At 36.3% G+C, this 288,358-nt stretch overlaps 7 protein-coding genes across 8 annotated transcripts in view; 5 read left to right on the plus strand and 2 right to left on the minus strand.

Annotated features, from left to right (window-relative positions):
• LOC149086594 (solute carrier organic anion transporter family member 74D-like) overlaps positions 1-12,117 on the minus strand; it is a 20,200-nt gene extending 8,083 nt beyond the window's left edge. Inside the window, exons 1-6 of the mRNA XM_089230971.1 lie at positions 11,373-12,117; positions 6,589-6,675; positions 6,198-6,377; positions 3,393-3,557; positions 2,095-2,281; positions 302-443 (exon numbers count right to left, since the gene is read on the minus strand). Coding sequence (XP_089087097.1) covers positions 302-443; positions 2,095-2,281; positions 3,393-3,557; positions 6,198-6,377; positions 6,589-6,675; positions 11,373-11,997 — 1,386 coding nt within the window. The 5' untranslated portion in view covers positions 11,998-12,117. The remainder of the gene's footprint in view (positions 1-301; positions 444-2,094; positions 2,282-3,392; positions 3,558-6,197; positions 6,378-6,588; positions 6,676-11,372) is intronic.
• Positions 12,118-17,106: 4,989 nt separating this feature from the next.
• Positions 17,107-45,940, plus strand: LOC149086595 (solute carrier organic anion transporter family member 74D-like). Its single transcript, XM_089230970.1, has 9 exons — positions 17,107-18,236; positions 18,964-19,050; positions 29,905-30,099; positions 32,373-32,537; positions 33,754-33,949; positions 35,223-35,412; positions 38,238-38,410; positions 40,239-40,303; positions 45,446-45,940. The coding sequence occupies exons 1-9, from the start codon at positions 17,594-17,596 to the stop codon at positions 45,781-45,783; spliced, it is 2,052 nt and encodes a 683-aa protein (XP_089087096.1). The 5' UTR covers positions 17,107-17,593; the 3' UTR covers positions 45,784-45,940.
• A 15,978-nt stretch (positions 45,941-61,918) lies between these two features.
• Positions 61,919-65,484, plus strand: LOC149086596 (solute carrier organic anion transporter family member 74D-like). The gene is made up of 2 exons (XM_089231882.1): positions 61,919-62,528; positions 65,417-65,484. The coding sequence occupies exons 1-2, from the start codon at positions 61,919-61,921 to the stop codon at positions 65,482-65,484; spliced, it is 678 nt and encodes a 225-aa protein (XP_089088008.1).
• A 56-nt stretch (positions 65,485-65,540) lies between these two features.
• LOC149086597 (solute carrier organic anion transporter family member 74D-like) lies at positions 65,541-87,473 on the plus strand. 2 transcript variants are annotated; one of them, XM_089230973.1, is made up of 9 exons: positions 65,541-66,266; positions 75,481-75,567; positions 77,556-77,762; positions 78,427-78,591; positions 80,751-80,952; positions 81,890-82,037; positions 82,236-82,411; positions 82,554-82,618; positions 84,683-85,226. In XM_089230973.1, exons 1-9 carry the CDS (start codon positions 65,597-65,599, stop codon positions 85,078-85,080), a joined length of 2,118 nt encoding a protein of 705 aa, XP_089087099.1. In that variant the 5' UTR covers positions 65,541-65,596; the 3' UTR covers positions 85,081-85,226. The 2 variants fall into 2 exon arrangements, with proteins under 2 accessions (XP_089087099.1, XP_089087100.1); XM_089230974.1 differs by lacking the exon at positions 65,541-66,266 and adding an exon at positions 71,751-72,675 and having other exon boundaries at positions 84,683-87,473.
• Positions 87,474-101,183: 13,710 nt separating this feature from the next.
• On the plus strand, positions 101,184-127,595 carry LOC149086598 (solute carrier organic anion transporter family member 2A1-like). Its single transcript, XM_089230975.1, has 9 exons — positions 101,184-102,979; positions 103,897-103,983; positions 105,143-105,337; positions 106,807-106,971; positions 107,194-107,389; positions 108,666-108,807; positions 110,960-111,144; positions 111,308-111,372; positions 125,696-127,595. Exons 1-9 carry the CDS (start codon positions 101,218-101,220, stop codon positions 126,025-126,027), a joined length of 3,129 nt encoding a protein of 1,042 aa, XP_089087101.1. The 5' UTR covers positions 101,184-101,217; the 3' UTR covers positions 126,028-127,595.
• Positions 127,596-134,328: 6,733 nt separating this feature from the next.
• On the plus strand, positions 134,329-154,913 carry LOC149086599 (solute carrier organic anion transporter family member 2A1-like). Its single transcript, XM_089230976.1, has 9 exons — positions 134,329-136,119; positions 137,058-137,144; positions 139,436-139,630; positions 141,135-141,299; positions 141,512-141,707; positions 142,830-142,971; positions 144,996-145,180; positions 145,350-145,414; positions 152,176-154,913. Exons 1-9 carry the CDS (start codon positions 134,358-134,360, stop codon positions 152,505-152,507), a joined length of 3,129 nt encoding a protein of 1,042 aa, XP_089087102.1. The 5' UTR covers positions 134,329-134,357; the 3' UTR covers positions 152,508-154,913.
• Positions 154,914-160,058: 5,145 nt separating this feature from the next.
• Positions 160,059-229,689, minus strand: LOC149086600 (two pore potassium channel protein sup-9-like). The gene is made up of 3 exons (XM_089230977.1): positions 228,469-229,689; positions 162,352-162,723; positions 160,059-161,009 (listed from the first exon to the last, which is right to left on the minus strand). The coding sequence occupies exons 1-3, from the start codon at positions 228,749-228,751 to the stop codon at positions 160,558-160,560; spliced, it is 1,107 nt and encodes a 368-aa protein (XP_089087103.1). The 5' UTR covers positions 228,752-229,689; the 3' UTR covers positions 160,059-160,557.
• Positions 229,690-288,358: the final 58,669 nt, after the last annotated feature.

Genomic DNA, 288,358 nt, shown 5'->3' on the forward strand with positions numbered 1-288,358 from the left:
TAAAGGACAATTTATTATCAATTAGAAAACCATGAATGAAAGATGACAGTAAAGTTTATGTCAAAAGATTTCAAAGATGCAAATCTGTTCAATAAAATACAAATTTCTTCTTTGAATCACATCTAGAACAAGACGATGATGAACAGACTACAGAATTTGGAACATACCAGATTTTGTCCAGAGAGTAAAACATTAGAAAAAAATTAAATTAGGAAAAGAAAATATACATTTCAAATTGATAAAAAGGGGAAAAATATTAAAAAAAATATTCTTTGAGGTGGTTAGTGATCTTGCTTCTTACCAATGTATCATTGTATGATGTGTATTGTTGACACCCAGCAAAACATGGTGACTGAAAGAAATCTTTTCCTTCTGCACATACAGGTTCATAAATGTTATTGTCGCAATGGCAATATATACTGCAGTTTTGATGAGTGGGAAATCTGAAATATAGAAAAAATGTTACCTTTTGTTACATATTTCATTCCACATTTCAGTTTCTTATTATGCCTTGAAACTGTAGCCCATATACATGGCCCCCATAAGGGTGGGGCTGACACGGCTCCAGCCATGGGGCCCAAGATCTCCTGCTTACTAGACAGGTGCTTTAACCAACTAAGCCACGGCGCCCAAGTAGCATGGTGGTAAGATGCTCGTCTACCACAGTGAAGGTTGCTGTCACGGTCCCAGGTTCGAATCCAAGGGAGGATATAGATAAGATATTTTCCCTAATGAACTTGAGGCGACCACTGATAGACAGCGCCATCATTTCCAAACCATCTCATTAATGGCAGTAAATTGCAACATAGTGATATGGCGAGGTCTGGTGAAGTTGGCCCGGGACGATTCTCATAATTTTTTTGCTTTTTCACGCTATAAATTCCAGGATGTGGGGGCCATGCCCATATAGCAGCAAACTGTGCACTGTGGAACACTGGTGCAGCGCCAACCTTTGTCAATGGTGCCATGGAGTGGCAGCTTAACAGAGATTCTTCATCAAACTGCTCTGGGGAGTCGTGGATAAGCATTGATCAGGGTAAGGGGAGCTTTCTATCTGTGGGTGGGAAAAAGTTTGAAAACTCCTGCCATATACAATAAAATAAACTATGGAAATCATAATAATCAAGATTTAGTTCATAATACTAATTAATTTTTTGCATTAAAATACACAAAGAATCAAATTCATGAAAATTCTTAAAAGCTCCTGAAATGAACAATATTTTATTTTATTCACACTATTTCTGCAAAATTATTATGATAAAAGAAAAGGGATTCATAACATAATTTTAAAACTGTGCTTTATTCTTGTATGTTGTTTTTTATAGGCGCAACTACATGGGCTTAAACTTGCTTTAATTCTTTTTCACCATGATTGTACTTTGCAAATTCGCTTTGCTTTTGCTTTCCTTCTTTGCCCCCTTCCAATACATAACATGGTTTTGACTGCAGCATTGGAAATACAAAATCAAAAAAACACAACGCAAGCACCTTTGTTGAATCTATCATTGGCATGTCCTTTGAAATTTGACTTTCATATCTAGTGTGTGTTGCTTTGCTAGTGATGAAATATTTCATGATAGACGTACACATGGATGGGAAATCAGTCCAGGAAAATGCATAGCATGCACATATAGATGCACTTTTACAAATAGAAAAATAGTCAAGGAGAGCAAGGGTGTGTAGTAAAAATACGACCTATTCACTTTCTCAAATTATCGCACAATGACACCCATTGATTTAGTACTACTAGAATTAAAGATAAATATTCATCTTTCATAACCAATTTTTCCTCAAGATTCAGGAACCAGAATGTGTAAAACATGAGGATGGTATGGAAAGAATTCCAGTTTAGAACTACTTACTAAATACACTTCATAAAAATTAAAATATTTTTAATTTGTTTAGGTAATAATTCATATGCATAACGTTCCAGAGTTATATGTGTGCCTAGATCTATTACTGCTCTATATTATTGTGATGCATAATTTTTCCCCGAAACCTGATGGAAAATTGTTCTTTTTATCAATATATAAATAAGTTTTCTCATAAGTAACAATAATATCAATTTTAATAACTTGGAAATGTTTTGCATACCTTTTGAAACTTTGTTGATGATTTATGGAGGAACAATCCAGATACAAAGCATATATTAAGCCAACAAGACCAAACAACTCTACAAATATCATGTATCCAGTCAAATATCTAGGCTTAGGTTTGATGAAATGAATCAAAAAACCACCCAACAAAACACCAAAAATCATAGTAAGCAACATAGCTGTACCTAGAAATGAAAAGGACTCAAGATCTAAACGACTTCATATAAAAATGACCTTGAAACAGTTATAACTTTAATACCAACAATTAAATTGGCAGAATTGCAGTGTGAATGCCTATGTGTATGTGAGTACATTAAAACCTTCTTCAACTGACCACTGAGAGGCAGAAACTGAGGGTCAACCATTTGAGAAATTGACTCAATTAAAATATTAGTTAAATAAAACCTACAAAGATTAGCCTAATAAATTACAATTAAAAATTATGTGATTGTGTTTCATTGCATATAATCAACAGTTTACACATGAAAAATTCTAACTGCATACAGTACCATGAATTATTATGCAAATGTAACAGGGCTGGACAAATTTCCAAAAATTTACATGCCCAGTTATTAAAATAAGTATGTTATGTGTCAACATCAGGCATGTGGTTGGAAAAAAATATATGTTCGAGCATTGTTGGTTCAGTTCTTAAACATACTGAAAAAAATATATATATCATTTATGATATCACGGCACAGGATTTTTTCAAAACAGAAGTAGGATCTTTAAACTCAAAACTGAAATCTTAAAACTTTTCAAACTAAGGTCTTTTTCAAATTAAGATGGGGCCAATATACTGAATTCATGATCAATATCAAATTTAAAAAAAAATAATAATGCACAAATTCATATATTTTTTTTTATCATGCTGTTATCATATACACAACTCTGAGGCACAAGTGTGAGCCAATCTGTCATTTGAAAAATTCTCTCTGCAGAGAGCAGGCAGACCTTCAATATGATACTTACATAACATGAAAATTCAAGCTTTTGCCATCTTGACTTCAAAATATAGAAGACAGATGGCGAGATCACAGCAAAGTCACAAAACAAACACAACTCTGATAACAGCAATATGTTCGGGCCACCCCACATGCACTCTGAACATACATTCCGTCATGTACCGGTTCATTAGAAATTTTGCAGAGGAATGTGTAAGAGGTGCATGAATGGCTAAGTTGCAGTAACAATGCCTTACATAACATGAAATTTTAACATGAAAAATATAGAATTTATTTACCTTCTATGTATATTACAAGCAATAGAATTGAAAAAATTATTGGAATAAATCACCTGAAAATATGCTCGCCAATGAAGCAGTTTGACCAAACTGGCTCTGCATGTACTTTGGCATGTAAGTGAAATAACCAAATATACCATCTATTTGAAAAGTGATACTTAATGCATGGAATACCAAAACTTTGCTCTTTGTTATTTTTTTCATAGAAGAACAGAGACCTGAAAGCAAATTCAAGAAACAATTACCAAAAAATTACTTAAAATAACAATAACAACAGTGTGATACTATAATGTTTCATCTTTAGAAGGTAGATGGAAGCACCAGAACAAATGCTCACCCACGAAACTTAACACTAAATTCATATGATTAGGGACCATAACAAATAATTCAGATATAACCACCTCTTTGAAGGTAAAATGATAGATCTATGCAAGAGCAATTCAGTGAGTGACCAAACGCAAGTGCCATAGATGTGCTTGTTACCGAACATTTAAATTGTGGTTGTTCAAACCTCTTAGAGAATTCTAAGGTTGATGTGCTTCATGAAAACTTTGAAATAAGATTCAAATGAATGAATGATTATTCAATACAGCTCCAGTAGCACAACATGAAAATTTTTAGCCTTACTGATAGCAGGTTTTCTGCAGTTATAACACACAGCTGAGTCTTTAACCCATTTATGCCTGCACCATGATGTGTTTTGAACTACATTTCAATATTGAGATATTTTGTTGAAATTGAACCAACTAAGAATATTTCACACTCAAGAGATTTTTTAAATACAGTAAAACCCCCTCTTAATGGACACCCCTGAGATGTGGCTACCCCTTTTTTATGGCCCAATAATTATTTCTCCTTATATAATAAATGTATGCATTTCAAACCCCTAATTAATGGCCACCTCTCATTTACAGACTAATTTTTTGGTCCCACCAGTGTCCGCAAAAGAGAGGCATTACTGTACATCAACAGGAAGTATAACACTGGACAACAAGTGTCCTCAATTGAGAACAACAAAATATGACAACATTTTTCAAAAAAAGGTTGAACTGAAGCAAAGTTGAATTGTATTAGTTATTCCCATTAAATTGTAATCTAAATAATCAATTAAAAAAGAACCACTTGCCAGGGCCATTTTAAGATCATAGTGGGCTCCCAGGCCAAGTGATTTTTCTGAGTCCCTTACCTGACAAATTCCCAAAAAATTCACCTACTTATTTTTCTGGGGTCCCCCTCTTGTCTTGAGGTCCCCGGGCCATGCATTAAGACAGCATTGCCACTTGCATGAAAATAACAATACAATGTTGATAATATAAGATGGAAAACAAAGGTACTAGCGAGATAATAAAATACACTTTCTTCAAGAGTTCATTTCTAAACCAGAAATGGCTTAATTGTTTGCAGATTTTTTTCGATGCTAATCTCTGAGTAGGGTTGTCATCTATACATACTAAAATATACAACATCTATAGCTGCAAGGCTAAAATATTATACAAAGCCAAATCTTTGATGTACTCAAATGGGTACAGTAGGTACAAATGGGATAAAGACAATTTTTTTTCCTAAAGAAAATTGGAAGAATGGCAAAAGCAAGCCTGTTTACTTTTATTTTATTTAGATAAATTGCTTGAACTGAAACATTCTGAGGAAGCAGAGGTGTATGCAGGGAGGGGGATGTTTCAGCCCCCCCCCCCTTCCAAGCCAACTGAAAATGTGATTTTTTAAAGTATTTTTATAAAAAAATGAAAGTATTGAAAGAAAATAGCTTTTATATGATATTTCCATCGATTCACATTAATTTAAATGCTTTTTGAATGTTAACTCAAAATTTCTCTAGAAGCAATTTGTTGTGTCCCCTTCCCCCCCCCCCCCAACATTTTGTGTTCCATCTAAAGGTCAATTCTGCATACTTCCCTGTGAGAAGGCACTTTTTTGGAATCCTACAACTGTATATACAAATGTTTTTCCTACATCAATTACTGATTTGTTTCATAAGAAACTGTTACGAGAAGATTGCAGGAACATTTGTCAACTGAGCTGAGCTGCATTCCAAGACATCAGAATTGGTATTACCTTATTTTCGTGTGTATATCTGCATAACAAATAAATGCAGATCATATGTTTAAAAAAAAATTGGAATTTGTTAACACAGAATATATACTGCTGCGTATTATTTGCTGATTTTTTTTTCTTCTGAGAGCTTGAACTAAATATTTTCAAAATTAATTTGTAAAAAATAATTTTTGAAATTTCTTAATGGTGTACAGACACAAGAAAAAAAAATTGGCGTTTTTATATGAAAGCAAACAAAAAACTCTTTCTATTAATAATTTCATTATTGATTAATGAAAAATTTCCATATATGAATTACACGCAGCTAGGGATTAAATTATGATATTTTTCTAAATTTTTTTTTTGGCATAATGTTAAATACATATGACTTTTTTTTTTTGAGTGCAAATAAAATTTTAGTATGAAAAAGTGCATAACACAAGTTATTATTTTTCTATTGCTTGATTAAAATAAATATATATAGGCCTATATTTGCATTTTTATTTAGAAAACTGCATCTCTCTCAATTTCATTAAATTTTTAAACAAGTGTTAAGAATTACATACTATATTAGAAGAATACTTTTGGCAAAACTAAATTTTTTTTGAAATAATTACTATAAATTTTTGTAACTTTACATAGGATTACACAACGCATAAGAGACAGTTTCACTCAATTAATCTTGAATAAAAAAACTTATATGAATGTCAAAATGACAGCAGCTGCAATTTCTTTGTTGAATTTGGCTGAATTAGAACAGATTTAATAAGTATCATATTGAAATATGAATAAAAATTGGCACACACTTTGCCAGCTATGTTTCATCTGAAAAGTCGATTGCTTTTCTCTTATAGAGTTTTGGCTTATGTTCCTGGGAAACATCAGTATTGGCAGTGAAACCAGACATAAACATATTCCTAGAATCAAGAAGCCAACCCACCAAGCACCAATCCATTCTGGGTCATTGTTTGAGAACCCAGGGTCAACTATGCAAAGAAAATTACAAAAATATTATAAATAAATGACATTAAATATTTCAATCATACAAACAGATTCACAATTAGCAAATAACATATATGACATGGTGCTTTTTTTTAAATAATGGTTGGACAATCACTAAAAATTACCTGGTTTTTTATTTTAGGGGGAAAAATATATTTGAGAACTTATGAAATGCGAGCACAATATTATATTTACCAAGTGGATTTTCATACAATTTCAAGCAAAATCCAGATAACATGAAACCAAGTGATGGACCAATCATTCTCAGAGCAAAAGTTATTCCTGAAAGAAAATTTAGGGGAAATATGTTACAAAGCTATCAGTGATAACTAGTGATACATAAATTTCGCAAAGTGTGAAATTTTTGCATTGGTTCACTAAAAACAACAATTTTTTTTCAAGCGCGTCTATAATTGTGGCTGTTTTTAAATTTTGGCATGTTTTTAATTTAAATAAATGGCTGACATTGAAAAGATTTAATTACCAGCATTTACTTTGCATTTGAAATATACTACTACTTAACCATACTATGCATCTCAGACATTTCTCTAGAAAGTTTCTAAGAAATTGGTACGAGCAGGAACATGGTGTGTATATGTGTGACCCAAACATACAGTGAACTTTGCTACAACGATACTCAATATAACCATAAATCTCGCTACAACAATATTTTTTCAAATCTTGTTTGGAATTGCCTATAGTCTAATATTAAACACCTCTCGATACAATATAGACTCAAAGTTTAACTTCGTCACCTGTTTTCATTTCCCTGAAGGCGTCTAATAACATTGGTATTTTGCACCCGATGATCATTGAAAGTGTTAAGAGGTCATCTAAGTACCACGTGGGCAGATTTTTGGCCATTTTTGACCCCCCTGTTCCCAATTGTCAGCAAAACTCTGACCCCTTTCCTCCACCTCTTGTCAGAGAATTTTTGTCAGCTCTGCCCCCCTCCAAATGCATATTAGGAACAGAGGCGTATGGGGGCAGCCTATAGAAGGGCTTGTGTCCCCCCTCTTACCCAAGAATATATTTTTGATACAATTTTTTTTATATAAAAATATCAAAAGAAAATACTTTTATGTGTAATTACAATCAATTTCTGTTAATTTCAATGCTTAAAGGCTGATAACTCAAAATTTCTATCTAAGAAATTCATTGTGCCCCATCCCCAAGCTTTTTGTGTTCCCTACAAAGGTTGATCCTGCACAAGGATAATTTTTCACATAATAGACAGAACACACTATAATTTTAGCTTGTGTTTTGAAGATTATTAATTAATGTTTTGCTTAAAACACAGCCATTTGAGTAATTTGGAATAGTTCCTTTCTGAGACATCAGTGCGATTAGATGGTATTATTGCAGGATGTATCTGGTCCAGGGACAAAACTAGAGGGGCAACTGCTCTTGTTGGCAAAATTTAGGGAAGCGACAGTTTTAAATGGGAACAAAGAACATCATTATAAAATTATCAATTTTTAAAGTTGTGGGATTTCATATTTCCATTTTAATTAATTTTGGCATACTATTCCTTATAATTTTAATCCCACAATCATGTGAACCCAATCATTGAACCCAGATACTTTTTTAGACCAGACCTTTGTATTGTTTGAAAGGAAAAAGTCCTGGTTTTTATTATTTTTGATTCTGTAATCTAGGATGTTATATTTTAATCTCGGAATGCCTTAATAACCCTTCGATTAAGAATGTTGTTTTGTTATTGTTTCTGCTCATTTTCTATCATTGTTTATTTTTCAACAGCCATAGTGGCAATAAACCCTTTTTGGAAATTTTTTTTCTTCAGCAAGACAGACGTCCAAAAGTATGACTCCATTTCTCACTTGGCAATTTTTGTTGTGCTTTTGGGTGTTTTTCTCAATAAAGGAAAAAATCACCAAAAGGGATTTCACTGGTCAAAATCCAACAAATTTGGACGGCATTGACCAGCAATAAAATAAACATCCAATATCATTAAGGCTTTGATTTCTATGTTTTTGCATATTTCCTATTTTTACGCGAGTGTATATTTTCCAAATTTTAAAGCAAATTTCATAATTTCGATAAAAAGTAAATCTTTTCCCGGCTATTCCGATTGTGCTCCAGACTGATTTTTTCGGTTCCTGCCTCTCTGATGAGAGCTCTTTCTCCTCCTTCCCCCCATTATTCACAGCTAAAAAATTTTCCCCCACCCACAAACCCGGGCCATTTACGACCATTAATTAAAGTGTCACACTCTTGACAAACCACAAAAACATGCGCGCCAACTGATAATCTTAGCAACCTTTTTGAAAATCCCGCTCAATGCAGTGATTGTTTACAGTGTATCATTTAGGGCTATGATTTTTATGCAGTCAAAAGCAACGTCGAACGGTAAAGAATCCTGAAGTTAAGGTTTATGAAGAATCAGCAACGACATTGAATTCTTAGAGCATAAAAATACTAGCCCTTCAATCACACTGGTGTGTGGCTGAAAATAGATTAATCATCTGAATCTGTGGTAGTAACTCATGGGAAAAATTGGTTCACGGGAGACAGTTTTTAGCGTTTATGAGAAATTTTGAGATTTTATAAAATAATTTTTTTAAAATTTCTAATGTAATGCTTTTCTAAAACTACATATTTTTACTATAGATATTTAGGCTAGATATTTTTACCTATAGGTGGCAGCACATTAATTATGAATTCATGGGGAAAACTTACTCAAAAGGGGAACTTTGGCTTGATGAGATAACCGACTGCATACGACATAGTTCGAGCAAGCCCATATAAAAACCATAGGGCCTTGATAGTTTTAAATTCTTTGGAAGTTACCCTTAGAGTAACTGTAAATTTTTGTATCGATTGTGAATGATTCATTCGTGTATCATAAAATCGAATTTTTCAACATGCCTGAAGTGAAACGTAGAACTTTACGGAAACTGAAAAAATTAATTTTTCAGTATGGTGAGAAAGTTTTCTATACAGGTGGAACAATATTGTTTTGCAAACTGTGCGATACTAAAGTTGCTGCCAAAGGAAATCCACCGTGCTGCAGCATATCAACACCTAAAAACATAAACCAGGTCTTCAATGATTAGATTTTTTTCCATTCGTACATTTAAAAATTTTTCTTTGTGTATTTGGTGCATTTACCGTAAAAAAAATGAAAGCTATGTCATTGATTCCCTGATACTCGCAGTGGTTAGTAAAACAAAGAATTTTTTGTTCCTACAATAAGTAATGGTGCAAAAATGTTTATCAAAATAGTTAAATTAGAGTTCATTGCTTCAACATTTCTCATTATCATATTATTTAGCTAAAACTAACATTATCTGAGATAACAAAAAAAAATTTAGGACATATTTTTTTGTTTTATGAAGTTTTTCTAGGACATAAATATATATTTTTATAGAGCATTTTTTAGAAGTTTTTAGAGCATAGAAATCTCAGCCCTAGATATCATGAATTTGCTGCCATCTGTGGTTCAGAAATAGTACTAGTTGATAGTTTTTAGCTTGCTTTCTTAAAAATACACAGCACCACAGGTCTCTATTTCTCTGTGATTCGTCAATGGAGTTGTCTAACTTCTGGTTAGATGGCAGCAAAAGCTGCAGTATTTTGACGCAGCCGCATAAGAAAGTCTCTCTGCAAAGACCAGGCATACCTACAACACGATAGTGACATAACATGAAAATTCAAGCATTTCCATTTTTACTTCAGAAAGCAGGGCTGGCAAGTTTTTGGTGCAGTGGAAAAAATCATGGTAAAAACCGGCGGGGAAAAAATAGTTTTTGCCACATTTTTACCACCCGTCAAAAATTCATAGAATTAAAACGTAGGATTTATCTGTTACGAATTGTATAAATAAATAATCATAAAGTCTTTTATCTTTTACTTATGAATTTTTGATAACAAAAATATGCATGATGCATATTTTATTTGAATATGTTTTCATACTTTTGGCTGCTTAATATTAATTTTTAGACCATGTAACTTTATAAATTTCACACGAGTTTTAATTTTTTGTATCGAAAAGAATATTTCATAATTGAAAAACTAAGCTTGGTATGTCTTGAGTGAAAAGAATAATTTTTACCCATTTTTGCCCGGTTTTTTCCCCTTTTTGCCACTGTGGAAGGCAGATGGCAGAAGGAACATGAAACAAGCCCAACTCGACAACATAAATACGTTAGGGCCACACATACACTCAGGACACACATTCCTGCATGTGCCGATTTGTTAGAAATTCCATAGAGGAATGTGTACGAGGTGCATGTAGGGTGAAGTAGTAGTAACATTATTTTGACATGGACTTCAAATTGCATTAGTACTGGGCTGGCCATATTTCCCTGAAATGTTACCAATGCTATTCACTTATATGTCTTTATCACTAATGGGCATGATAGCCCAGGTCGATAAGACACTTGCCTAAAGGACGTTTAGAGGTGTCGCGAGTTCGATACCCGGTTCAACCTTGTCAGAAACTTTCCAGACACAATGGTACAACAGAAATCGTGGCATAACCCAGGGCCATCTTAAGAGTATCATGGGCCCCTGAGCTAATTGATTTTTCTGAGGTCCTAACAAACAAATTCTCGAAAATTTGAACCAGATCTCACTTTTTTGAGGCCCTTCTTCACTTGAAACCCCCAGGTGAACCTATGTTAAGACGGCAGTGACATAACCCCAGAAAAATATTGCTACTGCAGGGAATCCCACACTGAGGGGTTAGCATAGCAACCTCGCGTTGAGTATGAAAAAGGCTGCCATTTGGAATCTGCAATAAACTGTACGTCCTGGTCTAATTATCTAATTAGCCCTCGTGTGCAGAAAATGAATGTGGTGAGACAAAAATTATCAAAATGATCTCTCGCTAATACATGTTTTTTTTTTTTGGTTTTTGCTTCAGTGCACTAACGCATAAGTGTATTTACACACCTTGAATTCGGCCTAAAACCTGTGTGGTTTGTGTTCAAATTCAACCACAAAATCGCAATCACCTAAGAATAAGGCAGACTCATTCCTTCTAACGCTGTCGTCTAAATATGACATCCCAACTGTATAATAAGCCACAGAACCGAAGCCACCGAAAAAGTTTCCGAGGAAAAGGATACAAACTGCTCCGTAGCTCATCAAAACCTCGGAGTAGTCGCATTTATCAGCTGCAAGGCTATAGTTCGCCGCACACAAATGAGGAGGACTATAGGAGCTGCTACTATTCGCATAGTCCTCCTTCAACGGCGGTACGGTCTTCGCCAAACGCGGTCCGTAAATGAGATAGGGCGAGCACGAGAGCAAGTAACCGAACACGGCAGCCATCATGCCACAGAATATGATCCTGGGCCGATGGCCGTCTTTCGAGTAATGGCCGAGGACGATGCCAAACAGAACTGGACTCAAGTTGTCGGCGACGAGGATGATGCCGGTTATGACGGTGCCGAACGAATAGCGTTTCTCGAGTGTCGTGAACACACCGACGAAGTACGTGAAGTAAGCTCCTTGGACGACGCCGACAACGGCCAAGACGAACGTGAAGTACACTTTGCGGTGGAAGACGCATTGCGCTAACCGATTCCGGCCGTCGCCATTCGGCCTGTCTTCACTCTCTTGGCGATCCATCAGCATCGGATGTGCATCCGATTCTTATCAAAAAACGACATCCCCAAAATCAAATGAGAAAATCCCAGAAATAATTTTCGGTGTCCACTTTTTGTTTACAAACGCCAAATACGGACGTCCTTGACTGATGATCTATGAAGCGAAAACAAAAAAAAACCCCTCAAATATAGGGTGACCATACGTCCCGTATTTCCCGGGACAGTCCCGGTATTTTCTCTTTTTTTGGCCGTCCCGACTTTTTGGCAAAAGTGTCCCGGTTTTTCCCGTATTTCACACGAAGACTACTTGAATTTTTATTCTTTATTAAAGTCGAAGATTGAAATTATTTTTCAACTCAAATTATTTTATGATAGTTACAACTATATATGGGATATTAATCTCCCACATTTGCCTTGGTAAACGTTTTTTTTTTCCGTGGAATACATTTTAATCCACTGCAATTTGCAGTAATGCATCATTTCCCGCCCTTGTGATTTTTCCGTAATTTCAACAATATTTGGCAACTTTGTTTGGTTTTGGCGTCGTTTTTGGCGATAATTGGCGAAGTCCCGTATTTTCCCGTATTTGGAATCCCGATGTCCCGTATTTCTTTCGAGGAAATATGGTCAGCCTACTCAAATATTATGATTAGATCCCGCGACTAAAGTCAACGAAATAAATCATCTGATTCATCAAAAAAAAACGAAACGTCGATTTTGAAGAGTTACTATAAACGAATATTTCAGTTTTTTTCTTAAACGATCAGCAACATCGTTTGGGTCATAAAAATCCGAGCGCTCGTTATAACCAATACAGTAGTTCAGTTCATATTCGATAGGTGACAGCAGGAGTTCCATTTTAGTGCTTTGTATCGCCTGTATAAAAGAAAATAGGGTACTGCTCATTGAGAAGGTACTGCTACGTATAAACTAGGGTTATTAGATTCGGATATAGCCACTATAAAAAAAATAGAATAAGGGCGACTTGATGTTTCTCTTATCAAGTCGCCTTAAGCCGGGTTTTCCTAGGAGCAGGTCTACTGATATACAGATATACATAATGAAATTACGAAATTCATTTCGAACTTACAGAAATGATAAAAAGTGTAAATCTTTTCCCTGCTATTCCGATTGTGCTCAGACTGGTTTTTTCGGTTCCTGACTCTCTGATGAGAGCTCTTTCTTCTCCTTCCTCCCATTATTCACAGCCTCCAAAATGTACCCCGCCCACAAACCCGGGCCATTTATGACCATTAATTAAAGTGTCACACTCTTGACAAACAACAAAAACATGCGCGCCAACTGATAATCTTAGCAACCTTTTTGAAAATCCCGCTCAATGCAGTGATTGTTTACAGTGTATCATTCAGGGCTACGATTTTTATGCAGTCAAAAGCAACGTCGAACGGTAAAGAATCCTGAAGTTAAGGTTTATGAACGAATCAGCAACGACATTGAATTCTTAGAGCATAAAAATACTAGCCTTTCAATCACACTGGTGTGTGGCTGAAAATAGATTAATGACCTGAATCTGAGGTAGTAACTCATGGAAAAAATTGGTTCACGGGAGAAATCTTTTAGCGTTTATGGGAAATTTTGAGAGTTTTTATAATATATATATATTTTTTAAATTTCTAATGTAAAAAAAAATGTGCTTTTCTAAAACTACATATTTTTACTATAGATATTTAGGCTAGATATTTTTACCTATAGGTGGCAGCACACTAATTATGAATTCATGGGGAAGGTTAATATTATCCATCATAAAAGTAAGACAAACGCTCAAATTGTCGAAACAATTACAATTCAGTTGGACCCCCGATATAAAGAACTTTGATTTAACTATTTGTTTCCCGGTTTTATGTTATCTCAACCCCGATGTAACAATTCTCCTTGATTTAACGAATAAAACTGTCAGTTTTATCTTTCTTTCAAATTAAGCAAAACTCTGGTCTATCACCATGAACAATTTACTGTCGAACGAGTATGCCGGAAGTAATGCAAGTGTTCCTCACGGTTTGGGTCGTCGTGAATTTGAGTGCTGCCATATACTTTTCAAACTATGAGTCCAGTGATTGGTGATTGAATATTTGTACTGTTGTAGGCCCGTTGCTGGTTGTGTTTAGACATTTCAACTGGGTTATCGGTTCGTGTTTGCGTCTCAGAGTTAAAAACCACAGAAAATCAACTGTAAGCGACTACCACTGTGCAGCCGGTGGGGTTGGAACAGGGGTCCTCGTAATGCGAGTTCATCACCACACGACCGTACAGCAATGTCAGATTGATATGATTCGTTAAATCGGGTTCGACTGTAGTTCATGTTTTAAAAGGGTCATCTTGTACAGTTCAACGAGAAATAGTGCTCTGTAGACGGGTGCTGCGAAGAGATTACTTGGCAAACTGCATTTCTTATGCTAGAGGTGGAGCTTCGAATGTAACAGCTTCTACCTTGCTTGGAGGCAACGTTATGAGCAAAGGCTCGGATGTTGGTGACCTAAAAAACTCCTGAAAAATGAACATAAAGAATGGCCCAAAAACTCGGGAAAATGTCTTAAAAACCAAAAAGAAAAATTCTTCAAAAATGACAAAAAATGCTATTAAAACAGCAACACAAATTTCTTTAGAAACTGAACCAGTCATTATATTGGCTGGAGATAAAAAGAAAAAAAAAGAATCACATTCTCAACATTAGATTTTACCTTGGATACAGTTTGTATGTCCCTAGAACCCTTCACTAAAAGAGGGAAATATCACGTGATCTAAAAAAGCTGATTGCTTCTTGTTTTTTTTTTGAGAAATTCGAAGGAAATTCGTCAAAGCACGTGAATACTATATATGAAAGGGGGGAAAATTCATATAAACACACACTCGCAGTTGAACATATACAGTATCTGCTTCGAAGTACAGTACAATTGTCTCTCTCTGGACAGAAAAAAAAATACAAAACCTGAAAATATGAGTAAAAGGTATAAACAGACCTTTTAAGACTCGAATGATGAGGGTATGTTCTGACGGATGAGGACTTCTGGAAACTCCAATTTAGGGACTTTTCAAAAATGAAGGCATAGTCAAGAGAAGGAGTATGTACTCGTTTGAAAACATTACATCGCAATAATATCAACGGTATCATAAAATATTTCTTTCATTATTGGGAGCGGTAGCTCAGGTCGATAAGATACTCGCCTAAAGTACCAAAGGATGTTTAGAGGTGTCGCGAGTTTGATACCCGGTTCGTCCTTGTCAGAAAACTTCCCTGACACAGGGGTACCACAGAAACGGCGACATGACCGCAGAAAAAATTGCTACCGCGGGGAGTCCCCCATCGAGGGATTAGCGCACCAAAATACTAACCTCTCGATGAGTATAAAAAACAAGCCTGCCGTTCGGAACCGGCAATAAATTGTAGGTCCCGCTCTAATTAGCCCTCGTGTGCAGAAAATGACCGTGGTGCGACAAAAATGATCGAATTTCCTTCATTATTGTATTTCCAGAATTAGTATTTGTTTTTTTCCTTTCATTGATTAAGGAACTACTTCACATTGAGTCTGAATTTTCATTTGTTTTGGAATCATTCATTAATACGAAATAAATATCCTTCATTCAGGCAAATAAAATATTTCTTTTTTTATGTTATCCACTTTTCTAGGTAAGCTACAAGGGTGACCTTACTGGAGAAGGGATTGTGTGCTGTATCTCATGTCCACAACGTTTTTATAAATTATTTTTTTTTAATTTATTTAATTAGAACCCGCACACAGGTTCACAATTTCCTAATCGGGCCGTAATAGCCGATTATGACCCATGTACGTGTAGCGCTTCTATTGCAGTTTCTTTCCTATAGAGAAAGTGTTTATAAGGTAAAAAAAGGCTGTTCTTCAGTTCATGGCCAGTTTCTTTTAACTGACCACATTCACAGTTTCTCGGCCGGAAGACTTTTACAAGGGAATCAATGGAATGTACCGTGCATTATGAAAAGTATCATTAATACACATTAGGCAGTTCCATTGTGAGCAACTGCTCACAATTTTGATATTAAAAGACAGTATTTTAGCTTGAAAGGGGGGGGATATTGTTTTAGAACAAATGAAAAATTGCGATTTAACCTTTTGAAATCTGTTATGTTGGTATTGGTCTGATGTACCCCCTGTCCCACCCCTAAAGGCATTCAGGCTTTTTAAGTAAACTTGACGTCGCAATCCTGCTAAGCATAAAATCTAGCAAGAGAGTTGGTAAGAAAAACGGAGCTGTCGTATTTCCATATGTTGCGTACTACTTAGCGGTATTTATGGATATTTGGCTTACAACCGAGATTTTTTCGAACTTATTGTTAATCGGTTATTGCTATCAGAAAACCTGAGTCAAATTAAGCGGTATGTAGGCCTACTAGAGTCTAAAAAAAACTCAATTCAGTTTTTATACCTTTCGCTGAATTATGATTTCTTCTTATTTCTTCATCTTTTTATGACCTATAACACCAGATGAAGGGTAAAAAACTGATTTAAATACGTTGACGAAGGAATGAGAAACAAAACATTTTTAAAGAAAGATAGAGTGATGGGGGAAGCTTTTATTTGCGAAACACCTTTCTCACATTCAACCGTAAATATATGTTCTTTTAAGAAAATGGACATTACTTTATAATTTAAATAAAATAATAATAATATATTATGTAAGTAATAAATAATATAATTTAAATTTTCTTTTTAATCATATCTTTGCCATTTCCGAGTATTCATTATTTTTAATATATTGAAGATTTCTTTCTTAATCATTGGACGAATATCTCGACACCTTTTTGATAATGAATAAACTCAAATGAGAACGTCTTTGAAATGAATTATTCGGATTCCTATAAACACACTTTTTCCCAATTATTATTTACTCGGTACCCTTTATACTTACTAACTCCCCCCACCCCTTCCCATACTAAATATGAAAGCTTGCTTTCCTGAATTATTCTCATAAATCAGGAAATCATCATCCCAAGTTGATTCTGGGGACGATGAAATGCATCTCGAGTTATTTTACCCGATGTTATTCTAAAGATGTCACGTGCCACGTCAATGCTACTTGAATGGCTCGTTTAAAGATTAGACGGTTGGTTCTCCAACAAACGTCGCCACAGGCTGCTCGTTATGTTCATATCGACGCCGACCTTTATGTACGTAAGATAGCATTCAATTGATGTCATTTTGCTTGATAAAATTTTAGAACACACGTCTAAAACTTGGTTGGGGGTGATGTGAAGAAAAGAAGTTGACAATAAAACCATTGGTGTTTCTTCCTGGCAGAATGCCCGTCCGAAAGCCAGACTTTATCGCCTTTCTTTATCAGTATTTCGTCCCGAACTGAAGAAGGGATTTTTTTTTTCCTTCAAGTGATCGCTTTCTCACGCTTAGACATGATTTGACAATTTTTGTTCGAAGGTGAGCGCGTATCTACAAAAAATGGTCTACGATGTTGAATGTTAGGCCGCATATTTTAGGCGGCCCGAGCGAAGATTTTGTGCACGTGATGTGTGTGCGATAATCATCGAGGAAACATAATTTTCAAGCACTGCTGAGAAAACAATTTTTATTTATTTATTTTTTTTAAATCGAAGTATCAATAATCACTTGGTGATCATGAATTCTAAATTTATTGCTATCCCAACTCAGCCAAACAAAAGAAGACCTCCTTCAATAAACAGAGATGAACTTTGCGGGATCGGTGATTGTACTCCTCAATGGCTTCAAAGGTTCGCAGATCCAAAAGTCTATCTCGTAATATACTGTGTACTAGGCGTACTGCAAGGTGCTTATTTCACGTATTTCATTGGCGTTATATCTACGCTAGAGAAGAGGTATGCTTTCGAGAGTAAGATTACGGGGATCATTATGATCGCAGACAACCTCAGTCCAATATTCACTAGCACACTAATAGGTTACTTCGGTGGTAAAGCGCATAAACCTAGGTTGATAGCCGGGGGCATGCTATTGGTCATACTCAGTTGCCTTCTCAGTACCCTTCCGTACTTCATATATGGTCCAGCATTACATTTGTTGTCGGATTCTTCTGTCTTGAAGAAAAAGCCGGAACTGGAATTCTGTGACGGTCAGGTTAAAGATGAAAATTGCGATCGCGCGCAAATGAATTCCACGATTCCGGCAATAACGATCCTGTTTCTGGCCAATTTCCTGAACGGTTTTGGATATACAGCCTTCTATACGATCGGCGCACCTTATCTTGACGACAACGTCAAAAAGAAAAACTCACCTGCGTACTTCAGTAAGTATGAGTGATACTTTCTTACAAAATTTGAAACTTAAATTTAAATCAATATTTGCCGGTATAGAACTAGTACTGTAAATATTTAAAATTAACGATCGACTAATTCATTAGTTCAAGCCAAGGCAGTTATTTTCATAAATAATAGTAAGCCGATCAAAAAAATCGTTCTATTAGGGTTATTTAACTTTGATTGGTGTATAATAAAATTTCCTGGAAGCAAATTTCGTCACATTTTGTTGAATGTCCTCTACATCATCATAGTGGCTTTCACTTAAGGCCATTTCACTCTATTTTGCGATAGCAATTTTTTCCTGCGGTCTTGTCGCCGTTTTGTTTTTGTTGTACCCCTGTGTCAAGAAATTTTTCTGACAAGGACGAACCGGGTATCGAACTCGCGACACCTCTAAACATCCTTTGGTTCTTTAGGCGAGCATCTTATCGACCTGGGCTACTGCGCCCTTGAGGTCAATAATCGTAAAAAATCAGGAAGGTGATAGAAAAAGTATTTACTATAATACATTTCCTAGTACAGAATATTATTTTAGAGAAATCGATGAAAAAAATTGTGGCGTATTATCATTTCCATATAATTAATCATCTGGAGCGATAATCTCTTTGAAACATGGAACAAATTTTATATCTCATATCCCTATCTTTAAAATTTATATACATTATGAAATACATTTAAAATGAAGTGGGAAATTTTTTTTTGTTCATGTTCTAGGCGCTATGAGTGCATTACGGATATTTGGACCTGCTCTCGGCTTCCTTCTGTCCTCGTTTTGTCTACGTTATTACGAAGATCCTTTCTGTAAGTACCATAGAGGGAAAAATATTTTTTTTTTCGTGAAACAAAGTGTATTATTTATAGTAAGTCTGAGCCCCGAACCAATATTGATATTCCATTAATTTGGCTTTTTTGCCGTTAAAAAGGGGGCACAGACAGGACTGTTGAGTACTTTCCTGCAAGGCATATGTAGTGATTAAATTGCAAATTGCAGATAATTAGTTCATTGTTTCTATTTTAAAATTGATCGCATGTTTAGTGTGTGTGTTACTATCTTGCATGAAACCTTTCAATATTTCTCATATAGAAAGCACTATGTGATATATATATTCGGTATTTTGAAGCAAACAACACACGGATTAAATTTTGCCCCAGCAGAAACATAGATGTCTTGTGCGCATGACTACATGAGTAACTGTCTACTTAGACCTATGGTTTTTGTTTTTTCTTAAGGATATGAATGTGAAATTCCAATGAATGGAAGGATTTAAGAAATTATAAAGCGAAGTATTTTTTTTTAAATTCTAAGTTCAAAATATTGAAATTTTTTCACTTTTTTTAAATTTAAACATTTTTAAAATTTTTAATTTTAAATGAATCTCAAATTATCCTAGTTCATTCATTCTATTGTCCTATATTAGTTTAGTAAGTATAAATATTTCATATTGATTTGTCAAACCATCTTTGAATAATCATGCGCGCAATGACAAAAATTCACATTGAGAAAAACGTGTATAAAAACTGTGAAGTATGAATTGTGTGTGATGAGTATTCCTTTTTTCCTCAAACCTAATACTATAAAGACAGATGAAAGTAAAATGAATGTTCAATAATGTAATCAATTTTTAAAAAAATCATTTTTTCAGTTGAAAATATGATTTTTTGAAAAATGATTGGAAAAACTCCATCAGTTTTCTTTAATTTACCATTTTGAGGCTTTGAGAAGCCTGCCGCTTCAAACGCTCGACGCGCAGCAAACTGGAAAAGGCACAGATTGAAGAACTGATGCGACAAAAATTCAGTTGATTTTATTTTGCCGTCTGTTTTTGCTTTTGTTATATTCGATGAGTAATATTTTAGGTGAATTAGCGACTGACACTAGAAAGCTGTGATAAGATTAGTTGACAGTCATGGACTCGTTAAATTTTGCCTTTTCGTGAAAAAAAATCATTCTCAATGGTATTGATATTTAAAAAAAAATGACTGACATTATAGCCTAAACAGATTTTGCGGTAAGTATGATGCAAAAAACATGAATCTAATTATTTCAGAAAATAAGCATTGAGATTTTCAATGTGCATAAAGGTTTATTTTTGTGGACCAGAAAGTTTCCGACAACTATCATTAACAACAAATCTCATTGCATAGACATGCAAGTGCATCTTTTGAAAAATGATTAGGCTTCTTTTTTTTTTTCTTTTTTTCATTTACTAAGTAGGCACTCTTCTGATTGCCCATCACCATAACATCTCAACATACGAATTTACGGCAATTCACACAAAAAAAAATTACACATTTTTTGCATTAAAAAAGGCTTTTCCCCTTAGTCAATATCGAGCTAATTTTACCGGGAACCACGGTTAAAAGCCGATTCTGAGCATATAGAGTCTATACGCTTATAGTTCGTATCGCGTCTATAATATAGAGAGACGATACTAACTAAGCCCAAATCCGTTTAGAGCTTAATCGAAAATGTGTAGCCTCACCAATCGGCTGCCAAACGCCTTAATTGGCATTCTTTATTTGAAAATGTGTTGCTGAGATAAAATATTTCATTCATTTTCACTTTGGCAGTATCTGCTCTTGATCCCAAAGATATTATTATTTAGGGCGCATTTCTTGGATTACTTATCTAAGTTTGCGGCGTGTTTTTCAGAGACTATATTTTTATTTTTTTATCTCTAATGAGCAAACTAGAAAAGAAGAATCTTACCTTAATTCAAAGTACGTTTCACGAAAATAGACACACAATTGATTTTTTACATCGTGGTTTCTTATACACTCATTTTAGGACTAGATTGCTGTTTTTTTTTTTTTCCTTTGATAAAACGGAAACTCAATATTCATCATTTTCATTTTATCCAATATAGATGCGAATATCGTTCGAGTTAGAAAAAGCATTAATCTTAATTAAACATTTTCCCCCCATGATTTTGGTAAATCGTTTTTTCTCGTCCAATAACACGCTAGTAGTAGATAAGGCTGTATATCTTTTGATTTAATTACGAAAACAAATCTATCGAATCTGGAAGTGATCCAAGTTGAATAATGACATTGAAATTGTATCACGAAGGGCTGGCTATATGCGAATTTATATACTGTTTGGAATCATTCTATCCATAAAAGTCGATTTTTGAAGTAATTTAAGCAATACTATCCGAAGAGATGCATATATGCTGGCATGCTTAAGAGTATTATACAGTCGGATCCGCTCTTACAACGAGCCCACTTTTAATAAGAGTATTGATTTAACGGAAAATTAATGCACTTTGTTTGGTACGATGTTAATTGATTGGCAATTCTGTTGCTCTTAGTGAGCAGCTTTCCACTGTAAGGGTATGAACATAGTGCACCCGGGTTTCAGATTCTAGAAACCTGCGTCCTCTCCGATTGGTTGTAAGACAGAATTTCAACTTTTTTTAGCTTTTAAAAGCGGGCGACTAAGGATTACACTATGAAAAAGTTCGCAATGGAATCCTTTTTATAAAACTTGAAAAATGCTTTACCAATAAGATCATCGGTTTCATTTTCTAGAATGTAACCAATAATATTATTGTGTGGTGGCCTTTTTAAGTTTTATGAAAGTACTTTTATCAAACTTTTATAGTGTAATCTCGGCTTAACGGATAAAATTTCTCGATGTTTCCGATTCCGGCATACGGAAGCGATCGGGCTAATCGAAATAAGGTAACGCTAGGTTCATTTGCATAGCGTGTCACCGCTTTACGCAAACCGGCTGTGAAAAGCCGAACATTAACCGGAAAGAAAATTTCTTCCCGGTTAAAGATTCTGCGCGTGCGCGCGTGTTGGACTTGGTATTTGAACAAGATTGTGAGCGATAGAAGATGCTGATTTATTGATTAAAAATAAAATGGTATTTGTCAATTTTTTCTTTTGAAAACTCAAACTTGGTACTCTCAGGGAGCCCCAAGGGCTCCGCGGAGCACCGGTTGAGAACCGCTGTACTGGAGGAAAGCGAATAGGTTTTTTTTAAAGTAAAAAACGAAAAATGAACTCCCCCCCCCCCCGAGAAATCTAGTGTATGCACGCCTATGGTTAGGAAGCTAAAAAACCAAAAAGACATTTTTTATTTTATTTTCCAAGAAATCCAAGCATATTTTTTCATTACTGGTACGCACGCACGCGCGCGCGCGCGCACACACACACACACAGACACACAGTATTCATATAATTTTCTCCAATCTTTTCCATCGTCAAAAAATTTGAAAAGTGAAAAAATATCGTTAAAAGGCCAAAAAAATGTCCCAAAACTAAAAAAAAATGCTCTAACAGCTAAATGCTATAAAAACAAAAATGCAAATGTCATTAACACCGGTGTCTGGTTAGCACTATATCCCTTTTCGAAGACAAATTGCTCTTAAAACTTGACACATAGGCAATTTGTTTTCCTACTTTTTCTGCCACCTCGTTCGGCAAATTTCTTAAAGCAAAATAATAATTGCAAAAAAAATTGGAAAAAAATGTTTCATTTGTGAGAGGAATTCAAACTATGAATAGATTTGATGAAATAATTTGCAGAAGAAACTAATTTTTGATGCATAACATGTAAGAGTAAACCACACCCACTACCTGAATCGGAAACCCGGACGCACTATGTTCCTACCCTAACTCGGGTTTAACAAGCGAATTCAAAGGGGGGAAAAAAAGAAAAGAGAGAGAGAGAGAATATGTGCAATGCAAAGAGAACCACAAAACTGTTTAGCAGTTTAGTTTGTTTTCACTCAGTTTGAGTTTCTTTTGCCTCTATCATAATATGGAGATAATACCATTGACGAAGGATAAATGTCAGCACTATCAACTTATAAGGTTTGTTATAGATGTGCACGAACAGTAACGCTTCGTCCAGAAGGGAATGAAAATGGGAAACGAAGATAAAAGAAACAGATCAATCAGAATTTAAAAAAAAACCCCGGCTAATTCATCTCTTAATTCCCTTCCCATACAAACTCCATGTGTTTGAGTGTGAGGATCATATCCGGAAAATTTGTCCTTTGGGAAAAATGCCTAAAAAAGCCTAAGCAAAGTCTTAAGTATGAAATAAAAATTATATTGCTAGAAAACGATGAAGAGAAAAATGTTTTATACATCTAATATTCCATACCGTGTTACTTGCTATAAGCACTTAATTTCCGAATTATATCTTTTCTCACTTAAAAACGGATTTATCGAGTGACCGGATTCAACAAGAATTTTTGTTGGAAACGAGCTCCTCGTTATAAGTGGACTCGATTTCATTTAATGTGTTAGCGAATACCACCTGCTCTTTAGATGTAGGTGCGTAGCAGAAAGACACCTGCCATGTAGCGGTACTATCATTTAGTATCATTCGATGTTGAAGTGTGAGACCGGACGCATGCAAGAAAATGCGATCCCGATGGGTCTCTGATGTATCATATAATTTAATCATTTAATTAAATCTCTCATATTAACGATGCTGTCTCTCCATCAAGAAACGTCTCATTCGTTTAGTCTATAATTCAGAAGTGGGATAGACATAGATATAGACATAGACATAGATATATAGTGATAACGATGATGCTATGCATATCCCACGTGCGTTGATGTTTGTGAACTAGAGCCCACAATCGGCAGCTTGCGAAGTTTGTCTTCTCGACGACGAAACAAAACAAAAGTTTCTTTCTTTTCTACTGGTGATTGCCGATGACGTCCGCTGGTTGCTGTTTCCGATGTCACCCGAGGATATCCGAAGTCTACCGAGGATTGCCGAAGTATACTAATCGCTGTTGAGGTTAAAGATTCCGTGGATCTCCGATGTTACCGAAGATATCGATGTCTCCCGACGATTGCCGATGTCACCCGAGGATTCCCGAAGTAGTCTAATGGCTGTTGAGGTTAAAGATTCAACGATATTTCTGATGTTTCAGTGATTCTACGACCAATCCTTGCTGGTGGAAATATGATGTGATGATTTAGTGCGCGGTATTAGTATATGCAGTGCGAGATATTAGTGCGTGTATGATGTATATTATTCTGCGACGTTTCCGATGTGTCGAGGTGTTGTGATGGTGATAGTGCGCGAGTGTGATGTTTAAAATTTTGCGCAAACTTTGATTGATCTTCAGTGAAATTATTTCATACATTATTATGTGGTTCCACGTTTGACGATGCGAGGGTTATATTAGCGCGCGAGTGCGATGTACAAGATTTTGCGCGAATTTCGATTTATTTTCAGTGAATTCATTTTTTTTATTCATTTCTTTTCGCGTATATGCAGGGAAGTGAAGTGATTTATTTTTTTATTGTTGCTGTATGGTGGTGAGTTGAACTATTTTCGTTTCATGATCAGAGTCAATTTAATGCTATATATATCTTCCGTATCATTATTTAGCAATAATACCATAGCACTGGTCATTTTCTTTTCTTTTATTATTATTATTTTTTTTAATATTACAAGATGTCATTCTTAGCGAAAGCGAGAAAAGGTGACTTGAAAGTTCTCGCCGAGGAGCTTGGGGAAACAGTTGATCCCGATTTTAAAGTTGCTGATTTAAAACTATTAATTCTAAACTCGAAGAATTATGAGGAAGAATTTGTTAGGGTCCTTGTCGATACCGTTATAGAAACTAGAATACAACGAGAGATTGATGAGCGCGAGGAAAGGAAGCGTCAAAATGACATGGAGATGAGAAAGCGTCAGGATGAAATGGAAATGAAAAGGATGGAATTGGAATTGGAAAAGAAACGGTTAGAACTGTCTCTAAGTTCAATTGGTGGGGGTCTAGCGAGGGAAAATGATAGTTCATTTAAAGTAGATCTTCATAAATTGATCCCAAAATTTGATATGAAGAATGATATTAGCTTATTTATGACCTCTTTTGAGCGTCAGGCTAAGATCATGTCCATCCCGAAAGAACATTGGGTTACGCATCTCATTAGTGTATTACCATCAGAAATTGTTGCTCTCATTGCCAGAGAACCTGAGCAGGAAGCTGCTGAATATGACTATGTTAAGAAACTTCTGTTGAGACGATTCAAATTGTGCCCTGAACAATTCCGTCAGCTTTTCAATAACCACAAGAAAAGTTCGGAAATTACGTGGAAGGACTTTGGCTTCGAATTGAGAAATTATTTCGAGGAATGGATAAGCGGATTGGGAATAAAAGATTTCGAAGGGCTAAAAGAACTTATCGTAACAGATCAACTAAAACGTAGTGTGAATACAGATGTTCGTAATCATTTCATTGATGAATGGTCAAAAATCACAACCGTGGTAAAGTTGACAGAAATGCTTGACGAATACGAAAGTGTGGTCATGAGCACTGGCAAAAAAGTGTATAATAATGAATATTCAAAAGGCTCTAGACCGCCATCTCAAAGCTTTCGAGAAAAATTTAACAAAAACAAACCACAGAAAGAAGATAATCATTGGCGAAAGGACATTGATACTGGCAAACCTGCAGACCATAACGCGTGTTATAACTGTTACCAGAAGGGGCATTTTTCCAGAGATTGTCCTAAACCAAAAAGGGTGAAGTTTTGTACATCTTGTAAAAAAGAGGGTCATGGTACCAAGGATTGTTCAACAAAACCAAAAAATCCTCTGGTGAACACAGCTATGTTCACGCCGAAAATAAACATTCCTTCTCACAACAAAACTGTTTGTATCAATGAGGTTGAAACTGAAGCTGTTGTAGATACAGGTGCTGACATCTCTATGATGAAACAAAATTTTGCTCAAAGGGTAAACGCCGACGTTCGTAATGAGGTTATTTCTCCTATTAGAGGTATTGGTGGTCTTAGTAAACCTCTAGGAATTACAGAAGTGAATGTTGCCATTGATAATGTAGTAATGAGAAGTATTACATTCTATATAGTAAAAGACGATACTTTTGAGGGACCAAATGTACTCATTGGTAATAATGTTATTGATTCACCGGAATTAATCATGATTCGGAAAGAAGGAAAGTCACAGTTCCTTAATATCGATGAGTTTGATAGATTGTGTCAAATTCAGGTCGAGGAAGTATGCCAAATACCAATAAAGAAAAATAGAGGTATTTTGCGTGGATTCTGGCATGATGAGAATAGCGAGCCTGATTCCAGTGTTGATGTTTCTGATGTTATGGTTGCAAAAGCAATCATAAGCAATAGGCAACCTATTATTTGTGAAGAAATTAAAGTCGGCGATGCCATAAAGGAACAAGAAAAAAATAGGCTGTGCGAATTACTTAATGATTATCGTTCATGTTTTGCGAAAGAACCTGACGAAATCGGATGCATCAATACAGCTGTGATGCACATAAATGAAATTCCAGGAAGCAAACCGGTAGCACGATCTCCATACCGTGCTTCACATTATGAAAGACAAATACTGCGAAAAATTACAACTGAAATGAAAGATCAAGGAATTATACGAGATAGTATATCGGAGTACAGTAGTCCAGTACTACTTGTTCCCAAAAAGACTGGTGAATACAGAATGGTGATTGATTATAGGCAGTTAAATGCTCAAACCGTGAAAGATAAATTTCCCCTTCCATGTCTTGATGATTTGCTTGACCGTCTTTCAGGATTTAGCATGTTTTGCATTCTTGATGCATGTCAAGGATTCAACCAGATCCCAATGGATGATGAATCATCACGTAAAGCTGCGTTTACAACACCTGATGGGCATTTCGAGCCAACTCGTTTATTTTTCGGGTTAGCAAATGGGCCTCCAGTTTTTCAGCGTGCGATGTCTGTTGCTTTGGGTGATCTATTGTGGAACACTGTAACATGTTTTGTTGATGATATATTTTTTGGCGCATGTGATTTCGATGACATGGTGGTAAAATTGAAAAACGTTCTGGAAAAACTGCAAACAGCTGGGGTGACATTGAAACTATCCAAATGTGAATTTGGTATGCCCGAAGTGGAATATCTTGGTTTCGTGGTAAGCAGAGAGGGATTGAAGCCTGGGCCAAGGAAATTAATTGCTATAGCTGAGTATCCAGTTCCCAAGACTAAAGAAGAACTACGACGATTTTTGGGTTTGACTGGTTTCTTTCGGCGCTTCATAGAACGTTATGCTATCATAGCATTTCCTCTTAACCGTTTACTTAGGAACAATCAGTTATTTGAATGGAACGATGAACAACAAAATGCTTTTGCGATCTTGCGAGAAAAACTAGTGACACAACCGGTGTTAAAGTTATTCGATCCTCGTGATAAAACAGAATTGCACACTGATGCAAGTGCGGTCGGATTAGCAGGTATGCTACTTCAACGTGACAAAAGCAACAATCTAAGGCTGGTGTACTGTGTGAGTCGTAGAACTCATCCTAATGAAGAAAAGTACCACTCCAGTCGTCTTGAACTCATTGCTGTTGTATGGTCAATGACGCGACTTCGACCGTTACTACTTGGTTTGAAATTTACGCTTGTTACCGACTGTTCTGCTATCATATACTTGAACACTCAACGAAATATTAAGCCTCAAATTGCGAGATGGGCTGAACAACTTAGCGAATTTGATTATGAGGTGAAACATTGTCCTGGAAAGAATATGACGCACGTCGATGCTCTCAGTCGTTCACCTGTGGAAGAATGCGAAAATACATCGTATGACGGGATTCGTTCTAACGGTCCAAGTGAATTTAATGTAAATCCCAAGGCATTTTACATTTCCAACGAAAGAGATAGAGTTTCTCTTATTCAGTCTCAGGACAAAGAATTGCAGAAAATTATTTCCGTTCTCAAGAAGCCAATATCTACACGTACTCATCATGATAAATCTACTATTGATAACTATGAGTTGAATGAAGGTATACTATATCGCATCGAAGAAATTAATTGCAAGCAACGAAAGTTGTTTGTGATGCCACGAACCATGAGAAAATACCTTGCTGTGAAATATCATGATTTTTCAGGTCATTATGGTGCAGAAAAAGTAGTACAGATGATCAGAGAACATTTTTGGTTTCCAAAAATGGTGAGCTACGTCAAACAACATGTGAGACAGTGTGTGGTCTGTGCATTTACAAAAGCACCGTCAGGAAAGAAACAAGGGAAATTGAACCCTATACTCCCAGGTAAAAGACCGTTTGAAATTATTCACATGGATTTCCTAGGACCATTGATATCCAGTTCTCATCGCAACAAAGAACTTTTGGTCATTATTGATAACTTCACGAAATTTGTGCGTTTACGACCGTGTCCTAATTGCTCCACGAAAAGTGTACTTAAGTACTTTGATGAATTCATCAATGATTATGGAACTCCCCATCGTGTTATAACTGATCGAGGAACCTGCTTCACGTCAAAAGCATTTGAAGATTACTGTAAATTGCATGGAATCAGACATACACTTATCTGTAGTCAAAGGCCACAAGCAAATGGTCAAGTCGAGCGTATAAACAGAGTTCTTATACCTATGATAACCTCGTCTGTTAAAACTGAGTCGCATAGGGATTGGGATCGAGTATTGCCTGAAGTGCAAAGATCGATAAATTGGGCACCTAGTAAGTCCGCAGGCAAGTCCCCTTTTGAACTTCTACATGGATACAAACCCGAAAGACCTGGTTACTTCCCAGCGGAATTATTGCCAACGTCTTCCGAATATGAGTCACCAAACAAGTTGCGTGATCAAGCTCGAGAAAATATTCTGGACTCAAAAGAGAAAATGAAAGAGATGTACGATGCTCATCACAGCGTTGCTTTTAAATATTCTATTGGTGATGTGATAGTGGTACGACGGTTACCAGAGCAGACCGGAGTAAGCACCAAAACACAAGCAAAGTACCGAGGTCCAATGGTGGTTGCTGGAATACTGCCATCAGACACATATAAGATCACTGATTTTCGTCAAAGTGGTCAAGGGCGGGGAAGACGAAAAAATTATACAACAACAGCCCATGCATCTCAGATGAAACTATTCCATCTTATTGACGATGAAGATCAAGTTATTGACTCAGAGCTAAATGACGATGATAATGGTGAAGTGACACAAATCAAAGATAACCACGTATCAAATGCATGTACACCGAGAGAGGATTATTGCGATCCTGACAATGATTCAAACATAGTGAACCGTCCTAAAAGGGCGAGAAAATTGCCATCATATTTGAAAGACTATGTACTATAAGAGAACTGTCATTATTTTCTGACTTTAATTCATATTATGTGTGTGTTTGTTTATTTTAGTACTTTGTTATATTTTGGCATTTATATTGTGTATCGTGTTTTATAGTTTCCATAATTTATTTTTGCAAGTAGTGTATTTGTTGATATACTCCAGAAAAATTGTGCTGTGCAAAATAATGTATCATGTGAACGAGGACGTTCTAGTAGCAGGGTGGCCGAATGTTAGCGAATACCACCTGCTCTTTAGATGTAGGTGCGTAGCAGAAAGACACCTGCCATGTAGCGGTACTATCATTTAGTATCATTCGATGTTGAAGTGTGAGACCGGACGCATGCAAGAAAATGCGATCCCGATGGGTCTCTGATGTATCATATAATTTATTCATTTAATTAAATCTCTCATATTAACGATGCTGTCTCTCCATCAAGAAACGTCTCATTCGTTTAGTCTATAAATGGAATAGTTACTACACTGCCTTCGGTAGTTGGACACTTTCAATTACCGGTAGGCTATTTACTAAATGATATAAATCTCCGCCTTTGTTTCTTTTGCAGATGATCCGGGAATAAGCCGACTCAATCCGAGATGGGTCGGTGCTTGGTGGATGGGTTTCTTGATATTGGGAGGCTCGCTATTAATTTTCACCGTTTTACTGGCTTTTTTTCCAAGAGAGCTGCCAGAAAGATTCAGGTCCGAGGATAGTAAGAGAAAAGAAGAGGTTGAACGAGAAGCTCCTCCAAAATGGAAAGGTTACCATCCCTTACATATCTCTCACTTCTTTGTTTCACTTGAGAATATATAAACATTCTATTATACTTTGCTAACTGCACGCAAACCCAGTTTCATACGAACATTCGCTACTGTTTTATCCCCAAAGAGTTTGTGACGAAATTAAGCTTTTGTGGAAAAAAAAAGAGAGTGCAAGTGTAAGTGTTGCACGTGCTATGTGAGCAGGTGCTGCTATGCAATCATTATCTTTCAAATTGAAAATTCAGTGAATATTTTTCTGAATGAACTTATAGTCTGTTTCAGGTTAACTTTGCAGTGAAGAGAAAGGTAGAGAGTGTATTCCTTCGCCGCAAAATATAGTTCTCATATATCGGAGGTTTAAGATGAACCTTTATACATAATATTTCAATTTTTTCTATGATTTTGAAAAAAATACTGAAAAAAAGTCGTTTTGAGCCGATGTTTACTTGTTTAAAATTTTTAAATTATAAAAAATATTGGTTACCATTATTAAAAACCCATAGCAACGGCAACGACACTCTGGCGCGATATCCTAGAAATTTTCCCCGCCAATATCACTGTCGTGTTTTTTTTCGTTACACAATTATATACTGTATATATACATTTTTTTTTTTTCGTTATTTGGTTGAATTTTCCATAACGATACAATTTTTCATTCAGTTTTACATGCAGTTGTAGGTTTACATAAAAACGAATATTCAATCAGTTTTATTTTCTCCTAAAAATAGGCTTCAGTGAGTTCAGATATTCACTCATAGATTACAAGAAGTGTTTCTCTTCAAGGAGAGTGCCGATACTATTGTGACTTGTGAGAGGCCCTCGATGGGTGCAGAAGTTTTGGTTATAGATCCTCCTTTTTTTAATTATTTATTTTTTGCCATGTTTATGGGATAGTTTTCGTTTCCGATCACGGAGTGTGTTGACAGAGTCGCGACTTCCACTCACACGAACGGACGCCATCTTCCACCCACCTGTTTCTCCTCATGCCCCTTGCCTATAGCGTCTCTTCAGATACAATAAATGAGTGGGGGGGGGGGGTCCACAGTGGTTTGGGCTTTCATCTGTTATGTGACGTGACAGTTGTGTCTTAATTTTCACCAGAGATAGCCACGCTAAAGTTCTCTGCTCTTCCATTCCTGAATACTATATTTTTGAATATTCGTTGTAAACAAAACTCCATAAGAATAATCCGTAATAACCATGAGCAGCACATCAACCGTAACGAAAGACTAAAGCTGTCGGGAAAACAAGTGGCATCGACGTATACCGTTCGGGGAAGGGGGGAGATCGAGTGACGGAAATTTCGGCAAGAAAAGTGAGTAAAAAAATTCTAAACTTTTCCGTATCATTATTATTATTTGGTGCTATTCCTGCATTTACACGTGAAAACAGAGTTAACCTGCTTCTTCTTAATTTATTTAACATTAATTTTTTCCATATAAATTGAAGAAAAAATTAAAAATCCCCAAGTTTTTGAGAGCCATGGTTAATATACAGTATTTTAAAATTACACGTTGCTTTCATAATATTGTTTAGATTTTTTTTTGTAAATAAATTTCAGCTGAGGGAAGGGAAATATTGCAGAAAAATATATGACTTTTTTGAAATTTTTAGTGTTACTTACGGCACATCAATGAAGAGTAAGTGACACGCTGATAGAAGATAATTATTTTTTTCTAAATTTTAAAACATTTTCTAATCAAAAAACAAAACAAATGATTTCAAAAACCTCACTTTAATTTCTGAAAGTATCGGCAGTGGTTTTCTTTCAATTCTATAATTATTACTAATTTAACTGTGCAATTACGTTACACGTAAAAAATATTTTTCTCAGTGAGATTGGCGAGAATCGGCCATACCTTACCGAGGCTGCGCATCGATACATTGGTTAAGAGGCTTTCGTTCCCATAGCAACGAGTGATGCGGTTCCCTCGTAGCTTCCCCTTCACTGCAAAGTTAACCTGAAACGGACTATAGTTATTATAAGAAACCCGCCCATTGAAGTTGGAAAATCTTATTATACTTTATAAAAATATTTAAGTTCAGTATCATATCAATACTCTCTCGTGTACCTCGTAAACATTCTTCTGAGGAATTTCTAATTAATTGGTGAATGCCGGAAGGTGGTGAGTGTATATGTGTATATGCGTTTCCCTCAACATATTTTTGATGTCAGAGTTATGCGTATTTTATGCTTGAGAAGTGTTGCTATCTAAGAGAGAAATATATAAACTTTTTTATATGATATTCATTATTATTTTTAATTATTCAGATTATCCTCGAGCCATCAAGAAGCTGCTAAAAAATCCAATTCTAGTGTGCCATATCATCAGTATTACGTTACAAATCAATGGATTTGCTGGTTATTTTGTGTTCATGCCGAAATACATGGAATCACAATATCATCAGTCTGCTTCATCTGCCAGTTTATTTTCGGGTTAGTAGTGTTCAGTTTAAGAATTCAAATTAGGTTAAATTTATCAATTGAAAATTATTGACCTACTTTCTGTGATTCTACGCAAATTTCACCGACCAATAACATTGATAGTTGTTATTGGACAATTTACAGCATTCTGCATCATATGAAAGGGTTAAATACGACCAATCAATATATAAAGAGTTTTAATTTTTGGCAATTTAAAAATTTGCTCTATTATTATTATTAATCTTTAATTATTCATAGTAAAATTGGAGAAACCTATCATCAGCAACTTACGGCATGATGTCTACACGTTTTTTGATTTGCAATCTATGAAATTGGATTCCAATCAAAATCTTTTTGTTTTTCCATGATTTAAAATCCATGAAAAACAAATTATAAATTTATAAATAGATATATTAAATTTAATATACAGGGTGAACGCTCAAGTCCCTTTACCACAAATTAGTTGGCAACCGCTGATCCTAGAAGCATACTTCCAGTTAAGGAAAAAGTTTTGAAATGACGTGTAGATTCCAGACAAGTGATTCATGTTGCTTGAACGTGATTTTTATTTAATTAAATAAAAAGTTAACTTCTTATTTGGTCACCCTGTTCTGAAAAACCCCATTAGAAATTGTTGCCCGGTCTCTCTTGATGGGAAAACAAAACAATACGCGTTTCTACGTGCAATATTTGCTGAGATATTCGAAATTAAGAATCGCTAAAAGTGGGAGAAAAGAAGCGTAGAATGAGCCCGTTTGTTGGTTTATGAGGTTGTTTCTCTCATTTCCAGTGATTTTTAATTCAAATATCTCAGTGAAGTTTGTGCTTAAAAACATGGAATTGTTTTTGTTCGCCTTGGGAAAGACAGGGCAACAACTGTCTAATTGAGTTTTTCAGGACAGGGCAACAAAAACAAGTTATTTTTTTATTTTAATCACTATACAACCCCTTGTAATATGATCTTTACGTATGTGAAGTCTACACGTTATTTCGATATTTTTTTCTAATTGGAAGTATGCCTCTTGAATCAACTGTTTTTGCAGAAAAGTAGACTTGAGCGTTCACCCTCAAGAGCATCACATGGTCAGAATTCTGTGATTTATGCGTTATATTGTCTATTGGGAAATTCAGTTGAACAAAAATTTACCTATGAAACAATGCAATTCTGCATAGCAAGAAAACAAAAAACACGATTTCCTTTTTTCCCATGAATTTTTTTTTTTCGCAGGTGCTACAGGAATAATAGCCATGCTATTCGGAATTCTTCTGGGAGGTTTGTTGATCAAAAAATATAAACCAAGGCCGAGATATTTGACAGCTTACATGGTGTGCGTCGAAATTTTCTCCGTGGTTGGTCTAGTTGTTTCTGTTTTCCTTGGATGTCCATCGGTGCAGTTGCCTGGCACATCACTGCAGGATGATGGGTAAGAATTTCTCAAGTAGTACGACCTCTCTTAGCCTCCTCATTGGAGGCAGGGATTAGTCGGTACAGAAAAAATCCAGATGAACAATAGCAGGGTCGTAAATAAGATTTTTTTTTATTGGGGGGGGGGGGGAGGGAAACATGATTTTGCTGTCCCAACCAACTGTAAAATTCGATGATTTCATAATGGCGTTTTTGCTCCTACATAAAATTTTCCACCCGGGGGAGCTGCCCATATTGCCCCCCCCCCCAGTTCCGGGGGCCTGAACGATACAGATTGAAATCAGGACGAAATTTATTATGTATGTATTGTAATATATTGAATCTGTTAAGTACTTCATAGAGAAATGTTTCATTGCACAATGAAACTCGAGCGACGACTTCAACGTCCTTCCATTCGAAGACGCAACATGAATCGTAAAATCGTAACACCACCATCAGGCACTTCTCAGATTAATTCATAAAATCTGCCTCGGCGGGGGAGGGGGGTGTTGAAAGTGAACTAAAACATTTGACATTTCAATTTTATTTTAGACACTATACTGTGATAATTGGAATAATGAAACTCCAATAAGCGCTATTGTGTTTTTTCAGCATGGCGTCACCTACCTTTGTCAAGAGCTTCGCGGTAAGGTAACAACCCCTAAAGAAGAGCTTGCTCTTTATTTAGGGGATTTGGGTAAGGTGTCGATTTTCATGATCACCTGTTCAGTGCTTCGAAGCGGTTCTTCTTTAGATTAATCTGAGGAACCGCAGATAAATGGTGTCATGGCAAGAGAACCACGAGTCGAAAAAGTACTAAAATTGAGAACTACTAACTTCACTTTTATGGTCACTTTTATGTTCATTCCTAATTGCATTGAAAAACTCATGCTTTTATCGATTAATACCACAAAACACCAATAGATTAGTTTATTAGTATATTTCATTGAACTTACATTTTTTAAAAGAAAAAAAAAATTCAAAAAACATTAAACAAGCCTTAATAACATAAGAAGAATATCGTCAAAATTTCACTTCACCACTCTTGCGTTACGACCAACCGATTCTACTTCTTGTAATGTCGTTAACAGGAAATCTAATTTCAAAAGTAGAATTTTGAATCTTCCTTATCATGAGTAAGTAATGAGGTAGTAATGAGGTGCGTTTTTCACAACCAAAGTAACAGAAAATATTTTCTTTGAACATTTAAATATCATATACATACATTGCTTGAGCTATTATAATGATACGCGCAACGTTGATTCAACTGTTGAAAATTTCTCTGAATGCAGCACTCTCAACTTGAAAAATGGATGTAATTCTGGCTGCGTATGTACGACACGGATTTTCGAGCCAGTTTGTGGAGAAGACGGAGTTGCAACATATTTCTCGCCGTGCTTCGCGGGATGTCCAAACAATACGCAACTTTTTGATGCTGGTATGAATCTAGCTCTAAATGTGACTCCGTCCAAAATCACAAAGGTAAGACATTCTTTTAAAATTCACGGAATTCTGGAAAAAAGTGGTGTGAATTCCTGCTCGTTTGATCATTTTTGTCTCACCGCGATCATTTTCTGCACATGAGGGATAATTAGACCAGGACCTACAATATATTGCCGATCGGCAGGCTTGTTTTTATAGTCATCGAGAGGTTGGTGCGCCAACCCCTCGATGTGAAACTCCCTGCGGTAGCAATTTTTTCTGCGGTCATGTCGCCGTTTCTGTTGTACCCCTGTATCAGGAAAGTTTTCTAACAAGGACGAACCGGGTATCGAACTTGTGACACCTCTAAACATCCATTCGTACTTTAGGCGAGTATCTTACCAACCTGGGCGGGCTACCGCACCCTGTGATTTCTTGTTTTATTTACATTTATCTACATATCATACATTTACTTACATTAATATTATATTTCAGCATGAATCCGCTCAAAATACGGAAAAGTACTATTGAAATAGCAGAATTTGACTAATTTATACTATTTTTTGATAAATACGAACAAAGATAATTAATTAAGAGCCCATATATAAAAAATATACGAAAACAATTCTCAACAGTTACGTTATCTAAGGCGTCTATGAAGGTTTTTCCAAGAAGCTCTAACGTCACCGATTCTGTTGTGATCTGATCCAAACTGAGCCGATCACGAATGACGTGTTGCTGTTACGTTGCTAGATAATAGTGCCAGTATATGATATAAATTGAGTATACACTGCTGTGAATACCGTTAACTTATTAAAAGTTATATATTCTCTTTCTCCTTGTGAATTCTCGGCTACACCTTGCGTATTGAAGCCAAAAGGAGAAGTTTGATTATGATGCGATTATAAAATCTTTGATGGGCGGTAACAACAGTACAAGTCATAAAATGAAATTTTTTAGGAGAACAAAAGAAAAAAAACCCATTCAAATACATATTGTTAATAAATAAAATTAGGTTTTGTGCTAGCTGCAAGTAGCACACATAGGTATAGAACACACGAAAGCATTTTCTCGAAGCTACAAATAATAATATAGACAGGAAGAGACTCAATATTCACAATCATGTATCCATTTGCTGGGAGTGTCAAAAGACCAGCCATACAGCTCTAGTCCATCCTTGGGAAGTGATAATTCTCCTTCCCATTAAGTCCTTTTAATGAACGTTGACTTAATTTTAAAACTAATAAAAATACATGTCACGAAAAGCAATAACTGATTCGAATCGAACGAAGAATGAAAGAGTGAAAAGATAAGGCCATGGACCACGCAATCATGTGGTGATCAGGAAAGAGCTCTCATTCTAGAATAAATCAGAAGTTCAGTCGAACCCCGATTAAACGAATCAGAACCAGTATTTTTTATTGATCGAACAAAATCGTTATATCAATGTTGATGCTAACACATATGTATTCACAGGGTCTTTTAGAAATTATATAATCAAGGACTCGGTTAAATCGAAGTTTGTTATGCAGGTTCCGGCTGTATAAACATGTTTATCCTTTTGCAAATGGTTCGTTACTTCCTTAATGTTTCCATCTTTCCGTAGTCCGCTAGCGCTACAACAAATAGATGGCTCACGCTACGAAGGCATACCTGCATGTTACACCAGAAAAAAAAAAACAACACCTATGAACGCGACAGACCTGAGATTTGTTTTTCAGTTTTTCTCAAGTTTCATTGTTTTGAAATATTCAAATGGAGTTTTTTATTTTTAGTGAATCAATATACGGGGTGATTATAAAAAAACTATCCCGACATATGAGCCCCTAACTATCATACCATTCACAGAAACTAAATGAAATTTTGGCATAAGGTATTTTGAGGTATGCGCTCAAGAATGATATGGAAAACAACAGTGTCACTCTAACAGTTACGGTTACAGTGAGAAAATTTCGAAAATATCAAATGGCAACACCAAGTTTTTTTGTATTGGAATGCGATCTCAATACTGAAAAACACTAAATAGCGTTGGAATGACACCTGTAGCACGAAAATCCCCGGAGTTAGGCAAGGAAAAATTAAACAGGACTTTGCCGTGCACCAGAGCATTAATGTTCGTTTCATTCGTCACACCGTTTCTTCGGCTGAGATCCCAGCAGCCTGATTAGTCCTCCACAAGGTCATGTGGAAATTTTTTGAAACACAATTAAATGCTTTATTTTATGCTGCTTCCCTGTCCTTATTGGTTGTCCTCACTTTTAGCCTATCTACCGCCGGTGATTTTCATGCTACAGTTGCCGTTCGAACGCTATTTAGGGTTTTTCACAATGGAGATCACATTCCAATACACAAAACTTGGTGTTGCCATTGATATTTTCGAAATTTTCTCACTGTAACCGTAACTGTTAGAGTGACACTGTTGTTTTCCATATCATTCTTGAGCGCATACCTCAAAATACCATATGCCAAAATTTCATTCAGTTTCTGTGAATGGTATGATAGTTAGGGGCCCATATGTCGGGATAGTTTTTTTATAATCACCCTGTATATGCTTTTTGGAGCTGATAAGGTTTTCGTGGCCATCGTTGTATGAAAATTGGCTGTTCTGGTTTGAAGGCCGTTGTTTGCTTGAGTTTGACCTCAACGTTTCTCTAACAATTCTGGTTGGCATCTTAAGGAGAAATGGTAGTACCGGTGTATTCTATAGGAATGCCATTCCTCCTGAAGACGGCAACTACTAGCGTTGGAGAAACGTTGAGGTCAAACTCAAACAAACGACTGTCTTCAAGCCCCTAAAAGCCAATTTTCTTTTTTTTTTTATTTTATTTGTATCGATATGAGCATTATTTGTTTCTCTGTAATTCGCGCACTCGATCACTTTGCAGGTTTTCAGTGACTGCGAGTGCCTTATCTCGAATGCCACTTTTGTGACAGCTGAAGCCACGAGTGGATTTTGCCCTTTGAACTGCAATATGTTCGTTCCTTATATAATCATGCTGTCAATAAGCAAGTTCATTTCATCAACTGCTCGGGTTGGCAACACTTTGATTACGTTTAGGTAAGACAAGATGCTTGCTCTATTGTTGTTTATAACACTACATTATCTCGGAAGATTGCGTGGTGAAGAAACATGTTTTGTGAAGTTAATCAATGGAAGTCCTTGAAGTTCTAAGAGAATCTTATTTTTTTTATTCACTTAATGAAAACAAAGATAGTGCTTTTATTGTGAAGAAATTTTCTTGGAAAATCTTCTCCATAAGGAAGGAAGACGAACAAAAAAAAAAAAAAAAAAACCCAGCCAATAATTGCGATGGCAGGAACAAAAAACCCTGCCATGAAAGCTCTTGGGATTATCGGTATATGACAAGTTAGAGTTTTAAATTGTACGCAAGAAATTTCTTGCATGCGCAACAATGCATAGTTTGATATACCGTAGTCACTACATAATGACATATAATACAGTGATACCTCGCTGCGATGAGACTCGATAGACAACCTCCTCCTTCCATCTATAACGATATTTTTTCGAATCTCGCTTGAAATTGCCTATAGTGTAATGTTAAACTCCTCTCGATACAACAATATCATTTACTACTATAAAAACCTCTGTAACGATATTTTTTGAGGAGACTAAAACTTCTACAACGGCATATTCCACACACACATACATATTTCCCTCAAATTCACCTTCATTATATTTTCTCATTCCTCACCGGATTTTTGTTCTTTCGAGTACGTTTAACGACGGGTATATTTTGCACCATCTACCCTCCGAAAGTACAATCAAGTTGCCATGAAGCTACTCTTTTGCGTGGTACACAAAAGTACTGTGAGGGAAGCTGCTTTACAGGGCGAAACAAACCAACTGAATTTTATTCATCATCTAATCAATTTGAATTTTTTGATGCCGAATAAATGGTTATAAAAGCATTTTATGGTGGTCTTAACAACACTAATTCAGAAGAGACGCCAGCAACAGCATAAATCTGACGGCTGATGGTAATGCTTTGGTCTGATGGTAACGCTACCTCTCTATGTAACGATAATCCCTCTACTACGATATTTTTTCTTGTGATCCCCAGAGTATCGAAATTTTCAACACCGGCACTAACATTTTCATTACTGTTCTTTGCATTTAAAATGATTTTTCTGTAACGAATTTTCTATACAATGATTTTTTTAAATGGGGGATTTTTTTTATGGGGGAACGAAGTGATTTCGTTTGATTGTAGATACGATTGCAATTGTATTTAGGACAATTGAATACGTATTTTACATATCAACGACTTCAACCGAGACCTATAAACTTTCAAGGATTTTCGGTTATAGATGTATTTCGGAAACTTTTGAGCTTTAAAAAACGGGAGTTTCTCGGAGGGCTGAGCTATCCGTGAATATTTTCGCAATTTCTTTACATGATTAAATTACAGCAGCTCAACCCTTCTTTTGTTGGGGTTTTCATCAAAAGAAGGGTTGAATATTGCTATTTGCCACTACTACTACAACTACTAAACCATACGAGCACCATATTCCTCTGCGGAACTTCTAACGAATTGGTACAACTTGGAATGTGTGTGTGTACGTGTTGTGAATCCAACGTGAAGTTTATTTCAGTGTAATGCTTGTTATGTGTATTGCTGCCATCTGCCATCAATTTTATTAACTATGACTGAAGTATGATGATTGAACAATTGTATCGTTGTAGGCCTGTTGCTGTCTGTGGCCCACTTTTAGATTTTTTAAACTATTGCCACTGCTATTGATTATTATTTATCACTGAAACCGTCTTACTTTGATTTTCAACCGCAGAATTTTTATTATTTTCGTGAAACATTCCTTATATATGCCCATGTATTTATTATTTCCATTCTCTCTTATGTTTGTAGATGCGTTGACTCGAAAGACAAATCATTTGCTCTAGGTACATTTGGAAGTGTTCTAGCAGCATTTGGTAAGTGATATTTATGCCTTGTGTGCAGACGAATATTCAGAATACAGTAGACTCTCGATAATCCGGCACCCCCTACTCTGATATGTGCGGGTTAGAGAGTCTACTGTATATTCAGGCCGTACAGAAGTGATTGATATAATACAGTCACGGGATGGAATAGTATATTCACAAAAACTGAATCTTACATTAATTAGACTAACTCTCCATTCTATGCACGTCTGCTATTTGGCTGAGTTTTTCTTGATGGCGTTGGTGAACCATTCTGTCGGTATGTTGGGGTGCACCATCTATGGCGAATACCCTGCAATTCACTATCACATTGCAGTCGTTGATCTCACACAAATTGTTGTGAACCGCTGTGTTCCTCTAGCAAGTCCCTTTTCGTTCTACTGCTCATCAAATGCTATGCACCTGTTCGCCGTAATCAAACTCGACACGAGGTCCACATTTGCTGCTGTAAGTAATGCTGAAGGTCGTCCTGTGATGTTCACAGCTTTCTTTGTCTGTATTTTCCTGTCCACTGTTGAACTTGACCAACCAGCGGCACACACTTCACATTGACGGTAGTCTTTGTCTCTGCACACCGACTCCATATGACGATGGGTATCACCTCCCGAAACCCTCCTTTTTCACTAAAACCATACTGTCCATCGCTGGCTGTGGTAATCACCTTCAATCTTTGCTGTCTATACTTGGAATCATGACGTACGAAGAATTTTCTCAAGGAGTTTCAGATTTTTTTCTTCTAAGAGGGGAGGGGGGGGGTTTACGTTTTCCCCCGCAAAATAGCACTATAATCTTGGCTCGGGGGAGGGGTTAGAACCCTAAACCCCTCCCCCCACTTTGCTACGCCAATGCTTGGAATGATCGCGACGGGAAAAATGACCGCTCTCCTTAATCGTTCGCCAGCTGGTAGCACCATCTGTGCATTCCACCTAGCTCCACGACACCTTAAACTTCATCTTACGGCTGGCCCAAGATGGGGGAACTACACGTATGTTTAGAAACATATTATGCAGGCCAGCTATGTAAGTACAAATACAAATACAAATACAAATACAACGCCACAACAGGCAAAATGCCCAACGAGGTGGCTGATAAAAAGATGCCCATAAAAATATGGATGTCATATGTTTCAAAAATACAGCAACCCCATTAAAAATGCAATTAACACAAATTATAAACAATATATACACATGATAAAATATTATACAATGCCCATAAAGAATACTTATGGTTGTCTTATTCTAAGAATGGATAGCTTCTCGATTTACCCCAACATGTTTATCGTATTTCTTTTTAAACGTGTCAATTGTGTTACAATTTACTACCTCCGGGGGTAAGCTATTCCATTTATTAACAACCCTATTAGAGAAAAATTCCCTGCGACACCATAACCTTGCATTGTCCCTCACCAATCGATACTGGTGTCCCCTTGTAAAAGCAGTTGATTGGCGGTGTACTAAAAGTTCATGGTCCATCCTATCCATCCCATTGAAAATTTTGAACACTTCGATCATATCTCCTCGACACCTGCGTTCATCCAATGTAAACATATTCAAAAAATGAAGTCTCTCTTCATAACTCAAGCCCTGTGTGCCAATAAGGACACGCGTAGCTCTTCTCTGCACCCCTTCAATCAAGTCTATGTCCCTCTGTAGGTATGGTCTCCAAAACCTTACCGCATACTCCAGTCCAGGACGAACTAAGCCTCGAAAAAGCGGAAGAATGACTTTAGGAGAACGCGAAGAGACCTTTTTGAAAATGAGACCAAGCATTCTATTCGATTTTTTGACAACCGCTGAACAATGTTCAGAAAACTTAAGTCGCTCGTCAATGAGAATTCCCAAATCGGTAACTCTAGTTGCATCCGGGATAGTGACACCATTCAACTCGTAAGAGAACCGTGGGTTGTTCGAACCAAAATGAGCGACCATGCACTTATCTACGCTAAACGCCATGCTCCATTCATTTGCCCATGCTGCAATCTTGTTTAAGTTGGTCTGGAGCAACTCCCTATCGCTTTCATTCCCGATTACCCCCATTAGCTTCACATCATCTGCGAATTTGCTAGTAATTCCATCGATACCCTGATCGAGTTTGTCGATAAAAAGTGAAAAAAGTATGGGGCCAAGGACACTTCCCTGAGGAACTCCACTTGTGACGTCTGTCCAACCAGAGAATTCCCCGTTCACCATAACTCGTTGCGACCTATCTCTTAACCACGATTCTATCCAATTCAGCAAGTTGCCCCCTATTCCAATCTCGTGTAAACGCGAATTTCGAATGCCTTCGAAATAGTTCGAAAAGTTATAGCGTATAGTGCTGCTTTTTTTCTGATGGATCTGAAATGGATACCGATACAGCTGTACATTTGTCGTTGCCCAGAGCAACAAAATCCTCTACACTTGGCGCATCTAATCAGACTGAATGATAATAATTCCGTTTTTCAAGTAGAACTCATTGCCATCTTGCACGCTGTCGACAAATTCAAAAACACACAATCTCACATCATAGTATTCTCCGTAAGCCAGGCAAGCATCAGAGCACTTCATAACAGTAAATCCCGGCATCAATTAGTACGCCAAATCCGAAACCTCTTCATCAAGAACTCTCACCTCCATTCTGCCTGAATAAAATTTATCAGAACAACTTTGGAAACGATGCTGCCGACGCAGCAGCTAAGGATGCAACTAAGCTTCGATTGCTTTCCATTACCGAATTCTTTTGCCAAAAATACATTAAAAGATTAGCTTAGGAACAGATGGCAAAGGGAATGAAATGATTCGGACACTCGAGCAGAGATTCAAAAGGTAGTTCTACAAGTTCAGACTATGAATAAAGTCCGGTAACGTCAGAAGAAAACTTTTCCTAGTAAAGTTTTAAACCATAGTTTCCCAACCTTTTTTGTCCCATCGCCCCCTTCTTCAGAAATTTTTTTCTCCCACCGCCCCCAACGCAATCCAACCCATAGGATCCTATGTTATATCCGTAGCTTCTACCGCCCCCGGAACATTCCATCACCTCCAAGGGGGCGTTACCGCCCACGTTGGGAATCACTGGAATAGACTGACAATGTGAACGGAAGACAAGTTATAGTAGACTATTACCTCAATAGTTATAGTAGACTATTACCTCAATAGTTATAGTAGACTATTACCTCAATAGTTATAGTATAGATACCTGGTAGCGTATTGCATCTCTGATGACTAGCCATATGTGACTGAGTATTCGTTGTACGCATTTCTGTTTTTATTTCTATCTCTGAAATGTTTGGAAATTGTGGAATGTGTATGGGATGCACATATGTGTAATATTTCATTTTGCTCGGTGATGGCTTTACTGTTAGAAGTCCCGTAGGATACGGACCAAGCGTTTCTCTGCCGTATGAAGGTTGTTTAGGACGTGAGAGGGCTTGCGTCAATGTTTGTGCCAATACTACGACCCAAGTACACTCATGTCCATAAATTAAGGATAATGCCAGCTCCGGCAAATAAAGGTTAAGAAACAAAACAAACGTTACTTATTCATAAAGCCCATTTATTAAACAAAAGATAAAGAACAAAAACGATGTTGTATGTATGATTCCATTCATAAAACTACGGTTTTTGCTCCCTGGAGCAATTGTAAAAAATATCTCCTTCACAAAAACTTACTATTACATGGTTGGTATGATGGTTAATACATTGTATGTCTCCCATGCGATGAAATACAGTCCGTACAACGTCTATGCATGCTGAGTATCAAATTATCGATCTGATCTTGGGGAAGATCACTCCACTCAGCAAGCAATGCTCTCCGAAGTTCCGGTACACACGTAGGAGGTGGTTGACGGGCTGCAACCATAGGCGGAGATTGACTTGGAAGTCTGGGGGGGGGGCAAGGTCATTATTGCTGAGGGGGGGCACGATGATGATGATGTTAGCTCATATATACATATATACATTAGATCAGTCGACTACACCTTTGACGCTGGAGGGGGGTGCAATGCCCCTTACGCGCCCCCCGTATTTCCGTCCATGGCTACAACTCGTCGGCCAAGCATGTCCCACACATGCTCTATCGGATTCAAGTCAGGTGAGAATGCAGGCCATTCCATACGGGTTATATCCTCAGATTGTGTTGATGATGGTGTCTTGGTGGTAACGGGTACCTGGCGTTCTCCATATGAAAGTCCGACGTGAATCAGACTACAAGCTAAACTTGGACTCGTCGGAAAACATCACACAAGCCCACTGTGACGATGTCCACATTGCATGTTCTCTACTCCAGGCTAATCGCTGCCGACAGTGAGTTGCCGTGAGCGGAACACATCTGACAGGCCTGCGAGCATATAGACTAATATCTCCCAAACGTCTGTACACGGTTTGCCTTGAAACTGCGGTACCCGTGGCTGCAAATAGCTGACGAAACAGGTCGGATGCTGTGCTACGTCTGCTTCTTTTGGCAGTTACTGCCAAATACCGGTCGTCATTCGGCATTGTAACTCGGGGGCGACCTGTACTTTAACGTCTACTGACATTTCCGTTATCTTGGAATCGTTGCCAAAGCCTAGAGATGACACTTTGGGCGATTCCAAGTTCCTCGGATACTTCCATCTTAGTACGCCCTCATTCCAGGCGGCCGATAATTCTACCACGTAAAAAATCATCCACATGCGTCCTCTATGTCATAACTATTCGCGTATGGCACTGAGCGCCTTACAGAACTCTTGTGAACAATTTTAATTCTTTGCCACCATTCCTTATATAACCCCCCCCTTACACTCTCGTCATTGTGACGTACTATCGCCATCATCTGGTGGCTTCCTGAAATTTGCATATCATTCTTGCAGATGTGTGTGATAATTCTACAGGTGAAATTTTTACTTTAGATTTCGATTTCCGTGTGATTCTGAATTATCCTTAATTTATGGACATGAGTGTAGTATTGAAGTGATATATAAAAATGTCGAAAACATGGTTCGCCAAATGTTTCCGAGAATTCTTTCAACGTTTCACATTACGGAAAAAAAAAATTACATTTTAAAAGCAAACACATTTCTTAATTTTTTTTTTTACCGTTTGAAATCCATCCTTACTAACTTACACATTATTCATGAATATATATCTCATTAGGTTTGCTTCTCTTTTTGCGTTACAGCCTTCATCCCGTACCCGCTCATCTTCGGAGCTCTGACAGATTCAGCGTGCCTCGTTTGGGAGAAGAGCTGCTCCAAGACCGGTAACTGCTGGCATTATGACAGTGAGAAGTTCCGGTATTACTTACACGGCATGTCGATACTTCTCATAAGTTTTGGCATCTGCTTCGATGTCGTCGTCTTTATGCTGAGCGATAGGCTCTCCAATTTTTATGGGGAAGAAGACGAACCCGAACCTCAAAGGATCGCGAGGTGGATTAAAGAAGAAGAAGAGGAGGACATTGTTTTTCTTAGGGCTCCTAAGAAAACATCGATGCCGGACGTTCATTCCACTTGCTAGTGCTTGCTGCAATTATCTTTTTCCCCCCACTTCACCATAAGGACGTGAGTGCCACGAATTGAAAGGCTGGTCCTTTACCGTCAAGAGAGAAGAATAAGCACTTACGTCTGTTGAAAAGCAAATATATTAAGCTCATTAAAATTGACGGTGTTATTCATTTCTTTGTAAACTTTATAATTTAAATACATTTGTTTCTGGAAAGTACTTCGTTGGAAATTGTTCACATTTCCAATTAATTCATTTCATCATTCTATGTTATTATTATGGGATCCGGAAAGTTCGCTTCCGACATTTTGCAAACAGGATGTTTCGTCCCGATATTTGGCACCAGACATTTCGCCTCCATAAATTTAGCCACAGACTGCATCCGAGACTGTGTCAAGTGAGTGGGTGAGTGACTGTACGAGTGAACTTAATGAGTGAGTGAGTGATCGTATGAGTGAGTGAGTGATCGTATGAGTGAGTGAGTGATCGTATGAGTGAGTGAGTGATCGTATGAGTGAGTGAGTGATCGTATGAGTGACACCAAATGAGTGGGTGAGTGACACCAAATGAATGGATGAGTGATCAAGTGAGTGGGTGAGTGACCAAATGAGTTGATGAATGACTGATCATGAGTGATATGAATGAGTAGATGAATGACTGATCATGAGTGATATGAATGAGAAGATGAATGACTGATATGAATGAGAAGATGAATGACTGATATGAATGAGAAGATGAATGACTGATATGAATGAGAAGATGAATGACTGATATGAATGAGAAGATGAATGACTGATATGAATGAGAAGATGAATGACTGATATGAATGAGAAGATGAATGACTGATATGAATGAGAAGATGAATGACTGATCATGAGTGATATGAATGAGTAGATGAATGACTGATCATGAGTGATATGAATGAGAAGATGAATGACTGATATGAATGAGAAGATGAATGACTGATATGAATGAGAAGATGAATGACTGATATGAATGAGAAGATGAATGACTGATATGAATGAGAAGATGAATGACTGATCATGAGTGATATGAATGAGTAGATGAATGACTGATCATGAGTGATATGAATGAGTAGATGAATGACTGATCACGAATGATATGAATGACTGATCATAAGTGATATGAATGACTGATCATGAGTGATATGAATGATCATGTGAATGAGTGATATGAATGATCATGTGAATGAGTAGATGAGTGACCGTATGAGTGTCTGATCATATGAGTGTCTGATCATATGAGTGACCAAATGAGTAGATGATTGATCCTATGAATTTTTGTAGTGCGGTTAATCCGCGCACGGATAATCGAGGTTCAACTGTGATTGCAAATAACCCGGTAACTCACCAGTGTTGCCTATTCGTTTGTTTAGCTAGATTTTGTCTTTTTTTCAGTTTTTTTTTAATTGAAGAAAAGGCCTATAGTTTTTTGGGTTTTTTTTCTGAGATACTAAATATAACATTGAAAAAAATCAATATTAGATGTTCAAGATATTCTTCTATCAGTTTTTATGTCGTTATGTAGTCAAAACATCGTATCTCCCACTTCAATAGTGTTATAGATACACCACGTGACAAAGTTACGCATTTTTGATCTGGTTGCATCGTGGTTAATTATATATATACATTTGGAAAATTAGGCGAGTCGTTTACATTTTTTTTTTTTTAAACGTTATACATGGCGCAGTAGCTCAGGTCGATAAGACACTCGCCTAAAGTATCAAAGGAAGTTTAGAGGTGTCGCGAATTCGGTACCCGGTTCGTCCTTGTCAGAAAAATTTCCTGACACAGGGATACAAGAGAAACGGCGGCATGACCACAGAAAACGATTACTACCACAGGGAGTCCTCCCACCAAGCGGTTTGCGCACAAATCTGTGGGTGAGTATAGAAAAAAAGGCTGCCGTCCCGGTGTAATTAGTCCTCGTGTGCAAAAAAATTACCGTGGTGCGATAAAAATGATCAAATAACGTTATACAAAATTGAGTTCATAAGAGAAATCGGAACTTTTCGTATGTTGGCTGGATTCAACATGAATTGCTACGCTGGCTGCACCAAATGATGAAGTAATGTATGGGCATGCGGACAAATTCCAGCCCAAAACTACAGAAGTGCATTTTAGTCCGATTATTGGACCTTGTGCCATCATTGGCCATTTGCTATAGCGATGCAATCTTATCGCAGAAGAGCTTTCTTATACTTGCTCTTATCGTCTCGAAGTGAACGATGTAAAACTGTTGAAGGGAGAGGCAGTATGAAATAACTCTACGGCCAAAGTTCAGCCTACATTGAGCAGTGGAACAACATTCACCTCTCAGTCATGAGGTAGGACTGAGTATGTTATGTGGTAGAGCGGAAAGTGTTTAAAATACAGATACAACGTTGATTTAATTTTCTTTATCACTCGAACACACACATTTTTTGTTCTTCCAGAAACATCTTCTAATATCTTCACGAATTATAATCCAAGAACCGTCGCCACGGTTTTTCATTCATAAACATGTATGTACCGAGTATATTATAATTTTGATTGTAAACTTTGATAATGTGGAAACATACCCAACATTAAAAATGTAAACCCCCCCCCCCCCTTGCGATTCTGTTTTAAACAAGTCTTACAGTGTATTTCAAAGGTGTCGAAGAAGAAACACACACCGTACTACTTATACTACTACTGTTTCGTAGTTTTTATTTTATTATATGTTATACGTGTTTAAAAGTGCTTTTCAGAGAGGGAGATCCGTGGTCTTAGCTGACACAAGAGGTTCGTAGAACTAAAAAGGTTAAGAACCTCTGGTTTAGATAGTTACGGTTTAATGCGGATCACAAATAGTTGAAAAAAAAAGTGAAACGAAACAGAACCATCTCCGAGCCGGAATATGAACTACAGTCAAACCTCGTTAATGAGTCACTCTTGGGAAGAGCAAAAATATGACTTAGTAAGCGGAGTGTTTCGTTAAACGGAGTAAGCCATAGCTGTGCCAATTCCTGCCTGAGGACAATTGGGACTTCCAAAAAGTGACCCGGTAAGCGGAGTGACGTTTTAACAGGGTGACGCACTAACGAGGTTTGACTGCACTACTACTTAACCGAACATCCACCATCCACCTCGTACACATTCCTCTGAGGAATTTCTAACAAATCCGAGCATATCGGAACGTGTTGGCGCGGCCCTAACGTATTTATGTTGATAGAGTTGTGCTTGTTTCGTGTACTTGCTAGTCCTGTCATCTGTGTTCCATGTCTTGAAGTAAAGATGGTAAATGTTTGAATTTTCATATTATTGTAGGTGTCATGTTGAAGGTCTGCTTGCTCCCTGCGGAGGGGAACATGGAGGATTATAAACTACAAGACGTGCCTATAGACCTACACACAGAGTATCTATAAATTAGAGTAAACCACTATAGGAGTATGGTTTCGTGATTTTTTATATTTCTGCGACGGGTTTAAGTTAGGGATCAGGTTTGGCGTTACTGAACGAGTAGTCGCAAAGGTAGCTTGAGACAGCGAGAAAACGTGATTTTTTTCTTTTCTGAATAGAACACTTTATAAGTGTATCTGGGTATGTTTGGAATTGGCTTATGCCGCAGTCGGTGATCGAGGATGTGGAAATTATCAGTGAGCCGGAAAGCGCTCCACGTCATTTCCATCGTAATGTTTGTGAATTTTCGGATGCCAGATATCAGAAAGCGATACTTAAAATCTTATCAAGAGTACAGCAAATCTATATGTGCCCCAAGTCATCGAAGAAAAACACAGCAGCGAATGAATTGTTTACGAGAGATAACACCTTGATAACTAACAAGGTAAATGAAATAAAAGGTGAGGTTCTCAAAGTTCTTTATTGATTTTTTGAAGATTTTTTTTTATCTTTTCAACTTCATTTAACTTTTTTTATTTGCAATTATGAAAAGAAACAAACAGATGTGTTCCAGTTTAAATCCGCTATAAATAGATCAGGCCTTATGAAAGCTACACATAGAATAATGTTCCTCTTCTCTGAAAATACGGACTCAGCTGGCATTGTGGTTTGAAATTCGATATGAAACTGATTTCGAATTCCTACCGCTTGCTGAAATCCCCCTTTTTATACAATACTGATGTTAAAAAAAATATTAAAAAAATTGTTGTTTGTGTATCAATGTATTACAGTTAAAAACATTTACAGTTGATTTTCTCGGGAAAAGAATACCTTGATTGCGTTCATGTTAATGATTTATAACAGTATAAAACGGAAGAGAGTAAGAAGTTTAGAATTTTTTGTTTCTTCATCAAATGAAGGAAAACCGAACTGAAAAAAATGAATGCATACAAAGTATGTCTGGCTAGATGAAGATTTTAGAAGACATTTCTTATTCCGTTTACATGGCCAGGCGTGATTTGCAAAGCAAAGTACTTGGAAAAACATCAAAACTTAAAATATGAAATGTCGTTTCAAAATTTAGTGATTCTACAATTATTACAAAATTTCAAGAAATTAATGCTTGCTCATTTCATGAATTCGACACGTGAAACTTGATATAACATTCAAAAATAATTACTTTTCCGTAAAATACCTCATTCTTCTAGGGAATTTTTGACAAATTGGTGCATGCTGGAATGTGTTGTGTGTGCCCTAAAGTATGTATGATGTAAGAGTTGCGCGTGTTTAGTGTTATCCAGTGGTGCTGCCATCCATCTAAAACATAATGATATTCTCAAAAATAATGAAATATTAAGGAGTAGAAACGGGGTGATACGGTTTTCGTTGCCATTGTCAATTGAAAGAGATGTTTCCGGGCAAAGGTTCATTTTACTCAACTCTCTCTCCCCCCCCCCCCCCCATCAATAGTGACTAACATCATCAGGAGGTGTCTAAGTTGCGTTACTGGGTGCTATCACTACTTTACTCGTCCAATGTTTCTGATGTAATATTACGTCGGAACTTCTATCGAAGAAATAAATCAGCAAACACCATTCTTCCACTCCGATTTTCCGATAAGAAAGCAACCTCAGGAATTTCTTGTGTGAATAGAATAAAAACCAGTTTTTTTCCCCACTTCCTTTTTTTTTCCCAAGCATTCATCAATGATCATGAATGCTCATTGAGCTGTGAGAATCAGTTCACACATTCATCAGCTCAATGTGCTCTGGCTCGTAGACCGGATAAAAGTTTATTTGGATAAATTCAGCAATATATATATATATATATAGCTTTTTAGCTGTTTGTTTGACCTTATATAGTTATTTGCCCATTATATCACACCTAATAGTTCTTTTTCGACAAGGTATTACGCTTGAGAATTAATTTCTCATTTTGTATATTTTATTTGATGACGTTTTTATTCCGCGACGTCAATTAGCGCATGTTGCTAGAATATCTAAGCTTGATTCAAGTGCAGGAAATCGAATTCTAAAAGGATGGAAGTGCTTTAGACCTGTGGTGCTTTTCTTGAGCTTCATGTAAAAAGTCTCATTTTTTAATAAATTATAGAGTGCTCGGACGCACGCTAAAAAAAATAATAAACTAAATAAAAGTAATAATGGGGGTGCTATAGCACACATCTCTCCAATGGAAACGCAGTTTTACCCTCGAAGTCATACAAACAGTACCTAACGAAGGAAGCTTTAAAAAAACGTTAAAAAAAAAGTTTGGTGTTTAAAACGAGAAACAAATGATGAGAAACACTTGTTCCTCTTCTGCAAATCGCTATCTATTCTAATGACGAATATTCACTCATAGACAATCTCCCAATCTCCATATACAGTACTACATCGTCTATTGATATCGAATCGCTAAAACCTGTTTCTGCAAATGATCCTGTATTTGCAAGCATATGAAAAAAGTAATCCAATTAGAATAATCCCCTCCCCCCACCCCCCGTTTTTGTACAAAAAAAGGAAAACTCAGATTTCTACTACTTTCAAGGGGAAGCAAAAATATGTTTCATTGAAAGAAGGAGGCGAGGTAAATAAAACATTGGAGAAATGTCCGAGACACTGGAATTACAGTGTCAATGACACTAAAAATCACACATGCACTTTGTAAAAAAATTTTCGTGAAATTTATAATGAATTGGTACATTCCGAAATATGTGCTTCGAGTGTATGTGTGTGTGACCCTAATGCATTCATGTTGAAAAACATTTTTTTGTGTTCCAGTGCCTTCTGTTTTTGATATTTCGAAATGTTCTTTGAATTTTCTTTGAATTTTCGTATCAAATCTTTGTATCAAGTATCAGATCTTTGAATTTTCGTATCAAATCTTTGTATCAAGTATCAGATCTTTGAATTTTCGTATTATGAAAGTACGTTTCATATTGAAGATGCCTGTTGTCGGAAGAGAGATATTTTCGAATGCGAGGCCGGCTCGCATTCGCGCCCTGAGGTTGGAAAATGATTCGATGATTTGTCTTGAACTTGTAGCTTTGAACGAATCATCGAATTCAGTATCCAGTAACTCAATTTGGACACTTTCTCATCACACCAACAACTAGTCAGAAAAATGAACTCGTCTGTCTTTCAATTAAAATTTTTTTTCACTTTAAAAATCTTTAGGATAGTGTGCCGTGATGTCTATATATGCTTATTTATCCGCATTATAATATTTTGTAAGATCTGCTGATCAGCGAGTAAATTATGTCAATTAACACACGCATCTTTGTATAAAATGAACAATTTCATGCTCGCACTTTTCTCATAACTATAGCTTGAATGAGGATAAAGATAGCGCTTTTTTTACATAAATGTTTTCAGAACTTTTTCTCTATTCGTTTTCAGCGCCACAAAACGTCCCACGTATGTGTTTGCAGAGCAGAGAAGTGGAAAGAAGATCCACACATAAAAAAATTGACGGCAATTTTTTACGAGTTTGCTCAACTCAAATATTCAAGCTCCTTTTCGTAGTAAAAATGATTCACGTTCACGATCAATGCTATTCGTGGAATATAATGAACATGCCGTGTTTTAAATTTACTCGGCGCTAATTTTTTTTAAAGAAAAAATATATCGGGGAAACTGTGTTGTACCTTGACCCTAAAACACTTGAAATAGTTTTAATAGTGTTGCATTCTAGTTGGAGTGCTGTTTTTGGAGTGCAAGAGATTAGAAGTACATAACTTCAAAATTAAATGTTGTTTCAGTTCTTTGTCTGTGACCTTGCGAGAGATTATACAAGTAGGCACGTTTTAGAAACAAAAATTGTGCGGTTGCTTTCATCGTGGTTCTTCTCAACATTGCAGGTTTACTGAACTAGTAATTGTAATCTAAGCAATCACCCAGTGAACCATACCAAGCACTCCGTGAATAAAGTTATTGATGTTTTTTCACAAATGGCGGAACATCTTTATCTCGAAACAGTAAAAATATCGTGTACCTTGGAAAAGTATAAAACTTGAAATTTTCCTAGTTTACCTTAAAGGACTCATCTTACATTAACTACTTCTTCTTTTGCGCACAAATGCAATTTATATTTCAAATTTAAGTTCCTACTTCTTATAAAAACTTCAGCTACATCCATTTCTTTTCTATGCACCTTCGGTTATTTCTTAGTTAAATTTGATAAAAAAAATATAAAGTTTACAGTGTGGGAAGCGTCAAGCAGAAAACCAAGCGAATGAATTTCCTTAGGAAGAGAGGTAAGAAAATATTTTATTGTTCATCAGCGTTACATATAGCAAATATTGACATAACTGATGTTATATCTCTAATGCAATTACCACGCATCAAAGTAACTGACGGAACTAAAGATTTAAAAATATTTAATTTCCTTTCTAAAAGTATAATGTTGTAGAATAATCATGCATTTTATCTGCATAAATAATCATTATTTGTCATTATTTTGATATTTTTTTTTATTTCAGTGTCGGATTTATATTTAAAAAAAACACTCATTACAATATTTCTTCAGTAAAATATTTGTTTTTTTTTGTCTTTGTAATTTTACTCCGCTTCAAGGTACAGCATTACATATTTCAAGGTACAAGACCCAATGTTGTACCTTGGAACATTTTAGCCCGATCTTGAAACCATATTTCTTGGTCATGGTGGAACACAAAGGTAATATAAATATCACTCGATGTCTCTTATACAGATGCTAAAAACTGACGTGGAAAAACGTTTGCAAAATAATGTTCCAAGGTAACTCCATTAATTAATGCTTGGAACTGAAAACACAAGATAAAAATATAGCGTGTTCGGTCTTTATTAATGTGAAAAGTGATCCCCCGTGTGTACATAGTAAAGTTCATTACGGTTCAACAGTGTCAGAATCACCTTGTATGTTCTCAAAGGACAATCCCAATAAGGGTAAGATCGACCTTTGAATGTTGCACAAAAGGCTTTGTGGGTGCAGCAAAGTCATTAGCCTTCAGATATAGCACTGAAATTAACAAATTAACAGAAATTCATTAATAATAACATATAAAGATATTTTCTTTCGTTAATTTAATTTTTTTCTGTTTTACTGATTTTTTTATTTTTTATTGATATGTCGCGAAACCATCACGATATTCTTACGTTATAAGTTATTTGCTTCCGGGGCTTCTGACGTGATTCTATTGACAGTTGATCCTCTGTTAGCTTTACCGAAACTTTCCGCTGTTTCAGATTATTTTCATCGCAGCGGATTAAAAAAGTTGAGAACCCAAGATAAATCCTTTATTCAAGACGGCAAATGATTTATGAACTGGGAAATTACAGAGTTCATAACTTCGTCCTTCAGCAGCTCCAACGTGATTTTGGCTTGGGAGAATCTCTCAATTATTTATTGAAGCTAAAAATTTAGCGTTGCATGCGCTTAGAGTTCATACGCACGTGTTAGCAGAGATTGTCGTGTTGTTTGTGAGGAGACGCATTATGAGATACAATCGTTTAATTCTCAAACTACAGATTACTGCTTTTTATAAACGAGCAATTCAACTGTCAGACGTAGTAACGATAAAATTCGTAAAGGATCGGTTGCTTCAGATGTGAACATCCGATAGTTTTCGATAAGCATCAGTGATGTTTTTCAAGCATGAAGTTGAAAGTCAGTGTATATTTCTTTTCAACGGATGGATTAATGGGCATAATCATCAAATTATACAGGGATTATTTATTTATTTAATATTATTGAACTTGTCTAGACGAAAACATTGAAGATTAAAACATGACCTTTTCCATCAGCGAAGTCATAAAATCATGACCTTCCGTTAAATTTGACCTCGTTATTTTATTAATCCCTTTAAATACAGGTTTTTGACAAAAAAATTTGGATGATGTGCAGTTGAACTAGCTTTCCGCATTCTGTCCGCAGAGAGCAGGAAGACCTTCAACATGATACTCACAAAATATGAAAATACAAGAACTTAACATCTTTACTTCAAAATATGGAACAGAAATAGCAGCAACAGCAAGAACACAAAACAAGCCCAACTCTGACATCACAACGCCACTTCTTTGCACACACAAGACACGTTCCTCATGTAACCAATTTGGTAGAAATTCTGCAGAGGAATGTGCACGAGGCGCATGTATTGGTTAAGTGGTGGTAGTTGAACCAGAGGAAATAAATCTCAAAAAGTGGTATTATTATTAACATAGGAAATGAGAGGGGGGGAAAGAGAAAAACTGTTTTTTTCATTCTTTCTTCCTCTGCCAGCCACCCTTCCCCTATGTTTGTAATATTGTTTTTTACCCGTTAAAATGTAATGAGGGAGAAAAGAAAAAAAAAGATTTTTCTATTTATATACACGACCGAGATATCTCGTCCCTGTGCGTTAAAGAATAAATCAGAAAGTACAAACATCCATTCATTCCAAGGATGGCCATTTATATCATCGCGGAAAAATACGGAAAATCGACGATTGTCACCAAAAAAGTTTCCTAAATTTGCTGGAAATATTACCCGTGGCGCGAAATTAATGTCTGCAGCTAAGCAGAGCGAGTAAAGAAAAGTTCATAACAAAGAGTTCATAAAAAAAAGAGTTCATCAAAAGAAAAGAAGAAAAGAAATGAAAACTGTGTGTGAGATAAACAAGTGAATTCAAAATTTAAATTAAAAATAGTAATTATCTTAATGAGACACGAACATCTCGTCATTCGTGATTCCAGTGGAGAGATTACATATTCAAGTAAATTCCATTAAAAAAATCGTGAGAATAGCGGGAAATTTTCATAACGAAAAGTTGGGATGGGGCTGAAATACCGGAAAAAAGAAGGGAACCTATCGTATACATTATTTAATTTTTATTTCGGGTCGTATATTCCTTATATTCATTCTCTATTTATAAAGTGAAGAGCCAAAAAAACTGGTACAGGCATACGTATGCAAATAAAGAGATATGGAACTAATCAGAGTACGGCGCTGCGGTCGGCAACGCCTATATAACTCAACAAGTGTCTGGCATAGTTGTTAGATCGGTTACTGCTGCTACAATGGCAGGTTATCGAGATTTAAGTGAGTTTGAACGTGGTGTTATAGTCGGCGCACGAGAGATGGGACATAGCATTTCCGAGGTAGCGATGAAATTTGGATTTTCACGTACGACCATTTCACGAGTGTACCGTGAATATCGGGAATCCGGTAAAAAATTAAATCTTACGACATCGCTGCGGCCAGAAAAAGATCATGCAAGAACGGGACCAACGACGACTGACGAGAATCATTAAACGTGACAGACGTGCAACCCTTCCGCAAATTGCTGCAGATTTCAATGCTGGACCATCAACAAGTGTCAGCGTGCGAACCATTCAACGAAACATCATCGATATGGGCTTTCGGAGCCGAAGGCCCACTCGAGTACCCTTGATGACTGCACGACACAAAACTTTACGCCTCGCCTGGGCCCGACAACACCGACATTGGACAGTTCAGGACTGGAAACACGTTGCCTGGTCTGACGAGTCTCGATTCCAATTGCTTCGAGCTGATGCACGTGTACGGGTATGGAGGCCACCTCATGAATCCATGGACCCTACATGTCAACAAGGCTGGTGGAGGCTCTGTGATGGTATGGAGCGTGTGCAGTTGGCGTGATATGGGACCCCTGATACGTCTAGATATGACTCTGACAGGTGACAGGTACGTAAGCATCCTGTCTGATAACCTGCACCCATTCATGTCCATTGTGCATTCCGACGGACTTGGACAATTTCAGCAGGACAATGCGACACCCCACACGTATAGAATTGCTACAAAGTGGCTCCAGGAACACTCTTCTGACTTTAGATACTTCCACTGGCCACCAAAATCCCCAGACATGAACATTATTGAACATATCTGGGATGCCTTGCAACGTGCTGTTCAGAAGAGATCTCCACCCCCTCTTACTCCTACGGATTTATGGACAGCCCTGCAGGATTCATGGTGTCAATTACCTCCAGCACTACTTCAGACATTAGTCGAGTCCATGCCACGTCGTGTTGCGGCACTTCTGCGGGCTCGCGGGGGCCCTACACGATATTAGGCAGGTGTACAAGTTTTTTTTGGCTCTTTAGTGTATTACAGCTATGATAACAAAGTGGTTAACGTGTTTGGCCGCTGTCCAATAGGGAGTCCCATCTCATACCGATAACTGTAACACCATCAGCTGGGACTGCTGCTGTCATCTATCCAGCAAAAACAAAACCATTTGTTATAAATTTTAGAATAGAATACAATATGCTTTTACGTGTTGAAAGCGGTGTACAGCATAAATATGAATATACATGTATGATTATTATACTGGAGATTTTGTGTTGCTATTTATGGTGCACACTGGTGAAAATTTTATTTGCCATGATAACGCGGTTTTTGTATTTTTTATCTTTAACGCAGAATTTCAGCAATTACTTTTTTCTACTCCTAGCTCATCGATGCTTATCGCACTGAAATCCTACGACAAACATAAAAACGTAGTAACCGGTAGAAATTTACACCTGTGGGCAGCATTAAAATAAACAATTTTCGGTATCGTACCAGATGTAAATTTTTTTCAGCTATACAGGCTACTAACGAACAACCAATTTTACTTTCAGAATTGTAAGAACAGTTTTGCATTTATTTGATAGGTGGCAGCAGGAGTCCAACGTTATTTCACCCGTGTATGATAAAATATTATACAGGGGGAGGAGGGTCCTGCTGAATACATAATATTTACAAATAATTTATTTAAAAATATTATTTTGACAAGAAGACAGTGGCTTTCAACTCACTCTGTGCAGGAAAGAAGAGGGAGGTTCAAGGCGGAATGCAGAATGCGAGGATTTTGTGCCGAGTCCTGCCCCCAGGGTGATTACAGAGGCTTACAAAAGGCCTGGCAGGCTGAAGAACAGTGAGAAAAATTAGAAAGTTTTTCTCAAAGGCCAGTCAAGTTGGAAAAATCCGCTAAGTTAGAACACAATTTTTCAGGTCGAATTTTGTACGTTCAAAAAATTGAAATTTAGCAAATTGCTAAAGAATTTGGAATAGATGAATTAAATATTCATTTTCAATGGTTTATGTATATATTCTTTTTCACATTTCTATGAATAAAGTTTTTATTTTGTCATTATCAACGTTTCTGTCAGTCTTTGTTTATTTTAATGTTAGGTTAGATTTAAACGAAAGTTATGTTGCAGGAAATATCGAGAAAAATGTCTGCTAAACAAAGGTCATTTAGGAACGCTCCCTATTTGAATGCTCAGGGTTGAAAACGATAATTAAGGAAAGATCCCTCTCTTATGACTCAAGTTCTTGACACGCGAGGAAAAAAGTCCCAAAACAGTAATTTAGGAATGACCCCTGCGAAAAAAAATCTTTCAGACTTACGAATCGGTACATTCTAGAACGCGAGGCCAGAGTGTAAAGGCTGAAATAACTACTCTGACGTGACGTGGCAACACACGTTAATGCGTGTGATATAAAATTTCACCTATGAGTCTTCTGTAGGTACGTACACACTGTGCTGATGTGACATGGGAATGTGCCGGATTTTGAAATCTCACGAAACACGCTTTATTACGTGCCAGAAAAAAATCAAACCTTTCAGATTTTCGTCAGTCGTGTGACGGCATGTTAAAACGCCATATATATTTTTTTTCGTTCGTGTTTCGATCGATTTTGTTTTTTGTTCGAGTTTGGACAATGAAAGAGGAACTAATCGAACACGTTCGGTCAAATTCTCTGCTGTATGGCCCTACCATCACCGTCTACAGCAGAAAGCCTCCACGCGAAGCTCAAGACGTCACTGAAGTCGTCCATTTCACCTATGTTCATTGAATATACTGCAGAAAAAGGTAAAGATTTAGCATACGTTGGCTTGCTATATTAAATGGCTACAGGTGAAATGAACGAATTCAGTGACGTAAAAACTTCGCGTGAAGGCCTTCTACTATAGAAGGGGTGTCGGCTCTCCAGTCAGCTACTATTACTGTTGAACCACACAAGCACCTCGTCTATATTCCTCTGCGGAATTTGTAACGAATTAGTATATGATGGAATGTGTGTGTATGTGTAGTGAACCTGACGTGAAGTTGTTTCTGTAATGCTTGTAGTGCGTATATGCCATCAATTTTTCTAACTATGAGTGAGGTGTAATGATTGAATAATTGCATTGATGTGTAGGCCTCTTGCTCTCTGATCTCTATGGCGAGTCTTTTTAACGGGGATATTGGCTCGCATTCGCGCCTCGAAGTTGGTAACCACAGAAAACCAACTTCAGCCGACCACCACTATGCGGATCCATCGCCATGCTGGATCTGTCACCAGACAGCTGTCGATCTGCGTTCATGGAAACCAGAACCACCCATAAGAGTGTGTGACAGATGCAGTCGCACCAGGCTCTGCGTATTGGGGCCCCGCATTTACAGTAGCAATAAATTCCTTCATAAATTCTGAAAATCAATTTCATTTAGAAAGAAATGGTTCTGAGTTTCCAACATACATGGAATTGTTTTTTAATAATTTCTGAATTTTCCATCAATTCTGGAATTATTGTGAAACCTCGGCATAACGATATTCTGCGGACGTAGGAAAAATATCGTTGTAGAGGGATTATCGTTGTATCGAAAGGCCCAGTTTAACATTTGATTATGCAGGGTGATTCAAAAAAGATGGGAAAGACTTTAAGAGGTGATCGAAGAATGTATGGTCAGGCATAAAACGCAAACGTGCTGGCGCGTTTCGAAACGGCCACTCCACAATCGTTAAAACGGTATTCTTGTTGAAATTTGTCGGGAGAAAAAGAACACCATGCATGCAAATGTAACCTGGGGAAGAAGAAGAAACCGTATGCAAATCTGCGTTACAGTGAATAAAAGACGCGTACTCAGTATTACTAAAGTAAGCCATTATCCCGTACGTTACAACTGTTAGAACGCGCGGTTACACGCTGAAATAACTTCACAGGGCTGGCGTCTGCGCCTTTTATTCACTGTGACGCAGATTTGCATACAGTTTCTTCTTCTTGTTCAGGTTGCATTTGCATGCATGGTGGTCTTTTTCTCCCGATAAATTTCTACAAGAATGCCGTTTTAACGTTTTCGGAGCGGCCGTTTCGAAACGCGTGTTTGCGTTTCATGTTTGACCATGCATGCTTTGATGACAATTGTTTGTATTGGTGCGTACTATCATCTCTTAAAGTTTTTCCCATCTCTTCTGAATCATCCTGTAGACATTTCTGAGCAAGACTTGAAAAGATGCCGTTTTAGAGGGATTTGTCGTTATATCGAGTAACGTGGTAGCGAGGTTTCACTATACTTCTATTATTCTATATTTTCACCAATTCAAAAAAAAAAAAAATCTCCTTGTATTTGTTTCGAATTTTTATAATTTCCATTTTCTGAATTTTCGATTCAAAAAATCAAAATCATAAAATTTCTCCTCTCGTACAGAAGAAGAAAAAAAAATCGGGGTTAAGGGACCCAGCTATAATTTTCTCACCGGGCCCGATGCATGGTAAAAGCGGCCATGTATGGGATGCTCGGCATTCTTCTCGAACACTGTACTTGAACTACCACACAGATATCCACGTTAATATTCCTTACGGAACCTCTAACGTAAAGGGTATCTGTTGGAAAAGTAGCATCACTCTCCAGTCCATCAAATCCATCCAACCCACCTGATCAAACATGAGAATACATTTTCAAAGTATATGGGGGCAAAAAAAAAAATTAAAATTTATGGTAACCACACATAATGTAAAATTACACAATGCACGTCACAGTCCAAGATAGAAAGAAAAGAGAAAATGGGGGGAACAACAGAAATACAAATATGGAAAACACAAAAATGCTGATATGGTAAACACAAGAATCCTAGACGGTTGGGAAGTAATGGTAGAAAATAAGTTAAAGTGTTAGTTAAAAATGGAAAAGTATTTTTTTTTTGTTGATCATAAAGTTTTTTTTGTAGAGATTTCTTTTTTTTTTTTTTTTTTTTGAAAGGGGATGGTAGGAAATAAAGTTGAGAGGAAGATAGAAAAAAATCTGGCATAAAATATAGGACTATCATATAGGCCGAGGCCTAAAGTCCTTCCAGCTTCAGTTTTTCTTGAAGTCCCGAGGCGCTGGTGTGATATTGGTTTTAGAGGTTGAGAGTTACGCATCCATGATGTTCTCAGCTGCTATGTGATGCTGATGATGGAGTGCGGGTGTCTGACCGTTTTGTCTAGTATCGACGAGCTATTTTTGGCACCAGACAGACAGAGAGAGAGAGAAATTTAAGGTTAACACTCGTGTAAATACATATTAGCGCCTTTAATTTCTATTTTGATTTCGACGTCGTCTCAAAAAGCTAAACTAAACTCGATCAGCTGCACAAATCCATCACGTTATCACAAGGTCAAAACACTCGCTGCGTTCATCCCGATCGATTCGTTAATCTCTAAATTAGCAGTTAAGAGGATACTTTCTTAACTTTACTGCCTTAATTTCATGGTGGTGATCTACACAGATAAAATAATGAACGAGCCATAAAGAAAAGTGAAATTTGCATATTTTCTTTTCTCTAGCTCTTCGGTGAATAATTTTTTACGTGTGCTTATCCACAATTCAATCCCAAGACCTCGAACAGAGTGAAATTCCACAAAGATTTCGATTAACCTACATCACGTTTCCTTGGTTATCATCACAACTGTTAATATTAACATTGAGAACTGTTTATCAGAACTGCTGGCTTTTCCTCCTGAAATGAATAATTAGAGTCCGAAAATGGTATTCCACGATGCTATTGACGTTACAGACAAAGACGCTTTATGCGGCTTAGGACGATGTACTCCATCGTGGATGCAAAGATGTGCTTCGCCGAAATTATTCCTGGCTATGTACTCGCTTTGCAGTGTATTACATGGTAGCAGCATGACATATTTCATCGGATGTATGAGCACGATCGAGAAGAGGTTCTCGTACGACAGCAAGAAAACCGGATTCATCCTGATCTCTGAAGAAATAAGCCCTATTCTTTTGGGTGCGGTTATTGGATATTTTAGCGGCTTGGCTCATCGGCCGAGACTTCTCGCATTTAGCATGTTCGTAAATACATTGAGTAATATTGTGATGGCATCTCCTTATTTCTTTTACGGAAGCAGACACGTCAGCTCGACGAATATTGAATCGTCTTTTGTGGCGTCAGGGCAATCGCAACAGCTCTGCGGAAAAACAGCTCTCGGGGAAAAGTGCGACCACGCCGTGGCATATTCAGTTATATGGCTGCTTAGTTTTGGGAATTTTCTGAAAGGGATTTCGTGCGTCCTGTATTATACGACGGGAACTTCATTCCTGGATGATAACATCGAGAAGAAAAATGCGCCTTACTACTTTGGTAAGATTTTACGATTGTTTTTTTTTTTTTGCCGTATCACTTCATATGCGTTAGTTGAAGGAGATAAATTAATTAAGCTGGCATTTGAGAGCGTATTAATCAGTTAACCCTTCAGAATGTTCGACTTTCAGTCGCAGAGATTGCAGTTGGGGATGTTCCTATTTAATTCTTTATTTACTCACATCATGAAAAGTAAGAAGAAAATGATGATAGAAAATTATAAATTCAATGACAATAAAAATATAGAAATATAATTCATAATAGAAAATTATAATAATAAGTAATTATCATGTAAATTATTTGGTAGGTCATTTTAATTTTGATTAAAGGGGTCATTCAAGTATTACGTCAGCATCGATGGGGGGAGGGTGTTTCCTATTTGCTGACTTTTGATGACAAGAGTGGGGTGTTGGATAATGCTTACGTCATCAACCACCCTTTATGAAGATATAAAATATTCTTAATGTCATCTAATTCGGTGCGCCAAAAACGGAAAAACCTTTCGATAGTTATTGGACACCTGAACTAACATTCTTCCTATTGATAAGTCCCTTACAGACCCACTTTAGTGATCTCTAAATGTTTCACGGATCCTTCAAGTGCTCTGGAACTGTGCCCCGTATCACTCATCATTATTCCACGGATCACTCAAGTAATCTGGGAATGTTCCGCGGGTAACTTGAGTGATGTAGAACCGCACTGGGGACCGTTTAAGTACTCTAAAAGTATACAACATGTCACTCAAGGTATCACTAAATGTGCCACGGATCGTTTAAGTGTTCTGGAACTGTGTCGCGGGTTACTTAAGTGATTTTTGAGACCTACTTGAGTGATCGGAAAATGTGCCACGGGCCACTTAAACGCTGTGGAATTGTGCCACTGGTCATTTAAGCGATTTGTAAAAATCTGCCGCTTAGTTCACTTAAAAAAAATTAGGTTTGAGGGCAAGCCACATCAGATAACCTTCAGGGCCACATTTGGTCTGTAGGTCAAGGGTTTACCATATATGGCTTAGAGGGTGGATCGCAATGAATTTCTTAAAAAAGAAATTTTGAGTTCTTACCCTTCAAATAGCATTGAAATAAACAGAAATCGATTATAATGACATATAAAGGTATTTTCTTTCGAAATTTTAATTTTTTTTAAAACATTTTTGCAAGAAAAAAATATTTTTTTTTCGTCTGGGGGGGGGGGAAGACGCACGAGCCCCCTATGCTGCCCCTCCCGCGTACGTTTCTGATCCCACCAATATGCGTTCGGAGGTAGGGGGCAGTGCTGACGAAATTTTGCTTGTAAGGGGGAGAGGGGGTCAAAAATGGCTTAAAATTTGCTGACGTAATACTTGAACGGCCCCAAAGATAAAAAAAAAAAAAAAATAAATAGAGGAAAAGTCAACTTTTTTTAAATAATTACTTAGTTACATAAAACAAATTAACTAACCTGGCACTCTAAAGTACCGTTGATGAATAAAGGAATGAACCATTAAAATCACAGAACTGCCAAAGAGTACAAAATTATCGGAAATAGTTATTCAACGGTGTGGTTTTGATCGACAACTTTTGTTTTTACCCTTCGCTTTTATTGTCTACAGCCGCATTGCATTGATTGTCTTTCTTTTGCTCCCTTCGGCTAACAATTCGACACAATCCAGGGAAGAACGCAGGATCGATCTATGGAGGGGGCGCAAAAATTCCCTTCTCGAGGAATTTGGAGTTACCACTTTTCAAAAAGCATTTAAATTAACAGAAATTGGGAAAAATAGCATATAAAAGGTATTTTATTTCGATACAATATATATGTATATTACATCAGAAATAACATGCACAATTATAATAGCTCTGGTCAGGAAATTTCGGGAAATTCTCGTTTGTCTTCAACAGATGGCATAACAGCGATAATTATATGTTGATTTACCTTGTAGACTCAGTATTTTGTTTGTTTTAACTTGCATTTATTTTCAAGAATAAAATATACTAAAACGTAAACACTAATAACAGTTATGAAAAAGGTTTTGAACTTAGCTTATCTCAGACGTTCTGAAGTCTTTGTTTTTTACGGACCCTTTATGTCATGAATATTTCGGTTATTTGTTGAATTAGGACTTGGTGTCTGTCCTATACCTATGCTTAGTGTAACAGAAGTACTGCATATAATAGTATTATTTCAATATTGACGAAAATGGACACAGGGGCCGTTTACCTGAGACGTACAGAAAAATAAGACACAGCACGGAGAAAAATAAGATACATAGCAATGTAAAAAACAATGGGGAAATTTTTTCCCAACCAAGCTCGTGTACCCCTCCCCCAAATTGCTTCAAGGACGACCCAAGAGGTCAAAGGAACCCTGGTGAAGAACCAGTGCTTCCACTGTTGTTAGTGTTCATAATTTCTTAAAATTTATTTAATCATTACACAAATGATAGGCGCGCATTCCATTAAAATACGGGCAAACCCGTAATATATGCGCAGGTCAAATATGATCGCCAAGTTCGCCAATCTCAGGTGGGAAGGGGATGGAAATTCCCCCACCGTATTACTCGTGCAAAATGACCGACCACATGACTGACTGGGTGAAGCCTCACATGTTATGCAACACAGTATCTTTTTCTATTCCTGTTTTTGTTATGGTGTCTCTTTTTCCTTCTCGTTTTGCCTCTTCTTCGTTAAAAGGTTAGATGCGTTATGAGAACGGTTGGTTTGTACGTATGTGTTTGCTTGTGTTCCCTGGTCTGTTTGCACAAGTTCATGCTCTTCATTGTTGATGCGCTTTTGTTTTTTTCCCCCTGTTAACACGCGACCCGATTCCTTGTCTCTTTTTCACGGAAAAAAATGAACACGTGTTGTAGAAAAGAACTAAATTACGTGCTTTTTTATGTCGCTCTTTAGACGATGATAATTCGTGTGTTGTGAGTGATCTACTCACTAGTTTCTGTGAGGACCTCGAACAGAGTTGAACTGAACTCAGTGGATCTTCATAGCAAAGACCGCGATTTTGCCAACATTAATCGTGTCTACGTTTGATTGCTATTACACGCCGTTTCAACCCGGGAGAGAGTGGAAAGTGCGATGGGGCTGGGAATAAAGAAGCACATCACCGAGAGTACAATGGTTCTAACTCCAGTGGTGAAGAGTAAAAAGAAAGAGTTTGACGACACCATAGACAGAGATGTCATGTGCGGCTTCGGAAGATGCACTCCATCGTGGTTGCAAAGATGCGCTTCGCCAAAGCTTTTCCTCGCAATGTACTCGCTGTGCGGTATAGTCCATGGTGGCACCTTGACGTATTTCGTCGGATGTATGAGCACGATGGAAAAGAGGTTCTCGTACGACAGCAAGATAAGCGGACTCATCATGGTCATCGACGAAATAGCCCCGATTCTTTTGGGTGCGTTTATTGGGTATTTTGGTGGCATGGCTCACAGGCCGAGGCTTCTCGCGTTAGGCATGTGCTTAGGTACTCTGAGTAACATAATAATGGCATCTCCTTATTTCATTTACGGAAGCAAAAGTATAGGTTCACTGAATAGATCGTCTTTTGTGTCATCCCGTCACCCGCAACAGTTATGTGAAGAAACGGACTTCGGAGAAAAGTGTGACCACACCGTGTCTTTATCGGCAATATGGCTATTTTGTTTCGCGAATTTTTTTAAAGGTATTTCGAACGTGGTGTTTTACACTATAGGAACCTCATATTTGGACGATAACATCAAGAAAAAAAATACACCTTTTTACATAGGTAAGCGTAATACGTAATCCTTGTTTCTCTTTTTACGTTTGTGTGTCTCTTTTCCATAAAAATTGTTATCGATTATCCAAAATTTGTTTGTTTCAAATCTCGTATTTTGAAGTAATTAACCAAGTCAGATCAAATTTCTTAGATCACGAAAAATCGTCAATCCATGAAGTTCACGCCCGTTTGTTTCTTCAACGAGTTAGTTTTTCATGGTATATTAATCGATTCTGTTGGTTTAAAAATGCATTTTTAAAGTTAGTGTCAAAATTTCTTTATAGGTTCCTGTGCACCCTCCTCCAAACTCTATGTGCCCTCTTAACGGTCTATCCTGCATATGTTATTATGCGTATTAGAGACTTTAACAAAAAATAAATTGTCGGAGCTTTTTGTGTGAGCGTGTGCAAATTGATGTTAAACTAATACATTACGTGTGGGACATGTTAATGCAAAGTGACACGTATATGATAATATGATAGTATTTATCGAATTTCTTTGACTCGATTGTCTACAATTTCAAGAATTGAGTTTGATTGTATATGTAACAAGATTCAAAGGATTTCTCTTAAGCCTTGAAAATCACTTCCTAAAATTACATATTATTCAGAGTCACGTTCCTAAAAACAAATAAACAGAAACGTACGATTTATTACATTACGTTATAAATTGGGAACTTGGCACATAGATTCTCTTGGAGTAGATGGGATATAATGGTATGAACGTGTTTATCGGGGGGATGTTACAGGAAAAAATTTTCCGAACGCCTATTTCACGATGAATATACATAATAACATATCTGAGGTTCTTTAATTCTCATAAATACGAATTGAATAGCAATGAAAAATTCAATGTGGCTTTCACGCATATTCCATTCAATATCCATTCTATTCAACATTTCTATTGAAATCCGAGATCTGAATGCTTTTACCTTTATTTTTACGGTCTTTCGCATCGGCTGCATTTCAGGAAAAGATTTCGTAACGAAAATACTTTGAAAACTTATGTATCAGCAAGAATATATGTGAAACATGAATTGATTGGCATCTACTGAAACATGTCATACCTCTATAAAGAAGATATACCATTGATATAAACGCGACTTAAGGTTCCTGTACTGAACGTAACGAAATAATTTTGCGCTATGGCATTGCCTGTTAACCGCGGGAGTGAATCTTTGGGGATGCGAGATGAAAAAAAATACATGTTCACTGATTATTCCGGAAAATAGAAATGATGGTTAAAATTATAATACGATATAATATAATTTATAATATGATTTTCCAGTTCTTAATATGAATCATACCAATATTTCTACACTACATCTCTTGTCTTTCGCATGCAGAAATATGTCGCACGAAATTTTCGTAGTAGAAGTTACTTTTTCGATTAGCGATCATAATTGTTTTCCGTTTCCGTTGACAAAAAATACCATTATTTATTTCAACTATTTCATGATTTGTTTTCGCACGAACGTTACTTCACCCAGTTTGAGAGCATGTGAAAACAAATCATAATACGGCGGGGGAATTCATAGATATTTTTCATAAAAATTCCTCATTCCACTAGGTACTGTACATATTTCTCTTATAATGTGGTTATTATTATTATTATTATTATCTCTAAGAGTGCTTTGGCATCATAGTTTTTTCTCTTGTTTTCATTTGTTTTTCATATTAATTTTCTTCTGTTTACTTATCCTTGTATATTTAATTTTTGTTCATCTATTTTTCGGGATTTTTTCTTCGTATTTCCACTATGTAGATCTGTTGCTGCCAAAAAGTAATTTTCGAATTGACCAAATTCGTTAAATATTGACCCGGCTAATGTCCACTTCGGGAACTGGCCGGTGATCCCTGACCAAAGTTCGATAACAAAAGATATGATTCAGGATCATCGTCTGAATCATCAGTTGGTGTATTTTTTCGTGATAATTATGGTAATAATCCACGTTAGTTATGGCAACCCATCAAACTACAGTCACGATGCGGTAATCATTTTTTTCCTCCAAAATTTGGCCGAAAAAACGATATGTTTATATAATTATTTTTACAGTTTTCCCTCTCAAATTTCACTTTTTCTCTCGTCACATGAAGTTAGTCCAATACAACTGCTATATATATAGACATAATTATATCACACACGTTGGCAATTAAAAAATTTAGTTGGCTCCTACTGGGTCATTTTATATCAGCACATCGAGCTTTGGCCAGGGATCTCCGGCCACTTCACGAAATGGCCGGTCAAAGTCTGAATCATTCCTTCAATTTGGATTTTGGCCGAAACTCTTGGCCTATTCTAGACGTGGCCGTACTTCGGGCTTTGGTACTAACATTTATATATGTTTGCATTATGAGTTTATTTGACGATTCTTAACGTGCAAATATTTCATGAATAATTATTGTTATTATTTTACTTTTCTTTTATATTTTCATTACTTTATTGTATTTTGAGTATTTTTATGTCAGTGGTGGTTTTTCATCAACAGGTTGGGCTCAGCCTGTTGGGATGTGCAAATAAATAAACATTTGTACTACGTGTTATTAGCATATTGTGCTTAGATTTTTCATACTGTCGTGAATATGACGCAGGAAAAACTTCCGGCAAGTATCACAAAAACATTAATTTATAGTTGATGCGGCTGGAATATCAATATAAGTGAGGAACTCTTCGGACATTAAATAATAAGTAAAAGTATTCATAGAAAATTAGTTAATCGATTGTCAATGTAATTGACTACAAAAAAAAACTGAATTTTCTAACATAGAAAACGTATTATCCAAGCATTGCGAGCAGTTAAGTCGCATTGCTTGGAAGGAAAAAAAAAGGTTAAGAACCATTGCTGTATGTACATTTATGAATACTCACTTCCGATTGGTGGGATTTTTGATTGTTGTCAAAAAGATCGGCCATTTTATACAGGGTGATTCAGAAAAGATGGGAAAAACTTTAAGAGGTGATAGTACACACCAATACAAACAATTGTCATCAAAGAATACATGGTCTAACTTGAAACGCCGACGCGATAGCGCGTTTCGAAACGGCCGCTCCGCAAACGTTAAAACGGCATTTCTGTTGAAATTTATCGGGAAAAAGAACACCGTGCATGCAAATGTAACCTGGGAAAGAAGAAGAAACCGTATGAAAATCTGCGTTACAGTGAATAAAAGGCGCGGACTCAGTATTACTAAAGTGCACCATTATCCCATATGTTGCAACTGTTAGAACTGTTACACGCTGGAATAACTTCACAGGGCTGGCGTCCGCTATTCACTGGCACACAAATTTGCTTACAGTTTCTTCTTGTTGTTGCCCAGGTTGCATTTGCATGCATGGCGTTCTTTTTCTCCCGATAAATTTCAACAGGAATGCCGTTTTAACGTTTGCGGAGCGGCCGTTTCGAAACGCGTTTGCATTTCATGTTAGACCATGCATTCTTTGGTGACAATTGTCTGTATTGGCTTGTACCATCACTTCTTAAAAGTTTTTCCCATCCTTTGTGAACCACTCTGTATACAGGGCGTCCTGTGAGTGCTAGCATGGCTTTTATTTCATCAACCGTTCGTCGTAGAGGTACGATTTCAATTTGAAAAATGCTCAATAGGCGTTCAAAAACTACTCTGTACCAGTTTTAAGAGTGAAAATACAGCGCGTAACAAAATAAAAAAACCTTAATTTTTGTACTGTCCCCCGTCCTGTAACTTCCAATTAGAAAGTTTCCCTGTCTCTCCTGATGCCAAAAAAAAAAAAAAAAAAAAAAAAAAATCACGTTTCTAAGTGCAATATTCACAGAAATATTCAAATTATAAAAAACGGAGGAAATTTGGGAGAGAGCAGCGTGAAATACGAGTAATATATATAAAATGGTTTTTCCTGATATCTTGTGGCATCGACTGATTTTATATTGTGCTTCTGAATCGGCATCGTATGTTGTTATTGCACATATAATGTGGTGACTTTATTCCTTTTTTTTTCCATTTCTTGTGTTAAATTGTATTGCAATGTCAAGTTTTTGTCTGAATCGCGCAATGTTTGTTACTTACATTTGTAGACCTCGTGACACACTCTTTGGTACACGAGGAAAATTTTCTGAGGATTCAACTAAAAAATTATCCGCAATTCCAGTTCAAAAAATAATAATTGGTTTTAATGTATTGTTTTTTAAAGACAATGCACCGGATCTGCAACTCTTAACTAATTTGAACTCGTGGCCGAAATTAGTTTTCTTGCTTGAAACACGAGCAGCTCATTTCTTTCGATGGTCCAAGGTGTTATCAAAACATTCAAAGCGTTTAACACGTGACTTTTCACTTGCACAGATTTTAGTGTGCAAATACAAATTTTAATAGTCTTTTTTTACCGAACCGGATTGCAGTGACAACGCTAGTTAAATTTATGAAGTCATAGAAGACTACCATAACATTATAGTCATAGTAAGAAAGAAGACAGGTGTTCTTCCTAAAATTTGGTCCCAATTAACTAATATTTATATGTATTTCTATGGAAAAGTGCACCCTGACTTACACGCTTTCGACTTTTTCGTGTCACTGTTCCCACCTATCGCGTAACTTTGTGGTATTGCTGTATAACCATTAACCATATAACGAATCACATACGTATAGAAGTTCCATGAGATATGCTTACACTGCGTTCACCATAGTTCCTATACATAGTTGACCCGAAAAAAATACTTTGCCAAAAACTCAGCGATCAACAAAGGCATAAGGTTCTCCTCGCAACAAAAAACGTCGTTTTATACTTTTGTGCAGTTTATAAAGATTCATTCCTGTCAACGGCTCTCATTTGGAGCAGTTGTCAAGGTAAATTCAAACAGTAGAATTCAAATACCAAGTACAGAATGAAGTGAAGTACGCCTACTGGAGAAGACATGATATACCTCTTAAAAATGTAATGGTTTTTCACAATGTTGTACATGGGCCATGTTGGTAAGTTTTCTGTTTCAAAAATGTGAATTCCGAATGAATTATTTTTTCCTCTTGAAGAAATACGTGTTTCTTGGTTCTGTTTCCCTCGAGGCAAACAAATGACATAATGACATTCATCAAATCAAACTCTAGGTCTTTTGCGGTATCTGTGTGTATGTGTTTGCCCCTCGAATAATTCGACGTTGCTTAGTTTTTACGTTTCATCAGTTTTATGTATTATTTTTTCTTATACACACATGCATGTTCGAGATAATATGTATATCAATATTAGCACGGAGATTTATCGTAAATAAATAACAGCTTCTTTTTTTGGTAAATTGTTCAGTGACTTTCCGTTCTAAGATAAGATTCCATTCAGATCTTTCCTCCCTCGCGTTGATAGCACGAGTCACGTGATTCACATCGGCATAGAATCATGTTCCTTAAAAGAGCTTGACCCTATGGCATCAGATATAAGACTCTAAGCTGTATTTTGCTATCTGCGAATTTTTTCCAGCATCGCAATCCAACGGCCGATAACGCGCCCGGAAGAGTTTTTTCTTGCCCGTCTCATCCAAGAGTTTCATAGGAAGAGGAAACGCGAATTTCAGTAAACATCGAATGTGTTTGTTCATCAGGGAAAGACGGCCGAGTGACTTCACCTATTCATTTTCCAGGTAGTTTTTTGATGGCGCGAGTGAATAATAATTTAGAAAATTCATCTCGCTTTGGATAAAGTTGATTTTTTGTGATCAGAAGCATGCGAGATAGCTACGACTGAGTAAACGAATAGGAATACCAGACCGGAACCCGACGGACGATGGAAAACAGGATCGAGAATAGAATTGCAACAAAAATGGATTACACGAGAGTTCCTACCAGTGATGCCTCCGAAAATAGCGAAGAGTTACCAACCGATGAAGACACCTCGTGTGGTGTTGGAAGTTTCAAACCGGCGTGGATACAGAAATTCGGTAGTCCAAAATTTTTCTTGCTGAATCACAGTATACTTGGTGTTTTGCAGGGCGCTTTCTTCAGTTATCTCGTAGGATGTCTTTCGACACTGGAAAAGCGTTATGCGTACGAGACAAAAACGACGGGCATCATAATGATCGCGGACGAAATAAGCCCGATTTTATTCGGTGTATTTCTCGGTTATTTCGGAGGTAAATCACACAGACCGAGAATAGTAGCCGCCGGAATGATGGTGGCCGTGATGAGCTGCTTTGTGATGTCCGTGCCCTATTTCATCTACGGATCGGCAGCTCATCTCAGTGGCAGGAGTGACCATTATTTTCCGGACAAGAAGAAACTCGAGCAGTGTAACGGCGAAGGCCGAGACATCGGATGCGACGTGTCCGTGACGTCTACAGCCATTCCTCTCTTATTCTTCGGCAATTTCTTGAAAGGATTCGGTTCACTGGCCTTCTACACAATAGGGACGTCGTACTTGGACGATAGCGTCAAGAAGAAAAATTCTCCTTTGTATTTCGGTAAGAACATCGTATGTCATTGGGAAGGGGGTATAATGCGTATTTTTAAATTATCATTAAAATTAATCATGAGTCCGTGAGCAACAAAACTCCATTTCCTACGTTGGGGATTATACCTAGAAAGATGGGGGGGGGGGTGTCTGTGTGACCCATAACTTTTCCGGCAATTTTAAACGATTTAATAGTTTAGAACATAGTATAATATTTTTATGACAGAATAGAGTTATAATACCTATCATTAGTGAGTGACACCAATTGATCTATTAATATAGTTTTATTATCACATAGTTTTTAAAGCATTGTGTGCAAACGACCTCTCTCGGTGCTCGCCAGTGTGGAGGAAACTCGAGACTGAAGGATGCGTATTTTCTATATTTCGAATAGGATATTTCAGTGTCTCATCGCTTCTTATAGGTTTGGAATAATAACAACGAATGTGATCTTGCTTTATTTTTTTCGCAGTTGGAAGCAGCTGACGATGATTTCTCCGAAGGGTTTCAAACAAGCTTGTCGATTTCGATTTGAAAAAAATTCACATAATTGTGATGTATCCATTGCTTACAGATACCATTGCATCAGTATCTGTAAGCAATGAGTTTCTCGTAAACTGTTTTGGAATCCTTGACGTCCTATCGACGTGGAAGGGTGGTATAGGTATATTTCATACACTTCCATCTACAGCAGTTTCTTCGCTACCGATAGACTGTATATTATTACCGCCTATTGTTGTACCATTATTGGGTTTAGGTTTTCCATTGGCGGCTTCAATGTGATTTGCGTTTATTGTTCCTAGTAACATTTCATTTTGCTTCAGATGAGGCATTGTTGGAGGTATAATTTCAGTCTGATTCACACATCCATCATCAGTAATTTTGATTGCTTCACAAAGCTTTTGCCTGAGGGAGTTTCATTCTTTTTTGAATTTTCATCACCACTGCTTCTAGATTTTTACAATCTTTGCTCACTTATGAAAAATTTTCTCTTTGGTGAATCGGCGTCTTTTTGCCATTTTTACAGCAATCATAAGCACCTGGATATTTCTTCTTCTCAAAACAAACAATTTATCGGGAAAAATGACAAAAATAGCTGAGACACCTACTGACCGACATCTGCAAGTAAGAACGAAGGTAAAAAAGTCTCAGGAATGAGGATTACACATACACCGTATTAGATGCATGAAGAGACTATCAGAGGAATAATGACCTTACAAAATTAATTTGACAATTCTAGTAGCATTAATATGGCGAATGTGTTCTAAAATATATACATAAAGAAGTTGGCCATCCCGATATAGAACCATAAGCTGTTATAAACTCCTCGAACGGGAAGGGGGGGGGCGAAGCGGGTAAATCACTAAAGCCGGGTTTTCCCTAGGAGTAGAGTTGCTTCACCGTGAGCAACGTGAAAACGCTGATTGGTCAGAAAACTTGAATTTCAGGTTTTTAACCAATCAGCTTTTTCACGTTGCACGCACCGTAGAAAAACTTTTCCTAGGAAAACCCGACTTAAGGGTGTTATAGTCGCGGACCAGTGGTTGAGACACGCTGATATAGAACACATTATAGTTGACACAGTAACCCCTAAAATCTAACATTTTGATCACAATAGTAATTTTGGAGGATGTAAGGTAGTGGTCTTCAAACTTTTGTCACCCGCGTCCTCACAGAATTTACTCTAACAAAGAACCAATTCAACGCACCGAACAGTCACGCATTAATATCGCCAGTTCACCACGACACCTCTGACAAACAGTGGAGACGTCCCTAGAAGCTGTGACGCACACTTTGAGAAACACTGGTGTGAGGTGATACCGAGACCCAATCTCCGTAAAAGCCGAAACACACTACACTGACGTGATTTTTCGGTTCATATTGAACACTGGTTCTATAATTTTTTTTTTACATTAAGTTGATTATATAAACTTTTATTAGGCCGGAAAACCTTTAAACTTTTCAAGGCCGGAATTACACTATAAACGTTTTCTAAAATCTCTTTTATAAAATTTGAAAATTCAACCAGTAAGACTATCGGTCACATTTGCTCGAATGTCGCTTTATTGGCTGAATTTTTCAAGTTTTATAAAAGGATTTAATCAAACTTTTATAGTGTAAATCCCGGCCTCAGAGAGTTTTTTTTTAATTTCTTATTTTCAAGGGAATATCTGGACTGTGAAATAAAACTATATTTTTAGTTTTATTTCATAGCTAATTGAATATCCGTAAAACACTGAGTGCGGAAAATTCATCGACAAAGTGAGTGAGGGGATTAGCAGGTGAGTGAGCCAGTAAGAAAGCGAGGTAGTGAGCAGGTGAGAAAATGAGCTGGTAAGTGAGCAAGTAAACAGGTGAATGAGAAAGGGAGTGAGTAAGTGATCGAGTAAGTGAGCAAATGAACGAGTTTGTGAGTAGGTGAGCAAATCAGTGGATTCATACGGTTACTTAGTCACTCACTCACTCGGGCAGGCATAAGGTTACTCACTGAGAGAGAGAGACTCACTAGTTTTTTCTCTAGTTCATTCACCAACTGATTTGGTCACTCTCACTCGCTGGTAACGAACTGTTGTCGGTGAATTTTCCTATTGGAGAATTGCGTAGCGGTGAATGGTTGTCACAGTGAATTTTCCGTAAATCATAAAATACAAATGAATGAATACTCACATACGTTTTTTAATCGCTTCAGAGCTACCAAAAGTTTCTGCTGACGCTTTGTCAACGTGTTTCGAAGTATAAAGTTTTCGGAATTTTGTCTCAAGATAATAATGATGATGTTGATTTTATATAACATAAAAGAGGTTTCTCGTTACAGGTACTCTATTTGCTTTGCGACTCCTTGGGCCTGTTCTTGGATTTCTATTATCTTCCGTTTGCTTGCAGTATTACGAGGATCCTTTCCGTAAGTAGCAACATTCACCTCTTTGAAGTATTTCATTTTTGCGCTCCATTATTTGCGTTTATGAACTGAGCTTTGTCACCGACAATCTGTTCAGCAAGCAATCAACAAACGCAACAGATCGCCATCTTAACATCTTTTTTCATTTACGTGATCACGCAGAATTTAATGAAAATTAACAGTAAAAAAAGGATTTCAGCGCGTTGTTTTTTCTCCAGATTTGATGTACTGAATATGTGTCGCAGTAACCACATAAATACAGCAGAACCTCCTTTTTTGTTCACCTTATATGCGTAAATATCAACGTCGCGCTGTAAGAAAGCTAAAATAAGCAGCTTCAAAGCCAATAACTAGCTGTTTCACAATTGCCGTTATGCGAAATTAGGTTGTTTCGTTTATGAAACTACACAAATCTAAAGAGAAAAATAGCTCATAAATTAGTAAGTGTTCGTTATAACGAGAGCTCAGAATCACGAAAATTATCGCTATAATGGACTTGTTTCGTTATGAACTAATGTCAATTTTTTGCTCTGTCAGGTTATAAATTTTTGGAAATTGCTGCTTTATCTGTTTTAAAATATCTTTCGGATTGCTTCGTTCTAGTACAAGAGAACGAACAGAACTCTTCTGTCGTGAAATTGATTTTTGGTCTAATTTTTTGCATAGAATTTCGTATTATCGGAGTGATATAGCCGACCAGACAACAATAAGAATTATCAATTGCATATCACTGCGCACTTCTTCGGAATGTGGACTCATTCCCATTTTTCTACAAACTTTATAATTTTCCACTTCTTTGTATCAGCAAGAAATTAATTTCCTCTTCACGTATAAAGTGCCGACACTTCTTGCTCTTTAAACGCATTTCAATGCATGTTACTTTTCACTATGAGACAGCAGTAATGTTTTCCGCAGACTGTAACATACTGTTACGAAAGTTATGTAAATGATCATTATTTATCATTTATTATGCCATCTTTCAAATGTAAATAATTATTAACGCATTTTTCTGTAAATCTCGTCAAATTGACGACAAATTCGAGATTATGAGATTATGAGAATGGTGGGAACGTTCTCGAAGGTTTTTTTTTCCTGTGTATAGAAGCGCCACCAAAGCAGAACTAGTAGCAGTACGTTGAAATTTTGAATACGAGATCTCTTGCGTGCGTATGAGAAGCCGTATGTCAGAGGTGTAACATTATCCGGCACAATATGGCTTTCCAATAAATTCCATTTTTCTTGATATTCAGGCAGTTCTGAAGAAAATTACTTCGATTGCGTATCTTCTGTAGTTGAAAGTGGTGAATGAATTCTGATCCATGCTCATCTTTGCTTAAACCCCACCACAGAAAATTTAGGATACAAAATATCTGAAGCATGGTGGATAGGTTTTATAGTGTCATGGATTTTCTTTTAAATACAGCTTCAACAATGATTTTCTCCTCATTTCTCGGGCTTGAAGTTGATGAAGCTTTTGTTGATTTAAAAGAAAAATGCTTGGACTACTATACTGATTGTCGGTTTGGCAGATTCTAATATTCTAATACATTTCACAATAAGACTCGGCAAATCATGAATCTTTTTAGACGTGCAACAAAAATATATGTTAATCCAGAATTTAAGTATGAATTATTATTGTGAATACAGTAATTAGACTTAGAGTGTGATCATTGAGATTAGTTTCTGCCTCCTCAAACAATGGTGGGATTTGATTTGAATGTTTTGTGCACAGTCACTTTTGCTTGCAGAAAAATCGAACAAAATATAGTTTTTTTACTAATGTAATCAGGTTAATATTAATTTTTTTTACTTATTCCTAAGCTAAGCATATCTTTTAGATATTAACGCAAAAATTAAGCGTTAGATGAAGTTATTTATTACCGTAGCCATCCCAGAGAATACTTTTGAATATTCTCCTGAATGAGAATATTCTCAAAAAGAATTGATTATCGAGAATTTTACATCTCTAGTGTATATTGATTCATTTTTAGATGATCCAGGCTTCGACCAGAAAGATCCGAGATGGATCGGCGCCTGGTGGCTCGGGTTCGTAATACTCGGTGTTTCGATTTTAGTTTTTTCTCTGCCGATGATTTTGTTTCCTCGAAGATTCCCGACCAAAAAACTGCCGGCTTCGCTTTCCAAAAAGAAGGACACGCAAAATGGACCGCCGGAATCGCCACTTCAGCAGCTGAAAGGTCAAATAATTTTTCATTTTTTTTAATCTTCTTTTTATTTGAGGTCATTTCTATGAAAAATAGTAAAATAGTGCGGAAAACAACTTGATAGATAATGGAAAAATGACGGATTCATCAATTAATCGTTGAACATCTCTAACTTGTTTTTATCCGCGTCGAACAGAAATGTTTCTCCAATTAGAGAGCGCGAGTATTGTATAAACACAGATCAAAGTATTATGTAACTCTTTTTACATCAAGATATCGAGGACAGATGACAACACCACCGAACACGAAACAGGCATAAATCTGGCAACATAAACACGTTAGGGACGTATACACTTGAAACACATTTTTCGTCATGTACAGATTCATTATAAATTCCAAATAGAAATGTGTATGAGGTGCATGTACGGTTAATTAATAATATATAGTATACAGCTCTATATCAATTTTCACACGTGAGTGAAAGTATTACACTATTTTTATACGGTGTATAGAGTACAACACGAACAAGCTGAGTACATAAAAATACAAGTTAGGGCAGAAAGAGCAAACTGTATATAGTTGCCGATTTATCAAGATTTATATCAAGATGGTGGTTATTATAGTTTCCGAATGGTTGCCGTTTCACTTTGTTCCAAATGTAGATCGTTAAGAAATTCGTCTTCTCTTTTTAACAAAGGAATGGGAAAAGCGATGAAGCGTCTGGGAAAGAACCCGATACTGCTGTTCCATTATTTAGGAGGAGTGTTTCGTTTGAATGGTATCGTCGGATATTACGTGCTGCTTCCCAAATACATGGAGATGCAATTTCGCCAGTCTGCATCCAAGGCCAGCTTATACTCAGGTGACGTATGATTTCAACAAACAGGTTTCCCCCCTAATATAATAAAGTTTGTCAATTGCGTTACTTTCCCAAAAAACATTTTTTTTTTGCCTTCCTCCATCGGATTTAATGAGCTATTTCCCGTTATATTTCTTTCTTTTTTCTACTCTGGTTCAGCTGTCTTTGTTAAGTAATAGATTATTAAGCTCCGCTCGCCAATTATTTTGAATACTGACAGCCATAAAGGTTAAAGTAAAGTGATGTCAATCACTTTATACATTGTCTAAAGTAAGTGATTTTGAAGAAAATGTTTATAACTGCATGGGTAGCTTAGCGTTATGAGTTCGAAATTGTGTTCATTCGCCGGTTATAAAAGGAAAGGTCAACTACAAGAGTAAGTTTATCTTCTTTTACTAGGAATTTTTAATTCTCATTTCTTGCTCTTCTTTAAAAGAAACGTCCTCTCAGGCAGTGTTTTGTGTCACGGTGTGAAAAAGAGTGTAAATAAATAAATATCCGTGTTTGAACCTATAAACTGGTTTGAGAGTAAGGGTGCTCAACTTCCTGGAAAATCAGAATTTTGTTTAATTTTGGCGGAGCGAGTTTTAAAGTTGGAAACATACAGTCACATTTGTGAAAAAAAAAAAAAAAATGAGTGGGACAACGTTGTGGGCGAAAAAAGGTATATATACTCAAGTCGTGTGACTTTCTGGAACGTGTCGGCCACTTAATTGGTTCGAAAACATTGTCGCGGGCACTTATTTGACCTGAAATTGTACCTCAGGTCACTTGAATGATCTATAAATGTGTCGCGGGCCGCTTAAGTGATCGAGAATTGTACCACGGACCACTTCATCGAAGTGACAATGTGCCTCGCCGACTTGAGTGATCTAGAACAGCGCCCAGGTCACTTTAGTGATCTTAAACCTTAGACCAGGTCAATTGAGTGATGTGTAAATACGGCACGGGTCATTAAAGTTATCTGAGGTTGTACCTCTGGCCACTTAATTGAAGTGAAAATGTGCTGCAAGCCACTTGAGTGATCTGGAAGAGTGCTCTAGGTCCCTTAAATGATCTGTAAATATGTTGCGGGCCACTGAAGTGATTTGGGAATGTGCTGCACTCCATTAAAAAGCATGGGAGAAGACACGAGGAGAGTCAGCGACGTAGCCGACTGATTCTAATGTACAGATGTTTATAATTAAAATTCCACTGAATAGTTTGTCTCAAAACTACTAATCCGAACAGCCAAATTTTCAGGACATCTTAATGAGACCATGGTAGAGAGTCTTATGCAATAAAAAATAGTTGTATTTTCAACCACCAGGTGAAAAAGTGGCGCTTTTTATTTGTCTCCTGGTGCCACTTGTCTACCTGGTGGCCAAAAATTTAAATTTAACGACTTTTTTATTGCATAAATCCCATGATCTCATTAAGATGTCCTGAAAAATTGACTGTATTCGGATGAGTTAGTTTTTGAGGAAAAACGAGTACGGGAACTAATGATAAACACCCTGCATATGTATATATACAGTCGAATTCCGTAGTAACGAACTCCAAAAGCCTGGAAAAATCATTTCAGTATAACGAAATTTCGTTATAAAGAAACTCAGGGCTTTTGCATTGTTCCTATGTAAACTAATCTGGAGGATTAGGAAAGTGCTTGTTAAAACGCGAGATTGTCGTTATAACGGTATTCGTTAAAATGGGATTCGACTGTATATGAATTGACATCATGATCATCATGATCGTGCTACCCCTTCAGCCTTTCACGTCTATCTCCGCCTATGATTATAAAATGTGCCATGTTTTGATGAACTGCAGTCACTCAAGTAATCTGGTTATGTACCGCTTAATTCATTTGCACAAAATTAGGTCGTGGGCCACATTTGGCCATGGGATGAGTATGTATGATGTAAATTACTCAAGCACGGTATTTATATCTGTGTATAATCAAGTTTAATCTGAAAGCCTAATGTGATGACTCATAATTCCATTAAAATTTGAATGTGTTATGTGAGATTAAATACCGATATTGCACCGAGAGTAAATGCACATCTATTACTTATGCTTTAGACTTTAATGCTTATACAATGATGTCCGTTAATGAATCATTTTAATGTCATATCTTATTGAAGTAAATTCCCATTAACACACGATCCGTTGTTTCCGCATTTCAGGACCGGCAAGTATCGTTGGTATGCAAATCGGGATACTTCTCGGTGGTTACATTATCAGAAGATTCCGACCGAGGCCACGGGTCATGACTGGAGGAATAATGATAGCCGAATCGTTTTCGGTCATCGCGCTGATATGCTGCATGTTCATAACATGCCCAGCCTATAATCTTTCGGGTACGAGCGTAGCAGAAGATGGATTCAGGTATGGATAGCATAAAGCGCATTTTTAACACGATTTCGGTGGCAGGGAACTTTTTATAATAAGTGAAACATACAGGGTGCATAGCTAACCCCCCCCCCCCCTTGCCGCGAATTAATGGTGAACCGTGGATTCTAGAGGTATACTTTCAGTTCGAAAAAGTATTCAAATAAAATGTTAAACTCAGATACGTCATTCATATAGCGAAGGGTTGTATAGTTGTTAACCTTTACAGCGGCAATCACGAGATATCTCGTCAAACTTGATCTTCTTTATTTCGGTCACCACGAAATATCGTGGGTTCTTAACATGCTTTTATTTCCAATATGGCAGTTATAATGCGGATCGAGGCATATTTTATTTAATTATAAAATACGCCTTTGAATTTTAAAAATCGCTTAAAAGGTTAAAATAGAAACAAAAATTAACTTTTAATTTGGTTACTCTGCCCTAAAAATCCAAATTACAAAATTGTTTCCTGTCTTTTCTGCGGCTCACAAAATATTTCACTTTTCTACGTGCTATATTCGCTGAAATATTTGTATTCAAAATCCGATAAAAGTTGGGAAAGGACAGCATAAACTAACGGACAACGCGATTTTCAGCGATTTTCGAATTCAAATATCTAAGCGAATATAGTACGTAAGAAACGCGCAGCCCTCTTTTGTTGGCATCAGCAGAAACAGGGCAACAACTTTCTAATTGGACTTTTGAGGATAGGGTGTTAGTAGTGAAAGTTAATTTTTTCGTTTGTATAACTATACAACCCCCTTGCAAATATGAATGATGGGTCCAATGAGGTCCACGCGTTATTTGGATACATATATTTTTTAATTAGAAATATGTCTCTAGGACGAACAGTTCGCCAGTAATTTGCGGCAAGAGAAGTTAGCTATGCAACCTTTATAATAAGGTAATATTATGTAATAACCCTTTATAGGTTGAATCTACAGAATGAATGCAATGCGAATTGCTCGTGCTCAACGAAAGTGTTTTCTCCCGTTTGCGGACCGGACGGTGTGTCGACTTATTTCTCGCCCTGCTTTGCAGGTTGTTCAAGTCGAAACGAAACGAGTGATGGAAAAGAGGTATCAAACTCTAAGTTGTGAAAATACAGCATAAATAATATCTGTTGAGAGTTATGATGTGAAAAATGACCAAATTGGAGGGATTTTGAGATGTGTTTTTTTTTCTTTTCAACGCAATAAGTAGCAATGAAGCAATGATAGATGCATTGCAACTAGATATGGTGTAATTCCATTATTTTTTCTCCTTTATGACTTCAGATATTTACAGACTGCCAATGTGTTCATAATGATAAGCACGAATTTTCTATGGGTTCAGTTTTGAAGAACTATTGCGATTCCGACTGCCAATGGATGGTGACTTTCATAGTTGTACTGAGCATAGGAAAACTGTTATCATCGACTGCTCGAGTAGGAAACACGCTGGTCACCCTGAGGTAAGTTTGTATAAAATAATATATTATTTTCACTGTTATCACTAAGCTTTGTTCCGTAGGCTTAGAAGATACAAGTGCATTTCGATCGAGTTCATTAACGTTGATTTTATAGAACTAACAATTAGGCGCATCTTTATTTCAGGTGCGTCGATCCTGAAGATAAAAGTATAGCTCTTGGAGCACTGAATGGAGTGTTCTCATTGCTCGGTAAGTCCTGCGTTTTTGATAATTTTCAAATGGGGACCCATTATACAAAGACGTATAAATTAACGTATTTTATTCTTTCCGTGTTCTATAAATCTCACTCATCCGCATTATAATTGGCACAGTAAAAGTAACCAAATCCGCTGTTAAATGTCACATCTTTTTTTCAAGAAGAATTTTTTTTTTCTTATTCCCGGAAGCTTTTGTTAGACTTAGTTATTCAAAAGAATACTTTTTTTGTTCTGAAAAACAGAAATGAGGGGTTCACAACCATAACAGACCAAGTCCATTTTTTATAAAAAATGCGATAGTTTCGTCAGGAGGTGCAATGCTTCGTCTACTGACGCAGTTGATCTGACAAAGTTAAGTGAGGGATGGAAAAAAATGTTCTTAGAAGAAGCAAATTTAGAATTATCTGAGCTTGTCATCGACGAAGTAAATGTAAGAGGGTTTAAGGAGGCGAGATATCTCTCGTAAATGCCAGTGGTGAGATTTAATTGAAAGGAACGAAAATAGTTTCCTCTTATGAATTACTAATTTGCATTATATCCTCTTCACACCTGAACCAAAATCGGCTGTTAATGTTTTTCTTAGATTGCTTTGTGTTTATTGCACGTAAAAATGCCCCTTAGAAAGAATTTCATTAAAAAAGTTAATTAATTAATTAATTAGGGTTGATATATTTACTAGGACCATTAAAGTTAGCTGCACATATGTGTACCTCAGTTCTGAAGTTGAAAAAATAGCCTTTAAAATCATTTAAAAACCTCTAGTGTTTTAATTACGAGTAAAACTTACAGTTTCCCTTGATTTTAATGTTATTAATGAACAGATAAAATCTTGCAAAGAAAACTGAGTAGTTTTTTACCTGGAATTTTATTTTGAATCCTCTCAATTTTGTGCCGTTTTATGAATCACGTAAAATTGCAGCAGCTCTCAAAAAATGAAACCGACAAGGAATCGTATTTTTCTAGATATAAAAGTTTTGCATTCATATAAGACATATTTTGAAATGATACTAACACGCCCCCCCCTCCCCGGGAGTAGGTAATTCTAACACAATTGACACGTTTAAAAAGAAGTATGATAAACATGTTGGGGTAAATCGAGAAGCTATCCATACTTAGAAAAAGACAACCACAAGTATTATTTATGGGCATTGTATAATATTTTATCATGTATATATATATTGTTTGTAATTGCATTTTTAATTGGGTTGCTGTATTTTTGAAATGCAAATACAAATACAACGCCACAACAGGCAAATTGCCCAACGAGGTGGCTGACTTAAGAACGTCATGGATCCCCGAACCCTTTTTCCCCGAGTCCCCCCCCCCCCGCGGAACCCCCCAACGAACCCCAACGAACCGGTACCTGCGGGAATGTGCGTGTACGTGTAGTGCAACCTGGCGTAAAGTTTGTTTCTGTGTAATGCTTGTTATGTGTAGTGCTGCCATCTGTTACCAGTTTTTCTAACTATGAGTGAAGTGTTGTGATTAAATGATTTATCGTTGTAGGACTGTTGCTCTCTGTGGCGAGACTTTTTAACGGGTAGATCGGCTCGCATTTGCGCCTTGAAGTTGGGAACCCCCAACTTCAAGATATATGACATCCATATTTATTATGGGCACCTTTTTCTCAGCCACCTCGTTGGAAATTTTCCCTGTTGTGGCCTTATATTTGTATATGTATAAAAGATGTAGTTTCTAAAATAAGAAAAAAAAAATTGGGGAAAAAATTGATATAATGGGTTTTTTGACAATGAATTTTCCATTTATGTTCAAAAATACAAGGGACCGTAGAGGGTTATCATTCAAAACCATTAAACCTGAGATTCCACATGTGTGGACCACAAAGGGCACGTGGGACAAAGAGGGCACGATAATTCCATAACATCGAAGTTGATAATCGAAATGCAATCACTTCAACGACTTTTCCGATTCATTCTGGATGAGAATTTGTTTCGAAAAATGTTTTTAACAACGATGAGTTTCTCGAAGCTTTGTCCTTTTATGAGAGCAAATAAGAGGATCAGAACAATGATTTGTGTATTTGTTCCTATTTCAGCCTTCATCCCTTATCCGTTGATATATGGAGCTCTGACCGATGCCAGTTGCCTTGTTTGGGAGAAGAGTTGCGGCAAGACCGGAAACTGCTGGATATACGACGCCGACAAGTTCCGATACCTGTTGCACGGGGTTTCTGCCACTTTTGTGTTTTTAGGTTGCATGACGGACATCTTCGTTTGGTTTTTGAGTCCGAGGTTGAGAAACCTGTACGATGACGACGACGAAGATAAAGAAGAGACGACTAAACCCGATGAGAAGAGTAATCCAAAGATATCCGTCTTGCCCTTGAATAACGAAGATAAATACGCAATGTCGCCAAGAACCGGTGGAACGCAAAGTGATGATGATCCGATTCCGAACGGAGTCACGAAGGATGAACGGACCACGTCCATGTGAAAGCAGTTTATGTGGTTTCGTGCATTTAAGGATACTGTGATTTTGTTTTCTATGAGTGATTTAGGGCGTCTCAACCAACCTTCGGTGTCCTAGGCCATTTTTTTCTTTTCTAAAAAATGAGCCTAGCACATTCTTTTATTACATAGGCTTATATTTGAACTTGGTGAAATAACGGATCAGGGTATAATCAGGGCATTTATTTTTCCTAGAGACAGAAACGATGTCTCTCTCCGCTATTCATACAAAAGTACGAAAAACGGGAAACCAAGCGGAGAAGATGATTTTCTGACAGGAAATGCACGTCTCCTTGGAGAATCGAACCACCAACTTCTCGTAGTCCGAACTAGTGCTCTACCATTAAGCTACAGAAGACTAACATTTTATTCCCTCAGGGTTTCCCAAAATTTACCTTCGTTTCCGCTTGGTATCTAGTCTTTCGTACTTGGCATTTATTTTACTCCCCAATTTTTGTTAGTATTTATTTGGACCGAAAAATAATTCTGTTTACTAGTTTTGTTTTCATGATATAATTGTGTAAATATTGTCAGTAAGCACCATCTCTCGATAATCGACGCCTCAAACTAGTTATGACCATTTAATGGATGAATTTCATTCATTTCATTGTAATTAATATTCCAGATGTTTCCATTGGTACGAATTTAGAATTATAGTAATATTTTTTGAATATGTATTGCTGTATCAAGAAATACTAACGTATAGAATCAGTAAAAAGCTGGTAATTTCAAATAGGACTGAAAGGCATAATGTCTAAAAGGGCTAAAGCACTTTCCCTGGCTGTTACTGTACATGTCTAATTCGATAGACTTTTTACTTAAAAGCAATACCTTTCCCCCATTCAACGTACGCTTCTCGTCTCTATAATATAAATAATTAGCAAAAATACCCGGTGCTGCCCGGGTTTTCTACGTATACTGGGGCCAAGAACTAACAAACCATGCGTAAAGGAATAAACAGGACTGAAACCCATTGTTTGGAGACCACGGTAACCTGATCATAATAATTATGATTAGCTAGGGATAAATATAAAGGGTTATAATGATCAGGAAGAAAAACGCCAACGCGTCAATGACCCCGAATCATAAGTACCAATATAGGGATATATGGGGATCGATATATAGGGGCCGGCTAAAGCCCGAATTTCGGACATTAACAGGGTCAACTAGACTGGCCAGTTCGCGAACTGCCCAACTTCGGGCTTTGTCAGTAACATATATGCAGAATGCATAGCAAACAGGGGGGCATTTACTGGTGAACCGTTGATCCTAGACTACCTATGGTATACTTCCAGTTAGAAACAGTTTCCAAATGACGTGTAGTACTCAGATACGTCATTCCTATTTCAAGGCGTTGTACAGTTATTAAAAAAATAAATATCAACTTTTTATACAAGCCCGATATGCTCCAAAACCCAAATAGAAAGTTGTTTCCCTGTTTCTCTCTTCTGATGCCAGAAAAAAATCCATGTTTCGAAGTACAGTATGCACGGAAATATTCGAATTCGAAAAACAGGAAATTTGGGAGAAAACAGCGTTATATATATATAAATGCGGGTAAAACGGTTTTTCCGCATTTAGAGCTGTTTTTTCATAAATTTCCTCCATTTTTTTAATTCGAATATCTCCGTTATTATTGCACTTCAAAACATGGAATTTTTTTTTTGTTGGCATCAGGAGAAACAACTTTATATTTTGGTTTTGGGGTACACGAGGACGGTATAAAAAGTTAATTTTTTTTTAATAACTATACAACCCCTTGAAACATGAATGACATATTTGAGTACGACACATTATTTGGAAACTGTTTCTAACTGGAAGTATACCTCTAGAATCAAGAGTTCGCCAGTTAAATGCCACACCCCGCTCTTTGTTTAGTACAAAGCAAAATTACCGTTATGATCCGCTCAAAGCAGGTTCATTCAATAATTTGATACTCGGACTACAGTTTATATAGACATAACTATATGCCATGAATAAACGCGCTATTTTATGCTTGAGTTGGTGAATTGCAGTTTTGTAATTGTCAAATTGGGTTGGTTAAAAATTTGTGAGTTAATGGAAATAAAAATAATACACAAATTCTCTCCGGGAATAAAGCATGTATTTACACAATTATTGCACCACTTCAAAAATTGCAAAATAGGCTGTTTCGAGCACTTTCGTTTGGTGCTAGATTCATGTTTGCTTGAGCCAAAATGATAATTAAAAAAACGGCTCGAACAGGTAAGTTTTGGATCGTGATGCGTGTGGAGGATGAAATTACTCGGTTTCTTTTTGAATGTTTTTGATGTCGTTGTATCCGGTGTCGATCGATTGTAAATAAGAGCTTATGTAAAAACATATATTTCTATTAATAAAAATATTCATATTTTCCGATTTATTTTTGTTTCATTTAATCTAAAAACATTGAAGGACCGCACACGCGCCGCTTCAAAACTCTCAGAGAATTATCGAAGTGTTCCCGAAGGGTCATGTGTCTAGAATTTTATTAAATAGTAAATAACATAGAGCAGCTGCCGAAAAAAGCAATAGACATTCATCCAAAGACAGATGGAAGTCTAGACAGCCTTTAATATTTCTGCTGATTACATTAATCGACGAGTTTTTTTTTTATTTATACGGGCACACTCTTAGGAATTTTCGGCATCACATTTAATATTTCTGAAAAAGAAGTTCAATAAACCTTGTGTCTGTATATATGAAAAATAAAAATAGTGTCGGCGACATTTATTGAATGCAGTCGGTATTCGCAGGGATTACATTCCGAAAGTCCCCGCGAATACAGAAAATCTGCGAATAACTGAAACTATATTTTGTTTTGTAGGTATATTATGAAAAGAGCAGATGCGCCTGAGGTACAAAGAAGCACCGGGATAGTAGGGGAGTGAATCTCTGATTTAAATATCTTTATTGGGGAATTTCTTATTTAGTTAATTAAATATGCTGGTAGATGAAGCGTTTCCTGAGCTTTCTGCATTTGCAGAATGTATTACCATCTGTTATATCGTTGTCAATGTGGTCCCAGTCACGATTCAAACTTGCGAAGCTCATCCGCCATGTTGCTCATAAGACCTTGTGTGTCTCCCACTTCTTCATCTTGATCTTTTTTATGCGGATATGACTTCAGTTTCAAAGGCACTCATCGCGATCAATTCCGTCTCTGTATCTAGATTACTATTTAATAAATTATTGGATTTTAGGTCCATATCATAGATCCATCCTTCATAAACCTAACGTGAAAATATCTTTTATAATTTTTCCTATTAGTAACATATATGGGAGTGTCCTCGGACAAAAATTGAATTTTTTGCATCATGAATTGACTGTTTCCATATTTATGGCTCCCTCGGCTACGGCACTAATGTCATTAGCGACATTACTGCCGTAGCCGAGGGAGCCATAAATATGGAAACAGTCAATTCATGATGGAAAAAATTCAATTTTTGTTCGCTAATGACATTAGCGACAGTGTAATTCATTTGTAACTTGAGACGTTTGATATTTTTTGATAAGATGGAGAATCATCACAATTAAGTAACGTGCACAGTGAGTCTTAAGTGCTCGCATTATATATCCTGATCAAAAGACTACTTTACCGCACGCCAACTCTGGTCATATATCGCCATATGGGAATTTCCAACTACAATTGGAAATTGTAGTTGGATGGGAAATGAAGTCGGTAGGTAACTCGGTGGTGGGCCCAGGCTCGGTAGGTGAAGAACTTGTTTCTGATTCGCTTGGCCGGATTAGAACCTGTGGACGTAGACGGTAACCTTAAGGGTGGAAGACGAGCATTTTAGCACTGCGTCACTCGGGCGCTAGATCAAGTGACTGGATGATATGATGTGTTATAATAATAAGACACGTTGAGGGCATCTTGTGTGGTAGATTCATTGACACCTTAATGATGTGCAGTTGACTTCGTTTTATTATGCATGGTCAATATCTCGAATTTTTCACTTTCATAAAATTTCCAGAATCACTAGAAAAGCTAGGAGAGACATCATCAACACGTACATTTCGTATTTTGTTCCGATACCAGAAAAAACACAGAAACTGTGTTTTCCATAAATGGGAAGGATATTGCGAATACCTCCCCCCCCCCCGAGAGACGACTGTAATGCCATAATGCTCAGATCCACACTGTTTTCTAGAATTTTAGCACAAGTGATTTTTTTTAAATTATAAAATGAAAAAATGAGATCACTAGACACAGTAAAACGAAAACGTATTTTATTTGAAACATAAAAAGTGATAAGCGCCGTTAATTTAATGAATTGTAGGCATTTTCTGGCCTCCCACTGCAGCACCAACGAGCTATGAATATGTTTCTTTACTAAAGAATTATTTATTTTACAGCGGAATTTTTTTTCCATATTCACACTTTTGTATTGGATTCTACTAGAAGAGCTTAATGTGAAAGCAAGAGAGTTATCGCGTGTGTGTTGGCTTTCCTTATCTAAGTCGTCATAATGAACATGTGAGTTTGTTTGTTTTGGTTCTCTCTCCAGGAAGAGGACTTCCAACCGAGTATAGGTCAGTAGGACTGCATGTGTGTGTGTGGATATTGTACGAGAATATCGGTCTTCTCTTACTTTCAGGGCAATAAAATTCACTTTGGCAGTAATAACAATAATAACGAAATACTCATGTTAATATTGAGGTCAAGTAAATCGTAATGTGAAAAATAAATCACTCTCGAGAGAATAAGTCTTAAGATGCATTTGTGACTTGTCAAAGTATCTGGTTATGGTATCCGGTAAGAGAGAGGAGAATTTGTTTAATTCTCCTAAAAAGAACAGCCTGTTATTACACCTAATTTCACACATTCGCTGATTCTTATCTATCTTTGCCATTATAGCTAGAAAATGACGTCTTTTTTCGACATTAACACCATCTAATAATATCCTTGAACAGAATGGAACCTTGAAAGTTGTCGCTGGCGTCTTCTTCCCAGACGATCCGGTTTAAGTTTCGGAGGCCGAACAAAATATTCTTGCTATAAAGTTTGCAACAAAGCGCCTAATCATGGACAGGTTATAGCGATTCCTTTTACGCTGCTGTAAAAGAAATCAATAAAGAAAAAAAAAAGATATAAAAAACGTTCAATGGATCTCCTATATAAAATGAGAGGCAGTGACACAGTGAAGCCAGTTCTACAATAAAAGTTCTACTATATCGTGTCTGAAATTTATTGATCTGATAAAAAGTATTGTTCGTCTCTATGAAATACAGCCCCGTTTAGATGGATAAAATCCTCTCGAACCAAAATTCAAAATGCTCAAAATGTGCTTAGAAATCACCCTGTACCAGTTTTGAAAGGGAGTTTGTCAATTCAAATATCTCAGCAAATATTCCAGTCAACACCATAAATTTTTTTCTTGGACTCAGAAGAGACAGGGCAACAACTTCCTAATTGGAAATTAAGGCACGGGGGACCGTATAAAAATTTAGATTTCTTATTTTTTGATACACTGTATTCTCACTCTTAAAACTGATACAGGGGGATTTCTGAACATAGTTTGAACATTTTCAAAATTGAAACCATACCTCTTCGATGACCGGTTGATTAGGTTAACACAGTGCCGTCTTAACGCATGGGCCCACCCGGGCACGGCCCGGGGGCCTCGAAAGGAGAGGGGCCTCACAAAAATGAGAAGTGGTTGAAATTTTCAAGAATTTTCCAGGTAGGGCCTCAAAAACATCACTCTGCCCGGGGGCCCATAATGCTCTTAAGACGGTCCTGAGTTAACACCAAATTAGGACTTAAGGACGGCCTGTATATATTTTTTTTATAAACAGTAAATTAAATTAAAAAACAGACAAAATAATGGAATTAATGGCAAATTTGTTTCTAAGTAAGGACTTCGAGATAACCTAAACTTGTGAGAGTGGGTTCTGATGTCGAAGTATGTGAAGTTTCTTCAAGTACGTATATTTCTTTTATTTTTGTCCTTTGTTGAGCCCATAGAGGGCACTAACATTCTTTATGAAAATTAAAAATCTTAGTTATTGTGATTGTTGAGAAACTGACTTTTCTGGATGTTATGCCGAAACTAATATTTGGAAAGAAAAGTGATTTGTTTCCTTAGAGAATCGAACCCGGTTCCACTTGCATACCAGACAGGTACGCTAACCAATACACACTATTCAATAGATTATAACACACATTAGCAGCGTGAAGCGCTGAGTGGAGACATAGCAGCCTCACTTAACTACAGCAATTTTCGCCCCCAGTTGGCGTTTTTGTACTTATAGAGTTACAAAAACGCCAGCTGGGGCGAAAATTGCTGTCGTTAAGAGGCTGCTGTCTCCACTTGGCGCTTCGCGCTACTAATGCGTGTTATAAGCAATTGAAATGTGTGCCTCTGGTGTATTGGTTAGCGTATTTTCCCGGTATGCAAGGGTACCCGCCACTTTTTTTCCCCAAAATATTAGTTTCGGTATAACATCCAGACAATTCAATTTCTCAGCATATTTCGGGCCTAAAAAATACCATCTCTTATTGTGATTGTTGCTTTATTCAAAATAATTTTCATTTCATTCTGATGTCTGATTCATTCCAGAAGATTTATTAACATGTGGATACTTTATCACACAGTTTTCACTATGCATTCTATATTAACGGTGTTAATAGCAATCACATTGTTCCCCGCAAAACCGAACATTATGTGCTGGAGCCGTTGATATCCGTTTGAGTGGAGCCGATTGTATATCCTACCTATCCCACATGATTTTTCGAACATCGTATGTTTCATTTTTCAGAGTTAGTTAGTTAATAAATACTGTATGAAACCGAATGGGGGAATCGAACGGAAGTTTGGATAGCTTAGATGAGCCTATAATAGCTCATACCCCTCTCCATTATCACTCTCCTAATTAAATTACTGCATTATTAAATCAAACATATGGCATAATGAAAATGCAGATATTGATGCTACATGAATTAAATGCTAATTTCAGAATGAGGTAAATTATGTTGTGTAATACATCGATGAATGAGTTCGAATGCTATTCTCTCTGCCGTTCCGATATTTTTGTATAGAAGAAAAAATATGTATACATATTGATTGAGATAGTGAGGGGACCTTGGAACTGGAATCTCTGCTGCCACCAACATTAAATAAGAACAAAACTATTTGTTCTCCATTAGAAATTTACTGTTGGTTTCATAGTGGTGTGCAGCATGGAAATGAATACTAGATGGTGTGATACTAGAAATTGTTAGTTTTCATGGTGGTATAATGTAAATCTTATGCACTACAATACCTGTCACTATATTTTTATTTTTGCAGCCAAATTATTTTGTGGTAAACATAAAAACATAGCAATCGGTATTATGGCACATCAAATTTCCATCAATATGATTATGAAAATAAAAATTATATGGTATCGAACCATGCACTACTTTTTTCCATGCTGCACACCGGTTAATTTTACTTGAAGCAATTTGTTTGTTTTTATTTCAATAGGGGCAGCGGGGGGGGGGGGGTCCCAACGTCATTTTTTTTTGCTGTGTGTCAAAAATGCCTGCATAAAAGCATAGTAGCCGGTATTATGTGCATATAAAAATAAATAAAATCATGGTGATTTTACTATACCATTTTTATACTACTAGTAAGGCAGACATGCACCTCGTCCATATTCCTCTGCGGAACTTCTAACGAATTTGTATATGTTGGAATGTGTGCATACGTATAGTGGACCTTCCGTGAAGTTTGTTTCTGTGTAATGCTTGTTATGTGTAGTGCTACTATCTGCAATCAATTTTTTAAACTATGTGTTTTTTCTCATCTCATAGTGAGTGAAGTGCAATGAATGAATAATTATATCGTTGTAGAGAGAGGCCTGTTGCTCTTTGCGGCGAGACTTTTTAACTGGGAGATCGGCTCGCATTCGCGGCTCAAAGTTGGGAACCGCAGAAAAACCATTTTCATACTGCACACCGGTTTTGAACCAACCAGTTTTACTTGAAGGATAAAACAAATGTTTTTGTTTTTATTTGATAAGTGACAGCAGGGGAACTATGTTCATTATGTCTCAACCACAACAGGTCAACTATGTTCATTATGTCTCAACCACAACAGGTCAACTATGTCTCTCAAAGGATAAAAATATCATGTTAGAAGGGAAGAAAATATTCCTCCTACACATTGGCACCGGAACCTAGGTACTGAAGCCATTTGAGCCCCTCCCCGCCCCCAATAAATTTTGTAAAGGGCTGAGCCCTCCCCCCAGTAATTTCTGTAAGAACAATGCAATGCACCTTCCTAATCCTGCGTACGCATTTGAGTCCCGTATATACGGAACGACCATCAATTTTCAGCTCCCCAATTTCGCAAATTATTTCTTCCGTTTATGCCAGTCCGCGAAATTGTTCACTTATTCTCACCGGCCCGCAATAGAAAAAGGTTGAATAACACCACTGTATAACATTTTCGATATTAGCTGATATGTCTGGTAATTAACTCGACTGGTATTTAATTCCCCTAAAGATGGAATTAAATCGGTTTGAAATGATTAAAATTGCGTGTTTCGTAGCATTGAAATCATGTCGATGCATTACATGACAATTTAATGAACAAGATTTTCGCCGTTGCTGGATAAACATTTTCCAGTTTAGCTTCCGAGACAATCTGTCTCTCACGACAACTTATGTGCAACTGTTAAATGAACAGATTCTTGAAAGCGATGGGGGAGTAACACAAAAGAAAATATAATAGCGCTAGTTAAACGGCAGGTGCAGCAGAATGTGTAGCATGTGAAAAATGTTATTACATGGCTATTTCTGTCATTACCGTGCGCAATTTTCATGCGATTGATATCTGTATGTAATGTCTGATTTTTTGTGTCTAACAATATAAGTTACAGTAAAGGTTGCTTGCTATACGAACGTCCTCAAAATTCGCCGTCGGGGGATGATCTTATTTGTACTCCTAGTATGTTCAAAAAAAGTTTTGGAACTTTTTTTCTAGTCAATTAACAGTGAGCACAGCTGATATCAGTGAATGTATGCAATGTTTCCTTTGAAGTAGCTACCCTTTGCAACTATGAACTTTGTCACCGTTCATACGTGCTTTATGTTATATATATATATATTTCTCCCTCTACTTCTCTCTTTCTACGGGAAGAAATTTTTTGATGTTACATCGGCTCATATTCGTACCTTGCTGTTGAGAAACCTTGGAAAACCAACTTCAGCCGACTATCACTATACTTCCAGTGAGGGTCGAACCTGGATCCTCACGATGCGAGTCCATTACGATGCCCTCACTTTTCCACATATAGCGGCTACGACTGTGTTACCCGAAAATAAGACCTAACGAAAAAATAAGCTCAGGCTTGATTTTTCGGAATGTTCGTAATATAGGCCCTACCACCCCCCCCCCCCAAAAAAAAAATAAGTCATAATTAAAATGTACAGCCAGACGAACGCATTTAGCACGTCTGTTGCTATACATGAGGATTTTAGTGAAAATTATATACAAAGTTATAATACTAATATATTATTGACATTCATATTTACAATAAATGAAAGGACTTTTTTCGTGAAACGCTCGTGATCGGACGCGCATGCTCACGAGCTCCTCTCGAATTTTCGATTTCAATTAATTGTTATCGAACAGAGAGTTTTTAGCAATTCTATGATATCATTTGATGCACATTGAGTTTTTACACGTTTATTCATATTTATGAACAAATTTGATTGCAAAAAACTTTCCGTGATTGTTTAGTTAATTTGAAAAACTATCTGAAAGGGTTTGTACAAATAAGTCATCTACAGTCAACGACAGGACTATTATGGCAACTACGCTGATGATTTACTGCCTTCATTTGAAGATTGCGTATCATCGGTGACTCAACAACGTGGGATTCCAGAGAATGGTCGTGACTGTGATGATGAGCAGATCAACTTGTTCAAAAATTTACAAGCCAAACTGGATAATGCGACTGAAATTGTGATCTCATTAAATGCCAGATGAATACCGCTCTTCAACGGACAAAAGGTTTGGCATTATTGATAAAAAATGTTACAAGAGCGATATTGATTTTAAGTTGAATAATATGGTGGAAGCTGTAAACTCGATCTGTAGCAAAGTAAATTCCAATTTTGAATGCAGTGAGAAAAGTTTGGAAAATATTGAAAAAAAAATGCCATCCAATTCAAATCCACTTGAAAATGTGAACAAAGAAACCATGACGCTTCCTTCTTCATCTGTGGACAAAAATGCCGCCAAGGATCAAAACTGTTATTTCGAAAACTTTCGCTCTGATGTTGCTTGAAAAAATTTAACCATCCCAGTACCACCATCGGGTAGCGATACATGTCATGTCGCATTCGGCATCTGTATTAAAATCTCCTTCGTCTGTAATCACTGCATCTAAAGCTAAGCTTTATTCGGACTCCTCTCGATCTGAGCATTTTGTTGCACGTATTAATTTGAATCTCTCATCTGTGTCACAAATTCCTGCATCTGTGAATAACCCATCAAAATCTGTTGTTTATTCTATCTTCGGGTTCTGCGAAAAAGTCATAAAAATGATTTTTAGTGGTAGAAATAACCAATTGTGGTTGAAATCGACGAGTGCTGTAAGAAAAGGGCAGTGTTTGTTTTAAGATTGAGTCTCGAGAGTTCCGTTTTTTGATGATCTTAACAAATTCATAAAGAACTTGAATTTTACTTATTTTGTTTGTACGAAAAATGAAAACGAAATACCAATCGTACTCATCATTTCACATTGAGGTGTAGTTAAAAGATCTAGAAGTGCTGTTGAATGAAGCTATTTGGCCGGAAGGTTCTATAATATCAGCGTTTCGGGGAAAGTTATATCAGTCCCAGATCACAAAAAAAAGAATTTGATTATCCAAGATCAATTAGTGACGCAGACAATAATGATCTGTAAATAACTTGGTCGAGGTCGAATCGGATGCTGTTAATGACTTGGTTAATTCAAACTTGAAAATAGCATTGGGAAGCTATCTCATGAAAATGTTAAATAACTAGGTTTCACAACTTATTACCAGAATGTTCGTGAGCTTCGAACCAAGACTTCGGTTTTAAAAACAGCAACATTGTCAAACAATCATGATTTTATAATGTTTGACTGAAACTTTGTTGAATAGTTATATTGATGACTTCGAATTATTTGATGATAGATACGTTGTGATACGCAAAGATAGAAATTATAGTGAATCATTGTATGGAAGTGTGGTGGGGGTGTACTAATTGCCGTTATAAACAGCTACAAATTCAGTGATATCGAATTAGGCAATTCTAATCTAAAAGCCGTTTACATTAACGTTTGTTGTGATGGGGTGTTTATTGCAATCCCAAATGTGGTTTATCTTATTATATTGATTTTTATAATGCTATTAGCCAGTTTTCTAGCGATAAAATAATAAGTTTGATTATTTGTGGTGATTTCAATTTACTCCAGACATAAAATGGTTCGATTCAGAATTTTTAAAATGTATGATCATATCAAAATTTAATATTCAACTGCTGAAATACATCCAGTTCAACGACCTTTTTCAGTGCAATAACAGTTTGGATAGAATACTTGATTTGATTCTAGTCAATCTCAATGTTTTTCTATTGAAATTTCAAGAGTTTTCCTACTTGTTATTGAAGATAATCATCATCCATCTATTTTTTGATTACCATCAATAAACTTCGTTTATCCAAACATAGGTTTATTAATAATGATGTTGCTATAGTTACGATCTTTCAAAAGCCGATTTTTATTCTCTTTACCATAATTTAGGTGATTTTAATTGGAATATTTTAAATATGTATGACAATGTCGAAGAAGTTGTCAGTATTTTCATCGACATATTTTTGATGTTTGTGTGCCTAAGCGAATCCCTATTGTAAGAAAATTTTCACCATGGTTTAGCAAATCCACGATTTTCAAAATCAAACAAAAAGTGAAATTTCGTCCTAGATATTTGTAGTACAAGAAAAGCGTTGATCTTATGCAATACCAGTCTTATAGAACTAGACACAAATATGACGTAAAGAATGACTACAATCAATTTATCAGAAACATCGAAGCGTCACTCGAAAAAAATCCCGAACACTTTTGGTCATTTTGCAAAATTAAAAATAAATAATGCTCAATCCATAACAATATTTATTTGGATCTATTTTCTCTACCAATAATCTTGACAACGTTGACATTAAATCGACTACTGGATGTGCAATTGAAAATGACATAGTGAGAGTGAAAAACATTACGGCTGATGAAATTAGGCAATGTGTCAATGACCTCAAGACCAGTCTTTAGTTCTTGATGGAATTCCTGTATATATTGTTGAAGCTTGTGTGGACTTTTTTGTGTATATCCTTTATTGATAATTTTTATAATATGTCTATAACGTCTAGAATTTTTCCTCATGAATGGAAAAAAATCCAAAATAATTCCAATTTATAAGAAGAGGGATAAGGCCTGTCTAACAAACTATAGACCGGTGGCAATTATTTCTTGCTTTTCAAAAATTTTCGAATCTGTTATACATACGAAAATATATCATCAAATTAACAAACTCGTATCAGTAAATCAACAGTTTCATGCCCGAAAGATCTACTGTGATCAATTTGATGAACCTTAACATAATTGAATCAATTAATAGAAATGCCCAATTGGATGTCATCTATACTGATTTTGCTAAGGCATTCGATAAAATTCATCATGCTATTTTATCTGAAAAATTAAGAACATTTCGTTTTAATTGTGAACTTGGGGATTGGTTCAGTAGTTATCTTCAAGGCAGAATTTGCTATGTATTGTATTGTTCCGCATTAAGCAAAAGTGTTAATGTAACATCTGGGGTCCCTCAGGGATTGATTTTAGGACAGTTATGCTTTTTAATTTTCATCAATGATCTTGCTGAAATCTTTGAAAAGTGTCTGATATTCGCTGATGATTTAAAAATTTTCAGAATTATTGATAATGTTGAATCGTGCAATAGACTACAACAAGATATACATCTTTTGTCTGCATGGTATGATCGAAATTATTTGTATTTGAATATTGATAAATGTTTTGTAATCACTTAGTCACAAAGTTTCGCCTATCATTCATTTATACCATGTAAATAATATTGCTTTGTCAAGGACAGAATCAACGACTGATCTTGGTGTCTTATATCCTTCTGACTTTACTTTCTCAAAACACATAAATAATATTGTTTTTAGTTCTTACAAAAAACTTGGCCAATTGGTCATTTTGATCCAATTTATGGATTCAGTCATCTATGTAATTGTCGAAGAGGGTATCTAGATATTTTTTACTCCCCTTTGCAGGATTTTAGAAATCACCTTTTTTTAACAGTAAATTTTTTTTTATTCTCAATTTTATGTTTAATTTTGCGTTTATTTTTTTTTTGGGTTTTTTATTACATTTTAAAATCAACTTTATTTGATTTGTTTTAAACTATTTCAATTTTTTAGTCCATGTGAGAGTAATGTATATTTGTTTTCCTTTACTTTTGACATTTTTTGATTTTTGTTCATTTATTTTTTTTATATTATCTGTTTTTCTTGTGCACTTCGTTCAATTTTTTTTTTACTCTCTCCAACTATAACTGGACTTTTTTCTCTGTTGTTGGAATGATGAATAAATAAATAAGTGATAAAAACTATTCAGTATTTTTGTGTAAATACCCAACTTTGAACGAGATGTAAATGGACTCCCAAAGTAATGAATCCCGTAGGAATGACCAGACACTTGATGATGTTGATAAACAAACTATTCAAGGACCGAGCAACTGAATTTTCTGGATGTTATGTTGAAACGAAAATTTGGAAAGAAAAGCGATTTGTCGCCTCCGGGAATCGAACTCGGTCCCCTTGCATATCGATGCGCTAACCAATACATAAGAGACGCACTTTTCAATTCCTTATAACACGCATAATTAGCGTTTTCTTTCCAAATTTTCGTTTTGGCATAGCATCCAGAAAATTTAATTTCTCAGTATATTTCGTGCCAAAAAAAACCATCGCTTATTCAAGGACCATTTGAGCACGGAAATGAATAACTACATCGGAAATAGGTTACAGAGAAATTAGTTTTTGGTAACTTTGTCAGCCCTGCCATGGCCAGATGTCAAGGTCGATTTCAACGGCGGTTGTGTGATTGTGGCGTGGTGGTAAGATGCTCGCCTACCACCATCGTGAAGGTTACCGTCGTAGTCCCAGGTTCAAACCCGGGCAATAATATAGAGGATATTTCCCCTAACGAGCTAGAGGCGACGTCTTCATTTCTCAAACCCAACTCGTTGATTGCATTAAATTGCAATATAGCGATATGACCAGATCTTTGGTGAAGTAGTTGTATGTGCCTTCACATCAATGCATTACGAGCAAGCTACAATAAGAAATGTTCATTTTAATCTAGTACTATTGTTGGAAGATCGGAGGGGAGTGGCTCCTAATAGTCTCGCCAAAAATTCAAAATTCAATTGGTAGATTTTTTTTTCCACTTCAAAAATCAAGAGACAACAAATGAAAATAAGCCCTGGTGCACGATTTTGAGCAAAAATAAAAAAAAAAAAAAAAACGGATCTTATATTTGTGTGTGAAACACGTTAGAAAATTACCAAATTCGGTGACAACTGGATGAAAATGTCTCTAGAGTGCAATATATGCAGTTGATAGCCCACAAATGAGAAAACCCCATGTGTTCATATTTAGAATTGGTGGTATTTTTCAAGACGAAAACAGTGATGCTTTTTCTTACAAATTTTATCGTTTGTTATGGTTAACTTGAACATTTTCTGAACACCTATCATAGTAGTTCAAAATTCAGTTATTTAATCGCCTCCAAATTCATAAATACGAAGTGTTTTGAAATTTGTCGAAAATTGTTCTAAAGTCTTAATACTCTTCCTGAATATTCAGAAAGCACACCACATTCATTTATGTGACAAGTGTCTGTCAAAAAACATACGATTCGCCCTTTCATTTAGATCTTGGTCTCCCGTGATAAGGAAGTGCCTGGTGACTGTCACTTCTTTTTCCCGGATCCATCACGCCAAGGCCGTGGAATAATGGTTGTGGTCATCAAGTGAATCTTTTCTTTTCGTTATGTCAATCGGCTGTTTGCTTAACGCGTTTATTATTTAACAGTTCGTGTTGTTTACTCGTTTTATGAATAACCTTTTGGTAGGACAAGAATTTCCTATTCGTCATCTTACACATGACAACCATATGATGTACGTACTCTCCGGAGTTTGTACGTAACTGTGTGATCATTATAAGAGAGAGAGAGAGCACGAGTCGAGAATATTTGATCGTTGATTCCGGAGACAGCTTAAGAACTCTTTCAAATTATTTTGGAGGTTTATTTGTTGTGCTTAGTTGCAAGAAAATTCTAATGAGTGAATCTATTTCATCACATACGTATATGTATATTGTTAATATTTGAAAGTTAGGCATGAGTGAGATAGATGAATGATGGATAAGCGCCCTCCCTCCGATTAGCTCCAGAACTTCCGACTTACCTTTTGTTTTCGAGATGAAAACATGTCTGGCTGTAGTCCAAAACGGAAATTTATTTCGCGATTTCCTCATTTGTCGACAACTAATTTAATAAAGATTTCCAGGGTCGAATCATTCATTCACGCATACACCGAATATTTCGTGCAGGTTTCGGATGAACGTATAGAAATCGGAAAATCGCTCACGAGCAAATTGATGAAGTGAGAAAGCGCAGAACGTGTTACCACAATGGAATTGAAAGAAACACCTTGAATAGAAAAACAAAAGATATGAATCACCTGCATCCATAAAAAGTACGCGGCTTCAAATGTCAGAGGAGACAAATGCATTTGGGATTGTTTCACTGATACATCGGCGTACTACATGGGTAGAAGAATTTCGCCAAAAAGCATCTCTCAGGACTAACAGTGAATGGCAATCGCCATCTTCCGTCAAGGACGGTCATAATATAAACTCTTTTTGTGAATCTGATTAGATTTTATTTTGAAATACGATCTACATGTTATCGTGAATCGCTGATTTTTTTTTAACGTGACGCCAGCTATAGAGCAACTCTTGGGTCAAAGTTTGTTGCAAGCGATTTCAACTTGCGAAAAACATGTTTTGCTCCGAAGAATATGGACGAAATCGGTTTTCCTCCTCTCGAAATTGCAAAAAATACGGATCTCTCGAGTTCGTTGAAGGAATCGACTTCCCGCGTCTCTGAAAATATTTGCGTACCCGTGACACAAGCCGTTGATTTGGAAAATCGAGATATCGAACATTTGAACGATCTGAAAGATGAATCATACATTGGTATTCCGAATACGCCATCCGAACCCCACGAGGTTATAAGAAGTGCACTGCGCTCGGTTTACGATTATACAAATAGAATCAAATCTTTTGTCGAACAAGATTATGCGTTCACGAGTGATGGTAGCCAAGAGAAACTTAATAACGAATCTGACGATGATCACGATTCCCCAGAAAAAATTGTTCAGGATCTGATCAACTTCATGTTAGATGCCGTGTGCGAAAGAGTTCAAGTGAGAAACGGAAGAGATCAAAAAGTTGTGTCAACAGTCGAAAGTCCACCTCTTTCTTATCTCGCAATAACTACATCTATGATGACAAATAAGGAAGAGGAAATCGGTTTATATGATTCGGATACAGTTCCCGAGCCATCGCTCAGCGAAAATGATATCACTGTAATTTTGACCGAGGAGGAGAATAATATCGAATGCCAAAAACAAGGGATTTATTTGAATGCCGCACTGAAAGCCTCGGATAGCTCTGATTCTCTTGAATTCAAGGGAGGCGGAAAGCATCCAGATCTTGAAAATGCCGAAGTAATGAATGAACTTGATGTAAAATCACGTCATACTGACACCGAATCACCAGTCAAGGCGGAAGAAAAAAAAAAACTCACACGTCCGGAACATAGTGAATTCGAAGACAGAATCAGCGATGAAGCGAATGTTCGTGCAGAACAGAATCCCTCTTTATCGGATAACCTGGATCATCGCAATCTGAGAGAAGGGAAAATGGATTTGGAACTGAAATCGCAAGACGAAAACTCCAAACTTGAAGCAAATACAAATCTTAATAATGGAGATGTTTTTCCACCGGAGAACGACGTCCGCACAACGCAACCGATGAATAATCTTTCTGAAAACATAAAGCGCAAGCCGTCGAAAGTAGAGCAGATGTACGAAGAACATCGAAAGACATTCTCCAGTGAATCGTTCATGGACACGAACGATCTCTGGGAAACTTTTCCTCCGATAGAAAATTCCAAGCGGACAAATGTTGAAGAAATGGATCCGGATACAGTGTGCGGAATCGGCATTTTCAAGCCACGATGGCTGCAGCGTTGGGCGACGTCGAAAACTTTCCTGGTATTCTTCTCCATCGTGGGAGTACTGCAAGGCTCGTATTACACGTACCTGATCGGCATAATGACGACGTTGGAAAAGAGGTATGCTTTCGAGAGTAAAGTTAGCGGCACCGTCATGATGGTGGATGAGATAACTCCCTTATTTTTCGGCGTGTTGATCGGTTATTTCGGGGGTAAGACACACAGACCCCGTGTCGTCGCCTTCGGTATGTTCATTTCCGCACTTTGTTGTTTCATATCGTCCTTGCCTTATTTCATGTACGGCTCGTCGAAACACTTGGCTCTGGATCCCTTGAAGAATACGACGGACACAAGTTATTGTGATAGAAACAACCATAGGGTGAACCATTGCGGCGTAGACGACAGACCTCCGACCATGACGGCCGTGACATGTTTGTTGATCGGCAGTTTCATGAAAGGGTTCGGCAGCCTAGCTTACTACGCGGTTGGCATGTCTTACATGGATGATACTACGAAGAAAACAAACACACCTATATACCTCGGTGAGTATAGTTTACGAGAATGTATGAGGAAAGAAAAGATTTCTGTGAAGTTAGAAAATCACCCGCAAAATTTTATTTTGGAGGTAAAATAAGTAAGAAGATATTAAGCCATAGATAAAATAAATGAAGAGACTTTAATTTCTATCACAAATAATATTATGAATTAATCAACCCCCTTTCAGGCCCGAGGTTCGTTCGAGTTGTTGAGCCAGAAAGATGTTAAAAGTTAATAGAACGCATTGTACGACTTTCCAACTTTTGATGGGATCATGCTTGTGTGTCAGAGTGAGGAGTGATGCACAGGGAGCCACTCTCACAGAAATTCGGAGTCATTATATTAAGTAACACATTAAATTGACGAAAACTAATCAAATATACGGACAACGTTTTTTTTAAATTTTAATGTTTTGGCCTTCTCCTACTTATGATTTACTTAATGATTATACATGTAGGTATACTATGAGAATGCGTCATCCGAATCAAACCATGAGTTCAATATTTCTGGATATTAGCATGGCTTGTAGGTGCAAGAAAAAATTCGATGACCCGAGAGAAAGGACCGCATCATTATAATAAAAAAAAATCGAGTTAACGGCAAAACTATAAAAAGAAATCGTTAGTTTGATTTACTGCAAGGTTATGTTTATGCAAATATATATAATGCAAGTTAATAGATTAATTTCGAATTATTCTAATGACAATATGCACGGGAGTTACTTGGCAAAACTACTAAATAGTTTGAAATATAGAGGGAAGAAATATCCTCTTAAGAAGTTTTTAGTTGTTTTCAAAATCGATTTTATGATTTCATGCAATATTTTTCAGCGATATTTATTTGTCATATTATTTTCAGTGATATAATAGTCAAATATATTTGAATGTACATAATTATATTTTTCTCAATGTTAATTTTGCAGCGATATGCACGGCGCTTAGACTTCTTGGACCGACATTAGGATTTTTAATGTCTTCCGCTTTTCTTAAATTTTATGAAGATCCGTTCGGTGAGTATCGATCCATATTGCAACACTTCATCCATATACTACTGTATATTGAAAATACATAAGGTATACTGTGAGGTAAGTGGATACCAATATGTGTGATTTGTAAAATTCAGTTGACTTCTGGGAAAGGTTTCTACGGATTTTTTTTATTACTTTGCTTTTTTTAGTAAAAATGTGCTTGGTACACTAGCTGCTCTTGAAAGGTTATAAGAAGACTTCATATGGAGAAGTTGGATTTGCGATCGCGTTGCTATTTATCTTCCTCGCTCCAGAGGTACATATAGGTGTACCTGAATTTTTTAACGGTTTTAAATATACGTATATAACGGTATATATAACGGTTATATATATATATATATAACGGTTATATATATATAACGGTAAATATATATATAACGCTTTATATACCTATATAATGTAATGATTCTTTTTTTCCAAGACGTGCGTAAGGGTACCTAATTCAAATGGTCCTGGTAAAGATAGCGACCAAAATTAATTAATTAACTAACCAATATTATTTTTTTCTCCTCAAAGGTCATTTTGACATACCAAAAACACAAATCAATCAAAAAAGTTTCTTTTCATGTGTTAGTTCTGGCTGTTTTTAAGAAGCTATTATACATAATATATACTGTATATATACTCGCAGTTTTTACATTTTGACCATTTCTGAAAGTGCGAATTGACCAAATATCGTAAGTTCTGCAATCTCCTTCACCTCTTACGATTAATAGTCTGAAAAAAAAAATCAAATTGTGTTCCCCATTTGCCTCATATAATGTCGGTCAATATTTAAATATTTACAGGGGGGTATTATTACATTGTGAGTTTTCTACATACTAAAGTTGTTAATTAACATTGTGTACCAGAAAAATAAAATATTTGGGTTTTTATGGTTTAAACGAATTCTTTAGTTTAATTGTTTTATTAATTATTTATGATCACTACTTGGTGAATGTTTTAAAAGCACAATCAGCCATAGGTTTTCCTTGCTCCATTCAATGGGGCAAGTGGAACCGAACGCATATAAAAATGAATACATCTCACTTAGAAATCAAGTTTTCTGTTTTTATCTAGTTAGGTTTTTATATTTATAAACTGTGAAATACTTGGTACTTTGAATCATACGAGTATGCAATTCTAGTTTTTCTCAATTCAGAGGATCCCGGTTTCGACAACGCAGATCCCAGGTGGATCGGCGCGTGGTGGATGGGATTCGTTCTCCAAGGGGCTCTCCTATTCGCATTCAGTTTTCCGATTTTTCTGTTCCCCAGGCGTCTGCCGGGACAACGCAAGAGAGCCTTTTCCAACACTGCAAACTTCGACCAGGAGACTATGAGCCAGAGAATAGTTGGTAAGATTAATGTCTCTCTCTATCTTTTATTCATTTATTTATTTTTTCATTTTTGCTTTCGTTTTAATCTCTTTGAAACCACCGAAAAGTTGTGAAAAAAGAAGAAAAGCGAGTTTTGACGTTCATGAATATTTAAAAATCAAAAAGTCGAAAGCATTCTTTTATAACGTGTTTGAATCCTCATTGATACCAAATGTATAATATTGTAGACAGAGAATATATTTTATTGTATTAGTTGTAAAGCGCAATTATAGTCATACGTCGATATACGAAAGTAATTCTTTCCAAGACTAACGACGTAAATCGAGGTAAATTTTTCACTGATATGTTGTTAAAATATTGAGGCAACTTAGTTTTCTTGTGATAAAATCAAGGAGTCTATATAGGGTATTCTAGTGGCTCTGATATATTATATTGTATTTAATGACATCTATTCCCCCAAAAAAACGACAAACGGGGGAAAAATGCCGATTGTAGCTTGAAATTTCTAAGAAATTACATTTTGTGCGGGGAAATAAATGGAGACTACACACTATAGTTCTAGAACGAATCAAACTGTATTTCATGGGAAAAAAGTTGAGCATAACAAATATGTGTTATGACAACTAACAAATATGGCATGAATATCTGCATTTACAGTAATGTTTACCGTAATTCTATTTATAAGCAATAAGAGTTATTTTCATGTATGACTCCAGTTCAAATTACAAATTTAAGTAAGCTTCCTAATGTCTCCTAAAAATTCGGCCATACGGTCATCGTATTGTTGTTCCTTATGCATTCGTGTGTGATGTGACTTTTTTTGCGGGAAACACTATTCTTTTTTGGACGCCACGTCAAGCGTTTTCAAGCTCCGCTCAAAGCCCGTCTTATAGAGAAGAAAAAAAATTGAGACGAGCAAATGTGGGATGACGTAATTCGGAGCATTACAAAAAATAGAGTGAGCAAAAAAGAGAGAAATACAGTCAACGTCGCTTATTGGAATCATGGATAATATTATCATTCGGGTATTGCTATTATTTCGCAAAGTAACCAGCATCATAACATGAAAAAAAATTCAGTTTTTTGTTATTAGAGGTTTGGTTCATTCATGTGTTATCGTATTTATTTCACCGAAAATTTATTTCTTCTTAGAATTCTTAAGCTGGAGTCGAACCAGACTAATTTTTCCCTATAAGTTATCGTTATCAACCTGCAAGTACGGAGTTTTGCCGTTTTCATACATCCTGCTCGACAAAAACCGGAATATGGTCATCGAGCTTGATTACAGACTTGTTTCAGATATAGTTATCCATCGTTATCAAAACTCGATGTGATCACATCAAGCTGCGTGCACTGTGTTAACTTGTGAATAGTTTCTTCATTTTTGAACATTTAGAGATATGTTAAGGGTTCTATAGAATTATATAGATTTATTGAACACCTATTAAACATTTTAATGTTTTAATTGAACATACTTTTTTTTGTAGGATTGTTCAAGGCAGTGAAAAGATTGTTTCTGAATCCATTATTCATATTATACTCTTTGGGCGTCATATCCTCTATCACTGGAGGACTCGGAATCTTCACATACATTCCGAAGTACATGGAAAACCAATTTCACATCTCCGCATCAACAGCCAGCTTACTTTCAGGTTTAACGCTAAATCAAATAAATTTTACAATGGAAAAAAAATTCAACGGAATTGATACCTGAAATTTTAATTTAGTTTCCATTTCTTATATGTGTAAAAGTTACATGATATGTTTGACTAGTGGAATCCACCATCACTTACCGGATATATGTTAAGGATTTATTAAAAGAGTAAATAATGTTATACGAAAGTAACACGCGAAAATGTTGACTTTATGAACAGGCCCACCAGCCATAGCTGCGATTCAAGTGTGTACCGTTGTGGGCGGGATTGTCATCTGGAAATTTAAGCCATCTGCGAAGATATTGATCATTGCGATAACGTTGACAGCAATTTTGGACGTCCTCTCTTATTGTCTCCTCATGATACCGATGTGCCCCGAAGTTAACATGCCCGGATCGACACGGACATCAGCTGGGTCAGTTCGATATGTTTCATTACTCTCGATATTTCAAGTTATGAGTTCCATACAATATGTTTTCACGATTTGTTCCACTTCATTTATATACACTCTAATTACATAAGATACAGTGCAACATAAATTTCGAAAGCTACCTATGACCTCATAGAAGTCATTTTTCAGCTGTTATCATTTCACTGTGGAAAAACTCCTGTCTTACGGTAATACTGATGACACACCTATCCTTCGGGAACGCTTCGATATCTCTCTGAGATGGGAAGCGGGGTGTGCCCGGTCTTCAAAGGTCAAAGGTAATACTGATGAGCCCCGGCACGGTACAGTTATAACTAATTGAGTATAGTCTCTATTACCGTGACTATGATATTCCAGAATGATTATATGATGTGATAAATTGAGCTATAATTGTATCGTGCTACAAATTTATAACTTTTATCCTATTCGATCTAAGTGTTTGAGAGTTGTAACTCTTAAAACCGTAAAATACAGGGTGGGGGAAAAAGTCCGTAGAAACTTTAAAAATTCATAAAAACCGGAAAAATAACAGAAATAAAAAACGGTTTGCAGGATTAGCATCACTAGGTCACGGGATTTTTTTTGACGGGAAAAACATAACTCAAAAAACAAGTGTGCACCGGATATCCGATATGTCGCACTGACACACAAGTCAAAGAAAAGATGAGCAAATAACGAACCGAATGTCTCCAAATCGTTCATTACAGCAGTATGTGTTCCACATGACCATCGCCACAGGGGATAGCACATTGCAGGCGTGCGTGTGGGGGGGGGGGGCGTGCTGGGCCCCGCCAGCGTCAAAGGTGAAATTGACTGATCTAATGTATATATGCATATGTGAATTGATATCATCATCGTGCCCCCCCAGACTTCCAAGTCTATCTCCGCCTATGGTCAACATACACGATTTACAACGGTGAACAGATTGTGGATTAGGAGCGTAAGTTCTTATAAACGTCTCATTTGCATATTTCCACTGAATTCGATCATACCAGCGCCACCTCTTGGCTGTTTTTTAGTTATTTTTTCCCTGTCTTAAAATTTCCCGTGACCTAGTGATGCTATCCCTGCAAACCGTTTTTTATTTCTGTTATTTTTCCGGTTTTTATTCATTTTTAAAGTTTCTACGGACTTTTTGCCCGCCCTGTATGTGGCATTACTGTTTACAGTATGAGCTGTTAAAAATTGTATTAAATAGAAAATAAATTGTAACCAATTCTCATTTTTAGTGTGTCTACAATCATCTTAATCATTCATACAGGCTAATCCTCGACAATGCGTGTAATGCCGGGTGTAATTGTTCTCTGGACGTGTTTACTCCAGTTTGTACACCCGACGGTGCTTCGACATATTTCTCGCCCTGTCACGCTGGATGTTCGACAAAGAAAGATTCAGAACCGGAGGTAAGAACGATGTCACAAACATCTGAGAATCAATTAAAATTTTCAACGGGTCAATCAGAAATCTTTAATCGATTAATCTAGGGATTAATCTGATTTTAATGGAATATTTTCAAATGCTAAAGATTTATTCATTTCTCACTCACCTATTCGCTAGATTCAAACAGATCTAGGAATAGATTTAAAAATTAAGACCATCCGTTTAGAGCAATTTAAGATGTCGAACATATTTCCAAATTCTGGAAAATTTTTCACTTGACTCGTGTAATTCCATTAGGAAATCAGTTATTTCAGGTTATTAACTAATTTTGAAACTACTTTCGATTTTCGTTTGTCTCCCCTTATGAACGGTATTAGGAAATATCTAAGAATTAATAATAAAGCTCCTAAAAATTATGTTGGGGGAGGTTGATGCTTCATGTCAAAAAGGAAAACTGCTGTTCACAGTGCGACAATAAACTTAAATCTTAAAAAAATTCCAAATTTATCAAAAATCCTAAAAAGCTCAATTTGAAACTGAAATCAATAGGTTTTCGTTCAGTCGAATTGTATCTCCCCATGCCGAAGACTTTGATCAAAATATTTTTAAATATAATTATTTATCTGAAATGATATTTATGGGAACACAATTTAATGCATAAATTGGTTTCGTCGAATAAATAAAATCAGTTTACAAGCCTTAAAAATGAAAATTTTTATCTGATTGATCGAGTTCATTAACTCAAACTGAAACTTTCAACTGTGATTAACAATTGATCGATTAATCGCACCAGTCCCATACCACACATCTGGCATTTCCATTGTCAACAAAATGTGTAATTAATAGAGAGAAGAAACAGCCACGGAAACGTGCCAAAACTACTGTCGTAGTTCTCGTTAACGTATAGGAAGTATGTTGTGTCTCCATCTAGCGAAATCAGGTCGAAACAAAATCACTGACTCTAGATCTCAGTTACATTATAAATATTGTTCTCTAGCAGTTTGTTCTCGTGAGAAAGGAAAATAAAAAGAAAATTAAGGGGGAGAAAAATTAGGAAGATGTGTGTGTGAGAAATGTGCTATTTTAATTTCGAATTTCAAGAAGGGGGGAAAAAAAGAAATAGAGAACGTTTTTTAACTTGCAAATACACACGGGGTTCGATCAATACGCAGAGTTCAAAAATTCATAAAAGTCGAAGAAATTGGTATATTTGAATGAGGTTTGCGAAAAGGTTATCCGTACAAAGAGTTTGCGAATGCACGAATGCAAATCACCGCAATATGCAAATCAGAGTCCTATAAAGTGAATAGCGTGCGATAAACACGGCTCTTTCCTGAATTTTCATATGACTAGGTTTTTATTGTGTATAAACCATTACATTTGTGTATAAAACATTATTGATGAAGCTGTTTTGACTCAGCTACAAATCATCAACTGAAGCTTCAGGAATGTTTCGGACATAAAAGAGAGTGTAGAAAGGTGGAGATCCGATCACCAATGATTTGCTTTGTGCAGCGCCCCCTATCGACACACATTTAAACTTTTTTTTTTTTCTGCACCGAAACAAATTCTCTTATGTGCGAATGACGTTTTTGTAAACCGCATTCAAATTTCCAACTACTTCAATTTTTATGAATTTTTAAACTATTTATGAATTTATAGGACACGCTGTAAATTTCATATTTTTGCTATCACTTCTAAAAATAAAAGAAATTGAAATCAAATCCTAAAAATTCACTTTTGTTTCGTTTAGTCTGTAGCTGATAGATTATAACTTAATTTTCATTATCCAGAAAGGACTCGAATTTCACTGTTTGTCGATGGAAAACCGACAGAGCGTACTTTTTAACCCATACGCGTGTGTGCGAAAGTATACCTGAGCAACTGAGGGGGGCATGTGTGCTATCTGTATAAAGTGATGGCAACTATCTTTCTAATTGGAAGTGGTTTGCCAGATGCCTGAATTTCGGCGATTGTAATTTTTGTGTTGGTTGTTTGCGCGCTTTTTGTAGCAAATTTGAAGGAGCTGACAGGCATTTTAACATACTTTCTTCAATTGTGAATGTCGATACACAAGCAGAAAATGTATTGACAGTAATGAATAATAAAAAAAAGTATATAATTGCACAAAATTATGAACGGCGTGAGTTTTTAATTTTTTGCTTATAATTTCAGAAATATTTCGACTGCTCGTGCATTGTCGATTCGGATGGGAATTTCACTTTTTCTAGCTTCGTGAATCGTGGATATTGCCCCGATGAGAAGTGTTGGTCCCAGGCTCTATTATACGTTGTTATCATGACGCTGACTTCTGGAGTGACGAGTTTAGCCAGAGTTGCTTTCACTCTCATCCTGTTTAGGTGAGAACAAAATCAACAAATATCCTTCTTTTCGATTTTAATGTTATACTCTTTCATTTCTGTTATATAGAATTATGATTTCTCTTATTGTTATTCGGTTGTATATTTTCATCGAGCTGTAGAATGATTGGAAGCAAAAAATTCATTTTTATCTTCTGGGCAGGGCCGTGGATCCAGCGGATAAGAGTCTGGCTTTGGGCACTTTCGAGACGTTGATATGCGCATTAGGTAAGTTCTTGTAGTATATGAAAAAGGACACACACACACAGACTGAGATAGCATCTATATTACTCTGATGGCCCCGTAAAATTCAAAGTGAGATAAATCAATCCGTAATATCCTAGTACATCATATTTACTCCCATCGGGTCACATTAACGCGCGTAATCATCAGCAAATATTTAAAATAACATTCTTGTAGAGTCTGGACACTAGGACTTGCATCTGGTAAACATTCCTTTGGGGGAATTTCTAAGGACTTTCTGGTACATACCGGAAAGTGTGTTCTGAGTATATGATCGAACGTGTTTATGTTCTTAGAGTTGTGACTATTTTGTGTTCTACTGGTGCTATCGCTGTTATATTTTGAAGTGATGAAGTCCTGACAGCAGCTAAGTTTGGAAATAATACAATAAGATTCTGGAAGGTCCAACAACTATCTAGGACGAATCACACTACTGTGCGTTCAACAGCCTCTGGAGGGGAAAACGCCAAAGTGGTGCAGTGATAAGATGGCACCAAACATGGACATCGCTGTGTCCCTTGTGGGGTATAAGCAGGCTAATTTACGGCTGGTCCATGCTGGAAAAGAAAAGAAAAGAAAAAGCCTCGCCACAGCCACTAAGAGACTATGGGCCGAACGCCGGCCGGTATCGCGCAACCGCAGTGATAAGACGCTTGGCTTCCACCATGAAGGTTGTCATCAGGTTCGTCGGTTGAATCCTGGAGACAGAACATAGATAAAATGTTCTTACCCTAAACGGACCTGAGGCAACCACCGATAGATGGCACCTTCATTTCTGACCCGATTCGATTGGTTGTAAATTGCTTTAAGGCGATATGACCAAACCTGGTAGTCACTGAAGGGTAGCAGGTGGATGACCTATGGAAAGAAATACGATGATTGACGGTCTCGAATGTATGTTCTCGCTTGATATGTCTAATCTACGAAATCTTGGTTTTATGTAGTTTTAAACTTCGTGGCACGAATGCGAGCCGATCTCCTCGTTAAAAAATTTCGCCACAGAGAATCTACAACGATACAAATATTCAACCACTACACCTCACTCGCAATTGGAAATATGGATGGCAGCAATAAAAATTCACACACAGCACTATGTATGCACGCACACTGTTAGTTACACACTCACACTTCCGGCACAACTGAATGATAGTAAATTGCCCGTGGCGATAGACCGCAGTTGTGTTCGGGTTGAAAAAAAGAAAGTATGGAAAATCATTAGTCCAGGGAACTGATTGGAAGTTTTGGTCACACAACTTTCAACTTCTGATATTTTGGGCCAATTGAAACGTGCTGAAGAGGATCTCATATCCTCCCCTAGAGAATTTGAGATAGTAAGGTGTTTGGGCTGAAAGGTGTACATATCGTCTATCTTTGAAAATCGGATAAAAACCACTTGTTTAACCCATAACAGCAACGACTGATACATTTGCAAAATTCTTATACATTGTTTCAAAAAGAATCCCCCGATTTAAAATGCGTGTATTACGAAAAATATTGAACATAGACACTTAAGATTAATTTTGTATTACATGGTTAATCATGAAGTTTCTTTACAAACCAATATGTCCACCTTGGGATGCACGTCATATGTTTATACGGTAGTCAAATTCGTCCCAACCCTTGCGAGCATGTTTACATTCACTGCTGCTGTTATGCGTATCTTCTGTTGGGCTAATGGAAGGGGAGGCACATAAACGTAGTCTTATGTGTCTTAGGTCAGGTGATCTTGGAGGCCAGTGATGTTTAACTGAATCTTCGGGTTTCGTACGGACGATCTATTGTTTAGGAATGCGATTGTTCAAAAATTCTCGAACGTACAAGCTCCAGTGTAGTGGTGCCCCGTCTTGCTGTTTAATGAAGTCATCCGGATCGGTTTCTAACTTTGGGTAAAGCCAATCTTGACAACCACTGAAGTGACGGCCAAAGGAAGAGCGTTAGCGCTACCTGTCGGCAACTGCGTGGAACTCGAGATTTTCCTCTTTCTACCTATACATTATTCGATCAAAACGGATAAAAAGCGGAATAGTTACGATTTTTTTAAATCGGATGATTGTTTTTGAAACACGCTGTATTTTAGATTATTCACACAATACCGATCAAGTCACGTGATCTATTTCGTCAGCCTCAAGTTTTGATGTAGAAAGAAGGCGAGACAATAATGGTACGGTACAGTCTACATAAGCAGGTATTCAGACTGTATTATCAGACTCACGTAATCCCAGTTGATACGGTTTTCCTAAAAATTTATTTAATAATCCATCGTCTATCCCATGATTCGCTTTGGTTCGATCTAATGCTTGTTATCCTTATGCGTGATCTTAGGAAGGGAGCGGTTAGCCGCAATTACCAGTTACCTCTTGAATGCTACATTCATTGCGAATTTCTGTGACTTCATCTTGCAACACAATATGTATACATGTTCGGTATTTACATATTTTTAAATATAATTCTTACAAAATATAATAGTTGACATGAATATTTGTGCTGAAAGTTCTTGCTGCGGAACGCAAGAATTTAGCGAGTACTAGTTTTTAAGTTATTTATTTTGTTTTTTTTCGGTTATGCATATTTGGAATAGGTTAGTTTCAAACACGTAGAGGTACAGGATGTGCCATTAATTCATAAATAGTTTGAGAAATCATAAAATTCAAAGGAATTGGTATTCGAATCGGTTTTTGAGAAATGTAGTTATTCTCACGAAGGGAATTGTTTTTGGTACTGAAAAAGAAATTTGTTGAAATTTTAGTCTAGATAGGACGCTGCACAAAAGCAAAGCAGGAGTGATTGGATCTGAGCCTTTCCCCAATCTCTTCTGTGTCCGAAAATAAACTCTTGTAAAGCGCAAGTCAGTGATTCGTGACTGAGGTAAATGCTTTATTCACCAAAGAGAACATCACATTGAAAACCTCATATAAGCGTCAGTAACAGAAAATCCAGAAATGAGCTGTTAATCGTACACCCTGCATATTATAGGACTCTGATTTGCATATTTTCAATGATTTGAATTTTTGTCAGTGTCCTCTATCGACAAAAAGTTGAACATGATTGTTTTTCTGCAAAAGAATAAAATTCCTCCTTCGTAAGAGTAACTTTTCCGCAAACCGCATCCAAATATCCAATTTCCCAAAGTGGGCAAGTGGAAAATTCTCTTCTGGGGAGAGGGAGGATGATATGGTGTGGCTGGGGAACGGTAGAAGCTAGGAATACAACATAGGAGCTTATGGGATAAGGGTTGGCTTGAGTTGGGGAAAAAAAAGATTCTGAAGAAGGGTGTGATGGAACAAAAAGTTTGGGAAATTCTGTTAATAAACAATATATATATATAAAATTGATTTTCTGTGTGTGTGTGTGTGTATGTTCTCTATACAAATCTACAATTTTAGATCGATCGTACCCAAATTTTTCATATATACCAAATGGGACTCGACTTGAACGATAGGCTACTTTAAAAGTTTGTCGGAGCTGTTCACAAATGGTTCCTGGGCTTCAACAATCACTTTCAGAATGCCTACTTTGGTTTTCATGGTTCCCTAGCAATGCGTTTAAGACGTGTATATGCCTTTATGTTTGTCACATTTTCAATCCTCCCAGTAATGACTGCTTTTTTTGAATAGACGCCAGAATCATCATCAGCATCACTTTGAAGGATAGGCAAAGGATGATCCCATAGAAATCAGTGTTAAAATTGCCGATTGTACTTTAGAAATGCGGAAATTTATTGGGGTTTTTCCGCCACATTAGTAATTTTAAAAATTATATTGAACTCTCGATTTTTGAAACATTGAATTCGCGTAGAGATATACTACGAAGCCCAGGAGATTAAATATGAAGTAATTATCCGGACCTACTTTTGAGTTGGATATTCATGCAATAACATTGATTTCAACCATTCATTTATATCCTGTGAAGAATGAAAATTAATGTCTCCGTAATATCTTTTGATATTCAACTGCATAAATTCACATATAGTTTAGGATGTTTTAAAATTAATTATGCGCCCGTAAAGTACATCGAAGAAATTTCACAGCTGTAATTAAGCATTTTTGGAAGCTGAAACAGGCAAATGGATAACTTGAAGTTCGGGGGGGGGGGTCGAAATACGGGCCCTTACAAAAAAGGAAAGAAAAATATTTTCGTTTCTACGTTTCTTTAAATATAGATTTATTTCATGAGTCGCACAGGAAGTTGCCATATTGGTTAACGTGTACACCGTTTGTATGGCCCTCAAAGAAAGAGGGAGATATCCCGTGATCCGAAAAGCCTCACTGAAGAAAACCCGGGCAGCGCCGGGTATTTGTAGCTAGTATAAATATAATAGTTGGAGAAAACACTAGTAAGCCAATTTCAACTGATCACCACTATTTCATCAGTGGGGTCCTCGCGATGCGAGTTCATCACGGTTATCACACGACCGCAAAATGGCTTGATCCTGCTCCAGGTCAATGCTGTCAGAATTTCATAAACTATCTCTCGACGACGTCAACCTCTGCAGCCGGTGTAACGTCGAGTAAATACTCGGTTATGTGACGGCTGTCTACAAGAAAAACTATTCATCAAGGTACGGGGTGCCCCATAAATTTGTAAATAGTTGAAAAATTCCGAAAAATTGAAGGAAATGGCATATTTGAATGCGGTTTGCGGAAAAGTTATTCTCACGAATTGGAATTTTTTTAGGCATGGAAAAAACACCAGTTCAACTTTAGGTCAATAGAGGGCACTGCGCAAATCACTGGATATATGTATAAAACAGAGTCCTATAAACTGGAGGATATACGATTAACAGCTCATTTCTGAGTTGTCTCGTCACTGGCACTTACATAAGGTTCTCATTGCGATATTAACATTGGTAGATAAATCACTATTGGTGAAGTTGTTTTACCTCGGAAACGAATCACCGACTGAGACGTTGCAAACGTTTCGCACACAGGAAGGATTGAAGAAAGCTTCAAGTCCAATTACTGGTGTCAGATTTCCATCCAGCGCCCCCTATCCTCAGAAATTAGAATTAGTGTTTTCTGTACGGAAAAATAGCTCCCCTTCGTGAGAATAACTTTATATACCAGTTCCTTCAATTTTTATGAATTTTTAAACCGTTTACGTTCTTATGGGACACCCTGTATGCTTTCATCGATCTTAATAGATGCGTAGGTAAACTCGCAGCATGAGCGGTTCATAATAAATTTTGAACACATGCGCGCTGATACCATTCATTAAAATGTAGCAACTGATAATCGATACGTCTTTTTTCGTTAACGACGTAGGAAACAAACAGCAGAGTTTTGATTGCTTCAAGCAACAAAATTTCATTATAGAGCGAAAAGGACGAACACAAAACAAGAAAAATACCATGCTCATGGCTCTCTGTTTTTTATCGTTAGTAATAACGTAATGTAATGAATACGATGCGAAAATATAAGACTAGAAATTGTCAATTTTCGCTCTCCTGTCGCCACCCACGCAAAACCGTGTATAAGAGAGAATCTCACATATTACGTACAAATCTTGTAAAAGGGCGTTGGAATATACAAGAATATTTCACACGAAATGCCAATCCTTTTACCTTAGCCCAAAAATAGATTAGCTCTGCTCTCAACATGTTAAATTAAACTTTATTGAATCTTCAAACGCCTGTCTTGAGGGACAACAAACGAGTCTGAGAATTTAGAGCACGAGCATCTGTTGGAATGGTCTGAGTTCATTAGAATACTTTAATGATAGAGAACCAATTTTAGATGGTTTTACTTGTCTCTAGTTTGAGCACCATTTGGGATTAAAGTTAATCGCGGATTCGTTGTTTGTAAATAACATAAATAACTGTGGAGGGACTTTTCAAAAACATCAATGTTGTTACGGCTGATCGAATATAGTAATAATGCGGCCATTATCTCATCAACCGTCCGTCGTAGAGGTATAGTTTCAATTTAAAAAAACGCCAAAAATGCTTTCAAAAATTACTCTTCATCAGTTTTGACAGTACTACGCAGAAGTAGTGTGTTATAAAATAAAATAATATAAATTTTTCTACGATCCCGCTGTCCTCTAACTTCTAATTAGAAATTTTTTCTGTCTTTCCTGAGGCCAAATTCCAAGTTTCTAAGTGCAATATTCACTGAGATATTCGAATTCAAAAATGTGAGATAAGTATGAAACTGTGTAAATAAATCAAAATAGACTACACATTTGTGAACAAAAATTCTCACGCACACTCACACGCAGTTTTAGTCAGACAATAGATTCCTGGGGTGTATAAATATTTTGACCGAGAATGCCTTTTTATCCGACTATGCGGCCATATAAAACAAAACCATGTGTGTGTGAGAAATACAAATACAACACCACAACAGGCAAAATGCCCAGCGAGGTGGCTGAGAAAAAGATGCCCATAACAAATATGGATGCCATATATTTCAAAAATAAAGCAACCCAATTAAAAATGTAATTAGAAACAATATATACACATGATAAAATATTATACAATGCCCATAAAGAATACTTATGGTTGTCTTATTCTAAGTATGGATAGCTTCTAGATTTACCCCAACATGTTTATCGTATTTCTTTTTAAACGTGTCAATTGTGTTACAATTTACTACCTCCGGGGGTAAGTTATTCCATTTATTAACAACCCTATTAGAGAAAAATTCCCTGCGACACCATAACCTTGCATTGTCCATTACCAATCGATACTGGTGTCTCCTTGTAAAAGCAGTCGATTGGCGGTGTACTAAAAGTTCATGGTCCATTCTATCCATCTCATTGAAAATTTTGAACACTTCGATCATATCTCCTCGACACCTGCGTTCATCCAATGTAAACATATTCAAAAAATGAAGTCTCTCTTCATAACTCAAGCCCTGTGTGCCAATAAGGACACGCGTAGCTCTTCTCTGCACCCCTTCAACCAAGTCTATGTCCCTCTGTAGGTATGGTCTCCAAAACCATTTCCGTTTACAAATGTGTAGTCTACTTTGATCTGTTTGTACAGGGGGGCATAAAGTCCGTAAAGACATTAGAAATTTCTAAAGGTTGAAGAAACTATCTCGATAGAGCAATTTTGATTAACTGTTAGGTGTGGTTGGCAGAATTGGTATTGCAACGAGGGATGACGTGGAGGGAAAAACTACCAAACACTGAGTTACAAATATCGTCGTTAGGTAATGTTGGCGCAAACGAATAAATACATAGGCCGGTATTTCAAAAAGCTCCAGTATCGACTGATTCGCCATCTTTGAGCAAAGACGTGATGTTAGTGTTATCTTTATAGCCAATCGCTGTTCAATGTCTTGCTCTTTTTACAACAATAACGTCAGAGATAATGGGAAACCAGGGGCTGTACTGCTCATGCTTATTCTCGTCCGATCCGAATTATAAGCATCGGTTCATAAGTATGACGTTAAGAATAATTCGAAAAACGATACCAAGGAATTATTCTTAGGCTCACTCCTTAACGTCACGTGACGTGAAAGAGGGAAAATCAAAGAAATCGCTTTCTACACAGGGAAAAGCGATTTTTCCCTTTGACCACTGACCAAGCAAAATTAAGCTTGGGATATACAACTACTACTATACATTTATTGAATTTTTTGTTCAGCGGCGGCGGCAACGCAATTCATTTTTAATGCACGAGCAGAAAATTTGCTGTTGCTTTCTTACCACATTCTTTAACGTCAAAAATGGAAGGTGTTAGCGGGATATCGGCTAGATACTTTTTTTTATTTTTTTTAATGGGGAGGATGGGAAATAAAAGGAGTATATGAAGAGTTATTTCTATAATTATATATATAAAATATATTTTTCAGCGTGTAAATATTATATATTCAGAAGGATATTTCAGCATTATAATTAATTTATTGAAGTTCTTTAAGCCGTACTTCATAAGGAACTACCAGAATCACATTGAAATAAAAATGTATTGTTGTCCTCCATTGTCTATTTTGATTGACGTGGGTGATTATTACTTTGCTTTATTATATATATAAAATTACATACACACACACACAATACTCGCTATCGCGAGTAGAAAATACGATCATCCGATGCTTAAGAAGTGGGTCTCCCCTATCCTTATCGTCATACGAATATTCGGAGAAAAACGGTGCTTGTTTTCGGAGGGAGAATGCCGCTAGTACGGAAATTTTCCTTTCATGCTTATATTGTCATAATCGGCGCGGATACGGATCGGATGATAAGCATGAAGAGATAGTACATCCCCAGTTATCTGCTGAAAGATGAAGAACCACACTCTCTTTTATATTATACAGCTGACAGTGAAAATGACGCTGATTGTGTCTATTAATGTCAATGTTAGGTTATCCTTATGGTCGTACAAAACAAAGTTGTTTTTGTTATTATTTTTTAAGAAAACTCATTATTTGCATACACCTTTCATGAATGAATCATTTAGACTTTAATAACTACTGTATATTTTACATTTACACCATGTTAAATAGTTGTGCCAGCTTTTTGCAAATTTCTCCGTCAAAAAATAGAGAAAAAAGTCCTGAGGCTGTGTCAATACGCATATATTCCAATCGCACCTCAATAGGATAACTTTTACACTTTTTTAATGAGTTTTTGCCGAATTTCTGCTGACATTGAAGTCAATATCCGAGTAGGATCGTCTTTTAAAAAATATCTCACCATAGTAAGCAGCAAAGCAAACAATATTAAAATTACACTCAATAATATTCTCTCGAATCGTCAATTTTACTTCTGATTTGAGCGGTACCTTCTTAACACCTTGCATGCACGAACTGTCAGATTTCATAAAACACAACTCATTTTTTTAATGCAGTGGTTCTCAAACCTTTGGCACAGATGGCTCTTTTGTCATGGCAACGTTTATCCACGGCTCTCTAGGTAAGGGGGTAAAACAGTGGTAAATTGCTACTTTGGTGACCGACCGGAAGGAAGGGGTGTTTATCATTAGTACAGTGAAATACCGCTGAGAAGTTTGAATCGTCAGGTCCCGGGTTTGAATCCCACCGGTGCTACAGTAGTGGTCAGCTAAAGTTGATTTTCTGTGGTTCTCCAACTCCTATGTGTGTTCCAATTCCTTTGTAAAAAAAAGTCTCATAACAGGGAGCAACAAGAGTACAACGCAACAATTATTCAATCATTACACTTCGCTCACTTTATTTCGGAAGTGTAGATGGTAGCACTGTAAATTCACGCACAACACTGGATTCGCACTCAGACTGTTAGGTACACACGCTCACACTTCCGGCACAGCTCAATCGGTTGTAAATTGGCTTTTGGGATAGACCGGAGTTGTGCTCGGTTTGAAAGGAACGAAAGAAAGTGGAGTGTATTATGATGTTTCTTTAGTGATTTTTCTCAAACAAAAAATAAAATTCATAATTAGAAAACATCAAAGTCTCCAGAATGGTTTTGAATTCATAAATTCTTTGATGGTGAGAAAACTTCACCTGACGGACACATGGCAAAGTAATCAAAATTCACATCCAGCCACCGTAAAACGGCTGGGCATTTTAAGGAAACAAGGACAAAAGCAAACAATTAAAATGCAATCGGTGAATGTTAGAAATAAATAAAATGAAAACAATGACGCGCTCCCTCTCTTTAACACGGAATACAGCCATTATTTCACGTAATTGAATTTTTGTGCGAAACAACGAGTAGTTCTTCACCGTAGTCCTTCAAAAGAGATGTTTTAGCTTAGGACACGTTTTATTTTATTATTGTGGGAGAAAGAGAAATATGAAAGTTAGCACAAAGCGCTCAAAATGTGTGGGTATATCGTCGTCGCTTTTTGGTAGGCAGACAATGAGACTCGGTCAGAAGAGAAATGAAAGCAAGCACCGCAGAATCACTCTTTGCTGCGTGAGATGAACCGGAGGCAGAACAAACACTATTTGTTCTGTTGCTGTCGTCGACCGACAGGAAGATGGATGGAGTGATCAGTAATTTCATCACATTCTACTCTTTCCTTCCTTCCAACCCATTTCTCAACATGATCCTGCGATGTTCGCAAATGTTCCGTTTCACGGGAAAGTCATGTGCCTTTTTATTGACTTACTGTGATTGAGCTCTCTTCTGTGGCTTGTCGTGTTCCGGAGAGTCTTAGCTTTTTTACAAATGGTTGTAGTCGGCTATGGAGTCATTCCCGTGCGTCTAATCTCGCGATCTGCTCAGATATTTTTTTTTCCTAGGAACTCCGTCTTATATTTCACATAAATCGATAGAGTAAATGAATATTTCTTTAAAATTCGGGTTTTATCAAGAACTGAGCTTAGGTTTTATCATTTGATTTACAAACGCTTCTCGAAGCGACGACTTCTGTAAACTATTTTTGGAACCACAGTATCATAGTCATTGCTAGTTTATATGCATTTCACAAGCATAATTAACTTACCTACTGTACAATCAAAATTGATTTCAACAATAATTTGAAAAGAAGATTAAATAATGATAAAATAATTTTCTGATCTAGTATCTACAGTTTCTAAAGAATGATACATAAACAGGGTGCATAGGAAAGTCCCTTTATCTTGAAACGACTCGCGAGACGTTGATCCTAGAGGAATACTTCCAATCAGAAAAAGCATCCACAGTCATTCATATTACAAAGGTTGTATAGTTATTAAAACAAAACAAAAAATTAAATTTTTGTTTGGTCACCCTCTCCCGAAAGACCCAATTGGAGAAAGTTGTTGCCCTGTCTCTCCTGAGGAAAACAAAATTATTACTACACGTTTTCAAGTGCAGTATTCGCTTAGACATTTGAGTTCTACAATCTCGGAAAATAAGGGAAAGAACAGCATATGTGAGAGAGAGAAGCGTACAATGAGCTTGTCCGTTAGTTTATGCGCTCGAATTAATATATCTAAGCGAATATATAATCACTTATATCACTTATAATATCACTTACAAAAATATGGAAATTTTTTTGTTGGCCTCGGGAGAGTCAGCGCAACAACGTCCTAATTGAGTTTTTAATTGAGCTAAGGACAAGGAGGGAGATCGTATAAAAATTTATATTTTTTTATTTCAATAACTGTACAACCCCTTGCGATATGAATGACGTATCTGAGGTCTACAAGTTATTTGCATACTTTTTCCAATTGGAAGTATGCCCCTAGAAACAAAGGTTCGTCATTCACTTCAGGAAAAGAGGGACTTTCATATGCACCCTGTATGTAGAACTGTTTATAAGGCAGAATAGAAATACCTGGCGCTAATGATAAAATGTGCCGCGATTTGGCCTATATCCGCGAAATCTACCGGGGTATTAAATTAAACGAATTTATAACATTTCAAAGAATGTATTGACCTTGTTAGGGAATTTACTTTGTCATTTTCATTTCCATATTATTTACTCTCACTTTCTTTCTTTCGTTCAAACCGAGCACAACTCAGGTCTATCGCCATAGGCAATTTACAATATAGTGAGTTGTGCCAGAAGTGTACTTAATAGCCTGAGTGCGTATATAGTGTTGGGGGCTGACTTTTCAGTGCTGCCATCTGTATTTCAGAAGTGAAGTGTAATGATGGAGTAATGGTACTGTTGTAGGACTGTTGCTCTCTGTGGCTAGACTTTTTCAGACTTTCGGCTCGCATTCGCGCCTTGAAGTTGGGAACCACAAACCGACTTCAGCCGACCACACTTTACTTTTACTACATGTACGGCGCACATACACTGTGCGGAATTTCTAACGAACAGGTACATGTCAGAATGTGCGTGTGTATCCAAGTGTATGTGGGCATTAACTTCCGGAGGTGTTAGTCGTGTGCTTGATTCTTGCTGATGCTGTCATCTAACTTTCATAGTTTGAATCGAAGCTGGTAAATGTTTGGATTTTAATTTTTCACGTTATGTAAGTACCATGTGGTGAGTGCTTGCTGCCTGCAGAGACACTTTTTTCAAATGGGGGCCGGTTCGCATTCGCGCCTCAATGTTGGGAAAACGACAGAAAACCGAAATCATATTACTACTTGATGATTCTTAAGTGATAGTTTGCTGACACTATTATAAATACGGTACGGGATTTTCATATGACACGTATAAGCGAACCGGGATATTGCGAAGTACGTTATTATGCGCATTTTTTTACGAATATACTATGACTTGAGGGAAAGAAGGTTTCTTTCTTTTTTCTTCTTCTTCTAAAAAGAATGCCGAGGTGAACACGGAAAGAAAAGTCTACTCGGCCCGTTGAAACAGAAACTCGGTCCCGCAATCCGGGCAGACGTGTTCGGCTAAGCGCAAATTGAGTCACGTGCAGCGTTCGCGAGTGGGCGGGACCCGAGTGCGATGACGTCAACACGCCCTACGCGTAGCGAGGGGATGCGCATATTGGAACGCGTCCTAGTGTACGAGCGTTTTCGAAAGGAAACGATTTCGGGGACTGGAACCTTGTCATTTGGGAGGCTCCCGTATCCTGATTATTGGTCATTAAAGTTGACATTAATGAAGACATAACATTAATTAAAAAGAATATACGAGTATGCGCTGAAAATACATGCATTAAAACACCGTATATAAAAACGTGAACACAAAGAAATAAAAAATTAGGATTGATGACAATTCAAAATTAGCAAATAATTAAACTATTGAAAATTCAGATGTATCTGATGAATTATTCCTTAAAAAAACTAAAGGTACATAAATTAATGAAAACTTTACATTAATTAATCAAAATTGAAAATGGATAAAAATTAAGATAAATTTAGGAGGGATAAAAATTGTAATGAAAATTCAGGGCTTACGAAAATTAATGAAAATATAAAATTTTAGAAAATTCAAAATTTAAAATGAATCCCACAATATACTTAATTGAAGATTATTATATTATGTAATTAACAGAAATTGGAATGAATTAATATTCCGAAATTAATTCCCGATATTAATCCCATAATGAATGAAATTTGGAACTTGTGAAGAGTTAAAACAAATGAAACGATTGATCACAATTTAAAATTAATAAATAATTCCAAAAGTGCTGGAAATTCATATTTAATGGAAAAATAGATTAATGAAACACCAGAAATAGTGAAACTAATAATTAAATTTCAGATTTAATGAAAAATTATTCCTCTATCGATCGATTAAATATAATTAACTAATATTCGGAATTAAAGCCGAATTCGGAAATTTAAAGGAAAATATTTCGTAGGCTATTAAAAAAACAAAAGTGGATTTTTTTTCTCTAAAAATTCAGAATTAATGACAAATTTTTAAATTCCGAAATTAATGAATCCCATAATGAATTCCGAAAAATAACTCCATAATGAATTAAAATTTAGAGCTAATGAAAAGTCAAAACCTTGGAAAGAACAATATTTAATAAAAACTCAGAAAGATAGAAAATAATTATAGAAATAATTGATAAATAACGATGATATTAAACAACATTTTTCATAAGAGAATACGAACTCTATCAAAATGACGGTTTCATTTTTAAAAAACCCCTACCGAATACGAAGAATCGTGCGCGCGGGACACGAAAATCTGCGGCTCAACTGCAGGGCCAACGAGTGCGCGCGTACACGCGCTTAGCGTAGTGTCACCTCGTGTCTCAATTTCCGCTGTCCCTCTGATTTCCGTTGGCTGCAAAACAGAGTGCTGCCCTGCTTCATGTCGCGAACGCTGCAGGCGGCTCAATTTGCGCTTTGCCTTATAGTATACATCACGGAAAATTAATTCTTGTTCCTATTATTTCAGCCCTGTGGCGTGACTCACTGAAGTAGAGACTTAGCAACCTGCCTTCACTTTCACAAATGACCCCCCAAGTGGCAATAGAAGTAAAACGTTGAGAAAAAAAAATTTTGATTTCTTCATTTACCAGTTTCTTTTTAAATGTATTGGACTGAGAAAACCCATTTATTTTTCACATTTCTGACGCCACTTGGGAACCATTTGTCGAAGTTAAGGGAGTTTGCTTCAGAGAGTCATGCCACAGTTGCGTGAAATAGGAAGAGCAACATCATGTCTCTCATGGTGTATATGGATAGCGCACTCTGGCACGGATTGCGAGAGGATCGGAGTTCGAACCCCGTCAGGGACCACCTTATCCAGAAAAAGTATTTCCCACTTCGCGTATTGGTTTGAGAAAAACCATCTTACTCTCGATACTGTGACTTGATTGCAGCTCTTACCCATGTAGAAAACACAAATCCTCTTAGGTATCGATATTTTTTATTGACCAATCTTGACTTGATAACTTATCTATGGTGATTAATGAACGGAATGGGACATTTACCATAGGCTAGAACTCAACGGCAAGGTTACAGCCAATCAATTGCACATTGTATGATCGATAATTTGATACTTTTCTTTTCTTTTCAGCGTTCATGCCATATCCTGTCATTTACGGTAGCTTGGCCGATTCTTCGTGTATTGTATGGGAGACAAGCTGCGGAGAAACGGGAAATTGTTGGTTGTACGACGTCAAGGTTTTCAACTACCGACTGCATGGGACAGCTGCTGCTTACGCCACTTTGGCTGCTGTTTTTTTCAGCGGAATGATACTTTTGTCCGGTCGGGTTCGGAATCTATACGAAGATGACGACGACGACGAAGATTGCGGCAAATCTAAGGGAATCGATAACGACAAAAAGACGAAGCAACTTTCCTGTAACAAAAATGAAAAGAACTCGGAAGGCATTTCAGAACTCTGAAATCTCTCGGAGGAAAAAAAATCAAAAACAGCCGAAAATGCCAGTAATGGAAAGAAATAATCATGTTAAAACAAATCAAAAGCCTGAAAAATAGCAACGAAAATTATTTTAAACAAAGTTTTACTTTGAACGGTAGTATCCTTTGAATCGGTTTTAATACGATTGAAAGAAGAGCCCACAAATATATTATCTAATACCATAGTATATAGACCGAAAACCCGCATACACGGTAGTCAAATAACCTTAATGTTTTTACTAGCTGCGATTCTTAGCACTGTCTGGGTTTCATCTGTACCATTTACCCTTTAAGCGGCACATCAGAAATCGCTAAACCCCTTTTCATAATACCATATCTTTTTTTAATGAAGTAAGATTTCTTCCGATTTTCAGCAGGTGCAAAGTAAGGCGTTATAGGGAAAAGTGCTCCATTGAAAGATCAACGTTTTAAAATATCTGCGCTTCTCGATGTCAGAACAAGAGGCTTTTAGGAAGGCGATGTATCTTGTCAATGCCGCTTGAAGGGTTAATGAAGTAAACCGTTGCAACGTGATAAACGCTTTTAAAAGCACATTATTTGCGAACGAAGGAAAATAAATGTATTCATTCTGGAAATTGTTGTTGAAGCCGAGAAACCATTTTCAAAAGACGGTTTTGTGCAATTCACGAAACATTTTGCCAAACTGTAGAAGGCATTACATGATCGAGGAGCAGCTTGTCGCGAGGTGCTTATGAAATTCCCATTTATGTGAAAAAAATATTCAGCCGTGTTAAGTGATAAACCAAACAGAAACATCGAACAATGCCGTGCTCTATGTTCACAGCAACAACGTTAAAGACAAGATGTAAATTTTTTTTACCAAAAAACAATGAATGTCTAGTAACTAAAAATCGTGATTCGTTATACCGACCGGCTGAGGTAGATGCATTTTCACAGTTCGTACTGAGTCTTAACTCCAATAAGCTTCTCCGTTCGATGTTGCATTATACGAGCCGGATGAAGATTAGAATGTTTTATATTGTAGCTCGGTGTGTGAGTGTACGTGTACAAGAGGTGTGTCAATAAAAACGAATTATGTTAAGAATTAGGTCAGTAAAAGAAAAGAATATTACTTTAATGTAATTCGTCATCGCGTGAAATCTTGAATGGTGTAACGAGGGTCCTCCCTGAGTGTAGGCTCAGCTGGTAGTCTATTTATCATATATATGATGATTCGAAAACATAAGTGTCTTTCTTACCTTTAAACATAAGTGTTCTTTTACCTTTAATTTCTAATGAACCTCGAATCATGTGACATTCTGACATTCTTAACAATAGTTCTGTATGAAAATAGGCAATTTTTGGTGTAATACGCAATTCATTTTCATACTGCACACCGGCTATTTTTTAAACCAGCATCAAACTGTATTTAAAGAATTGTAACAAATAGTTTTGTTTTTTATCTGGTAGATGGTAAAAAGAGTTCTACGCTGTTTTTTTTCCTGTGTAGAGAATATTTTATTGTTATATTAATATTATTGTTTAACTGCAACCACTGCTACCCTCTAATTAAGAAATAAAAAACCATCGCAAAATATCCTACTGCCCGGTAGTTTCAATTATATTTATATTCGGCACATCGAAATGTACAAAAGTTTTCTTAGTTTCTGATATATATTAAAGAATAACAATAAAATAATGGTTCCAATTCTGCAGCAAACAGAAAAATACATCAACTGGTTTTCTAGCGTATAAATATGAACCGGGGGCAGCATGGAACCAAAAGTATAAGGCATTGTAACTTATATTATTCATGATGATGATGATTTTCCACAAACAGCCGATTTTACTTCCAAAATTATAACCGATAGTTTCGCTTTTATTCGATAGGTGACAGTAGGGGTCTCAGTTCAACTCTGTTTCTGGAATGCATAATTCATGTTGTCCACGAAATTGTTTACATAATTTCACAGGTCAGCAAGTATTGAAAGGTTGAAGAACACTGACATGAGGATTATGTAATTAAGTTAACTTTCAATAATCAGTGCCATCCGCAAACTTCATTTTGAACAAACACGACTGAGCGGTTGTGACTAAATTAGGTTCGAGATTTAAACAAAACAAAGTCTAGAAAATTACCATTGAAAATCGATATGATTCTGATAAGCTCGAAGTTTTGTACCTCGTCGACTCGGAAAACCAAGTACCGCGGTATACCTGGAACTATGTCGTTTCTAAAATGGGAATTCAACCTGAGAAATTAATCAGAGAGTTAATTAGAATTCTGCTCAGAATTTCTCGTTAACAAATTGCAGTTTAAGAAACTCGTCAGCTCTTGGGAATAAGAGCTCGGCTTCTGCATTTCGCGAAATATAGACTTTCACGAGAATTCACAGAATTCTGATAAAGAATTCATGGTACGTCTCTGCTTTAAATTTGAAGGATACCTTGAGTTTCGGTCCAATCTTTAGAAGTGAGTTTAAAATGTGTTCATTGCCTCCTAATGGAATATATAAATGCAGTTGAGACGTATGAGGATGTAAAATTCCATTCATACTTCAATAGCTGCGATAAGATTAACCTGAAATAAGTTTATATTGAAAAGATAATTAAATTTCTTAAATTATGAAAATTAGCTTAAATCAGTTTTATTTTGATTCCTTTGCATTCTAACTGATAGATCAAAGCCCTTTGACGGAAAACAGATATGATTTTGCAACGTAAAGGTGATAATTCAATCAAAACATTTGGATTTCACTGCATTGTCAATATAAATTATTTAAAATTGAGACAGCACTGACTGTACTTGCATTCAATATGTAATGAACATTTCATTAAATATGATAAGGACTTTTTATTTCTGTCTGTCAAGCGAGAAGATATTCAGTCTATCCAAATCACTGGTTTTTCATTACAAATATAATTATCGTAGTTTTAGGTATTGAGCTGCTCGTTTCATAAAACTGGTTTCCTTGTTCCCATGTTAGAAATAGAAGAGGAAGGGGAATAGATAGGTGAATCACATTTCACTTTCGCCCTCACCTTCTCTTTCTCAACCTTCTTTATTTACTCCTTTTCCCTCTCTCCCTCTTTCTTGAGAAAATTGCATTATATGCGGGGTTCGGGAATCACTGAAAAGGAGTATAGAAAAGACGTACAGAGGGAAAAACAATTCCTATTAATAGGGTTACAATAAAGTTTCGAAATGATGAGGATAAAAGTTAAGAAAGCAGTGATATCTGGAATGCATTTCTTCTATTTTTATTTGAATGAGATATCTCGTCCCTGATGGTTAATGATTTAAAAAAGAAACAGAGCGATACTAAGAGAAGTAACTGCTTTTACAAATCATCTTATTATTCCTTTCTGGTTATCCATATACCGTGTTTACCTTACTACATCCTCTTAGAAGAAATCATTTTGAATTTTGAAAAGGCAAATATATTTAACCAGAGGTGTCAGAGACAAATTGCGGTTAATAAACTACATCATTTTTCTTGAACCGTATTCCAATTCAAAACTTCGTAACTATACTTCTGAAGTCACACACACACACACACACAAGGGTTGCAAAATATCACTGTAGACAAATGATTTGAATCAACCTGTACATGTTTAGTACGTGCACCGTATTCGGATCCTTGGGAAAGTCGTGTCATAGTCAGAATACTTTTATATATCGTGATTTCCTACTTATAATTCGCAAATGTCCATCTCGCTATTTTGAAGAAAATACAATAGTATAAAAATCAGAATGTGAAAGTTTGATCCCTCAATAGCGAAATAAAAAAGAATTGAGAAAAATGTGGAAAAAAAATGAAGATTTTTCTATTCACGTCTATATGTAATATATAAATGCTGAAAAAAACTAGTTTTTAGAAATTGATTTTGAAAATATTTCTGTTCCAACCTCTCAGAAAAAAAAGAAGCTACAGATGAGAAGTGTTGGTTTTCTCCATCCGAACTAATAAATTGTGATATTTTTTAATGCTCACCGAGTTGCATGTAATGTGTAGTAGCAGTAGTATAGTCCACCGATCACGAGAAGAACATCGCCTACGTCACGTTACGTCATGTCGGACGATTCCATTATTTCCTTTTAGGTAAAGCAACTGCCCATCGAGAATAGCGCATTAACAACGGCGCTTTCCTGTTTGGCGTCTTTAGCGCTATTTTGGCCTCCTAGAAATTTCACTAAAAGCGCCACGGCAGTGCTCTCGATAACATCGTCATCGCAGTGTTTTTGTTACGTAAACACCGGCTGTTCGACAGTGTTGTCTTAAGGCATTGTCGCATTAGATTCACAAAAATAGGATGTGGTTGAAATTTTCCAGAATTTACGTGGTAGGGCCTCAGAAAAATCACTTGGCCCGGGAAAGCCCGTGATGCTCTTAAGACGGCCCGGCTGCTCGAGCACTTACAGCACGTTATTTTGATACAAAAATTTATATTTTTTATTCCGCAGAAGCGATCGAAAACTCCAGCCATTTTTCAATAATCAGTTCCATGCATCAAGCTGAAGCCGAACACTGTTCTTATAGAACAATTTAGACCATGGCCCCCAGAAGGATGGGGCTTGGACTTGAACTACCAGACAGATACCCACGTTAATATTATTTACGGAGCCTCTAACGTAAAGGGTATCTGTTGGAAAAGTACCAACACCTTCCCCAGCCCATCAAATCCATCCACCCTACCTGATCAAACATGAGAACACTTTTTCAACGTATATGGGGAGAAAAAATTAAAATATATATAGTAACCACAACATAATGTAAAAATTAAACATTTGTGGAAGCACAATGCACGTCACAGTCCAGGTACATATGTATGAAAAGGGTGGGGGAAAACATCAGTTATATATGTATATGTATATGATAACTCATATATATACTATATATGAGTTATATAACACTTGGAAACACAGAACAATGAAAAATAAACATCTGTGGTAAACACAATGCAGGTCACAGTCCGAGAAAAAAAAAACGGGGAACAACAGAAATGCAAATATGAAGAACACGAAAATGCTAATATGGTAAACACAAGAAATATTCAAATCTTAAGCATCTGTGGTAAGCACAACGCACGTCACAGTACGTCCAAGTACATATGTATGAGGAATAGAAAATAAACATCAGTTAAATCACTATGGGAAACACAAAACAATGCAAAAATTAAACATCTATGGTAAGCACAATGCACGTCACAGTCCGAGAGGAGGAAAAAAATTTGAACACATTTTTACAATTTCAGCGTAGTCATTAGATTTGGGGTGTCGATGCTGATCTGGTCTAGTCACCATGGTGAAGTCACCACTACTCTCATCAGATTCAAAGAGATCTTCATTTTTGCTGAGCAGTAACGACAGATTTTCCTCTAGAAAGTTGATAAGTTTAATGATGTCAGCCCAGTTTTTAGTTTTTATTAATTGACGTTTCCAGATGTGGAAATTTTTTAGATTGATCCGGGGCTGATGGTAGGATGCAGTGCTAGGACACGACCAAATATAGTGAGGAAATGTTCCGATTTCCCCACAAGAACATAATTTATTTTTAGATATTTTAAATCTCCTTAGGTAATACGGAACAGGCCCGTGCTCACTATATAGGATTGTCCTTTCTCTCATGGTTGGTTGAAGATTTTGGTCTTATTTATGATTTGGAAGACTTTTCTGCCCCGTTGTTCACCATCAATCCATCTGGACTGCCAAGTTTCTTTCGCGACACAAAGTATCTTGTGTCTGGCATGAGACCAGGGAGGAGAAACATCAGATTTCATATTTTCTGATGAAGTAGCTGTTTTAGCAAGTGCGTCTGCTAATTCATTCCCTTGATTATCCACATGGGCTCTGGTCCATGAGATGAAAGTGTTGGGCTTGTCAATTAGATTTGCTTTGATTTGTCGTACAAGTTGGGTGGGAGAAAAATTATTTCTCTAAGCGCGAGAATATACTAGAAAGACTGTCGGATATAATCTGAATAGGTTCGTTCTCATGCAGTATATGGAGAATGGCCTGATGAATAGCATACAATTCTGCCTGGAAAATAGAGTTGAAGTCTTGGAGCCTTTGTGACCATTCGTGTATGATGACGTTGTTGCGAAAGGCGACAAAAGCCGAAGCAACTCCATTAGAGGTTTTCGAGCGGTTTTCGGTTTATCCGTATATATTTTGATGACAGTTGGAATGTCTTTTTCTTCAGTGATGAGCTGATTATCTTGAAGATCTATGGCTGGATGATGAGGCCATGAGGTTATTTCTTCTTCGTATGCAGATGCTAGTAGACTGAAATCGTTACATATGACATTGTGTCTTAATAGAAGGAGTCGGCTTCTTTTCGATATAACTTCTATTTGAAGGTCCAAAGGTAAATTTCCAGTGGAAAGTTGTAACACATTAGTTGGCGTAGTATTATATGCACCTGTTACAAAAAGTAAGTATTGCCTTTGAGCTGTCAGTATCTTGCGTTTCATTCTGCAGGTGGGGTTTGCAAACCAAATACTCGGTCAATAGGATAATTGGGGGATGATGATGGTTCGATAATAGATATTTCTGAATAGCCTGTTAATACCCCACTTGCCGCCCCCAATCCTATAGAAAGACTGGAGTGTTTTATGAGCTTTAAGTACATGTTGGTCAATGTGGTAGAAGGATGGGGCTGACAAAATCCAATGATCCTGCCAGCGGCGATGCATTGGAATAACCAGGTAAATAATAAACTACATTCCATTAAGCCCACACTTGGTCATTGGCGTTCGAGCTGCAGAACTAACCGAAAAGAGGAAGTTCTGCTTGCCCGGTTACGCATAGGACACAGTCACCTCACACAATCATATCTATGAGAGTCAACCAGAGTGCCCTCATTGCCAAAGTCCATTGCTCATGCTTTTATTTGTTCGCATCATCGTCATCATTTTACGACCGCTTTTGGTCAGAATCATCTTTCACTTCATACACAAACAGCAAACAAACAAACAAATACAACGCCACAACAGGCAAATTGCCCAACGAGGTGGCTGACTTAAGAACATCATGGATCCCCGAGCCATTTTTTGCAAGCCTTACCTACTACTGCAACACCACACACTTTTTCCCGGATCCATCACGCAAAGGCCGTGGAATAATCGGTTGTGGTCTTCAAGTGAATCTTTTCGTTATGTCAATCGGCTGTTTGCTTAATACAAATACAAATACAACGCCACAACAGGCAAAATGCCCAACGAGGTGGCTGATAAAAAGATGCCCATAAAAATATGGATGTCATATGTTTCAAAAATACAGCAACCCCATTAAAAATGCAATTAACACAAATTATAAACAATATATACACATGATAAAATATTATACAAACGCGTTTATTATTTAACAGTTCGTGTTGTTTACTCGTTTTATGAATAACCTTTTGGTAGGACAAGAATTTCCTATTCGTCATCTTACACATGACAACCATATGATGTACGTACTCTCCGGAGTTTGTACGTAACTGTGTGATCATTATAAGAGAGAGAGAGAGCACGAGTCGAGAATATTTGATCGTTGATTCCGGAGACAGCTTAAGAACTCTTTCAAATTATTTTGGAGGTTTATTTGTTGTGCTTAGTTGCAAGAAAATTCTAATGAGTGAATCTATTTCATCACATACGTATATGTATATTGTTAATATTTGAAAGTTAGGCATGAGTGAGATAGATGAATGATGGATAAGCGCCCTCCCTCCGATTAGCTCCAGAACTTCCGACTTACCTTTTGTTTTCGAGATGAAAACATGTCTGGCTGTAGTCCAAAACGGAAATTTATTTCGCGATTTCCTCATTTGTCGACACCTGATTTAATAAAGATTTCCAGGGTCGAATCATTCATTCACGCATACACCGAATTTTTCGTGCAGGTTTCGGATGAACGTATAGAAATCGGAAAATCGCTCACGAGCAATTGATGAAGTGAGAAAGCGCGGAACGTGTTACCAGAATGGAATTGAAAGAAACACCTTGAATAGAAAAACAAAAGATATGAATCACCTGCATCCATAAAAAGTACGCGGCTTCAAATGTCAGGGAAAACAAATGCATTTGGGATTGTTTCACTGATACAGTGGCGTACTAGATGGGTAGAAGAATTTCGCCAAAAAACATCTCTCAGGACTAACAGTGAATGGAAATCGCCATCTTCCGTCAAGGACGGTCATAATATAAACTTTGTGAATCTGATTAGATTTTATTTTGAAATACGATCTACATGTTATCGTGAATCGCTGATTTTTTTAAACGTGACGCCAGCTATAGAGCAACTCTTGGGTCAAAGTTTGTTGCAAGCGATTTCGACTTGCGAAAAACATGTTTTGCTCCGAAGAATATGGACGAAATCGATTTTCCTCCTCTCGAAATTGCAAAAAATACGGATCTCTCGAGTTCGTTGAAGGAATCGACTTCCCGCGTCTCTGAAAATATTTGCGTACCCGTGACACAAGCCGTTGATTTGGAAAATCGAGATATCGAACATTTGAACGATCTGAAAGATGAATCATACATTGGTATTCCGAATACGCCATCCGAACCCCACGAGGTTATAAGAAGTGCACTGCGCTCGGTTTACGATTATACAAATAGAATCAAATCTTTTGTCGAACAAGATTATGCGTTCACGAGTGATGGTAGCCAAGAGAAACTTAATAACGAATCTGACGATGTTCACAATTCCCCAGAAAAAATTGTTCAGGATCTGATCAACTTCATGTTAGATGCCGTGTACGAAAGAGTTCAAGTGAGAAACGGAAGAGATCAAAAAGTTGTGTCAACAGTCGAAAGTCCACCTCTTTCTTATCTCGCAATAACTACATCTATGATGACAAATAAGGAAGAGGAAATCGGTTTATATGATTCGGATACAGTTCCCGAGCCATCGCTCAGCGAAAATGATATCACTGTAATTTTGACCGAGGAGGAGAATAATATCGAATGCCAAAAACAAGGGATTTATTTGAATGCCGCACTGAAAGCCTCGGATAGCTCTGATTCTCTTGAATTCAAGGGAGGCGGAAAGCATCCAGATCTTGAAAATGCCGAAGTGATAAATGAACTTGATGTAAAATCACGTCATACTGACACCGAATCACCAGTCAAGGCGGAAGAAAAAAAAAAATTCACACGTCCGGAACATAGTGAATTCGAAGACAGAATCAGCGATGAAGCGAATGTTCGTGCAGAACAGAATCCCTCTTTATCGGATAACCTGGATCATCGCAATCTGAGAGAAGGGAAAATGGATTTGGAACTGAAATCGCAAGACGAAAACTCCGAACTTGAAGCAAATACAAATCTTAATAATGGAGAGGTTTTTCCACCGGAGAACGACGTCCGCACAACGCAACCGATGAATAATCTTTCTGAAAACATAAAGCGCAAGCCGTCGAAAGTAGAGCAGATGTACGAAGAACATCGAAAGACATTCTCCAGTGAATCGTTCATGGACACGAACGATCTCTGGGAAACTTTTCCTCCGATAGAAAATTCCAAGCGGACAAATGTTGAAGAAATGGATCCGGATACAGTGTGCGGAATCGGCATTTTCAAGCCACGATGGCTGCAGCGTTGGGCGACGTCGAAAACTTTCCTGGTATTCTTCTCCATCGTGGGAGTACTGCAAGGCTCGTATTACACGTACCTGATCGGCATAATGACGACGTTGGAAAAGAGGTATGCTTTCGAGAGTAAAGTTAGCGGCACCGTCATGATGGTGGATGAGATAACTCCCTTATTTTTCGGCGTGTTGATCGGTTATTTCGGGGGTAAGACCCACAGACCCCGTGTCGTCGCCTTCGGTATGTTCATTTCCGCACTTTGTTGTTTCATATCGTCCTTGCCTTATTTCATGTACGGCTCGTCGAAACACTTGGCTCTGGATCCCTTGAAGAATACGACGGACACAAGTTATTGTGATAGAAACAACCATAGGGTGAACCATTGCGGCGTAGACGACAGACCTCCGACCATGACGGCCGTGACATGTTTGTTGATCGGCAGTTTCATGAAAGGGTTCGGCAGCCTAGCTTACTACGCGGTTGGCATGTCTTACATGGATGATACTACGAAGAAAACAAACACACCTATATACCTCGGTGAGTATAGTTTACGAGAATGTATGAGGAAAGAAAAGATTTCTGTGAAGTTAGAAAATCACCCGCAAAATTTTATTTTGGAGGTAAAATAAGTAAGAAGATATTAAGCCATAGATAAAATAAATGAAGAGACTTTAATTTCTATCACAAATAATATTATGAATTAGTCAACCCCCTTTCAGGCCCGAGGTTCGTTCATGTTGAGTCAGAAAGATGTTAAAAGTTAATAGTGCGCATTGTACGACTTTCCAACTTTTGATGGGATCATTCTTGTGTGTCAGAGTGAGGAGGGACGCACAGGGAGCCACTCTCACAGAAATTTTGAGTCATTATATTAAGTAACACATTAAATTGACGAAAACTAATCAAATATACGGACAACGTTTTTTTTTAGTTTTAATGTTTTGGCCTTCTCCGACTTATGATTTACTCAATATGCGGCGCGCATACATGTAGGTATATTATGAGAATACGTCATCCGAATCTCATACCATGAGTTCAGTATTTTTCGATATTAGCATGGCTTGTAGGTGCAAGAAAAAATTCGATGACCTGAGAGAAAGGAACGCATCATTATAATGAAAAAAAAAATCTAGTTAACGGCAGAAACTATTAAAAGAAATCGTTAGTTTGATTTACTGCAAGGTTACGTGTTTATGCAAATATATATAATACAAGCTAATAGGTTGATTTCGAATTGTTAATAATCTAATGTTCATGGGAATTACTTGGCTGAATTACTAAATAGTTTGAAATATCGTGGGAAAAATATCATATTTAAGAAGTTACATATTTGTTGTTTTCAAAATCGGTTTTTTATGATTTCATGCAATATTTTTCAGCGATATTTATTTGTCATGTTATTTTCAGTGATATTATAATCAAATATATTTGAATGTTTATAATTATATTTTTCCCATGTAATGTTAATTTTGCAGCGATATGCACAGCGCTTCGACTGCTCGGGCCGACATTAGGATTTTTAATGTCTTCCGCTTTTCTTAAATTCTATGAAGATCCGTTCGGTAAGTATCGATCGATATTATAAATACGTATACAAGGCCACAACAGGCAAAATGCCCAACGATGTGGCTGAGAAAAAGATGCCTTTAACAAGTATGGATGTCATATATTACTAAAATACAGCAACCCAATTAAAAATGCAATCAAAATATTATAAACAATTATACTTCATCCATATACGTACTACTAATTATTGAAAATACATAAGGTATACTGTGAGGTAAGTGGATACCAATATGTGTGATTTGTAAAATTCAGTTGGCTTCTGGGAAAGGTTTCTGCGGATTTTTTTTTATATTTTGATTTTTTTAGTAAAAATGTGCTTGGTACACTAGCTGCTCTTGAAAGGTTATGAGAAGACTTCATATGGAGAAGTTGGATTTGCGATCACGTTGCTATTTATCTTCCTCGCTCCAGAAGTACATATAGGTGTACCTACATTTTTTAACGGTTTTAAATGGTTATATATACATATATAATGATTTTTTTTCCAAGTTAAGACATGTGCGTAAGGGTACCTAATTCAAATGGTCCTGGTAAAGATAGCGACCAAAATTAATTAATTAGCTAACCAATGATATTTTTTTCTTTTCAAAGGTCATTTTGACATACCAAAAACACAAATCAATCAAAAAAAGTTTCTTTTCATGTGTTTGTTCTGGCTGTTTTGAAGAAGCTATTACACATAATATATACTGAATATATACTCGCGCTTTTACATTTTGACCATTTCTGAAAGTGCGAATTGACCTAATATTGATATTTCGGGGTCAAGTTCTTCCTTTCTTACTATTTAATTGCGTCATTTTAATATAAATTACAATACCACTTTAGGCTAAGTAGGAATTGAGAAGGTTACACCTTCCCCGCGTTTTTTCTATGGTGGGGCAAGTGGAACTTAACGAATTTAGGTAAACGCTGTACCAACTTGCATAGGCTTTTATAAATTGTGGTATAAAACTGAAGGAAAGGCTAAAGCTCCTGAGTCAGCATACTAGGCTGACTCAGACAAGCTTCTCTAATACACCTAAAAGATAAGTGTCGAGAACTAGAGGGAAACAACGAAACTTCATATATATATAATGTTGTAAATCATTTCAAAAGCAAAGGTCCGTGCCCGGGCTCTTGTCAACCTCATAGATTAAATACAATCAAAAACGAGAAAAGATGTTTGTTAAGCAACTTAACCGAAGTTAGTATATTTACTGGGAAGCAAAATTTGGTTGAAGAACTGGTACTACTTCTATCTGTCAATGGCCTAACATTCAAGACACATGTATGATTAGAAGCGATTAAGTTCTGCAATTTCCTTAACCTCTTACGATTAATAGTCTGGAAAAAAAACACACATTTCCTTTCCCATTTGCCTCGTATAATGTCGGTTAATATTAAAATATTTACAGGAGGAGGAGGAGGTGTTATTACATTGTGCGTTTTCTACATACTAAAGTTATTAATTAACATTGTGTACCAAAAAAATTAAATATTTGGGTTTTGATGGTATAAACGAATTCTTTCGTTTAATTATTGTATTAATTATTTATGATCACTATTTTGTGAATGTTTTAAAAGCACAATCAGCCATAGGTTTTCCTTGCTGCACTCAATGAGGCAAGTGGAACCGAACGTGTATAAAAACGAATACATCTCACTTAGAAGTCTCAAAGGTCATTTTGACATACCAAAAACACAAATCAATCAAAAAAGTTTCTTTTCATGTGTTAGTTCTGGCTGTTTTTAAGAAGCTATTATACATAATATATACTGTATATATACTCGCAGTTTTTACATTTTGACCATTTCTGACAGTGCGAATTGACCAAATATCGTAAGTTCTGCAATCTCCTTCACCTGTTACGATTAATAGTCTGAAAAAAAAAATCAAATTGTGTTTCCCATTTGCCTCATATAATGTCGGTCAATATTTAAATATTTACAGGGGGGTATTATTACATTGTGAGTTTTCTACATACTAAAGTTGTTAATTAACATTGTGTACCAGAAAAATGAAATATTTGGGTTTTTATGGTTTAAACGAATTCTTTAGTTTAATTGTTTTATTAATTATTTATGATCACTACTTGGTGAATGTATTAAAAGCACAATCAGCCATAGGTTTTCCTTGCTCCATTCAATGGGGCAAGTGGAACCGAACGCGTATGAAAATGAATACATCTCACTTAGAAGTCAAGTTTTCTGTTTTTATCTAGTTAGGTTTTTTATATTTATAAACTGTGAAATACTTGGTACTCTGAATCATACGAGTATGCAATTCTAGTTTTTCTCAATTCAGAGGATCCCGGTTTCGACAACGCAGATCCCAGGTGGATCGGCGCGTGGTGGATGGGATTCGTTCTCCAAGGGATTCTCCTATTCGTATTCAGTTTTCCGATTTTTCTGTTCCCCAGGCGTCTGCCGGGACAACGCAAGAGAGCCTTTTCCAACACTGCAAACTTCGACCAGGAGACTATGATCCAGAGAATAGTTGGTAAGATTAATGTCTCTCTCTATCTTTTATATATTTATTTATTTTTTCATTTTTGCTTTCGTTTTAATCTCTTTGGAACCACCGAAAAGTTGTGAAAAAAGAAGAAAAGGGAGTTTTGACGTTCATGAATATTTAAAAATCAAAAAGTCGAAAGCATTCTTTTATAACGTGTTTGAATCCTGATTGATACCAAATGTATAATATTGTAGACAGAGAATATATTTTATTGTATTAATTGTAAAGCGCAAGTATAGTCATACGTCGATATACGAAAGTAATTCTTTCCAAGAGTAACGACGTAAATCGAGGTAAATTTTTTCACTGATATGTTGTTAAAATATTGAGGCAACTTAGTTTTCTTGTGATAAAATCAAGGAGTCTATATAGGGTATTCTAGTGGCTCTGATATATTATATTGTATTTAATGACATCTATTCCCCCAAAAAAACGACAAACGGGGGAAAAATGCCGATTGTAGCTTGAAATTTCTAAGAAATTACATTTTGTGCGGGGAAATAAATGGAGACTACACACTATAGTTCTAGAACGAATCAAACTGTATTTCATGGGAAAAAAGTTGAGCATAACAAATATGTGTTATGACAACTAACAAATATGGCATGAATATCTGCATTTACAGTAATGTTTACCGTAATTCTATTTATAAGCAATAAGAGTTATTTTCATGTATGACTCCAGTTCAAATTACAAATTTAAGTAAGCTTCCTAATGTTCCCCAAAAATTCGGCCATACGGTCATCGTATTGTTGTTCCTTATGCATTCGTGTGTGATGTGACTTTTTTGCGGGAAACACTATCATTTTATGGACGCGACGTCAATTTTTTTCAAGCTCCGCTCAAAGCCCGTCTTATAGAGAAGAAAATAAATTGAGACGAGCAAATGTGGGATGACGCAATTCGAAGTATTATTATGCTAAAGCGATTGAGAGAAAAATACAGTCAACGTCTCTTATTGTAATCATGCATAATATTATCGTTCGGGTATTGTTATCATTTGTGCAAAATTAGGTAGAAACCAGCATCGTAACATGAGAAAGAAATCTTTTTTTTTTTTTATCAGAGCTTTGAATCATGTGTTACCGTATTTTTTTCACCGTAAATTTATTTCTTCTTAGTATTCTTAAGCTGGAGTCGAACCAGACTAATTTTTTCCTATAAGTTAAAAATATCGCTATCAACCTGCAAGACTATTTGGGAGGTCAGAAGTAGTGCAGTCGTATTCTCTGAATAATAAAAATAGACAAAATCGAACTATGGTCATCCAGCTTCATTACAGATTTGCTTCAGATATAGCTAATCATCTGTTACCAAAACTAGATGTGATCACATTAAGCTGCGTGCACTGTGTCAACATGAGAATATAAAGTAGTTTCTTCATTTTTTAACATTTAGAGATGTTAAGGGTTCTATAGAATTATATAGATTTATATTAAACATCTATTAAAAACTTTAATGTTTTAATTGAACATACTTTTTTTTGTAGGGTTGTTCAAGGCAGTGAAAAGATTGTTTCTGAATCCATTATTCATATTATACTCTTTGGGCTTCATATCCTGTATCACTGGAGGACTCGGAATCTTCACATACATTCCGAAGTACATGGAAAACCAATTTCACATCTCCGCATCAACAGCCAACTTACTTTCAGGTTTAACGCAAAATCAAATAAATTTTAAAATGGAAAAAAAAATTCAACGGAATTGATACCTGAAATTTTAATTTAGTTTCCATTTCTTATATGTGTAAAAGTTAACTAGCGGAATCCACCATCACTTACCGAATATATATCTTAAGGATTTATTAATAGAGTAAATAATGTTATACGAAAGTAACACACGAAAATGTTGACTTTATGAACAGGCCCACCAGCCATAGCTGCGATTCAAGTGTGTACCGTTGTGGGTGGGATAGTCATCTGGAAGTTTAAGCCATCTGCGAAGATATTGATCATTGCGATGATGTTGACATCAATTTTGGACGTCCTCTCTTATGGTCTGCTCATGATACCGATGTGCCCCGAAATCAACATGCCTGGATCGACACGGACATCAGCTGGGTCAGTTCGATATGTTTCATTACTCTCGATATTTCAAGTTATGAGTTTCATATAATATGTTTTCACGATTTGTTCCACTTCATTCACATATACCCTAATCACGTAAGATACAGTGCAACATAAATTTCGACAGTTACTTGCCCAGATAAAAATCATTTTTCAGACTGTTATCATTTCCACAGTGGAGAAACCCGTCTTATACGGTAATATTGATATCGTCGCAGTAGTTATAACTAATTTAGTCTCTATTACCTATTTAGTATAGTCTCTTTATACTAACTATACTAAATAGTTATAACTATTTAGTATAGTTCTATATTTCATAATTATTATATGATATGATAAACTGGTATATCACGCTACAAATTTCTCAGTTTTATCCTATTTGATCTATCTAAGTGTTTTGAGAGCGCGTGATTCTTAAAACCGTAAAATACAGAATGAGCAAAAAGTCCATATATATAGAAACTTTAAAAATTCATAACAACCAGAAAAATAACCGAAATTAAAAACGGTTTGCAGGGTTAGCATAGTTAGATCACTGGAATTTTTTTACAGGGAAAAAACCCTAAAAAAACAGGCGATAGGTGACTCTGACGTACACAAGTCAAAGAAAAGATACGCGAATAACGAACAGAATACCTCCAAATCGTTAATTACAGCAGTATGTGTTCCCCATGACCACCACCACCACAGGGAATAACACATTGCAGGCGAGTCACACAACCAGCAACGGCAGAGTGCAGCAGGTCCACATACACGATTTACAACGGTGAACTGATTGTGTATTAGGAGAGTAAGTTCTTATAAACGTCTCATTTGCATATTTCCACTGAAGTCGATCATACCAGCGCCACCAATTGGCGGTTTTTTAGTTATTTTTTCCCTGTCTTAAAATTTCCCGTGACCTAGTGATGCTATCCCTGCAAACCGTTTTTTATTTCTGTTATTTTTCCGGTTTTTATTCATTTTTAAAGTTTCTACGGACTTTTTGCCCGCCCTGTATGTGGCATTACTGTTTACAGTATGAGCTGTTAAAAATTGTATTAAATAAAAAGAAATTGTAACCAATTCTCATTTTTAGTGTGTGTGTGTCTACAATCATCTTATTCATTTATACAGGCTAATCCTCGACAATGCGTGTAATGCCGGGTGTAATTGTTCTCTGGACGTGTTTACTCCAGTTTGTACACCCGACGGTGCTTCGACATATTTCTCGCCCTGTCACGCTGGATGTTCGACAAAGAAAGATTCAGAACCGGAGGTAAGAACGATGTCACAAACATCTGAGAATCAATTAAAATTTTCAACGGGTCAATCAGAAATCTTTAATCGATTAATCTAGGGATTAATCTGATTTTAATGGAATGTTTTCAAATGCTAAAGATTTATTCATTTCTCACGCACCTATTCGCTAGATTCAAACAGATCTAGGAATAGATTTAAAAATTAAGACCATCCGTTTTGAGCAATTTAAGATGTCGAACATATTTCCAAATTCTGGAAAATTTTTCACTTGACTCGTGTAATTCCATTAGGAAATCAGTTATTTCAGGTTATTAACTAATTTTGAAACTACTTTCGATTTTCGTTTGTCTCCCCTTATGAACGGTATTAGGAAATATCTAAGAATTAATAATAAAGCTCCTAAAAATTATGTTGGGGGAGGTTGATGCTTCATGTCAAAAAGGAAAACTGCTGTTCACAGTGCGACAATAAACTTAAATCTTAAAAAATTTCCAAATTTATCAAAAATCCCAAAGAGCTCAATTTGAAACTGAAATCAATAGATTTTCGTTCAGTCGAATTGTATCTCCCCATGCCAAAGACTTTGATCAAAATATTTTTAAATATGATTATTTATCTGAAATGTTATTTATGGGAACACAATTTAATGCATAAATTGGTTTCGTCGAATAAATAAAATCAATTCACAAGCCTTAAAAATGTAAATTTTAATCTGATTGATCGAGTTCATTAACTCAAACTGAAACTTTCAACTGTGATTAAAAATAGATCGATTAATCGCACCAGTCCCATACCACACATCTGGCATTTCCATTGTCAAGAAAATGTGTAATTAATAGAGAGAAGAAACAGCCACAGAAACGTGCCAAAACTACTGTCGTAGTTCTCGTTAACGTATAGGAAGTATGATGGAAATATTGTGTCTCCATCTAGCAAAATCAGGTTGAAATAAAATTAGTGAGTCTAGTTTTCATTTACATTATAAATTATGTTCTCTAGCAGTTTTGTTCTCGTGAGAAAGGAAAATAAAAAGAAAATTCAGGGAGAGAAAAATGAGGAAGATGTGTATGTGAAAAATTAAAAGAATGTGCTATTTTAGGGGGGGGGGTGGCGGTTAGGAAATAGGGAATATGTGGGGTTCCATAAATTCGCAAAGAGTTCATGCAAAAGTTTTATCCGTAGAAAGATGTTTTCTTTTTCTCTTTCAGGGAAAATAGTTGAAATTTTTGCCGACAGAGGACACTTCACGAAAGCAAATTGCTGTAATATGCAAATGAGAGTCCTATGAAGTGAATGGTGTACGATTAACACAACTCATTTCTGAATTTTCCTCTAACGCAATTACATTAGCTTTTTATTGTGTCGTTGACATTGGTGAATAAAACATTATTGATGAAGCTGTTTTGACTCAGCTGCAAATCATCAACTGAAGCTTCAGGAATGTTTCGGACATAAAAGAGAGTGTAGAAAGGTAGAGATCCAATCATGAATGATTTGTTTTGTGGAGCGTCCCCTATCGACTAACAGTAAAACTAATTTTTTTCCTACGCCAAAACAAATTCTCTTTACTGCGGATGACGTTTTCGTAAAACCGCATTCAAATTTCCAACTACTTCAACTTTTATGAATTTTTAAACTATTTACAAATTTATAAGACAGCCTGTAATATCATATTTTGCTATCACTCATTCGATGGAAAACAGCGTACTTTTCAACCCATATGCATGTGTGCGAAAGTATACATGAGCAACTGAGGGGGGCACGTGTGCTATCTGTCCAAAGTGATGGCAACTATCTTTCTAATTGGAAGTGGTTTGCCAGATGCCTGAATTTCGGCGATTGTAATTTTTGTGTTGGTTGTTTGCGCGCTTTTTGTAGCAAATTTGAAGGAGCTGATAGGCATTTTAACATACTTTCTTCAATTGTGAATGTCGATACACAAGCAGAAAATGTATTGACAATAATGAATAATACGAAAAAAATATAATTGCACAAAATTATGAACGGAATGAATTTTTAATTTTTTGCTTATAATTTCAGAAATATTTCGACTGCTCGTGCATTGTCGATTCGGATGGGAATTTCACTTTTTCTAGCTTCGTGAATCGTGGATATTGCCCTGATGAGAAGTGTTGGTTTCAGGCTCTATTATACGTTATTATCATGACGCTGACGTTTGGAGTAACGAGTTTAGCCAGAGTTGCTTTCACTCTCATCCTCTTCAGGTGAGAACAAAATCACACAACAAATATCCTTCTTTTCTCGATTGTACTATTATACTCTTTCATTTCTTTTATATAGAATTATGGTTTCTCTTAGTGTTATTCGGTTGTATATTTTCATCGAGCTGTAGAATGATTGGAAGCAAAAAATTCATTTTTATCTTCTGGGCAGGGCTGTGGATCCAGCGGATAAGAGTCTGGCTTTGGGCACTTTCGAGACGTTGATATGCGCATTAGGTAAGTTCTTGTTATATATGAAAAAGAAGACACACACACACACACACACTGAGATAGCGTCTATATTACTCTGATGACCCTGTTAAAAGTTAAAGTGAGATAAATCAGTCAGTAATATCCTAGAACATCATGTTCACCTCCATTGGAGTTACGTTAACTTAATCCCCAGAAAATATTTAAAATAACATTCTTGTAGAGTCTGGACATTAGGACTTGCATCTGGTAAACATCTGGTCCTTTGGGGGAATCTCTAAGGACTTTCTGGTAGATGCCGGAAAGTGTGTTCTGAGTATATGATCGAGCGTGCTTGTGTTGTTAGAGTTGTGAGTATTTTGTGTTCTACTGGTGCTGTCACTGTCTTTTATATTTTGAAGTGATGGAGTCCTGACAGCGACTAGGTTTGGAAATAATACAATAAGATTTTGGAAGGTGTAACAAGTAGCTAGGACGAATCACACTACTGTGCGTTCAACAGCCAAGTGGTGCAGTGATAAGATGCAAACACCAAACATGGTCACCGCTCTGTCCCTTGTGGTATATAAGCAGGCTACCTTACGGCTGGTCCATGCTGGGAAAAAAAGGAAAAGTCCCGCCAGCCACCAAGACTACGGGCCGAACGTTGGCCGGCATCGCGCAGCCTCACTGATAAGACGCTTGCCTTCCACCATGAAGGTTGTCATCAGGTTCGTCGGTTGGATCCTGGAGACAGAACATAGATAAAATGTTCTTACCCTAAATGGACCTGAGGCAACCACCGATAGATGGCACCTTCATTTCTGACCCGATTCGATTGGTTGTGAATTGCCTTAAGACGATATGACCACACCTGGTAGTCACTGAAGGGTACCAGGTGGATGAACTATGGAAAGAAATACGATGATTGACAGAGTCTCGAATGTATGTTCTCGCTTGATATCTAGTCTACGAAATCTTCGTTTTATGTAGTTCTAAACTTCGAGGCACGAATGTGAGTTGATCTCCCTCGTTAAATAACCTCGCCACAGAGGTCTGCAACGATACAAATATTCAATCACTACACCTCACTCGCAATTAGAAATACAGATGGCATGACTAAAAATTCACACACAGCACTATATACGGACGCACAAAGTTAGGTATACACACATTCACTTTTCCCGCACAACTGAATCTATAATAAATTGCCAATGGCGATAGACCGCAGTTGTGTTCGGTTTGAAAAAAGAAAGTATGGAAAATCATTAGGCCAGGGAACTGATTGGAAATTTTGGTCACACAACTTTCAACTTCTGATATTTTGGGCCAATTGAAACACCGTATCACCGTGCTGAAAAATATCCCATATCCTCCCCTAGAGAATTTGAGATAGTAAGGTGTTTGGGCTGAAAGGTGTACATATCATCCATCTTTGAAAATCGGAGAAACCACTTGTTTAACCCATAACAGTAACGACTGATACATTTGAAAAATTCTCATACAGGGTGTTTCAAAAAGAATCCCCCGATTCGAAATGCGTGTATTACGAAAAATATTGAACATGGACACTTAAGATTAATTTTGTGTTACATGGCTAATCATAAAATTTCTTTACAAACTAAATTAAAAGTGCTCAATTTGTCCACCTTGGGATGTACGGCATATGTCTATACGGTAATTAAATTCGTCCCAAATCTTTGCGAGCATGTCTGCATCCACGGCTGCTGTTATGCGTATCTTCAGTTCGGCTAATGTAGGTGGAAGGGGAGGCACACAAAAAACGTAGTCTTTTATAAACTTCTACAAGAAGAAATCGCACACTGTGAGGTCCGGCGATCTTTGAGACCAGTGATGTTTAACTGAATCCCTCTTGTGAGGTCCCGTACGGCCGATCCATCGTTTAGGAATGCGATTGTTCAAAAACTATCGAACGCGTCCAAGCTCCAGTGTGGTGGTGCCTAGCCTTGCTAGAAAATGAAATCATCCGAATCGGTTTCTAACTGTGGGAAAAGCCAATGTTGAAAAACACCGAAGTGGCGGCAGAACGAAGGGCGTTAGCACTAGTTGTCGGGTACTGCGTGGAACTCGAGATTTTCCTCTTTCTACCTATACATTATTCGATCAAAACGGATTGAAAGCTGAATAGTTATGACATTTTTTAAATCGGATTCTTTTTGAAACACGCTGCATTTTACATTATTCGCACCAATCCCGATCAAGTCACGTGCTCTATTTCATCAGCCTCACGCTGTTGATGTAGAAAGTAGGTCACAATAATGTGACGGTACGGTACAGTCTACATAAGCAGGTATTCAGACTGTATTATCAGACTCATGTAATCCCAGTTGATACGGTTTTCCTAAAAATTTATGTAATAAATCCATCGTCTATCCCATGATTCACTTTGGACGGTTCGGTCTGATGCCTATTATCCTTATGCATGATCTTAGGAAGGGAGCGGTAAGCCCCAATTACCATTTGACATAGGTTACCTCTTGAATGCTACATTCATTACGAATTTGTGTGAGTTTATCTTGCAACACAATATGTGTACGTGTTCGGTATTTACATATTTCTGCGAAACGAGACCAAAACGCATTGCTGTATCGAGATTCAGGAATATGGTTTGAATGCAAAATATAATATGACATGAATCGAGGGACCCGGGTTCGACTCCCGGTAGAGGCAGAGATGAGTTTTTTCCTTCCTTAAAAAATTAACATCTAAAATAATAAATATCTTCACAACATCCAGTCTTCTGTATATCTTGCAAAATATAATAGTTGACACAAATATTGTGCTGAATGTTCTTGCCGCGGAACGCAAGAATTTAGCGAGTGGTAGTTTTTTTTTCGGTTATGCATATTTGGAATAGGTTAGTTTCAAACACATACATCTCCAGGATATATAATGTGCCATTAATTCATAAATAGTATAAAAAATCATAAAATTAATCATAAGTGCTGTAGTGGTGGGTTGGTAAGATACGGTATTAGAGATGGGAAGAGTTCAGGGTATATGAGTTCAAACACACCCACCTCCAGAAAATTACACTGCCGCTGTGGTGGTCGAGTGGTTATAGTGACGGACTCGCGGTGCGAGGGTCCGGGTCCAACCCCACAGTGGTGGTCGGCTGAAGTTGGTTTTCTGTGGTTCCCAACTTCAAGGAGCAAATGCGAGCCGATCTCCCCGTTAAAAAGTCTCGCCACAGAGAGCAACAGTCCTACAACGATAAATCATTCAATCATAACACTTCACTCATAGTTAGAAAAACTGGTGGCAGATGGCAGTACTACACATAACAAGCATTACAGAGAAACAAAAACTTCACGTCAGGTTTCACTACACGTACACGCACATTCCCGCATGTACCGATTCGTTGGGGGTTCCGCGGGGGCGGGAGAATGTGTGGTGTAGCAGTAGTAGGTAGGGCCTCCAAAAAATGGCTCGGGGATCCATGATGTTCTTAAGTCAGCCACCTCGTTGGGCAATTTGCCTGTTGTGGCGTTGTATTTGTAAAAATAAATTTGTTCACATTTTCGTCTAGGGAGGACGCTGCACGAAAGCAAAGCAGGAGTAATTGGACCTGAAAATTTTCCCAATTTCTTTTGTGTCTGAAGCGTAACTCTTGTAAAGCGTCAGTCAGTGATTCGTGTGACTTATGTAAAACAACTTCAGGAACAGTGCTTTATTCACCAAAGTGAAATCACAATGAAAACCTCATGTAAGCGTCAGTAACGGAGAATCCAGAAATGAGCTATTGATCGTACACCCCGCATTTTATAGGACTCTGATTTGCATAATTTCAGTGATTTAAATTTCTGCAGCGTTCTCTAGCGACAAAAATTTGAACTTGTCCACCAAAGTGGACAATTCTCTTCTGAGGAGAGGGAGGATGATATGGTCTTACTGGGGAGCGATAGAAGTTACGAATACACCATAGAAGCCTATGGGATATGGGTTGGCTTGAGTTGGGGAAAAAATGAAGGGAAGAAAGATTCTGAAGAAGGGTGTGATGGAACAAAAAGTTGGGGAAATTCTGTTGATAAACAATACATATAGAAAAATGTAATCATGAAATTTTTTTTTTTGTCGTATATATATATATATATATATAAGCTTACTATGTGCTGATGGAGCGGCTGTCCTATGTCTTCCGAATTCGGAAGAATGAACTCGGGGGTGATTTTGCTGGTTTCGTGCGTTATCGAATGGTCTGCAGAGAGACTTTTTACATGCGATATCGGCTTGTATTCCATATTTTGAAGTGATAAAGTCCGCAAAGGAGCTAGGTTTGGAAATATCACAATAATATGCTGGAAGGTGCAACAAATATCTAGGACGAATCATACGTGCTATTAATCAACGATGTCAGAATTTTATAAAGTTAAACTATCTGTCGACGACATCAACCTCTGCAGTCGGTGAAACGTCGAGTGCATACTCGGATACGTGATGGCTCTGAACAAGAAAAATTATTCATCAAGGTACGGGTTGCCCCATAAATTGGTAAATAGTTAAAAAATTCATAAAAATTGAAGGAAATGGCATATTTGAACGCGGTTTGCGGAAAAGTCAATTCACGAATAGGAACAGCCCAAATCTAAGTCAATAGAGGGCGCTGCGCAAATCACTGGAAATATGTAAATCAGAGTCCTGTTCACTGCAGGATGCAGGATTAACAGCTCATTCCTGAGTTGTCGCGTTACTGGCGCTTACATAAGGTTCTCATTGTGATATTGACATTGGTGGATAAATCACTATTGATGAAGTTGTTTTACCTCAGCCGCGAATCACCGACTGGGGCTTGTCGAACGTTTCGGACAAAGGAGGGATTGGAGAAACGTTCATGTCCAATCACTGGTGTCAGAATTTAATGCAGCGCCCGCTATATATAAAAATTGGAATTATTATTTTCTGTACCGAAACACATCCCCGTTCTCTCGTGAGAATAACTTTATATACCGGTTCCTTCAATTTTTATGAATTTTTAAACCGTTTACGTTCTTATGGGACACCCTGTATGCTTTCATCGATCTTAATAGATGCGTAGGTAAACTCGCAGCATGAGCGGTTCATAATAAATTTTGAACACATGCGCGCTGATACCATTCATTAAAATGTAGCAACTGATAATCGATACGTCTTTTTTCGTTAACGACGTGGGAAACAAACAACAGAGTTTTGATTGCTTCAAGCAACAAAATTTCATTATACAGCGAAAACAACGAAGTTCGGTTTTATAACTGTTGCTGCTACTTTATTCTCACTTTCTTTCTTTCGTTCAAACCGAGCACAACTCAGGTCTATCGCCACAGGCAATTTACTACATAGTGAGTTGTGCCGGAAGTGTACTTAACAGCCTGAGTGCGTATATAGTGTTGCAGGCTGATTTTTTCAGTGCTGCCATCTATATTTCAGAAGTGAAGTGTAATGATGGAGTAATTGTACCGTTGTAGGACTGTTGCTCTCTGTGGCTAGACTTTTTCAAACTTTCGGCTCGCATTCGCGCCTTGAAGTTGGGAACCACAAACCGACTTCAGCCGACCACACTTTACTTTTACTACATGTACCGCGTACATACACTCTGCGGAATTTCTAACGAACAGTTATCTGTCAGAATGTGCGTGTGTATCCAAGTGTATGTGGGCATTAACTTCCGGAGGTGTTAGACGTGTGCTTGATTCTTGCTGATGCAGTCATCTAACTTTCATAGTCTTTAAATTGACACTGGTAAATGCTTGGATTTTAATTTTTCATGTTATGTAAGTACCATGTGGTGAGTGCTTGCTGCCTGCAGAGACACTCTTTCAAATGGGAGACCGGTTCGCATTCGCGCCTCAATGTTGGGAAAACGACAGAAAACCGAAATCATATTACTACTTGATGATTCGTAAGTGATAGTTTGCTGACACTATTATAAATACGGTACGGGATTTTCATATGACACGTATAAGCGAACCGGGATATTGCGAAGTACGTTATTATGCGCATTTTTTTACGAATATACTATGACTTGAGGGAAAGAAGGTTTCTTTCTTTTTTCTTCTTCTTCTAAAAAGAATGCCGAGGTGAACACGGAAAGAAAAGTCTACTCGGCCCGTTGAAACAGAAACTCGGTCCCGCAATCTGGGCAGACGTGTTATAGTATGCATCACGGGAAATTTGTTCTTGTTCCTATTATTTCAGCCCTGTGGCGTGACTCACTGAAGTAGAGACTTAGCAACCTGCCTTCACTTTGACCCCCAGGTGGCAATAGAAGTAAAACGTTGAGAAAAAAAAACCAGTTGATTTCTTCATTTACCAGTTTCTTTTTAAATGTATTGGACTGAGAAAAATCATTTATTTCACATTTCTGACGCCACTTGGGCGTCAATTTGTCGAAGTTAAGGGAGTTTGCTTCAGAGAGTCATGCCACAGTTGCGTGAAATAAGTAGAACAACATCATGTCTCTCATGGTGTATATGGATAGCGCACTCTGGCACGGATTGCGAGAGGATCGGAGTTCGAACCCCGTCAGGGACCACCTTATCCAGAAAAAGTATTTCCCACTTCGCGTATTGGTTTGAGAAAAACCATCTTACTCTCGATACTGTGACTTGATTGCAGCTCTTACCCATGTAGAAAACACAAATCCTCTTAGGTATCGATATTTTTTATTGACCAATCTTGACTTGATAACTTATCTATGGTGATTAATGAATGGAATGGGACATTTACCATAGGCTAGAACTCAACGGCAAGGTTACAGCCAATCAATTGCACATTGTATGATCTATAATTTGATACTTTTCTTTTCTTTTCAGCGTTCATGCCATATCCTGTCATTTACGGTAGCTTGGCCGATTCTTCGTGTATTGTATGGGAGACAAGCTGCGGAGAAACGGGAAATTGTTGGTTGTACGACGTCAAGGTTTTCAACTACCGACTTCATGGCTCAGCTGCTGCTTACTCTATTTTGGCTGCTGTGTTTTTCAGCGGAATGATACTTTTGTCCGGGCGAGTTCGGAATCTATACGAAGATGACGACGACGACGAAGATTGCGGCAAATCTAAGGGAATCGATAACGACAAAAAGACGAAGCAACTTTCCTGTAACAAAAATGAAAAGAACTCGGAAGGCATTTCAGAACTCTGAAATCTCTCGGAGGAAAAAAAATCAAAAACAGCCGAAAATGCCAGTAATGGAAAGAAATAATCATGTTAAAACAAATCAAAAGCCTGAAAAATAGCAACGAAAATTATTTTAAACAAAGTTTTACTTTGAACGGTAGTATCCTTTGAATCGGTTTTAATACGATTGAAAGAAGAGCCCACAAATATATTATCTAATACCATAGTATATAGACCGAAAACCCGCATACACGGTAGTCAAATAACCTTAATGTTTTTACTAGCTGCGATTCTTAGCACTGTCTGGGTTTCATCTGTACCATTTACCCTTTAAGCGGCACATCAGAAATCGCTAAACCCCTTTTCATAATACCATATCTTTTTTTAATGAAGTAAGATTTCTTCCGATTTTCAGCAGGTGCAAAGTAAGGCGTTATAGGGAAAAGTGCTCCATTGAAAAATCAACGTTTTAAAATATCTGGGCTTCTCGATGTCAGAACAAGAGGCTTTTAGGAAGGCGATGTATCTTGTCAATGCCGCTTGAAGGGTTAATGAAGTAAACCGTTGCAACGTGATAAACGCTTTTAAAAGCACATTATCTGCGAACGAAGGAAAATAAATGTATTCATTCTGGAAATTGTTGTTGAAGCCGAGAAACCATTTTCGAAAGACGGTTTTGTGCAATTCACGAAACATTTTGCCAAACTGTAGAAGGCATTACATGATCGAGGAGCAGCTTGTCGCGAGGTGCTTATGAAATTCCCATTTATGTGAAAAAAATATTCAGCCGTGTTAAGTGATAAACCAAACAGAAACATCGAACAATGCCGTGCTCTATGTTCACAGCAACAACGTTAAAGACAAGATGTAAATTTTTTTTACCAAAAAACAATGAATGTCTAGTAACTAAAAATCGTGATTCGTTATACCGACCGGCTGAGGTAGATGCATTTTCACAGTTCGTACTGAGTCTTAACTCCAATAAGCTTCTCCGTTCGATGCTGTTATATTATAGCTCGGTGTGTGAGTGCACGTGTACAAGAGGTGTGTCAATAAAAACGAATTATATTAAGAATTAGGTCAGTAAAAGAAAAGAATATTACTTTAATGTAATTCGTCATCGTGAAATCTTGAATGGTGTAACGAGGGTCATTGCTGAGTGTAGGCTCAGCTGTGATAGTCTATCATACATATGCCGATTCGAAAACATAAGTGCGCTAAGCAAATGACTTTTTAATAGGGTGAAATAGAGAAAATACTTTAAATTTTCTGGCGCACTTTTTTGGCTAGAAAAATACAATGGATCCAGCAGAAGGAAGTTAGACGGTGGGGGAGAACCATGTCCGTACCAGGTATAATATTATCACAGGTTATGAAATATTATACCTATAATATTTCATAATAAGTCAAAAGAAGTATTAGGATATTATAAGGTGATCAAGGTGAATAATATTGAAAATATTGTAAAAATGAGGTATATCTTAATTAGGAAAAAAATATACACACATACTAAAATATTATCATGCCGAAAATTTTTGCATGTGAAACACTACTTCACCAAACCTGACCATATAGCTATATTGAAATTTACTGCCATTTATGAGATGGGTTGGAAATAAAAGCGCGGTCTATCGGTGGTCGCCTCAAGCTTGTAAGGGAAAATATCTTAACTATATCCTCCCTCAGATTCGCACCCGGGACCGTGACAGCAACCTTCACGGTGGTAGACAAGCATCTTACCACCCCGCCACTCGGGTGCTCAACAAGCGAAACACTGGTATTGTACTAATATATATATATATATATATATGATGAAATTGTGGATAATAGAATATGAATTATTTGCATATTATGATCCTTTTATGTCAGGTCTAATGACCATAAGAAAATTTTTAGGTCAAGTAAATCTGAGTCCTTGTGTACAGGGATATGAAGCGATTTCCCTCAAATATTCAAATATTGATTCATCCAATGATTGTGTGTGTGTGTGTGTGGTATAAATTTCTTGCAAGTTTTTGGGCATAATGTTTGATTGTTCCGATACGAGTGTCCTTTCATTTATCTTTATTTCTAATCAACCTCAGAGCATTCAGACGTAATGTGACATTCTGAAATCTTAACATTTGTTCTGCGTGGAAATAAGCAATTTTCGGTGTAAGTTTTGTTTTTTATCTGATACATGATAGAAAGAGTTCTACGCTGTTTTTTTTTTCCTGTGTAGAGAATATTTTATTGTAATATTAATATTATTGTTTAACTGCAACCACTGCTACCCTCTAATTAAGAAATAAAAAACCATCGCAAAATATCCTACTGCCCGGTAGTTTCAATTATATTTATATTCGGCGCATCGAAATGTACAAAAGTGTTCTTAGTTTCTGATATATATTAAAGAATAACAATAAAATAATGTTTTGAATTCTGCAGCAAACGGAAAAATATATTAACTGGTTTTCTAGCGTATAAATATGAACCGGGGGCAGCATGGAACCAAAAGTATAAGGCATTGTAACTTATATTATTCATGATGATGATGATTTTCCACAAACAGCCGATTTTACTTCCAAAATTATAACCGATAGTTTCGCTTTTATTCGATAGGTGACAGCAGGGGTCTCAGTTAAACTCTGTTTCTGGAATGCATAATTCATGTTGTCCACGAAATTTTTTACATAATTTCACAGGTCAGCAAGTATTGAAAGGTACAAGAACACTCCCCCCCCCCGTCCGAGATTTAAACAAAGCAAAGTCTATCAATTACCATTGGCAATCGATATGATTCTCGTAAGCTCGAGGTTTTGTACCTCGTCGACTCCGAAAACCAAGTCCCGCGGTATACCTGGAACTATGTCGTTTCTAAAATGGGAATTCAACCTGAGAAATTAATCAGAGAGTTAATTAGAATTCTGCTCAGAATTTCTCGTTAACAAATTGCAGTTTAAGAAACTCGTCAGCTCTTGGGAATAAGAGCTCGGCTTCTGCATTTCGCGAAATATAGACTTTCACGAGAATTCACAGAATTCTGATAAAGAATTCATGGTACGTCTCTGCTTTAAATTTGAAGGATACCTTGAGTTTCGGTCCAATCTTTAGAAGTGAGTTTAAAATGTGTTCATTGCTTCCTAATGGAATATATAAATGCAGTTGAGACGTATGAGGATGTAAATTTCCATTCATACTTCAATAGCTGCGATAAGGTTAACCTGAAATAAGTTTATATTGAAAAGATAATTAAATTTCTTAAATTATGAAAATTAGCTTAAATCAGTTTTATTTTGATTCCTTTGCATTCTAACTGATAGATCAAAGCCCTTTGACGGAAAACAGATATGATTTTGCAACGTAAAGGCAATAATTCAATCAAAACATTTGGATTTCACTGCATTGTCAATATAAATTATTTAAAATTGAGACAGCACTGACTGTACTTGCATTCAATATGTAATGAACATTTCATTAAATATGATAAGGACTTTTTATTTCTGTCTGTCAAGCGAGAAGATATTCAGTCTATCCAAATCACTGGTTTTTCATTACAAATACAATTATCGTAGTTTTAGATATTGAGCTTCTCTTGTTTCATAAAACTGGTTTCCTTCTTCCCTTGTTAGAAATAGGAGGTGGGGGGTATTGGTGAATCAGATTTCATTTCGCCCTCACCTTCTCTTTCTCAACCTTCTCTATTTTTTCTCTTTTTCCCCTCTCTCCCCCCCCCTTTCTCGAGAAAGTTGTATGCGGGGTGGGGAAATCATGATGGTTAATGATTTAAAAAAGAGAAGAAAATAAGAAACAGAGCGATACTTAAGAAAAGTAACTGCTGTTACAAACCATCTTATTATTCCTTTCTGGTTATCCATATACCGTGTTTACCTTACTACATCTTCTTACAAGAAATCATTTTTAATTTTGAAAAAGCAGCTATATTTAACCAGAGGTGTCGGAAACGGATTGCGATTAAAAAAATTACAACATTTGTAGAACCGTATTCCAATTCAAATCTTCAGAACTGGGAGGACTATACTGCTGAAGTCCAGGGTTGCGAAATATCACTGTAGGCAAATGATTTGAATCAACCTGTACATGTTTAGTACGTGCACCGTATTCGGATTCAAGGGAAAGTCGTCTGTTATAGTCAGAGTATTTTTATATACCGTGATTTCCTACGTATAATTCTCAAATGCCCATCTCACTACTTTGAAGAAAGTACAATAATATAATTCGCAGCGGCGTAAAAATCAGCATGTGAAAGTTTGATCCCTCAATAGCGAAATATAAAAGAATTGGGAAAAATGTGGAAGAAAGGATTTTTCTATTCACGTCTATATGTCATATATAAATGCTGAAAAAAACTAGTTTTTAGAAATTGACTTTGAAAATATTTCTGTTCCAACCTCTTAGAAAACAAAAGAAGCTACAGATGAGAAGTGTCGGTTTTTTCCATCCGAACTAAGAAATCGTGATATTTTTTTTAATGCTCACCGAGTTGCATGTAATGTGTAGTAGCAGTAGTACCCTTCCTCTCGGTTCAAGCTATTTTCTTGATCACCCATTTCCCACATTTACCTCTCATCCGAACTTGTCTCATTGGGCTATAGTTCTCTTCTTCCCCCGTCCCATAAACACACCTTCGCGTTGCATAGATTGGCTACTTAAGAGAGAGGCCTAGAGAAGGTGACAAAAAAAACTTTTTAACATTTTCAAGTATATGATATATACCTTATTCTCCCGTGAGATAAAAGCAATCAATCAAAATTATGACATCATATGAGACGTGGTGGAGAGACTGTCGGCTTAATCATTTTCATCTTCTTCCACCTCAGAGTAGACTATTTCATTATTTTTGCTCTTTTCGCGAAGAACATATCATTGAAAATCTTTTCCTTATTTGCAATTTAGTTAAAGGTTTTAGGATTTTCATAGATTTGAATTTTCAGCTGGTTACCTCTATAAGTGAATTCAACCGGTACCTCGTGTCGAAATGTCCATGGAATGATCAAGGCTTTTGGCCCAGAATGATACTGTATAGAGTGAACAAATATGAAAATAAATTTTTTAACACTGAGTGTTTTCAAAAATTTGATTTCCGTCTTATCTTCTATTTATTACTGAAAACGTACAATACACCTAGTTATATCTGCTGCTATGTACGATGTACATTCCGTTAAGCAGACTGAAAGAAAGAAATCTTACCCGAATCGCCAATCCTTTGAAGCACCAGTAGAAATTATGAAAGAGTACAAAAACTTCCGGAACTTTCATTCCGAATGAGGTACAGATGATGGTTGTTTATACAGTGTTTTCTTCGAAATAGCTACCGTCGTGAATTTTTACCAAATTTAATGCTGATTGCAATATATTTTTTCCTCCCAAAGTTCCCAGTGACATGGTCACAGCTAGTTGGACTTCTCCCTACGTCACTCCTGCAGCAAATTATTTATCCACTCTAAAAAGAAAAAAAGCCATTTAGAAACGAGATCAAGGAGTTAACTGTTTGTTGGATGTACATTAATGTGGTGCGAATACAAGTTTTATAAGATGTACTTCTCAAGGTTCCGAAATGCAACGACGCAGAGTGTAGCGACGCTAGCACTTGAGGATGTGGCAGAGAAAAACTTGTCAACCTGCATTCAACTTATGTTTTTGTGTGAACGCCGTCGTGAATGTTACACACAGCAACTACAATATTTCCAACGAAACATCGCAGGGACAGGTTCGTTTTTCCGCGCCTACAAAGGAAAGCGTTCTCGTAATCTCGTCCATCTTTGGGGGGGGGGGGAAGAACAGTTTTGCCAGTCCAAGTGATGTTTCAAAAATCTTTGAAAAAAGCAGGATAGCTAACATCGATTGGCTATAGTGATAATGCTGATATCATACTTCTTCACAGATGGGGTGAGCCTGCTTAGATTTTTAAGAAGTCCTAATTTATTTTCTATTTGTCCTGTTCTCTACCTATTGGGACGTTGCAGCATTGTCTCGAGCTAGAGCTCCGGAAAATCCAACGCGGTCTCATCCGCCGTATTTGTGCGCGTGTGATGTCAGTATTATCACTACAGCCAACTGATGTTCCTTACGCCACCATTTTTTAACGATTAGACGTCACTTAGAACAAAAAATTGGTTGTGCCCCCTCTACGATGGAGGACAATTAGTCCGCTCAGTATTTCCAGGGACCTTATCTCAAGCTAATATTTCAATCAATGAAATAGAAAACAGGGGATTGGCCATAGCGAATAAGAACAAATAATGTTTCTTCAGATATGATTCACGATCTTCACAAAAAAAGACACTATGCGTTTAATAACAATATTTTTTATGTACAAATTTTCAGATCATGTCATTGGTACATCTTTTACCTGCCATATTTCTCGATGAATAATACCGTATTTTTACACGAAAAATGTTAACATTTTACACTGAACACAAGCATTTGGTCCCGTCGGAATTTTAGATAAAAACCTCTATAATGTTAAATGCGTAAGAATTCTTCTTGTGCCATCGATTGGTATTGGAATACGGCACATAATGAATGTTAATACAATATTTTAATATCATTATTATAATATATTAATATCATTAATATGACATATATAAATGTTAATATAACAATATATATTTTACGGTTAATGCGATAAATCGGTCACATTGTGAATGTTATACAATTGTCTCGGTACGTTTGATAAATTTAGCACTTTTACCGGTGATTATGTACACCTAAGTATCGTTGGTAAATTTGATAAATACTGAAAAAGTTATCACTTTTACCGGTGATCATTCATGTATGTTCCAGATTTGGAGGCGCGAATGCAAGCCGATTTCCATGTTAAAAAGTCTCGCCTCAGAGAGCACCTGTTTAGACGTCTTCATTGAGATAGAGCGTTTTGCCATGATCTGGTGAGGAGGAGGGGGGGGGGATAGTTATGCATAATACCCTAGTATAATTGGTGAATTGTATAATTATGATTAAAAAAATCCAAACATGTCAGGGTCCGATCGTAGAGTTCGTTAAATAGGAGTTTGCTATATTGAGGGTCTGATTGCATACACGCATAAAACGTGAACGAATTTATTAAATGGGAGGTCGTAATATTAGTCTGCGATCATAAAATTAGTTTGATAGGGACTCGTTATATCGGGGTATGACCATTAAATTTGCTAAATAAAAGTTATATATCGAAGTCGGATTTTAGAATTCGTCACATAAGAGTTAATTATATTATAGTTATTTCGGGGATGTTCGGAAAAATTCATTAAATCACACACACACACAGATACGGTCATCTAAATGATTAATCTTTCACCATTTATCATATTTACCAATACGAAGTGGCGATTATGCATAATAACTGGCAAATTCGATGTGTTTTGTACGAGTTATCATGTTTAACAACGAGGTTTGGGCGCTATGCATAACGCCGGTAAAAGTGATAAATTTAGAGAAATTTATCAAACTTACAAAAAGTTTCGGCGATTATGTATAATAACCGGTTATTATGCACAATTACGGGATTTATCACATAAATGTACGTACGTATTAACACAATACACTGTTTTGTGTATTAATCCATTCGATGTATTAAAACTTGTGAAATCACCGTTTTCTTTGTTCACTATAATACATCTACAGAAATTTTGTTGGATTTTCAATAGTTAAATCTCTTCCGTCTATTTCAGATAGCAAATATTTTGTAAGTTTTGTTGTATCTATAGTCTGTTTTGTTGTATCTACAGTCTTTTATTTACTATTTCACGCGTCTGCTTTTTTTGCCATTTCAGCAAGCTTTTAGTGTAAAAAATGCTCAAATTCCAAATTAAAACATTGAAATTAAAATCTTATCCAAGAGTTCACTCATGTCTCAATTTAAAGAAAATAAGAATGTTTTCCCTGAAATCAAGAGGACCTTGATAATGAAGAAAGACGTTTTAGTCAATTTCCAAGACGTTGCTTTCCGTTCCGAATCATCACTGAGAGCATTGTATTAACATAGTTATACAGGGCTGGGAAAGCGCGCCTCGTCAATTTCAGTTAGCCCCGTAGTTCAGTTCAATTTATTGAAGTTCCGTTAATAATAGCCTATGTCATATGGACAGTCTCTTGTGCCTTATGTCGGGGAATTCCATGCAAAGGTCGGAATCAGACCTGAGGGAATCGAAAATGTCTTCTCCTGTGTCAGACGGGCTAATGATGTGCATCGGGAAACCATGAGGCGACCTACTCCTGAGAGTGTACACTCCATCGAGTCCCATTTCTCGGGATCTTCTGACGGGGCAGCAAGGAGTGCAGGTACACACGTAGCCGTCATTGTCAGAGTCCGTATCATCGGGTCCTTGTCCCGATATGATGCTACCGTTGGCAGTGATGACATCACCCTCGAGCCTGACTGCTTCTTGTGCTGCACATTGTGCTTCCGCCTCGTCTCTCCTTTCGTCTTCGGTGTTCATCGTAAGGAAGCGAAGAACCAACAGATTCATGCCGGCGGAGACCACCGAAAGTCCGAACAGAATGAAAACCAAGCTGAAGGCCACATATTCTGTGAACAGAGAAATAAAAGTGAATAGAAATTGAAATGGGGGGGGACTCTAAATCAGTAGTATTAACCTTTTCTCATCCCGCTCATCCAGTTCGATTCATCTTTCCCATCCCCTTAAATAATGAGTTGTCTATTCGTAGACAATTTAGATTTTCACCCAATTAATTCCATTAATCATCCACTAACTAATAGTTACAAAAATTTTTAGACCTGAAAGGCAATTGTATAAAATTGATTTATTGAAGAAAACATGCACATAGGTATCAACGCAACAAAATTAAAATAACTGCACATGAGTCGATTTTTGGTGACTTAATTGCAATTGTTTTTCATAATGTTACTTCGAAATTGAGGTTATTTCTTTTAAAGGTAGCAACCAACATATTACAACTTGTATTCATCTGATTTCCGGTTTTTTTGTTTGCATCAGCAAAAGTGGTCAAGTCCTAATTTCGCGAAGGTAGGTAGGGAATGGTAGAAGTGTTTGCGAAACTGTCTTTTTCCCTAGTGTTGAAAATGGTTTCAACTGAGCTCACAAAAATTATTGCTAATCAGAATTTTGAAATTCCATTCGGATATATGCGCTGGCACGCATATCAGTGAGATAATCTTCTACTAAGTTTCAAAAGCAATGCTTCTACTATCGCAAACAGAAAAAAAAAATTCTGCAAACGCATCTGAAAATTGAATATAATTGTGTGCCCTGCAGATCCTTCCTTACGAAGGACGCTTTAAATTTACACGCTACTCATTTCTGGGAGTAAAACCTAAAAATTGAAATATCAAAATGTTAGTATGACTCATATTGTTCAAAGAATTAAAGTACTGTCTATTGCTCGAAATATTGTCCAAGGAATTGTTTTGTCTGCCATTTTGATCTTCCCGAATATATTCAACATGTTTTAATTTTTCTCCCCATCTCATTTTGCCCCCAAACGGAAGAGTTTCTTTTTCTTGCTGTAGACATTCCAAGTTCATTCACAGGGGGTTATATTTATATAGTTTATTATTATGTAGTAAGACTTTACTGATTATGGGTATTTTAGTTTTGAGGTCAGTGATTTTTCTGATGTTACAGAAGAATACTTACAGCGTGAAAAGAAACAAAACAAAAAAAAACAACCCTATGTTTGTAAGTACTGGATCTTAAAGATAATAAGCAAACATATTATGATTGAAACTAGCTATGGCAATCGGTTCACCGGTGTTGTAGTTCTTGTGATAGTGTCTTTTTAAATAGCCAAAAGGAAAAACCTTTTTCATTTTGTTTTTCCTCACGTTTTTATAAAAATGTTCCAGTATATTGAAGGATGAATTACAAAGGAAAGAAGCAGTAAATTACCTGGTTTACTTTGTAAAGCACTTTCTTTCTGTAGAGCTACGTAATCCCCGAAGCCGATAGTGGTAAGCGTTATGAAACAGTAGTACAGGGAATCGAAATAGTCCCAGCGTTCGTATTTGGAAAAGGCAGCGGCTCCCGTGGTCATAACGACCGTCGACAATATCGAGATGAGCACAATGAGATTGGTCTCGGATACTTCGGTGTTCCGCATCCGTAGGCCGCGCTTCACGTTCTTCAGCACGTAGGCAACGAAGGTGTTGAGCCTCTCACCGATGCTCTGGAAGACGACGAGGCCAAGAGGGATGCCGGCTAAGGCGTAAACCATGCAGAATGTTTTACCGCCCCAAGTTGCTGGCGTAGAGTGGCCGTAGCCTGGCAAAGAAAAATAAAACCACAGACGTATTAAAAGAGAAAAAAACTCATTCAAAAATTTTTTCATATACATTTGACACAATTCTGTTTCAATAAATTGCGATGCTCCATTTATTAGTTGGAACTGGGAGTTAGAATAATATACACGTATCTGTAGAGTCGTGGAAATTAAAACATTCTTAACGCTTGGAATATTCTTTTTCATGCTTCTCTTTTCAATGAAATGTAGTTTCTCGCCCCTCTCCCATGCAATGGTTCATCAAAATTAGAAACGGGGGGGGGGGGGATCATTCTGAAACATGTAGGGAAACATCAGTTATACGAACAGAAGATGATTTATTAATAATTAAGAGGGAAAATAATAATTCCAATTAAAGTGATTCGGGGAATAGTTGAAGCGAAATCTTACTGAAAGAAAAAATAATGATGGTGGGTTATAAATACTTTCGATGACATACAATAAAATTTGTCTCGGCTTCTTTTCTTTTTCAACTTATCATAAACTGATTAGAACAGAAAGAAGTAAAAATTGTCTTGTCAAGGTATTAATAGAGATCTCCGAAAACTTGATCGCGCTTGGTTATTCGATGATTCGCCCTTTGTTGGAAAAAAAAAGAAGAAATAAAATAAATGCCAAAAAAAAAATAATGACTACTTAAACCTCAGCTTGAATAAATACAGGTTACGTGACAGAAATCAATTTCGCTTGATAATCGCTCCCATCTTTTCCTTGAATAAATTTCCGGCATGTATTCCCTCCTCACTCTATAGCTCGGAAAATCATAATCGTTCATCGATTACATTTGGGACAGGAATGTCTGCATGTCATTCTTGACAGGTGATCAATTATCTTAGCCTTCACTACTTCCTTCGATGAATATGAGGGTGGTGGAGAAGAGCAACACAACCCAAGAACCATGATGCTGTTCGAATATCCTCGGAATATCTTCGACGAGCTGTCGTTGCGGAGGCATCAAGAGCTAGCTCAAATAACTAACACTAATCAGTATTTCACATGCGGCGCTTGAAGGCTAATAAATTTAAAGATTTCCCAATTCCAAGTTTCGATAAATTTCTAAAGGAAAGATATTAATTCTACTCATTGACCATGACCTACTCTACTCCATAGTGAAACTATGGAGACTGCGAAAATTCCTTATGAGAAAAATGTCATAAATGTGATTTTTAAAAATTGAGAGGAATGTGTTTTCGCTTTGATGTATTGAAAAGTTGTTTGTTTCTTTTCTAAGTAGGATGAAAGAAATAATTCAGTAATAACAATTTAATGAATCAAAGGAAGCTATTTTAATCTCCTAATTAGCAAGACCTTCCGCTACTTGCAGTCAACCTGCAGACAAGAAGTAGCACAAATCTTTGATGAAAAACGGAAAATCAATACAACATACGATTAATTCCATAATTAAAAAAAAAAAAACATTTAAAAGGTGAAAGAAACCACCTAGAGGCCTAGGGCCCTATACTGGTTCGAGGAAACAGACTTTTTCGAGGTGTTATGCCGAAGCGAACTAGGAAAGAGGAGTCTACTGTTACTACTACTAGTACTGTTTTTACTTTTCTATCCAACGGGAATCGGATCAAAGTCCTCTTGCAATCCGAACAAATTCGCAAACCTTTGCTTTACCTATAGCACGGACAACTTCCTTCAACAGTTGCAGGCATGTTGCTCTCGCCACAGAGACCACCATGCCACAGAGAGAAAGAGGCTTGCAACAGTAAAATCTTTAATCATTGCACTCCACTCACAGTTTGAAAAATAGATGGCAGCATCATAACAAGTATTACACCGAAACAAATTTCACATTATGTTCACAACGTGGACACCCACATTCCAACATGTGTCAATTCGTCAGAAGTTCCGCAGAGGAATATGGTCGAGGTGCATGTATGGTTTAGTAGTAGTAGTTTCCTTCAACCTCAGCAAACAGCCCTAGCTTTCGATAACCTTTACCAGCTCAATGCATCTGCTGTCTGTACTTCAGCGCGTCACGCTACTGTGCATGCTATAAGAAAGTAATGCTGTTTCCTTTTGGTACATAAGGACAGCGCGATTTCAGGACTGCAAGGAGACCGGGGTTCGATTCCCAGTGAAGATCATCGGACTTTTCTTCCCGAGCTCACATCGGCATTATACCCATAAAAAGACTTTTTCCTTGATGTATTTGGCTGGAGAAAACAAATATTCTACTGTTCTGATCTTCATAATACGCTGCATATGTTTATACTGTTTTTCAATGAATTCCTCATGCATCGTTACATGCATCATTACTCTTTTCGTAGATGGGCGAGATACCTCGGCCTTTAGCAGCTGGAAATACTACTCGTATATTCGGACTTTCCCTGTCTCTCCTTTTCCTTACCGAAACAATTCATTGGTAACCATATGAACGGAAATTGGATTTTTCCCCCTTACTTCATCACGAAGACAATCACGAAGAGTATAGTGGAAGGGTAGCTGCAGGAGGGTTGATCACAGAGATTTTTCAAAGTTTCTTCCACGGACAATGTGTGCACTTTCAATGTAAGCTGAATTCAAGTGTGCCTGAGTGGTGCAGTGGTAAGATGCTCGTCTTACCACTATGAAGGCTACGCCAAGGTCTGCGGTTTCAAATCCGGGCAAAGAGCTCAGGAAGAAGTTCTTTACCTATCGAATCTAACCTGGGGGATAACCGATAGATAATCCGATAGATCTCCGATAGATCATTGCCGCTGTGGTGGTCGAGTGGTTATAGTGCCGGACTCGTGATGCGAGGATCCGGGTTCGAACCCCACAGTGGTGGTCGGCTGAAGTTGGTTTTCTGTGGTTCCCAACTTCAAGGCGCAAATGCGAGCCGGTCTCCCCGTTAAAAAGTCTCGCCACAGAGAGCAACAGTCCTACAACGGTAAATCATTCAACCATAACACTTCACTCATAGTTAGAAATTTTATCTGGGGGCAGATGACAGCACTACACATAACAAGCATTACACAGAAACAAACTTTACGTCAGGTTGCACTACACGTACGCGCACATTCCCGCATGTACCGATTCGTTGGGGGGTTCCGCGGGGGGGGGGGGTTGCTCGGGTATGTGTGGTGTAGCAGTAGTAGGTAGGGCCTCCAAAAAAATGGCTCGGGGATCCATGATGTTCTTAAGTCAGCCACCTCGTTGGGCAATTTGCCTGTTGTGGCGTTGTATTTGTATGACGATTTCATTTCCCCCCACGGAGGAGTGCGGTAAAGTAGTAAGATGAAGTCGCTTTTCAGCATGGCCAACCCACACGGGTAAAAGGCTTATATCCCGGAAGAGACAGAGCCTGGGACTTGTCTGGTCTGACAGCAAGATTAAGTCCAACGACGCCTTTACAAAATAATATTCTGTATATAACAATGCAAAAACAATGGGTTAATTGTTTTCTATATAATTCAATTTCATAGTCCCGATAGTCTCTTCAGATACCCGTTAAGAACCACTTCTCTTGACCAAGTAAATGGCTTCAACCATGTTCATGTCCCTCTGTAGGTATGGTCTCTAAAACCTTACAGCAAACTCCAGTCCAGGACGAAATAATTCTCGGAAAAGAGGAAGAATGACTTTTTAGGAACACCTGAAGAGATCTTTTTGAAAATGAAAGCGAACATATCCTATATTTTTTTGAATATCACGAATTCCAACAAGTAACAGAACTGGGGGGGGGGGTGGCGGCAAGGCCCTCTCGGTGCAAAATTAGCGATGCAAAGCAAAAAAGAATGGTTTTTACATAACCGAAAAAATTTTTATGGAACTACGAAGTTTTTCTCATGAGCAGCTCCCCCCCCCCCACCTTGACAAAAATTCTAGTTACGGCACACCTGATGGGAAGGGGGGGGGAGGCATCCGGATTTCAGAGATATTTTGGTAGGGCACGGCCTAAAGAAAGGTTGGGAACCACTGGGTTAATTAGATGGAAAATAAGGAAGACAGTATTCGCTAATTGAAGGATGCTTTCCTTCAGATACTTTTCGTGATTATCATTAACTGCACAAAAATTTACTACTTTGTTAACAATAATAATAATTTATACATTCATTTAATCAAAGAGCATTTCCAAGAGCGACAGCACAACAAGAGACATTAGTTAATAATGCCGGAAGTATTTATTACAGACTACAAAAGCGTGCACGTAAATGGAGGGGAGAAAAAAAGATTAAGGGAACAGAAATTTTACACACACATTTACACATTAACATGAAATGCCAAAGAGTCAAATCTATGCGAACATATATATACAGGTCGAAATACTATGGAATAACCTTGTATTACATGGTGATTTCATAATTCCCCTTTCCGCATTTTACTGCGACCCGTTCACCGTAGAGACGCACTTCTTGTTCGAAAAGTATACAAATAACGTGTAGACATCAGACACGGCCTTCATATTGCAAGTTGTACAATTATTAAAATTAAAAAAAATTAACTTTTTGTACAGACACCCTGTCGTCAAAAACCAAATAAGAAAGTTATTGTGCTGTCTCTTCTGAGGCCAACAAAAACTCCACGTTTCTAAGTGCAATATTCAGTGAGATATTTGATTTCAAAAATCGTAGGATATGTGACTAACGAACAGCGCTTTTCCCCCCTACCGCTGTGGTGGTCGAGTGGCCATAGTGATGGTTCCGGATTCGAACCACACCGTCCCCACAGTGGTAGTCGGCTGAAGTTGGTTTTTGTGGTTCCCAATTTCGAGGCGCGAATGCGAACCTATCTCCCCTTTAAAAAGTCTTGCCATAGTACAGCAGACCTGCAAACGGTACAAATGTAATTCAATCATTACACTTCATTCACTACACTTCTGAAATATAGATGGCAGCACTGAAAAATCAGACACAACACTAGATATGAACTCAGACTGTTAGGTACACACACTTAAGTTTCCGGCACAACTGACTTGGTAGTAAATTGCCCATAGATGGCAATACACCTCAGTTGTGCTCGGTTTGAAAGAAAAGAAAAAAAAAATTCTCCCTCTCTCTCGTGTATGCTGTTCTTCCCAAACCTTTCTCTGATTTTGAATTCAAATTTCAAAAATATCTCAGCGAATATTGTGCTTGGAAACGTGGAATTTTTTTTGTTTGAACACCCGAGAAGAGCGAGGACTGGAACTTTCATCATGGGTTGGTGGTTATAATCGATGCAGCAAATATAGCAATCCATTACTCAAGCAACGGTTTTGACTGCGATGTCTTCCATGGGACTTGCCGCGTGCCATCTTGCGAAACAGTCCACAAGTGAATTGATTTATAGGGGAAAAGCCAGGCCCAACCAAGTCGTGATGTATGTGGGGCATAAACATTTTGATTAGATATAACTAACAATGAAGTAGCACGTTTGAAATGCAGAGAGGTGAGCAGCGTTTGCCACATCCAAGTATCTAATGAGAGTCTTTTGGTAAAGGCTATTTGTGCTTGTTTTATGCTTAGGCAAATGATGCGACTTTTGATGTAGAATACAATCGGTCACTACAGGTACATTCTTATCACCAGATTTCACTCCGTAAATGTGAGTGATCTCAATGTTCCTGCATATTTTGAAATTTGCAGTTGAACCCCGTTATAGCGCCCCCCCCCCCTTCCCCATTGCACTGGCAACCACTCTGCTTACCGCCGGAAATTTTCAGTGAAGAAATCTTCCATATAGGGATTATAATGTGAAAAACCCGTCATATAGCTAACTGCTGTTTGGATGTATCAAGTATGTATCATACAAAGTCTTTGCCCCCCCCCACCACCCATTTTCCAAGAAAATTTCCGCAACATCTCTTCTCCCATCATTTTTTTTTCTCTGAAAGGAGTTGAAAGGTGTTCTTTAACGTCTGAGAAACGAAAAATTTGTGAAAAAAATGCAATGCCGCCATTGTGTGTGTTTTCCTTTGTTTCTGCACTTATAAAAGGTATCGCTAAATTTATGCGGAACTAAAATAGTTTCAGAAGTAAGTGTAAAATATGTATCTCTTAAGTTTTATATCAAGAAATATTCAAGTAATATTGCACAGTTTTTAAAACTTTATGAATTTTCTGAATACGTGTAAAATAGGTTATTTTATTTATGGAATAACATTAATAAGACGGAGAGACAGTATTTGATTATAAACGTGCGAATTTATGTAATGAAGCTTCTCCGAAACGCTATTCCAACCACGATCCAATGTAACGCGAAAATTCTTTGAGAACGGATGGTACCGTTACAACGAGGCTGGACTATATTATGTTAAAAAAATGTCAATTTATTTTTCCATATAAATTAACAAATTTCTGTGACTTTATTAATGTATTGGAAACACACACGCACGCACGCACGCACGCACGCAAGAGATTTTAACTGTACATAAACCTATCACATAAAACTACTTGAAATATTCAAAAGCAATTATTATATTATTCATATCAACGTGAGAGTAGTGCATAATCATAGAGTATATTAAATAGAATTTTGCCCCATGTCTATATAAATTTTGTCAGATACATATTTTGCCTGTTTTGAACATAGATGGCTCGTTGCTTCATAATGTAATTTTCAAAATTGATCCAGGTTTGGATGTTATTGGCTTCATTGTTGTAGCCATCGCAACTAATAATCGCATTAATAGCAAAACAGTGGGTTTGTCCGCTAATCCCCCGCATAAATTCTCATGTCCATCCTCGCCCTTCAATAGGGACAGACCATTTTTTTCCATATAGTGCATCATATTAAAGATGCCAGAAAATCTGGCTGTATCAAAAATAAGGGTGTTTCTTCCCAAATAGAACTTTGCCCTGCCTATAAATTTCGTGAGGTTCATGTTTTGTTCGTCTTGAACATAGATCACACGTTGCTTCATAATATAATTCCAAAAATTTATCTACGTTCGTCAATGATGTATACAGAAGACGCATTTTAGAAATAGACTCGCCATGCGTTATGATAAACAACTTTGGGTTTTTTAGAAATTGCAAAATACTGTGTTGATGAATTCGGTTTTCCATGTTTTAACTGGAAAATATATACAGATACTAATTTAAAAGCCAGATTTTTGAAATAGATTTTTACTTCTTAAATCACATCTTAGCGTATAATGTTATGCATCTGTGTATGAATGAGAATTGCGCAATCATCCACATCCAATTCATATTGGAAGAAGCAAAGCAAAGTACATTTATTTATTCATTCACTGTTGTTTTCTTCACTTTAATAAAATACACATTACATGAAAAGTTTACATATTTATAAATGACTGAAAATGTATATTTCATGTGTCTATCTTAATGAAAAATGAAAGATATTATATAGTTGAATTGGTCTCAATTTTCTTTTGGTATTGAATGGATATTTTTTTGGTTAAATCAACCGAAATGAAGTTCTGAAAAATTAGTGCTATTGGGGAAGTTTTGAGGTCAAATTTTTTTAAATATTGTCAAGTTTTTATTAAAAACTCTAGCCCTAATTGATACTTGAAAATAATGTTAAATTATAATTATGAACTCGTGTGTTCGAGTGCTCCTCAATTCTTTACTAATTCGACCTCTTTTTCTATAACATTAAGAAATAATATAGCGACGCGGGGCAAATGTGTAACACAGAGGTTTTCAACCTTTTTTGACTCGCGGAGCGCTTTCTGGTGTATAATTTCTACGGAGGAGACCCTAGGCCTATTTTTTATTCATTCATAAGAGTTATGATTTATAATTATTATTCAAAAATACTTATAATTATTTTTTCCCAAATTTACTGGTTTTTTTATTTTTCTCGAGCTGCTGCGGAGCCCCTGGAGAGTTCACACGGAGCTCCGCGGAGCACCGGTTGAGAACCGCTGGTGTAACATATCGGCGTTACAGTGTGTGATGCTGCTGGAAAACGATCTTATAGGGAAGTTGGTTTACATGGACGTATCTTGATGACGTCACGAATCTCGGGGTGAAGCTTTCTGATTTAGAAGGTGTTGTTTCAGGTGGGGGGGGGATTTTACGATAAGATCTAGAATAATGCAGTGCATTTAGACTCATTGTCTTGCACACCAAGTAACTCGCGCTATGTGGAGTATTTGATTTTTCGCTGTCTTTCAATTTTTCTCTTGGCCATTGAAGAAGGAACTTCATACAGTTCCGAAACGCGTCTAGCTGCTGTTCTTATTTTGGGTTAACCAACGTTTCCCCCTCCCCCTAGTATATTGTCGCACCTAAAAAGTAATTTACTTCCATTTCTCTAGAATAATGACTTATGGCAATAAATATGTGACTTAAGAGGTGGTGCCTGATAGGACTTCTTTCATTTTGCCCTGGGGCTATGATGCTGTTGAGACGATAGTAAGGACATACTTTTGGAGTAATATTCAAGATTTTTTTGAGTTCCATGAAACAGTCTCTTTATCATCAAGCGTTCCACGAAACAGCCTTATAACAACTATCAAGGGTTCAGCGAGAAGTTTTATGTTGGGGACTCCTGCCTTAGAGGGATCGTCTTACGTTTGCACCTCGAAGATAAAAAACCACAGAAAAAATCCTCATCATTGTACAAATATTTTATTCTGCTCCATTTTGTTTGCTGATCGATAGAATGCGCGTAACTCATGCTATCTTACTGCTCGGCAAGTAAACTTCGAATACGGGAAACAATAACGTTGTTTTGTTAACGTGAGGAAAATCAACTGAATGAAGACAAATATTTTTGGGTGCTGTAATTATAACCGCTTCTTGACACCAGAATGGTCATTCATTATAATTTCGACATATTATAATAGTGCGATAATAGTAACTCCGTGAAGAGAGGGCATCTAGGAAGGAATAAACTTTCCGCATGACAATGCCAAAAAAAGAAAAAAAAAAAAAGCAACGAATAACTCAATTTTAACGATTACAATTTCGGTGTGACAGGTTTTCATATAATATCCTCCGTATGAAGCCGATGAATCCGCTTGATGAAGTTCAAGTTGAAATTTTAACAGATCCTTCGTGTAATCATTTCACCAACATAAAGTTGTTTTCGTCCGTGTACTTCCCTGGTTGCAGTTGTTATAGAAACCCGAAAGGGGTCAACTATTCTTTTTGGCTTAATTTGTGTTTTGTTATAGCAGTTCGATTCCCAGTTGGATTTTCGGCTCTTTCTCTCACACTTCCGAAACCACTCGCGCAACCTTCGCTTTTGTTATAGTATGAAGCCTTGGTTCGGCGGATATCGATTGACTTTTAATGTAAGTATCAGAAATCACCACTGAAAGCACGAAAAGCGAGTTTTTTCACGCAATAATAATAAAATAAAAACCAGTAAAATTCAAGTATTATCAGCATTTTAAAATAATTTTTGACAAGAAATATTAAACTGAGGTTAAAATAAGGGAACAAGTCGCCTCTCTCTCTCTCTCTCTGGTATTCGTGCGCAACATTTGTGTCGTTTCAAAAATTAGATTCACGACAGGAAATCACCGGAGGATCCAAACTTAAATAGAATGAAGTGTACTTTGTTCCTTTCAATCCGAACATAATTCCTGTCTATCACAGTATGAGTGCGAATCAAGTGTTGTGCGTTATATTTTGGTGTTGCCATCTACTTTTCAAACTACGAGTGAAGTGTAATGATTGAACATTTGTACCGTTATAGGTCTGTTGCTCTCTGTGGCAGACGTAAAAAAAAGGGAGAGGTCAGCTTGCATTGGCACCATCTTCTTTTCAACCACGTCGTTGAGCAATTCTACTGTTGTGGCCTTTGTATTTCTATTCCTATTAAGAGAGGTATTCGATTATGCGGGGAACGATTCAATTGCTCTTTAACACCGTTAGTAGTTGGCTTTTTTGAAAACTGGTGGAAGATCAATGTTAATGAAGCTTCTGGAATAAATTAGACATCACAATGAAATGAAAATTATATTGAATTACAACGATCACAAGACTTGAAATTTTTAACTTTTACTTTTGATTGTAGCACAATCTGTGGGATTAACAGAGAACAAAAATAAAATAATTAAATTTACGTACTGACTGTAAGATAACTTAAAAAATAAGAGGCCAGTAACTACTTTCCTGTCTAGGGTTTTTTCCAAGTCTTAATTTCGCAACATATTTTCTTTAGTTCTAAATCTTTTTTTTCAGTAAAATATCATATAAGGTCGGCCTCGCTTAATCGGATATCAACGATTCCAGCACACAATATCCGATTAAGCGGGATCAATTTAAACGCTATTTTACAGCGTTAGTATAGTTTATACACTGAAAACTGTTGAAAATTGATGAAAGCTCAATATTAATAAAGCTTCTCGAAGAAAAAAATGAGACATCAAAAATTAAATAAAAATTATATTTATTCACAATTGATCCCGATATCCAAGATTTTTACCCGCTGTTAGGGAAGTTAGCGCTCTTTATGGGCTGACCAGAGGGTAAAAATAAAATAATTAAATGTACGAATTATAAATACTCAGAGACCAGTACCATCTTGGGGTACAACGTTTGTATCTCTCATGGGACAGAGCCTGGTCCATGTCTGGCTTCTCAGTACCTACTCTCAAATGTTTTTCTTTTTATCTTAACATAGTAACATATTTTCCATAATTCTCTTGATGTTTTCATTCAATAAAAACATTATGTTCTTAGTGGTTGATGTATATTAACAGTTGACGTGTGGAGCTTAATATTTGATTAAGTGGGGAAAAGTAGTTGATATTATCATATGAGCGTATTAAGCGGGGGACTTTAACGTTGTCTCTATGGGAGAAATGTCGATGCAAGAGGATTTTATCCGTTCCATTGGGGTATCCATTCATCTGTTATCCGATTAGGCGAGGCCGAATGTAACAATGTCGCTCTGACCATATTCTCAATACATCTACGTGGTTTTTCTCTTGTTAAATAAAAGTGATCACAAATCTTTATATATTTTGGAAAATTCTTATAATTCCATCCTCAGCGTCTAAAGATAATTTTTTTATTCGGTTTAAATATTTTTGCTTCTCGATCAGCATAAGAAACACTTACAAATTGAGTTTAAGAGAGTCGTCGTCATCATCAGTTTATTAAAGGTTATCGAAATAGGAAGAGTGCTCGTTAAAATGTGAAGTAGCAAATGTGCCTCTGGGCGTAATCTTTGATATAATAACACACTTTTTTTTTACTTTTTTTATAACATAGAGATATAAATACATTTTTTTCTGCATTACTTGGAAAGCATCACACGTGGCAAAAGTATTGAAGTCAGTAATAACCCGATACCGGAGGGAAAATATCAATTTCCTTATCTGTTTCGCCATTTCTATGGTGTAAATGGAGTGGAAGAGATACTTCTGGATATCGATATCACATAGAAAAGAGCAACAGAAAGAGCTAAAAGATGATTACCGATAAGAAGAGATGTCGAATGTATCTGAAGATGACTAGATAGATGTTTTTGCTATTATTCTATGTTTGTTAGCGAAAACCATATTCTTCTTTTCATGTAACGGTATTAGCAGTACGTTTTTTCCCCGTAAATATCGTATTTGAAGCAACTTCCCACGAATATCTTTTAAATGTCAATGGAATTGAAAACTGTTCGTTTTGAAATTTAAAAAGAAGATATGTTTATTTATTTTCTCTCTCTCAATAACAAAATACTATAAATATCGACCTAATGTCAGTACATAAGAACGCCATCTATATGTCTTGAGCGTAAACACATCTATTGAAAACTGACGAGAATAAATGAATATAAAGTCGACACCGGTATAAAAACGGTCAGTAACATCGGTCAGACATGATTCGCGAAAGGTGTTCTGCTAGAAAAATATCAACACATTCCACGTATCAATACATGCCTCACACATACCTAGGTTGCAAATTATAGCTAAAAGAATTGTTAAAAGCAAGTGAAACTTCCAATTACAGCATAACTAAAAAAATTGTCAAAGGGAAGTGAAGTTGCCAATTACAAGCAAATAAAATGTCAAAGTAAAGTAAAGCTGCCAATCACAAGCAAGAGAATATCAATGTCATAAATAAAATTGCCAATTGCGAAAAAAAAACTTGTCAAAGGTAGGAAGTTGCCACTTACAGGCAAAAAGTTGTCAGATACAAGTGAAATTGCGGATTATAGCCATACACGTAGTCATAAGAAAGTAATAAAGTTGCTGATTATTGCCAAACAAATTGTCCAAAAAAATTGAAAGTTTCAAACTATCATTAAAAATTTCTGAAAATTCACCAACGATGGAAAAATAGGGGCTACGGTAGAATGTCTCTCATATTGAAATCTATAATATATAAAATACCATGTCCTGAGACTGATAAAATGGTTTTTTTTCCCCGAAATGCTATCCCTAAGCGGGTTATGGGGGAGGGGGGGGGGGTTCTAAGGTAACAAAGAAATTACGCCGAGCCGAAACCGCTGAAATTTATGAAAATTGGTGAGAAGTTCATGACTTAAAGACCAACTAAGAAGGGGCTATTATTCGAAATTCGATCCAGAAGGGGATCAAAAGGGGGGGGGGATTCAAATGCAGCATTCTCGAAATCTGGTCAGTAGTTTTATTTCACGACATCGACATTTTATATTCATTGAGTAACTAAGAAGGGTTTTTTTTCGAAATTTGACCCCCCAAGGGGTTCGCTCATAAGCGGGTTCAATGGTCAGGGGGGGGGTCATATGGAGAAATGGGTCAAAACCACTGAAAATATATGAAATTTGGTCAATATTTTTGTATTGTAATGTAGAGACTCATTGAGACGGGATTTTTCAAAATACGAACCCCTGGGGGGAGGGGTTGTTCAAATGTTATATGAAGTAATCATCACTGATCCGAAATCGCTGAAGCCATAAATGTAAAATGTATTCAGTATTATATTTTATAATGTAAATACTCACAAAGACGGGACTTTTGAAAATTCAACCTCCAAGGGGGTCACGAGGGGTTCAAATGTTATATGGGGGGGGGGGGAGAATCATCGCTGAGTAATTTTCAGATTACAAAATCCACGCAAGTGAAGCCGCGTATTACAGCTAGTAATACCATATTCGCAATGGGTTGATTCACTAAAAAGGGATGTGTTTGACAAAAAAATGTGACACGAATGTTTTTATATGATATATACATATATATATAATTAGAGTTATAATTACCATAATATAGCCTATATATCATAAAAATGGAATTCTTGATTGCAGTAAAGAATAAAAATTTAAGTAAGCCTTTTTGAAAATATGATCAGCAAAGGGCATTTTATAAAAAAAAAGAGTCGAGACTGCAAAAATTACGAGAATATCTAGTAGAATACGGGTCATATGGTCATCCGTATATACAGTATACAAGTTTCTAGCCCACGAACGACTGAAGCATATCCGGTCCGCTGATAAATAAGGTTGCTCAGCCTCGACTTAACAAATACACATCATAAACAGATTGGCTTGATAACGAGTAACATCAATTTGCATACTGACACACGTTTGAAAACTGACCATGTACAGGGTTGATGGTAGATAGCCGTAGCAATTACTTTAACTTTGTCTGAGACGATCGATTTTCTAATCGCGTCTTTCGGTGAATTAAGGGTATGACGCGAAGCCAGATTATTTTTGGTTGATGACTTTCTGAAGTTATTTGCTCATTAGAAGACATAGACAAGCTGTTTTAATTAGTGACAGCACCCCGTTGTGAACAAGCTGATAAAAATCTCTTGGCTGCTACTTCCTTCAAAGAGACTTAGAAAAATATAAATAAAGATCTTTTATTTTTTTTTCAAGAGCTGCCGGTTTTCTCTGTTCACCTGTGAAATCTCCTAGAATGAAAATAAAGGTTAAGGAGATTGAAACAAGCTCAAGAAAATGCTCCAATGCAGTCCTTAAAATCTAATTATAATCTGATTATAGATTCTATTACTAGTTTTTTTTTTTTTGATAATTTTCTTGTAAAAAAAAGTATATGGCAGTATTTTTATGTTTTTAATTATATTATGTTTTAGATTTAGGATAATATGTATTTTCCCTATTATTTTTACCAACTACACATTCCGTATAAACGAGGTCAAATTAATATATTTCAAGGGTACCTTGGTAGTCAGCAGTATTTCTCTCGGACCTCGCGATGAGCACCGAGGCAAGTTTTCATACAAGAAATACTATTTAGTAAGGTGACTATAAACTTGACTTTCATATTTTTTAATAAAAATATGCAGTTAAGAGCATGCACGTATTTAACGGTTTCTTTTTATAACTGCATTTCTAACCAATAAGAAACAAGCAGAATTATTTTCATATACAACAATTCCCACTCTTGTGTTTCGTTCGTGTATTGTTTTCTCAAAATAATGAGGATTGTTCAGAGACTGTTCTCTCTCTGAGAAGTGTCACTAACGAATCCGTGCGTACCAGAACGTGAGTTCCGAGTGTTTGTGTGACTCCAACATATTTATGTTGTCAGAGCCATACTGTCTACGGGAGACATTTTTCAATGAGAGACCGACTAGCGCATTCACACCTCAAAGGATTGAAATTTTTTTTCGTTTTTTTGTGGACTGCACAGAAAGGTGTCGGGAAAAAAAACGGAGCGAACAAACTTCAGCCGACCTCAACTGTACAACCAAAGGAGTTTGAACCTGGATATCCGCTGTGCGAGTACATAATGATGCCCACATGACCGTAGAATGGCCCTGAGGAATGACTGCATGCTAAAGTACTCTAGTGTAGGCCTACTACACTATCCGTGACTCCTAGGAACACTTAAGACACCACTCACGGAGAGCAGCTCGTCATCCATCTTTGAGCATAAAACTGATTTTCCACTCCAAGTGATGTATCAGAAATCACTAGGATAAAAGTGAGGTAAGGAATTGGCTATAGCGATAATATTAACGTCACACATTTTATTCAAAGATTGCAGATGAGCCAATCTGGTATTTCAAGGAGCTCTATTAACGGCTAATGCCTTCAAGACTTGTCCTGCGTACTTACATTTCGATTGTATGCAATTTCTTTTATGGCTCCAGGTTAATTCGCTTCAATTATTAAAACGTGGTCAAAGGTAAACTAAATCTAATAACATCAAAATAGGTATAACAGTACCCTACAGTGATGCTTCTGCTAAAAAAACCATGGAAAAACTATTTCGTCATAAAACGACTCATTACTCATTTCATGGTAGCCATTTATCCTTCGGTTGATGGTGATGCGACGCCACTTTCATCAAAAAGTCGGTTGAATACCTTTATTGAATGGAAATCTTAGTTCTTAATTCTTAATTCCAACTTATATCCTTGAATGCTGAAATTTTTATTTTAAATTTATTTGTATTATATCTCAGCGATGCAGTTCGCACACATGCAGAGCTACGCATTCGAGAGTTGAAATCGCTGTACGTAAAAATTGATAAGGGGAGACTCGAGTCTCTCAGATCCGATATGTTGACGATATTTTGAAATATCTACATATGCACGTGTTTATATGTTCTAATATAATAAAAATAAAATATGGCAAGCTCGAGAATAAGGTTACATCAAAATGATGATCAAATCATACGAGGATCGTGAATTCATTTCATTTTTTCGTTTTTTTGTGAACGAGAAAAAAAGTGAATGAATAACGCAGAAAATTTAGGATTTCAATGTTACAGAGCATAAAACTGCAAGAAAAATATTCACAATGACAATCTTTGAGTTATTTTCTCTTCGTCTCTAGTCCACACATTTGGTTTTCGAAAAACTTTAAAGAGCAATGTATACAGTAGCTTCAGATTTCAATAGCGTTTTTGGAAATATCTTCGCTATTTACGAACCTAGTCAGGAAACCTTTTGAGTGCGTAGATTTGCGATATATCATACTTTATACATACACTCAACTTACATTTTAAGCGTTCATGCCTTCTGGGATTATTATTATCGTAAATAAATAAAACTATATCTCCAAAAGTCTGTGTTCTTACTGGAGTTTGAAAATTTTTTCACAAATTTCTTGAAAAATACTAAGAAAATCATTCTGAAATTTCGGTCCGGAAAAAATCCTTTGATTCTACTCCCAATTTTCAGTAAAAATTTAGTCACGAATGCATTTAGGGACTAACAGAATATTAAATAAGAAAAAACGTTTCTGATTAATCCTGTATCCGAAAAGTATAAAAAGACTTGCAACTTTAGGGAAATATTGTACTAATTTTGTGCTGCACGTTTTCGTGAGAATAGCAAGTATATTCAGGAAAATATAAATGATTTGTATGAAAATTCCAATTTTCATCGCATGCTTTTTGCTTATAACATCCGTGTTTCCGACCAATTTTTAAAAAATTTACAAAAAACATGAGCCATACTAGTATATAGAAATTTAAAATGTGGCAAATTATTATTCAATGAGATAGGAGTATTTTTAGTAAATGATTATTGCACATGTGCAAGAAATATAAGCTTCATTTTTCGTAATTTTATTGCCAGATATACAGAGTGCATTGCAAACGGGGGAGGAGTATGGAATTTTACTGGGAAACCGTTGATCCTAGAGGTATACCTCCAATTATAAAAAATTTCCAAATAACGTGTAGAACTCATATATGTCATTCATATATAGAAAGGGGTTGTATAGTTATTAAAATACAAAAATAAACATTTTATATGGACACCCTGTCCTCTAAAACCCAATTAGAGAGTTGTTACCCTGTCTCTCGTGATGCAAAAAAAATCCACGTTTCTAAGTGCAACATTTCACTCAGACATTCAAATGCAAAAACGGAGAAAATTTGGGGAAAAAAAACCCCATCTTTAAATGCGGGGAAAACGGTTTTTCCGCATTTAGAAGTATTTTTCTACCAACTTTCCTCCATTTTTTCAATTCGAATATATCTGAATATTGCACTTAAAAACATGTTTTTTTTTTTTTTTTGTTAGCATCAAGAGAGACAGAGCAACAACTTTCTAACTGGGGTTTGGGGCACACGGGGACTGTATAAAAACTGTATAGCATTTTGATAACTATACAACCCCTTGAAACATGAGTGACATATTTGAATACTACGAGTTATTTGAAAACTTTTTTTAATTGGATGTATACCTCTAGGATGAACGGTTCACCATTCAAATGTCATACCATCTGTTTGCTATGCACCCTGTATGGTGCAACTTATGTGAAAATTCCAGTTGAATGCGGTGAAATTCAGATAGATGTACGGAATACTGTGAGCTGTAATTTCGGAACTTGCTGAAAGTAACTGAATAAAAAGCGATTTTCCAGAAACGGTCATACGATTATTTTCTGTTATTTCATTTTTGACCAGTTTCTTCATTTTGACCTCATACACGCGTGTTATGCTGAAACACTTCTGTTACATAGCATCAGACACGCGTCTTCGTTCATTCACATACTGCTGACGGCTTATTTACGAAATAATCAAATAACAGAAAATAATCGTGTGCAAATATTTGTAGAAAATGCCTTATTATTCAATTACTTTCAGCAAATTTCGAAATTATAGCTCGCAATATTGCGTATATGTTTCTGAATTTTCACGTCATCCAGCTGGAATTTTGACATAATTTGCACTACATATCTAGCAATCCAAATTATTGGAAATAAAATGTATAATTCTTGCTCATGCGCAATTGATAATCATTTACTATAAATACTCGTATCTCACTGAATAACAACGTGTCACATTTTATATTTCTATACAGTATGCCGCATGTATAACGTACATGTTTTCTGTGAATGTCGTAAAAATTGATTCGAAATAAGGCGTGTTATAAGCAAAAATCGTGCGATGAAAATTGGAATTTTTAATATACATAGAAAAGGTAGGTTGTAAGAGTAGAAAATATTTATATTTTTGTGACTATACGCGTTATTCTCACGAAAATGAACATAAATATTGCACAAAGTTGGTAAAATATTTTTTTTCAAAGTTGCACGTCATTTGCAGTTTTCTTTTTTTTTTTTACACTTTTTTTCTATTTAATTTGTTTTCGGTCCCCTAAATGAGCACGTGACTAAATTTTCACTGGATATGATGAGAACCAATATAAGGTGGAGCTCGTGTGTACTGAACGGGACCGTACATGGACGGTCGGACCTAACTCAGGCCAAAGCTCACAATTGATGACAATGTCATCAGATGGCAACTTATCCGAAGATGATGCCACTCTCCGCTATTCATACAAAGATTTTTAATAGCTTGCTGATGAGAAGATATATTTTGGAAAGAGAAAAAATTCAACTGCCCCTGCTATTCGATTGTCTCTTGGGTTCGATTCCCGCAGGGGCAGTTGAATTTTCTCTCTTTCCAAAATATATCTTCGCATCAGCTAGCTGTTAAAAACCTTTGTATGGATAGTGGAGAGAGACATCATCTTCGGATAAGGTGCATATGACCGAAATTTCAGAATGATTCGACCAGTATTTTTATAGAAATTCGATAAAAAATGTCTCAACTCCAAAATGGACGTAGATTTTGGCAATTTTTCATAGATTATCTATGAGGATAAAAGACTATTCCACTCACGTCAGAGGGGGAAAAAACGAATAAAATAAACGGAAATACAAAAATTTATCAAAATATCAAATAATATAGTTCAGTAAAATAATGCTTAGACGATATGACCTTTGCTTTTTTTTAAATAATTTCAAAACATGTATGAACATTGTATATAAAAAAAAAAAACATTTTAAATTGCAAAACATTGCATAGAAATAATTCAAAATTTATATGGAGAAAGATGTCCTTTCCACTTGTTAATACAAGTTATATAGAAAACTGATTTTTTGGGAAGAAAAAATCATCTCTTTCTCTACGGGATCTAGGAGCCCTGCCTTCTCGTATGCTGGATGAGTGCTATACCACTGCACTGTACAAGCAGATAAATATATCTGTTTTTATAAATCAGATTTTAAAAAATCTATCTGCTTCTATAGCGTAGTGGTATTTTATATGAATATATAGCAGATAGGTATCTGCTCGCATAACGTACTGGTAGTGCACTCATCCGGCATACGAGAGATAGCGAGTTCAAGTCCCCGTAGGGTGGAAATGAATTTTTTCTTCCAAAAAATCACACACACAGTATCGGTACTTATATTGCAAGTCTTCTGCATATATTAAATATAAATATTTAGGCGTGTTTTTTTTTAATGCTTAATACGTTTTCATATTTGTATTTCTGAATTCAATTAATCGACTGTGTATGTCTGTGTGTGTGTGTGTGTGGGAGGGGACAAGGTAATAAAAAATGAAGTTCACGAAAAAATTCTTTTTTTAACTGTAAATGTATTATAAATTACATTGTCTCCTCCTCAATCTATTATCTCTGAAATTACGCATACGTCACAACAAGCTAATTGTCACACAATATGGCAGGAAAAAAAGTTTCCAAAATGATAAAGTGTATATAAGCTACAGTAAATGTGAGAAATCTGGTGATTATACATAATTATCAGTTATCATGTATAATCACCAACCATTTGGGTAAGTTTAATAAATACTGTGGATTTATCACGCTGGGTCGTATTGGTAAGTATGATAAAGCGTCAATCAAATACAGTATTTGAATTTTCCGGACATTATGTATGCACTTCAGTCCAGGATGATGAATTTCATCGGTAATGTTGGTTATGTTTGCAACATCTTGATAAATATAAAGAAGGACAATATTAGAAAGACCGGTAAAAAAAATTATTTTTCTCTCTGTCTTCTTCACACTAATTTCAATTGAATTTTTATGGCGAAATACGTGTAGTGCATGCATCAAGAACAGATCATCACGTACAGGTGAAACTGTTAAGTGGTTACATTAAAGTTATAATTACCGTGACTTTTCTTTCATATTTATCAAACATTCCAACTCTAGTTGACCATTTGATAATTTCTGTCGCCCCACGGTAATTTTCTGCACACGAGGGTTAATTAGACAAGGACCTAAAATTTACTGCTGATTCTGAATGACAGCATTCTAATTTATACTCATCGAGAGGTTGGTGTGCTAACCCCTTGATGTGGGACTTCCAGCAATCTTTTTCTGTGTCATGTCACCGTTTCGGTGTCATGAACCACCACCCTGTGTGAATTAAGGAAAGTTTCTGACAAAGACGAACCAGATAGTGAAGTCGCGACATCTCTAAACATCCTTTAGTACTTTAGGCGAGTATCTTATAGACCTGGGCTACCTGCGCCCCTCCAACTCTAGTTGGAAATTATGTATAATTGCCGTAAAAATGATAAATACAATCAAATTTATCAAACTCACCAAGACGAATGGTGATTAGGCATAATAACCGGCGATTATATATGGTTACCGATTTATCACTTTAGCATAACATTTATATAATAACAAAATACCCGTCTGTTTTGGAGAATGTTTGAGAAATTTTGACCATCTATCAATATATATATATATATATATATATATATATATATATATTTAAATTTTTAAGACACTTTGTCTATATATATTTTTGTGTTCTTAACTCATTTGTTATTTCATATTTTGATTCCAATTGTATATTGTAATTTTTGCTGTTTGACTTCCAAAGCTTGTTTATCGCAAAAATGTCGGGGGAACTGATGGTAATTTTATGCCTATTAAGCTTACCATCATTAGAAACATTTTTGCAGTTTGGAGCAATGTGGGGGGTTCCCCCTTGAGAACGACCTCCTCATTGATCCATATTTTTCCTTTTTACAATTTTTCAATAACTTCTCCTCTTTCGCCTTTTCATAATATATATATATATATATATATATATATATATATATATATATATATATATATATATATATATATATATATATATATATATATATATATATATATATATATATATATATATATATATATATATATATATATATGTGTGTGTGTGTGTTTAAAAAAATGTCTAAAAAATTAAGAAAGAAATATATATATATATATATATTTCTTTCTTAATTTTTTAGACATTTTCTCTTGAATTAGTCTCTAACATTTCTAAACATAAAATGCAGTATTTAGAAATTCGCTGTTGTTGCGGTTATTGGATAGAATCTCCGTTTAAAATAGAGAATAGAAAGAGAGTATGAGTAAAAAAATAAAAGTCTGAGCTGGGAATATTTCATAATGCTTTGGAATGACGGAAGTGAGTTAGTTACTCTTGAAAGCATCTCCAAACAAAATTGCCTCACAAAGTCGGTTGATGTGCGTGTTCCGAGCTGATATTGGATTTTATCTGTCTCGGCAGAAGTGGAGGACATAAAAGCGAATGCGCGTTTCTCTAATGTCTAGCGCTTACCACAACCGAACAATGTCTCGCCTCATTTCACAAGCTCAGATCAGCTTTCCGTCGCAGGCAGTCGCGGAATACTCTTACTGTACTTTCACTCTCTCACACGCAAACATACTCAACATTATTTCTGAATGTTGAAAAAAGTGACTCAACTCACTTTGAATAAGTACACACTCTCGCATTCTCGCTCGTTTGTTGCATGACATTACCTTACCCGTTGTTACGATCCTTTCTTTGCATCAAATGAAGAATAAAGATTCCACTGAACACATGGTACTATCTGAAGACATTTCCACTTCAATAGTTAATAGTAAAATAGGCCGACATTTTTGAAGATTTGTATGTAGGATGGCACGCATACTTTGTGAATCAATTTGAATTTGCAATCCAGCATGAGCACACGCAAGGGTGTAATCTTTTGAGAATTAGTGAGAAGTAGAAATTAATATACCATCAATGTTGCAAATAAGTATGTATAACATAGGAAAATACCTGACGTTTAAATCGTCAGCCCAACTTATAGTAGCCACTTAGTGGACCAAAGGCTTGTTAAATATTTTCAAATGAATTAATCAACCACTATAATTAATTAATTTACTCCAAACAGTAACAGTTCGTTGTTAATGAAACAAGTAACTATCATGAACCTGACGCATCAATTGATAATCATAATTCATTAATAATTAACTGATCGTATATTATCACATTTTAATATTATTTTTGTGTTGTTTCCAAGATGTGTACTACCGGACAAGTAGTCTGACACGCGGCTTAGAGGGGGGAGCCGTCCTTCAACCGCGAACTTGGGGAGACGAGGGGGACGGTGGCGTCCACTGTTCTCACTATAGTGATTATTTCCATATTGACTCACTCAAGAATTAAATCATATCGTTGTCACGATGCAGTAATCATTTTTTTTCTCCAAAATTTGAGAGAAAAGCTGTGTCTCAATTGTTATATGAATCAATAAATGGTTTTTTTAATTCATATAATAATCCTACACTTCTTTACTAATAATCGATTAATTATCACTTTTATTAATCGTTAATTAATTGATTAACAATTAATAAAAATTATAATTAATCGTCACAAAAGCTCTGTTGAATTTAGTACTCTCAAAGGGGAAAATAAGTATCCGTTTTATAGTTGATATGATCCAAACTAAAATAGGTTAATTCCATCCCATTTTTTGGTACAGTGTAAGTATTCTACAACAAAAAAAATGGGGACAGAAATTACTTTGTAAACTAAAATTAACTCCCTCCACCAACAGTCTGGGAAATAATAACAATACATATTCTCTACGATGATATACATTTAATATCCGTAAAATAAAGATATCGGAAAAAAAACAGCATGGAGAAACACGATCGTATTGCATGAAAGAGAGAGTTCATTTTATTCTTCTCTTCTATTCGGTAAATGATAGTCTTCGTAAAAGATGGGGAAGAGAGTTTCTCGTTTAAATATCGGCGAGGAACTTCCAAGGTAAAGTAATCCGACGTCGTCAATCGTGTGTAGAATCGTGAATATTTCAATTTTCGACTATCGTCGTTGATGTTATGTTTTATATTTTCGAGGATACTCGATGTATGGACGTGCAGCATACAATGTACATTTTTAAAGCTCTACAAAGGATTTTTCTACCTAAAATTGAATTGCATGTACATTCGTTTGAAAAAAACTTTCCTAACTTTTCCTTTAGAAATAACATTCAATATTGAACTACACGTGAACTATTGGTATCTATCCAAAAAAGAAAAAGAAAAATCCGCATCTGTTGAACTCCATGAGCGATAAAAATGTTGAAAAACTATGTCAAATGGATATTGCGGTACTTACAGTTGAAAAATATTATAAAATTTGCGATTATATATATGGGAGTTTTTTTTTTCTGTTTCAGAACATTTCTTGGCTCGTGTAATATTTCCCATTTTCAAAAGATTTTTTTTCGTTTTTTCATCCTTAACGCCTTATACAAAAAGAACTGGAATGATAGAGCAAAAATGCAATTCAAAAAAGACGGCTATAACCATTTCTCTTTTCTTTCTTTCCATTCACACTACTTTGCTATTCTATTTTGATGGTCATAAATGATGGTTTTTATATTCCTCTTCGTATTCAACATTTTTCTTTTCCTGATGAATGATGCATTGCTTTAAGTTAAAAGTTTTCTGTTGTCATACAAATGTATAACAATCTGCAGTATCTCTATTTTTTGGCAAAATGAGTGATTTGGTTTAACTTCACTGAAGAATAATGATATGGGGCATTGAGTTTGTTCAAAAGGAATTTTCTTGAACAAACTTCGCATATTCTCCGACTTTCTTCGAATGAAAAAGATTTAGTCAGTATACCTACGAGTCATTCTCTCGAAATAGCACAAAAAATGAAGGAAAAATTATAAAAAATAAATGTCAACCACAAAATCCAAAGAAAAATTCTAAATAATACTTCTTTGCGTGCTAATAAATGGAAAAATTGTCCAAAATTAAAGGTTAAAAAAATTACTTTAAATTTAAACATGTTAAGTGATATGCAAATCCGACAGCCTTTTACCTATTTCAGCAATTAACTTTATATTTATGATTGACACTCGTGACATGTTCCATCCAATTCGGTAGCTTATTTACAAGTTTTACAAGAACTGATACTCTGCACAATTTTTTTGTCAATTACACTTTCATTTCTTTTTTATTTGTGTTTCCCGTTTCTTTTTCAGCCAATTATGAAGGCAACAGATTTCTAATTTGTCTTTGTTTTGCTGGACACTCTCAAAGCAAAGTCTGTAGATGAAGTATCCAGGAGCCCAAATTTAATAACAATAATCGTCTCGCTTTTTATGAATAAATCTAATTTCAGAATTACTTTCCCATTCCAATTGATTTGAAAGGAAGTTTAAGTGAGGGCTAAATTATGTTTAACCTTTTAAACACAAAATTTGATTTGTTTTTCAAATGTCAGAAATGGAAAATAGAAAGCTGGGGAAAATTTTCATTTGACGATAAACTAGCAATAAATAATATTTAAAATGATAAAATAGATAAAATATTATTGAATTATTATTATATTATTAAATTATTGAAAGTAAGAATATATATGTTTGTTTTTAAGGTGAAAAATTGTTATTGGAAAGTTTGAAAAATGAGCTAGTGGCAGCCAGGGGAAGGGCATTTCCTTAAGAAGTGAAAATTTGTTCAAACAAATTATGAAAATGTGCATATGTACTTGTCAGAGACAGGAATTGTTGAAAAAAAAAATTCTATGTCAAATATATTCGATGTGAACTGCTTGGAATTTAGGAACACAATTCAGGCCGATTTCGTGAGAATGACCATACGGGAAAACAATTCATAACGTATTACTAAAAGCATATAGAAATACAAAAAAATAGCTGAGATTGCGTATACTAGCTCTTTCAGTTTCAGTACTCCCAAAACCACTTTCGATATCAGTTTAGTTCACGCTCTTTTTCAAGCTGACTGCTCTCCTTCCCAGCATTCCCTTTCAAACAGGCACACTTCTTTTGACTAAAAAAATATATGATTATTGATAAATATATTTTTAGTTAATTGTGTAATTTGTACAAATTTAATTATATACAAAAGTAATATTTAATATTGTATATCAAAACCAGAACATTTTTTTTTTGGTTACATTAAATATAATTCACTTATTTTATCTTACAAGTAATGTTTTTCTTGTTCCCGCTCCGCCTTTTTCGTAGTTCTCCTTCCCTCACCCCAATGGGTGGAATCCCACAAGTTGCAAATCACTTCTATGTTCTAAATATGCACGTATATCATGAATTTTTCATTTCTACGTTTCTTCTCACGAAGAAAAAAAAAAAAAGAAGGGAAACCGAAACAGAAAATGCAGAGCATAAGGGGAAAATAACACCAACTAGCTGAATTAATCTCTTCGCAGGAACTTTGGCATTCAGAAGACACTCTCGGTGTTTTCCCATCAAAGTAAAACAATCAATGTCATCTCAGAAAACATCTTAAGAGCGAAAGATTCAGAATCTGAAAGGCTCCAGAGTTTATCGTTGGCTGAATTTTTGTTTTATGGTCGAGTGTCGTCTTAGTTGTATAAGGAGAGGCGGAAGGGTCTCTAAAGCTTTTTCTTATAATGGAAATACGAATTTCTTTTTCCAACAAACAAGAAAAAAAGTTATTTATACCGGTCTACTTCATTTCTTCCTGTGCTTAAGCGTTCTGTGTTTTTATCGTCTCACTCTCTTCCTCTAAATAAAGTCATCAAAAAAACTTCAATCAATCGATTTCTAACAATGCGATAAAAAATATGTCCGAATTTTCGAGGTAATACGTATTTCTGATGAAAGACTTTTCTGTAACGAAACAAGAACGATCGGTAAGAAGAATCGATAAGTGAAAATATGTTGTAGAACCGTAAATCCAAGAGAAACAAAAGTAGTGTATTAGACATTTTAATTCACATTAAGCATTTAGAGAAGCGTGAATTTTTAATTTTTTTGTAGTATGTCTCTAACAATCACATAGCCAAGCATGTGATGAAGTAATACGTACTCTTGTAAATGAAATTATAATTTGATTTTTCTATTATTATGTCTCTGTAGACATACCAATAAAGGTAATGTTTTCCTAGTTCTTGAACGCAAGTGTCTTTTATTCTTTTGAGGTATGATCCCATTTGAATTACGGTGATCTCGGTGCTTCTCAGCTAATGATAATCGATACGGAAATCGAAGGATTAGTAAGTAATGCAATTATTTCTTATTGAGAAAGAAAAGGCAATGATACATATCATCGGAGTAAAGATACCTCAAGGCTACAAAATCTAAAGTTAAAAGCTACTTTCCAGATTGGATACTATAGACCGCCCAATAATTACCCACACGCGTGCTTCCTTGTAAAAAAAACTAATTCATAAAAATGTTTATAGTTTTAAGATCGCGCAAACATTTCGGAAGATACAATGTTTTCAAGTTTTGTGACGCGCCGTTTTTGTAATGGTCAGTTATGTGACAAACACCTAATAAAAGTGAATTTCTCCCCCTCTAGCGGGTTTCACCTTGTTAAAAAGGAATTGAAATATCCAATCCTGTTCGAAGACAAAGAAAGATTTTGATGACTTAGAAATTTATTTCCACCTGCATGATTCACGCAGAACCTATTTCTTAATTTTCTTTTGAAAAATCTTACACCTCCTACCCCAGCTCCCCATTTCCAAAAAAAATGAAGGTAATCTTTTTACTGTTTGTTCTAAATATGTTTTAATTATTGTTTCTCATGTACTCATAACAAAAATGAAATGTAAAATAACCAACAGTATTTTTTGATCCTGACAATTTGTAACTGTAATCGATTTCATTCAACAAGATTATAGTGTTACAAAATTCAATTGTGTTGCAAAATCGCTATCAAAATCCATGATGTAACATGCATGTCTTCGAAAAAACTTCCGAAAAATAGAAAAAAAAACTTATCTCAAAATAGTTTGTCGTATTCGCTTGAACGAGACAAATCAAATTTACAACAGACGTTGTACACCTTCGATCAAAACAAAAACATTTTTATTTTTGAGTGAAACGATCGCGTGAAAATTTGAAAGCAAAGGAGAAAAAAAACTTGGCACATGTTTAACTTTCTCGATTTCTGAGAGGGTTAATAGCATCATCAGGTTCTACGTTTGTTGTACGTTCGGTGAATTTTGCGAAAGATTCGAAAGTGACGTTATAACTGTTTAATTGGTCAAATAAGAAAAAAAAAAAACTGTAAACGCTTTTCCGTATTCGTTTTTGACAAGGAATCACGTGTGCAATTAATTATTGGGCGGTCGATAGTATCCGCTCTGTTTAAGCTCAGTCTCATGATATTTCTTCGATGCATAAATGATGACTTCCTTTAGAATCCTTCATAATGCTAGTTTTCAAAATCACATACGATGATTTATTCCACAAACTAATGAAATCCCAGTTGACACAGAGTGTTTAACAGCACTACAACCCATGATGATCTGTTATTAAAAGAAATTATTCGAAATTCAGAACGATGGAAACTTGGTGTGTACTTGGTCAGATATTATAATTTGGGAATTAAAGATTCTGGTTGTTTTGGATCAAATCCAAATGCTTCCTTCAACGAAACTTGCGCTAAAAATCCAATTCATATTTCATATGAGTTAATTGTTCCAACGTAATTAAATACAGTAATCAAACAGATGGCCTGTTAGGTAAATTCTCTCGTTACGAAACTTATCGTTCTTTTACGGAAATTTTCATAAATCTATAATTCCAAAAGCTGGAAACAATGGGCAAGTTTCGGAAAAGATTGATTTGAGGGATAATTACGTTCTGAAGAAAATGTATTGGAAGAAGTGATTATATGAAATTGCACATGAGACAGGTGTTTACTAAAAGTAAACATATTCAAAGATGTAAAAAGAAGGACAATTTGCTAATTTCACAAATACCTCGTATTTTTCAAGAACCCGAATAAATTGTTATACTTACTATTTGTAGAAATAAAGAAGAAAAAAGACAAATAGCTTTTTTTCCTTTCATGCCTTTTGTAACTTGAAAAGCATCGTCTTTTCATTTTTTTTCTTGTTTGTTATAAAAACTTTTGTATTGCAATTCCTTTCTTCAATTTCATCAAGTTTTTAACGATTCAATTGCTGTGAATTGACTATCAGGAAAACACATGTATCAACTGGGTACAGAAAATAGTAGGTCACACATGGCTATACTTCGGTTAATCGGGTCACTCCGCTTACGGGGTCATATATTTAGTCTCCCAAAAGTAATCCCTTAACGAGGTTTGATTGTATTTGATACCTCAGTGAATCCAACTTTAGACACTCCATGATTGAATTATGTGGCAAATACACAACCCAATTAATTCTAAATTCTTTATTGATTAATTATTTGAATTTCCAGGAATTATATATATATATATATATATATACATATATATATACATATATATATAATATATAAAATATATAAAATATATATAAAATATATAAAATATATATAAAATATATAAAATATATATATATAAAATTCCTGAAAATTCAAATAATTAATCAATAAAGAATTTAGAATTAATTGGGTTGTGTATTTGCCACATAATTCAATCATGGAGTGTCTAAAGTTGGATTCACTGAGGTATCAAATACAATCAAACCTCGTTCATGGGGGTTACTTTTGGGAGTCTAAATATATGACCCCGTAAGCGGAGTGACCCGATTAACCGAAGTATAGCCATGTGTGACCTAACTATTTTCTGTACCCAGTTGATGCGTTTTAGCTCATAAAACTAACTTTTAGTTATTCAAATGAGTTTAGTGTTGGATATTTATTAATTTAAGTTAATATTACATTATACTTCATATTGTTCTCCTTTACTTTCCATTTCAGAATTTACTTTCAAAGATCATCAAAATGTATTTAAGGTATCCGACTACGTTGAAAACGTCATTTTGGAAGAAAATATGGATTTTAATTTTTTTATATTTTTTTATAAAAGTCCTATTTGTTGTGATTCCAAACGGGCCTTGTTTTGTTTATATGATGCTTAGAACCAAAGCTACGTTCACTTTAGTGTTGCGTTTTTATATACAAGTAATACGCGAATAAAGACTTTAAACGTGTTTTACGAAGAATGCTATTTTTGACATTTTACTTGACTTTGTGACATGATTTGTAAAAATTGATGCATTGCATCCTTACGAAATTTTAATGTGATATTTTGCTATATATTGTTGAGGTTATGAACCAAAATCTAAGGTCTATCACATATATTTTTTTAATTACAGTGTTTTATAGACAAGATGTAGGATGAAATTTCAAAAAATTCACACGTACTTAAACAGATTTTGGTGTAACTTATGAACATATCATGCAATCCTTTAAATTTTGGTTCATAACCTGCAATATTACTAGCTAAATGCACTGTGAAAATTACAAAGCTTTTCATTAATAAAATTTTTTTGCAATCGTGTTTCGAATATCGCATGAATTTTGCCTAAAATTTGACATAAAAATGACTTTTTGATAGAAAATATAACAGATAGACCAAAATTTGTCACTGTTTTCAACATTTTGAGACACTTTCTATCAAAAAATGTATTTAAAGTTCACTCCAGAACCATTTTAAAGAAAAGTGACAAGAAAGGTAATCGGATACCTTAAAAGAAATAAAAATTACATATATTCGATCACTAAATCTTGTTGGGCTGTCTTAAGGCGTTCACCCACCTGAGAATGGCCTGGGGGGCCTAAGGTGCATTATGAGCCTCGTATAAATGAGACCAAAATTGAAAAAAATAATGGTTAAATTTTATAACAGTGTACACGATTCTGCATTATCGGTGAGCGGCAGTTACAAATTAGTAGTATGGATGAATTAACATAAAAATTGGGAGTTTCTGTCGATGTGTTTCTATTTCAAAACTGTACCCCTGGGCCAACAGCCTATCATTTGGGGGTTATATTCTATAGAACGGCAGGGAAACTATCAATAAACTTATATATAAATGTCAAAGTATGTATGTATGTATGCTCTTTATACAAATCTACAGTTTTAGACCGATCGTCGCCAGATTTTGCATATATACCAAACAGGTCCGGGATTGAACCGTAGGCTACTTTAAAAGTTCGTCAGAGCTGGGCAAAAAACTGTCGGGCAACAATGGTTTTGGGGCCTCAACAATCACTTTCGGAACGTTTACTTTGGTTACCGTGGTTTCCAACAATGCGTTTCAGACGGGAATATATGCCTTTACAATGGATTGTCTCACCTTTAATTCTGTTATTATAACAGTTTATTCCTTTATAACGGTTTGTCACTTTTCCAATCCTCCCAGTAATTGAAGAAAACCCGGGAAGAGCGCCGGGTATTTCTGCTAGCCTATATACAGGGTATCCTGTAAGTGCTAATGCGGCCTTTATCTCATCAACCGCCCATCGTATAGGTATAGTTTCAATTTAAAAAATGCTTAAAGGCGTTTGAATAATATTCGCTGCACAAGCTGGACGTATGACGTCGCTGACAAAACTGGGAATAAAAATGTTCAACGCCAACTGATGAACTCAATGCTTGCCTCAAATCATCAGCACTCTGGCACGAAGTTAAAAAATTTTCATTATCCACTAACATGCGAGTTCAACTGCAAAATGACTCAGCACTGCTATCATTTTCACATCAGTTGACCAGCCAGTAGACCCAAGCATTGGACCGATTACGTTCCCAAATGGATTTTACCAGTTGTTAAACTCAGTTCAAGAACTTGCAGACAAAGTCTTCCCAAACATTCAACAAAATGACCAAAACCATGAGTGGCTTTCTGAGAGCGATTCTGGCACCGAAAAATGACAGTGTGAACAAGATCAACGAAAAAATCCTAAAAATTATTCCAGGAGACTCCACATCTTACAAATCGGTTGACACTGTCACAGACACGGCACAGACATTTAGTTCTATATCCTGCAGAATTTCTGAACTCCTTTGGATATTCCGGGTGTGCCACCACACAATTTGACCCTCATAGTCGGAGCACCTATAATGCTTTTAAGAAATTTGGACACACCGAGACTTTGCAATGGCACCAGACCCTGCGTGAAGAAATTGCACATTTGCATCATTGAAGCAACGATTCTAACTGGATGTGACAAAGAAAAAGAAGTCTTCATTCCACGTATCCCAATTATCACCGAAGAAATGCCATTCACTTTCAAGCGATTACAGTTCCCGATTCGTTTAGCTTTTGCCATGACAATCAACAAAGCGCAAGGCCAGTCGTTAGCAGTGGCAGGTATCAACCTACTTGAGCCCTGTTTTTCACACGGACACCTTTTCGTCACCTGTTCGCGTGTTGGTAATCACAAAAGTTTGTACATCTACACACCAGATGGAAAAACAAAAAATATTGTGTATCCACAAGCGATTGCCTGGAGATTTTAATTAAAATATTTGAAAATAAAAGTAATTTTCTCTTACTCGATGCAGAAATTTTTTTGATTAAGAAATAATTAATAAGCTATACATATATAATTTTTTTACGGGGCGGGCAACGTTGCCGGGTATCAGCTAGTTGAGTCATAAAAATACAAAAGCAAGGACACAACAGGCAAAATGCCCAGCGATCGATGGCTGATTGTATATGTAGTATAGTTTCCAATTTTTCTATGAAAATTTGTGAGGGCATACTTTCACAAAAGTGACCTCTTAGGTGGAGTGTGGAGATCAGGGCTGGACCAATCTCCAAAAATTTACATGCTCGGCCGCGCATGTAACTTAAAATACTAGATACTCAAAAACATAACGCTAATTCACTGATAAAAACCGTTACACCTTGAAAAATGTTTGGTATCAAAGCATTATAGTATCGAATTGTGAGGAAATAGATAAAATTACCTATTGGCACGAAAAACCTGGGCCTTGTGTGGTTTAGTTCAGAGAGTGATCTTCAATATTTTTCCTCATTGTAAGACCACTGAAGCTAAGTGAAAATTTTCGCAAGCTGGCAAAATGGAAGAAATTATTTGGGAACCGGGTGAAAAAAAAATTGGGGGAAACTTTTTTCAGTGACTTCTGATTTATATGTATTATATTTCACATTTCTATACTTTGCTATTATAATACGAGAAACCGCTTCAAGACGTCACTTATTAAAAGAAATCAAAACTGTTATATTTCTCAAAATAAAATGGTTTTCGGTTCCAAAACGACGCAAAGTGACCAAAAGTTCATTTTTGTTTGTTCAAAATGGGCCCAAGCAGGAAAAAAAAAGTTCTTTGTATAGCTGAATAGATGGTGCATTTTTGGAAACTTCTTTTCTCCCCGATCCGTCAGTTATTAAAAACCGTGAGGAAATATGCGCGAATAACATTGTTCATTATTCTGATTTAGAATTTTTTCAATTGATTTACTGAATCTTGAATGTGATGATGAATTTTTTCTGAAATTTTGGATACGACTTTTTGTGAAACATGAAGCATTTTTTTTTATAACTCGGGCCCGTTTCCGGCAAAATTTCATTTGCGAACTTAAAGAACGCATGTTTGAGCTTCCCCAAACATAGAAATTTGCTGCGCATTTTCGTGCGCTATATTATAATAAAAAAAATGAATTACAAGCAGGGCTACCTTCAAATTTATTATTCGAATTTTATTACTATTTTCACTTCGGTTTCTACAGGCTGATCAAAAGTTAAAATTTTGATTGGGCATCGACTTTATATGATGATGTAATATCATAAAGACAAATATATATTAATAACATGGTGCATTATGTATGTATTTTCCATTTAATATGACCATTTTTCTTAGAAAACACCAAGTAAAGAACGTTCAGTAAAATCAAACGTAATAAAAAATAATGCTGATTAAAAGTAGGTATAGTAGTTTGAAAGTACGGGTGTTGTAATTTAAAAAAACGAAATTATGCAAGAAAATTATAAGATTTGTTGACTTCAAGGAATCTTTAACAGCTTAAATAGTAACAGCTCGATCGGGCGTCGAAAAACGGCGTTTAACACTAGGTTTACCGACATTTCTTATATACCTATCTCTTATCATATCGAAATGGGTCAAAATGACCCGCCCGGTAAACCTAGTGTTTATTTAAAGCGAAAGCGCCAAAAAATTAAACTTACGGAAACCGTGCAGGAAATTTAAAAAAAACAAACAAAATTAGCTGTTGCTGTATAAGGGAATGACGTCGTGAGCAGATAACAAAAATAGAGCTTCAAAATCGTTGAATGATTTAGTTACGGATAAGATAGAGATAAGCAACGGAACATATCAATACTCAGCAAGGTAGTTTAAAACAAGAAACACCAATTCACGTTTATTTGAAGCTTTGTCGATACTTGTTGAATCTGCATTATCTGAAAATCATCCAAGAGTTACTCATAAAAAAATTACAACTCGTCCCTGCAACACCATTTTGCAAACAGCGAAGAAAGAGTGCAATGCATCTCCTCAGTAATATCGCATTCGAGGTAATAAACTTGCAAGGTAAAAAAAACACAAATATTTCGAAAATAATACTTGATTCAAAAGGAATGGTGTAAAATGCGCGATCGGAGAAAAATGTATCGACATTTTAATATCAACAAATAAATAATCATAACGAATTATATCCAATTGAAATCAATAAGCCAAAGAGCATACGTAATACACTGCTGGCCACCGTAAATGCAACACCCTGAAGGAAGCATGCAAATAATAAGAAATTTACAACATGCATTAGCGGAGGTGAGATATGTAAATGATTAGAATTTCAGCGCAGGCGCACATCACGCGCGCCTGTGGCGCCACTTCAAAGCGCTATTTAAGGCTTGGAGATTTCGGCGATTTGAAGTACGGCAATTGTGTTTTTCTTGTGATTTTTTCAAAAAAGCGATCAATTATGCCTCGTAGAAAACAGCGATCATCTTTTGATCAAGTATCCGAGTTCGACAGAGGAAGGATAGTGGCCTACCGAGATTGTGGATTATCTTTCAGGGAAATCGGTAGTCGTGTTGGACGAAACCAAACAACTGTAATGCGGATATGTGATCGTTGGATGCAGGAGGGTACGACGGACCGACGTGTTCGATCGCATCCACCTCAGTGCACCACTTCACGTGATGACAGGCGTATTGTGCGTATGGCAGTGACGGATCGCTCAGCCACATCACGAACCATAGCACAGCACATTCAGTCTGTACCGCATCATCCAGTGTCTGCGCGTACCATTCGACGCCGTTTACAGCAGAGTGGTCTGTCCGCAAGACGTCCATTGCTTCGTCTACCCTTGACGCAGAACCACAGACGTCGCCGCCGCCAATGGTGCGATGAAAGAAGGATGTGGACGGCACAATGGAATGAAATTGTCTTTACTGACGAGTCACGCTTCTGTCTGCAACACCACGATGGTCGGATTCGAGTCTGGAGACACCGTGGAGAGAGGATGCTGAACAGCTGCGTTATGCACCGCCACACTGGTCCTGCACCGGGTATTATGGTATGGGGCGGTATTGGATATCACTCTCGCACTCCTCTAGTACGCATTGCCGGTACTTTAAAAAGCCAGCGCTACATCTCCGAGGTGTTGGAGCCAGTTGTCCTTCCTTACCTTCAGAGCTTGCCCACAGCCATATTTCAACAGGATAATGCGCGACCACACGTGGCACGCATTGTCCAAAGGTTCTTCGTCAATCGCCAGATTGAATTGCTTCCCTGGCCAGCTCGCTCTCGGGATCTTTCGCCGATAGAAAATATGTGGTCCATGTCCATAGTTGCTCAACGATTGACCCAGATTACATCCCCAGCTGCCACACCAGATCAACTTTGGCAACGCGTGGAAGCTGCTTGGTCTGCTGTACCCCAAGAACACATTCACAGTCTCTTTGAATCAATGCCGAGGCGTGTGGCAGCGGTGATCTCCAACAATGGCGGCTACTCTGGCTACTGATTTTGGCAGGAACCACACTTCATAGAAGTCTATAAATTTAATCATTAGATGCTTGGTCAACATGTTATCTACAAAATAAATATTGTTGCGATATCTCTTGTCTTTCTTGGTGTTGCAATTTGGGTGGCCAGCAGTGTATTTGATCTCCAGAGCGTTCGAGAGTCCAGTAATATACGCGAATTTCTCTTACATCAATTGGATTTTTTTCTTCTTTATTGAAGAATTTCTTTCATCATTGAGGACATTATATAATTTATGTCAAAATTTATTACCATATATTCATATTTTATATACAGTCGAATCCCGTTGTAACGAACTCCAAGAGACCGGAGAAATCACTTCGTTACAAAGAAATTTCGTTATAAAGGAATTCCAGGTTTTTGTATTATTCCTATGTAAATTTATCTGGGGGACTAGAAAAATGTTCGTTAAAACGAGATTTTCGCTATAACGGTATAACGTATCCCGTTAAAACGGGATTCGACTGTAATTTATCCGGCAAAAGTATTTGTTTTAGTATTTTAACGATAAATTAGTCGATATTTCAGTACAAAATAGCGCACTGAAAATGTAAAAATAATTTTGGTCAGGTTTTCAGGATAAATATCTTGCTGTGCGACGTGCAGAATGAGAATGAAAAATTAGTTTTTATTCTTATTCTGCATACCGGTGTAAATTTTATCCGCCAAAATACCGCTTACTATGTTACATGTTCACAAAAAATAATCCAGCCGCGACAATCAACAATATATTAACCGGTATTTTGGAGCATAAAATTTATACCGGTATGCAGCATAAAAACCAACAGTATATGGTATCATAATACATTCCGTTTGCTTTCATGCTGCATACCGGTTTGGAAACAACAACTAACTTCACTTGAGGAATTATATCAGATACTTTAATTTTTACTTGATAGTTGGCAACAGGGGTCCCATATTCTTGTGAGGGATATTTTTCTGATATCTTTGTGTAGAAGATAAATGCAGCATAAATATTTTCAATCAATCGCAGAATTTTTCGAATACTTTTCGAATACTTTATATATAAACTGTAGAGCCAAAAAAACTGGTACAGGCATGCGTATGCAAACAAAGAGATATGGAACCAATCAGAGTACGGCACTGCGGTCGGCAAAGCCTATATAACATAAAAAGTGTCTGGCATAGTTGTTAGATCGGTTACTGCTGCTACAATGGCAGGTTATCGAGATTTAAGTGAGTTTGAACGTGGTGTTATAGTCGGCGCACGAGAGATGGGACATAGCATCTCCGAGGTAGCGATGAAATTTGGATTTTCACGTACGACCATTTCACGAGTGTACCGTGAATATCGGGAGTCCGGTAAAAAATTAAATCTACCGCATCGCTGCGGCCGGAAAAGATCATGCAAGAACCGGACTGACTAGAATCATTAAACGTGACAGACGTGCAACCCTTCCGCAAATTGCTGCAGATTTCAATGCTGGACCATCAACAAGTGTCAGCGTGCGAACCATTCATCGAAACATCATCGATATGGGCTTTCGGAGCCGAAGGTCCACTCGTGTACCCTTGATGACTGCACGAGACAAAACTTTACGCCTCGCCTGGGCACGACAACACCGACATTGGACTGTTGAGGGCTGGAAAGACGTTGCCTGGTCTGACGAGTCTCGGTTCCAATTGCCTCGAGCTGATGCACATATACGGGTATGGACACAACCTCATGAATCCATGGACCCTACATGTCAACAGGGGACTGTTCAAGCTGGTGGAGGCTCTGTGATGGTATGATGCGTGTGCAGTTGGCGTGATATGGGACCCCTGATACGTCTAGATACGACTCTGACAGGTGACAGGTACGTAAGCATCCTGTCTGATCCCCTGCACCCATTCATGTCCATTGTGCATTCCGACGGACTTGGACAATTTCAGCAGGACAATGCGACACCCCACACGTCCAGAATTGCTACAAAGCGGCTCCAGGAACACTCTTCTGGCTTTAGACACTTCCGCTGGCCACCTAAATCCCCAGACATGAACATTATTGAACATATCTGGGATGCCTTGCAACGTGCTGTTCAGAAGAGATCTCCACCCCCCTCTTACTCCTACGGATTTATGGACAGCCCTGCAGGATTCATGGTGTCAATTACCTCCAGCAAGCACTACTTCAGACATTAGTCGAGTCCATGCCACGTCGTGTTGCGGCACTTCTGCGGGCTCGCGGGGGCCCTGCACGATATTATGCAGGTGAACCAGTCTTTTTGGCTCTTCAGTTTATATACCGTATAATAGAGCCATATAATATACACCTCTTTTTGGGAAAATGAATTGTCAAGTTTTTATGCAAACTAGGATAACCCTTTCACTTCTTCCGTGAATATCATTACGAATATTCCATGAGTGCCTGTTATACTATTTCGCTGGAAGTGAGGTTATTCAGAAAGAACAGAGCCCAGTTGCAGTATGTAAGAGCCCTACATGACCGCATCTTGCTGCTAAATAGATAACCATAGGACCGTGAAAATAGATCAAAATACGTTGACTACGCATTTGCATCATGGCTGCCAAAGAAAGCATTTCTGTGAAATTTCACGCATGTGTGTAGGAACACTTTCATCATCATCGATAAAAATATTGAAAAAAAAAAACGGAAATGTTAATTTTTTGACGTGGTCGCATCGGGCATGTGGTTGAAAGAAATACATGGCCGGTTAAAAGTTTTACGTGCTCCGGACATGGTGGGCATTATATTTGCTCAGCCCTAGTGAAGACTAATTATCAAGGGTTTAATGACATAGTTGACAATCGCGATTTAAGAAACAGTGACCCGGTAAGCGGTTTATCTGTATTCGATATAGGTCTGAATCAGTCAATATATAATTTTTTTTTAATTTCCGTCAATGCATAACTGATAGCTGAACTACAATAGAAATTGATATTAGGAAACACAGTGAGCGTGAGGTTGCGTATCTAAATCTAAGTAAATATACAATACCAGAATTGAGTTTGTTTGCAAACTACGAAAGCAATTGAGCATATGTTTTCGACAGATAACTAGCTAGACAACGTCAAACCAATTTTTCTGAGATTGATTTTGTGTTAGATTTCACTACTGTCAATAACCAACAATGCGGAGTAGCTTTCTCACATTGAATATAAAATCAATAATATTTTATCAGGGAAAAAAATATGTTCACTTGTTTTCTTCGTGTTTCTTTCTTGCATTTTTTCTTCATTAAGTTAATTTTCTTTTTCTCGTTCCCGATAAGCTTATATAGTTTTTAAAGAATATCAGTTATTTTTATTATAGCAAACAATAAGATTTTATTTTGGCTCAGCAGAGAGAACTAACTTGAATTCCTCCAACTCGATCAATTTTGTAATACAAGAGAGAGAGGAACCTATTTTATTCTCGTTTTTTCTCCCCCTGAAAAAGAAGCTTTTATAGCATGAAAAGAGCCAAGGCATTCAAACCACCTGTCAACTAGAGAAACATGTTAACGGCTTTCTCCGACAGCTCGTTTTCCACTTTTCTTCATTCGCCCAGACATTTGTGAGTGAACACGAAGCCGACGCACAAGGGGAATGCCAAACAAAAGGTGCTAAGTTACATGCAGTTAATTCCACTTTCTACGGAATTCGATTTCTTAGAGTTTTTATATAAGCTCCGCGATTCTAAACGCATCTCACTTTAATTAGTGGAAACTAAATTAAATTTAAATTCTTTAAATTTTTTATTTAATATTTCACACAATTCTAAGGAAACGTTTACACAATTGCAATTGCACGAACACTTGCTTTATCAGTCGATATTTAGGATAACGCTTTTCCCATACAGCTATGTCTCGTTGTAATTATAACGATATACAATGAAAACAATTGACCGCAAGAAAGAGATTTAATTTGAATTATATGGAATGTAGAAAGGAAAATGAAAGAAAAATTTGAACAAAGAACAACAATTGATGATTGAGAACCGCAAATTAAAAATGGAGATGAATAGAAGCAAGGATTTGAAAAGAATGTTTTGATGGCCTTTTTAAATGATATTATTCCTGATTTTATCGACTAATTGCATTGAAAAGTCAGATAAATTGAGGTTCGTCTTTGTTTTCGGGTGTTATTTGGCGTTTGTTTTAAAAAGAGAAATTCAAATAAAGGACGGTAAAAATAATTGAAAGGTTTCTCAATAGAAATAGTTCCTATTAGAAAATTTATGATTCTATTTTTATATTTTTTGTGAAATATTTTTCAATCTTTCACATTTAATATAATAAACTTAAAACTCGATAATACATTCAATAAAGTTTTAAATTTTTAAAGAAATGAAATTAGTGTTGTTAAATGATTGAAGAATAATTTCATTTGTAGCTACGAAATTTTTTGTACTTTCTGCCATTTCAGGTGGTATTTATTTGTGTTCACCCGAAAACGGTCGAAATCACCCTCAAATATGCTTCACTTCTTCGCCAAGTGAACATGGCTAACGTAGATGTAGACAAAACATCTGATTTGTGGGGATTATTATTATAATTTTTGTAAAAAGCATGTTTTGGGCCAATGAGCCACTTTAGTCTGTATAATCGAGCGAGTAGTTTCTTCTTGCTACAGCCACGAGGCTGTAGCAAGAGTCCCCAGTCAGTTCGTTCTGGATTGTCGACATGTATAGTTAGTTCTCAATTTTCTCCGTGTATGTTTCTTTTCCTTAATACTTGTGATGTCGTATTTAATTATGGATTAAAATGTTTAATACGTTCGCGAGTCGCTCATCTCTTTTTCCCACATCATCTGGCATTATCGCCACAGATTTACCACAGCTTTATAGTCCAAAAACTTTTTCCTAATAAAATAAACCGTGAAAGTCTGCATTCTGTTATTGTGATTGATTTCATTTACTCTTTCTGTTCATGCATCGGCACAGATTTAATAACATAACGTGCTAACATATATTGTATTTCATTTTTATTAAAACGACAACTCTGGGAATGGTTGCTCTATCACTAGAAATATAAAAGTATTAGTAAATGTGTGTGTGTATGTACACTCATATTCAAAAGTTAAGCAATAAACTGATTGCAGCATTATGCTGATCTGGATATAAATTGCTATTGGCGCCCGCATTGACCTTCATGTTTTTACTAGAGGTGAAGCGATGATATTCGAGAAGACGACCTTGCACCATATGCTCGCAGCATACTTGCTGTACGGGATCTGATGCCATGTTCATATGGACGATAATGTAAAAGTTAACACAGTTTGTGTTATTGAGCATTACGTTCAGTCTGAAACGCCGACTCGTATGAAATAGGAACCTTTTTTTTTACTTGACTTTTACAAGAATTTTGATTAAATGGACCCTGATGTGACAAAACAACATTGATAATCTTACTATTGGCATGGATTGACGTTGTTGAACCTGTATATCCAGCATATATGGTCAAATCCCATATTAGCTGACCTTCCCCCATTGAACTTTTTTGTGGCTCAATATATGATTTTTCTTTTTCCCATTTTCCCCACTAGCTTTTCGATATTGAATTTCCTATTTTCTTTGTTATTACATTAGAGTGTCCTTTGCTTCTTCACACTATGATCTGTGTAAACTTCAACAAAAAAGAATTGAAACATTTGCTTTTATAAGCATTTTTGATTTTGTTGCTTAACTTTTGAGCATTAGTATATTTAGTGTATTAGCATTAGTGTATTTCCGATTTCGTTGAATAATTGAAGTTTTTAAAGAGAAGAAGAAAAGACCGATACAAAAAATGCGTTACTATCGAAAGAAACGTGAATTTATATTTTCGAGGAGAGGTATCCTGCATAGTGAGGAAGATTTAACCGGGTGCCAAATATCTCAAACGTGAAAGACCGCGTCAATTTTTATATTTGGAACAAGAAAATCATCTACGGGGGAAAAGGCTCCATCCGTATTTCGAGCAAAAGATCCCATGACACTTCATACATCATTTTTGAGAATCGCCTTCTTGCCAAAAATAATAATAAAAAAAGAGCGATACCCCGCGGTAATAAATTTTGATGTGATGATACTTTTTGCAACTTCTATCAAAGAGAGAAATATAGAGAGATGGGTGGAGGGGTAAAATGCATTAGATGTGGTTACTCGGCGGCCCGAGTGCTCACTTTATGGACGATCGAAAGGAAACAAAAGCGTGTATGGAGAGACTCCCAAGGATAAGGAAAAACTCATCTTTCTCTTAGGTTGCAAAGCATGTCATCATCTCTCATAAGGGAAATGTTTTTTGCCTCTTCTTGGCATAAGTTCATCGATTTTTAACACAAAGTCAGTTGCATATCTTGTTTTTCCAGATGCTAAAAAAATTAATTTTTCTCTGAAAGCAATATAAAGTTCAGATCTCATTTCACAATATTTTCAATTGGTGTATATACAGCAAGTATATACAATAAGTATAATTGTTCCACAGCAGATATAATTTGTTTAGAAATAAATTGCATGATTTATTACATTACCGCGGTTTTTATGGAATATACGGTGCGTGCTTTCCATTTAAGATAAATATCCGTTTCCATTTTCAAAAATAAAGATCATTTGGTTCAAAAAAAACATCTAAGTCACTTTCATCAAATCGCGAAGGCACATTAATTTCAAGTGGTCCTTTGGGAATGTGAATGCTATGTTTTCGCCGTCGTCGCTACTCTGTGGTCATATGAGCACCGTGATAGACTTGTGTCACAATACCATTATAGTGAAAATCTCGTTTTAACGAATACTTTTCTAATCCCTCAGATAAGTTTACATAGGAACAATGCAAAAACCTGTAATTTCTTTATAACGAAATTTCGATGTAACGAAGTGATTTCTCCTGTGTCTTGGAGTTCGATATAACAGGATTCGACTGTATATATAAAATAGAGTGTAGTATATTTTGAGATCATATTTTGTCCCAGCCTAATTTTATGAAGGAAAAACGTTTTATTCATGAATACCGAGGTGAATTCAGAAAGTATATTATGCTCCCCCCCCCCCCCGGGAATCAAAGCTAGTCCTCTTGAAATCACCACAGCAAATATGATCATCCCTTCCTTATGCACGCTCTGTAACGTGACGCGCTGAAGTAGAGGCATGGTAGCTCTCTTAAATTTCAGTAAATGGCCCCCAAGTGGTGGCAGTGTGATTCTTGATTTATTCTTTTCCCAGTTCAACTGAACGAAAAAAAAAACCAAACTTTTTCTTCCTGGATATTACGCTGAGGTGAACTTGGAGAGAGAAAAATCAAGAAAAAAAGTAAACTTTTCTTTCCGTGTTCACCTTGGCTTGATAAAAAAAGTATTTCCTTCTCAACCACCTCATTGGGCATTTTGCCTGTTGTCGCGTTGTATTTGTATATACTATTGGACTAGAGAGGGAAAAATAATCTCAATATCACTACAGTCGCCAAATGATGGTCATTTCCTGAAGTTGGGAAGGGCTACTTTGAATCTACTTTAGCGCGTCACGCTACAGAGCGTAAATAAGGAAGGAATGGTCATGTCTCCTGTGGTGTATATGGATAGCACGCTTGTCGGACTGCGAGAACACAGGATTCGATTTCCGGCAGATACTAGCAGATTTTTCTCTCCGAGTTCACCTCGGCATTCCGTTTTGGAACCAAACTAGTGTGACGAATTTCGTGTAGAACTGCTCTCTACAACAGTGGTTCTAAACCGGTGCTCCGTGTGCACTCTCCAGAGCCTCAGATACCGCTCGAGGGAAACAAAAACAAACAAACAGTAAACTGAAAAAAATATAAATATTTTTAAATAATAACAATAAATCAGTAATTTTGATGAGTTAATAAAAAATAGGCCTATGGAAAATAAGCCATAGAAATTACAGACCCCGAGTTGAGAACCGTTGCTTATGGAATTGTACAAATAAAGAACAAAACGATCGTATAACTGACCTTAAAACAATTTAAAATTCAATACGTGCAATTCAGAAACGTTACTGAAGTGACAAAAATTTCGATCCAGAAGATTTGAAAAAAAAGTTGCATGTTTCAAGAAAAATGTGTTTGAAAGAGAAAGGTGTTTGGTAAGCGAAACGGTATGATAATGCTTCTCAAACTACTGTGACACGCAGCTTCCTTGCAATAGCCATAATTCATCCGCTAATTCCCAGAAGAGTCTTGTAAACATTTGCATCCATAGACGAACTATTTCAAAGTACTGAGAACAGAAACACATCAATATCGGCATCACGCCGGTGCCGTGACGTACTTAGGAGCCGCGACACACACTTTGAGAACCACTGAAATATGATATGCACATATGATGGGAAAAAATCCCATAATACTTTCTCATTAATAACCCATAATGACCCCTTTCTCCCATAATAACTCTCACTTTTTTGATATTGTTTTGTTTTTTTTTGTAATAAATTGATCATCTCACACTTTTCGAATGCAATACGTATTACAAATTATTGTAATATGTGTCCCTATTTATTATTTTCTCTTAAACCCATAAGTAACTCAAAACTAAATGAATACGAATAAAATTGCGTGTTATCTAGAGTGATGCTCTGAAATAAATTCCGACAGTGAATTACGGTGAACGGTTCTTTGTGTATAGTTATTGCTACCAATGTTATCCAAATAAATTAAAGAATAATTTCTTTCCTAAAATTTCTCCTTTCCCAAATTTTAAAGGGTGATTTTGTTAAAAACTGGGGTATTTGTTTTTAATATATATGTGTGTGTGTGTGTTTGTGTATGGCAAAAAGTTTTAGGAGTATCTTCACTCCTCAACAAAATTTGGAAGAGTAAAATTGAACTTTAATGCGTGGATCACACATCTGGATGCGCATTGGTGAGCACTGATAGCTGTGCACTCTCCTGTTGCAATATAAAATGTTCCGTGATATAGAACCATTTACGACTATTATCCAGCTGTTGTAACTTGAATTTGAATTGCGTACAAATGTTAAAATGATGTTTCATAGGTATAGACTTTTTTCCTATTCTTTTTCAATGTAAATAGTTTGGAAGACAACATTTTTCTCGAATAAAATCATCATTTGGGAGAGGCAGTAAAATAATATAATCTCCCTTATGTTGATTATATACGAATTTTTCTTCTTTTCTGTAATAAGGTGGAGTTCGAAATGAATATTGCATATTTTTATATAAAACTTTGCCATTATCTCTTTTCTCTCTTTTTTCATAGTTCATTTACTTATCTGATTTTATTATATAGCTAATATACTCCAAGAATTTGCAAACTCGATATTTCATTGTTCGAAAATTCTATTCACGCAGCGTTCAAAATATTTATTCGCCGCAGAACGGCATGAGCAATAAATATTTATAAGCTACTTGGTTACTCTGCTACAACTGTTTTTCTGCTCCCAATTTGATTGACGTGGACTTAAGAATTATTTCATTTTTTCTCTATTTCCCCTCATAAACAGATATTGTATTTCTGTGTGTGATTTCTCTCTTTCTCTCTCTCTCTGTCTCCATGCACACATACGCATGAAAGCAGTTAATTAAAATGAATGTTAGATTTGTGAAATTTTACCAATTTCTAATGAATTTATTTCCGCACCTGAAACCTGTATTCTAACCTTCATTGTTTGACTGCAGGATTCATAAAAGTGACTTTTAGTTCTCTTACAGTGGAAATATGAAAGCTTGTTTTTTGACAGTAAATGTCAATGAATTCGTTGAGAAAAAGTGTCTATCAAAACAGTAAAAGTTGCAAAATAATGTGTTTAATGACACAGAATTTGAGTTCATGCGTACGTATTGTTGAAATTCAATTACTCTTTTTTTTAATTGATGCCGCAACAATCCTTTTCCTTTCTATACTGTAGCCATCTTCCGACATATTTTTTCTCTTCAAAATAACTTTCTTTCTTTGTAAACCTATTCCCATTAACTTGCTTTGTTTGGTCACATTCACCTGTCAGCCTAAGCCAGATATACTTTTCAAACTTTGTATGTTTCCGAATTCTTCCTAGAAATCGAATAAGTCCTTTTTTCCCAGAAGCCATATTTCCGATCTTTTGCTGATGCGGTCTTCTCTACGTCCTAAAAATTATCTTTCATAACCCGTTTTTGTTAATTCTAATTTGGCAACTTTTGTATATCGGAGATGTCCACACCTGACTTTTCTCTCAGGTTGCCTCTGCTGTGTGTGTAAATGCCACCTAGAATTCTCTAACTATTGTCGGCTGCTTTCTTGGAAGCGTGCTCTTCTCAATTGGTCTACAGGTTAGAGCGGAGGCGTAAGCGGGGGCTGCTCAGGGGCCTGTATCCGATCAAAAATTAGGAAAAAAAATTAATATTTCTGTAAAAAAAATTGAAATATCGAAAGCAAACACCCTTTATACTATATATTAACGAATTTCTATTGATTTAAAAGCTTTTTGAAGGGTAATAACTCAAAATTTCTTGGGTAAAAAATTGTTGTGCCCCTACCAAAGATCGATCCTGCGCACGCCCCTGGGTTACAGGATGCCATTCCGTCTCTCCTAAAGAGAATTTTAGTTAAGGTTTCTTGGAGAGAAACAGAGGACGTTAGAACTAGCAAAATGAAACTGAGGAGTAGTTTATGAGTGTGCTTGTTGTATGAGCTTGATCGACAGACCAGATGAAGAAGGACAAGGCAGGAGGCTTTGATAATTTTTTTCTTAATTACTCAACTACTTTGGGATCATTTATGACTTTTCCATCAAAATCTAAACTGTTTTAATAGTACTTAATAAAAATATTGTCATCCTAACTGCCTGGGTTTTTGTTCACAACTGTATTTGTGCTACTTGTTTTAACGAAGTGGGGGGGGGGGGGATAAGGCAAACAGTCACTCAACAGTACGATAAATTTTGCAATTAGAACAGTATTTTTTTAAATAAAGTTATTTTTATTTATTTTTCATCTTTCTGTGAAAAATATAGAAATACCGTTTTAACTATATTATTTCCATTATTTCATTCTACTTTTAATCAAAACTGCCCATGTCTCAAAGAAGTGAAGATACAATTCATGTTCAAAAACATTTTTATCCCTGTCACGTTCAGAGTTCGGCTGAACAAGCTTCAAAATCAAATACGCTCCTATTTTAAAGTGCGTAAAATATAAAGTGATACTACGTCTATAAACTTACCATAATTTTATTTTATAACTTCATGTACTATAGACTACGAATAAATTATTCTTTCTTTGCACATTTTTCTTTATATACCGGATTTATTGAGGAAAGAGTTAAAATGGATATTTTGAGAGAAAAATCTGTTCCACTAATGCAGGGGATTTTTCTTTTTCAAACTCTCTAAGGTTTCAAAGGATTTTTTGTCGCGGCAACAACAAAAATAAGTGGAAGCAGAATCCTTAGTCACCGAACTTTAGAATAGAAAGTTGCATTTCTTTTATTCTGTACGACATTTTTTTCTGGTCGCGGTGACATTAAAGCGGAGAAAAATTCAGAGAGGATCTGCTTTTTATTTTAAATCACGAAGAATACCATAATAGTTTTTTAAAGCAATATTTTGAAAAATATTAATTTGTTTTAAAAATATCAAGATGATATTAATAATGAAATTGGGGAAAAACTTATTCGTAAAAAATTCATTACGAAAGAAATATTTTTGCTCCCACAAAGAAGAGAAAATAAACAAGATATAATGAACTTCTATTTGGAGGAAAAAAAAATATAGAATTAAATTCTTGATTCTTTCTAACGACCGTTTCTTTGTTTTTGTGCAGAAAAACGTCATCAGCTCGATAAAGCTTCGGATAAAATGCCTTACAGCCCTGAAGCGGGAAGAAAATTGATCTTGCATCGCCGAATAATATGCAAATTTTGCTATCAATAAAAATTACCGAATAAAAATTATCGATGTAAAATAATTCGAGTGCAAATAATTTTGAAAAAGCATGAAATAAATTCTTATCATCAAAAAAAAAAAAATAACTGCTAAAAAACCTTTTTGTTAATTATTTTTTCTTTAAAAGTGAGAGATGAGCGTTAACTTTATAAAAAAATAATTAGTTTTTATCGTTACAAATTGTTGAAAAATATGTTTTTCCACCCCCCCCCCCCCCCAATAGGCTATCATTAAAAATCAAGACTATGAGGTTTCGAGGAAAAGTTACAAAAATTGTAAAGATGCTTATAAAGATAAAAAAAAGAATAATATTTTTTTTTCTTTGGTTAACTACATTTCCACAGATAAATATGCGAGGAACTCGCAGTTTTTATCTGAAAGAATTCGTTTACCGAATGCTACAGGCCTACAAAGGATTCACGGATTGTGTTTCTACTCGCAGCCTATCAAATGTCGTATTTGCGTATTAACGTCAGCTCAGAATGTTATACGTGCCGCATGCATTCAATGGAAGTCGCTCGGACAAGAGTATTGTGACAGCAGTGACATTAATTACATGGCAACTGTCTCTTTCGATTTCAGTTCTAACGATATCATTGGTCATGTGGACGTTATTTTTAGACAATGATTTCACCAGAATCTCGGAGCTTTGTCTGAAGCTCAAGGAATGTTAGAGCGGCTTAGCCAAAGCCCTTTCTGCCAGAAAACGAGAAATTGAGACAATGCTCTCAATTAATTTCTCTTGAGCTTATGGATGAGAAAGAAAGAGCTCAGTCTTTCGACTATTCATTGAGACTGATATTATTGAATCAAATATAAAAATCGGTACAGGGGAAAATAGTTATTTGTGAAACAAATGTGATTTCGGGTTTTATTCGAAAAATGAAAATTAAGCCGTCATACACACAAACATGGTTTTTTAGATTGGATATTTCCCATTCTCATAATTTCCAAAAGAAGATCCAAATTCAAAATAAGGCATTCTGAAACTGTTGTTCAGGAGTATTGAATACAAATGATTTTAGATGCCGCGACGCTCGTTATAACAACCATGAGTTATAGCGACTTTTACGTTACAACGACGATAAGTCCCAAACGTTCTCATATAAAATAGTCCATCGGTATGACTCATGGAAGCAATTTTATTCCTTCTTGTCGAAAAGAATTTGTTTGTGTTTTTATTGGTTATATTGTGTTGTTATTTGTTAAATATAATCATAATTAAGTAATAAGGATTATCCTATATGTTTTGCTTTTGATACAACCATAGTTCGACGTAACGTCAGTTTTTGACGGACGATGGGGGGTTGTTATAACGAGAACTGAATGTATTTATATTTCATACAAAACACTAAACCAAATTTGCGTCATGATCTTTGTGTTTTGTGAATGAAATACTATTATTCCCTCTATTTTCTAATCCCAGAAATAAACCATTTATTATTTCCATCTTAAAACTGCATTTACTTAATGTACCAAACGAAAAGAATTTGAAGTCCTACCACTCAAATAAATTTAATTTACGTGAGCCATCCATTACCTATCGCTATTTTTCAAAAAAGAATCTTTCATCATTTCAAAGATCCTTTGTAAGAATAAATAACGGATAATATTTAAATTACATTCAGTACGAAGGATCCTGGATTCTTCGGAAAGCAATGGAAAGAAAAAAAATTAGTAACGAAAGCAAATAGGCTTAGATGATTCTTTAGCAAACACGTGAATCAAAATTTTTTGATATAAAAGAAAAAGAATATACCATTGTGGAAGTAAGGGGATGTTGGTCCTATATAAATTGGCGTAAATTGTGATCTGCTTACCTGAAATAAGTTTTTAAAAATTCTTTAGCTCAATGTGTACTGAAATCTTCATTTTCTTTATTGTTCGCATCAAGGAAAGATTCACGCCTAGAAGAAAATCTTGAAGACATATTTTCCACCATAAAAAATAGAAGTCATTTTTTTCCCTTCGCAAAATGCATAAGGCAACATTTTTTTATAGCATTCCGTCATGAAGCTAAAAAATATAAGTAAATAAAAGAGATAAAAAAACAAATCCTTCTTTACTTAAACAAAACAAGGCTTCTTAAAAACTAAAATTCATACCAAAAAAAGCAGAGTAATACGTTCGGTTTCTTTAGGGAAATTTAAAAAAACACGCTCTCGAAGCATTTTTTTTCTTCTCGGGAATAATATTAAGGGGAAAAAATGGTTGAGAATTAAATGAAAGAGCACGAAAGGCCAAACCGAAAATAAGCACATCATCATTTTTCAAAGAAACTTATAGATTTAGAAGCGAAGCAGAGGAATTTTCGCAAATTAAGCAAAACAGAAAACCAATTTTTAGTGCGCTTTCATTTTTTAAAGAAATTTATCATCTTGTTTTGCTATTCCAAGCGGGGAAAAAATCACGTTGAAAAATAAATTTCCTTCATTTATTCTTTTTCTAATTCTAAAAGTGATTCCTTCTTATCAATATTGTGTAACTTGAAAAGAAAAGGGGAAAAAAAGATTCAGATTTGCATTATTACGAAAAGTGAGTACGCCTTTAATTTAAAAGTAATTAAGAATAATGTTGAGGAAGGTATTAAAGTGTTTTGAAGGTATTAATTGCAATATTAATTATAAATCTCACCCACATTAAGAAACGTTAAAGTAAATTGTACGTGACGTCCCTGTTGTTTTTTTGTTCGTTGGCGGAACATGGTTTTTGTTTAATCCGTAAGATAATCCGTGTGTGTATATGAAGTTTATAACTAGGGATGCGGTTTATGACAAAAAAAAAGATATTTGTTAAGTTTCTTTTTTCTTAACATAACAGATAGTAAAAAGGAAAAATTAATATGTAAGATCATATTCTTTTAAAACACAAAATGAATAACACCATCTTTATGTTAATTTTTTTTCATTACGTCTTTTTGGTTTCGTAAACATTCTGATCTGGTTTATTCTTCCATTTGCAATATTTGTGCATTATATATGTTACTGTAAATGTGATGAATCCGGTTACTATACATATTAAAACGGTTATTATGTATAATCACAGAGCAATTTGGTAATTTTCATAAGTTTCCCTTAATTTATCACTTTTACTAGCGATTATGCAAAGTACGCAAGCGTTGTTGGTAAATTTGGTAAATTTTAATGAATTAATCACTTTTACCGACAAGTATGCATAACACTCAAGTGTCGCGTCGTTGATAAAAATGGTAAATTTTACTTCAGTAAACCCCCCCCCCCCCTCTTAACGGTCACCCCTCAAATGCGGCCACCCCTGCTTTAAGGCCGAATAAAAATATCACGACAAATACAAATACAACGCCACAACAGGCAAATTGCCCAACGAGGTGGCTGACTTAAGAACATCATGGATCCCCCAGCCCCTACCTATTACTGCTACACCACACATGCACCCCCCCCCCGCGGTACCCCCCAACGAATCGGTACATGCGGGAATGTGCATGTACGTGTAGTGCAACCTGACGTAAAGTTTGTTTCCGTGTAATGCTTGTTATGTATAGTGCTGTCATCTGCCCCCAGTTTTACTAACTATGAGTGAAGTGTTATGGTTGAATGATTTACCGTTGTAGGACTGTTGCTCTCTGTGGCGAGACTTTTTAACGGGGAGATCGGCTCGCATTTGCGCCTTGAAGTTGGGAACCACAGAAAACCAACTTCAGCCGACCACCACTGTGGGGTTCAAACCCGGATCCTCGCATCACGAGTCCGGCACTATAACCACTCGACCACCACAGCGGCCTATTTAATGTACTTCGAACACCTACTTAACGATCATTCTCAGATACGATCACGAACACCATTTACGTCATTCGTTTCAGTGGACTAAAACCCCTGAACGGACACCAATCATTGTAATTTTGGTTCATATTATGCTCACTAGATGACAGCACAAGTTTTAATATTTTGTCCACTTTTTTCTACTTTTCAATGAAATTTTTGCATGAAGTTTTCTAATGATTGTAATTCTGATGTAAGTTTGCTGGTTGTGCTCGTGGATTTTACATGATTTCAAGCTGTTTAATATGGCCAGCTCTAGTTATTGTTACTCTCTATCACTACGAGAAGATATTCCGAAGAGAAAAAGTTGAGGTTTTGGAATACAGTGAAAAAACCAAAAATGGGAGTTCGTGCTCTTGCAATTGAATGGAATGTCGGAAGAATACAAATATGATCCATTTTGAAGAAAAGCAGCATTGACAAGAAGAATGGCTGAAAAACGGAAAGCAAGCTAGGAAAAATAAATTTCCGAAGACAACAGGACTTGTCGTAGACGCAGTTGCGTAGGACTGGTTTGTTTTTGCAAAAAGCGAGAATTTACCTGTTTCCGACCCGATTCTACAAGAAAGAGATTGAGAAAGTGCAAAACTCCGACTGATCAACTTCAAAGCTTCAAATGGTTGGTTGGATCGTTTTTGTAAGTGTCACGAAATTGTATTTAATAAATTGTGCAATAAATAAATTGATGCCAATGATAAAGATCGCGAAGAATGGAGTAAAAAAATGCTATAAATTGTCGAAGGATATTCAGCCAATGATATATACCAGAAATAGTCAACAGTTGGCCCGCGAGCCATACGCGACCAATGTTTGAAGGAGTTGAAATACTCAGCAAAACACACCAAACATCGATTATCAGCTTTTCCAAAAGATGTAAATTCAGTATATAAACCTTGAATAATACTTTTGAAATTTCAGTTGCGTATCTCTGCAATAATTATGTACTTTGCTGACTTCAAGCGCATCTTATATCGTCAGAATTTCATTCATTTGCAAACAAGAAACCATTTCAGTTATTGCTAATACTGTATTTTGCAGCTTCAATAGGAATCCCCCTTTGATGCGGCCACCCCTTCATTACGGGTGAATTTTGTGCCCCACGAGTTTCTGTAAAAGAGGGGCTTGATTATATGATATACATATACTATGCATGATAATTCATACATGTATTGTATCATTACATCTGTGCCCGACCAGTATTCACCAATACAAATCTGCATGCGTGATTCACGCATAAGCATTCAATTTCACTTCAAATTTTGTCGAGGAGTGAAAATACTGCTTGAAATTTTAGGTAGTTTTTTTGAGTTATTCTTCTGTTTTTCATTAAAATACCCCTCTTTTTTTTTTAAATACCTTCTCAAAATTTTGGAGCGGAGTAAAATTACTCTTCAAAATTATTTTTTCGGATAACTCTGGGTCCGACTGTATTCACCACACACACTAGACTTATTTGGATTTTTTTCATATTTATTAAATTTACCAATTAAGGGTAGTATGCATAATCACAGATACAGGCGGTAAATTTCAAGTATTCGTATATTAATCACGCTTGGATATTATGCATAATAACCGGTTTTTATGTATAGTAAAAGATTTATCACATTTACCGTAGCTTATGTATTTCTGAGACAAACAAAAATAATCTTTGTGATTGTAATGAGGGTTGTTTGGTTTAAACCACGTTGGTTTAACCAAGCGGTTTTTTAAAAAACCAGTCCGGTTTTTTTTTTCAAGCAATCGCTTCAATGTAACCTATGTATAATTTTTTACTCCTGGAAAATATCATATTGGTTCATTATTAGTCAAAATGATTAATTCTTACCACATTTTCTATCCTTTGGGTACATTCTGATGGTATATTTTTAAATGTTGTAAGATGATATAAGTGTTTTTTTTTTTCAAAAAAATCTCATAAAAGTGGAATGGATATAAATTTATTTTCATAATAAGTATCTTAGTTGCTGAAAATTATATACTGTATCAAAATTTATCATCCTTACTGCATTTTCTAACTTTGCGGTACATTCCGAACCTTAAGAAAATTCATGAATGAGAATTGCATTATACATATGTAGTGGTAGTGGTGTATTATCTCCCAAGTTTTTTTTTTCCTTCACAAAGAAGCAGCAACAGTAGTGACTTCACAGTTATGCTAAGGGCAGGTGGTCTTATAATTCGAAAAGATACCGGCTACTTCTAAAGGACAAAGACCAGTGTACTAGTCACCGCTGTGCGGTCGTGTGGGCAGGTGCGAACCCCGTTGACGGCACAGTGGTGGTCGGCTGAAGTGGGTTTTCTGCGGTTTTCCAGCTTTGAGGCCGCTGTGGTGGTCGAGTGGTTATAATGCCGGACTCGTGATGCGAGGATCCGGGTTCGAACCCCACAGTGGTGGTCGGCTGAAGTTGGTTTTCTGTGGTTCCCAACTTCAAGGCGCAAATGCGAGCCGATCTCCCCGTTAAAAAGTCTCGCCACAGAGAGCAGCAGTCCTACAACGATAAATCATTCAATCATAACACTCCACTCATAGTTAGTAAAACTGGGGGCAGATGACAGCACTACACATAACAAACATTACACAAAAACAAAACTTTACGTCAGGTTGCACTACACGTACACGCACATTCCCGCATGTACCGATTCGTTGGGGGGTTCCGGGGGGATGTGTGGTGTAGCAGTAGTAGGTAGGGGCTCGGGGATCCATGATGTTCTTAAGTCAGCCACCTCGTTGGGCAATTTGCCTGTTGTGGCGTTGTATTTGTATTTGTATTTGAATGAGATCTGGTCTCCCATTTAGAAAATCCTCTCCGCAGAGAGCAGGCATATCTATAAAACGATACTGACATAACATGAAAATTCAAGCATTTCCATCTTCACTTCAGAAAATGGAAGACAGATGGCAGCATGAACACGAAACAAGCGTAACTCTGCAACATAGATACGTTATGGCCACACATTCACTCAGAACACACATTCCGGCATGCGCCGATTCATTAGAAATTCCGAAGAGGCATGTACGAGGTGCATGTGCGGTTAATTAGTAGTAGTGTACTAGTGGTTACCTTACTTCACAGACGTTTTCATTTTCTTTCCATAGGAAACAGCACATCTTGTACTGTATATCGCCACCAGGCTTAATATTGAATATGATTATTTTTACATATTTTTAGCATATTACCCCCATTTAATTAAGGTTCTAGTGTATAGCAGTAAAAGCTGAATTGGCCAGCTTGTGAAGTGTCCAAATAATTTTCAGTTAGAAATTCCTTTGAATATGGACTGGGTCACCTTTTGGTTAGGATGAACAATAGCAGTTAGTTATGAAAAATAATCATCTATATACAGGGTGATTATAATTAAAGTTTTGATTCCAAAACATGAATAAGAACTGCTGGTCAGAATGGATTGAAAATTTGCATGGATCCGTTGCATGAAGCAATGGAATTTTCTTTGGCGAAAGAAAAAAAATACTCTGAAATGTACAAGTAGATGATGTTGTTCTTGGCCAACGGTATAATCTATTTTGCGCAACCAATCATTTTTGTACTTCCAACAGCGTCAGTCTATGAATAGCAGGTCTGGACAAATCCCAAATGCCGGGGTGACTAGAAAATTGGTTTTGTCACCCAAATTTGTTTTTTATATGCATCATTGCTAGAATAAAGTGTTAGTAAAAGACATTTATTTTATTTTGTAATAATATGTCTTCCAATATGAGAATGGGTCATAATGTCCTGGAAAAGTAAAAAAAAAAAAAAACATTACTTAGGACTGTTTTTTTTTGGGGGGGGGGCAAAACATGCTTCGCTCTTGACAAATTTGGCTAGTGACTAATTTTTTTTCCGATTTATCCAGGCCTGGTGGATAGCACAACTTTTATCAAGATGCACATTGCAACACCAGCGAAGCAGCGAAGAACCATTTTGACAATAACAAGATGATATGACACCTGTCCGGCCACTATAAACAACCCTTGCATTTTTTGGCTTTGGGGATACTCCAAAATGTTATGTGCAATGGTCGGATTTCAAACTTTAGTGAACTGAACGCACTTCCACACATTATTACTATAACATGCTCTGATTCATAGTTGAACAAGCATTTTTACACCTCGCCACCAGAACACGGTGGACAACATATTTAACATTTCTTGTGTAAGTTGTAGTTGTTTGTTTAAATGACTTCATTTTTGTGATGTTTCCATGAATTATGAAATCATGCCATACTAATTACATTATCAGTTTGCCTTGACTGGCTATCATATCCATTCTGCACGCAAATTTCCCATGTGCTGAATGTGTGAGTACAGCGTCATCTATTTTACATTTTTAAAGTATTTTTCTACCTTCACCATAAAAAATTCCATTGCATCAGGAACATTCATGCAAATTTTCAAGTCATTCTGACCAGTGGTTCTTATTTTAGTGTCTTGAAATCAGAACTTTAGTTATAATCACCCTGCATATTGTAAATCATTGCTAATAAAATAGCACTAATTATACTTCATTGAACAGACGGTAATTTGTTTTTATCACAGTTTTTGCAAAATAGAGTCCTAATTAACCGTATTGAAAGTAACTGGATAACATCTTTATTATAAGGTTAATAATAACATTACGAATTCTCAAACAAAAAATAATTTCTAGAGTTAAGTTATAAGATAATTAAATTGCAAAAGTTAGTTTTTATTGAAATGTAAGAAATATTTATAGATTAATTAATATGGGAATTGTGTTAATTACATAAATAAACATTTTATTTTAATTAATTACTAGAATTTTGAATGATTTTTCAGAAATTTTATTTTTTTAATGTAAATGTTATTAACCAAAAAAAAAAAACCGGTTTGAACAAAAAATCCGGTTTTTTTACCAACCCTGGTAATTACGGAAATACTGTATTTTATTAACTGCTCTCAATAATATTTCAAGCTGTTGAAGTGTAGTACAGTATAGTGGTTTTTGTTACCCTTATTAAGCTAATTAATCTGAATTAGAGCTGAGTTAATAATAAAATCTCTTGAGCTATCGTGTTTGAAATGTTTATTAATTTTCATTTAGTGACTCAAAGGAACATCAGCAAGCAATAAACAAGAGTTGGGAGCGCACTACAGCATGTTCACGTTCTCTTTTGAGATTTATCGAGTAATTAACAACCGCATCATGTTCGGATTCCGATGTTCATTATTTCATTTTCTTATAACTTTTTCTCTAGTTTCTTTTGAACCAAGATGCAATTAACTTCAACGTATATAGAGAAGCTGGAAAAATATTCCTCAATCGTAATTAACCACGGAAGATAAACTATTTATTTACTAAATATATGTGTTACGGGGATAAAATTAATTATTCTAATGATTTTTAGATTCGCTTTCTTCTAACGATGTAGTCTTAATATAGATATCATGAAGGGTCATGAATGTATATACACTCACACACGTTCCGTTAGAAATTATGCAGAGGAATGTGCACGAGGTGTATGTATGGTTAAGTAGTAGTAATAGTCAATTGTAGACCCTTTCATGACCCTTGTATATATGAGTAACATCATATTCATATAAGTCACAATCTGGTGACAAATGCCAGTATATATAAGCTATTAGCTGAGTTAGATCTGACTGTCCATGTACTGTCCTGTTCGACGTATATAGACCCTAAGGAAAGCTGTTCCTTGCTTCTTTAGCAAGGACACTTGCCTGGATTGAGAGGAAGGGCGGTGAATAGATTCCCCACGGAGGTAGTTGAATTTTATTTCCTGCCTTTTCATTTTCGCATCAACCAGTGGTCTAAACCTTTGTAGAAAACTTATTGTTTGAAAATATGTATATATATACTGATTGGAGTTTCGCAGAGGCCATCAAAATGTTTTTTCTACAAGGATTCATCAACTGCTATTGAGACTCACGTGAACTGCAATGGATTTCAAAAAATTCAAAACATTATCAGATCAATCTATAACATGACATGAAGAGAGGGAGAGAGATTTCGATTACAAATTATACGAGAACTAACCAAGCTTAACATATGAAATTAAATGTTTTGAAAAGATTAGACCAAATCAAATAACTCGTATCACGAAAACATTAATATTGAAACTGTTGCATTACTCTCTTCTGAAATTTCGAAGAACCACGTAAAGCATAGACCATAATCCAATTTACTATATTGTAGTTAATGGAATACGGATCGTCCTGATTGCATAAATCGGATGTTGCTCCGTTGATAGTGATGCCTAGATTTTCATGATTATTGCCAAAAAAAGTTATTTTCCGCTTAAATAGATTTCTCTGAGAATCATAATAAGTTCAACTTCTTATACAAGACAAAGAAGTCTTTCGGAAGAAAACAAAAGAGAGCTCCTGTGTGAAGCAACTTCGTATTTCTCCTTAGCCTTGATGAATTTTTAAAAAGTCTGGTCGCTTTTCTATCCTCAGGGAACGATAATTCTTATGAGCTTTAGAGGAAGATCCTGACTCGGTTCATAGTAAGTGAGTAACATGTCTCTTTCTCTCACCTCACAGAATAACGAGCTTTCGAACCAATGGATGGAGACGAAGGCTATTAAACGATTGAAAGGATTACTCTATCGACGTATAACAGCTCCCAAAATGATATTTTCGGCTCCCCTTTCTTTCCCATCAATGACAGAATGTGATCACCGATTCACAAGAAGAGAAGCGACGGTAATTCATTTTATGTCCGTCATTCACCGGATAAACATGCCGTTCAATACATAGAAACAGACTGAACGATGAAACATAACTGATAACGATAAATAAGTAATGATAGGGCTTTTCAACTCTCGAACATTTCCACCTATTTTACTTTATTGTTTCCTAATAATTATATGATGAAACAACCCACGCTGATATTAGAGTTTTGATGAAATTCTAAATGAATATGTTGTACATGTGCGATTGTTTTTTTTTTCAGTGCTTCATCGATGACTGATTACAATAGCAGAAGCACGAATTATGCATTCATATTCACTTCGTTGTTAAACGCTGCATTAATCAGGTCCCGTAGGAAACGAACAGAATGCGCAGAAATACGTTTTGAGAGTTCCTGTTCGAGCTAAAGGATAGATTCTCACGGAAAGAAAGCTCACTTATTTTAAAAGTCACATAAATTTAGGCTGCTTTATTGGATATTGAAATAATATAAGGTGCTATTGGTGTATTTCATGGATCTGCCCTGGACGGACATAGATCTCTTGGGAGATCATACCCTTGTATACAGTTTGTGTGAAGTTCATGTGTTGCGTTGTTTTTGTTATAATATATATATATAATATATATATACAATGAACAGGAATCTAACATTTCTAACTTGAGAAACGTCAAGAAACTACTTGTTTTAAACGGGATGTGTAAAAATAAAAATAACTATCTATAATGTTAATGAAGATTCATTTAGTCCAAATTTTTTATCACCACATCCAGCCGTGCATTCCCTTAATTGAGCCATCTCGAGGGAAAAGTGTCTTGGCATATTGTCAAATGTAAAGTTGCTTGATTTATTGTCGAATGTAAAATATCTTTACTCAGATAATAAATAATTGACAAAAACGCGTGACCACATTATATCGAATATACACGCAGCTATTCTGAAAAAAAAAATCCTACACAGCATTGGAAAATTGTTTTGATCAAAGTGAGAAAATAGAAATGCTCAGAATCGCATTATCAGAGAACAATTACAAAGTAATGCGCGAAGATAGAAGATAGAACCCTTTAAAACGTCGGTACGAGGTAGGGATACGTAATTTTTCGGACAAACAAAATAAATGTGAACAAATGAGATATTCGCCAATTATGAGTATGAAATAAATTCCCATCTACAGAGGCTTCTTTCAGGAGAAATACCATACAAATAAACAGCAGAAAAATACATTAATCATTTGCTCAAAACGAATGAAGAAAATATTTAAGCACGGATAAATATTATTTTTAAAAATCCACGCAAATACAAAAAATTAGATCGAATATTTGTCCCAGCGGACAACCAATATTCAAGCCGAATTTCTCAGAAACGTATTGGAACAGACGCCTTACAGTCCGAATATCCCCGCCAGATACTTCCACACCAAGGGGAAAACCATCCGAAATAACGGAGGTTAGCCTCGGACGCTGAGGTGAAAGATAATATTGCTCTCACAACCCAAGGGCGTCTGCGAGAGGGCATATAGCCAACCGACTTGAGGAAAAATAGGATCTATGGCTTCAGACCACTTGTAGACCAGTCTTAACTGGTAAGAAAAAAATTATTGTTAGGGTCTCTTATCACTTATTCGTTTGATCAACCCTCATTATTCTTTTTAATTATATTTATATCTTTAATAATAGTTTTTACATCATTTGCATTTCTACTGTGGTTTACATCATTTAAGAAGCGTATAAATAATCATGGTACAATTATTTTTAAAAAGGAACTTAACGTAAAATGGTGATGGACTATGCCATAACCTGTTATCGAGAGATTCAGAGGTAACTGCGTACATGTTTTATATTCAAATTAAACAAGTGGGAAATAGAATTTTTGATTTTAATTTATTTTTAATCATTTCCTTTTGTATTCAAATGTATGGAAAACATTTATGTACATATGCAAATTTCCTTTCGGATTAGAAGCACTCTCAAGCTACGATGAGTGAGGGTGTTGACGGTGATAGCAGCGATACTCATTATAAACGGTGCATCAAAATTTTCACCGCTTCAAGAGCAACGTAAGTGAAGCACACACATACACAAAAGTGTAGCATAATTGCTAGTGAACCCGGATATCACTGTTGCCATGGACACACAAATGATCTTTGGCATCACTGCCTTTCTCGCTCATGTTTTGCAATGATTCTTTTCTGTATTGGCCTCTTTCCGCTTCGGCGCCATTCGCTAAATAAGAAGAGAATGAGGCAAAACAATGGAGAAAAAGAAGTTTTTCCCGTGCCAAGAAGTTAGTTAAACGACGCGCAGTCAATTTAAATGATGGAGCAAACAGAAATGAACAAAGCAAATAGCTTTCATACAAAATTTGCGAAAGCGAATAAAAACGCATTCGACGTTCGTCCCATTAGTCATTTCAGAGTGTGTCTCGGTTTTGCACAATGTCAATGACACCTTCGTACATAAATGCATTTCCGATATAGAATCATTTTTTTGTGTCACTGTTATTATTGTTCCTTTGACTTCAGATTTTCAAATGCAAAATTCACCAAGTCGAACAAGATTGCTAACAATTGCGATGGGTATTTTTGCCAAATGATTTGTTTTGGAACCGAAGTGAATTAGTTATCGATAAAACGATTTATCCCATCGGCTTTGCTACCCACAGTTAGAAAGGTATACCTACTCGGGAGAGGGGGGGGGGGGGGAAGGAAAATTATATAGATGAAGAGAAGACAAAGATCGATCGTCGGCCTATTTCGTGATCGAGTTATGTTACATACACATGCACAAAACAAAACTCATTATTTCCATTATTCCACGTATTATCATGATAAGAACATCGTTCAGGGTAAAATTGATGAAAGGTTTCACTATATCAATGTGTCTTTTTTTTCTTTTTGCCGAAAATTCTTTCTTAAGCTTTCAGGAGGAATATGTGGGCAAGTCAAATATAAACTGAAATTATTTTATATATTTTTTTTCAAAAGAATAAACAGATACAAAAATACCACATTACTTTCCTACGTAATCCCTAGATTTTTATATAATTTTGTTCCAATGAACAAACAGTTTTTTAATCCCTTCCTCAAAGAAAGAAAAGAGATGTGTGTGTGTAAGTGACGTGCAACTCCTGCATTATCGTCGAATCGCTGTTCTCCCAATCGCTCTTCAAGTGGTCCAAACAAATGGCAACCAGATGGGGGTACAAGTCCGGAATGCAGGGAAAGTGTCTCTGACCAGTGAACCTTCTCAGTTGTTGATATAACAGCGTGTGTGTGTGACCTTGCACAATTTGAAGAAGAATGGCACAAGGAACCCACCTAGCAGACAATTTTCAGAAATCCAGGGTCTACGCTATACTCAATAATGAAGAGAGTCTCCCGTATCTAAATACTATACCAACTCTTTATGCTATTTCTGGAATCTTAATGAAAATATCTACTTCAATAATTTCACGAAGAGCACGAACATTTTCTAGTGATGCTCACCCGTGGTAGGGCTCATTTTCGACCACATAACGATCTACTAAAACCTTTTATGCAAATCATACGCGTGAGTTATGGAAAATGCTGCTTAAATGAACTATGTATAGAGACTACTATACATTTTAGACGGTTTTAAGCCTGTTTTTAGCCAGTTAATTACGCGATACGGAACGCTTGCATGTCCTTTTGATCGCTCATTGTGCTACTGGATATATATTTCAGTTATGCAGACGAGAAAAAAAATGAGTAAAAGATATTACAAACATCCAAACCATCTGCCGATTTCGTTAGAGTGCCAACCACCAACACCTTATTCTTTTGGAATGGAATTGCGGTTTATATTTGATCCACCTTCGCATGTATAAACCTTCGACAGTATAAAAAAATATGGTGAAAGTTATAGCAACAGACCTTTCTAAAATGGAATTCAGATTTCATGTAATAATTCCTTACATTCTGAAAACAGTATTTACTTTTAAATACTTGCTATATAACTGTTCTAAAACGATTTGAATAGCTCAAATATGATTTTGTTTGACTACATTCACGGCAATATTTTTAACTTTAAACAAACATCTAAGAAACAAAACTTAATGTAGGTGCTTCATCAGTGTAAAAAACGCAAGTCCACAATTGTTTTTTTGAAAAAAATCTGAAGTACTGTGGATCAAGAAATACGGTATATTATTTGGTATGTTTTCAATCTTCGTGGAATGGTAAATCTGTATAGAATATACAGAACTTGTGTTTGAAAAAACAAAACAAAAAAACAGTGATAAACATAATAGGAAATATTTCTACACATATGCACAAAAATTTAACGTGGGTTTCTTCTTTTATGAGAAATTTATTCTTCCCCCCCCCTCCCCCCCCCCCCACAATTTTCTAGAATTTTTGTTTAGGTGTTATTTCAAAAAATATTCATGCTGTGGAGTTTTGAAAGTCTTCGGAATGTTCCCGATCCCCCAGAATACATGAATTTTTTTTCTTTCAATTTTAAATTTTTCGCTTGCGAGAAAATTATCAATTATTAATGAGCTAGAATTCCTAAAAACAAAAATAGCTTGCCAATGTGTTTCGCGTAGAATTTGGAAGTAGATGAGGGAAAAACGCCAAAAAATAAAAACCACCGGATTTGTTAAAAATGTGAACTATACATATAGCCAAAATCAATAAACCAATAATAATATGCACGTGTAAACAATATTTTGATAGATTGGCTTGTGTTCAAGTCTTATATAGTTATCCACAAACACATAAAACCACTTTATTTGAAAACCGAATTTTATTTGATGAAAAAAGAGAGTGAAACTTGTTAGCCTGCAACGTGGGGAGGGGCAGGGGGAATTAAGAAAATGCAAATAAAAAAAGGGTACGATAATGAACTTCGTTGCACACGAAGTGCTTCTTCTGTGCAAATAAAGCGCAAAGTGCCAAGTCGTTTTCGTGTTCGGAAATTCACGCTATTGCATTTGATTTTACACAAGCGAAAAAAAATAGCTAAAATTACTAAACATTCAGAATGTGTTTCACACGTTTTTTCCTAATCTTTCACATAGGCGTATCGTAAGCCAACTACGTAACCGTATGGGCAACATATAAATTCCTCTGGGGAATTTCTAATATACATGGCAGAACGTGTTGTGTATATATCCGTGGCGCCAAAGGTATTTATGAGTCAGAGTTAGGCTTGTTTCATGTTTTACTGGTGCTTCGATCTGTCTTCTGTATATTGCAGGGAAAATGCAAAATGCTTTGGCTTTTATTTTGTTGGCATTGTGTTGAATGTTTGCCTGTTCTCTGAGAGGAGATTCTTCCAATAGGGAGACCAGCTCACATTAGTAGCTCGGCGTTGGAAAACCGCAGAAAACCACCTTCTGCTGCCCACCACGGGTTTCGAATCTGAATCCTCCCGATTCCCACATGGCCACACAGCTGTCATAGTCTGACAAAGACTAGACTAAACAATGGCTCCATAATTATCGTTTGTGATTTCATTCGTGTTCCACTCTTTTCCTTTCGATATTTAGTTGGAACATGGGCGGATATACAGGGGGGCATTGCCCCCCCCCCCCAGCATCAAAGGTGAAGTCGACTGATCTAATGCATATATGTATAGATGAATCGACATCATCATCATCATCTTGCCCCCCCCCCAGCAATAATGACTGTGCCCCCCCCCCAGATTTCCAAGTCCATTTCCGCCTATGAGTTGGAAAGAGATGAAATCCGCAACTTCTGTTAGTTTTCTCCTCGTGATAAAGAAATTCGCGTGCTACATTCAGAAGCGATGAAGCACAATCGTTTCTACTCGTACATTACGGAATACGTCTGCATCTCACGCTATTGCAAACAAATCGACATCTGTTGTCCTCATTTTTCAAAGCGATCAACTTGTATTGATGCAGTACCATTATTAACGAGGGGGGGGGGCGAGGAACGATAAAAGCTGAAATCTACTCAAATCACACAACAATCACTGTCTAAGAAAATCTTTGTGGGTACCCCACTGAGGTACGCGGTGATTTATATATATGAACCGGCCACACAGAAAAATGTCAAAAGATACTATAGATATAATAATATACTTAATATTTTTATAATATATTTTTTACCTAATTGAATTATGAACTGAAAACCCCTTCCCACGAAAATAGTTTTAACCCATTATTTACCGCTGTTTTTTTTAAATACAAATACAATAGAAATACAAACAAAAGGCCCAACGAGGTGGCTATGAAAAAAATTATAGCCTATATCACTTTTGCAAGTGTCGGAACTTCAGCATAATACCATTGTGTGTTGTGACCCCAAGATAATTTTGAACGCTTGTTTTGATTGCTGTACTTAACTTTTGAATTAACTGCTATACACGTTACAAACTGAATGAAAATATTCTAAAATTTTTAGTAAATAATGATTAATTATTAATAAATTAATCATTATTTACTAAAAATTTTAGAATATTTTTAATATTTTTAATATATTTAATTCAGTAAAGCTTTTTCCCCAAACAGTTTTCCTTTAATGTTTCATTCATGTTATCATTGTTATCTATTTATTACTATTATTTGAAAAGTTAAATAATAGAGTTTTGGCATATAAAAGATGGGTTAAAAAACTGTTCATAGTGTGAAAGTGGAAAGCTATCGGATTGGTTTTCATTGAAAAAAAAATAGCCAAAGTCTCGTATTGCCTAATTGCTCGCATATTTTTTAGGGGGAAATCATTCGAGTACTTCCTTTGAAAGCAAAAAAATGACTGTAGAAAGCATTGCTATTGCTTTGAGGAAGTCAAAATGAGTGTCTGACGCGTATTGACCCAACGTATGTCCCAAAAGCCAAAACCTGGTTATAGTAGGCAACGCAGTACAAGTTTACGTAAAAACAAAACCGTTGGAAGATTGGCTTCAACACGAAAAATGACCTCGTATGAAATCATGAAAGATCCTGGAGTGAACATTTCAATAGATACAGTTCATAGACAGATCGTATTTGCAGAGCTTGTATTAGATTCATAAAATAGTTTGTTAGCAAATCGCCGGTCACAAGGAAGTACCTATTGAGGTGGAGAAGAAAGACTGAAATGGGCACGAAATCATGTTTTATGGAGACACATAGCTTGGTATCATATTTATTGGTCAAAGGAAAATGGAACTCACATGTTCCAGGCGAATGTTTTCAGCAGACAGTAAGGTGGATCTTTAGAGTGGGCAACATTTGCTTCTAATGGTCAGGCTTTCTTAACTTTTGAAATTGGTCGTCAAAGCTATGATGCTTAAAAGAGATCCTCAAAAAGAATTTTCTTCTGATTGGATTGACTTTTTTTCAACATTATAACGTGTCTGTTCAAAGATCGGCTGCGACAAGAAAGCATTAATAACAAAAATGTATCTGTTTTAGACTGGCCATCGATGAGTCCTGACTTGAATCCTATTAGGAATGTATGAGGCATACTTACGATAAGTGAGTTTGAAAACGAAATACAGTATTTTCGACGGTTGTTGACTTGAATAGATCTATCGAAGAAGCATGGTAGATAGATAGATAGAACCGCTCACAACCCCGGACTGATGCAAAGCACCTTACTTCCGTTACCTCAAAAGAAGCAGAGTTGTGTCGGTAAAGTTAGCAATAACAGTTTTTGCTTTTGTCTTTCACTAACTGACCCGCACACGAAGCGCATTCTACGAAGTGTCATAACAAAAAAAAAATTCTAATGAATGTTAATTAATTCTGTGATGAAGCAGGATGGTTATTAATTCTTTACATTACTTTGTTTCATAAAATGCCGGTAGTCATTTATAAGAGCTTTTTAATAGCCCCGTGTTATTCACAAGTGTTTAGTATAAAATGGATAGATTTTCTAAAAAGTAAAGTTTCCGATTGGATAAAGAAATTCCGGCTCTTCACACGGCAAAAAGCTTTTAAAAACCAAAACGGAATGCAGAATCTTCTCACACAATTTCTGGATCCGCAACCCCCCCCCCCCCAAGAAACCGCTATATTTGTTTTCTTTCAAACATTTATTCATAATCAGATTGAGCTGTGACAATAACTAACTGCAACAAATGCCACAATATTACTGCAATAGTAGCAAGGAACTTAATGTTCTTTTCCCCGATTTGGAATGGAAAAGTTCCGGAAAAACATATGAATGTCTGAATTGACATGGATATTATGTCGAACAATATGTTAAATATGTATAACAAATATCCCTTGATATGCTTCATTTTTTAATCTCCTATGTGGCCGGGCAGGAATGCTCTCCAAAATTCTGATCAACCATGATTAGAAGATGTAAAAATATGCAGATAGTTTTCCTGTTGGTAACATCTTGAAAATTATGATGAATGTTTGAACGATTAAGTCTAGAATTTCGTTGTTTTAGTAGGTACAGTAGATGAAATGTTATATTATTATAAATTTTATTTTTCCCATTGTATGAAACTGTATAATCATGAAACACAATATAATAAATAATGCAGGCGCTTAGTAGAGAGATTGAAGTCGAAAAAAGATTACGCGTTACTCTGCTTATGTCTTTTTTTAGAGACCAGAAGAATATCAATACGTTCGATTTTTCGTCGTTTCTATAAATCACATTTCATTCCGGAAATGAAGAGAAAATTGACAAATTCTCGTAAAATGACATTTCAATTTGATTTTTATCGATTCGGTTCTGAATAAATACAGTTATTCATTCTGCAAATCACTGATCGCACGTCTTTAAAAATGCATATATATGCAAGAAAGAATTTACTTCACTCACTGTAAATTGCTTTCGTAGAGAAGTTCGGACAGTTAAACGCACTTACCTATCGTTGTAAGGACCGTTGTGGCAAAGTAGAATGCTCCTGCAAACTTCCACTGTATCCCGGCTTTGTGAGGCACACCTTTAATAATCACAGTAGACCATATCCTATAATCTTCGGAGCTGATGTTATATTTTTGCATGAGAAGACCTTCGACGTGGCTCAGGGTGTTCCTTTGCACTTGTTCGTTTTCAGACTCCAACGCATCAAAAATTGCTGCTCCTACCAATAAGTAAGTGAACGTACAAACGATTAGAGATAATGTCCGTACGTTTTGTCTCTTCATTCCCGACTAGTATTTGTCAAGATTCGTAGCGGGCCGCATAGGCCATAAATGCAACCGTCAAAACAAGTAATCCAGAAGCAGGTGTAACACGAATTTCACACTCACGAATTGATATTCACTGAAACTGACGGAAGAAATCTATTTACGTCACTATTTTTCATGGCATTTTCAAAAGATGTATCAAATGTTGGTAATACTTCCATATAAATGGTTCTAACATCAGCGAAAGTATGTAAACTTCTCTTACATGATCATGATACATGGAAAGTACCAATCATTTTTTGGCGAATCGAAAGCCAATTATTTGTTTTTAATCCATGCTATCTTCTAACTATCCACTTTTGCAAACAAATGGTCTTTATCTTCTTCTTTTGATTCGAGAAGTTGCCCAATCCCAACGTAGCTTAAAAGAAAAATGAATTCCACTAACCGGTCATAGTAATGCACAACCATGCCATGCAGCAACGAAGAAAGTTTCATCTTTGCCTTGGCGTCCGTTACCTCGTTAAGGGAGTCATTTTGTGGGAACAAGATTCTCTAAAATTTCTTTATAAGTTTATACGACGAGAGAACGCCGCATCCGTGTTTTTTAATAAATCCAATTTACAGTTTCCCGGGAAACTTCAGAAGTGACTTAATGAATAACATCTTAGAATACCGACGACGATAAGCTCCTGGAAGTGTGTATTCCGTGATTAAGCCGCGTACTCGCCATGACACGAGGTACTTTGCGAAGTGATTTCTGACCGAAGCGAGCAGAAAGTTCTGCAGCCGGACCCTTTGACAGGAGCAGAGGTGGCAAACATAGCACAACAACGGACGCTAATCACGAGTGGATTTAGGAGTTTTTCCGGCGACGAGAGCGCGGCGGTTCTCATGCCTGGATAAGTAATAAAGTGAAAGAAAGAAGGAGCGTGTGCACGGCGCAACAACACGTAACGTGCACTGGCGGCAGACAGAGGGCAGGCAGATTGGTGGCAGAACAAGTCGATGACGGTTACTCGCCCTCCCAGGCAAGTCCAAATTGCAAAAGTTGAGGGGCGTAAGAAGAGGCTGATGCCGCTGCTGGCTGCATCATTTTTGTGTATTCGTTTCTTCTTCTAGAAACACAGAAAGAGAGGATTGGAGGGTCGGGTGTTCCACACTCATAAGAAGAAATGATGGAAAGCCTCAATCTCAGCCGAAATGAAAATACTCTCTCTGGATGAGTTTCGAAAGAAATAAAAAAAAACTGCTAAGGTAGTTTTTCGCTCCCTTTTGATCAACTCTCCCTGGAGAGGAATTTTAATTAGTTGGAATACGAGAGCGTATCAAAACTTTCCTCCGGTTTTAACAACTATTTTTTAAAAGTAATGAGAAGAAAGGAACATAAGATGTTCTTTTAGAGATTATCTCGTATAGCCCCCTACAGAGTTTCTTTGTATCTTGTTGAGCTTTTAGTTCGAGCCATTTTTCCTTCGTGTCTTTAAAAAAACCATCAACATAAAAGATGTTCGGATGTCTTCGGAGTACGGCTTCAAAAAAATTGTTAATCTCTGAAATAAAGACTTGAAAATATAAAATAACGAATGAAATCTTTGGAATCACTTTTTTCAAATCGGAAGAAGAAATACCTTACAGGATAAAGAATAAAGAAAATTATTGGAGTGTATGACAAACGCTGTAGAAAAAAAAATTGTTTCTTTTCGAGAAATTTTCTTTTATGTATAGCTATTGGACGTAAATACTTTTCTTTCTTCACGGACCAGTGTTTTTCAGTGAATGTCACGCAAGTTATGTGTGGTCCTCGAAGTATTTTGCAGTGACCCACCGACTAAAACGCTTACGTAATCACAGAACTAAAAGAAATGCGGAATGAAAAACCTCAATGAAAAAAACCTATTTCAGAATTGGTGGAAAAGAATAATTTCAAATTTACTTTTAGAAACATTTCAGAACTATTCAGATGAATAATTTGAGAATTTATGACGAATAACTTTTATGTTATTACTTCATAACTCTAACAAACAGAGTTTATGAAAGAAATAATGTCAGAATTATTTTAAAAAGTTGCAGAACTATTGGAAAAAAATAGTGTCAGAATTATTGAAAGCCGTAATTTAAGAATTATTGAAATAAATAATTTCCAAATTTGTCAAAAGAAGTTTCTCGCAGTTCATGAAAGTTCATAACTAATGAAAAATATTCCAGAATTATTGAAAGAGATATTTTACGGAATCGGTGAAAAATATTCTCAGAATTGATAAAGGTTCATATTTAATCAAAAAATAATCTCATGATATAAATAAAATTCACAAAGAGTATAAAGGCCTCCGTTTGAGACTCGGAGTCACGAGCCCCGTTGGACCAAACCGTCAAGACTCCACTGTGTGAATTTCGGTAACACAACTTGCCTCGGAATTGCTGATTTTTTTTCGGCCCCCACACTGTCTGAAAGGTTGAAGACCCCCCTGCATTAGACCATCGAAAATGTTGTTTATGACAAATATTATTTCCTTTTGCAGTAGAGGACATTTGTAAATCTTAATAACTTGTAAATATCAAAATTTAAATTACGTTTTGATTGAAGCGTCCGATAAGCTCTGGAAATGAAGTGTTGTGAAAAGAGACGACTTTTCAAAAAATCAATATTGAGTAAATGGATTTAGCTACGGAACGGAATGCAATGAAATTAAAAAATAAGGATCGAACCTAAAATGGGTAGGAAATTACATTTACAAATAATAAAAATTTATCGCAAAGTAGAATTTTTTTCTGAAGTTCCTTGAAGAGGAATAATTTTATCATTTCATTTTTTTTAAATTTTATTTTTCATCTTATTGTAAAAAAGCGTGTTAAAGAATAAACAATTCAATTATTGAATTCGATCATTTCAATTATTGAAAAATTAAATTACGAGGACGCTAAATTTATATATATATATATATATATATATATATAATTCTATTCATTATTAAATTAGTTACGGAATATTTAAACTTTTGTCCAATATCTTCTTATGTAATTTAATTTAAAAAAAAGGAAGTACTTTCAAGATAATGTTTCACCAATCTTGGAGTTTGTCAAATAATTTAAAGCCAGGCCCTTAGTGCTTGCTCTGAGCTGGATTAAAAGGTGATAGTTTACTTGTTTAATGTTTTTAGGATATTTCTTTTTTTAACCGAGTAATTTATTTCTGTTATTTCAAAAATTTCGGTGTATGCTAAGAACTTTCTTAGGGAGCGCACAGATATGCTTTGGGTTTATATGTCACGCAAGTTTGACATAAATTGTATTCTCATTGATAGGTTTGCAATCGATGCTATTTTTAGTACAAACTGGTTCAGAAAGGGGCAAATAAAAAAAAAGAAATATCGTGGTTATAGTGACGGACTCGCGATGCGAGGATCCAGGTTCGAACCCCACAGTGGTGGTCGTCTGAAGTTGGTTTTCTGTGGTTCCCAACTTCAAGGCGCAAATGCGAGCCGATCTCCCCGTTAAAAAGTCTCGCCACAGAGAGCAACAGTCCTACAACGATAAATCATTCAATCATAACACTGCACTCATAGTTAGAAAAACTGGTGGCAGATGGCAGCACTACACATAACAAGCATTACAGAGAAACAAAAAACTTCACGTCAGGTTTCACTACACGTACACGCACATTCCCGCATGTACCGATTCGTTGAGGGTTCCGCGGGGGGGGGGTGTAGCAGTAGCAGGTAGGGCCTCCAGAAAATGGCTCGGGGATCCATGATGTTCTTAAGTCAGTCACCTCGTTGGGCAATTTGCCCGTTGTGGCGTTGTATTTGTATAAGAGGACAATTCGAGTTTGTATTGTAAAGTTTAGGACATTCATCTCGAATATTGTATCCTGTCATCTACAAATTGTAGTAATAATTGAGAGTGACATCATCTATCACGTAGTTGATCAATAAGAATTAATGTTTCAGTTCGTTTCCATCCTTAATCCGTAAGAGTAATGAAAAAAAAAAGTCTGATAACGTTATTTGATACCTTTGAAGACCGGATACACCTCGCTTCCCATCTCAGAGAGATATCGAAGCGTTCCCGAAGGATGGGTGTATCCGGAAAGTTCGTTATTTGATACCAACGAAGACAGAACTGTGTTAGAAAAACATAGGGGAAACTGTTGTACCTTGATCATATACATAGTAAACCTTGAAATAGTTTCAATAGTACTGCATTCTAGCTGATGCTTTTGTGTGCAAGAAATTAGAAATACGTAACCTCACAATATTGAATGTTGTTTTAGTTCTTTGTTTGTGACTTTGACAGAGATTTTGCAAGTGGGGACGTTTTAGCAACAAAATCGTGGTCATGTTTTTCCCCATCTTTCTTCTCAACATTGCAAGTTCAGTGAACAATTTAATAGTTATTATCAATGCAATCAAATGATGAACCATACCAAGTGCTCAATCATACCGATCACTGTGAATAGAATTAGATATTTTTTAAATATTGCAGAACATCGTGAAACTTGAAACAAAATCGTGCACCTCAAAGCACCTAAACATGAAATTTTCCTCTGGTTTACCTTGACTTACGCAACTTATACTAATTTTTAAATCTTCTTTTGCTTTAAAATACAATTTGTATTATAATACTTCAGTGCCATACTTCTCCCCTACAAAAACTTCAGCTACCCCACTCCCCTCTTCTTCTCTTCAATCCGCCTTTAGTTGTTCCCTTTTAAAATTTGTTGGGAAAAACATTTTACAGTGTGGGAATACGTACAATAAAAACTCTTAAGAAAGTTAATTTCCTTAAGAGGAGAGGTGAGAAAATATTTTATTATGCGCCAGAGGTATAGCAAACGTTGATGTTACGAATATTGTATCTCTAATACAGTCAACTATTGGCATCAAAGGCACTGACAGAACCAAAGATTTAAAAGCATTTAATTTTTATTGCTGCAAGTATAATACAAATACAAAATAATGCGGAATAAAATTATGTATTTCATTAATGTAAAATATACGTTCCTGCCTTCATTATTGTTTGTTTTTGTGCGTATATTAATAATAATAATAGTAATTGTATCATTATTTATATATTTTTTATTTAAATATGTGATTCATGTTATAAAAAATACTTATTATAGTATTTTTTTCCAGTAATATTGGTAATTTCTTTTTTTGTAATTTCACCCTGTTTCAGGGTATAACGCTAAATGTTTCAATGCACAGGGCCCAATGCTGTACTTCAAAACAACATTTTTGCTTTTCTCTAAAAATCCATATTTCACAGTTATAGTAAGAAAGAAGGGTAATTGAAACTTTATATGATACACATAATTAAAATTCCACTTTGAAATGGCCATAAAAAGAAAACTACTGGACAAAATTCTATCAAACTTGGTAATAGTTTACAAGAGGTCTTGGGATTCAATTTTCCGCAAAACAAATGTTCAAAAAGTCACCACCAGAAGGGAATGGTGCTTTATGGAATATTGATAAACGAAATAAGACATGAATACATCGGTTTAAAATGTTCTTGTTCGTTTATAAAACGAAACTGTTTGTGGGGCTATGCAAAATCGCAATGGCTACATGGCTTACGGCAGGAGGAATGCAAATTAGAATTATGCAAATGCGCTTTACACGTCTTTGGTTTTCCAGCTATAAAATATAGCCTCATCATCAGAGCTCTCATTGTTACGAGTCGACCATGTCTGTATCCATGCCCATTCCCCGCTGGTGGTGAGTTTTCAAACTTTTTTCTTTTGTGAAAAATTGAATTTTATGACCTCCTATATTACCAAGTCTGAAAACATTTCGTCCAGTAAATTTCTTTTTATGACCATTTCAAAGTGGAACTTTAATTATAAAGATCCTGTACGTTTCATCAGAAAGCATACCGATACTAAAAAAATAATTTATTGAAATTTTTTGGCAAAAACTGACTATAGAAAAAGTTCGAAAAATAATGTTCCTAGGTATAACAGTCTCCCCTAAACCAGTGATTTTTAAAGACATGGTCTCACTCCTTAACGGGGCAATGAATGAAATTGTAAATTGGTGAAAAGCCTTGGCAGTTTTCAGTTCGAAGGAAAGAACGAGTGAATGAGTTTATCAAACTGTATTGCGTGGAACACTAGTGATTTAATAAGTTTTTTTTTTTTCATTTCATGACTGTGTTTTATATCGATATAAATTTCATATTTCGTTTCAAACAGTTGATGACTTTTTTTTCAGTCATAAATTTTGAACTTTAGATGGATGTGTTCGCTAATTTAGCAATTTCTGCAGCCTGTTTCATTTTTCAATTATTTAATAACCATTTCGTAGTAGAGTATTTTGATGCAAAGAAGTTTAAATGTCAATAAGAAAAATAATTTTGGAAGCCGAAGAATCTATTCGTTTTTAATTCCATGTTTATTCAGTAAAAATTCTGAATACGCTTTGATTGGGGTTTTACGATTGCGATATTTATGTTGACTGCTTCGAATGCGGTTAATAAAGCTGATTTTAGCGTAGCTGATGACGTTATTTATTACAATTATTCTACATCACAGAACTTGAGTTATACTATTATATTAGCAAAATTCAGAAAAATTAATTATTTTTATTTATCTGCATGCATTCATTAAATTAAAATTTCATCCCGATACTAATTGAGCCAATATAATTATGGCACCAGAAAAGAAGATAAAAGATTAAAAGAAAACACACAGAAATCAGAGTCGTATTGTTAATAAATGAATAGTGATTAGTAAGAAAGAGAGAGAGAGCGATACGCGAAGAGGGAATAAAAACCAAATAGTTTCTACGTCTAAATGAAAGTGCTTTGCGAATTGCGTTTGTATCCGATATATTTCATTGCACAACTGGCTTCTGGAGGAAAATAAGTACTTTTTCTAAGAAAACAGTCGAATTACAGTTTAGAAACAAACATGTCTTCTTTAGTATTTAATCAGCACAGTATATCTAATACCATGTATCAGCTGAGAGGAATGATTGTACATTGGTACATCTATCAATTAGCTGCTAATTGTGTCTCTTGTCTCAGGCATTGGAATGAGACTTATTAAATCAATGGGTTTTATTGTCCTCTCACCGTCACTTTTATGAAGATAGATTATCCTTTTTCTATAGTATCATGAAACTAACAACATAATACTAGGAGTATTCCGGAGTGTTTAAGACATCTGCAGAAAGTTTTTTTTTTTTGTACTTAGTATTTTTTTGAATAGAAAAGAGTTTCTGGCAAATTATTATTTTTATTTAAACTTATTATCAATATTAACGGTGTTGTTGAATTCCCACGTGCGAAAATAAAATATACGTGCCTAATGTCTTTTACTATTCAAAACATTTCTTCTTTTGCAGATAATGTACAGTTTTTTGTTTTTTTTTGTTTTGTTTCAAGATCGATTGCTTGCGTCATCACCAACTAGCTCTGTTCGTGACAAGTTCTTTATAATGTCCTGTTTTTTTTCGTATTCAATTTTGAAATTCGAATTAAAAACTGTGAGATGATGAGGAGAGAGCAAAAGAGGGCTTTTCTATATTTTATATTCGATTCTTAAACCATTGGAGAGGTGGATAAGAGAGATGCTCTCTCTCCTTCTTTTGATCAGGAAAAATTCTCTTGAGAGGAAATGGATTTCCAACAAAAATCTTTTCAAAAGTCGTATATTTTTTCTTCCCATTTTTTTTTCTTATATATATATATATATATAGACTAGAGATAGTAATAAAAGAATAAACTTTTTTCAGCTCTATTCGATTTCCTGTATAGATTGTTTTCATGAATGTCGCAACTTCGATCATCTTTTAGAAAGGGATACCGTTCGAGATCAATCTCATAGGGGTATATTTATACGATCTACCAAGAAAATAAAACTAACGGTTTATCGGGAGGGGATTAAAACGGTCTCAGAGGTGATCGTAAAGAATAAAAACAAGATTAAGTGTAGATGAAGAAACACGATTTCGGAATATATTTATGCTAGGGCTGCTCTGATTAATCGATTAATCGGCTCGGTAAATCCATCAATTGTTAATCGCTGTTAAAAATTTCAGTTGAGATAATCGACTCGATCAATCCAATTAAAAGTCGATTAACATTCGATCAACTTACTGTGTCATCTTTTATGCGTCCTCCTCTTCGCAGATTTTCGTGTGTGTGTGAATATGATGTTGCTTTTTACGATATTCCCTGCTATTTCTTTCCAATTTCATTGATTGTTTGAATTGTGCACCTGTGAAGTGGAAGCGTCTACTGGCCTTGCATAGGTTTGTATATTAAATAAATAAATAATAAATAAGCATTTTTATTTAAAGTTTGTAAATTGACTTCTCTGACAAAACCAATTAGATGTCTTACAAATTATGTTCCTATGCATAACATTTTGGATAAGTGACCATATTTAAAAATATGGGTAAACAAGTTTACGGCATAGCGGAATAAAATTCGATCTAACGGAAACCGAAGATTTTTTTTTTCTTTCAAAATTAGTTTGTTGGGAGTATTTAGCCGGGTCCATACCGGCTACGCAGCGCTGCTATCCGAGCAAAAACCTATTTTGGAGTGTGGATTCGAGAAATCGACTTTAAAATCGCCCACGCTGTGCTATCCACCTCAAAATCAGTTTTTGCAAGAATAGCAGCTGCCGTGGACCCGGCTTTAGAAAACAAGATCAAAATTTATTGTCTTCACTGTGCACAGAAGTTTCGGTATCGAGAACTCCTCTTTCCCCAAGTACCATTTGGGAGGAGTTTCTGGAAAAACAAGCAAAACAATATGATCGAAAGTAGTTACGAAATCAGTAACACCTAAACCACCAGATTTTATAAATAAATAAAAAAGTACAATGATAAGCTCCAACTAAATGAATTACAGGGTTTGTGATTAAAACATGGTTTTTTTTTCAGCATATTAAACTGCTTCAAGCGAGCTGTTTTAATGTCTTAATTTCTTGATATTTTATTTACAGCTAGTGAATAGGTGCATAAAATTAATAAAATTCAACTTTGTAGCATCAATAAACATTGATAGTATAATTTTTTTTTAATCACAATTTTGAAAGAAGCACAAAAATTCAAAAAAAATGTGGTCACCAATTCAAACTCTAAAATTAGTCAAGCAGCTTATTACAATCCGGTTGGCGTCGGAAAAGTCACCAAGTTAAAATCTACCTCACTCATGAAATCATAGCCGATACGAGTACGGGACTGAACTTGGGCAGGCGCGGGCCTGGGATTGGGTGGCCAGATCATGTGACTGAAAAACCGGGACAAATCCAGATAAAAACCGCGGCATCTTGAAAAATATTTTCAGAGTGTATTAGAGAATCGGTTCTCAACCTTTTTTGACTCGCGGAACCCTTTCTGGTATATAATTTCCATGGAGGAGCCCCGTAGGCATATTTTTCATTCATTCATCAAAGTTACTGACTTATTATTATTCGAAAATACTTATAATTATTTTTTCCGAATTTACTGTTTTTTTATATTTTTCTCGAGCTGCCACGGAGCCCCTGGGGAGTTCACACGCAGCCCAAAGGGCTCTGCAATAGAGTGTGGAATTGTAAGGCAATGAATAAAATTACCTATTGGTACTAAAAGCCTTAGCCTTGTACGGTTTAGTTCAAAGTTCTCTTCACCTTTCATTGCAGACCGGAAAATTTGCGTGAACCGCCATAAATGGGAGAAATGATACGAACGGTTAAAAAAATATTCAGAGAAAATTTAACTGACGTCTTCTGTGACTTATTATATTTCATATTTATTATCTGCCAATATAAATACGTGAAATTGCGTGCTGGGTTCACTGCTGCCACCTATAGAATAAAAGCAAAACTATCTGTTATAATTCTCAAAATAAAATAGTTGTTGGTTTTAAACCTATGTGCGGAATGAAAATGAACATGAAAATGAAAAACTGTACATGGTATATGTATACAGGTATCCCTCGTTTTACGTGGTTTCGCTTTACACGATTTCGCTATATACGATAACGCGATTTTTAGAAGTTGATTTTCCGAATTCCAACCTGCGAAATTCGGCTTGGAGTTCAACTTTAATCCTGGAAATGGGTTTGCAAGCTGAAGAAATAAAACATAGTTAAATCCTTGACAACGGAATAAGCTGGATCTGATGATCTAGCTGATCAGGCAAATATGAAAGAAATTCTCAGAAGCAATTCACCAGATCTCACTGATGAACAAAGTTTGGTAGCACATTGACAATGCCGTGAGAAATTTAATCTAAAAGAATGGTTCCAGGTAAACTAGAATTTTCATATTTTTGGGAAATATGCGGGGATCTCTGGCTTTACAACTAAATTTTTTATAAAGAGACAGAAAATGCCGCTTTCCAGCAAAATCTCAACTGTTTCATTAAAAAGAGTTACCAGCCTATGATACCCGGCTCTAGAAAGAAAACATTCACACTCACTAGAATCAATCAGAAGTAGTGAAGACAGAAAAGGTGTACTTTAATTCATTCATATTGCCATGAATTCAAAATTCTAATACCTGAATTCACGGGATTTATTCAAAACTTTGAAGAATTAATTCCTTAAAAATGTTCCTTTGCTGTTGGGTTCAATCCTTGGAGCTCGTGTGCACTCATCATGACCACGGTTCGGTTCAGTGCACACGAACTCGAAGGAAAGTTTGAGATATTCGTTGCCTCTGTAGTCTTGTGAGTTCACCCTAGTGAAAGGACGTGAGTACGATTCCCCGCAGGGGCAGTTGAATTTTCTCTCTTTAACAAAAGAATGTATCTTCGCATCAGCCAGGTGTTCATAACTTTTGTATGGATAGCAAACATTATCCTCGGATATAGATGGCAGCACTGAAAAATCAAACAGAACACTATATACGCACTCAGACTGTTAGGTACACACACAGTTAAACTTCCGGCACAACTCACGAGGTAGTAAATCACCCATAGATGGTGATAGACCTGAGTTGTGATCGGTTTGAAAAAAAGTATATGCGGGATAAAATATTTTCGGCAATTTTTGAACCAATCGCAGAATTTTAATCCCTTTCTGGCTGTTTACGTACTATAAAATGGGACCATATAATACGTCATTTTTTTGGGAAAAATATTTTTGCATTTTTATGTAAATAAATAAATATTTTTTCTTCTTTCATGAATACCATTAGGATATAGTATTTCTCTGGAGAAGTAAAGTTTTCGGTTTTCCAGAATAGTCCAGTTGTGCAGTATATGACCTCATTTTGAGCGCAGTTGTAATTTTTACTGTGGCCTCGTCGGGCATGTGGCCGAAAAAAACACATGCCGGTCAAAATTTTCAAATGGCCCAGGCATCTCGGGCAAAATATATCTGTCCAGCTATGGCCAGACATACACTCAGAACACATATTCCGGCATGTATCAATCCAGCGGAAGAACGTGTACGAGGTGTATGTACGGTTAAGTAGTAGTAGTAGAACTGGCTTACTGTTCCATCCTGATCAGCTGAGCTGTACTCAACTTCATTCTCGAAGTTGATATGCACATTATCATTTCATTTTTGACTGCATGGGGCACTATTGAAAATTATTCAAGTATTTACTGTGTATTTGGAACGATATAATATTTATTTCAATTTCTCATATGATCATAAGCACATAAACAAAATTTTTATGATTCAAAACTATAAAAGTTGGATATTTGCCTCCTAAATGTGAAATGCTGTCAATTGGAATCGTTCCAAATTCCCACTTGATCCTTCAAACACAAAAGTGCGTGTTGCTTTTTCTCACTTTGGGTATTTTTTTTAACCTCAAAGAGTTCAGCCCTGAATTCTTATTATATGCTTGTGTTATTCTTGAAATCAAGGTTGAACTCTCTTTGGTAAAAAAAATAATATCTACAGCGAGAAAAGACAACACACCTACATTGGTTAATACTGGGTCTGAAAGGGCTATAAGTACTTTTCTCAGAAAAATGTTTAATAATAAAGTCTAAATAAGGTCAAAATGGATTAAAGGGTCTCGTACCTTTTTACTTTTTTACATAATCAAAAGCCCTGGGGGTCAAAAATTACGTTCTAGTAGAAATATGATTAAGAAATATTGTTTAACTATTGATTTATTTCAAATTCGTGTACATATTGCCGATTGTATGTGCTGTACTATGTTGATAAAAAGTTTCGCATACCCCTAATACATTTTTTTTTTTGTAAATTTCCAAACGTTAAAAAAAAAGTATTATGAACACCTTGCGCACAGGATGAAATAGCATGGCATCGTCAATGAAAATTAATATAAATTGATTCAAAATAAAGAAACTTCTACAGTTCTTAAAATGAAGCAAATATTGAGGTACTATATTATCGCTTCAAACGTACTTAAAATGAAATTTAAAATTCAAAATTTTAAAAATTAAGAAAAGTTATTATTTTCTATAAATCAAGTATTTTTGAATAGAATTTATGAAATACAAATACTAATACAAGGCCACAACAAGCAAAATGCCCAACGAGGTGGATGAGATAGAGATGCCCATAACAATGAAAAAGTATAGTACAATGGTCATAAGAAACATTTATGGTTGTCTTTTTTATCTAAGTATAGAGATAATTTCTTGATTTACCCCCTACGTGTTTATCGTATTTCATTTTAAACGTGTCAATTGTGTTAGAGTTCATGACCCCCCACCCCGGAGGCAAGCTATTGCATTTATTAACAACCCTATTAGAAGAAAAATTCCTGTGACATCAAAACCTAGAATTGTCCCTTAGCAATCGATACTGCTTCGCCTCGTCAAAGCAGCCGATTGACGGCGTAAATATCCCCCATTTTATGAACATATCGGTTTAATTTATTTTGACCCAATTTTTATACATTTATATTGGTATTATGTCATTTTATCATGCGCGCAAGGTGTTAGCATTAAGAAATTTTTCGTAATGTTTAAAAATTCACAAAACAAAGTATTGGAGATATGTGAAATATTGTATTGGCGTTGTATAGCATATGCAATCAAAATATACGTACCAAATTTGAAATAAATCAATCATTGAATAATAATTTTTAGTATATTTATACTCGAGCACAGTTTTTGAGGCTTTTTGAATATGTTGAAAGGTACGAGATCCCCCCCCCCCAAGTGATTAGACTAAGCTTCAAGGATCTAAACGTAGGTTTTTGGTTACATATTGATTTTTTTTCTAACTTTGATCCGACTTAAATGCCTCATATTTATCAACGAAAACTATTATCTATTTTATTCTCCTCCGTTTGCTAGAAATGACAGAGAAAATGATGGAAACTACTTAATATATATATTTTTTCTCATCTCAAATTTTCCCAGCAGAAATTAGATACGCATTAAAGCAAATCATTTTCTTGAATGTATAGATAGAAAATACGATCACAATGAAATATCCCTGGGAACCAGTTTGGAGTTGAACAAATATTTGCCGAGCAGTGATCGCAAATTACGATTTTTCGAGTTGCAATCTTGTGCGATCCCGACCTTTTTATCTTCCTAAGAATTCCAACCAATAGAGAAAATGAGAAAAGAAAGGGGGGGGGGATATAACGTTTACAGTAAGTGCTTACGATATCTCGTGTAAATATGTACTGACTTCCTCTTCACTAATTCTGCAAAGCTTAATTCTTGCTGGGGAAAACAATCTACGAGTTTGTATGGTATTGAATGTAGAAGAGAGTTGATATATAATTTTTTATCTACACTATTGATAGAAAAAAAAAAGTCTTCTGCACGCCAGCCGGTGTCTCCTTAAAATAGGGGCTTACATTGTGTAACTTAGAGAGAGAAATTCCGAGTGTAAAACAAGATGCTTTTTAAAGTTCGATCTCACGAATGTATTGTAATACTGACAGTCTTAAAATATGTACGTTTTGCAGTACCTGCCTGAATATACAATTATATTCAGGCAATTATTACATACAATGATATACAGGGCAATACAAGCCCTGAATATCATCTGTGATTTTCGAAGAACGTATACAGTCGAATTCCGTTTTAACGAATACCGGTATAGAGAAAATCTCGTTTCAACGAACACTTTTCTAATCCCCTTTTTTAAGTTTATATAGGAGCAGTGCAAAAACCTGTAATTCCTTTATAACGAAATTTTGTTAGAGAAAGTTTTGTTTAGAAAGTGATTTCTCCGGTCTTTTTGAGTTCGTTATAACAGGATTCGACTGTATATCAGGTGTGCAAAATCTCCGGCCAGCCAAGAGGCTCCATCCGGCCGGGGAAAGGTGCTCCAGTAGAAAAGTATCAGTATAGTAAAAAGACGACTACATTCCCTTCATAAAAATGCAAAAAATCGGGATTTCTGGCTTGCGAGTGGCAGAAATACCCCATACCTGGCCCGCGGACTGGAAAGGTTGTGCACCCACCGATTTAATAAATAAGTGCGGGGTAAAAAAGTTACATTTAAAATTACCTTATAATTTTAAAGAATCGTTCAAAATGCGTTATTCAGCAAAAAATATCCATCACTTTCTATTCGACTCCAATTGATCAAAAATGCAACTATTGAAGGAATACCGCATATGGCATAATACCATTTGCATATGTTTTTTTTCTGTTCATTTAATTGTAAATGTAATTGGTGAGAAAAAAGTTTTGTTACATGAAATACATTACAAATCAGAAAATATTAAGCGAATTTTAACGAGAAAAATTTACCTCAAGAAAATCTTTAATTGAAATCTAAAAAGTCCTTAATTGAAATCTAATATCCATTTCCCAATTCCGAAATGAATATACTTACACTCCGGTTCGGGTACCTGTGTTCGAAAATAAGTTTTATCAATTAATCAAATTGTTTTTCCCTGGAAATTCAAAGAAATAATTACATGCAAAGATTCTCCCATGGGTCAGTCCCAATTTCCCCTCTAGTTAATTCTAATTAAGAGTTAGATGTCATTAGTTTTAGACATCTAAAATTAGAAATGCTTTTAATCAAGAGAAGAAAGATTAGCCATGTATCCGCTTTTGAAATTTGCATAAAGAATTTTTCATTGCGAAGTTTTGTAGAATTTTCTGACACACTATAAGTAAAGATAAGAATTATTTGTCTGTCGTGGCCTTTGTATTTGTGTTTATTCTAATTAGAATCATCAATAAAATTTGACTTCCGACCGAACTACTTTATAGGGGGGAAAAAGCTTTTCAGAATCATACTACAGACGAATAACATTTGTTTCATATCTTTGTGATGGGCTTTCGTTTTAATTATTTCATGGATCGCATGCAGTATGGTAGCGGTTTATCATGTAAATTTAGGGAACCTTTGTGCGTATTCTGTGTCGTCTTATATATATGTGTGTGTGTGTGTGTGTGTGTGTGTGTGTGTGTGTGTGTGTGTGTGTGTATGTATATATATATATATATATATATATATATATATTAAAAATTAATTTAAAGAAATTAAAAGCGAAAAAAAAATTAATTATGTGAACTGGAAAGAGAAAGCAAGAAATATGAACATTGACAATTTCAAAAAAAAATTCAAAAATGAAAAATTCAAATGGGAATTCAAAATTGAAAAAAGTCATAGCCACAAATGTCTACGGCTCTCACCGGGGGGAACACACTGACATTGGCTTAACACAAAACGTTTCTGAGAGCATTTCTTGGCCTCCATAGCCTAAATAGATGCTCTATCCCCCGAGGCTCTGCTGTAGTACCATTGAATTCAAAAATTAAAGTAAAAAGCAAAACAAATGTTTTTTGTCAAGTTGAAGAAAAAGCAAAGTTGCAGCCAATATAAAAATATATAAATTATATAAAATAGATGCAGAAGTACAAGTACATACCATGTGCTAGTCCTAAGTGTAGCGGTTATATTCAAAGTGAATAGTTATAGTTATTACTGTGAACTAAGTCCAAGGTGTAAGGGGGAAACCCGTTACATATTAAAACTTTTTTGATATTATTTAATTCATTTTGAAAATCGTTGTCATTATTACAGATATGTTTGATGCGAGAAATTTGAGAAAATATAATATTTTGAAAACCTTTTTGCTGATATTTGAATTGTGATTAGTTAGAAAATTGACTTTGAAATTCATCTTTTCTTTTGTCGTGGATACCAGTTATGACCATATTGCTAGCCATGTTTATTTTTAAGTCAAGGAAATCCGCTTGATTACTGTTGTGATTAGTTTTTTTGAGATTTAATGTTCTAGGATAAACTTGCTGGCTGATTTTGTGAAAGTTGTTGTAGTTGAAGATTATTAAATCGTCAATGTATCTGAAACCAGTAATATTAAGAGAAATTAAATTTTTGTTTTCAAAGTAATGCAAGAATATATTTGCAAAAGCACTGGAAAAACAAGTACCCATAGGAATCCCTGTGGTTTGTTTATATAAACAAATATCATTCAATAAAAATAGTCCTCAAAAATACAAAATTTTGCAATATTCAACCATCCATGAATTTGAACAATCAGTTAATGCACAAACGATATTATTTTTTATAAAACCGATAAATAGGTGGATATTTATTTGTTTCCTGCCAAGTTAGTTAAGAGTTTCATTGGAGGAAATTATTTTTTCCATGAAAACAATTTCACAGTTCATTTATTTTCGACGTTTCCTCAAACTTAGCATGCATTATGTATATTTTTAGATTAGTATTAGAGGAGAAGGCCTTTTTTTTTAAACAAATTAGATTCAGCTGATTTTTGAATCATAAATAGCGTTTTATGAGTAGGGATACTGTAATAATACAGTATTACGAACAGCATATGAACATGGTAATCAAGTACACACATTTTTTTTGTACAAAATATTATTATATTCGAAAGTGAGATGCTTTTTTCTCAGCTTATAGCACATCTAGGAAAGAGATTTTACAGATATTATTCCGAGACGAACTTCAGAATGAACTTTGGGACACATCACACTTTTATTCGTGTTATATATAACGAAGGAAAAAGAAAAATACAGTTTATCCCTTTAAGGCTGCGAAATTTTTGAAAACATGAATGTTAAGTATTTCACCCGCACGATCGTTCGAGCTCGGGCTTAAAGGGATAAGGAAAATGAAGTCATGCACTGTATATTCAATGCATTGGTTAGTACGCTTGCCCCGATTGCAAAAGAATCCGGGATCTATTCCCAATTAAATTTTAATTCCGAACTTTACTCCGACATAGCATCCAGCCTAGATATTATTATTGTATTTATTTTCAGACTTATTATGATTTGCTTTCAGTTTTATCATTATAAAACACTCACGGGTAAAAATGAAATAAAATATAGAGCCTGACAAAACACGACGAGATAAGTTCATCGGTGATAATTTTTGGGAAATAATGGGAGAGGGGGCCCAAGAAGCAGTTCGATGAGATTTCAGCAATACATTGTTTGAAACTACTACTATTTAACCGTACATGCAGTTCGTGCTCACATTCCTCTTCGCAATGCCTAACGAATCGGAACATGCCGGAATGTATGAGTGGCCCGTCAGTATTTATGTTTTCAGAGTTGTGTTTGTTTCGTGTTGTCATCTGTCTTTCACATTTATATGAGTCGGAAGAAAACATGCGACTCGTCTTCAAATATTTAAACTCATTAGAATGTACAATGATGTTTCAAAACTGATTATCATTGCCATTTTATGTTATATCCCTGAGTACGTCGAATCTTAAGGATGGGCAATGGTGTTCAAAAAATCATTACCATTGTTTCATTGAACGCCATTTTTATTATATGTTTTCGTTAATTGCCATTATATGGTATATCCAAGAGCATGTGAATTCCCAAGGACAGACAGTGAGAGGAAGGGGCCTGTGGACATTTTCAGGTTTTCTCCCGCCATGATCCATATTTTCTTGAATAACCAGCTTATTTCCCTTGTGGGGACAGAGCGGGAGTCATGTCCAGTTTGTTGTTGCTGTTGTCTTCTATAGTTCGATCCCCACCGGCGCCACAGTGGTGGTCGGATGAAGTTGGTTTTCTGTGGTTTCCAACTTCAAGGTGTGAATGCGAGCCGATTTCCCCGTTAAAAAGTCTCGCCACAGATAGCAACAAGCCTACAACGTAACAAATATTCAATCATTGCACTTCACTCACAATTTGAAGTATAGATGGCAGCACTGACATATCAAGCCCAACACTAGCTACACAGAGATTGTTAGGTCTGCTCAGATTGTTAGGTGCACTCACTTTGTTCCAGACTCAGCCACGAAGCTGGACTGGAAGAGATCTCGGCGACGGGATAAGTCCAGTGGCAAAGTACTGGCGTTCATTTTCATCATGTTGTCTTCCATATTTCAAAATGTGAACACGGTAAATGCTTGAATTTTCTTGTTTTGTAAGTATCGTGTTGTAGGTCTACCTGCTCTCTGCGGAGAGACCTTCTCGATTGGGAGACCGCCTCGGATTCGCTCTTGGAAGTTGGAAAACCACAGAAAACAAACTTCAACCGACCACCACTGTGCTGCCAATGAGGTTAAAACCTTGATCTTCACGAGAGAGTCCAGCACGATGCCCACGCGACCACACAGCGGCACACGTTGTTTGAAACTATAGTTCATTAATAGAATGAATTAAATGTTTGTAGGTTTTTTTTACACCATTCAGATCAATTTTAATCGCCAACATCAGTTCCCTTTCTTAGAAACTAATTTTTCTATTCTCATCACATAAATTTTCTTAGTAATCTTCATTCTCTAAACCTATCTTGTACTGAGTTATGATTTTTTAAGGTAAAATTTACTTATTTTTGAGTTTTATTTTGAACCTTATGTGCTGCTTATTTTATTATTCCCGGAAAAGTCGTATTCGCCCACGAGCCTTGACAAGTCCACAAAAAGTTTCAACAGGCTTCTCCCTTTTTTATTATTATTATCCTTTCAAAGTTACTGTCAGTGAAAGTTCACTTTGACAGGATTTAAAAAAATAATAATATAACATAAATAAATGAAAATCCGTCGAAAAATGTCAAATGTCAGTTTCAACATAAATGTCAGGCGTGGTTGAGTAGCAAAAAACCGAATCCTCTTGCTGACTTTTGCACGTGTTTTTTGATGCCTTACACTCAATTGAACTTGTATTGGAAATTGAAAAGACGTTAAGCTGAAGAATCAAAAACATTTTTCAAATAAACACAGCTGTGTGTATGTATTTTTTAGGGATTTGCTTTATTTTTCCACACCCACATATCGAGTGAGGCATCGGGTATGATATCTCATCTCAGTAGCTTAACACACACTTGAGCATTGGCATCATGTTCAGCCGATATCTTGTGATGTTTCTGGGTCCAAATGACCCAAAAACATCCAAAGATATCGGCTGAAGACCACACACGAGACCACATCTTTTTGTTAACTAAAGTGAACAAAGTGAGCACGTGAGTGAGTGAAATAGTAATTCTGAAAATAAGCAAATGAGTGAGTGGGTGAATGAGTGAGCGAACTGGTGAGAGAGAGAGAGAGTGACCAATATTGGTCTACTGAGTACTGATTGCGAGCTAATTAGCCGTGGCTATGAGTTGATTTCGCAGTTCTATTTCATTTCGCATCCAGCAAACTAGACTAAATAAAGCAGTAGCTCTGAAATTTTCAGCGTTCTCGCCCTAGCGGTGGCATGTTTGCGGATCCATTACTCTAGCTCATTCGCTCACTTGCTGGCACGCTTTTTTACTTGCTCTTTCACTCACTCATTCGCTGACTTGGTTATTGTCTTGCTCATTCACTCACTGATTTTCCCAACTGCGGATTCACTCGCTCATTTACCCACTCATCTGTTCACTTACTCACTCAGTTGTCCATTCACTCACTCATGAGCAGAGCTCACTGAACCTGAAAGCTGATATGGGTAACCACATGGTTATGAAACGCGGTTATACGAAAACGCGGATCTTGAACAAGCAAGCAGTGGTTATCAAAACTCGTTCAGGTCTCGAGCCACTTGTGCAAAATTCTCATACACACACTCAAATATGCTTGTACAAAAGGATTGCACATGCATGCATTTGCATGTGCATCCGCCATAATACGTATGCTAGTTTAATTCATTATAGAAAGACAACAGAAATATAAAAAAGTGTAAATATCTCGACATTTCCCTCTTCGGCAGATCCTTTAACAACAATGACGCATTCCCATTATACAAAGGTGGCGGAAGCAATCGACATCACGGCACTCGTGAAAGGTGATAAGCACGACGCACTTTTCTATCGATCCCGTTTTTTTAATCCTATTTTATTCGAATAGAAAACTAAACTGATACCATTTTCTCATAAATAAATAAATATAAAATCCTCTAATAAAAGGAGATATTCTTTGTTTTGGAAATTGTTTATATTTTAACTTCCCTTACACAAAATTGCAATCGAGGTTACAGATGTACTGGATTTTATGGATGTGTAAATTAGCTTTCAAGATTTTTTTTTCTCATCAGAATGGAAAGCTCTTCATTCGGAATTATATTTTGTAGGAGGTATTTACGACAGCATCATCTAATAATTAATTTGAATCACTGATTGAAGTTTCGTATAAATATTTTTACCAATACAGTTACCCTAATTATAAATTCTTAGGGATGAAAAATTTAACGTATCCATTTTTTTACATTCTACTTCAATTGTTTTTTTCCCCGTTAGAACACTACTTCGTGAAACACTGTGCACATACACGCAGGCTGATTTTTCATATTTGAATGCGGAAGTCAAAGAGCAGCACTTTAAACACATAACGCATCTTGAACAATGATACCTACGTTAGGAAATACATTTTTACGCAAGTCTCCGGCACGCATTACTTCGTTGGAGATTTCTCAGGGAAATGTTTACAATGTGCGCGGTATTATATATACAGTATATTCAACGTCCATATTTTTTATGGGCATGTTTTTTCAGCCACCTCTTTGGGCATTTTGTCTGTTGTGGCCTTTGTATTTCAACTTGTGCGTTTTGGTACTACAGAAAGAGTATAGTTGAAAGTTCCCATATATTTTATGTAAAGTCGGAATATATAATTATGAAATAACGTTGAGGCAGAATATCAACCTATATTTATTCACATTTTTCAAGATGAAAACCAAAAGAAAAAAATTAATGTATCAAAAAATCAATAAAATAATATTTTTCCATTAAACTTTTGAAAATAATTTTCACAAGACACGTTTCAGAACAAAAATGAAAAACAAAAACAATCAAACTAATAATGAATTTAAATTCGGATCTTCGTTGAAAAGCATACTTATGGCGAAAAGCCATTTGAGCCTAAAAGAAATGTAAAGTGTCTTACCGGACAGGGAAAATGTTTTGTACTTTACAACAAATGGAAAAAGAAAATTGAAAATTATGCAAAAAAAAAAAGTTAATCTAAGAACTCACCAAAGCGATTAATTTTTATTTATGAAATGTTAATTATGAAAACAACTATATTTTTATATTTTGAAAAGACTCGACAAAATGAAATTTGGCGTTGTAATAGGATAGCTTCTTGATAATTCATATTGAAATCCGTAAACAAAATAAAGCTGCAGTAAAAATACTTTCTTCCGATGAAACTTTTTCCCTCGAAGCATAATTTCAAATCCCTAAGAAAAAAGTGAAAAATTCTCACCACATATTTTTAATTACTCAATATTTTCCGGTTTCTTGCGTTCCTTATTAAAAATGTAAGAAGGAATGAGCGCACTCTAGCGTTGCTGCTCCGTCATAAACAAAGTTAATTAGCGTTGTTTAAGATTCTCTTCTTCTGTTTTGACTTTAATAACGATGGACTTTTATAAACACGTTCGAAACGCGGACAAGAAAGTAGAAATTAAAACTGCGTCATGCTTATACGTTTTAATTGCACCAAAACATTTTTATTTCGCTGATCTTTTCACTGCATCGCACGCTTAATTATATTATGTGTTTCTATATGGGTAATCTAAAACATTCTACCATTTTTTAGCTTCTAAAGCAATTAAAATACAAAATAGCCAATTAAAAGATTTTTAACTATATAAGCTAGAGTAAAATGAACCAATATTTTTTTTAAATATTTATCTGTTTGTCTGTATATGATACGAGATATCTCATCATAAAACATTTTTTCTCGCAATACTTTTCGACGTCGATAGCAATATTAACATTATTGAAAAGAGGATCTCAAAAAAGATGATACAAGAGGTTTCCTTAAGGGATCCAAGGATTTAGAAAATTGGATTTGAAATATATCGTGTAGTAATGGTATATACAGGGTGATTTTGAATTCATGGGACAAACTTTAACATGCGATATGACTTCTAAACAAGCATTTTTGGTCATAAATGAGTGCGCAGTCGAATTGCAATAGCAAACACGGTAGAGGGTGCGTTTTATGTTGAATGCCCAATAGTACTTCACCACAAGAAAATATCATATTTTTCGTTGCATTTGCAGCGATATGTGCGATTAACCTCTCGAGGGTGCAGGAGGTTGTAATGCAGTAGGCCTCCTCATAATGCAACCTGGTAACGCGAAATTCATCACGAGACATATTTACAGCTTGCCATTGTTTGGCGCAGCATATCCTTGATGATCCTCACACAAATAAAAACCAAACTCCAATCCAATCCGAAGGTGCATATGCACCAATAAAACTCAAACTTTTTCTTAAACAAAAGTTTGGTTTTTATTCGTGCGTGGACCATCAACATCATGTTGACCAAACAATGAAACGCCAGGTGTGGATCCAGATAAATGTGTTTGGCTGTGATTTATTGAGTAGGTGCGTTTGATTGCTCCGTAAAACACGGGACACAGCAAATTTTTATTCAGCTCCTGAGAGGAGTCGTCGCCCTCATCGTGTCTCTCTGTATCCTTGCTGGGACAAGTGGTATAATGACTTGCAGTAGGTTTTGCGTTGCCAGGTTGCACCATGGGGAAGCCTACCATATTACAACTCTCTGCACCCTCGAATGATTGATAGCACATATCGCAGCAAATACATCGAAAAAATATGATGTTTTCTTTTCGTGAAGTACTGTTGTGCACTCATTAAATGAATGCTAGCCTATTACCATAAAGATTAAGAGCACTACCTCCTATATACATATATATGTATGTATGTCCTGTATATAGGAGGTAGTGTTAAGAGTCGCTCGCTGTGATTTTAGGATTGCGGTATTTCCCGGGTCACACATTTTTCAAGAGAAAGGACAATGTTACGATTTCTTTCCCCGTAATTTTCTGTGACTGTGTGAGAGGAAGGCATTTCCCCCTCTTTTTCACACCGTGTATGAAATTTCCCTTGTCACTCCTCGTGATGTAAGATTCTCATATTTTGGCGACTTTTGAAGTGAGGTAACACACGTATCCCCCTCGAATGAGTTGGTGGTGCGACTCTCTTGTTCCAATGCAGAAATTAATTGTATTGATGTACACCAGAAGCGCACAACTTTTTCAGTCAGCGGGTCAGATGTGTGGTATTTTTATCGCTCGCGGTCCAGAAACTGAAATATATAAGGTGATCATATGACCCGTATTTTACGGAACGTTCCCGTAAATTTGACCGTCCTGACTTTTTATTAAATGCCCCGTTTTCCCGATTTTCAACTAATCTTATTCTAATTTCTATTTTTTACTGAAATCAAAGCTTGAGATTAAATTAAATGATGATAATTATTATTCTAATTATTATAAATAATAGAAGTCAGATAAATACACCAATTTCACATCAAACATGTGCATATATACAAATACAAATACAAATACAAATACAACGCCACAACAGGCAAAATGCCCAACGAGGTGGCTGATAAAAAGATGCCCATAAAAATATGGATGTCATATGTTTCAAAAATACAGCAACCCCATTAAAAATAAATATTTGTGAATTAAATTTTTATAAATATTCTGAGGTTCAGTATATCTTCATTTCTCGCAATTGGTGATTTTTCGTCAATTTTAACATTATCTGGCAAACTTTATTTTTCCTTCACAATTTATTTGGCTATATAATTAGCAACCTTACTTAACTTCAACAATTTTTGGTGATAGTTGGCGATGGCCCGTATATAGATTCCGATTTTCCGTATTTTTCATGAAGGAAATAGATCAGCCTTTTACTGCTGATACGTTTTGGAATATCTTTCGCGAGCCGGATAGGAACCCATTGGAGGGACGGAGGTTGTGCATCCCCGATGTGCACTATCGTCGCCCATTTTAGCTGTAAAGTTTTGGGATACCCTACGTATAACAAACATATTCACAAGTAGATAAATGTACAAAATATCACGAAATTTTATGGATCTAACACATTTTAAAAATAAACTGTTCAATTATTAAAAAAAACACTATTAAACAAACACTATTTTAGGAAAATGTTTCGAAACCAATGAGAGAGAGAGAGAGAGAGAGAGAGAGATTTTATAAATGGAGGCATGATATTCAATAAAGTTATATATCGACAAATAATGTGCTCAAACACCAAATTTAACTTCTATGAAGAGGCAGTTTTTTTTAATTAACTTAAAAGTATAGTTCGACTCGGGAAGAGTTCAATAACTCCCGAGGAGAATTTTAATTACGGATCTATATAATGACGAATGCTCTTAGCGTTCGAAACTCATCAGTTTAATTAAGCGCAATTAAGTGCAGTCGAAAACAGCTCCATTAGATGAGTTTCTGTCTTTGTGAGTTCGTAACTCGATATTCCTCTCTCATTCGATCAACGGCTGTCTTTCACTATTTCGCAATTCTCTTCCCTGCTGTTGTGATGACGGCCGGAGTAACTTCAATGCACTAATGTTTTCAACGACAACCGATATGCGGTTTGTAATCACAAAAAGAACTTAATTTTAATAAATTGTTATGCAAAGCGGTAAAAAAAAAAGAAATCGGGGATTGTTCACATTTGCTTTGGCTTTTTCTTTCAATTATTTTATTAAATGTTTTAGAAATAAACAAAATATATTAAAAAATAATAATTTCGCCTCGACTTGTTTTTTTCCAAATAGAAAAGTTTAAAGCGAATTCGATCAGCTTTCGTTCGGTATTACTGGAGCTCAAAAAACATGTTGAAATAGACATTTTTCACTCGAAGAAATTTTATTAGTATCGCATCAGCGACTTGCAACAGCGTCATCTAAATGCAAATCAAGCATCTTTTTTTTATCGATGGTTTCGTTTGGATGTATCCCGATATGGTAATGAATAGAAAATGTATGTCGTGAATCGCTTTTGTGTTTGTTTGTTTGTTTTGCTATGTATGTAGAATAAAATCCACTGAGTTCAGAATTTAAAAAAGAGTTCTAAAAATTGCTTCGTTCCCTTTGAGTTTTCATGAAAATAGGGTTTTGAAAGTTATTAGTCAACTGCTGTTTCTCTTTTTATTTCTACTCCACTCAAACCCTCAATCTATCAAAAATATATTATTGAAACTACTTCTTGACCTTATATCCATCTTGTACACGTTCTTCTGCGGAATTTCTAACGAATTTATACATACAAAAACGTGTTGTGTGTGTATGTACAGCAGTCTTTTGACAAATGCAATAATGTTTGTAGCGCCAACTCATTTGCATGCACTGCCCTGACTTTGACATATGTGAAACAGAAGGAAGATATTCATCGACCCTTGTAACTGAAATTTGTTTGGGGCAAGGGAGATTTTATTGTCCAGTTTTTGTTTTTGGAAGGGTCGAAAATGTTTTGACAAATGTATTTTAATCAAATACGGAAGTAATTAATTCTTATTTGATATGAATTTATAGTATAGTAGCTATAATACCCGGCGCTGCTCGGGTTTTCTTCAATTCCTGTGGAAGGATTGATAATGTGGCAAACCATTATAAAAAGGAATAGAGTATTATACATAATATTGACAATATATGAAGGAATGACAAACCATTGTAAAGGCATGTGCACTACTGAAACGCATTGCTTGGGAACCACGATAGTCAGAGTACACATTCCGAAAGTGATTGTTGAGGCCGAGAAACTATTGCTGCCCCACCGTTTTTCGCCCATTTGCTCAGCTCTGACAAACTTTTAAAGTAGCTTATCGTTTATGTCGGCTCCCATTTGTTATGTATGCAAAATTTGACGACGATAGATCTAAAATTGCAGATTTGTATGGACAGCGCACGCACGCGCGCACACACACAGTGTAATTAAGGCCTAAAGTAAGGGGGTGAAGTGAAGCTCAAGTGTCAAGTAGTTTTGGTATATTAAGACAGCTCATAATTTTTAGAAACATGTTCAGTTAACTCGTAAACCTGTTAAAAGTAATTTTCTTTGAATTTGACTGTAAATAAGACACCAGATAAGGTAGATAGAACAATCACGATGTAAACTATAAGAGATCTTCAAAATGGCCACTAGGTGAAAAACCTGATTAATTTAATTATAAATACGGACTGAATGCAAAAAAGTGTATCACTTGTAAAACACTGGCTGAACATCATGGGCTTGTTTGCTTGTCTTTAAATTGGAAAAAAAAAATATTATTACTTGATATTACAGAAGGGCAAGGGATAGGAAGAATGTCAATCTTCCTAATTGACAAGAGAAACAATCCAAGATGCAAATAAGTAATGTACATAATATACATATATGTTATTACAGGTTCTTACAGGTAGTTATAAGATAAATTATAAGGAAATTATTTAGGTATTGTAGGGGTTCTTAGTCTTAAACATGAAAGTGGGGAATGCTTTTCGGTTAAAGATGTCGGTCCTGTCTGGCCTTCTGAAAAAAAAACGCAAAGGACAGGGTTGCAAAAATCTATTTCATAACCCACGTCGTTTTTAACGGCATGGAACATGCCGCTATGACTGATATTCCAGCAAGACAATGACCGTAAATATTGCTCAAAAGTTGTTAGACATTGCTTGAAAGGTAACAAAATGAGAGTTTTATGGGTGGTGAAGTCAGAGATATAACTTGAATTAACATTTATGGATTGAGTTCCATAGACGAGTCGGAGACAGAAATTATTCAAATTCGATTATTTTTCAATTGAGCGAAAAAAGAATGGGAAAGAATACCCACTGACCATGGGACAAGTATATTGATTCCACGCCAAAACATGCCAAGTAGTTTTACAATCCAGATTTTTCATTCAAAAGTCGACTCATTCTACTTTATTATAATACCCATGGCATAACATTATTTGATTATTTATTAGTTGTTTGCTTTCTTATCTGTTTGTGCCAAGAGAATCTACAAATGATCTACCATAAAAGTGATTAATTTTAATTTTTTTTTCTCATTTTACAAAGTTTATACAAGCAGTTTTCTTGTCGTTTCAACCTGGATCCTTACGATGAAAATCCAGCATGATGCCCATACAAACGTATAGCGGCTATTATGGAAACTGCTACTTTACCGGACACCAACATACAGCAATTTACTACCGATCGCGTTGGCTGGGAAATCAAGGTGCCGTCCATCAGTCGTCGTCCCTTCAGGTTTATTATTATTGTTGTATATTAGTATTGAAATTGTTAATTCTGTAACAAATTTTTGTACATGCGTTATAATTTGTGCCAGGAAGTTTACATAAATGGTTGTACTGAAAATTTCTCATTTCATTAACACAATGCACAGAAATTTTACGTTTCACACAGACTCAACGTGTGTGGATGTTTTTTGTGATATCACTTCTTCACGGTCCTTCGTTTTTAGAGGTATTCTTTTTACTTTTTGACCATGGTTCCCGTGTAATAGGCTGAAGCGGCGAAGCACGACTCGCTTGGCCCACGTCCAACACCCATTGATCGCGGTAAAACGTGAGAGAGAAGATGGCTAATAAAACAGGAGGGGGAGTAGGAGAAAACTAGAGCACATATACACACACACACAGCACAGGAATGTAGCACACGGGTACTAGTATATGTGCATAAACGTAGGAGGCGGGTGGGTGCATAAGGGAAAGAAAATGTTATTTGAATTGCAATTAACATCTGTTGTCAAGGTAACAAGAAAACGTCCACTATACAGTGAAAGGAACACGTAATAGTTTAAAAAAAAAAGCGTTTTCTTTGTGAGACGTTCAAGGTGTGTTCTGAAGAGTAAGTGCTCACTATCACTCTGCGATTAATACTGTATTTTTCTACTAGGCATCATGTAGCTGTATCATCTTTTTTATTTCAAAGACACACAAAATAATACAGAAACACACTGAATGACAATAAAACAAATACAATATAGAAAACCTAAAAATAGAAATAAAATAAACTGAAAGGATCAAAATGCTTCAATCAGGTCTACATGAGACAATAATTTGAAATAGTTACAAAGCAACTGCGTTCGTTAGGATATTTTAGTTTTTCATCACGCCGCTATGCCATATCGTGCGGTCATAGTGATTGACTCGATTTGCATGAACCCGGGTTCGAATCGCAGCGTCGACACAGTGGTGCTCATTTGAAGTTGATTTTCTGTGGTTCCCAACTAAATGTGAGCTAATTACTCCGAAAAGTCTAACAGATCTACAACGGTACAAATACTCAATCGTTGCACTTTATTCATAGTTTGAAAAATAGATGACAGCAATCGAAAATTCACATAGGGCACTAGATACCCATTCAGGGCGCGGTAGCCCAGATATACTCGCCATAAGATACTCGCTTAAAGTATCAAAGGATGCTTAAAGGTGTCGCGAGTTTGATACCCGGTTTGTCCTTGTCGGAAATATTCCTGACGCAGGGGTACAACCGAAACGGTGACATGACACAGAAAAAAAATTCACATCCGCAGAAAAATATTGCTACCGGAGTGAGTCCCACATCGAGCGGTAAGCGCACCAACCTGTCAACGAGTATAAAAAAGGCTGCCGTTTGGAATCAGCACTAAATTGTAGGTCCTAATTATCTAATTAGCCCTCTTGTGCAAAAAAAGACCGTGGTGCGACAAAAAATTATCATATGATACCCATTCAGTTTGTTAGGTACACATGCGCACTTTCGGCACATTGAACATTGAACATTGAAGGACCGGACGCACCCCGCTTCCCATCTCAAGGAGATATCAAAGCGTTCCCGAAAGATGGGTGCATCCGGAATTTTATTAAATATGTATATATATATCTATATAAATTATGTGTAAAAAATGTATAACAGAATAACAAGTCCAATTACAGAAGTATAAATCAACGGAATAATTATGATAAATCGTGATCTAAGAATCGAAATCTAAATAGATATTATAACGTCCTTGGCACGTCCGGCACTTTCGACACAACTCAGTCGGTGGCAAACTGCTCATGGCGATAGACAGAAGTTGCAATCGGTTTTAAAGAAAGAAAGATAGTTATTACAATAATTTTTTTTATCAAAATTAACTTTGAAAACAACGTTGATTTTCTAAACTAGGAATTTACCACAAAGTACGAAAATCCAATCAGTTTTTAAGTGATCTCATCTTTTATTATTATTATTATTATTTCATTTATAATAATCAAAATAATAATTATTATTATTTACTTTCTAATTCAAAATTTTCTACGTGTATAACATGATGATCGAAACTGGAATCCTTAAACCGTGGGAAAAATAAAAACTTGAAAATCAAACACTTAAAGGGTGTCCGAATGAAATGTTCCTAATCTCAAACAACAAACAAAGCGACGTCAAGTAAGGTGACGATATTAGAAAAACTTGTATGCTCAAATCTGAGAGCTTGACGAGAAGTTTTCTGAAAGCGTCGTTACTTACGCTGCTATTGTTACGAGGAAAGGGAAGACGAAAATGATGTCGCCATCGCGCAGAAAGCCTAAAATGTTCTGTGGAGACGTTATCTCTCTTCAGTGGTGAACGTGATTTCCACTCAAGGGTAATTTTTTTCAGATGAGGCACTATTCCATGTATCCAACAGGGTTAATAAGCACAGTAGCCGTTAATAAGCTCAGAAAAGGTTCTTATAAAAACCTCATACAATTTTGAAAGTGCAGAGATACAATTCTTTCGCAAACTAAACATGCTCAATGTGTGTTGCGAGTTTTCACGAGATATGAGCGTAAGTATATATAACCGCTTGGTCGGGGGCTTCCTGCGGATCTGACAGAAATGCCAGACCGAGCTGTTAGAGCACCAACCTTTTGGTGAGATCTTCTTTCTTTGTCTGCTTTCGTTGGTACAAGTACCGCTAAACGCCATTCATGGATATCTTACTACAAGCATAAAAGTGAGCAATTATGCATAAAAGCAAGTATTGCCATTTAAACTTTTCCAAACTTTGTTGCTATTACCGTAACCACGAGAGAGCTTTTGTTTCTCGTTTCGTTCTTGAGCGCATACTCTGAAACATCTATCTGAAATTTCATTAGAATTAGTTGATTTCTGGGGCGGCTAGGGGCTTATGACCACCCCAATATTTTATGACCACCCTGCACATTCTCATCCCTTCTAACTTAGGAGCTGATTATAATTAGAGACATTTCATCCAAACACCTAGTATTATAACTAGTATGAAAGATTTAATTTATTATATTTTTTTGTATAAATTAACATTAAAAACAGTTTAAGTTTATCAAAATGAAAATTTTATAGCAGTCATGCAATTTGGAAAAAATACATAAGAATATAAACAAGCAGCTTCTTTTCAATTAGGAAAACTTTTGCGAAATGTTATTAGTCTTGTTATTTTTAAATTCTTATTAAACACTTATTTAACAAGAGAACAGGCTACCGGATGAGTTCGTATCGATACCCATTCCGTATCAGCGGAAGACATTTGAAGCATTAACGGCACTTTAGGCGATGAGAATTTGAATATTTATGGCTTTTCGAAAGAGGTGTTATAAAACTTTCATGCCTCTTTTAGTCTATTCTTCCTCGGAAGCGTTCTTCGAATTTTTCGTTCGAGAATGCTGTGAGCGAGAAAGAACGAGGAATCGAACGTATGATATACTTTTATATACATTTAATGTTTACGCGTTGAGTAAACGTGGTCATAAATATTTTACAACTGCTCAACATACCCGAAAATTTCACAGAATTCGTTCATCGGTACCTTCAAATATAGGGAATTTCAAAGCTTTCGTATTATTTTCAAAGATTTATTCGTCTTTTCCGTCTCAATATTACTATATTTTCTTCAAACATCAGTGTATGTTGGTTTCTTTACTTATACTATGATAATGCGGAGAAGCATAACGGCATGGATCTTGCAGTTGGTCTTCATCGCATAATTATTGGTCTGAGCTGATTCTATTCCTTAACCACTCACAAATTTGGAATTTGTTCATTTATCCTGGAATAACACGCGGATCGTCGAAGCTAAAAGCATACTTTAGAAAAGTATATTCAAATAACGCGTAGACCTCAGATGTAAACTTCATTCATACTGCAATGGATTGTGTAGCTACTAAAGTAAAAAAAAGTAGTTTGGTCACCTTGTCGTAAATAAACCTAATTATAAAGTTGTTGCCCTGTCTCCTCCGAGGTCAACAAAAAAGAAATCCATGTTTTTAATCTCCAACATTCGCCAATGTATTTGAATTCCAAAAACGCTGAAAATGAAAGAAACGCATAGTGGACAAGATTATTCTACGCTTCATATGCTATTCTTCTGCCCATTAATAATTTTATTGTATTCAAATATCTCAGCGAATATTGCACTCAGATTCATTAATTTTTTTTTTGGGGGGGGGGGGAGAGAGACGGGACAACAATTTCCTGATTGAGTTTTACAGAACAAGGCAACCAAATAAAAAGTTGTTTTTATTTTTATTTTGATAATTATACAACGCCTTGCAATAGGAATGAATCATAGTATCTGAGTTATTTAGATACTTTTTTCCCAATTCGAAGTATGCTTTTAGAATCAACGGATCATGAGTTATTCCAGAATAGACTTTCCTATGCACCCTGTGTAGAACAGTCATAGTTGGTTTCAAGGATATTGAAGGGACGCGATATATAAAAGGATTTTTTTCGAACGCAGAGCTGCATGTACATCTCTGTAATCGGAATTGATGATGAAAACAACATGTGAATGTTTTCATCATCACAGCCGGTTCAGAAAGCCGTCGAGATACCGATCGGGAAGACGACCATCGGAAGAGGTCCCTTCCTTGGCTGTGGCGATAAAAAGGTTTCGAGAAATCATGCTATTCTTGAAGTAACAAGTCAAGGGGAGGTTTTTCTAACTCCTACCCATGTCAACCCTTGTTTTTTCCAACCTACTTCGGACAGTCCTGGTATCATTCTTAAAAAAGACAAACCTCATAAGCTTGTGAACGGTGATACCTTTTCTTTTCTGCCAAGAGCATTCCGGTATAAAGTGATTGTCAATGACGACACTTCCAACGAAAATGCGGATGAAAGCAAAGAACCCAGTCGCCGCTGTGGTGGTCGAGTGGTTATAGTGCCGGACTCGTGATGCGAGGATCCGGGTTCGAACCCCACAGTGGTGGTCGGCTGAAGTTGGTTTTCTGTGGTTCTCAACTTCAAGGCGCAAATGCGAGCCGATCTCCCCTTTAAAAAAGTCTCGCCACAGAGAGCAACAGTCCTACAACGGTAAATCATTCAACCATAACACTTCACTCATAGTTAGTAAAACTGGGGGCAGATGACAGCACTACACATAACAAGCATTACACAGAAACAAACTTTACGTCAGGTTGCACTACACGTACACGCACATTCCCGCATGTACCGATTCGTTATGGGGTTCCGCGGGGGAGGGGGGGTCATGTGTGGTGTAGCAGTAGTAGGTAAGGGCTCGGGGATCCATGATGTTCTTAAGTCAGCCACCTCGTTGGGCAATTTGCCTGTTGTGGCGTTGTATTTGTATATTTGTATTTCTGAAATTGACATATTTCTAGAAGCAGGCTCTGAAGAGTAGATTCTGAAACTTTAACACAAAGCTTGAAGAGACGAGAAATGCATAGATCAAACAGGGTTAAGAATACCAATCCCCAGTATTCCATACTCGCACTTTACTACGAATATTAAAAGGAAATAAACTTTTCACTTAAATAGTCGGATTTCGGGGAGGGAGAGAGACTAAGCTTACTATGGTCTAGGGTGGCAAGTCGGAAAGAGATGACAGATTTCGGGAAAGAGTGGTCAAGAAAATCAGATTCGAATACAAAGAGGGTGGCAAAAAGTCCACTTCTGGTAACCAGTCATTTGAGAGTGGAGATTGAGATTTTTTCTCTGGTCGAGCGAATGCGAGTCGATCTCATCTTCAAAATGTCTCGCTACAAACAGTACGCATGTAATTCAATCATAACACATCACTCACTTCACTTCTGAAATATAGATAGCAGCACTAAAAAATCAAACAACACTACATACGACTCATTAGGTACACACGCAGTTACACTTCCCGCACAACTAACTAGGTAGTAAATTACCCATAGATGGTGATAGACTTGAGTTGTGCTCAGTTTGAAAGAAAAAGAAAGAAAGGTAATTTTCTTATAAGGATTATGGGAATTTATAAATATGGAATGAAGGAGTTTCTTTTAATTGTATTTCAAAGATGTATAAATCTATTACATGGAAATAAACACCCTTGATTTTTTAATAAATATAAATACATACGACAGTTGTGTATCGGAAAGATTATTTAGACCTATTTAGTATAACTTCTTCATGACGTTCCGTTTGGACGCACGATTTTCAATCAATGTATTTATCTATTTGTGGAACTCTCTCGAAAATTCTGTAATCCAATGCACTATGTAACAACTGCGAAATATTCTTTCAAACGAGGACGGGGAAATAGAATTCGAAGTAGGTGGGTTCCCGCAAATTTAATTTCAAATCCAATTTCAGCGACATTTCACGATAAATGGAGTTTTCGTATAAGCTACGAATTTAAGAAACTTAAAATCGATTCTCGCTTCGACTTGGGAGAAATACATCACGATAATAAAAATAGATATCGCAAGTATAAAAAAAACAAATCTTAAATGGAAGATGCTTTCGAGCAAAAAAAAAATGTCCGGCTCATCACATTTAGCGCAATCCTAATATCCGCTAGAAACTTTTTCTGCCGTCCATCCATCTAGCTTACGCTGAAATAAATGTGCGTGTATATATATAGACGTACATGAAGAGATGGTACAGATAAGTACTTATATATAGTAGTGCATTAAGATCCATTGCTCCATAAGAGAGAGAGATAGAGTAAGTAGACTATACCAAAGAAGAAAAATAACAGAAATAAATATGATATATATATGTGTGTGTAGAACAAAAGGAACATCCTCTTCCATAAAATAATTATCTGGCATGCTGGCCGCCCAATCGTCTATGACATTAATTTCTGCTTCCGCACTCTGTAACAGGGACACCTCGTCGTGGTTACGATTCTCTTAACGTGTATGCACTACCCTATAAATTATCATAATAAATTAGACGGGAAAATCTCTTGCTCCAGCTTTTCGAAATGCTCGTATTTCTCTTCTCGGAATTACGATTTAATCGCATATCTGCTACACGTTGTAAAACTTTTGTGAAAGCATCGATATGCTACTATACTACGTTATGAATCTATGAAACATTCACTTCAATTTACTTGGTATTCTCTAGTTTCTAGGAAATCAAATTCTAATATTGATGGGATAACATTTGCATTTACTGTATGCGTATGGTTGGAAGATCTCGTTCTAGTTTACATAAAAGAAGGTATTACGGGTCAGTAATTAAGTATTCGTATTTTTAAATATACATAAGAAGGAACGAAAGGCATTCTACTCGGATATTCATCTGTTTAGAGAAATGTTGGAATAAAGTCTATTATGTTTGCGCATAGAATTTCAAGATTGGATTCTACGGCGACTCTCCCAGCAATGAAGAATTCTATCAGGTGCAACTTAACTTCATATTTGTTATGAATGCAAAATCTCACACACGCACACACACACTGAATTACTATTATGGAAACGTTAAAAATGTAAGGGAGAGCGCGGCTCACTACAAGACTGAAAGGTATTTATACAACACAAAGCGTGATTTCAGTATTACATCAGCGATTGGAATTTGCATACGTTTAGGCGTGAATATGAAATATGAGATACTGAATACAAGCGGTTCCCTCGCAGAGGCATGTGAATGTTATTTATGAACTTCATTCATCTCCGCTTGGTATCCTGTCTTTCGTACTTCTATATAACCAGCGGAGTGACATTGTTTCTTTCTGTATGCTGCCATCTGGAGGACTACTGTCAATTAAAACAATTCACACCGAAGAGATTGAGTTTGGGAGGCTATCCATGCGCTATCCGATTTAGTGTACTCTAAAGCCTCGTTTCTCATCCTTTTTAAGTCCATAGCCCCTTTTGGAAAATATTTTCTTCTCTCGTGGCCCCCTAATCTTATCTGGGCCCCCCCCCCCCTCATCCCAGACAGAGACCCTTTCTACTTATCGAATTGAATTCGATCAAAATTAAATTCGTGATGGACAAAAATTTTATGAATAAGATCAATTTATAGAACCCCGGGCCGGGCCCGATCCAGAAAGTGGGTGACCATACACCCAAGAGCCACATTTCATGGGAAAAATAGGTCTGTTTATAATATATAGGACGATCCAACGGACCAACTGTACAACCCTCCCCACGCATCAACATGGGTCCGCGCCTACCTAGAGAGAGCTTCCTTCTTGTGGGTATTTTATGTATGGCCGTCTCAAAATCATGGCTTCCTGGGCAGGGCCGCAACTGGGGGGGGGGAGCAGGCGGATCTCAACGTTACAAGGGGGTGTCAAAATGCGCGCTTGCCCCTGCTGACCAAGCATTTAGTTGCGGCCCTGTTCCTGGGCAAAGTGATGTTCTGGGGTCCCATACATAGTTGGAAGTAACAGCTTTCATAATTACATTCAAAATCATGGTACCAGATCTCATCATGGTCCCCACACCCTAGATATGAGGCCCGGATCATTAACAAATGGGCCTGTGGGTTAAGATAACCCTAGTTCTATGGATAGTTCTACTTTATTCCGAAAGTAGCAACGATTTCTCCCACCATATTTCTACTTGAAATCTCTAATTTTTCACAGCTGTCTGTGGGCCCCTTTGCCACTTGTTGTGCCCCCTCCTTTCATATGATGTTCACCCATGGCCCCCCTTCCAGGGCCGAAAGGGGGCCATATAGCCCTTGGTTGAGAACCACTGCTCTAAAGCCCCGTTCACATTTGCAAATATTGCGGTAGCATTGAGAGTTCTAGCACCCGCTTGACGACTTTTTTTCCTTCGTAAGGAAACAAATGTAGAGCAGTCATCGGTGTGAAAATTCTTGAAGCTGGCTTTAAAACCGCTTTTTCTATTTCCCATGTGAACGGGGCTTAAAACACTCTTAAAGTCGGATTTTCCTAAGAGCAGGTTTTTCTGTCCCGCGTGAACCGAATCACGTACGCGGGAGGGAAGCATAGGGGGTTTCTTGTGCCCCCCCCCCCCCAGACGAGGAAAAATGCAAGAAAAAATTAAAATTTCGAAAGAAAATACCTGTCTATGTGTAATTATAGTCGATTTCTGTTCATTTAAATGCTATTTGAAAGGTAAGAACTCAAAATTTATCTTCGAAATACATTTCGACCCAACCTTTAAGCCATATATGGTAAACCCTTGATCCGCGGACCAAATGTGGCCCTGAAGGTTATGTGATGTGGCTTGCCCCCTCAAACCCAATTTTGTGAGTGAAATGTGGCGCAATTTTAAAGCACTTAAGTGCCCCCCCCCCCCCGGTGCGGTTCTACATCACTCAAGTTCCCCGCGGAAACATTCCCAGATTAGTTAAGTAATCCGTGGTATAATTACGGATCACTTGAATGATGCGTGGCACAGTTCCAGAGCATTTAAGCGGCCCGGAAACATTTCCACAGCACTTGAAGGATCCGTGAAACATTTAGAGGTTGCTGGCTCAGAGAAGTGGCTCTATAAAAGGATTTATCATTAGGGAGAATGTTATTTCAGGTGGTTCACAAACAAGCGAAATATTTTTCTCGTATTTGACTCACCGAGTAAGATGCCATCAAGAATATTTCATATTTTATAAAGGGTGGTGGATGACGTAAGCATCATCCATACCCCCCTGCCCCCTTGTCATCAAAAGTCAGCAAATCGGAACTCCACCAATGCTGACGTAATACTTGAATGACCCCCATAAGTTTGCGCCTGTTCTCACACCCCTCCCTACGAGAGTTTCAGGGTTGGCAAATCCCGAAACGCATAGCTCTAGCAAGTCACGTGACATAAGTTGAGGACCGTGTGTCCAGTTCTGACATCAGACTTGGACTCGGATTACATTTCTGCAGTAGAAACCTGAATAGAATCTTTGAGAGAGTACTTTGCGCAAGAATGCAGCTTGGGTCTGTCCAGGGGTACCCATTTCGACCTTGTGGAAATGTGCGACAGAAACACCTTCGGGCGACGCTTCAGCACTTTGTAGAGACCATCATACGGAGGCTGCAGGCTTTTGCACAGTTTTACAAAAAAATTTAGTTGGTGAATTTTTTCACAGCTCACATCACTGATAAGAATTTAAAAAAAAAACAATACTATCCAAAGGGAGATGATTCTTCATTGTACTGCGGAAAAAATATCTCATTAACTCTAATTATATCTCTACAGAGGATTCCGAAGCAGAAGTAAACGCAACATATGGAAATAATAATTCCTTTGCACTCTTCGATCCTCTAGGTTAGTGGTTCTCGACCGGTGCTCCGCGGAGCCAGTAAAAAAACCCAGTAAATTTGAAAAAAATAATTACAGATATTTTGAAACAATAAAAATAAGTAAGTTTGATAAATTAATTAAAAATAGGCCTACGGGACTCTGCCATAGAAATATTTTACCAGATAGGGCTCCGCGAGTCAAAAAAGGTTGACAACCGCTGCTCTAGGCGATGTAACTATCGATTGAATTTATATAAGTGTATTTTCTTCTAGAATTTGGAGATTTTGTACACAAAGTAAAAGATACATGACTGAAGTACGGTAAAACAATTTTAATAGTAAAATATGTCTTTCTGGATAGGAGCTGCTTCCATCTAATTGGATTCCGTGTAATGGTTTGCTATGTTTCATAACAAACACGAACGAAATGGTATTCATATTCTGTGGTATTATTACGATTTATTACGGGACTTCCATTCAAGTTATGTATAAACCAGCCATATTCTTTGTTCTATTCTAGCGGTTATTAGTGGCTATTATGTGCCCACTCTCTCGTTGCAAGTTAGATTCCATATTAGTTTTAAGTGGATGAATTTACCATTAGGGGGCGTCCTGAAAATCCCTCTTTATAATAACACGCGAGTTTTACTGAGCCATTTTATTTTCATGCTTCTTTCTTATTACTTCCATGTGCGGTTTCTTTCCCGTATTCTTTTTTTTTTTGTCTCTCCCTGTTCAAAATATTTATCTAATTTCTTGCTCCTGGGCATCCTGAAGGGAGAAAAAAAGTTGAAAATGTTGCAAAACTGTACGATAAAACACGGCGGCATAATGATAGTACGTATAGGCGCGGAGAAAAGTTGAATGTGTGTTTGTTTTCTGAGAGTAAGGCATGCAAAAAAAGGCAAGATGAAACCAGATATGGAGTGTTCCCCGGGGGCTCGTTTAGGAAGTTTTAAATCTCATTTCTGGAACTAGAACTCCATAAAGTAAGGTGTCTCGTGGTATAATTAAATTAGTAGACGACGAAATGGCTTTATAGCCAACCGGATATTCTTTTTTCTATTATTATATAAACAAACCACAAAACACAAACATATTATACGAATACAGACAAACATAAAACACATAAATGCAAACACTTTCTGACCCCAAGCGACATAATAAGTCCTGCCAGCAGGTCTGAATGAATTGAATTTCCTTTCCTGATGTTTAGGCTACTTGTCTCTACTTCAGCGCCTCACGCCACAGTGCGTAAAATAAAGAAGGCAGGGTCATGTCTCCACTGGAGTAGGTGGTAGCATGCTTGCGCGGTATGCAAGACGACCTGGGTTCGAGTCCCGGCGGAGCCGTGATGACTTTGCTTTCCGAGTTCACTTAAGCATAATATCCGAAAAATAACTGTTTTCTGAAATAAGAAGAGTTATGTTATAATTATATATCCTTTTCTATATTCCAAGCTTAACATTTTTTTTTACATTCGGCAAATGATTCTGAAAACCATTCAAATACCTTAATTTCCGAAGGTGGAAATTCCTATACTTTTAGACGAAATGTCATTGTGTGTACTCCGCATGTGCAAATTTTATTTATCAATAATGAAACCTTAACCTTGCTGCATTATTCGGGTCTATTTGAGTTGAAACGGAGTTTGCCTTGTGTTCTTAATTACCGTTTGTCAATGGATTCTCATAATTTTTTTTTACTTCATCTGCTACTACCTAAGCTTTCTTAGGTCTATGTTTTGTGAGAATTATATTTTTTATTTTTCTTTCTTAATTTTGCATTTGTTACTTTCATGACGTTCGGGTCAATATGACCTCTAAAAAGAAAATTCCTTTCAAAAGCCTTGAAAGTTGCCTTCCCCCATATACAGGGTGTCCCGTAAAGTCCTAATGCGGCCTCATCGTACACGTTTGTTCAAGTTTAGAAAATACTCAAAATAAAATAAAATAAATCTAATTTTTTATATGATCTTTTCTGTCCTCTAACTTTCGATTGGAAAGTTCTTTCCCTGTCTTTCTTGAGGTCAACCAAAAAAAAAGTTCAAAAGTGCAATATTCGGTGAGATATTTGAATTTAAAAATCGGAGGAAAGTTGGGGAAGAACAGCATAAATGTGGTAAAGGAACATTGTGTTTGTTAGCGTAGGATCCGGTACTAAATAGAAAGCTTTTAACTCCACCCGGACCTTTCTTTGGTCCACTATGCCCACTTCGGGAAACACTGATATAAAGAGTTAAATTACCTATCTGTTCTATTATAACCATGAGATGTGGATTTAAGAGCAGGGTAAAATGTTCCAAGATACATCATTAGGTCTTGTATCTTGAAACATTCAATGTTGTTCCTTGAAACATGGTAAACTTACGAAGACAAAACAAAAATGCAAATGTTATTGGAAAAATATTACAATGAGTAGTTTTTGATGTAAATCATATACTGAAACAAAAACTATCAAAATAATGACACACAAATGATTATTAATATATATACACAAACCAACTATAATGGATGTAGAAACGTATTTATGCCGATGAAATGTAACTACATTATACAGTGGCGGATTAAAGTCGGTTGAGGTCCCGGCAACAAAAGAAAATATTGGGCTCCTTAAATTAGATAAAAGTGTGGAGTTTTGGTTTTTCGGGGGCTTTTAGAAGTCAGGGCCCCGGGCGCGCGCCCGGTCCGTTAAATCCGCCTTTGATATTATACTGGTAGAAAAGAAAATAGCGTTTTTAAAAAAATGCTTGATAATTTCATTAGAGATTACAACTTCGGGGACATCAATATTTGGCACCGATGAACAATGAAATATTTTTTCACCTCCCCACCTACGAAAATTCACTTGGTGAAAGTTTTCGTTTGACGCAACCCACACAGTTAACTTCCCAACATATTTGACCAGGAAATAACCAAATGCGGATGGAAGAGAAAAAAACAGTGATAGGTGGAGTTTTTGAAGAAGGGAAGTAGAATTGAATTCTAAATATAAATTACTTAAAAAATCGGATATTAAAAGCAAAAGACAAAGTATTAAAAATTAGTGTAAGTTGAGTATTCCAACTTTTAAACTAGGAAAATTTCAAGTTCTATACTGTTCCAAGTTGCATGTTCCAACATGCGTGAAAAATATTAATAACTTTGTGAGAGCTTGGCAAGATTGAGCACTTGATATGGTTTATCAAGTAACTGCACATAGATTAGGATTACTCATTTTCAACGTTAACTACGCGATTAAGACACGTGTTTCCCCCACATGCAAAATGGTAAAAATATACAAGGAGGAAAGAAAACCACTTCAACAAGTTGGTGCTGCCATCTTTTTTTACGTATCACAGACTAAGTCGAAATTCTTTGCATCAGATGAGGGTACTTCAAATGAGGTGTTTGAGAACTGACAACTCGCGGGAAAAGAAGTGATGTAATGGAAATGACGTTCACGTTCAACAAAAATGTAAATATTTTCCACCAGTTCAATCTTCTAGCAGTCCATTGGAATGGATAGATAATTCGGAGATAGAGGAATCTCGTGCCAGAAATCCCCTTACTGTTTACGTGTCTCTGCATTAAGAAACGTTTAAACCATAGTTTCCCAACCTTTCTTGTTCCATCGCCCCCAATGCAATCTAACCCATAGAATCCTATGTTATGCCCGTAGCTTCTACCGCCCCCCCTAGAACATCCCATCGCCCCCAGGGGGCGTTAACGCCCACGTTGGGAATCACTGGTTTAAACGAATCGACACATCTTTCACGTCATCAGTACAGTTTACTAATGAGACGAATGCTATTTGAACACTAACAGGTTGATAAATTTTCCTGTAAGTTATTTTTATTGCTAAAACAAAAACAAGAAAATAGTTAATGTGTATGTGCCGTAAAGATTTTCATTTTTTTCGAGATTTCTGTGAATTTTTACATGGAATTTACCTTAGAACAGGCATATTTTCACCCTGTTGTGCTCCGCGGATTCTTTTCCCTGAAAAGACGAAGGGCATGGATGACTGTACAGAATAGAGCATGATAATGTAAGAACAAAAATTCAATTGTTATCTCATCAAAGCTCACGGACAGACCCTTCACCCCAAACATGGCCGTCTTAAGTGCATCATGGGCAATCGGGCTAATCGAAATTTCCGTGGGGACCACCCCCCCCCCCTCCTGACTAAATGCCTATGTTGCCTTAATTTTTGCTTTATGTCATAATTCAAAACAAAAACAAGCATAAAATTGGAATTAAAACAAAAACATTCGGGGAAAATTGGAGTTTCTGAACTTTTTCCTTGAAAAACAACTGCGCTGTAACAAAATCAACAATTTTACTGATTTCCTGTGTGATTGATTACATATACAGTCGGCCCCCCGTATTCGCGGGGGTTACGTTCCGAGGGTGACCGCGAATACGGAAATCCGCGAATAACCGAAACCATAAGTTTTTCTTTGTATATCTTGTTTACTAAATATCACGAGAAAGAGCAGGGTGACGCAGAAGTAGAAGGGAATGTAAAAGAGGGTGCAGTGATCGTTGGTGATGTTTTCTGAAAGATCATTGTGATTTTTCTGCTTGCCGTGTCTTCTTCATATCATCAAGTATGTTGGAATATGTTGACAAGGCTTTCTCTACTAATTTTTCTACATGTGAAGAACGTAAAATGTAGGGATCTATGTTATGAAACTAATCTATTGCTGATTTGAGCTTGCGAAGCCCTTCCGCTATGTTACTTGTGGTGAACTTGTCTTCGACATCTTTATCTTGATCTTCTTCATCTTTCATCTGGTATCGCTTCAGTTTCAGATCCAGTCAGCTGCATCAATTCGTCCTCGGTCAATCCAGTATCAAAAGAACTTTGAATGGCACGTATTCACTCCCAAGGTACCTCCTAACTTCAGGAACGAAACACCGTTTAAACCAATCCATAAAGTGTTTTCTTAGTGTAAGCCTTTTCATTGTTCGTCCAAAATACTGGGAGCTTTGATTTACCCTTTCCCTTCAATGCTCGCGGATTCGCAGATTTGAAAATGACGGTAGGCTTTATCATGTACCCATACGCATTTGCGCAAAACAACATCATAGTAAGTCTATCTCTACTTACCTTAAAACCATGAGCTCGTTTTTTTTATCTCGCTTACTTCTTTACGGCATTTTCTTCCAAAATAGTGTAGTTTCGTCAGCGTGAAAAACCTGCTGAGGTGCACATAACCCTTCTCTTCAATACTTTTCTACAAGTCTGGAAATATTCTAGCTGCCTCCTGGTAGGCAGAGGCTTGGTCGCCAGTGACTTTTACATTGCGTGATCCGAATCGTTTCTTAAACCTATGTAACCAACCTTAACTTGCATAAAATTCTGATGAAATAGACGTTTCACCAGCCCATTCCTTATAGAAGAGTAAATTTTTTGCTTTTTCTGTTATAATATTACAATCAATTGGAATACCTTTTTGTAGCAGTCTTGTATCCACAAAAAACAGCATTTTCTGTACGAGAAACACATAGATCCAGTAGGCGCTGCATAGTTTCGACTGCCACGGGTGCAGCTACACCTGAACGAATTTGAGAATCCTTTTCCTTGATATATCTCACCTAGATTCGTTGATTCCGTAATGGCGGACCACAGCAGTTATTGACTTATATTCGTCAAGTATAGTCAATACTACATCCAATTTTTCTTGCCAAGTTTTCACTTTTATTTATCTTTTCAAAGCATTATCAGTAGCACTAAAACGAGCCATCCTAAACAAGCACAACTCAAATTTTGTAAACAAAACACGTGAATAACGATTGCTGAGTGCTGTCAAAAAAAAAATTTCAATAAAGGGAAAAAAAACCGCGAATACGTGGGGCCGACTGTATACATATAATTTGCATTTATAGATAGAATATCGCGTCAACCCGAAACTTTAATCGTGGTATTATGATACTAGATGGCAGCAGTTGGTGAGATTTCATCAGAGATGTCATAGACTGGGGAAAAAATAGGTACTAATTTTCAGCAGGGGCAGCTCGTCATAAAGGCGCGAAGGTCCCCCGTCCCCGTGCTCAAGAGAATGGCAAGGTATCAATGCTTTTTGATGCCTTTTTTAACTGAATGTTAATGTAATATATTAAAATGGATATAAATCACGTGAATTTTATTATTGTTCAATTGACAAAAAAATATATTCTGAAGCGAAATATGGTTTCGATTTGCAGGGGAAGTTGTAGCAAGAGATTCAACTAAACGACAAATTCGGTTTAATATTTTCGGCGCTCAACGAGTAGCGCCTTGGTCTCGAGAACTCTGTAAGGGTGCAGCAGTGTGGAGGCGGAAAAAAGTCTCACACAGTTTGTTTTGTCCTTCCCTGCGAGTAACAGACTGAGGGATGTTAACTAGTGGGAAATTTCCCATATTCGAGGGGATTTTTTTTTCAAGTTGATCCACGTAGAAAATGCCAGAATAATTACGTTCATTGCTGACAGTCGGCAATAATGTTGAAAATTTTTCTTAAGGTGTCATCTGTCGCAACAACTGTAACGACGTTATCAATTTATCAATGAAATTTCTCGTTGAAAAAATGCGTTCCTTTTTGTTAGAAAACGCCAGGATATCAACCACATACAATGAATGTTATACAAGCAAGTCTGTTTTAGACTATACCTTTCAAGGTTTTTTTTCTGCAGTATGTTATATACAAATTATTTTCTTGATTTCCCCCTTTTTGGTATTTTAAGCCCATAGCGTTTGTTTTTAGCAGGGTATGTTATAACCGAGGTAAAAATATATAGAAATGAATGAGACAAAAATCCTCAAACACAAAACCGTATGTTATATCCAAAATGCTTTTAGTGTACCCGAATGTATATCACCGATGAGGAACTTCAAGACCTTACAGAATAGTAAGAAATATTTTGTTACATTCTAAGAGGCAAAAATTAAACTTGTAATATATTTCTCGTGGGAAAAATTTCTTAATATTCGTGGGCAAAGTTGATCCACTCTTCCACTTTACAGAATGCTGTTCGGTATTTCATCGGCCGGAGATATTAGAGCCGCATTACAGCTCATGGACCGACACTTTGAACGCCTTCTTTGTTGGAACGCGTATTCAATTACGTGCTGTGTTTTATTATTTTATTTTATTCTGTGTACGCTACCGTATTAGGAAAGCGTTTCCGATCCCACATTGCTATGCTATCCCGAATCGTCTGGGCGCGCCTGCCCATCCTAGAAGATTGCAAACCTGGTTCTGAGACACCCTGTATAAATTCAGCATCTTGTGGAAAAAATTGTGGTCAGGCATATTCCTCCTAACCAGATCATGGCACGTCGCTCTTGCCTCAATGAAGAGATTTTATCACAGATCAGGCAAACTACATACACTGTGACTGCTTAGCTCTATTCTGCCAGAAATGAGCGTGGATGTTTTTATTACATACTGAAAATAAAATTTCATTACAAATTATCTACTACTACTAAACCAGATACGCACCTCGTCCACATTCCTCTGTTGAACTTCCATGTTGGAATGTGTGTGTACGTATAGTACACCTTCCGTAAAGTTTGTTTCTGTGTAGTGCTTGCTATGTGTAGTGCAATTTTTCAATTACAGTAAATCCTCCCAACAACGGGAGTGGAAATGTGGCCCTTATTTGGAGACGACTGGCCCTTATATTTTTGAAGGAAAAAAAAAAATTTGGGATGTAAATGTAAGGGGGCTATTCAAGTATTACGTAAGCAGATTTTCAGCCATTTTTGACCCTCCTCCTTGTCAGCAAAATTCAGCAGAACACTAACCCCCCCCCCGCCGTCAGCAGTTTAGAATATCTCGTATCTTCAAAAAGGGGTGGTTGATGACGTAAGCAACCTTCAAACCCCCCCCCCCCGTCACCAAAAGTCAGCAAATCCGAAACCCCCACCCCTTCGATGCTAACGTAATACATGAATGACCCCTAACATGTAAAATGATAATCCGTTTTGTAATTGATTACGATAATTGTATAATAGATTACATTAGAATGTATTACTATATTGACGCTGCAATATTATAATAATGATTTAATCGACAGTGCCGCAACTAGAGAGGATCAGGTGGGTCTGGTGCCCTGGGCGCCGAACCACAGGGGGTGACAAAGTGGGTGATTGACCAATCATCTAGTTCCAGCGCTATTTTGGCATCCTAAAATTCAGGTTTGCGGTGTAACACAACAGAAACGACTTGGCTATAGAAACTGATATGGACCAAGACGGTGTATCAGCAACCCAAAAATAGTTATTTATTCCCATCCACACGATCAACTAGACCATATACGCTCAACCCATGACGAGCGGACCAAATGAGAATCTCGGAGTCATCTGATCTGACCTGCAATCTCAAACCTAATTTTTTGAGAATGAACTAAGCGGCACATTCTCAGATGACCCGCGGCACATTTACGGATCACTTAAATGACTCTTTTTTCCTTCTCCACTGCCTTCAATGTAGCCACAGTACAAGGTGTCAAATAAATTCGTGAATTCGTACTTTTAAAATTCATAAAACTTGAAGGAGTTGCTACATGTAATTTGTGAAAAAGTTAATCTAACTAAGGAAGATTTCTTCTGGTACAGAAAAAAATATATTTGAAATTTTGTCGGTAGAGGGTGCTGTACGAAAGCAAATCACTAGAGATATGCAGATCAAAGTCCTATAAAATGGAGGGTGTACGATTAACAGCTCGTATCTCTGAATTTTCCCGTTTCTTACGCTTTCATTTGGTTTTGATTGTGATGTTGACATTGCTGGATTGTTGGATAAGTTTTTCCTCAGCTACGAATCCCCTGAACTTTCCGATCGTTTCGGACACAGAGTAGATTGAAGAAAGGTTCAGGTTCAATCGCTCCTGCCGGACTAGTTCACACCGTCCTCTATCAACAAAAATATTAGTTTTTTTTCTCGATACCGAAAAAAAAAATCCGCCTTCGCTAGAAAACTTTTTGTTTTGCAAATCGCATTCAAATACTGTACATTAATTCCTCCAATTTGTATGAATTTTTAAAGTATTATGAGACACCTTGTATATACGTACGGCATATTAATTTCTCATGCATTTTGATTTCCGAGTCTCCCATAAATACGAAATTAATTTTTCCTCAAATGGATTTGAATTCGGATTTTCGGGATTTCATACAATCCGAGTTCACCATTGTTTCTTCTTACAAGGAACAGGAATAAACTACGAGACGCCCCGGCTCTTCCTCTAGAAGAACACGTTATTTCTTACAAGAAATCATATTTGCAATTGCTTTCTTCGCTGATATTTCGAAATAACAGTCTCGATGAGATGTATGGCGAAGAAGCCACGAACAAAACGCTCCCTAATTACCCCTTCAGGTATTGTACTTTATCACCTTTCGACAAGCCCGTCATTTAGGGGGGTAGGGCCCCCCCCCCGGCTTTTGAAAATACACTAAAAATGGTATATATGTATACACATATACACATACATTGAGTACATGTGCTTTGTCTTTCCCCCACCTCCTAACTGAAAAAAGTTGAAATGACGGTCCTGCCTTTCGAATTGAATTCGGTAAGCAAAATAGAGTAGCCTAATGCAGTGGTTCTCAACCTGGGGCCATATGGCCCCTTGCGGTCCTGAGATATTCTGGGGGGGGGGGGCACGGGAGAAAATCAGAAGAAAGGTGACCCACGACAGGTGGTGAAGGTGAGTCATAGAAAGCTGTGAAGAGAAAAGCTTTAAAAGGGAAACACTTTCTTCCAAATTGAATGTTCAAAGTATTAAATGTTCATCGCCAAGAACGGAACGCTTTTTACTATTACTTCACAATGAACAGAAAATTATTAATAAATAACAACGGTCAGCACATAGAAGTATTGCGTTGTTTAGTACTTATACATTTCGTTGTACGTTTATCGCGTTTAGAAAGAAAAAAATTTGAAAACTCACCTTAATAATGACAAGTAATGATAATAATGATAATTTGAAATACCTGTACGGTACGATTTAGTTTATTTACATCGGTCACTCCATGAATGCAAAAATGAAATTGGGTTACATTCGTAATGAGGCTCATTATATTTTTTTGACCAGTCCTTACGCGAGCAATTATAACTCATATCACCTAATGGTGAATTTGTCTTGCATTGAGAAAAAGAAATACAACTTTAACGAATATAATGCAATGTGTAAGTAAAATAGCAAAAAGCAAAAAAATGGTTTTTTATTATGCATTTCTTTCTTTTTTTTCGCCAATCAAATACACTCGGTGAATTAACATTTGGAAAAAAAAATGCTCGTACAGCGATTATGATTTTCAACGTCAATTACCTTTGCGTGATTGTCGATTTGTAAGAGAATACAAATGATACTGTCGCCATGACAAGAATTTACAGCGTTCTTTTTCTTGCCTGAAATGTCAGACTTTAATGATACCATTTTTCTTCATAATTAAATGTCATTAAAACTTCTATCAGAACGGTAATTGGTAATTATTTTTTAATTGAATGTGGTGACATAAATATGAATTTGCACATTCATCTTCATTTCAAAGGTGGCCCGTCTGAGTCGGTTACAAGCGTCGTTGTCGTTTCATAATGACTCCCAGACAAAATGGTGATAACTTTTTTCCTAAAGAAGCTTTAAACGAGAAACAAAAATCTGAATGGCGGTTACAACTAGTGCAATTGACGTAGAATGATATTGTAGACTATAACTGTCACGAGATTCAAACATCAAACTCATTGAAATGCGTTTGAAAATATTTCAAGATCCGTTGAGTACGTCTTCTTCAGACCCGATATCCGTTTGAATAGCCTCAACCTTCAAATATATATACATCATTCTTTTTTCTTTCTCTCACCCAAAGGGTTAAGCTATTAAATATATAAATATTTTTAATTCATCATCAGCTGGAAACATTATTTAATCTTGAAACATGTTAGTAGTGCATTCATTCGCAAGGCTGTAAGCGAATATTTTGGAGTTTTCTGCTGATGCCAATGGTGTGTGTGTGTGAAAGGAAAAAATTACCTATCTATAATATCTTAGATGGGTATCTGAAAAATGCTTGTAAAAGAAACAAAACTCTATTCTTTGGCCACGGAAACGTAACTCATCTACAGCGGAATCTCGCTCAAATATCTCAAAAAGTCCGATCATTTGCCAGATAAAAGTTTGATGTCAATTTTTGAACGCACTCGAAACAATGAAAACAAAAGTAAGCTGATACATCGGAGATATTTAAAACTTAACGCACTGGTTAGATATACTTGCGTATACATTGTGTGGGCAGTTTTTCTCTCTTATCGTTTTTTTTATATCTCTCAGGGAAGGTGAAAGGGAAAACTCCAACTTCCTCTTGAAGCAGAACCGTGTCTTGTTCTTATAACCTATCAATTTGAGACTACAAAAAAACCGTATGTCGGAAGGAGGGGGGGGGGGGGGAGACCACAAACAAATAGCCAGTTAGATCATATCATACGGTATATATCAGTTCATTTTCCCTCTTCTTCCCCCCGATTATCTTTGATAGTCCAGTGTATGATTTCTAAGTTTATGCTCCGGTTACTCCATTTATACCGTAACAATAGACGATCTGCACTGCCGATTCTTTATACAAAGGATCTTTTCTCGTATCAAATTTTTTCTCCCCCAAGCAGTGATAATGATAGCTTCTTTTTTTTTTATGATTCCGCGCCAAAAAAAAATTGAGTCTATCAAGTACCACTTTCAAGTACATTATAATGCAATAGAATCTCTCTAATCCAAATGGATTCATAATCCGGGCACTTTCACTTGCACATAAAATATATTTTTAAATTATCACATACACAGGTTCTCATGCACGAGCGAGTTTTTAGCGTTTTACGTGAATGTTGTGTGTGAGTGCTGCCATCTTTTTTCCCAAAGAATGAGTGAAGTATAATGATTGAATAGTTGTACCGTTGTAGGTCTGCTGCTCTCTGTGGTGAAATTTTTCAAAGGGGGGTGATAAGTTCCTGTTCACGCTTCGAAGGTGGGAGCCACAGAAAATCAACTTCAGCCACCACTGCGCTGCGGTAGGGTTCGAGCGATGCAAGCCACAGAAAATCAACTTCAGCCACCACTGTGCTGCGGTAGGGTTAGACGATGCAAGTCCAATCACAATGATCACACGACCGCACAGCGGCAGTAATAAGAAGACCGATGTCACAAAAAATCTGTCCAATTTTAATGAAAAATTCACATCGGGACATTTGAGAAGAATAAAATATTTTCCGATTACCGTATTCCTCCCTCATTATCCGGCATGCTGTAAAAATTGAGGATATCATTTTTTTGGATGCTGGATCGCGGTCCGTTATAGTCCTTCGACCACGAGATGAATTTTAGCTGCGTCATGTCACGTCCAACGAATGATTTTAAATTTTTTTTTTTTGGTAAAACGATTGCACATCGAGAAAAGTTCATCAGTGACTGAGCTTTCACGATTGGCGTGTCCTTCTAGGATAAAATAGAATCGTTTGACGTGACATGACGTGTCGTAGCCAAATCTCATCTCGTGGTAGGAGGACTATACCAGCGTCCCGGCAAAAGTGATGTTCAACAAGGATCACGTGATACATTCAGATGACTGATATGAATCTATATTGTGTCTGAATTACTACACGAATCGAAATAAAATAATAGTTTTCACTACAGCAAACAATGTTTATCCAGGAATTTGATAACGGTAATAAAAATTCAGCGTTTACTTATCGCTCTAACCTTACTATCGCAAGCCTAAAATGCGAAATACAGATACTTTATGTTTCGCAACTTTTTCGCATATTCACATCGCTTTGATATCCCAATATCATGTTCCGCAGTGAAATTTAATTTTTTTTGCTCAGTTTATAACATTATCTTAAAAACGTGATGAAAGAATACAGAAATACTATATCTACTCTATAATATAAAATCACAAACTCGAAAAGGGCCTGTTGCTAAGCAACCGAGTGACGGAAGTGGGTGAAGTTTTTGAGTGACGGAAATCTGTTACGATTTTGGGTCAAGTATTCATTTAACTCAAGCACATATTGGGACCCATTTGACCCATCGGGACCATAATATGTGCATGTACCGAGAGGCTCCCATATCCTACAGCAGGGCCCTTAGGCTGGAATTTAGATGGCGAGTCCCCAAACCAGCTTTTCAGGGCCCCTCTTAGGTTAATTAAAGTGTGAAAAATCAAAAAGTGATAAGAATCGTTCCGGTCCTGTCAGCCCTGCCCTTGTGGGGGGGGGGGGGTCATGCCGAGAGGTATGTATGTGTATACATACAACAACAGTGCTCCCAACACACAGGGTGGGGTACCCGGGGGGTATTGTACGTATACCTTCATGGGAAAGTTAAAAGTTTTCACTTCCAGGGGCCCTTGATGGATCTCATTGTTTTCCTGCTGCTTTAACGTTGAAAAATTTGCAATAGCGGAAGCACAAGATCTATCCAGTCTGGGGGCTGCAAAAAATTTGCGAATTCGGTCACGGGTAGTTGCGTGGGTGGTCCTGGATTTTATTCGTTGGTAAAACGAATGCAAATGAAAATGTTTCATGGCAATCGCAGCGGGGGATGACCGACAAGCTTCCAAGTAGGGGCCCCATGTGCACAGGTTTCATTTTGGGGGCCCTGGATGAATCTCATTCTTTTCTGTTGTAGAAAACCAACGAATCGGTACATGCGGGAATGTGCATGTAGTGAAACCTGACGTGAAGTTTTTGTTGTTTCTCTGTAATGCTTGTTATGTGTAGTGCTGCCATCTGCCACCAGTTTTTCGAGCTATGAGTGAAGTGTTATGATTAAATGATTTATCGTTGTAGGACTGTTGCTCTCTGTGGCGAGACTTTTTAACGGGGAGATCGGCTCGCATTTGCGCCTTGAAGTTGGGAACCACAGAAAAGCAACTTCAGCCGACCCACCACTGTGGGGTTCGAACCCGGATCCTCGCATCACGAGTCCGTCATTATAACCACTTGACCACCACAGCGGCATCGACCACCACAAATGTATCGATTATACCTTTTGTCTAGAAACGTTGAGACATTTCTGAAGAAACTTCATAATAAAAATAAGTAGATGAATCTGAACGGCAGAAGTCAAAAACAACAACAAAAAACGCATTTGTAAAAAAATTTGATCGACAAAAATATTCGGACAAAAAAAAGTGAAACTGATTTCGTAAGTAAAACGGCGGAAAAGAAAAGAAAAAATGTAGAAATGCCGATGAGATATCTCTATCGAAGCAATGGTAGGAAGGGTAGGATTAGAAAAACCGAGCGACGTGAAATTTTTGTACAATGAATTGGTTTCCGTAATAGTGAAGGTAAGAAAAAGGAAAGGAAAAAAAAGAATCAGTGAGCCGTAGATTTGTCAACATCTCTCCATACCTAGCCATCGAACCGAGGAGACAGAAAAATAAGTAACATAAATAAGTAAGTGAGAGACAGTCAAGGAAAAAATCTGTCCTTCATTTCTACAGACTGATTCTACTCCTGAAACAATAACAAATTGGATTTCCACTGCAATAAATAGAGTTTAAAAATGGATACACGTTGACGGTTCCGTTGAATTCCACGTCCACTTATTACGTCAGTGGCGCAACGATTTTTCAATTTTTCTGCAATAAAATGTTGCTCTCGTATATTTAACGTTTCGCGTATTTAGGGCGGATTCAGATTAACTTTTGAAGTGCTCTTTTTTTAAAACAGTTACATATATCTGATACCAAACGAGAGGATAAACCAGCACAACACTGAAACAACCGAATACAATTCAAGTTTCGCTTTCCTAGTTGATATCGAAACTTCTAGTAGTTTTCTTGTCTCCTTGTTTACACAACCACGCATAAAATGAGTGATTAGAGAAGAAATTTTCACATAAAATGCTGTTTTTGCATAATTTTTCAGTAGAGTCTGTAGTGAAGAGATTTAATGAAGCAATAATACTGAATTTCATATGACTGGAAAAGTGAATAAACCACTCAAATGGATATTTTGATTTCGGTTCCAACGGTATGAACAAAGAAATCCATCTACAACGTGACGATGAGTTATGAGCCATTCTGCTCGGAAAGTTCGACTGTATGTAATATTATTTATATTACAGGAATTAACTCTTTTTGAGTCATACAGACGTGCTCAACCCATTCGTCGCGGGCCAAATGTGGGCCCTAGGAGTCATCTGATGTGGTCCGCTACTTCAAGCTCAATTTTGTAAAAATGAGCTAAGCGACACATTTCTGAATCACTTAAGGGACCCGTACCGTATTCACAGATTGCTTGAGTGACCGGTGGCAGTTGAATGATCTGCAAGACTGCCACTTGAGTGACTCGTAGTGAAGTTTCACATAACTTAAATGCCCGCAGCACATTTCCAGAACACTTAAGGTACTCATGATTCAGTTTGACGTCACTTAAGTGACCCGCGGCACAGTTCTAGACCACTTAAGCGACCTGCAGTGTTCACATCGTTGAAACACTAGTTTCACATCACTTTTGTTTCCCGCGGCTCAGCTCCAGTTCACTCAAGCTGTTCACAGCACTGTTCTAAACCCCTTAAGTAGCTCACGATACGTTTTCAAACCAATGAAGTGGCTCGCACTCTCTTAAACGTTGAATAGCCTCGGTTTGAGTGATCATATAAAATTTGGAAATCGGGATTCTATTATACAATATACGATACTTTCATGGCTCAAAAATACAATGAAACGTCTCTGAAAAGTCACCACTACAAAAAAAAACCAACTTCAGAGAAATTTTTTTTCGGCTCTACAAGGTCTACTATTCTGCATTAATTCATCTTTTTTAGGATATTCAGCCTCTCCACTAGTTTCCTTTCTTTCTATGTCTTCTTGCGTAGCACAGGGAAACACTGGCAAAGACTCTTATGAAACGATATATGGGTTTTTTTTTTTTTTGCAGTAAGATTTTGGCAACGTTATTCAATTACAAGTAATTGATAGTTTCCGAATAAGTAAATATACACTGCATGAATTTTAATGATAATAACAACGCACCTTAATAATTTTGCACAAATCGTGCCCCTTTTCACAACACACGCACTACATTGTATATTATGCAGAGAAATGAATTCTCATACACACATATTCATTCCCATACATTTATCATAATTTAGTTTTTATATGCAGTGTCGTAATAAATGATGCGGTGATAATAAATTAAAATGTGTTTTTGAAAACACATCCGTTTCTATTCGATTTCGTTCTTCACAAATCTTTTGGTAAGGGAAAGCAAATGATACGCTTCAATTCTCATTCTGGAACTTTCCGAAAGCATTAATCGAAAAATAAAAAGAGATAAAAGAAATGAAAAGAGAGAAGAGATTCTTTTCGATTGAACAGGAATCAGGAAGAAGCACGAGGTTTGATTAATTAATCTCTTTTTATCAATTGTCAAACTACCACAGAAAGAGTCAAAATTTGCATCTTTCTTGTGATCTACACAAAAGAAATGAAGATATGATGCTTCTTATGAAAGTTACATCTAATGCTCATAATACTACTAACATGTTTCTGAGGGAAGAGTCACGACTTCCGCAATTTAACGTCAAAGTTCACCGGCGGTGGATGATACTTGTTCCTTACAATCTCTTACATTGACGATGATGCGTCTCCCTCTTCTTCCGCTCATCTATAGAATGTAATAAATGAAAGGATGTAACCAGTCAACCGACTGTCAGATGATTATGAAAAGGCTTTTGGGGGCACTTGAAGGCATTTTCTCCAAGAAGAACTACTCTTTTGCGGCCATTTCGGGCCAGGGATCAGTGACTCGCTGATACTTATTTATTCATATCAGAGAACATCTTTTCAAATGAATATTATATCGAGATAAGAATTTCCGTAATCAAAAGAGAACTAATTATTTCTTCCGCGTTTTCTTCCGTTCCCTTTCAATTCTTATTAATATAGTTTCCGTTGAGAGTCTTTTGATTACTTTTGGCGTTTATACAGCGCTCTCTTTTATACGGATCATTTTTCTTTTATTAAGAATTTCGGGAAATGTATTCACCACAGTCATTATCGCTTCAAAGCAATTGAAACAAATTACGGGTCACAAGAGACGTGACAAGTTCCAGAAATAATTTATCAATAAAGAAATCAACTAATTTTTATCCTCGTGAAAATTATTCTGCAACAGGGACTTATATTGTGACAACGATTGCGATTAAAACGATACACAATCTACAGTAAAAGCGAATAATGTTGAGGCTTTCCTTTCTCTAGACACGAGCTCTCTCTCTATTATTTATGTGTTTCTTTAATGTAATGTCGACTAATGAATGGTGTTCGATTTTCTTCCAATTCATTATTTTTATTAACCTTTATCGTCTTTCGGTAAATTGCTCATAAATCAATCCGAGTTACAAAAGAAAATTAAAACGAATAATCTTGCGGTTATTAATTAAATTAGAGTTGTCAGTTGCTTCCGGTATGTAATAAAGAACCCGCCGCTGCCTGAGCCAGAAAGTGTTCGACTCTGTTAACCATTATCATCATATTCATTTATTTAAAATTACGCATTTATTCTAGTGTTATCTTTTAATATATTAAAGAGGCTTATTATTTACTCCCGGAACTAGGTGTGTGTGTGTGAGAGAGTGACTATTGAATAATGATCTCTCTCTTTCGGATTATCAGTGGACCGAAATAATTTACTCACGTTCAATTTAATCGCAAGTCAAATATTTAAATTTTTATCAATTTGTTATAGTTCGATTTACCCTTGGCAGCAATACGACGACAAAACAAAATGTAGAAAATAAGCAATATATTCGGAAGTAAGCCCGAATTCTCCTATTCGTACTCGGAGAAGATGCAAGATTGCTTTTCTTGTTTCAACTGCTGCTCACATTGAGAAATCACTTTCTTTTCCTTGATTATTTTTATTCTGGCCTTATTGTCATTGAGGCAATTTAAAGGGTTACCAGACATCTGTATTTAATATGGACAGTCTGTATTTTCCCATCGTGTTCGAACCGTATTTTCATAAAATAAGCTAAATGTTCATTTTTTCCAAAAAAATAATCATACTCATAAGTCAATTTAGAATGAAAAATAAACTTCAATATTGGAATTCAAATTATCACATCATGTTGAGAAACTAAAAAAATCTGCTTGTTGATATAAAATTTTTACAGTAGACGCCGCTTATTAGAATCATGGACATGCTGTCATTTGGATACTGTTATCACTTTCACAAATCACGGAACGGAATAATATAACATGAGGAAAAAATTCATCAGGACTTCAGCTTATGTTGTCTTTTTTTTTTTTTCATCGAAAGTTTCCTTTTTTTGATATTTGAAATTATGAGATTGAACAAGAAACATTTTTTCCCTATATGTTATCGTTACCAATCTGCAAGACTATGTTGGAGGTCAGAAAGTACTTCCCTCTCCCTTCGTAGCCTGTCAATTTGTCGCGCTCAACTCGTCACGCCTCAGTTTGTCGTGGTACAAATTCGTCGCAACTCCAATTCGTTGCGATACAAATTTGTCACAATGTCAATTCGTCGTGACGTCAGTTTATCGCAGAATAAATTCGTGGAAAAATTGATTCTTCAATGTACATGCTCCCCGCGATCTTGTATGTAGCTTTTGTCTTATACGTGAAATAAGAAACATAAACAAATGTGTAGACGCAGTTTACTAAAAATAATTATTTTTGTCATTCCGGAAAGGTCATCGAAATTAAAATTTCAATTGAGATTTTAATATTCTATTATTTAATTTTTGTAATTGCCATATCAATTACATTTAAAAAGTTAACTGCACATAAAAATTTAATTATATTTGAAAATTTAGTTAATAAAAATTTTTTAAATGTTAAATAATTGATTTTTGCTGTGATAAAATTTCAATATTATGTGGAAAAATTTCGATGTCTATGATATTCCCCAAATAACAGTGAAGCCTTTCTTTAACCGTGAGCTTTTATCCGCCGCATTGGCCTCAGACTTTCTCTCCCTTCCGTGAGTCACCAACATTTACCACAACAGTATCTCCATAAGAATCTGAAATATTTAATTAATTAATAATTCAATTCAATTAACATTTAATTTTCACTGTATAAGCCGCTTCCTGTCGGGATTTCCATTTCTCGCAGCGAAGGGTGTGGGAAAGCACACCAAAATAATAAATTGGGATTAAATAAATTTTGAAAATGCAATTTTCACCGTATAAGCCCGCTTTTTGTTGGGATTTCTCGCAGCGAATGGCGTTGGGCGTAGATTAAGGGTAGGAATGTACAGTGCTTATGAATGACGATTTGATGAAGCTTTCATAATGCCCACAGGATGAGCACCGAGAAAGGCCATGTAATCGCCAATAAGAAAGACGACTATAGGTTAGTCGCATACCTTTGGCTGGCTTGTTTGAATATTTTCCACATAGTTTTCATTTGTGACTAAGTTTTTGGTAGTGAAGGTTGGCGTTCTTGGCCTACATTTTTCTGTTGGCAAAAACATGGAATATTGCAAAACTGAACGTGGAAATGATATGTTGTTTGTGTGGGCTGAAGTTGGTTTTCTGTGGTTCCCAACTTCAAGGCGCAAATGCGAGCCGATCTCCCCGTTAAAAAGTCTCGCCACAGAGAGCAACAGTCCTACAACGATAAATCATTCAATCATAACACTTCACTCATAGTTAGAAAAACTGGTGGCAGATGGCAGCACTACACATAATAAGCATTACAGAGAAACAAAAACTTCACGTCAGGTTTCACTACACGTACACGCACATTCCCGCATGTACCGATTCGTTGGGGGTTCCGCGGGTGTGAGGGGTGTGGGCGGGGTGCATGTGTGGTGTAGCAGTAGTAGGTAGGGCCTCCAAAAAATGGCTCGGGGATCCATGATGTTCTCAAGTCAGCCACCTCGTTGGGCAATTTGCCTGTTGTGGCGTTGTATTTGTATTTGTATTTAAAAGTTTTTTCCCCATAATTCCTGTTCAGATATTATAAAAACTTTTAATGCAACTAAAAAAAAAAAAAAAGAGAGAAGAGAGAGAATATCAGCCTTTTATTAATTTTCTTTATTTGAGTTTCTTGCATCATAAAATAGAGATACAGATTATACGGATGACAAAAAATAATGTAGTACTTTTTAGATTAAATTGTTTGAATTCAATTTAAATTGCTATAAATTGAAATCTTCTCCTACGTATCGTTAAAAAAAAAAGAAAAACATTGTGGTAGTTAAAAATAGCATTACTTATTCTTCTATTAATCATCATGAGGCTTTTTTCTGCAATATTCACGTTATATAAGTGTTTAAATTAAATGATACTCACAGGCATTCAAAATAAACAAAGGGTTAGATATTGTGGAATGTCTATATGTACGATACGAATTTTTTTTTCAATTAAAATTATCCCGATAAATATAGGCTATAATCAGAGGCGGATTTATAGTTTTCCCACCTGTGGTCTATTCAAACCTTTCCCCTCTTCTCCTTTTCTAATTCATGTTCTTGATCACCAATTTCGGTTACGCCCTTTCACTTGAAAATGTCATCCTGGGATAAAGTCCGCATGCCCCCTCCCCACCCAGGAAATATGCCTCTTAATATAATCCTATATTGCTTGTCAATGTTAATTCACTTGTGTTGCAAGAAGAAATTTTTACTAATCGTGGACTGGAGCCGTATGAGTGTCATGTACAAGAAATTGCATATAATGGGCTAATTAAAAGATAATTTCATTCTCTGTATACTTGAGAGTTGTTCCTTTAGAATTGATAAAATAAATCAATCAAAAATCGGATGCTGTGAGTGCCCACGGTACTCCATGATATGGGCACGAATACCCAGAGATATTGATTCAGAAATAAAAATTTCCTACTTCAAGATCAAGACAAGAACCCACAAGTTCCAAGCACTTCCGTCACCCTTGGCTAGTCAAAGGCGTCGACATGAAGGAAACATTGAGGGGGGCTGAAAATTGTCATTTATTCCGTATATAAGGGACTTAAATCCATACGCAGGAGGCGGAATGGTTCATTGCATTGTATATTCATGATTTATTAGGATGGGGGGGGGGGGCAAATGGCATCAGCCCCCAGGTTCTGGCACCAGTGGACGGAGTGTATGGATTTTATTGCGGCATAATAATTCAAGGTAATTTAAAATTTACGTTCTATTGCAAAAAAATAATAATAATAATTTAAAAATAAGATTTTTCGCAGCTGTTATACATAAAACTTAGATACAATGTCGATAGAAAATTCCTCAAAGATGCATTGATTCCTCTGCATTGATATATTCAATAGTGAACTATGGAAATTGTGCTGGGAGGCAAAAATTTATTGAATCGTAAGTTATTATCTTGTTGTACGTTCCAACGTCCCTCGATGACTTCAATTAATACTTTTCTTCATTTGTTAAAAATTAAAATAGAGATGGGGAGGAGGAACATTTACAATAAATGAGAGAAAAAACATTAGTTCCATTTTTTACCCCTAAAGCAAAACCCAAAAAATACAAAGAACACAAAAAACATTTGAATTTTAAAGCATTTCAAATTTTTTGCGTCGAATTTACATCGCGACAAAATGACTCCGTGACAAATTTGTACCTCGACGAAATGAGTCTGCGACAAATTTATTTGATCATTTTTGTCGCACCACGGTCATTTTCTGCACACGAGGGCTAATTAGACCCGGGACCTATAATTTATTACCGATTCCGAACGGCAGGCTTGTTTTTTGTACTCATCGAGAGGTTGACGCGCTAACCCCTTGATGTGGGACTCCCTGCGGTAGCAATTTTTTGCTGCGGTCATGTCAACCTTTTCGTTGTACCCCTGTGTCAGGAAAGTTTTCTGACAAACACGAACCGAGTATCGAACACGTGACACCTCTAAACATCCTTTGGTACATTAGGCGAGCATCTTATCTACCTGGGCTACTGTGCCCCGCAACAAGTTGAGCACGACGAATTGACTTAGGCGATAGCCGCAATGGCCCATGTACGTGTAGCGTTTCAAGTGAAATTCCTTTTCTATAGTGAAGGTTATGTGTAAGGCAGAAAAAAAGCCTCTTTCTTCAATTCTTGTTCAGTTTCTTTGAACTGACCATATTCCTAGTTCCTCTGCT

The sequence above is a fragment of the Pholcus phalangioides genome, unplaced genomic scaffold, assembly GCF_987345545.1.
Source record: "Pholcus phalangioides strain wild (caught in Gottingen) unplaced genomic scaffold, Ppha-v1.0 ptg000004l_1, whole genome shotgun sequence".
NCBI lineage: Eukaryota > Metazoa > Arthropoda > Arachnida > Araneae > Pholcidae > Pholcus > Pholcus phalangioides.

Excerpts from the sequence above, each read along its gene's own strand:
- LOC149086595 (XM_089230970.1), top strand. The coding sequence starts at position 17,594 with ATGAATTCTAAATTTATTGCTATCCCAACTCAGCCAAACAAAAGAAGA. Across the intron at positions 18,237-18,963 it reads AAACTCACCTGCGTACTTCA|GCGCTATGAGTGCATTACGG; the intron begins GTAAGTATGAGT and ends TTCATGTTCTAG. Across the intron at positions 30,100-32,372 it reads AGCTCCTCCAAAATGGAAAG|ATTATCCTCGAGCCATCAAG; the intron begins GTTACCATCCCT and ends TTAATTATTCAG.
- LOC149086597 (XM_089230974.1), top strand. The coding sequence starts at position 72,003 with ATGGAAAACAGGATCGAGAATAGAATTGCAACAAAAATGGATTACACG. Across the intron at positions 75,568-77,555 it reads GTATTACGAGGATCCTTTCC|ATGATCCAGGCTTCGACCAG; the intron begins GTAAGTAGCAAC and ends ATTCATTTTTAG. Across the intron at positions 80,953-81,889 it reads GTAGCAGAAGATGGATTCAG|GTTGAATCTACAGAATGAAT; the intron begins GTATGGATAGCA and ends AACCCTTTATAG.
- LOC149086596 (XM_089231882.1), top strand. The coding sequence starts at position 61,919 with ATGGTATTCCACGATGCTATTGACGTTACAGACAAAGACGCTTTATGC. Across the intron at positions 62,529-65,416 it reads AAATGCGCCTTACTACTTTG|ACGATGATAATTCGTGTGTT; the intron begins GTAAGATTTTAC and ends GTCGCTCTTTAG.
- LOC149086599 (XM_089230976.1), top strand. The coding sequence starts at position 134,358 with ATGGACGAAATCGATTTTCCTCCTCTCGAAATTGCAAAAAATACGGAT. Across the intron at positions 137,145-139,435 it reads ATTCTATGAAGATCCGTTCG|AGGATCCCGGTTTCGACAAC; the intron begins GTAAGTATCGAT and ends TTCTCAATTCAG. Across the intron at positions 142,972-144,995 it reads AGAAAGATTCAGAACCGGAG|AAATATTTCGACTGCTCGTG; the intron begins GTAAGAACGATG and ends TTATAATTTCAG.
- LOC149086598 (XM_089230975.1), top strand. The coding sequence starts at position 101,218 with ATGGACGAAATCGGTTTTCCTCCTCTCGAAATTGCAAAAAATACGGAT. Across the intron at positions 102,980-103,896 it reads AAACACACCTATATACCTCG|CGATATGCACGGCGCTTAGA; the intron begins GTGAGTATAGTT and ends TTAATTTTGCAG. Across the intron at positions 103,984-105,142 it reads ATTTTATGAAGATCCGTTCG|AGGATCCCGGTTTCGACAAC; the intron begins GTGAGTATCGAT and ends TTCTCAATTCAG.
- LOC149086600 (XM_089230977.1), bottom strand. The coding sequence starts at position 228,751 with ATGAAGAGACAAAACGTACGGACATTATCTCTAATCGTTTGTACGTTC. Across the intron at positions 162,724-228,468 it reads AACGGTCCTTACAACGATAG|GCTACGGCCACTCTACGCCA; the intron begins GTAAGTGCGTTT and ends TTTCTTTGCCAG. Across the intron at positions 161,010-162,351 it reads TGCTTTACAAAGTAAACCAG|AATATGTGGCCTTCAGCTTG; the intron begins GTAATTTACTGC and ends CTCTGTTCACAG.